The sequence below is a fragment of the Astatotilapia calliptera genome, chromosome 20, assembly GCF_964374335.1.
Source record: "Astatotilapia calliptera chromosome 20, fAstCal68.1, whole genome shotgun sequence".
Taxonomy (NCBI): Eukaryota; Metazoa; Chordata; class Actinopteri; order Cichliformes; family Cichlidae; genus Astatotilapia; species Astatotilapia calliptera.
The window spans coordinates 29,381,244-29,649,351 of NC_137441.1; the positions used below are offsets into that span (position 1 = coordinate 29,381,244).

The window sequence follows — 268,108 nt, forward strand, 5'->3', positions numbered from 1 at the left end:
ACACAGATTAACTCCAGCTTTGTGTCTTTTTGCTTCTTTTTTTTTTTAATTTTTGCTGAAGTTCGGGACAATTCGCGTTTCTTTACACCTAAATACGGAACTTTAAAGTTCGACCTCATCAGCTGTAATTGGTCCTGCCCAGAGTCGATCATGACCAATTGGCCAATCCACCACCTTTCATTGTTTATACCGTTACAAAAAAACGTCGCCCCATAAAAACGAAAAATCACCATTGGCCCACCGCCGATGGCCAGTCCAGCTATGTTCCCAGTGTACGGTAATTAAATGAAGGATTAAAAATGTTCTTTAATTTGTCTTAACTGATTTCAGATCCTTTAGAAAGCAAACCATTTATTAATTTCGTAGATGCGAGCAGCTATTTTTTTTCCTGGTGTTTCCTTTAAGAAAACACTGAAAGCATTCACGGCACAGAGAACATTAAAAACCATCTCTGATGTGTTTGTGGCATCTGTGGCCTACTTTAGGGAATAGTACCAAGCTGCACAAAGATGGCTGAAGTGACTGGAGTTATTTTTAATACAGTATGGTGCATCTCATCCAGCCAGGAAATAAAGGCCTTTTTGTTTTTAGATGAAGAGTCTTGGGAGTTCATTTCTCCACACAGTAAAAACCTCAAAACAGAAATTTGCAGTGTAAATCTAGGCTATCACCTCACCTACTCCCAAGATTTGTCCTCAAGCAAGGTACTTAAATTCAGATTGGTTTATGTTCCAAAAATGTGTCTGTCTAACATTGTGATGAGCTTAAAGCTAGACATAAAAATGCAAACTGTCAAAATAATTGTCACAGGACAAATTATTTGAGATTAGAAGTCTCAGGAATCTCCTCTGAGACCTGACTAATCTGCAGCAGAGGCTCCCACTTTGTCACGCAGCAACCACGAGGGTTTAAAAAAGTAATTGTAGTTTGAGTCAGTTCATAGTGTCAGTATGCTGTGTGTTATTGGCTGAAAGCGAGGATTTATATAACCACTCCTGCCTATACTGTGTATATTTGCGTATTTGTTTATAAAATGCAAATGTAGTGCTTTGAGATGAGATGCTTAAGTGGCACGTTGATATGCGACTGTGTGTGTGTGTGTGTGTGTGTGTGTGTGTGTGTGTGTGTGTGAGTGTCCCTGGCATGCAAATGTAGCTGTGGAAGATGCCAAAGAGAATATTCACCTCAGGCATGTTAAATGTCAAAAAGTACAAAAGAGTGTGTGCTCAATGTGTGTTGATTCACTGTCACCTGCTTGGAATTTAACTACGAACACAGATGAAGTGCCCACCTGCACTCTGTGTGTGTGTGTGTTTGCTTGTATTCCTCATGTTGTGGGGACATTATAAAGTCAGTCACATGTGGGGACAGGGGGAGGGTGAAAAACAAGTCCTCTGAATATTAGTATTAGATTACTACATTTAAAGGTGAATTCCTGGTTTATTATTAGACTTCCAATAAATTATGGCAAGTCCATGTAATGTCCTCAGAAGTAATGGAAATAGGACTCTGTGATGATTACTGGTTACTTGACACATGGTCTAAATGCTGGGATTACTGACATTAGCTAAATTAGATTCCAGTGTGTGCACATATCTGGATGTGTACGCACTTGGACGGCTGTGTGCAGGTTGGGGCACATGGAGGGGCCGACTGCAGGTGTCCATGAATATTTTAATATTTCAGTCTTGTCTCATATTGCTTTCTGCTGACCTCCCATCTCACTGCCTGCCACTCACAATGAAAGAAGAAGGAAGAGAGAGGAAGGAGGAAACGGTGAGTAAAAGAGAGGGAGGGTGTTGAAGAAGAGGGACCTGAAAGAACGGGGAAGACAGCTTCTTGCACCATTTCCCATAGCTCTCTTTGTGACCACAACTGTCAGTTAGGAAGGAAGAAAAGATGAGGGGCTAGGGTGAGTGAGCGCATGAGTGCTTGCATGGTGAAGGTGGTGGGGGGCTTCTTGCTGCTGGTTTTTGTTGTTTGAGGAGCGAGAGAGGCAGGATTGTAGGATAATACAGGGGTAAAAAAAAAAACCAACTATTAAACTTTTAAGAAATTTTACACTTTATGAAAACCTTTTTGTTTGTCTAGAATTTCGCCTGTGGTTTTCAAGCAGGAGAGTGGAAATAATTGATAAAAATCCAGTTTCAGAGATCTTCACAGACTGGTGTGGGGAAGTGTGAGCTGGGAAATTGCCCCTGAGTCTTCTGACCCACTGACCCTGTGTCAGCATCTGCAGAAGGAGGAGCATTTTACATCTATCAGAGAGGTACACTCTCTCTCTCTCCTGGCTTTTCATCACTGTTTCTGATGTTGATCCATTACTTATTGTTGTTTGTATTGTTGTGATGTTTTGTTTGTTTATTTGTTTTCCCTTTTTGTTCCTCAACTTTAATGGGTAATACTCAAATATTATCTATAAACATTATAGTGTACAGTACCACGCAAAAGTAATGATTACTTTATATTTTTTCCTTCCAAGCCAGCCAACCCATTCTTGTAAATTTGTCCTGTCTTTAGGCACTTTGTTACTAGCAGCCTGTGACAGAAGCACATCATTTTTCACATTTCTTTAGTCAAAGATAACACGTTTGTGTGTGTGTGTGTGTGTGTGTGTGTGTGTGTGTGTGTGTGTGTGTGTGTGTGTGTGTGTGTGTGTGTGTGTGTGTGTGTGTGTGTGTGTTGGATATAAATTAAACTGTCTGCCTTAATCTTAAACCAGACACTACAGCTTATATACAGCTCACCTGCCCTAACTATAAGCTAAAAAAGAGCTTATAGTTAGGGCAGGTGACCCTGAACCACTCCTGAATTATGATCCTATAGGCTCAGATTGCTACAGGACTTGCACAGCACTTCATGTGATGCACTGACCATTTCTTCTTTTCTCACTTCTCTTTATTTCCCACCTATTTATATATCACTGCAAGATGTCGTTAAACTTTGCCTGTTTTTCCTTCTCACAGTTACAAAGTGCTTGCTTTTAGGGAGTCATTTGATTCTTGGGCTTTTCTCTCAAATACTCTGGGCTCTTTAAGCATCTTGAGGAAAACTGTTTTTGTGATCCGGTGGGGGGGGGGGGGGGGGGGCTTCAACAGAAAAACAGTATGCCCTTCAGTTGATCCACTGTTCACTGAAGGGCCAGTGCAGGGTCTCAGTGAAGGGTGGCTGTCAAGAAGCCATTCATAAGAAGGGAAACAGGGAGAAAAGGCTGATATATGTCAAATTACACAAGAATTGGACTTAAAATCAGTCACAACAGGCCTTAGGAATGAATCTCAATTTTAAAGTTTTGGTTCAAATCATCTTTAACATGAACAACAGTGAGTCTCTACAGCCATCTGTAAAACCTGGTAGAGCTTCCATCATGTTAGACTTCAACATTACTGAAGCAGTGTGGGATCATCTTGACAGAGAACGGAACAAAAAGCAGCCAACGTCCAAAGAAGAGCTTTGAATGTCCTTCAAAAAAGCCTGGCCACGTGTACCTGGAGACTGCTTAAATAAATTAGAATAAAGCCTAAGAGTGACTGTACTGAAGAATAAAGGTGGTCTTACAAAATATTGACTTTCATCCTTATTCGAATTGTACAAACTGTTTTTGCCTTGTAGTGTGTATTTACATTTATGTTTGCACATTTCAGCAAATCACTGCAAATCCTTCTTAATTCACTTACAAATATAAAGAAATGAGGGCTGGGAGGAGAGCTTTGCTTTGGTGTCAACATGTCTATTAGTCTTAACAATGTTTATCTTTTGTCTTAACCCAAATCCAAAAGTATGGTATGAAGGGAATTCCATCCAGCAACTGTTTCTTTCTCTAAAAGTGGACTGCCTTTCAGATAGACTTAGTGTGATCGCTACAGCTACAAAGATTAAAGAAAATGTATATTTGCTCTCAGGCTCCTGGACTGGTAATGTTACCTGACCGCCTGCCTTTCATTGGTTCATCTGGGACTAAATCCACAGGTAATCAATGAGATTCAAGGACTATATTACTGAAGAGTTAGATAAAGTGATCTAACTCACAGCTATTATAATTAATGAGTGTTTTATTTTGTGCAATGTGGTTATTTCTGTGGCAGAGTTGCCCTTTTGACAGTGCAAGGTCTCCACAAACAAAATGATACAAGTTATGAAATCATACAAGCAGAAGTTTTCATGTAGCATAAATCCAACTCAAATTGTGTCACCTCTTTATAGACATGTCTTTATCTCACCACATGACAATATTCTGACACTGGTCAACAAATGCACTTTGTTGAACACTGTCCTTTTCAATGTGCTATAGAAAAAGAGATTGATTGATAGAATGAGGATTTTGCTACTGGGACTCTTTAACCTGCACTGTGAAAATGTTCACTTGCTCACCTTTTTTAGTTAGCACTTTCCATTTTTATGTCATGATGCTCACAGTATTGGACAATGAGGATTTCAGCATTTAAGAAATACGTTTTCAAGATTAGACTTTCCATACTTTTTTCCAACAAATCAAGGCGACGTCAGCGATAAACATGGGGATAGACTTCATCAAAAAATGAAAGTTATGGAAAAATTATATTAGGGAAATCAAATCAGTTCTTGTTAGTGCATCAGTTCCAATTACAGTTTATTGACAAAGCAAAAGTTTCTCTTACCATCTCCACTGCTTTTGTTTACAGCCAAGCCAACCCCCTCCTCTCCAGGTCTCTGGCACCCCCACCAGTCCAGTCGCAGAAAGCGTAACAGACAGCAGAAGACTTCTTTCTCCTCTGACACTCACCCTCATCCAGGACCCTCCTCCATCCTCCTCTCAGACGCCACCATGACTCCTTGGGGAAGGCTGGCTCTATCTGAGTCCTGCTTTGACTCAATTCCCAAAATACTTACTCCACGACCCTCTCCACCTCCACCCCAAGCCTCTCCTGTTCCCGAGCAAATACCGTCAGCTACCCCATATCATGGCAGGAGACAAGAAGAAGACAAAGACAGTTCAGGCTCAAGTTTTAACTCTCAAATTCCATCTCCACCTGTGGCAGTCACGCAAAACAGCGCAGGTATGACTACAAAAAGGGACAGCCATTACCAAACAAAACCAGATGACAATATTACTTAAAGTCTAATGAGTCCAGCTACACACATAACGTCCCTGTAGGAACACTTGGTAGTGATTGATACCTAATAGCTGATAGTTAATTTAACGGAGCCTGTAAAATTTAAAAAGAATTCAAATAAGATCACTCACACACTTTAATATACTGTAATTATGCTTTACGATACAAAGAAAAAGTTGGCAGCAGACAGATTATTTTAAAAAATGTTTTTCATGACCCGCCAATTTCCGGGGGCGAGGTCACTGAGGCAGTTAAACAACTCCTTGGTGGCAGAGCCCCTGGTGTTGATGAGGTCCGCCCCGAGTTCCTGAAGGCTCTGGACGTCGTAGGGCTGTCCTGGTTGACACGCCTCTGCAATGTTGCGTGGAGATCAGGGGCAGTACCTGTGGACTGGCAGACCGGGGTGGTGGTCCCCATCTTTAAGAAAGGGGACCGGAGGGTGTGTTCCAACTACAGGGGGATCACACTCCTCAGCCTCCCTGGGAAAGTCTATGCCAGGGTGCTGGAAAGGAGAGTTCGTCCGTTAGTTGAACCTCGGATACAGGAGGAACAATGCGGTTTCCGTCCTGGTCGCGGAACACTGGACCAGCTCTTTATCCTCTCCAGGATACTTGAGGGTGCATGGGAATTTGCCCAACCAGTCTACATGTGTTTTGTGGACTTGGAGAAGGCATTCGACCGTGTCCCTCGGGGTGTCCTGTGGGAGGTGTTGCGGGAATATGGGGTGTCTGGCCCATTGCTACGGGCCATTCGATCCCTATACAACCATTGCAAGAGCTTGGTTCGCATTGCCGGCAATAAGTCGGACTCGTTCCCGGTGGGTGATGGGCTCCGCCAGGGCTGCCCTTTGTCACCGGTTCTGTTCATAATTTTTATGGACAGGATTTCTAGGCGCAGCCAAGTGGCGGAGGGCTTTCGCTTTGGTGGCCTCAGAATCTCATCTCTGATTTTTGCAGATGATGTGGTTCTGTTGGCTTCATCGGGTGAGGGCCTCCAGCTCGCACTGGAACGGTTCGCAGCCGAGTGTGAAGCAGCGGGAATGAGGATCAGCACCTCCAAATCTGAGGCCATGGTTCTCAGCCGGAAAAGGGTGGAGTGCCCACTCCGGGTCCGGGATGAGTTCCTGCCCCAAGTGGAGGAGTTCAAGTATCTCGGGGTCTTGTTCGCGAGTGATGGGAGAAGGGAGCCGGAGATCGACAGACGGATTGGGGCTGCAGCTGCAGTAATGCGGACGCTGCACCGGTCCGTCGTGGTGAAGAGGGAGCTGAGTGTAAAAGCGAAGCTCTCAATTTACCGGTCGGTCTACGTCCCTACCCTCACCTATGGCCACGAGCTGTGGGTAGTGACCGAAAGAACGAGATCGCGGATACAAGCGGCAGAAATGAGCTTCCTCCGAAGGGTGGCTGGCCTCTCCCTTAGAGATAGGGTGAGAAGTTCGGCCATCCGGGAGGGGCTCAGAGTAGAGCAGCTGCTGCTCCACATCGAAAGGAGCCAGCTGAGGTGGTTCGGGCATCTGACAAGGATGCCCCCTGGGCGCCTCCTGGGTGAGGTGTTCCAGGCATGTCCCACCGGGAGGAGGCCCCGGGGCAGACCCAGGACACGCTGGAGAGATTATATCTCTCGGCTGGCCTAGGAACGCCTTGGTATTCCCCCGGATAAGCTGGAGGAGGTGGCTGGGGAGAGGGAGGTCTGGGCCTCTTTGCTTAGGCTGCTGCCCCCGCGACCCGGCCCCGGACAAAGCGGATGAGGATGGATGGATGTTTTTCATGATTAATTATTAATGCTAAATGGAACACACCCAGTGTTATCACATGTAACCCATTAATTATTATTAAGTATTATGTTTCCTTGTTATTAACTATGATAACTTTAGTGCTACATTGTGTGTCTTATAAAAATACTTTGTCATGTTACATTATACAAAGCACATAAATAGAGTGAATGCAGCTAAAAATCATGTTAGCCTAGCTTTGAGTTACATTGTAAGAAGAGGAACAGAGGCATCAGTTATCAGTTAATCTGACTCATTTAACATGTATCTCCTGTTGATATTATTGTGATATAAAATATGTAATATTCTATATTTAATATTGTCCTTTAACTGTCTGTGTTTTAATACTGTCCCTGCCCTAACCAGAACATCTTTTTGCACAGGTGGAGCAGCTAAAGATTTGCAGCTGAGGCGGAGGGTGTTGCCTCAGTGTCGGCTTCCTCGTGCCCCCCGTCTCCCACCGCTTCACCCCGTCACTGACCTCAGTTTCTCTCGGAGCTTCACTTTCTCCTTCTTCGAGCTGCCGCTGCACCAGTCTCCTCGCTGGCGTGCCGAGCGTGTCAAAAACCTCTTATTGCTTTTGAAACAGATACACTACTGAAGACGCAGAGCTGCGTGTTCCTACTGATAGTTCAAATCTGCCTTTCTTGAGTATATTATTGTATTAGTAAAATGTGATATTTTATTTTCAAAGTAAGAGTGATGGGTGAGGGATTTTTTTTTTTTTTGGCACAATAGGATAAGACAATAAGACTGCATGTTATTCTATTCATTCTGTGTTCATTGCTTTTCGAGAGCTGGATTTTATTTGTTTGATGTTTTGAAATTTATTTAAAAAATAGTTTCTAAGGGTGTGAGTTCATTCCTCTGGTTTTCAGCTCCACAGCAATTTACTTACGTTCCTGTTGTGTGTATTGTGTTATGCGTTATGTGTGTGTATATTTATGAAATAAAAACAACTTTACTATCATTCTAGTTGCTCTGTTTTATCAGCTTTCTCTGTTTTAATGGCTTCTGTTTCATACAGATAGACCTCCTGTAGATTCTCATTTACTCTATAACCTTATCCCTGCCTACCTTTCTCACCCTGTTCTCTCTCTCTCTCTCCCTCTCTCTCTCTCTCACACACACACAAACACACACACACACACACGTGAGTCTGTGGAAGCTGAGCTGGAATAATAGAGGCATTCAGAGGTACTGAATGAGCTGGTGAATGGGAGGAGAAAGGGGCTGTAAACTAACTGTAATGTCCAGAGTTCAAGGCTCTTTTCCACTTTCCGTGACTCACGTGTAAAAGCGTGTGAAAGTGTGTGAAAGCTTGTGTGTGTGTGCGTTACCCTAATACATGCACTCTCACTGTCACCCAAGTGATCTCTTTGTAATAATGCGGCTTCTTGCTGATCGAGATTAAGTAAGTCTTTTTTCATTCACTGCTTTAATTTGTTTAAGTTTTCCTGAAGAAGCACTTCTTTTCGCTTTTGTCATGTGACTTTATTCACAGATTTAGCACACATGAAAACAGGTCAGCGAGGCACATTAAACAAACACACAGTGTTCAAACGCAGGCAGAATGAAACTTCACTGTGCTCTCAGTAATCTTCCACAGTTATTTCAGATGGACAGCGTTGAGCAAAATGACCGGCCACGCTCCAGGCAGCTTGTTCTCGCACACGCCCTGGACGAAGCACAGCTGGATCTCCTCGGGCAGAGGCTAGAAAAGAAGTGTCTGTCACTTTCGGAGAGGGTAAAGTCACAATGTCGGTGAGTCAAAGGATAACATTTTTTGGCCTTACTGCGTTTGACCCAGCTGTGTTTATCTGAGGCTCTATAGCTGATAGCTTGTGCGTGTTTTCCTCCAGGTGTTCTGGTTCCAGGATAAAAAGCTTCGTGCTGGAGGTTATTCCCGTCCTGTCATGGCTCCCTCATTACTCCGTTAGACACAACGCCGTCGGAGATCTGGTGTCTGGCATCAGCGTTGGGATCATGCATCTACCCCAGGGTTAGGCTACAGCAACAGATAAGAGTATCATAAAAGTCACAAAAGAGTCTGAACTACAGTCTGCCACAATACCTTCACTCACAAATCTATAAAGGCTTCATTCCCCTCCCTTATCGCATTAAGATTTACAATATGACTTTGATTGATAAAGACTAAAGAACTATAATAATCTTTAACCAACAATAAATTATTAAATCCATCAAACTTTCACGTAGATCTTTGTGGCAACTTTGTGGCCCTAACCTTAATTTAAGCACTTAAGTGAGCTGTTTCTTTCTTGTGCATTTTAATATGCTGAATCCAAATATAACATCTAAAATAACTAATTCACAATCATATTTAAGTTTCTGCATTTTACAGCCTGTAAGGTTAAGGTGTAGTGTGTAGGTGGGAGGTTGTGATGCAGAGAAACATTGCTTTCATTGGATAAATATGTAAGCCTGGCCACACGTTTTAATTATTTCAAAATGGAAACTGCAACTGCCAATTCTAGAGGTCACAGCACATTGTGAAAGGAAATAATTTAAAAACATATAACTTTGCTTTGCAGCATTACAGACAAAGTGTCAAATTGAGCTAAGATTTATAATTTCAAGTTCATATCAGACTTCATATGAACCCAGTTTCATTCAAATTTGCTGAAGGGTTTAGAATGAGTGTAAATGTGAAAATTGGCACCTATATTATCCACAGATTTATTCAACTCTGATTTGCACAGCCGCCTCCTTTATTCTTTTCCAGGTATGGCCAATGCCATGTTGGCAGGAATTCCTCCAGCATTTGGTCTGTACGCTTCTCTTTATCCTCTGATCGTCTACTTCATCTTTGGCACTTCCAGACACCTCTCCATCGGTGATTCTTACATTTGACGCTTTTCTGGATTTTCCTACAGTCATTCCATACAGTGACGTTTCCATGAGCACCTCTGAAAATCTATTAGGAATTTTTTCTGTTGCAAAAAAAAAAATTTAATCGTTTAAAAAGTATTTTTCTTATTCAATCATTTTACTAAATAAAGCCTAATTCAGTAACTAAAGATACTTCAGGAAAGAGTAAACTAGTTCTGCTGCTCTGTGTGTGTGTGTGTGTGTGTGTGTGTGTGTGTGTGTGTGTGTGTGTGTGTGTGTGTGTGTGTGTGTGTGGGTGTGACAGGTACCTTTGCTGTCCTGTCCATCATGATTGGGACTGTGACAGCTAATGTGGAGTTGCTTAGCGACGGTGATGAAGCAGCTGTTGAAGCAGCCAAAGTAAACGTAACGGTGCAAGTCACCTTCCTTTGTGGCCTAATACAAGTACGCGCACACACACACACACACACACACACACACACACACACACACACACACACACACACACACACACACACACACACATCCAGAATTGTGATTCTGATATTTTGTAAACTACCATTCATTTATTTTTAATTAATTAAGACTAGAGTGGCACTCAGTCAAAATGGAAATACTAAACCTTCTTGTGTCTGCGTTTGTGTGTCTTTAGCTCCTTTTGTACCTGCTGCGGGGAGGTGTTGTGTGCCGCTGGCTGTCGGATCCTGTAATCAGAGCCTACACCACAGCAGCCGCCCTGCACATGATCATCGTACAGCTGCCGCTAATGACAGGAGCACCAGTACAGAAACATACTGGACTGCTGGCTTCACCTAGGGTCAGTTGAAACAGCTGCACTATCATGCACACATTCAGGCACGCCACCTTTGAGCTGAAATAAGTAAGTCCAGAAACAAGAAACAAAGGAGAGCATCATCCTTTTTTCTAGACTTCATGTAAAAAAACCTCTCTGTGAACTTTTTTTTTTATCAGGAATAAAGAAATAATCTAATGATACCTCCTAACTGCATGGGCCGTGGCTGTAAATTACTTTCTTTTTCTTTGGCACTACGTGGTGCAAATTAAACTCCTTCAAAGACACATCGTGTCACCTCTACACTGACAGTATTGCACTTCTTAAGTGTCAGGGTGTTTTATCAGCACTTTGCAGGTGGTTGATTTCCTCCAGAGCCACTGAACTGTAAGGTTTGATGTGCACTAGAGCACATGAATCTGAAAATGTGAAAACCATTTAGTTGGGCATTTGGACATGTGAGTATATTCTTCTGGAGCTACCTCAGGTGGCCGTAAGAGCAAATGCAGTTTCCTGCTGCGTTATTAAAGCAGGTCCTATAATTTGAAAGTGCAGCTGGAAGTTTTGTGTGTGTGTCTTGCAGACTTTCATAGATGTTCTGTATGGAGTGACCAATGCTGTAACAGGAACTCTGTTAGTCTCTTTGGTTTCTTTGCTGATGCTCATCGGAGGCAAACTGCTGAATGAGCGGTTTAAGAACAAACTGCCTGTCGCCATACCATGGGAGCTTATACTGGTGAAACACACACAGACACACACGCACACACACGCACACACACAAACACATAAACAGTAGACTCATGTCCATAAGATGCACCCAGATGGACAGATGCCACGGTGATGAACTGATGAATGACTCATAATTATATAATAATCTGTTTTTAATCTCCAAAGCCACGATTCTCCACATACAGCAAATATGTGCACCTGGACACTGGTTAATCATCATTCTCTTGTCTGATGTGTTGATAAGAATTGAATTTGTTTGTTTGTACTGCTTCTCAGTTCTTCAAGTAATTTAAAGATTTCAATTAAGGATTACTGTAACATTTTTTAATGTAGTTACAGCTATGTAATTACACAGCTATTTAATTTTATAACAAAAAAAGAGAGCGAGAGAGGTAAAAAACGTACTGCGTGCAAAAGAACTCCCGACGTTTTTTTTTGCTTCATGTTTTCAGTTATATACAATTGTAGGTTTTGTAGTATATCATGGGGGAAAAAGCTTTAAGACAAAGGCTAGTTTTATCAGTTATCTGTTTATGTCAGTGTGTACTTGAACTGGCCGATTTATGTGATATTAGGATGCAGATTACTTTATATTCTTCTTTTCCAAAGTGAACATTCAGTGCAGAAAATGTCACTTCCACTGCTTTTCTCTCATAGATTGTTCTCAGCACCCTCCTGTCAGTACAGATGGATCTGGCTGGACAGCACAGAGTCCAGGTGGTGGGACACATACCCAGTGGGTCAGTAGAACTGGGTTATTGTTTGTTTGCTTTAGTCATTTAGATTTGCTTTTTCTTTTTTCTTCTTTTCTTCTTCTTTAAAAAAAAAAAAAATCAAATAGTCACGATTGTCAATGATTGTCAAGCTGGAAATGCTAACTTCTAACTGTCAAATGTAATATTCCCTCCAACACAAAAGCAACAAAAAGACTCTGAAAAATCCTTTTAGAAAAATGGTCTGAAATGAATCAGTTTAATGTGACTCCAGAAAAATGTAATTCTCTCTAACTCAAAGTGAGTCAAGTAGATTTATGGCAGAAAAAGACATTATGCTGCTTTTATTTACCTATTAGCTTTAAAGTGTTAATATCATGCAAAGAAAATGACACTAACATCTAAACTGTAGCTCACAAATATTTCTATGAGAAGAAAAGTATCAGTTCTTCATGCTTTTGTTGTCATGTTGCAAATGTGCTGCTAGCTTTGTCACACCTGATAGCTTTAAGAAAATGCTGTGTTATGATGAATAATTCACAAGGTAGTCATAATTCTTTATAATACTGAATATTATAATTTCTTTCCTTTTAATAATATCTTAGTCACTGAGTCAAAGAACCTCTCCTCCTCCTCCTGCTCCTCTCCAGCCTGTCTCCCCCAGCTCTTCCCTCCTTGTCTCAGTCCAGAGAGCTTTTCATTCCAGCTCTGTCCTTGGCTTTGATTGGCTTCAGTTTCCTCTCAGCCATGGGCTCAATGTTTGCCAACAAACATGGCTACTGTGTGGACCCGAGTCAGGTACATTCACCCCAATAACAGTTTAACTCAGATCAGAAAATACATACTCTGTTATTTGTTTCAATATCGTGCAGAGAAACTGAGAGAAGTAAAGTTAATTAAAGGTGTTTTAATGAAACTGCACTTCCAGTGCCTTCTGGAAATTAAAGTGGTGTCCCCAGATTTCTGCAAATGTAGGCACACTTGCTGAACCTCAGCTTTGATTCCCTTCAAACTCTTTTTTTGAAGTTTGTCTGACTTTCCTGGATGAATCTTCTTTGAACAATTCACTGCAACTACTTCCTTTTTTAGCCTCATTGTTAAATCTGCTGTAGAGACGACTGAGAGTAAGTCAGAGTTTTCTGGCCGTGCAACCCAGGGCAGGGCAAAAATGAAGAGTAGGGTGATGTACTGTAGATACAGAACATGTAGAAATCAAATATAAGTGATAAATGTGATGTAGCTAGTCATTTAGCCATTTAAAGATGTGGACTCAGCTGTATGTCCCTGCCTCAGGACCTGCTGGCGCTGGGTCTGTGTAACACCATTGGAGCGATGTTTCAGTGCTTTGCTGTCAGCTGCTCCTTTTCTCGCAGCATGGCCCAGGAAAGCATCGGTGTCAAAACACAGGTCAATTATCTTTTTCAGAAGTCCAGCTCCCTTCAGCTAAACACATTTTTAATCAGGCTAAAATAGCACCTACTAAAACGTTATGAGTCTCATAATGTGCTGTAAGTCATTTTCTTCTTTGCTTGCGGTGTTCTTTTTGTTCATATTTTTAGATGGCTGGTCTGGTGTCAGCTCTGTTGATTCTGACAGTCTTGTTGGAGATTGGTTATCTCTTTGAGCAGCTGCCAAAGGTAAAGCGAATCTAACATAACAGGTATTATTAATGTTTATTATACAAGCTCTTACAGCTAGAGTTCAAATCACCAGACTCTCACCCATGGCAGTCACGTTTTCCAGACAGCAACAGAGAAATGGAATATTTAAAGTTTTTAGTATTATTTTGATGATAAGTAAGAACTTCTTTCTGGCAAGTTTACACGTGATTACAGGACATGAAATGAGGTGAGTCAATGTCTCGTAGCGCTAAGAGAATGAGACAACAAAGCAATCCACTGTTGTTGTAATGGAAACAAATGCTGCAGACGTTTGTGTTTGCAGTTCTGCAGACACCTTTACTTTCCCTAAAGCATGGAAACGATCGCCAGGGTGATTCACGTGTCTGAGCCAATGTTGGGTAATGGTTTGCTGTGTGTACCAGGCAGTGCTGGCAGTGATTATCGTGGTGAACCTTCAGGGCATACTGGCTCAGTTCAGAGATGTGCGTCTGCTCTGGAAATCTGACAGATTAGACCTGGTGGGCTTGGCGCACACACATCATTAATCATAGCACAGAAACAGCTACAAACACCATTCCGGGACTGATCCAGGAATTTTCCCTCTCTTCTCCCTGCGTTCCTTTAGCTCGTGTGGATAGTGTCACTGACTTCCACCTTCATTTTTAACCTGGATCTGGGTCTGGCTGTGGCTGTCGTCTTCTCTCTGGTCACACTCCTTTACAGGACACAACAGTCAGTGAATGTGATTTTACAAACCTTACATGGAGCATTTTGGACCAAAAGAAAAAAAAGATCACTGTATTTATTTTGGAGTGAAAATCCAAAAGTCCCTGCCAACATTTATTATGTTTTCACAAAGTCATTGCTTCACATACTTTTATATGGTTTAAATGGTTCCACTGTCTGTTTCTCTCCCCCCTCAGGACTCAGGACGACTTGTGCACTCATCAGTATTCCCCTCTGTCTCTCTCACACTTTTCATCTTGTCCTCATCTTCCAGCTCCACCACCGTTGTTTTGGGTCACATTCCTGGTACAGACTGTTACAGAGATGTGGAGCTCTACCTTGAGGTAAACTTCAGAAAAATATAAATCCATCTCACAACATCAAAGAAAAGAAATAATCAGAAAATCATTAAAACACAACCCCAGTGCAGTCCCTGTTCTGTTTTGTTACAGTTTTAACTTTGAAATCTTTTCCAAGCGACTATAAACGTTGAGAACATGACGGTCGTTGATCTAAAGAAGAGATTCTTTGAAATTCTTATAAGGTCAGAGTATAAATGAGGTTTCACTACACAGCTGCAGAACTGACTGAATTTAAACTCTCTTCAGACTTCTTGTTACACTTTTATTTGGGGTTTCTCCTCCTTCAGCATCTCTCTGTGATTTAAGCTTCTTTCTGATCAGCTTCAGTTTTACACACCCTTTATATTTGCTCCTTAAGGCGAAGTATTCCTTGTGTCCAGATGTGTAATATATGTCTGTAGGACGAGGGTTAATAATCCAGTCGTTCGTAATTGGGTCATGGGCTATTAAAATGTGAAGAGCTACAACGATTTATTGATTGGCAGAGATGAATCACGCTGACATTACATGACTCCCGATGATCCTGGCTGGCTGCAGTCTGTGAGCTAGCGTATGTAAAGTGGTATCAGTATGAAAGCCAGTCAATTATGAATTCTCCACAGCTTGTTTTGTATCTGCACATCAATCTTTCAGACAGAGGCTGGTGTGCAAATTAGCATAAACACATCAACATCAGCGTGAAAGACTTTTTGTAGATTTTTTTGACATAATGGAAAAGCCTTTGGGAAATACGTAGATATATTTAAGCTGGAATATTTCAGTAGCTGTGTATGCATGCATCACAGCTATTAAATCCCTTTGCCCTCATCAAAACGAATCTCCATTGTTTATGTTGATGATATAAAGTACTAAACCCCCCACCGAGAGAAAAAGCATACATGACACCCAATAACAAACCATGTTTTCTTCCTCAGGTCAGGTTTTATTAAGTGAAACTGTCACAGAGCCAAAACCTACTAAAAATACACCCCAGGCTGAAACCGACCATCTGTCACACATCAAAATACCAAACTGCAACCCAAGGCAATCTGTCTGGGCACAGAGCATCAGTGACTTCCTCTTAACTTCTCACTCTCTGTTCCCTCCACTCGATTCTCTCCTCAGTCTGTTACTCTGGTGGCTGCTGCACATCTGCCCTCTGTGTATGTTCTTCATCTTACATCATAGATGTTGTGGTACTGTATACAGTGGAATTCCCTGGAGAAGACCCTACATGAATCACAGATTACCCAACAAAAGATCCAGATTAGCTGAGAAAAAAAGAACCCATGTCTCTAAAGTCTAAATACAAACAGCCATTTTCTTACTCTTTAACTTAGCGGTTAGCAGTTAAGTCTCAGGGTCATGTTTTATTTGAGCAATAAGAAACAGCCTTTTTTTTCTATAGCTATATAGACTTAAACTGTTTGACCTTAAAATGAAGAATTTAAGTCTTTATGTGTATAGATATTTAATGGTAACAATAATGAATATTAAGTCTGTCCATACATCTGCTGAAAATATAACAGCAAAATAGAGAACATATACAAATACCTTCATCAATATCTAGTAGCATCTTTTTTTAATGAACAAAGGAGATGGCACAGGTGTTACCCTACTGTACTGCACACATCTGTTTTTCTAATGTCCCTTAAAGTGAGTGCACCAGAATTTTGCTGCAAGTACTGCCCGTGTGTCACTACAGTAACCTGTTACACCTGTCCACTGTTAAATGCATGTCTGTTTTTCTTAACAGGCGAAGCAAATTCCAGGCGTGACGATACTCACATGTTCAAGTCCACTTTACTTTGCCAACTCTGAACTGGTGTTCACAAAGATAAGACAGGTGCCAATACACACACACACACACACACACACACACACATGCACGCACACACACACATACATATGCACACACACATTGATCTCCTAGAGCTCTGTCCTGATATGTAACTATTAATCTTGAATCTTCAACCTAATGATTACCAAACATTAAGTCTTTTAGACATAAAACTCTAATCAGCCAATCACATAGCAGTAGCTCAGAGACAGGTGATTTAGGTGACTTTGAACGTAGGATGAGAAAAGACGGGCTGGACTGAGTATTTCACAAACTGCTGATCTACTGCAATTTTCCCACATGACCATCTCTACAGTTTGCAAAGAATGGGATGAAAGAGAGAAAATATCCCGTGAGCAGCAGTTCTAAAGGAAAAATGCCCTTTTCATGTCAGAGGTCAAAGGAAAAGGACTCGACATGGTAGACATGGTAACAGAAAAGTGACAGTAAATCAAATAATCACAGATTACAACCATGAAGAGCATCTCTGAACACAAATGTCGAAGCAAACGAACTGCACCACCACAGGACCACACTGAGTACCACTCCTGTCAGCTAAAGACAAAAAACTGAAGCTGCAATTTGGCAAAACTGGACAGTAGAAAATTGGAAAAATGTACCCTCATCTGATGAGTTTTGATTTCTGCTGCAACGTTCAGATGGGAGGGTCAGGATTTGGTGTAAATAACATGAAAACTTGGCTCCATCCTACCTCGTATCAACAGTTCACTGTATTCAGATGATATCCATGGTCACCAGATCCCATAGCGCACCGTTTGGATGTGGTGGAATTTGAGATTCACATGAAGGATGTGCAGCCGACAAATATGCAGCAACTGTGTGATGCTGGCACATCAGCGTGAGACCAAAATCGCTGAGGAATGTTTCCAGAAACTGAATCGGTGAAAATGTCCAGTGAGTGTAACTCTGAGTTTCATCGCCAGCCCCATGCTTTATGCAATGTGCTTGTGTGTGTATTTGTGCACCTCTAGTTGAAATAGAAAAATCTCAAAAGCATGTTTGAAGCACTGAAATGTAAAATTTTCACTTGTAACTTTTCCTCTTCACTTCTTTCCTCTTGCAACTTGGAGACGGTGAATCATGGTCAGAAGGAAAACTCAGCTGGAGTTCACATCGCTGCTTCTTCGGTTTCTTCCCCCCCAGCGCAGACACACATGCACACCTACTGCTTGGTTCTGGATCTCAGCTCTGTTACCTTCATGGACTCTGTGGCCATGACGGCACTTTGCAAGGTGAGGAGAGAAGTGCAGGATGAATGCAGCCAATGTATTTCTATGAAGAAATAATTTATTTGTTTGATATATTTATATTTACTCTAAACAGTCTAAAGGGAACTTATTCTCTGAGGCACTGTCATAGTGGGCAGTATTGTAGGTTTTTTATTTGTTCTCTGAAAACTTCTCTTTCCACTATCACCCAGAAAAAAAAATTTACTGAATAAAATCTATAGAAGCCAGTAACATGCTACGAATAATGCTAATGCTAATGTAAATGGGTAAGATGCTAAATAATGACAAGATAATTAAAATCTACAAGACTCCAGGTCAAACAGAGTCCAGATATATTTTTCTGAGACAATAGTTCTAAATTCCTAAAATTTATCTTCATGTTTGAAAGTAAAGTGAAACGTATTTTGCAGGTTTTTTTGTGTGTGTGTTGGAACAGATCAGTGTTGTGTCAGCAGCAAATGTGGAGATTATGAAGGAAACTACAACAGACTGAAGCTGAATGAACAAAATAATGACATTTTCTTTCTCACTAAGCTAAAGCTTTTCTTTACCTACAACTTTTTGTCACAGATAAGACAGAAAATATAGTTTAGAGAAATATTCAGTCAGTTGTTTTACGTCAATATCACTAAAAATAAATTCAGCTTTAGAAATTGGATCACCAAACAGATGTATTCACTAATTCTCAAGGCCTCGGGAGGGAAAAAGTGCTGTCAGCCTGATATCTTTTTGCTGATTAAAGATATTAGCAAGAAATGGTTATGTAAGAAAAGACCAGCGTACTGGTCACGTGTGAGATAAAAACAAACCACGCGATTAACAACGTCACACGTGTGCATGTTGACGCAGAGCTTTTGCATAATTCTTATCTAATGGATAAGAAGAATTGAAACGTATTCGTCCCACTATGTATACATGTGCTTTTATATGATATTGGTAATGTTTATATGGTCACAAGATCCCTATGTTTGTGTGTGTTTTCACCAGGTTGTAGAAGTCTTGGACATCCAGGGTGTCGGTGTTTTTCTGGCAGCTTGCCCAGGTCAGCCTCATGTTTCATGCGCTCTTACTGTATCTCCCACAGAGTGACTTATCTTCTATTTCTCTCTCACACACTCATTCACGCACACACCCACACACACACACCCTCCGTTTCTCTTGGGTTTGGCTGTTACTGTTTCCACAGGTCAGGTTCTCACAACCCCTCCTAACTGGAGCTTTGCTTCAAGCTTCTTTTTCTTTCATTTTGAACTTCATGTAGCTGTCGCATTTTTTTTTCTTTAGGAGCTTTTTTTTGTATGCCAGTGCACACACGGCAGGTTGTGTCTTTCTAATGAGACATGGGAGTGTAAAAGCATTTTCCATGTGATTAACATCAGTAAATATTTCAAATTACGCTGTAAATTCTGTGATTTCTAATTCTCTCTGCATGTTTACAGAGAAAGTTTTATCCCAGCTCCAGACTCAGGGTTGTATACCAGACAGCCTGCCCCGCTCCTGTCTCTTTCCATCAGTCCATCATGCCGTCCAGCACTGCCTCACCATCCTACCCAGGTCCCTGGAGGTACGCACCATATATATATATATATATATATATATATATATATGTAGATAGATAGATAGACAATTCTTTTATTCTGCCTATTGCAACTGCTCAACTCCACTTTCACGGGGAAGCAGAGCTCATACACTCCTAAAATCATCTCATATTTTTAAATATGTGTTTTGTTGAGCAGCAGGTTTTCTGCTGTGTTTGTGTAGCCACATCGAACATGTAACTGTTTACAGCTCCTCTGTACTGTACTACTGCATCTGTGAAACTGACTCACTCACTTGTGTAGTCAGTACAGGCTGAAAAATACTAAGTGTGAAAATGCAAATTGAGAAAAGAAAAGACAAGAAAGAAGGGTAGGGGTGTAGTTAGTTAGAGGTGAATTTAGCAGACTGTAGGCTGGTACACTGTCTCTGATTGAGGCGGGAGGATTGAAGCTGTGTTAGCTGGATTTGCATGTGAGTCTTTTCAGTTGCATTTTTAGATCATGTATGAAGGTGATTGGATCTGGCTGACCAGAGGAGACAGTGTGGATCACAAAATATTATTTCTGTGTCCGAAAACTCTCTTTGCTCATTCAATCATTTCTCCCAATATAAAATTAAAATGCTTAGTCATAGTTACCAGTAAACTGAGATTTTGGACACTTATTGTCACAGGTGCAGTCACAGCTCTTGGGAGAATTGTATGCGTGTTGTGAACACTATGTTTGTTTTGTTCTGTTGGGGGGATTTTTACACTCTATCTATTGAACTGTAAATCTGGTGAACTGATATTTTGCTGCACTGGTTTTCTTTCCTTTAAATTGCTCATTTAAACTGTAATCTGCTATTGTGTGCTTTTGTGTCGCATTTCAACATATTTAAAGATTTTCTTTGTTTATTCTTTGCTTCTAATCAGGAAATCAACTCGGACACAAGCATTTGTTAAAACAACAAAGGGACAATAATTCTGCATAAAGCAGACCCCAAACACAACCCTGGGGTGGACGGCGTCCATTTATTTTTGACAGAAATGCTCTTTTGCATTTGCATGTTGCACATTTCCCAGGTTGGCTTTTCTCAGTCTTTGCTTTTTTGTATTTCCACAAATAAATGTAACAACAAATGTATTCTCCATTTCATGCTGTTATTAAACATTCTGAAATTTTGCTGATTTTCAATGCAGAGTGAAAAGTTTGAATCTCCTGGTTTTGAGCCTAGTACACCTGCTGCTCCGCAGCACTATCTGTCACACCAGAAAGGACTCAAACCCAAACATCGTAGCTTTGAAGAGAAGCGCCTTATCCATTAAGCTGTTGAGACTTGAGAATACCTGATGACAATGCAGACACAGAGCACTGATGGGCTTATTCATTAACCGAGGCAACAGTGTTCTTACAGTTTTTCTCCGTCGCTTTGGTGCTTTTCTCACATCACTATTAACATTAAAATGCTCACTTTTTGTACAGCCATTTACAGTAAAATCTACAGTAAAGTTAAACATTCCTGTAGTTAGGGAAGTAAGTGAGTACAAGACACTGAATACGTATGTTTCCCATTTTTACTGTGTAGGCTGTTTGTAATTCTACAACATTGTGCAAAAGAAAAATACTCTACAGTCACTTATTTAGAATAAACATAAGAAACACCCTTTTGGAAGAGCTGTGCACAAATGTGAACAATATAACAGTACATATTGTAGCTGAACATATGTAAATCATTCTGGCACATCCAGACGTTCCCGTCTGTCTGGCTACATATTTTCATCTACATCACAATGGATACCATTCCTTGCAATGCAGCGAGGAAAATATCACCTGTAGTGGCGAATCCACCCTCTGCATGACTCAGCTGTGATGTCATCCCATGCTGCATCCATGGCTGCTAGCAGGGCCATTTGCGCATGTGAATGCCAGTCATAAACCTTCCACCTCCAGGCAGAGAAAAACTCCTCTTATCGGATTAAGGAATGGGGAGTAGGGAGGGAGAAATTCAACCAGCATTATGTCATGTGCTGCAAACCACTGTCTGACCAGATATGAGTGGTGAAAACGGATATTATCCCACACAACGACATACTTGTTAAGTTGGCCTCAACCCCTCTCATTCTCAGGGACTATGTCCCTGTAAAGAGTGTCTAAAAAAGTCAGGAAATGTTGTGTATTTTATGGACCAAGAAGGAGAATGTGGGTGAGGATGCCATTGTCTGAGATGGCTGCACACATTGTAACATTCTCTCCACACCGGCCTGGGACATCGGTGGTTGCTCCCTGTCCAATGTGATTTCTTCCACGCCTTCTGCCTTTGGCCAGATTGAAACCCGCCTCATCAACGTATATGAACGTGTGCAGTGGTTCCTCTCCCTTTAGAGAGAGAGAGAAAATGGAACATCTTTTCCTGTGTAACATAATGCATTTTGTATGTTCTGTGAGTATATATACAAAATTGCTAGACTACTGCATAAAACTACACAAAGTAAAACAGTTTACAGTGCTGAAGGTTAGAGTATACATAGAAGACATGTTTTACCTGTACATACTAGTGACGGATCTCCTTCACTCTTTCACTGTTCTGTTCAAATGGCACTTTGTACAATTCTTTCATGCCCATTTCTTTTCTCTTGAGCACTCTGTCAGTTGTTGCAATTGACACAGATCCAATATTGCCAAATACACCGTTATCCTCTATGACAGCGCTTTGGGTTTCTTTCAACTTTATTGCATTGTTTGCAATCACCATTGCACAAATGGCTTCCTCTTGCTGCGGGGTAAAAAGGGGCCCTCTTCCACCTCCGCGAGGTTGTCTTTCAATCCTTTGTGGTGCAGATTACAGTAAAATTACAGTAATCTACACTCAACATGAGATATTATGAGATGTTGGATTACTTTTCAATACTATACATATCTGTTCTCCCTATGAAATGTTTGAATGATTGAACTCCCAGTGGTTCTTTCAACATTTGGTTGCACCCTCCCTCATCCATTGTGAGGCCATGATTGACAACATGGTCAACAAGTGTTGCCCTAATTTCATTAGGAATCGGCCCATGTATTTTGGCGTCTTCTCCCTCTTCCCCTGTTTTGTCCCCCCCACATCCTCACGCCTCTTCCACGATGCTGACCTTCCTGTCCTGCTCAGTTCATATAGGCTTCCCAATTGAGGGTTCATGGGATTGATCCATGAGTGATTGTGAACAAGCGGCTTGGCATTGGTTACAACTAATACTTCACACACCTCCTTGTCAGTGAAAGCTGAAGTTCACCTGAGAGAAATTGTTCAATTTCCGGGACATTTCCAGGAAAAAATAATAATTAAAAAAAGTATAACATTTGCTTGACAGCATTTGAAAACTATACTTGTATATAATGACTCAAGCAATGAAATGAAGACAATTAGTTTTATTGGGAACGACTATTCAGCATCCAAAAGTATAGTTCATTTTGACTGACATGACATAAGCAAATGATAATGTTGTCGACGGCAGAGAATTGTATGAAAGCAACTGATACATGTCCAAGAGCACTTACAATTTGTTCAGAGGAAGGAGAAATTGCTACTATGATGTGCACAAATGACTAAATGTTGTTGAGGTTGCACTAATGGCTTTGAGAATTTTCATTCTGACCTGAGAAAAGCACCAAAGCGACTGAGAAAAACTGTAAATAACCTATCCAATATAGAGTAATCCATAAAGATATATGAGCTTTGAATGTGATGCACACGCTTCAGAATGTGGTAACAGCATGCCTATTGTCATGGTCCGGAGTCTGTTACTCCGTGTTTTAGTTTATTATTATTCTGTGGTTTTGTTTATTCTGGGTTTTTGTACTCTGCTTTTTCACGTTTCATGTTCCTATGTTCTGTGTCCCCCAGTCTGTGTCAAGTTTGTGTGTGAGTTGTGTCATTACGTGTATGTGTTTCCTGTTTTACTTTGAAGGTCTCTGTCTGATGTCAGTGCGTTCTCTTTACGTTTCCCCTGCCTTGTCAGCTGTGATGTCTCCCAGGTGTGTTTCCCTCCTGTTTCCCATCCCCTGATTGCTGGTCTGTGTATTTATAGTGTGTGTTCCCTCGTCCTCGTTGCATTATTCCCCTCCATCATTCTGTGTAATTCCCTGTGTATCCCTACATCGCCATTTCTGGTTAGTCTCTGTTAGTTTTTCCCTGTTTAGGTCGTACTTCTTCAGGCTTCTTGAAGGGCATTCAAAGCTCTTCTTCAGATGAAAGACATGTGGATGAGAAAGAACCAGTACTTTCTGATCAATGTCATTGCTGGATTTATTAAAGAGGAAAAAGACATACATGTTTTAGCCATGAGCCATCATTAGCATAACGTAAAACAAAAAGCAGTGACAATATATGCCTATTGTCACTGGTCCAAACGCCTATTCGAGTCCTCTCATCAAACACTGAATAATCATATATCTTTGTGAGAATAATTTGAGCACACTCCCAATGTCAGTATCACTTAAAGACAATCTTATTAGAAACATAATAAAATTGTGCATTACAAAGTTTTCATTGATTTTAAAAGAATGTATGTAACAATCTCTATGTGAGTTTTCAAGGTTGCTGACGTGACATTGCAAATGCGTGTGTGGTGTGTCGAACCATGTTGGAAAAAGGTCAGGATGAAGTCTATGAACCTTCACTATCATTAACTTTGACAGGATTACCCCGTTGACTCACTCAATCCCTGACACTGGCTCAAGAAGTAATGAACAGCCTAGCTAGTGTACTATTTCCTGTAGCTTCACATTATCACGTCGCTGTGGCGACTAAACAACAAGACTTGGAACCATGTGATAAAAATCCAGGTTGGTCAGGTTTGTAACACATGCACCAAAGCCATACTGCCATGAACTATGTGACTGGATTGTGACACCCTGTTTTTGTTTTCATGCATTTTTAAAGTTATACAATGATTTAATGCACACAATAATGCAGGTGTTACGACCCGGCTCAAAAGCCGCAACATAAAAAAAGGAGATGAATAACAGAGTGTGGGTGAGAAGAGGTTTCATCCTAAAATGGAAAACCAGGTTGGCTAAAATGGCTGGTGCCACCAAGGCAAAGACTAGTGCACTGCCGGGAAGCTTGCCTCAGGTATGCTTTTATCCACACCTGACTAGGTGTGGCCAATTAGCACCAGCTGAAAACACTGAGACGATTAGAAGCTGCACAGGGACGTAACACCTCCTCCCTTAAAAGGGTTCCTCTAGGACCCCTAAACAAATTAAAAGTCCCTCTGAAGCCTTGATCCCTCAAAAGTAAGTTGGCATCTTTAAGCATGGATGCCCCTACATGAGGATCTGAAGTTGCCACACTGAACACACAAAAAGTAACATGTGACCAACACAAAGGAGCACAACAGTCAAACCCAAAATGATTACCCGACCTGCTACAACACAAAACCAAAAGTAGCAACAAATAATCACAAGTGATCTGTTGTCTCCACCACACAGTCACATACAAGTGGCCCTATACCACAACAAGTTACTTTAATCTAAAAAGTTCAGTAAATCAAGCACACTAGTGACCAACCACAAAATAGAGAGCTATGGCCACACAATGATCACATCAAGGGTGGCTCAGCACCCCACAGTGTTATTGCCATCACCTGGCCAACAACACTCACAAGTGATCCAACAAAATAGCCATATTCCAAAATAGCCCCCACTTATGTTACGACCCGGCTCAAAAGCCGCAACATAAAAAAAGGAGATGAATAACAGAGTGTGGGTGAGAAGAGGTTTCATCCTAAAATGGAAATCCAGGTTGGCTAAAATGGCTGGTGCCACCAAGGCAAAGACTAGTGCACTGCTGGGAAGCTTGCCTCAGGTATGCTTTTATCCACACCTGACTAGGTGTGGCCAATTAGCACCAGCTGAAAACACTGAGACGATTAGAAGTTGCACAGGGACGTAACACAGGTTAACAATACAGCTTGTATTTAATGACCGGCTCAGTCGTCTCCGTCTCCGTCGCCGCCGCCGCTGCCTTCCGCTGCCTTCCGCTGCCTTCCGCTGCCTTCCGCTGCCTTCCGCTGTCTTCCGCGCGGCCGGCCTCCGGACCGACTCAGTCGTCTCCTTCGCCGATGACGGCGAAGGACCAGTCACTGGGTAAAACTATGCAAAACTGAACAAAAATAAATTCTCTCTCTTTTTTTTTTTTTTTTAGAAAATGTTTGATGAATTGTAAATGTGTTCAAATGTGTTTACACATCATGATGTGCAACTGTAATTAATGATTCACCATTTCAAACATAATATCCAAGATGATTAAACTGATATTATAGTCATAACAGATCCCCTCCCTTTACTGTTCTCTTAAATATCAACTTGATTTCGGGTAGCAGTCATGTGTCTTTCCAAGAAAATGTTCTCGAGTTCAAAGTTTTTCATGTAGATCCTTCTCATTAAAATATGCTGATAAAAGTTGTACAAAAGGTTAGACCCTTCTCAGTCTTATCAATAGACAAAGGGGCCGCATTATAAGACCTGTTAATATTCTTTCCTGAGGAAGAAACCTCACCAGATATGTCTACTGTGCCTTTTGCAAAACACTGAAGACAAGAGTCAATCTCATTTGTGAGTAGGAATGAGAATTGATAAGAATTACATCCAATTCCATTATCGACATTACTTATCGATTTGATTCCTTATTAATTCTCGATTCTAGATTGGGTTCTCACTAGCTCTGCATTTAGAGTTACCACCATCACTAAGCAGCATATCAAAGACATTACATTTGTGCAAATTAATTGCATGTTGTCTGGTCAAATGTTCGCGTACGCTGGAGGTATTTCATCTCTTTGTTAAGATTAGTGTCAGGTCAATACTCAAAAAAGTAACACTTTTATTAAAGGTAATGCAGTACATTACTTAATTACTTCAAGAAGAAAATAATTCATTATACTCCTCATTACATTACTTTCATCTTACTCTGTAAAATGATCTGAAGTACACTGTCTTATAATAACCATTTCACAATATAAACTTGAGGCTACAGCCCCACACACCAACACAAATCCCTATCCTGATGAGGACACATATATGAAGAGAAAGCCAACAGAACAAATGAAAGAGGAAGCATATGTTTCTTCTACTGTAGAAACATGCACTGATAGAAATGGAGGCTGCAGCCTGACTGCTCATCCGTTTGTTACCTGATGAAGTTCAGCATCAGCTTCACCGCAGCTCACAAATGATGGCTCACTTGAGCCGTCCTGGGCTGAGGTCGGCATTCCATCAGCTTTAGCATCACTCTGGGTTCTAGGCTAGATTAGCATTAGCATGCTGTCTGTGCAGGTGTTTGCAAAGAGCCAAAGTTGTGGTGGTAGCATAATGCAGCTGTTTCTGTCCTGGATGCAGTTTGCACTTTACCATTATGCCCTTGTCCTTTAGAGCAATAAAAATAGAAGTAAGGTCCATACCCATGATGCAAACCATCCTGCTATTTTCCTCAGCTGACAACTGAAATTAGCTGAATGTAGTGCAAGTGCAAGAATCGATGAGTCCAAGAGATTTGACTACTAGGAACTGGTTCTTGAAGAGAACTGGTTCTCGATTCCCATCCCTTTTCATGTAACATCATCCTCTGGGGTCTTGGTCATTGTTTTCAGTCTTATCACATATTAGCGCTCAGTTACACAGGCCTAAGGACGGATCAGGGTTCCCATGGCAACCTCCAGATAGTAGAACAAAATATGTATTCCCCAGCTGGTTTGCGAGTACTTGCTGGGTGAAATCGGCCACAATGTGGGTGCTGTATCTCTTTGTGGCCTTCCAGTTGCTTTGGCTGCTAACAGATTGCCACAGTAGTTTGCATGGAAAATGGCAACTTGTCTGCAAACACTTGCAACATGTTTGGCAATGAACAGCGAAACTGCAGAATGTCTAAAGCCAACCACAATCTTTTCTCTGTCAGAGTAAAAGTTGTCCCTTATGTGCAACCAACACAGTTCAAAAGGCACAACTTTTACTTTGAAAGTGAAAAGTCTCTGTTTGTGGTTGGATTTGCTCTTTTTCAGGTTTCACTACAGCTCAGGCAGCAAATGGTAAATGATTGCAAACGAGTCTGGGTTTTCCATGCAAACTATTGGCGACTGTCACCAATACTTATGGTATACTTATACTTGTGTTTATAAGTATTTTGACAGTGCTAGATTTTAACCAAAGCACTTTTATCTAATGTTCACACACACGCTTACACTCCAATGGGGCAACTCTGGCTTTACTATCTTGCCCAAGGATACTTCGACATGCAGACTGGAGGAGCCTGAGATTAAACCATCAACTTCAAATTTGCAGACAACTGTGTCTCTCTGTGTGTGCCGGTACTCTGAAGTACTTCATTCCAGATGTATGTTCACTTTGAAATAACTATATGCATGCTGTATTAAAATGCCAAGCTTTGGCTTTTCTTTGAGAGTAACTTCCTATATATAGATTGTGTACATAATGTCGAGATCAAAAAGTAATTGGACACGAAGTCAGAAAAAGTTATTATATTTAATATTGTGTGGAAAATGCTTTTACTTTTTGACCCACAGACATCAGCAGATGGTTTGCCTCTTCCCCGGTGAAGCTCTCCCTGTCATTCACAGCAGTCACTGTCAGCTTTTGGTTGTTTGGGGACTCAATCAATCAAAAATATGCAACCTCTTCACCATGTGTTCACATTGGCAGTATGAATGATGAAATGTCATCTCATGAGTTTTGATGAATTTGGCTGAATCTGAGCACTCATTTTGCTTGTGTATATCTTGGCATTCACCCCATTGCTTCTGCCAGCAGTAAATTCTCAATAAATGTCATGTTGCCAGTGTCTTTGGCAGCTAGACATGCCCAAGTAACTTTGATGTCTCTCTAACAGATTAATGCTTTGATTGAATCACATTATTTATATTATTTACTTGTATAGTCAATTTTTTAAATTGACAGGTAATTCCATCTCAGCGTAACAAGTGACTATCAACTCTGAATGAGTTTTTTCCTTCGTGAACTTACGCTGAAATAAATCACAGCTGCCCACAATATGTTATATTGCAGATGAAATACTATTCATTAACTGCACAAATATTGTGTTCTGCATGCTAGTACTACAACTAGCATGCAGAATGTAATACTAATACTGTGCCATACTAGTACTATTGTTGCAGTACTGGTATACTGCAATAAACATAGTGGAACATACATTACAAACAGTGCATAGTGGAATCTAAATGGATCTGAATGGTGTCTAAATACACTTCAGAGCTTCATTACAGAAGAAAAGCACACACGTTTGTAAAAATCTTTGTGTGTGTGTTGATTTTTTTGTGTGAAATCGCTTCCCATTGTAGTTACTATTAACATGACAGCGATGAGGAAAGCTAAAATTAAAATGCATATAACTGCTATCACAGTTGGTTAACAGTTATCTGGATGAAGTTTGTGACGTGGGTTTCCAAATACAGATCATTAACTTTGACTAAATTATCTTTTTCAGAGAGACTGCAAATCTAAGTCACTGGGTCAGGAAGCAATGAATAGCCTTGCTTCACGCCGTTGCATTACTGTTGCAAACTAATCAGTAAGACCCAGTTAAATATCAACCAGGTTTCTGGTACTGGCTGTGCGTGTTTTTCTAAGAAAATGTCCATGGTGGAAAGATTAAAACTGAGCAAAGTTCACTGTGATGTTAAAAATTCTTCTAGATAAAATAGATAAAGCCTTATTTTTTTATCAGTGAACAAAGAGGCTACTTTCAGAAGTTGACATTCTTTCCTAAGGACAAAATCTCACCAGATGTGTCTGCTGTGCCTTTTGTGACATGAAGTAAGAAGCACTGAAAACGAGAAACTAATTTGTAAGTTCTTAACCTTCTGGGCTCTTGGCCATTACTGCTCTGTACAGATGTGTCTGATGTTTCATGTTACTGTGTAAAAATGGATAAATTCAAATGATTTTAACAAAAACGTAATCATTTTCTTTTTAACATGAGTTCCTTTGCAATGCTAACACAAAACCTTCTTTAGTTTCTTTAAATGGTGCATTATGTTTAAAGCAGTTCTATATCAGCCTGTCAAAAAATCAATACAGTAAAAAGTGTTGTTGCTGTTGTTTAAACTGTGTTGAATTTCAGTCTTTTTGAAATGCTATATGCTCCGTTTACTATTAACATGACAATGATGAGTAAAATAAATGTATATACAATACAAAGTAAAGGTCTGGAGTCATCTTTCATTTTATTACATTTTATTTAAAAAAAGGCAAATATGTGCAGTGATTTATTGAAAGATGTGTATAGATACATAGAAATACAGTATATATAACACAATCAGAGCTTGTACAAGTCTAATAATCATCGATATTTGGTATAATTACCTTTATTCTTCAACACAGTCTGAAGTCTCTTAGCCAGCTTTCTTATACTTTCTTTAAGTAATACTTCTCTAGGCTTCTTGAAGAGCATTCAAAGCTCTTCTTCAGATGAAAGACATGTGGATGAGAAAGAACCAGTACTTTCTGATCAATGTCATTGCTGGATTTATTAAAGAGGAAAAAGACATACATGTTTTAGCCATGAGCCATCATTAGCATAACGTAAAACAAAAAGCAGTGACAATATATGCCTATTGTCACTGGTCCAAACGCCTATTCGAGTCCTCTCATCAAACACTGAATAATCATATATCTTTGTGAGAATAATTTGAGCACACTCCCAATGTCAGTATCACTTAAAGACAATCTTATTAGAAACATAATAAAATTGTGCATTACAAAGTTTTCATTGATTTTAAAAGAATGTATGTAACAATCTCTATGTGAGTTTTCAAGGTTGCTGACGTGACATTGCAAATGCGTGTGTGGTGTGTCGAACCATGTTGGAAAAAGGTCAGGATGAAGTCTATGAACCTTCACTATCATTAACTTTGACAGGATTACCCCGTTGACTCACTCAATCCCTGACACTGGCTCAAGAAGTAATGAACAGCCTAGCTAGTGTACTATTTCCTGTAGCTTCACATTATCACGTCGCTGTGGCGACTAAACAACAAGACTTGGAACCATGTGATAAAAATCCAGGTTGGTCAGGTTTGTAACACATGCACCAAAGCCATACTGCCATGAACTATGTGACTGGATTGTACAATGATTTAATGCACACAATAATGTAGGTTAACAATACAGCTTGTATTTAATGACAGGGATGTGTGGATATCCCCAAATAATATTAAATTTAGCTATAGAATCTATATGGTTACAGATTATATGTGAAGCTAGTGTGTAAGAGGGGCGATAAGGATGTGTGTATTTGAGGGTTTTTTTTATGTATATGAGTATTTATTTCATATATTTATAAATCTCTAAGATTTAGTGTGTAATGTGAGGAAGGACAAATATGAATAAGCAACGACAGGATCATAAATCAAATCAAATCAAAATCAAATCACTTTTATTGTCACATCACATGTGCAGGTACATTGGTACAGCACATGTGAGTGAAATTCTTGTGTGCGAGCTTCACAAGCAACAGAGTTGTGCAAAATACAATAATGTAAACAAGAAAAATACAAGAATGGCTACATCTGAAACTAATAAATATATGTACAATATATAATAGTATATGCATTTCTGGATGTGTATACTAAATATTTTTCTACGTGTGTGTGTGTGTGTGTGTGTGTGTGTGTGTGTGTGTGTACACACACACACATAAAGTCCAAAAATAAAACCGACTATATTTCTGGTTGGCTATCAGTTTATCCAGTGATCTGTGATTATCCTTCAGTGTGACCACAAATAAATCAAATAAATCTGACTCTGCTGAAAGGACCAATATCTTTAATCATGCACAGATAAAACATAGAACACAGATAAGGTGCAATAAAGGAAACTAATGCGCAGCAATTCAGTCTGTAGTTATCTCATAGGTTAACCTGTGTGTGTCTGCTGTCTATACCACAAAGTCTTTTATGGTAGTACCATAACATGCCAGAGTACAAATTCATTCTGAGACAAACCATGATTAACAATAAATAAATAAATAATTTTAAGTACAACATGAGCGACGGAAATCCCTCATTAAATCATAAAACAAAAATGTTCTGAACATTTTTCTACCATGTCTGTTTTCACTTGTACAGCACGTACAAGGAACTTTGTCCTCTTCCTCGACTGACATGTGCTGTGTCAAATCTAGAGTTGTCTTCAAGGTCTCAAAGCAATCAGATCACAAGACAGACAGCAACTATCCTCAGGCAAGTTGGGGAGAGAGGAGCTCAGGAGCTCTCTTGGCTTTCAGAATAAAACTTTGCCTTTATCTCTTTGCTACAAAAAAAAAAGAATATAGGAATACTTAGAAATACCGTCACTACTTGCAGCCACTTGGATCTGATGCAGAAGATTTCATTTGATGCCTGTGCACCATTGTCCACAAGAAGGATTTATTTATCCCAATAGGTATGTACAACTTTATTACTAGCTTTTGATACAGCTGCAGACATAACAAGGTAGTTACTGACAAATGTTTAAAGATTTTCAAAAACACATTATTTTTCCCCCACAATAATTATATTTTATCATGATAATTTTTCAACAATGTCTAAAGTACTGGCAAAGATAAGAAGCATTTTTGTACTTCAGCCATGGCAGAGAGAAGGCGAATGAGTTACAGCGTCCACAGGGAGGTCCTGGATGAAGAAGCAATGGATGAGATGGGACAAAAGTCTGTATCAAAAACATCTCTGCGTGAGAAGGTCAAAAAGTCAGTAAGGTAAAGCACTTTACAGTATATTTAATCAACTGTATATCTCATCCCATTCACAAATGACATTAACCTCCTAGGACCTGGTGTCCACATATGTGGACATCACATTTTGGGTTATTTTGACTAAAATACTCAATTTTGGTCTACATGGGCCTGATATCCACTTACGAGGACATTATACTGCGTCTGTTCTATCAAACTTTTAAACAAATATCCTCATACGTGGCTCTTATTTTTCTTAAAAACAAAAACAAGGTTTAAAAAAATCTGGTAATTCTTTGTTTTTTCATTCATCGGGCCCCAATCAGCCCAAATATCAAAGAGAAATTAAAAATGCATGTCGTGAAAGAGTTCAGGTCTCAGGAGGTTAATACTATAAACAATAAGCGTTCTACTGATGAATGATATCAGCAGACATACTCCAGTTTTACAGTTGATCATAGAAACGATGAGATCAATGAACTGAACAAAAAAAAAGTATATAGACGAGTAACATCAGCATCACCACAGGTATTATGCCAAAAAAATTTATTTCTAAAGACCACAAGCTGGCTGTACACATGCATATATCTGCTGTAAAGTCTTTAACTTCATGTGGCTGTCAGACTGTGTAGAAAGGGCGATGGCTCACTTTTGGGACCAGCCTCAAGTGGCTATCCTAGGAACTGCAATTATAGATTGAATTCATAGCTCTTGATCACATAAACCAAATCAAACTCAAAGAAAAGTGTTAAGTCTTGCTCTATCTAATTATTGCATGCAAAAGCCATATTGAGGTATGAGTCTCACTTCACACTTTTGTTAAAGCGTCTGCACTGGTCTACACTTAGGTTAAGATATTTTAAAGTTTTAAAAAAAAGTTTAAAAAAAGTTAAAAATCTTGATTCTTATGGCCTTAAGAGTTAAAGCTCCCCCACATCAGTCTATTCCACTCCTATTCTCCAAACCGGATCCTTAGGTCAGCAGATAGAGGTCTTCTGGTGATTCGACGTACCCGTCTGAAAACTAAGGGGGATTGCAAACCTTTGCGACAAAATTGTGGAACAGCTTATATCGCTCTATTCTCACCCTTGACTCTGTGGCATACAACATCTGAAAACACATCTTTTCAGACAGGCACTTGGGTAATGTCTCTGTGTTTTGTGTGGTTTTACTTGATTTAGGTGTGCTCATTTTGAATGCCTCTGTAAAGCACGTAGTGGCTGGTTTTCGTCTTACTTATTAACTTTTTCAGTAGTTCAGTAAAAAAGCTGGAGACATCAGAAGTGGTTTGGCATCAACTTCATGATTAATAAAAAAGCTTATCCCTGAAGTATTTTCTTTTAAATATCACTTTCTGCATCTATTTTTACCCTCTGCTGACACAAAACACATCAGGTGTTCTGGCCACCAGATGAAGAGCTGCCTGCTGGGTACTGTTCCTATTTTGTCATGGCTTCCCCGTTACCCCATCAGAGAAAATGCCTTGGGTGACCTGATTTCTGGGATAAGTGTGGGCATCATGCAGCTGCCACAGGGTGAGATGAAAGTTCAAGAGATAGTAGGAGAGCTAGATATAGATATAATGTTCTAATTTGTTTATCATAAACTGCGGTCAAAAATGTTTCTTCTCCATTGTTGAAATAATGAAATGTTTCTTTATTTATTATAAAAAGTGTAGAAAATCCTCTGTTCCTATCACTGCAGGTATGGCCTATGCCTTGCTGGCATCTGTTCCTCCAGTATTTGGCTTGTACTCATCCTTCTACCCAGTCCTTATCTACTTCATCTTTGGCACATCCAAACACATCTCAGTGGGTATGTAATAGTTTATGGTTGCGTGTTCTATTACAGCTTGGTATTAAACTAGTAATAATGTGGCAACAGATAGTTACTACTATTAATTACAAATTAACATACAAGTAAATATCTTGCCTCAATAGTGGTTATATATGATTAATATTACCTTGAAATGTGTGTATCACAACAGAAAGTGATGGCAATAATACTTATTCATACTTATACAAACGTATGTCTATGAGAGAAAAAGATGAAGAGTAATAGTACTTTGGTATATTAATAATTAAAATATTAATGATGACCTGATATCAATAAAATGGTAACCTTTACACCTTTGAATTTTCATATGCTGACATTAGTAGCAAAGTTGACGAGATGGTGACCCCAAATTAAAAAGGTGATATTAGGTGATTTCTTTTATATTTAACAAATAAAAAGGTGAAATTAATTCCATCGTAAATCCCCAGCATTCTTTAGTGTTTAAAGGTTTAACACTACTCAGCATTATTTTTAATGTTGTGTGATAATTACCTGGAAACGTGTGACAACTACGTTCAACAACCACTATGAAGAGTGCCGTAGTTTTACAAGTTTATTATGTCGGCCAGCTTTAAGGCCAGAAAATGTCTGATTTATATATTTTAAAGTCTAAAGGTTTGCTTACATGCGCATTTGTAGACATATTAGAAAATATTCAGTAAGACGTTCTTGTAGAGACACATCAACACTTGTCTAAAATAAAAGTTTTTGTAATTATATAATATTTGTATATAATATTTATTTCCTAAATCACTAGATGACATTAAAAGATACTTGGAAAAGTTGCCTTTTAAACTGGCTAATCAAAAAGGAAACAACTTGGAAGCGAAGTAACATTAATCAGAACGAATGGAGACTTTATACCCTAGTGATATGATTCCCTCAGAGCAAAGTCCAAATGACTTCATGTTTGTGAAGGACCCATCAGTTTCCAGGCTGAAATAAATCAGTAAAATAAAAAAAAAATCTGTAATAATAAAATTATTAATCAGTGGAATAACATGTTGCTCCACTATGTTTTCATAACGCCGCCTAATAGAAATCATTTTCTATCTCTGTTTTTTAGGAACATATGCAGTGATGAGCGTGATGATAGGAGGAGTGACTGAGCGACTGGCCCCAGACTCAAAGTTTATGACATGGGACAATGTGACCAACACCAGTATAATTGACACAGTTGCCCGTGATGACGAAAGGGTCCGAGTGGCTGCAGCTGTCACATTTGTATCTGGGTTATTTCAAGTAAATATTTGAAATCACTCAAAATTTCCACCCTGCATTCGTAAATTTTGGAGCCATAAATGGGCACTTGTCTCACTGAGTTTGGACGTTTCTTTTGAACAAATGGAAATATCTTGTCACCATCAACAGGCAGCTGCTGCTCAAACATTAGTGAATAAAGTAAAATGCTGTGCAAATGCTAATAAGCTTACATAGCTCTTTGAGGCCCATCTGCCTGACAGCAAATGCTTTTAGACTTCAGTTTCAATACGTTATTGATTACTTCAAAAGAATGAAAAGAAGCTTCTCGCTGCATGAGCCTGCAGGGACTCTGGGAACTTCAGCCTGGAAACTGATGATGTTTTTGAGTCCAACGGCTAAAAGGGTCAATTTAATCTATTTCATTAATTTTAAACACTATCTTTTTGCATTTCTAATAATTTGCACAGCTCCTGTGTCGTGAATGTGAAATGCAAATGAGTGATCTGAGCATTCACTTTTGCAGCTACTGCATGTTAATCTCTGCTGATTCATGTGATGTGTGTGTAGATTCTACTCGGTCTGGTCCAGTTTGGTTTTGTGGTAACCTACTTGTCTGAGCCACTGGTCCGAGGTTATACCACAGGAGCTGCTATCCATGTCATCGTGTCTCAGCTCAAATACACCTTTGGCGTTAACCCTGTGAGACATAATGGACCTTTATCCCTGATATATGTAAGAATTACATTAACTTAACCATTTAGTGCTCTTGCTGGCAATTTTATGTACGTTTTTTTTGAATGTTTTGTATTTTAGATCTATTCAATTATTCACCTATTTTAGCAGTCATTTTCTTGCTCCTGTCTTCCTAGACTGTATTGGAGATATGCTATCTCCTCCCGCAGTCAAACATCGGCACTCTTGTGACCAGTGTTATTACCATACTCGGCCTTATCGCTGCTAAGGAGCTCAATGCATTTTTGGGCAAGAAAATACCCGTTCCTATACCCGTGGAGCTGATTGCTGTAAGTATGCAAGAATACAAACAGTACTGTGCAAAAGTCTTGAGTCACACTTTATATCTTTCTATATTACTTCCAATGAGCCAAACATGTCTTCAACAATAGTTCTCTAGTCTTTCTCAAGGTCAAGGTTTTTTGTTAGTTTTTTTTAAACACTGGCTGTTTTTTCTCTCATTTTCAATCTGGTCTTTGTACCCGACCATTTCACAGAATTGTGTTTTGTTTGTTAACCCATTTAACACCAACCTATGAATCATTGGCCAGTGGTGCACCTATTTGGTACCCTGAGGTACCCCTAAGCAAGGTACCTTCCCTGCCCACTGCTTCACTGAGTGAATGGGTTAAATGCAGAGAGGAATTTCCCCATGGGGATCAATAAAGTATATATGTTATTTATATGGTTGGCTCAACAACAACAAAAATGCATTTTCAATATGTGTCACATACACAAATGTCAGCAAAGAGCTGACAGATGCATCTGACCTCTACTGCTCACTGAAGCCTCATCATTAACAGTCTCAGTGGAAGAGTGGCTGTCAAGAAGCCGATTTATACAAGAACTGGACTAAAAGTCAGCAACTGCAGGTCTTATGAATTAGTAATCCAAATTTGAAAATTCTGTTGTCAAGATGACAACAGCGTCTACAGTCCAGCTGTAAAACACGGGGTGGCTCTCTCATGGTTTGGGGCAGCATTTCAGCCAGTGGTGTTGGTGGTCATAAATAAATTTATGACCACAGAAAAGTACCATCAGAGTTTGATGCACCATGCAATACCACCTGGAAAGCATCTGATTGACAACAACTTCATTTTTCAGCATGGCAATGATTGCAAACACACTCCCAATGTGGGAAAAGCATACATACAAGAGAACAATATCCCAGACCTCGATATTATTGAAGCAGTGTAGCATCATTTTGACTCGAAAGGAATAAAAGGCAGAAACATCCAAAGAAGCCTGGAGAACTATTCCTCAAAACTACTTGAAAATTTCAAAAAAATGAAAATGAATATTAAAATAGCGACCCTCAAGTTTGTAAGAATTGTACTGATTAGATTTTTGTTTGCACCTTACAATAAATCGCTACACTTAATTCTTATTTTCCAAGTAAAATATACAGAAACTGAGTATTGTTCAAGACTTTGTACTGCACCATACAGAATGTGTACCCTGAAAATCACTATTATTTTATTTCCAGATCGTTATAGCTACAGTTATCTCATGGCAATTTTACCTGCAGCAGGAATATGGAGTGGATGTAGTGGGAGTTATTCCCTCAGGGTGAGAAACAAACACACACACACACACACACACACACACACACACACACACACACACACACACACACACACACACACACCTGTCACTTGAAAAGTGACAGTCACTATGAAAAGTAAAGCTTTTCTTCACTCTTGTCTCTTCCTGTATATCAGTCTCCAGCCACCTGTTTTCCCAGACACCTCTGTCTTTGGTCAAGTGATCGGTGATGGCTTTGCTCTGTCTGTGGTTGGCTACGGCATTGCCATCTCTCTGGGACGAATCTTTGCCCTAAAATATGGATACAAGGTTGACAGCAACCAGGTAGGATGATTATAGGTGGACACAAACATGAAGCGATACTTTAGTACACCGACTGTAAATAAAAAGTGTGTTTCATGTTTTAGGAACTAGTTGCTCTGGGTCTGAGTAACTCCATTGGAGGAATTTTTCAGTGTTTTACTGTCAGCTGCTCCATGTCTCGCACTATGGTTCAGGAAAGTGCAGGGGGCAAAACTCAGGTCAGTAGAGACTTCAAAAAACTTTCTCTTGTTTTCTCACCTATCATTCCTAGTATCCATGTTAAAGAATACACCCTAACCAGCAAGCACCAAAAGAGGTTTAAAGCTGGGATATGGAACCTGTTTTTGGTGTGTTTGAAATTAAAAAACAACCCCAGGATAATTATCCAGCATCTTGCAACTCAATTGATCTAAAAAAAACACTCTTGCACCTCCTTTTGGTTCAATGTTCACCTTTTAGAAAATCTAGGCCATGACAGGAGTCTTGTTTACAAACCAAATCAATGAGCAGTATAAAACAGTATGAAAAATGTATAACAGGGAAAAATGTTGTTGTAGATGACTCTCATCTGAAGAAGCCAATATTAGGAGCTCAAATCCCATGTGACGTCAGATGCACTGACTTACTTTTGGTGGATTCTACATGTAGCTCTAAGTGAGAAAAAACAATTTGAAATGATCTTTTAGACAGTTTAATATCTTTTCTAGAGATCAAAATCTCTTACTTGGGAGACCTTTGCCCCACATAAATCAACCCAGAACCAACTATTTTAGCTCCACACATTATACCACAAACTCTGTAATGTATGAATCTGATATTTTGCCCTAAACAAACCACAAAATATCATGAAACTCTGTTCCCTTGCCATAGCCTTCAACTGATTTAGTAAATCCAATAAAGATAGAACGGTTTTCTTTATTTGTCTTCTGTAACATTTCCCATCTTTGTTCTGCTATCTTTGATATTTGAACGCTAATGACGTTTAATGCTTTGCCATATTTAAGCTCTAAAGGGATGCTTCATGAGATCATTGAAAGCATAAACATTCTCATCCCTGCACTTCACTCTGCCTCTAGCGAAAAACAAAGATCACAAAGGTTAAATGCAATGAACCACACATCATAATTAACGTTACTCTGATACAGTGCATGATTAAAAAACACTTAGGGAATTGATTTTTTTTCACATCATCAAACTCCACCTACACAAGTACAAATTTACTGAAAGGCTAAACTGATTTAGTCTGACAACACCATTAATCAGCCATGGGCTATCGAGGAGAGGAGAGGGTTCAATCGATGTGAGTTCGCTTTATAATCATATTCAAACTAATGATCCTGACATCAAGCAACTGTTTCGCCGATCTCACTGCCATTCACTGTGTGCATATTTCCCTGCCTCTTCGCTCCAGGTTGCTGGAGCTCTGTCAGCAGTAGTGATCCTTTTTATCACATTGTGGATTGGATCACTCTTTGAAGATCTGCCCAAGGTAGATGTGTGTGCGTGTGTGTGTGTGTTCCTGTCTAACTATCCTTGTGAGGACCGAAATCTGCATTCTACTATACTTGTGAGAACCAACAGTCACTTGTAAGGACACACTCACCGGTCCTCACAAGTTTGAAGGCCTTTTTGAGGCTCAAAATGTGGTTTTAGTGTCAGGGTTATAATTAGGTTATGGTTAGGTTTAGGGTAAGGGTTAGGCATTCATTTTTAATGGTTAGGGTAAGGGGCTAGGGAAACCATTATGTCAATGAAGGTCCTCACTAAGATAGCTGAACGGGGTTTTGTGTGTGTGTGTGTGTGTGTGTGTGTGTGTGTGTGTGTGTGTGTGTGTGTGTGTGTGTGTGTGTGTGTGTGCGCGCGCGCAATCATAAGCATACGCAATCTCTTAGCCTTAGGTAAAAAACAACAGCTGAGGTTATGTTGTCAAAATGCACAAACAGGTATTTCTTCTGCCTCAGGCTAAAGTTATCAGCTACTTTTAGAAAATAGTTTTTTTAAGCCCAAACATGGACTGAGCATGATGTAATAACTGCTATTAAACAGTACTTCAGTGAGAGGCTAATGAAACTCGTTTCGACTGTTTCGAGAAACGTTTCCACTTAAACCGTTTCCCTGATTTTGCAGGCGGTCTTGGCTGCCATCATCCATGTCAACCTCCATAGCATGATGAAGCAGTTCTTGGACATCCCTGCTTTGTGGAAAACCAACAGAGTGGATATGGTGAGTGCACTAAAAAGGCCACAAGGAAGTGGTTAATGCAGCAAAGGTATTTTACTGTGTTAACATAGCATATCTTGTACTGCATATACTGCATATCTTCCTTACCTGCTGACTTTTAGATTAAGTACTATCCTGCTTCACAGTGCCATTTTATAGAAATGATTTGGAATACAAACTACCTGGATGAGCAACTCCATATAAGAAATAATCCTGGCTTCATATGTTTCAACTAATTTCCTTGGAATTAGCTAAAACAAAAAAAAAAACAAAAAAAAGTGTTAAGCAAATAATGCCCATAAAATTAATGACAGTTTTCTGCCAACATGTGTACATGTACAACATGTGACCTGCTAATAACAATCATATGTTTGCTTCCTCACAATAGTCCCCCATTCGCTGTGGAACGTTTATGTACAGTGGGGCAAAAAAGTATTTAGTCAGCCACCGATTGTGCAAGTTCCCCCACTTAAAATGATGACAGAGGTCAGTAATTTGCACCAGAGGTACAATTCAACTGTGAGAGACAGAATGTGAAAAAAAAATCCATGAATTCACATGGTAGGATTTGTAAAGAATTTATTCGTAAATCAGGGTGGAAAATAAGTATTTGGTCACCTCAAACAAGGAAAATCTCTGGCTCTCACAGACCTGTAACGTCTTCTGCAAGAAGCTTTTCTGTTCCCCCACTCGTTACCTGTATGAATGGCACCTGTTTGAACTCATCATCTGTATAAAAGACACCTGTCCACAGCCTCAAACAGTCAGACTCCAAACTCCGCCATAGCCAAGACCAAAGAGCTTTCGAAGGACACCAGGAAAAGTATTGTAGACCTGCACCAGACTGGGAAGAGTGAATCTACAATAGGCAAGCAGCTTGGTGTGAAAAAATCAACTGTGGGAGCAATCATCAGAAAATGGAAGACATACAAGACCACTGATAATCTCCCTCGATCTGGGGCTCCACGCAAGATCTCATCCCGTGGGGTCAAAATGATCATGAGAACGGTGAGCAAAGATCCCAGAACCACACGGGGGGGACCTGGTGAATGACCTGCAGAGAGCTGGGACCAAAGTAACAAAGGTCACCATCAGTAACACACTACAACGGCAGGGAATCAAATCCCGCAGTGCCAGACGTGTTCCGCTGCTGAAGCCAGTGCATGTCCAGGCCCATCTGAAGTTTGCCAGAGAGCACATGGATGATACAGCAGAGGATTGGGAGAATGTCATGTGGTCAGATGAAACCAAAGTAGAACTTTTTGGTATAAACTCAACTCGTCGTGTTTGGAGGAAGAAGAATACTGAGTTGCATCCCAAGAACACCATACCTACTGTGAAGCATGGGGGTGGAAACATCATGCTATGGGGCTGTTTTTCTGCCAAGGGGACAGGACGACTGATCCATGTTAAGGACAGAATGAATGGGGCCATGTATTGTGAGATTTTGAGCCAAAACCTCCTTCCATCAGTGAGAACTTTGAAGATGAAACGAGGCTGGGTCTTCCAACATGACAATGATCCAAAACACACCGCCCGGGCAACAAAGGAGTGGCTCCGTAAGAAGCATTTGAAAGTCCTGGAGTGGCCTAGCCAGTCTCCAGACCTCAACCCCATAGAAAATCTGTGGCGGGAGTTGAAAGTCCGTGTTGCTCGGCGACAGCCCCAAAACATCACTGCTCTCGAGAAGATCTGCATGGAGGAATGGGCCAAAATACCAGCTACTGTGTGTGCAAACCTGGTAAAGACCTATAGTAGACGTTTGACCTCTGTTATTGACAACAAAGGTTATGTTACAAAGTATTGAGTTGTATTTTTGTTATTGACCAAATACTTATTTTCCACCCTGATTTACGAATAAATTCTTTACAAATCCTACCATGTGGATTCATGGATTTTTTTTTCCACATTCTGTCTCTCACAGTTGAAGTGTACCTCTGGTGCAAATTACTGACCTCTGTCATCATTTTAGGTGGGGGAACTTGCACAATCGGTGGCTGACTAAATACTTTTTTGCCCCACTGTAGGTCTTTGCAAGTATGCAGGCAGACAGGCTTGTGTGAAATAAAAACCAACAGCGCAGAGCCCAGTGGCATTGACACAGGTAGAATGGCCAATGATAGAAAAGTGGACTTGAACAAGAAAGATAGCGACATTTCACCACAGGGAGGAAAATGCAGAAAAAACTTCAATGACTTTTTATTTCAAATTACAATGTAATTATATTTACAAATACTGTATATTGTATGTATGTGTTATGCAATACTATATAAGTATAATCTACTAATACTTAAAGGTAGGCACGCTAGAATGAGATGGTACCAAGTCAGGTTATTACAGGATATAGAAAAATAATTATACTATAAGTAAATTAAAGTACAGTGTAAGTAATTTTTAAAATTGTGCAATTTCATTGTAAATTTGCAGAAATACTAATTATATTTCCCCATCTCACATCCAACCAATGCTGTGATGGTGATGTGTGTGATAGAGTTTCTTTTATTCCACTGGCCCTTTACTTTACCAATATAAATGTCACAGTGACTGTTCTCCCTTACCAATTTACTAGAAAAAATAATAACTGTCAAAATTTTCAGACCTATGTCACCTCATAATGATAGAGACAAGTCTTAATTTTTTTCCTACAATCCCTGTTCAAACATAACTTTTAAAAGGACTGTAAAGGAAAGAAGTGTCTCCTTTACTGTGAAATACTCAAGATTTAGAGGTTTAGCCTCTTCATAATATGATCCGGGTCCTCCAAAGTAATGTGCACGTACAGTGTAAAATGGGGAAGTATTGTTGTTTTTCAGTAAAATTATCAAGAAATTAAACAGTACCTAAAATTAATTATGCAGTACCATGATTAATTGTAGTATAAATAATTTCAAATACTTATACAAAGTACTAGAAGTAATCATTTTTATTTATTTAATTACATTTATTATTTAAATATAATTTTAAAAAATACAATAAATATAATTTTTTAATAATCGGTCATTTAATTTCAAATAAAATTGAAACATTGAAATTTCATTTAACTTTAAGCGAATGACGTCTTTGGTCTGGGGCCATATTATAAAGTGTTTCTGGCAATGTTGCCCTCTTTTTTTCATGCTATCAAATCTATTCTGGGCTTCACAGGTAGGGGGCGTTAAAGAGACCGAGACTAACGTCTTTCAAATATAATAGAGGCAGGGAAACAATGTACAGTATGCGACAAATGAGGCCCTTTTTTTTTTATTACAGCAGAACACAGGCGTAAGCTATTCCTTATGCTCTTTGTTTCTCTTTGCAGCTGGTCTGGGTGGCCACCTTCATCCTCACCTTGCTGTTAAACCCTGACATAGGACTGGCTGCATCCATTGGTTTCTCCTTGCTTACTGTCATCTTCAGGACACAGCTGTAGGCACACTTTGCGTTGGGTTATATATATATTCACAATTAATTATGTTTTTTCACAACCATGTGGTCTGTCCTGACCCATGTGTTCATGTCAGCATGTCAGCACAACTTCACTACAAGTACGCAAACAAGACATGTGCACCAAAAGAAAACAATAGCTGCTTTTTTTGTTACTGGTTTGGTCCTCCGCTTGCCAAACAGCCATACACAGCACTATCTTATACACTTCCCTCTGTAAACATGGCCTGCATGTATATATATATATATATAGGGAAGTGTCCAGTTGAACATTGAAACTCACTACAATTCAAACTGATTAATGGCCTATTAATGGATTAAAGCATTAGAAATGATTAATTAAGGTTTTCTGTGTGTGACTATTTCAGACCTAAATATTCCATACTAGGGCAGGTCCCTGAAACTGACATTTACAAGCCACTGGACGAATACCATCAGGTACAGAACTGCTTTTTTTTTTTTTTGCTTTTTAAATCAACTGAAAATGGAATGGAAAATGAGCACTGGTACAGAAATGAACAGCATGTTTTTAGTGTAGTTACTCTTATATCATACTGATACTATATAAAATGTCTTCTTTTATTATTATTTCAAAATTTCAGTTTAGCAAGTCCCAGCAGTCGGCCATGAAATACGTTTTCTAATCACATTACATCTCTGTACTTTAAATAGTGTTGTATTATCAAGTTTTAAATATAATTTTTCAAAAGTGAATTACTTAATAAGTGTTGTTTTTATTCTGTCAGAATTTTACTTGGTTTGGTCATTGATGAGGAAAGCATGGATATGTAACAGATGAAATAATGATGAAACAATGAACTTTTTTCTCACAACATTTTAGTTTTTGTAGTTCCACAAAGACAGTTTAACAAAAACTACAAATTCCTCATTGGCTGGGATGTAAATTTAAGATGCTTCCTGTTTTTTAGTTAATTAATTACCATTACCATTGGTAGCTTATGCCCAGTGGATGGTGATCAGGGGTGGAGGCCCAGTTTACAATGAGGTATGCTGCAGTTATAGGGGCATCACAAACAGCCTTCCTAGGAAGCTCTACGCCGGGGTACTGGAGACAAGATTTCATCCATTAGTCGAACCTTGGATGCAGGACATTTGGTACTCATACAATAATAGTGAAAGGTTGGCCTGAATTACCACGAACAAATCAGACCATTTCCTGGTGGAGCTGGACTCCATTCACGATAGAGGGTAGAACATCCAACGGTGTTGGATGCTGTACCAGTCTGTTTTGGTTAAGCGGACTATTTAAAACAAGCTACATTCACACCTTCACCTATGGCGACAACCTCTGGGTAGTGACCAAAAGAATGAGATCACTGATCCAAGCCATGGAAATTAGCTTTCTTAGACATGGAAATGAGGTTTTGCGACATTTAGGGGAATTTCTTAACTAAAATGAGCCAGTTGAGATGGTTTAGGCATCTGACCAGGATGCCTTCAGGACATATGGTAAAGTGAGGTGTTTTAGGCAAGCTTCAGGACCCAGAACACACTGGAGAGAATTCACTGGCATGGATGGATGGATGGATGGATAGATTGATATTAGATAAATTGCTATGAAATTATGAACAAAAATCCATATATCTGATTGGTCAGGTGTAACTTTTACTTCATACTAAAGCCATAATGGAATGTTTTGATTGATTAGCCTGTTTAATCCATTCGATTTTAGGTGAGGCAAGTGCCAGGGATTTTGATCTTCCGTTCCTCTGCCACCCTCTACTTTGCCAATGCTGAGATGTACCAGGAAACCTTGAACTCAAAGGTGAGAACACAGATATCCTAAATCAAAGCTTCAAACCAAATCTTAATGCTAAAAAAAGATTTTTTTACAAAGTGACAAAAAAATGTCTTTTAAAAACATCATCACTCTTAAATTCTCACAAAGTGCACAAATTAACTTATGTGGGTGCATTCACCCCCACCAAGACCATAAAGCCAAAAACAAAACACAGTATCAGTTTACAAAGCACAGCATGACATACTAAAAGCTCAGATTTACATGAATACACAGAAACAGCACACCACAGCTACACACACACGGAGAAAAAGAAGCAGCCAAACACATCATGTCGCCGTTTCCGTGCAATTAACTCCTCTTTTAAAAACATGATTTCTGACACACTAATAGCCAACCAGACTTGTCACCAATTCACACATCACAACTGTGACAGACATTGTTCGCAATGTCATTCTCTTCTCTCATTTTTTTCCCCGCTCAGCTTTTGTTTAAAACACCCCATCCCACTCGCTCCTACGCTTTCTTCCTGCCCCTCCTCTTCTGTCACGCCGCTTTGGGGTCAGTGGGAAGACAGACAGAGGGAAGTTGGAAATAGGATGACAAAAGATGCGGAGAGGGAAGGCACAGACACTGAATAAGAGAAGGAGATAATGGAAATGTTTCATTCATTAAAATGTCAGCATGTCAAAGTCAAAGGGTTGCTTTCATGCACAAATAAGCTCTTGCTGAGCAGTCTGGCAGAGGCTGCAGGTTTGTTTGCAAGGTGAGACAGACTCAGGTGCTTTTGTGACACCAGTTCTGACGCGTTCTCGAGAAATGTACGATTACTCCCTGCGTGTCCTCACCGGCACTAACGAAGCTCATGAGCCATGCTGTTACAGGATTGTTACTGCTCCAACTAGTGATGTCATTCAGCACAAAGTTCCACACAGAAAAGCCCCAGCAATCAAGCCCAGGACCTTGTTGCTGTAGGCTAACAGTCCTAACCACTGGACACTACACTGCCAACAACGGGAAAGAAATAGCCAAAGTATGTCCTTATATACTTTTTACTCACTTTTACTCTTGATGTTAGAACTATAATTAGGGCCAGGCTTGTAACATGAATGTTACAATTGACTGTAAAAATAAGTCATATATAGCAAATACCAAGCCTCATAAAAATGCAGTGCATGACACTAAGGTACACACTAAGTTACATTCTTTGCCATGCATTCGAATTACAATTTGCTAGAAATATAAAGGATCATAATTTAAATGAAAAATAAAGTTGGATCAGGCATGCCCAATTTTGTCTTTTTCTCCACAACAAGTTCTTTTTTTTTTTTTTTGCCTGTCCCGTTTGGCTCCTCAGGCGTCAGAATTGTTGTCTGAAGGCCAACAAAGATACCCAACAGATTTACTTTATTAGGTGGATCATCACGGCCTTGCCATATTGGTCCATTTGATCGACCTTTGTTGTTGTTATTTATTTTGTTTTATTTTATTTTCAGTTGTTACATATGGGACAGACATGGCTGGGGGATAGAAAAGGGAGAAAGAAAGATGAAGGAAAAGAAAAACAGAGGGGAAGAGGGACACTGAGAAAGGGCACTCAAAAAGAAAAAAAAACCTCCCAGACCACCTGTTGAGAGAAAAACAGACAAAACAAGCAAAAATAAAGAGAGCAACATAATAAACACAACACCATCGCATTAATCTAGCTAAGTGTAAATAACAGTAAATACTAAATATTGAAAGTAGTTGTGCAGCACGCAGGACCGACGGCGCACCATGTGCTTTGTGGTAGCAGCCAAGAAAGGTGTTGTTTGTGTGTGTGAACAGTGAACACCTGTGTGCACACTTGTGTGGATGAGCGCGCTTCTTTTAGTCAAAGAACTTGACTTACAACAAGTAAGTCAAGTAAAAGAAAGAAATCCATTACCATTCCTAATAATCAGTCATTGTATTGTAACAGTGATTCCTTTCATTCAAGCTGCTGTCCACCACACCTTGCTTGGTTGTTTGTTGTGGTTAGATTATGTTGGTGCTAAACAGAAACTGGACTGACTGAACTGGCCAAACTGGCTGAGAATCCCTGCACAAAAGTTTAAGCACCCAACATAATGCATCACCTAAAGGTGAATGGTAATTTGTCTCTTCTTGTGTTAGCCCTGTGACACGCTGACTCACTTTCTAGGGTGTACCCCGTCTCTGATAACTGGAGACAAATGACTGGATGATTCCAAAGTCATATGAAGTAAAAGATTTTTGTGTAGCATGTTCTCCTAGTCCTGTCTTTTCTGGGAAATGTTAGTTTCCCATTATTAAAACACCAACCAAACACTTTAAGTTTACAGCTTAACAAAAGGTTTTAGTTTTTTTTTTATCAGACAGGGTAACTAGCAGTGGTATTAAGTAACTGATCTGACTGTTCTTTGTTTTGTTTTGTAGTCTGGCTTTGACATTACAAAGCTCCTGTCAGCAAAGAAAAAACTGGAAGCCAAAAAGCAGAGACACGAGAAAAAAGAAGCCAAGAGAGTCAAAAAAGAGCTCAAGAAGAATGGGGTGGACGTGGTAAGGACAAACTAAGAGATGACAGATTTAGAGGACTTTATTTCACATTCGAATGCAAGAGCTTTCTTCCACAAATACCTGTTTCAGCATTCCAGACCCTATAGCTTCGATTGTGGTCGTCTTAAATGTCACTGATTAATATCTACCCAGAACAGGGAGCTAAACATGGAGGAGCAGAACCATGTGTCTGTCATTGAAGTAGATGCTGAGCGGGACCCCTCACTCCCAAGAGCCATTGTTCTCGACCTTGGCCCTGTCAACTTCCTGGACACCGTGGGGGTCAAGACACTACGAAGTGTAAGGACAGATCAGTCACATTTACATGCATATATACAAAAAGAGCAAAATGTAACATCTTTTTCAAATGCTTAAAAAAACTGAAGACAACTGCAAACTGCAAAAATCAATCCCTCTGTCCCTTTTGTTATAATTTAGCTCTCAGGTGGTAAATTTCTATGAATCGAATCATGAGAATAATGAGATCATTCGCAGTTTGTCCCTCACTCTGTGCTTTTTTGTGTGTTTCAGATTCGGAGAGACTACGGAGAAATTGGAGTGGAGGTGTTTCTTGCTGGTTGCCAAAGTAAGTCCAGTTACTTTCAACACTCTCACTGGAAATAAATGCAATACACTTTATTATGACTTTATAAGGATTTGGTAGATATAATTTTCTTTGTGCAGTTTTCTAAGAACCCATTTGTCTTTTTGCCTTGTAGTGATCTAAAAACACCTTCTGAAAACCATTAAGGTGGAACAGAAATACTCCCAAATAATATTACTTTTTACTCTTACTCTTCTTATGTCTTTTTACTTTTACACATGCAGTCCTGATCTACTCGGCCACATGCAATCTGAAGCGTTCAATGACAGTAGATGTATGTAATTAGCCCTATTCATGGCAAGCTAACACATATTTTTAAAATGACATCTGGTCTAACTAATGTGTTTTAAAGCCTTTACTCTCAGCTTTTATTTTTTGACATAATAGCCTCCTAATTTAGGCCTTACTTGAAGTATGTGGACAAAACACATTTCTCTGGAACCCGGCTGTGTGGAGGTGGGGGATCTTATTTCACAGGATCAGCGCCTGCACTTAGTACAGGCTCGGGACTTAGCAGTTAGACAAAACCAAAAAGGACACAAGACAAAAACAGAAAGTGTTAAAGTGAACTTTGAACTTTAGAAAACAACTAAGGAAAAGCAAGGAAAAGAATTACACAGGACAGGAAGCAAAGGGCAAATGGCTGGATGGCTCTAAGGACCAAAACAAATTCTGTTTTTCCTCGCTTTTTCTAGAACGTTTCAGTTTAACTGAGAAAGAAATGACATGGAAGTGTTTGTATGACAGCCTTAATAAGAGCTGTTTGAGTTCTTGGAAATACCAAGGAAAGGCGCTTCGTTTATTACTTCCTCTAGCAGATGACACATTGCTCCATCCTCTATGAAAGGGAAGAAATGATTTCATTTCATAATTCACAGCAATAACAATCCAGCCATTCATAAAAACAATTAACTAACCTGATTAAGTGGCATAGATCATGTAAATGTAGGTTTACCACCCAATGGTGAATTTATATAAACTCTCCAAATTAAGATAATGGGCTATATTACCTGATAAAATTACATTTAAAATGTATTTAAAAGCTTGCATTTGTAATGTCCATTTCTGTATTTCCAGAATTTGGGATGATCATGAACATAATGAGAAATAGGGTGGCTGTAATTTATTAAGCAGAGCGTTGGTGATTCAATCCCTGGCTGCTCCACTCTTCATCCCAAATATCCTCGGGCAAGATAATCCCAAGTTGCTCTTCAATGCATCTATTGGAGTATGAATGTGTGTGAAAGTTAGATGGAAAACACTTAAGCATAAAAAAAACCCTAGTGTAACTGGGTGAATGAGTATAAAGTGCTTTGAGCGCTAAAGTTCTGCAGAATGACGCTGTATAAGAACCAGTCCATATATGTCTGAGCCTTTGTGATAAAAGGTGAACACAGAGAATTTTACTTCAGATATAGAAATCCTAGACAAAGAGGATAATAGATCACATCTAGCAGAACTAAAAAAGAAAAGAAAAAAGAAGAAGATTTATTTCATTTTGTGGGGTATATTTTCCTGTTTCTTTCAAATTAAAGGCCTCATAATTGCAAAATTACTGATGTGATGAGGAAAGACAAGTCTGACTGTGAAACTGCATGCTTATTGACTAATGACTCCTGACTGACAGGTCGTAAGCCCATGAGGTTTCTTACCACAGACATTCGTCTGTCCTGAAACATGCTAGCCTATGACCAAGATTTAATGTAACCACGATTTTATTTTTGATTCGCTGTGATCCAAAAAGTGCGACTAAGCCCACAAACTCGACAGGAAATTGTTCCCAAAGGTTCCATCAGAAAGCCATTTTTCCATTGACCTCTATACGACCAGTCTTTTTACGACAACAGCTATCGCCATCTGGTGGGCTTCAGACAGAATGCAGCTTTTAGGCGCTTCCACAGTGACTTCGTTTTTCTGACCTGGAAGCTACCACCATGTTTGATCCTGTCTATGATTCGAATGTTTCCTATGAAAACAATGAACAAATGCAAGAATTAAAAATAGTAGAGTATATTACATTTTAAATACAGCAAGTCCCATGAGGAATACAGTCTCAGTCACTGAAAGACGGACAAAGTATACATGAACACGCATAAATAAAGAAAGGAAGACACAAGCAGGAAGGCGCGGAAGGAGGGGGGTAGTGAACTCTAGGAAAGAGCACAATGAAAGCCAAAGAAAATTGTGGAGCTCATAACAAGTTTATTGTTAGTTAATATTTACACAGGTAGGAATTTTATACAAGAGCAGCCCTTCCTGTTTCTCTGTTCTCTCCTTTTCACATTTAAGACCTTGTTTCTTTTTCTGCTCTCCATGCTCCACTCTGTGCCTCCATCTCTTGTTTCTATTCTATTGCTTTTCTTCCTACACCGACATGCTCAATTACCCATTTCATCTTCCTCCAGCTTTCTTCGCACGTCTCTTTTTGTGTCTTCATCTCTGCCTCTCTCTGTGTCTGTCTAGGCGGTGTGGTGGATAACCTGCAGACCGCAGGTTTCTTTAATGACAAAGTAACAAAGTCTTGTCTCTTCACCACCGTCCACGACGCCGTTCTGTACTGTCAGTCTGCCATAGCACAGAGCCAAAGCATGGAATATAAGGTATGAGCACTCAAGCATGCACATCATGGCACATGATGGAGGATGTCAAAATGCACTTTGATGTTATATAAAGTGATGAAGAATGCAAAGAATCAATCCTTTGCACTTAAACCTCCAAAGCAGGAAACTTTCTTTGATATTTATTTGTTGCAAGTCATTAAGCTGCACAGCATTGTTGCTTTCTCAAACACCCAACCTCTAATTTGATGTTTGTGGGTGGCTAAATTTGCAGGAAGCTGGTGTTACTATGTTTCTTCCTATGAGTTATATGGGCATACTCTCAAATCTGTCCATTAAATAAGAAGTTGAAGGAGCCGGAAGGTGCTTATTATAGCGTGCTTTGAACAGTGGGAGCGGTTATATCTATGTTTGCATGCTTTGTTTTCTTGTAATGTTTAACTTTAAAGACTTTGTTTCCATCTTGCTGTAATCACCATGTGGAAAATGTGAAGCCACATTCCTGATTACCTTACTTCATTGCTAATTATATTAGGGGAGTGATTGAGTTCACTTGCAGTCAGTGGTGTGGAAATTATTCATTAAGCTAATCTTTATAGACAATAATTAAAATGTTTTTTCGGGATTGGTTCATTGATCCTTAATATGTCCAAGTAGTGTGACCTGCACCTCAAATTGACTGCACAACCTGAGGCAGATGGGTGTTGGAAAAACAAGGCAAACATTTTCTTTATTTTGAAATTTTTTGAGTATCTACATGTATTTTTATGTGGTTTAACTCAAAGTTCAATTTAAAACACCAGAATTTTTCACCTCATGTATACATTTAAGTATCAGAAATGCTTCACACACCCACCACACACCATCAGTCTCTGTCTGAAGGCAAATTATATTCTGCCTACACTAGGCCAGTGTGTGTGCACGCACGCGTGTGCATACGTGTGTGTACGTCTGTGAGCTAATCTCATTTATTCACCTGTGCTTCCATGCATGTCCGCAAATTGTTCGGCGTGTATGCTTTTGTTTCTGCCTGGTCTGCCTCGGTATTTAATTGTTTACGTGTCTTAATGTTTCTGTTCCTGTAGAAAGACAAAGGAACAAAGACTATTCAGGGTGTAAAATACAATTAACAGAAGCAAAGCCCTTTCACAGAAGAAGTGGGAAGCTCACACAAAAACGCTCACATATAGCTGTCTAATTTTCCACTGCTATTAGCTTAACCTAGCATTGTGAATTATATTGATGGGCTGATGAATGCTAACATCAGCAGCTTTCCCTAATGTTGTTCCTTATTGTGATCCTAACTGGGATAGCTGATCAAGTACACACAAACATGCTGTTTTGTGTTTGCTTTTTGTGATGTAAAAGTCGACCGTTGGTCTCACACACACAAAAAGCAAACACAAAACAAAATCACACATAGTCATGTGCATGCAGAATTCCCTTTGAATCCACATAAACAGCCTATACTATATACTGATACCAGTATGGATCCATACTGTGGGTTTACGTGCAGATGAGAGGTTTTTGGAAGGTGATAATATAGGAAGCATCTCCCACACTACATGGACAAATGCACATAACAAACTGCTTTGCCATGAAAACCTGTGTAAAGAGGCTCCCTGTGCACGACTTGGTGCTGGTGTTAATGCCAGAGGAGGCTTCGAGATCTGCAGTTATTGAGTCAGAAGAGTGTTGGAGACTTTTACTCACTATGTGATTCAGCACTCTGTATTTAGTATTTAGTATTTAGTATTTATTTATTTATTGTCATTGTCAAGAACAATGAAATTGCGTTTGGGGCTTCCATACAACCCAAAAAAAAAGAAGAAAATAATAAATACCCCTTAAAACCCAAGTGTACATATTTAACCCAGTGTGACTCCAATGCAATAAGACAATCCTTAGCAATAATGTTCGTAGAAATTCAGACAAAGACCTGAGAAACATGACAAAATACAACAATGCAACCCATTCAATATTATTGTACTGTGAGATATGATATCAGATATGATAGTTATCTATTTAAGAAAGAGGGGGGGGGGGGGGGGGGGGGGGGGGAAGAGAATAAAGATATGATGCACCAATACAGACCAGTTCATTGCTATTAAGAAGTTGGATATGGTTATTGTCCGTGAGAGGGGGGCAGAGAGTTCAGGAGCCTCACAGCCTGTGGATACAGGCTGTTGGCCAGTCTGGATGTTCTGGCCTGTATAGACCTGTACCTTCTCCCTGAGGGCAGCAGATGGAAAAGGTGGCGCGCAGGGTGATGTTGGTCCCGCAGGATACTGTGCACCCTCCTCAGACAGCGAGTGGGGAAGATATTACTGATCTCTGGCAGACTTGTTCCAATAATTCTGCCAGCTTCTTTCACCACCCGCTGGAGTGCTTGCTGATCGGCCTTGGTGCAGCTGGGGAACCACACTAGAAATCCATACGTCAGAACGCTGCTGATGGCACAGTTGTAGAAGTTCAACATCAGAGATCTGGGAATGTGTGCGCTCCGCAGTCTCCTCAGGTAGTAGAGGCGCTGTTGGGCCTTCCGTACAACTGAGGTGATATGGTTGCCCCAGGACAGGTCCTCGGTCACAGTTACCCCCAAGAATTTAAAACTGCTCACCCTCTCCACCGCCTCACTGCCAATGAAGAGAGGCAGATGGTTGTTATGACCCCTCTTCCGGAAATCTACAATCTCTGCTACCCTGTCGTATAAGTTTACATTGTCTGCCACTTTGTGGCTGGGTTGTTGTGACAGCTAAATGCTTCCCCTTTTCGACAACAACACCACTTACAGCCGGTCATTGAATATCTAGACCCATGTCTTGCAACAGTGGCAAACTGTTACAGCACTATGTGCAATTTCAGTAGGAGCTTTAGGAGAACCCAGTCTTTCACAAATGTTTGTGACAGACTGCATGGCTAGGGTTTGGCAATGGGACTAAAAACACCTGAATTCAAAAAGGGATAACATGGTGAATCTCCAGTTCACTTAATTTGAAATCTATCATGTTACTCTCTCTAAGGTAAACTTTAACTGAAAAAATTAATATAACAATATTGTGGAGCTTCTTCTATATTTGATCACTCCTGTTTTATTTCACAGGAGACTGCTGCAACACATTTTTGAGTCCACGGAGGAAACAATATGATATTATAAAGAAGTGACAGACACTCTGTCTGTTGGAGGAGTTATCCATGGAGCTTCAGAACTGAATCTACCTTCTGTCTCAAACACAGACATTTACACACAGTACAACAAACACAGTACACATCATGTGTATGCATATGCACAGCTATCTGTTATATGTGTACGATTATATGGCTATAAGAGTTTGTATGTAATAGAAGTCACTGTAATAAGCTTCACTTTTCTGATCAATATTATATGCAATTTTTTTAAACCTTTAAGTGCATTAGATTAATTTAATTTCACATTATCTGTAAAAGTATACTATCCTTCCAGTATGTGTGCATCCATATAGGTAATGGTCTGCATATTATATGGTGCTCTGTGTATAGACGTATAGACTCTAATCAATCAATCAGTCAATCAAATAATATGTATAGATTGTTTTTCTCCAGTGTAATTTTTAGACGAACCTTGCGTGTGTTTTTTAGTTTTGTTTGTGTTGTGTTAGTGTTTTGTTTAGTTTTTTACTGTTAATCATTACATAAATGCTTGCCATGATAGATTATTTATGAAGGCAGTGTTCTTGCTCTTACATGGAAAAATAAATATTATTTTAAGATACTTTTTGTCTGTCGCTTTTGTTTGTTTCCCTTCTGAACAGAGGCAGTATTAATTACATTTTTTTTCTCCAAGGAAGACGTTTCATTCTGTGTCACAACAACAGGAAATCTCTCGACGCTTTTGAAACAGTCTGGGCAGATGACGCAGTTGTGGATGTAGGATATTCTGTTCTCTCTGAACTGGGACTGGCTGCCTGATGGCTGCTTAAATATAAACAGACACCATTCATCATATTTTGACTCTTTAACGTTAGGCATGGTCAAAAGAAAGGCATGTGACTGAATAGATTCCAGCTGTCTTCACTCTTAGATCTGCCTATGTCTGCTGTTGGTCACGGGTGTGCATACATGTCTGCACGAAGTGAGTGAAGAATAAAAACATTTATATCCAGTGTTTCACCCAAAAAAGATGTGCCTCTGCTGTTAAGCAAAACCGGGTATAATGAGTCATTGTTTATTGCAATAGGAAAACAGTGAATCATATTTAGCTGTAACAAAACAGTCCATTTTCCCATAAAGGTTTCCATTAAAATGCCCTTTTTGTTCTTTGGCATAAAAACAAACCTCCTATTTTCTGTGTGTTTACTTTCAGAGTTCAAAAAACATACAGCCTGTACATATTAAATAAGTAACAGCATGGTTCTGCTCTAACACTTAGAGCATGTTTTGGTTAGCAGCCATGTAAAAAACAGCAATGATTTGAAGTCCTCTCGGGTTAAAGATTTGCACCATGACATTTCTACATAACTGTAACAAGGTAAGAAGTTAAACCACTAGAAGTCAGGTTTGATATCGTCAGATGTATATATGCTGGGTGAGGATGAATCTTGGCCTAAACCAACTACTATTACCATGTGGGTGGTGATAAGTTCTGAAACCAGGATCTTTTTCCAACATTAAATCTGCACTAATCCGTATTTTAAATAAATAAGAGCTGCCATGATTGTGTGCAGTGTTACAGTGGTCACTATAAATGTCAGCCCCACAGAGAGGTGGTTAGAAACACAAGTGATTGTTAATATTACTCTTTGTCAACAGAATATGCAAACACCTACTTAAAGTGTCCAAGCAGAACTTTCTGGTAATATTCTGTTTTGTTTCTTTCATATTCTTCCTTACCTTTAATGAGTAAAAGGAATTTGTGACACATTCACTACTGCAAATTAAAAGGGTAGCCCAAATATAAACTCAGGGGACATTTCATTAGGTGATGTGATCAGTGTGGATAAAATCTTTTAGCGACATTTCCAGTAACTTGCTGAATATTTGCCATGAAGAATTATGGCATACCTAAATAAAGTTGCCCTTAAGCATGTGCTTCATTAATGGAATGCCAGTGTTTATCCTAAAGAGAGACTGGACCGAGATTATTTTTTTTAATCTTTGCCCATCTACTTCAGCTTATGTATATTTTTTTTTATATATATATGTGTGTGTATTTAAGATTGTGTACATTGTTCACATCACCTCCACAAAAATGTAAACTGTAGAGCGTGTGGTTGGAAGAACTGTATTGTTTGTAATTCAGGTCTTAATGTGAAATATATGAAAATTTTGCATGAAACATATGAAACAGGGCTGTATATATGACATAGTGATTGTAGTACTATTATAGTACTAGCCAGTACAGTTGACTATACTAAAGAATCGGGTATGTGACAGAAATCGTGCAGTTGTTATTTTTCCACCATTGCAGGTCTGTGAGTTACCCATGGCTAGTACTGTCATTTTCAGATGTAAGCACAATATGTCTTCTTCCTGTATTGTATGATTTTCATCATTTTCTGTACGTATCTGTACTTTTCTCAAGCAAGGTAGGCGGAAGCAAGTATACTCTGCTTCTCGTAAAAGCACGGCCTTGCAATGGCTTTGTTTGAGAACATGTTCATCTACATTCTACAAATTTATTTTAGCTCACAAAGTAATGCAGAGACTATATATACCATGCCAAGAAGAAACATTCCATACCGAGAAGTATTTTAACCTAACCCTAGAGCTGTAACATGGGGCTGTTTTGGAGGACAAGCACAACCAACTTGTTTTGTGGTGTCAAATGGAGCAGGCGCTCCATTGCAAAGAATGCATGGGGGATGCCCATGGTACTATTAATAAGTAAATATTAATGGGTCTGGTATGTTCCAATGTGAGCCATGTGGGCTGAGTTGTTTTTTTTAAGTGTGTGCTAAATGAGGCTAAATAGAAAGGGCGCATCCCCGCGTCTGGGGAAAAAGTGTGTGTGAGTATCGGCTCTCTGTGCGTATGTATGAGAGAGAGAGAGGGCGTGTGTGAATACTTTAGGTTCTCCCTCAAACGCCGCCGATTGCATTCTTCTCTTGACGGGCGGCGAGAGGAGAACGTCGAAGCGAGAGGCAAGGAGAGCAAGAGAGAGATTAAGGCTGAAACTTCTCTGCAGACGCTCCTGAACAGGTCAGCTCCTGAACGCTGAACACTGAACGCTTCATATTCTTAGAATATTCTTTTAATACTTCTGCATATGGGGAATTACAGTGCGGGGCAATACGGGACCCTTCTACTGTTTTTCTCCAGCATCGACACAATATTATTGCTTTAACCAGTGAAACTTGTTTTGTGGTGGGTTCATGCGCATCCAATAACATTTCAGGCTTTCATTCATCATTTCATCATAAATGTGAGTGGTACTGTTGCAGCGCACAGATCCACTGCCGGGCACTGGTATCGATACGCTGCGCATAGCAGAGGAATCGATGAATTAAAAGCTAGTAGGTATCAGAGATGCGTGCAGGAACCAATCATTTGCTCTCCTTACTGGTGGCACGCAATTGATGTCCCGTCGTCGCGCATCTCAGTTATTTTACGTATTTATTGGCGCACGGAGACGGGAATGTTTGATTGCAGCACAAAATGAAAAAAAAAGAAGGGGGGGGGGGGGGGGGTTGTACACACATGTCGCCAATGTGTTCCAGTAATGATAAGTCCGCACGAACGGAAGCTTATTTCCGCCTGTGTGCGACACATGAATACTGTTACTCACTGACTTATTTGCCCTCTTATGATCCTGTCAAAAGAGGGCACGAGCCACGTTTCCCCGCATAGAAACGGGTACGAAAACAGACACGGAGCGCATTGCTGAGGGAAAACTATCAATCACAATCCATTCTCTTACACCCGAATATGGATGTCCGGACATCACTGGCTACTGGTATTGAACCTAAATTAACAATGGAAATGTTGAGCGGAAGTAGATATAGAGTTTACTCACATTGTAGCTAAGTATTTCTTTCATTTAATTAAATCTATAAATAAATAAAAGGTTGGGTTACAGTTTACCAAAACTGAAAGGGACGACGCGATATCTCAGAAAACTGCTTCACACCAGAGCTATTTTTATATCAGGTGATTTGCCAAGTGTTACACACGCCGCCCTCTTCGTTGTAAACCACCAATACTATGCAGACTGACACAGTGTATTCAGATAGACCTAGAAAAAAAAGCCTCAATGATGCAAGACATGAAGGAAAAGAGAGAAGGAGGAAGGGGTGTTGTGTAGAAGAAAGAAGTAGGATACAATAAGATTTGTAGAGCAGTAGAAAAGGTAGAATAACTGGAAAGGCATATCCCTCTTTTTTGAATTTTTTTTTTTCCTGCGGCATTTACAGCATAACTAATCCAGTTTATACAGTTTAGAACTACGGAAAATCTTCTTCTTCCGGCTGCTCCCTTTAGGGGTCGCCACAGCGAATCACCTGCCTGTATCTCATCCCATCACCAGCATCCTCCTCTGTCACACTAACCCTCTCCCTCCTTCACTACATCCACCAGTCTCCTCGGTGGTCTTCCTCTCTTCTTCTTCCTTACATGGCACCTCCATCTTCGACACTTGTTGTCCAGCATATCCACCATCCCTCCTCCGGACGTGCCAAAACCACCCCAGCCTTGCCTCTCCAACTTTGCCTGATAATTTATAGCCTGTGGAAACTAAACAAGTAAACATTCATTTATATTTCATCAGAGCTTTCCCGCGCTTTTTGTCATCTCGTTTTCGTGCACGACAGTGTAGTAACGCAGTTCGGTGACATCGCAGGCGCAGTGTAGGTGTCTAAACTCAATTAGAGAGAGAAGGGTTAAAGAAAGAGAGAGCACGTGGAGAGGGAGAGCGAGAGAGAGCCCATATGGTCTCGTGACGTAACGCCGGACGCTCGAGCCTCTGCTTGTGTGTGTTTATGTGTGTGCGTGTGTGCGCGCGCTCTGCTTAGAATCCAGAACGGCACCCTAATAATACAACAACAACAAAAACAACAATGAACGCCGTGACCGCCGCGTCCTGCCTGCTCGTCGCCGGCTTCAGCTGCTACCTCTACGGCAGCGACGTGTTGTCATCGCTGCTCCGTGTCTCTGTTACAGACTCCTCCATGCCCGAGCCGGGAGCTGCTCCGCGGCGAAGTCCGCAGGGAGTCCCCTACTCTGACCTGCCGCACATCGTCAACGCAGACGGATTGCACCTGTTCTGCCGCTACTGGGAACCCACCGGTCAGCCAAGGTCAGTGAAACGGCAACTAAATGTGTGGCTGCGTTCCCTCTCTGTGTGTCCCTTTGTTAGCCCATAATCTGTTGGTCTGCAGAGGAGTGTGCGGCTGTCATTTAAAATGAAAATAAAAATATCTAAAACGTGCAGTAATTGTGTTCACATGATTGCTCTCCTGTGAGTCACATGATGACTTTTTGACGCTTAATTTTCAGACATGCGCGCAGTCCACTATTCAGCTACAGTTACAGAGTTTGTTCCGTTCAGTGTAAAACCGGCACCAGTGCAAACAGTTTGAGTTCATTTACTTGTATAAATGAGAAGTTCACTCAAGTTTCACTTTCAAACCGCCTCCCAGAAGGAACTCTGCGACTGGTTAAACAAGTTCAAGAGCTCTCCAATCACAACTCGCCATCTTCTACGCTAGTACAAGAAACCAGAATATGTACTTGCAGATGTGATATGAGGCCTAACATCGTCTGAAAAGCACCCAAGATTAAAAACAGGCTGTGTGCAGTATTGTCTGACCCATGCTCAGAGACATTTTAATTGTGTTAATCTCCTCATAAAGGGGTGACCAGATGCACCAGTGACAAACACTGGGCCATGGTGACCTTCATTAACACACACAAAAAAGCAGATCCAAGATCAGTTGATTTGAATTTATATATAAGCCTGCAAAGCTGATCTTTTTTAAACAAAGCTAAAATATCACACGGTTATCTCTCCTCATAGAAGCTTCATTTGACAACATCAAAAGTGTTTTTGTAAGAAGAAGCCCTTGACACAAATGTAAAACCATACAGAGACTGCATACATCATCTCTGTTTAAGAAACCTCATATGGAGCCAAGCATGTCTTCCATCTGAGCTGCAGCTGCTCGTAGAGACACATGAGAGAACCGATGAATGAGCTGAGAGTGTCGCTCCAGACAGCTCCTTTTCAAAACCTGTCCCAGCAGGAGGAATTACTGGTTTTACAGCATCGGCATTTGTCCACCCCGTAATCGCAGACGTTTGAGTTTTTAAGGTTGTTTCCTTTCGCCTTCCCAGCAACAGTGAACGGCATCATAGTTCATGTGCGAAAGGCCTCAAATCCTGACTCATCCGGCATTCTGGTGTGTGAAAGAGTGTAAATGGCACTCCTGCCTCTTAGCCAAAGAGACATCAGACAACAGAGCTGGTTGATTAATGGGTCGAGTTTGTTAAAAAAACACACTGACTGGTTCGATAGTGAAACTTTCCGCAGTCTGCTGTTGCAGGCCCTTTCGCTATCACTCACACACTTCGAACATTTTGAAGTCTGCAGCCTCTGCACATGTGGCTGTGGCATGAAACAGAACGCAGAGGTCACATTCGTTTACAAATCACACTGTCACATGCTGGACGAGAGCACAAAAAGACAGATGTGGAAGTACCACCAAACATCTGGAATCAAGTTATTACTGCTCACCCACACGTCTCAGGGGAGCAACGACTCATTAACTCATACTGTGTCTACACCCTTGCTGTAAAATTGTGTATTTGCTCCATAATCTTCGTCTTATAGTTTACCACAGCATGTGTGAATGTATGCATGTTTACTCTGCACGCATACATATTTTGTGTGTTTATAGCTGTGTATGTGAGTAGCAAAGCCTAGATAGCTCTATATCCTAGCTTTTACTAAAACATAAATGTGCAAGTGGGACAAAAATTACTGCTTGTACGGCTAAAGCTAAAGCCTCACTGTAGTCACATGAAAACACCAAAATCACCCAACAATATTGTAAGGCTTGTAAATGTGGTATCTGGTCTTGGCTCATACTGCTGCACATGCTAGGTGAGTTTATTTGAGTTTAGTGTCTCGCAAGATCACATTTAACAAGTAGAGCTATAAAACAGCCAACTCTCTGACTGGTGGACAAGCCACCAGAGCCACCTTGTCAATAGAGCTTTTGGAAATACGCAGTATGATTGTTGTTTGTGGTCCCCAATGTCCCCAGTGTCAAAAATACATAAATAACAAAATTAATTCCAGTGGTTCATCATCTCAGCTGATGATTTCTCCTCCTAATCATATGTAAGAGAAGTTAAAAGCTGAATCATTGCAGAATTAAAATAGCTGCAGAGTCCTCTGTGTTGTAACACTTTTAGAGCAGAGCTTTGCCTGGCTTATATAAGAGCTTTCTCACTGGAGGGCCAGCCAATGAGCACGCTAAAACTGCATGCAGGGATGGTAACAGGGAGACATGCAAGAGTCAGTTTAATGATGTAATGTGTATTGCCCAACTCTTACTTAAAGACTGATACAATAATGCGTAGTTATATAGCTGAATTCAGTTATTTTTCTTGGTGTTTTGTGGGCAACGTTTTACAGCCTCCTAATCAGCAGTTTATTAGCAATGTAAAGTGAATAAAACCCCAGAAGCTGCATTAAAATGTTTACAGGATGCTTAAACTCTTCAGTGAAACCCAGACTTATAAAATTCTTTATTTGAGACAGCAGCTCCCGTACGTTAGACGAGGTAGGTTTATTAGTTTTAAATGATCACAGGTGGTCGTCTAACTGTTCTCTGTATTACTTTAGGGTCTTTACCTTGAAACTATAAAGCAGCTTGCAGGGATTATTTTTGTGATTTGGTGAACTGAATAGACCACCAAGATATCCATATGTTCTTCAGGATATCCAAACGTTATCCCTGTTAGTTCAGAGTTAAAAGCAGCGTCTCCCAAAACTTAGTGTGATCTAAATCTCACGTTGTAAAATCAAAGTTGGACAGTGAAGGTACAACTGCCGAGGACAAAGCGGCACTCAGTCTTTTGTCTGTCGTACGGCCTACGCTTAAGAAATTCTCTCCTGTTTTTACATGTTTCACAATGACTTTTCTGTAGTCTGGATGATGGATCCACAGGCTCACAGCTACCCACTCACTGCAGTAATCAGATTAGTAATTTAACACAAAGTGACACAGTGTGTCCAATTTGTGAAGTCTAAGTCTTTGTAAGTGCAGCTTAGCCAGAAACTTTTTAACAATATTATGTGTTCATGTGTTATTAGAAAGGGCTTACAGTTGTAATCTAAGTAGAACTATATCTGAACTGGTATATACAGTACCTAGGGGAAGCTGAATATGTTATAGGTTAATAGATTGTTCCTGAAAGCAGCAGCAGGAGTATTTATCTTTTTCACTTTTGTGATAAGAATAGTTTCACGTCGGCCTCAGTAGCACCTCGTGTAGAGATAAACTCTGAGGATCAAAGGAATCTCCAGACAGGGTGTTTTCCTTTTGACAGTTTATTAAAAACAGCGAAGGGTTTGTGTGGTTATGAATAGAGTGTAGCAATGATAATGACATTATGTGATCATCTAGGACTACAGCTTATTATTTTATTTATCATTGTTTTTGCCAGTGAATCAGACAATGATAAAAATGAGAATTTCATGAAGGCAAAGTGACCTCACAGCTACTTTCACCACGGCTGTTAACATCACCAAAGTTATGAAGAGAGGTGTTGTAACCATGGTGGCAGGCCAGCAATTAATGACTCATATCTGTGTGGGCCATGTAGTTTATTGCATGTCATGTTTGATTAGTGACAAAGCAGAAACTGAGCACACGGTTGGAAAGCAAATGTATGCACTGGAAACTTCAGCTCCTCAAAGCATGTCCATGCAGGTGTTTACCAGGCAGCCAGCACCACGCACCTTTGTAGAGCTTGTACAGAATCAAGCTTCCACAAATCATTGATTATTGCTGTTTAATTAACAAGATAATCCTGCTTGGAGCAATAGCCACACGCTCTGACTGATGGACATATACGAAATTTAGGTAACTTCTAGGGTGGCTTTGCTGTTGTTCAACATTTTCCAGAGTGAAACTAGTTTCATAAACACTAACACTGACTACTGTTATAAACCATATCAGTGCTCCTCTGTTTTTATATCTTATTTCACGTTTAACTTGTACTAAATAAGACATTTTCATTCTTAAGTTAAATAAGGCTCTGTTGTTGCCATTTCATTTAATGATGCATGAAGAATGCAGATGTACAGAATAGATTTTTATGTTCACAAGCTGTTAACTGGCTTTATCTTTTATTATACAACGTAAAGCCATATTATATAGTTCTTTATTTTTTTCAGTATTTGTTATTTGCATTAGGATTAGAGGAAAGGCCAAAGGTCAAAGGCTTCTGAAAGTTCTTTCCCTAGAAGCAGGAAGTAGGTGAAAAGTCGACGGGTGGACTACTTGGATATAAACAATGATTGACAGATCTTCCACTACTCGGATGGACACTAGTATACCACACACACATACATTGTACACCTGTATTTTTACAGAATACAGCACACGTACACCAATCAGGCATCACATTATGACCTTTCTATCAGAACCAGCAATTTGAGCTACAGTTTTTCTGTCACGGTCTGGCTGGCAGACTGTGGGGATATGGGGGAATGAGGACCCAAAACGCATGGTTCTGCGATGCAAACAGTGCACTTTATTTACAGTGAAGGCTGTAAACACAATAACTCCCCGTTGCTCCCTTGAATCCCGTGTGTGTGCGCTCGTGCTCCCCGCTGTTGTGTTCTCGCACACCCTGTGCATGCTGCTGTTCTGGTCCACTCTTCCACCTGGGGGGGAAACCACTGAAACAGCCATCAACACCAACCCTGGCGGGAGCTCCAACACTCTCCTAAGTAGCTCCCCCGACGAGCCCTGATCACCAACAGGTGTGTGGCAGGAACTTCAGGTGTGGCCAGTCCTCCTGCAGGGCCACACCCGTCAGGCCTGCATGTGGCTGTTCTCCATCCTCCAGCCACACATGTACACACCCACACCCTGCCTATACATATAATGAGTGGAACACAGACTAACACAGCATTGTGCAGAAAGACACACACATCACCAAATAATAACGATAATAATAATCATCATAATAATAATAACAACAACAATAACAACAACAACAACAGTCAAAACTGCTCACGGACCCCCAGTCCTCCAGAGCCGGGTCTGTGAAATTTTCAGTAATTTGAGCTACAGTGGCTCGTGCTTTGGATCGGTCCACATGGGCTAGCCTTTGCTCCCCACATGCATCAGTCAGCCTTGGCTGCCTATCACCCTGTTGATGGTTCACCACTGTTCCTTCCTTGGACCACTTTTGATAGATACTGACCACTGCAGACTGACACTGACACCCCACAAGAGCTGTAGTTGTGGAGATGCTCTGACCCGGTCGTCTAGCCATCACAGTTTGTCTCTTGCCAAACTCTCTTAAATCCTTACTCTCGCCCATTTTTTGTTTATAACACATCGACTTTGAGGACAAAATGTTCACCTGTCCCCTAATATAGCCCATGCGCTAACAGGTGCCATGATAAAAAGATAGTAAGGACTATTCACTTCACCTGTCAGTGGTTATAATGTTATACCTGATCGGTGTATGCACAGGTTGTGTAAACAGGCCATGGTCTTATCAGCCTTTTTTGCTGATAAACTCTAAACAAGCTTCTTTGTGTGTTCATGTTTCTGGGGTCAGCCTCTTTAATTTCCTCGCTGCTCATTTCCACTGTATCCATGATACAGTATGAAGACAAAAGATGCACTGCATCGTATTTCTTTTCGTGTTGGAGCTTGGAGGGAAATTAGGCTGAGTAATTGAGTATAAAATATGAGCACCATGTGAAATTTCCCAAATGGGTGATTCCAGGTGCCAGCTGGGATAATTTACTGTAAATTAATATAGAAAAGAGAGAAAAAAAGAACTGACTCCAAGTGATCTACTAAACAGTAAGTAATCATTTTTGCATAATTATCACCTCCAGCAGCCTTTACATTAAAATGAGTTGAGCCATGGATTTTCCAATTGAAAGCATAAATAGCCACTTCAGGTGGTTATGGTAGGTAATTTGGTAACACTTATGATAACAGTGATGCATTGTAACAGCAAGTAGTGATAAAAAACATATTAAAATGCAGTAAGATAGTAAATGAAGTGCTATAGCATTACATCACCATTGGTTTAAATTATAAACAAGAACAAATATGCAACAGGTGTAAGTGCATACCTGTGCAATATGACTGAAATGTCAAATTATTCAAAATCGTAATAGCTTCATATTTCAGACATATGCATTAGTTCCAATGATTTCCAGTGTTCTTGGTCTATCTGCATGTCTGTATTTGGGCTCCTTGGGGAAAATAATTTCTACTAAATAAAAAATATGAACAAGACACTTCAAAAAAATGGAGAAGGATACAGACAGAACAGTGACAAAATAAGAATGAATCACAATCGAGCTGCCGCAGTAATCAGGAGGTACAAAATGAGTACAGTGCAGTTTATCACAGTAGCTGTGTGGCTCTGCTTTTAAAACGATGTCAGAGATGGTGCACCTCATGAGCAGTCAAGCCCCATAAAACTCTGGGGAAGTGCTTCAGTCTTGGCACAAGAGAATTTTGTGACAGCTCAAAGTATGCGTGTAAATGTGAAGATGTAAAAGTCTTAATATCGGAAGTACAGTTTTTTGGTCAATTCAGATTCAGTACATTTCTTCAGCTCAGACGGTGTCCAGCATGTTTGGTGTGAAGCTCCAGTAAATGCTTAAGAGGTGGGAGTGTGATAATGTAATGGCTATTTACATTTATAGGCAGCACCACAGGAGCCTGTGGGTATACCAAAATAGGGACTGACTGACTCTCTCAGTCTCCAGAAACCTGACAGGAGAGGAATATTCCAGCTTGTTAACAATTCAAAGCATGTGGCTAAAATCAAATTATGGCTGGGCCACAACCATTTGGGGTTATTTTAAAGAGAAAAGTTGTGCAATAGGAAAAAACGCTTTTGTGTGCGTTACTCGTGTCCTCCATGCTGAGGGGGATTGAATCCATCATTAACACTCTCTGTGCCAATGACAAAATATTACAGCAATCAGTGTTTTTACATTGTGGATTAGTGTTAAAAGTTGAACTTTCTGCTTTTTATTTTGATATAGAGTGCTTATCAAATTTATTAGACCACCAAAGTTTATGCTACAGCTGTCCTGAATTAGTATTGGTGATTACCAAAATAATTTCTTTATGTTTCAGTAATGGTTAATCCACCTGTATGCACAGGCTCTAAACTGTAACCCTGCTCACTCAGTTTAAAAGTAACATGATTAGTGGAAGGTGAAACAATTGTGGTTCATTTATTCCTGTTTACTGTATGAAACAGAGGAACAGGTTAACATGTTAATGTGAAGCCATTATTACACACGCTGCCCATAACTCATGTATGGTAACGTCGTTCCTCTCAGGATGTTTTTGCACTGGACGCTGACTGTGCAGACCAGTTCACTTCATTTATCTTTTGATATGAAGCCCTGCTTTACATGTGCATCTCATGCCTGAGCTGATGTCCTTCTGCTTGAAAGTAGACAGCTGGCAAATGTACTGTGACATTTCATTTTTAAACCTTTCACAAACAACGGGCTGTTTGACATTAAATGAATACCATTTGTTGGAATTTCAACAGCATGTGCGCTCTTTAGTTGAACTGATCGTTTTTTTATTTGAAATGTTTCACGGTGCAGAAGAGTATTATTTATCTAAAGACCGTAAATATTTAGCTGTTTTTTCTGGTTTGAGTTTTCATTTCACTGGTGTAAACTTTCCCGGTAAACATCTTGACATTAAATAACTGTCGGCTGACCGTCTCTCCTCAATATTTAATCTTGGTGGAAAAACGGCAGCGTTGGCCTCTGAGATATAAGTCTGCCTTCAACATCGTCTGGAGTAAGAGAGTCAGAAAGAATCCACAGAAACATAAAGATCAGTGGAAGAAAGCCAAATTAAAAATATTTGAGCCCATGAGCATGACAGGGGCCCAGTCCTTAGTACGTGCACTTTGCAGTGTTTTGCCATCATACTGCCACCAGTTTTTACCCTCAAGATAACATTGCTGTCTCAACCATGTTTACTGGGTTTCTGATGAGACTGCCTGCAGTCTGTCTGCCTCCATTTCTTTCCATCACACAGCAGTCGCTCTCTTGTCTGTTTGCGTGTGTGTTTTTTACTGTCAAGCACACCCTTGCACACCTTCTATAATAACACCACCATTTCTAGCGTAGCTTTCCATAGCAGTTTGTCACAGTTTCTCTCTCTCCAAACCTCCTTGTCATTTTCCGCCTGTCACATCGTTCTTCTCTGTCATATCCACTTTGTTTTGCTGGGATTGCATCAAATCTTCCTGTCACCTTGGAAGTTACTGACTCATACGAAAGTCTGAAGGTCTGAAATGTTTTGAATCGAGCAGACTTGCTACAATGCAGTCTTTGTGTGTCTTCTACCACTGCATTTCATGTTGCAGAGTTAAAGAACTTGTATAGCAGTGCAAGGTGCTTTGGTTCCTAGATTTCTTCCAGTCACCTGTTGCATTAAAAATAATCTCATGCTGTGCAAAAGGCATGCTCTCTATAAAGACCACTGTTAAAAACAAAAATGTAGAACTTGACAGGACACCAACTGCAAACCCCATATAGTACTTGTATTGTGCATTATTTTTAATCCAATGACATTTCATCGCTGTGAGGCTTTCTCAGATTAAGCTCTGTGACATGCTTAAATGCCTAGAGCCAGACAGCATAAATAATCCTGTGGCAAGAGTTCCTGTGGAAAAATGTACAAGGACTTATTTGTGTCCTCTGTTTTACTGTTTGCGAGCATCAAAATGCCAGAAATTATTTAACTTTGCATTTGAACTGGAGAATTTGAGCTCTGCTGGTAGGTTCTATAATCTTGCTTGTAGTCCATCAGCATTGTGTTAAGGGGATTAGCTCCTTGGTTTTGTTTAGGCCTGTGGTTGTTTAGAGTAGCTCTGAGTAGAGCCAGTGGGAGGCATGAGTGTTTTAATAAGGCTGGTTATAAGCCATGCTGTTCCAGCAGCTAAAACTGTGTGAGAGACAAGTGGGTCTCTGGTTCCCATGAGAGAAAAGACAGAATAAAAAGAAATAATGAGAAGGGGTGAGAAAAGTCTCCTTTTTTTTGTATGATTTAAGTATTTCAGCTTCATGTATGAAATAATGTGAGCTCTAATTCATTATGCAAAAGATTCATCATGCAAGTGTAATGAGCCACACCAGGATACAGCTTAGAGTTCATTTGCAGCTGCTCCAGCTTTCAAGACATCAAGAGAAAAACTTCCAATTCTAAACATCATTAATTCAACATACAGATTCAACATACAGAACTGCAACAGACTTCTTTCCTGTGGACAGACGAGACCAAAGTAGAGATGTTTAGCCATAGTGCACAGCACCATTTTTGGCAAAAAATTAAACATAGCATTTGTGTGCAAAAAACTCATGGTGGTGGAGGGTGGATGATTTGGACCTGTTGTGCAGCTACAGCATGTGGGCACCTTGCAGTCACTGAATTGACTATGAGCTCCTCCCTACCAACGTATTCTAGAGTTAATGTGAGCCGATCTGTCCGAAAGCTAAAGCTCGACCCAATCTGGGCCGTACAACAGGACTGCACAGAGTCCTGTGAAAACTCCAATTCAAAGTTGTATATCGCATGTGTGTCTTCTCAGACATACAATATGCACCTATGGCTTGAATGGTTTGTGTAGTTGTATGAGTGTAAAGTGTAAATTCCAGATATCGTCTAATCCAGTTATCCAAAAGTGCACGTGACTAACATTTGATATTTTGAAACTCCTATTGTTCTTCTTCTGTAGCGAGAACTCGTCCACTCAGTTAAAGGTAAAGTTTGTATTTCACAAAGAGTCAAATGTCAAAATACCACAGTCTTCTGAACTATTTGCAAGTAATTGATTCAAGCGAACTCATCCTGCCTCTTCCTAGGAGACATTTAGCAAAGTGAAATTGCTTGCTTTGCAAGGCTGACCCAACACATCACTGCGGCCTGAATATTTCTGAAAATGATTCTTCTGGAGATTCCTGCTGTTGAATGAATAGAAACATATGTTAAGATTCAGTTAAATCCTTACATCTCTTACTGTTAGCTGCCATCAGACAGTAGCTACACAGATGAAGCGCCATTAAGCTACAGTAAAACCTACTGAAGGATGAGAAAGACGGAGGACACTGGAAGAAAGAGGAAGAAAATGATAAGATCCCACAGACATAGGAGGCATTTGAAAAGCAAAGACAGCAAATTAGCAAAGAGGGCGTGTATCCTATTGTTCACCATGCAGTTGTCTTTACGGTTAGCTTAGACTAACCCCAATAATCCCCTGCTGCCCCTTGGCATGTGTGTTACACAATATTATTCTCATACAAAGATGGTCATTCACACACATGCTTTTTTTTGCGAGCCGAGGAACATGTAGCCCGAAGCGACGGCTCTCTCCCCAAAAAAAAAACAAGGAAAAGAGCTGTTAGTGAAATTTGCTAATGAAGCCTGATGAACATCTTCTATTATACTCCTCTGCATCCACCCCTCAGCTTGCCTCAAACTTTCAGTTCCTTTCCTCCTGTTTCACTTGGTTCCTTTTTTCCCTCCCTCTGAATACATTTGGGCTAATTGTCTGCTGCTGATTGAAGCTTTCACAGCCTTCTCAGTGCTGCTGCTGCTGCTGCTTAGAGTGGAAAAAAACGCTTGAGCATTTCGGTGCCGCTCCGCTGCTTAATATGCACCGATAGCAGAGGCAAAACCTTTTAAAAGAAACTTGTCTGACAGGAGAAGACTAGACTGTTAATTAGCAAAAGATATCCCTTTCTGAGTACACAGGAACTAATAGCCTCATGTCACAAAATACCTTTAATGTTTGAAATATAAAATTGTCTATTTGGGTGTAGAAGAAGAAATGATGCTTTGTTATATTTAGGGAGGCGTTAAGCAAGTCTCTACATGCTTGAAGAACAGTATGTTGGTGTAAGATTCTGAAAATGTGTTACACATCACTGACAGTGTGCAGGGATGCAGTAGAAATACTTGTCAACTGTGTAACTTCTAGAGCTAATGAATCTTTTGTCTCTATGCTATCCTTGTGATGGACATGTGCAGTGTGTACCTTATCTCTTGCTCATTGTCAGTTAGAACAGGCTCCAACTTGTGTCCTGCTCCAAACGGATAAGCAGCAAGAAAAGAAACAGATGAAAATGGATGAGCAGTGATGGTTCACTCTTTGTTTTACTGGACTCCTCTGATTCTGTTTTGAGTTGAAGAGGAAGGGATTGGTTGAGGCAGGCATGCAGGCAGATGGACGATAGCTGTTATCTCTGAAAACACAGCCTGCCCATTCTTTATCTGCCATTTTTTCCCAATGTCTGGCTTCACAATCCCCCCTTGACACACGTACGCAAATACATTGATGCACATCCAGTCAAGTAAGTGGTGGGCAGATGCGTGAATTAAATCCTACTGTTAATAGGTTTCTTTTAGATTACATTTAGATGATGCTTTTCCATCCACGAACAATTCTACTTTAACCCCATTTTAAGTGGTCAGTGTAGGAGTTTATCAGGAAATCTAGGAAGTACGGTTCTGCACAAAAAACGGGATAAAGGTCTGTGTTTGTGAAGAGCTAAACTATTTTTTTGTGTGTTTTTTCCTCTCAGGGCTCTGGTATTTATTGCCCATGGAGCTGGGGAACATTGTGGCCCATATGATGAGATGGCACAGAGACTGAAAGAACTCTCCTTGCTGGTATTTGCACACGACCACGGTGAGTGACAAACACGTAAATCACAGTGCTGTTTTGCATCCATGCATTTACACATATGGCTGCCTTCATTTTTTATCGGTAGTTTGCACGCAAAGCAACTGGCACAGAAAATCCATCACTAAGGAGAACTAAGGCTATCAGGGAGAATTAATTAGTTTTCATTTTCCCCTGTTGTTCCACGGCACTGCCTCTCTGCTTTGTTGTTTTAATGCCATGTCGAGGAAAACTTCACATTCAAGGCTGGCTGTAATAATGAAACTTGTGACTTGTGGTTTAGAAACATCCAACTGACCTCTTGGCAAAAGAAAAGAGCCCACACAAGAATCAGACAAGACACAGCATGCTTTAGGCTTTGGGTTTCGGTTTAATGAAACAACATCTCTGTTAAAGATCACCCTTAATAGCACTCTCGAAATCTTTTCATTAAGGAAACTATGAAACTCTTGCGATAGATAGAACTGCACAGGCTTCAAATTCCCATGTTGACATCCACAGAAGGGCCGCTGTTAATGGAGTGAAAAGATGTATTTGGTACTTTAACGCATTCTATTCAATCAAAAATCATGAAGACTTTCCATAATTGTTCATCAGCTGAAAAGGCTGATTGAGTGGATTCATCAAAGTTTAAAAACTGGCTCATCATGGTACTAAACTGTGAACTTTTTGAGTAATATGTGGACTGTGAAATGACACACAGAAACTGGCTATGGTGGTGTTTTAAATTAACCACCAATATTTTGAAATTTACCTGTTAAACATTATGCGCCTAAATGTTGTGCCTTTGAGAAAGACGCCTGTAATTGTGTAGATACACTGTGGGTTTGGGTTTACTGAGGTCAGTAAATCTTTGCTATAGACTGAGACATCGCCACATATACTTAGGAGCAGAAGTCATAAAAAGAACTTCAGGAATCACTCACGTAGTGACTTGGTCGGGGGAAGTGAAAGCTTTTGGGATTTCCCTGATCAACACCTTTGAACATTTACGGCACATTTCCACCCTTGTTTGAAACGATCAGTTGACAGACTACAGTGACCACCTTGGTTGTCCATCCATCCATTCGCTTCCGCTTATCCTTTTCAGGGTCGCGGGGGGCGCTGGAGCCTATCCCAGCTGTCATAGGGCGAGAGGCGGGGTACACCCTGGACAGGTCGCCAGTCTGTCGCAGGGCCAACACACAGGGACAGACAACCATTCGCACTCACATTCACTTGCACATTCACACCTAGTGGCAATTTGGATTAATCAATTAACCTATCCCCACAAGCTGCATGTCTTTGGACGGTGGGAGGAAGCCAGAGTACCCGGAGGGAACCCACGCAAACACGGGGAGAACATGCAAACTCCACACAGAAAGACCCCAGCCTGGTGTTGGAATTGAACTCAGGACCTTCTTGCTGTGCGGCAACAGTGCTAACCACCGTGCCACCGTGCTGCCCCACCTTGGTTGTATTTCCTCAAAAACAAAAGAAAAAAAAAAGGAATGAACCCAGGTACACTTTGGGCTCCCAGTGTAGATACTTATATTTGAAGTCATAGTTGCAGAGGTGGAAAGAGTACTAAAATATTTTACTCAAGTAAAAGTACTATTACTTTGCTGAAATTTTTCTCAAATACAAGTAAAATTACCTGTCTAAAAATTTACTCAAGTAAAAGTAAAAAGTAGCTCATTTAAAATGTACTCAGAGTAAAAGTTACATAGTTACTTTTTTGTCAGCAGGAGGACAGGCTCTTCTGAGTAGTGCAAAAAAGACAATGGGATAAATCTCAAAGTAGTTGTTATTTAATTAAAAGAAAATCTTTACAAATTAAAGTGCAGTGGCAGTTAAACTGCAAGTCTATACATCAAAATGGATAATGGTCACCAAACCAACCAACTGTCAAAACCATATAATTCTTTTACATGAGAATGTGTTCTAAACTGTCAAATAAGAGAACAAGTACTGAATTGAGCTGTATGGCAGCTGCTATAAAAATGTGTTTTAATTTTTTAAACTTGGCCTTGCTCTGTTCATTTTGAGGAGCAATTCAGTTCAATTCAATTCAATAAAACTTTATTGATCCTGAAGGTTGACCCCGAAGGAAATTGGATTAAGGCTGCCGACCTTTGCCAGCACCATCTTACCCTTCTGACCATACGTACATTACACAAACATCACATGGGGAAGGCAGGTCAGAGAGGTATAACAATGGAAAATGCACAACATGAGGAAAGAGAAGGAGAAAAAAATAACCCAATAACAGCTTATGTCTTAACTTAATGTGATTAACTTGAGCACAGCCTTTTTGCTAAAATAAATGTAGTTTAATTTAACTTACCTCTACATGCTTGTGCAGGTTTGATGTGGAATTTTTAAAAGCTGCTAACTCGGTCTCTCTGGGCAAACACAGCGTACACTGCATAATATTTGTTTGTATATGTGTCTTTCTGGCTGCTGTTACAACCAAATTTCCCCTTGTGGGACAATTAAAGGATTATTCTATTCTATTCTATAATAAAGCTGTTGCCTTTCTTGCACTTGAAGCCGAAATGGTCCCTCACATCGGTTTCTTCGAGTTCAGGGTCAGCAGAATTCGACGGGGTTTCTTTTTTTGCTGGATCCGTACCACCGATGTCAGACTCCATCTTTATCGTGACCCAACGCCAATTTGTTCTACTACCCATCATTCCCTGCAGTATTTCCGAAGCGCAATGTTGGGGGGGGGGGGGGTTTGTTTGTTCTTTTAATTTACTCAGTAATGGGTGTGATTGAAAATGTAGCGAAGTACAATACTTTTTAAAAAATATACTTAAGTAAAAGTAAAATTACCGACTTGAAAAATGACTTTAAAAAGTACAAATAAACAAAAAAAAAACTACTCAATTACAGTAACGCATGTAAATGTAATTCGTTACTTTCCACCTTTGCAAAGTTGTTTTATGCAAAGCCATCAGAAATCCATGCCAGCAACCAATAACCAAGCTCAGAGGAATGCAATTCAGATGGATTTGACAATCTGGGAGCAGTTCTCAAATGGAACTGACTTCACCTTAAAAGCACTTGATATAGTTTATAAAGCATAATCTAGTCACTACATGTTCAATGTGTTCACTTAAAAAAGAAAATGTAAAATTCTTTCAAATGAAAGCTTTGGGTAGAAAGAGAAGGACACAGAGTGTTAGCTTTTTAGTCGATAGTAATTAGGTAATGGCTTGTTAGTCAGTAGTAATTAGATAAAGGGAAATGTCTGTCCCGATGCCTCCATCAACAAGGAACGATGTGCTCGTGGGCTAAATACAGCAGGGACGTTTAAATCCATGTGACTGTGCAGCAGTTGCCGTTGAACATCAGTCTGTGCACTCAATAAAACTCCATAATAACAAAAAGAGTGAGAATGAGATGACAAAAAAGTCTCAGTGGCAGAAATGTGAAAATATTTACAGAGGTGAAGATCCTAATAAAGAGCTGACAGATAATAAACTGCAGTGAATGATAAGGACGGCTGAGGCTGCTCGCAGAGGAGCAGTTTGTTCAATGCCTTGCAGTAAAATGTCACACTGTTAAATGGAAAATACTGAACTGGAACAAGTCCCTGTAGACTCCAGTTTTTCATCTATTTCTTCCACATTTACACACACACACAGCGCCTTGGGCAGCTCTTGATAGAGTTCGCAGATGAGATGTTTCACTCTTTCTCCTTTTTTCTGTCTCTTGTGTTTTCTTTCTAATTGTGGGCCGGTAAGGTTTTCATTCATTCACACCCTGCATTGACTGGTGTGTTTTTTTCTTTTTTCTATCTAGAACAGGCTGCATCTATTTTTTTTTACCAGTTAACAATATTCACAGATCAAGCTGCAGATGGCTGTTGTTTCTTTGAAAGTTACTGATTTACAGAATGCAAAAGCAAAATGCAAACTTCAAAAACCAGCTAGCTAGCAAATATTAATAATAACCTTTGTAGTTCTTATTATCTTTATATGCTTTATTACTAGTGAGTGTCGATTTTAACCACCTTCCTGATCTGGATCTTAGATCTCTGAGAGCGTGAGATCTGTTGATCTGCCATGCTCTGGGGGCTGTAACGCTTACTGGAAATCGTTTATGTAAGGGGTATCTCTGAAGAAATGCTCTTCACGGCTTTTTGACTTTGCATCTCATAATGCAAATGCAGATACTATGATGGGCTAATAAAAAGGACCTCTCTCTCTCTCCTACATGAAAAGCTCAGTCGTAACCTGACTCATTCACTGCAAGTATCACAGGTTAGAACTTAAAGTCCACGATGCTGTAAACCATATTACTGAGGCAACAAGGCATTTTCAGATACTTATTGACTGGTTATGGCCACAGAGAGTCCAAAAGCCTGCTGTGTTTCTCAGTAAATGTGTGAGGGTTTGTCTCCTTCCCTGTCTGGAAATTTGCAGAGATGTGGGTAAAAAGAGCAGTGACACACCAGAGGTGGATCCCTCCACAGGAAAACAAAAAGTCATTGAAGCAAAGCAGTTTTCCATTTGTCTATACTTTGGTAAACAAGGGAAAGAAATTCCCAGATTCCCTGAGCTCGACAAAGGTTCTGAAGTTCTGAATCTATTTAGGTACCGTTCATAATTATTCTGTAAATGCCGTGCTGACATTCATTATTTTCACTCTCCTCTGATTCATAACTGTTTCTAAAATCTTTGTATGTAACATGCACATTTGTTCAAAGCAAAAAGGATGAGGAAATAGGACTTTTTTGGTGGTGGGGGTTGGTTGTTTTCTTTTTACCTGTTGCAGCTTTTGTAATGAAACGGTTTGTTGGATCTGAGTCCTGGAATGTTCTCATGGCCTTATCATAACCATCAGTTGTCTAAAAGGTTAGGTGTGTGCGGGGATATGTGTGTTTTCCAGGAATACCTGTTATTACCTGTACTAACAGAAGATATGGATTTAATGGGGTGAGAAGCCATTGAAAGAATAGAGCGGTGGTGGTTTACTGTGCATTGATCTCAAGTTTGCACCACTCCATCACTGAAGCTGTGATTGGACATTGATTTGCACACAGTGATGATTGCTTTTGATGCTATTGATGGACAGGAAAGCACTGAGGGTGAAGACGTGCTCTTGTACAACCCCTTTTCCAAAGAAGCTGGAATGATGAAAAACAAAAGGACAAAAAGACAAACTATCAGATGTTTAAAAAAAAGGAAATATTATTCTTTTTAGAAAAATTGGGTGACATGTTTGGACTTCTTGCAGGCCACTTTAGCACCTAGATTTTTCTTTTTTTTTTTACTATGAACCCATGCTGTGGTGATGTGGTTTGGCATTGTCTTACTAAATAAATAAACAAACCCTTTCCTGGAAAAGATGTTTTCTGTATTTCAGAGCTTGGATATATTGTATGTGTTTTGACATTCATGATAAGAGAGCAGCTGAGCTGTCAGGTGACCACCACCTGGTGGTGAGTTGGATCTTGTGGTGCAGAAGGATGCTGGGTAAGCCTGGCGTGCCAAAACGTTTAGTTTGAGGATGTGCTGCGAGCACATAGCAGAGGCCCCTACCCCAGAGATCTTCAACTCCCACCATCAGCAGAGATTCAACAGCATCCTGAGGGAGACTGTGGACATTGAGCCTGAATAGATCCACACCTCAGATGAGCTACAGCTGTGAGGGGGCATGTGCCTGCAGTGGTGGCCATTTCCGAATGAGATGCTGGACCCCAGCCATCAAGCTGAAAGAAAGAGTCCTGTCGACCTTGGTTGGTTGGAATTCGTAGAAGGTTGGAAGGTACCTGCAACTCAAGCCATGCGTGGCTTGTGCTAAGGAGGAGATTGAATATGATTTTCAGTCAGCCAAAGCGGAATCTGGTAAACTGTCCAACTACTCAGTAGGGTGGAGCTGCTGACCTGAAATGAAGACATTGTCGGGCAGTGGCGCTCTAGAATCCAACTTATATGCCTTTCGTACTGTCACGGTCCGCTATGACAGACCGTGCGGTGGTGTGTATGGTGGACCCAGGTGCGAACACAGGTGAGCAGACGGGAGTGAACTTTAAACAAAAGCGAGCCTTTTATTGTGGCTGATGACAAGGTATACAAATACAGCAGGGATAGCGTGGCTAAACAGAAACCTAAACTGGGAATAACTAAGGTAAAGCTATGACTAAGAATGCAATAGACCGGGCATGGAAACATAGAGGGTGGAAACACAGACGACGCGACACAGACTACATGAAACACAGAGACTAAATACACAAGAGGGATGATCAGGGGAAGTGGCCACACATGGGAACACAGCTGACACAGATAAACATAACAAGACATGGCAGGAGTAAACAACACTGACGGGAGACTGTCAAAGTAAAACAGGAAGTACACAGAGGTGCAAACAGGAGGAGAGAGAGAGCACGGGCATAGTGGGCTGGGGAAACATGGAAATGAAACACGAGGGGAGATGAGGGCTCACAGATACATAGAGGGGCACACAGGGGATAAGAGTCACAAGGGGAAGTCAAATAAGGAACAACATAACAGGACAACTCAGGAAACATGACCTAAATAAGGAACGAAATACAAAAATACAAGGAACTGAGAATACTGGGCCCACATGGCCCAGGACCATGACACGTAGAGGATCAGGGACTGGAGTAGATGAGAAGCTCTTGATGCTGTGGGACTGTCTTAGATGACACACCTCTGAAATAGGACATGGAAGTTTGGGACAGTGCCTGTAGACACTTGTGTTCCAACTTGCTGGGGATTGCCCTGCCTACCTGGGATGGTCGCATGGGCCCTAGAGAGGAATGATGGCAGAATGTTCACATACTGTTCAGCATTTATGGTTAGCCAGGCCATGTAAAAAAAACTACTCTTCTCATACCATAATGGATGCTTATATGTAGCCACTGAGTTCTAGTTTCATAGCCCTTTTCTTGCTTAGAGACTTCTCTGAATTCTTCTAATCCCATGTCATGTAGTGGTTATGTAGATAATGAAACCATTATCTACATAACCATCCACCAATGCTCTGCAATTTTACAACAACAAAAAAGAAAGAAAAAAAGAAAAAAAAGAAACATCACAAACTTCTTAAAAGTGGTAAACCCTTCCACATGTTTACTTGAAAACATCTTGAAATTCAAAATAAGCATACATTTTTTGAATGCGTCCCATCTTTTTTGGAGTGTTTTATAGGAAGCATGCATTTCTAAACACTGACACACTTTCAACATTACAGAGCCAACAAGAGAAGGTGTGAGATGCACATGTGAATGTTTATTAGCTAGTGTTATTGGGTTGGTGGTTACCATGGCAGCCAGCCTCACCTCTCAGTTATTGGTGCAGAAAGCCTGAGGACAGCACATATATATAATATATGGATGTGCACATACATATTCAGATATTTTCCCTCCTCTCCATCTGTCAAGCTCGCTTCTATCATCTCTGTTTTCGTCTTTTCTTGCTTTCATCTTCTTGTTTGCCCCCTTTTCCCTCCTCTTTTGTCTTAAACCATCATTTTTTTCACTTCAACTCTTCCCCCATACTTTTCCTCTACTAGTCCATTTTATTCTTACTCTCCCTGTTTTTTCTGTTTCCCTTTCCATCATTTCCTTTATTTTTCTTTACGTCTCTCATCACCAAAGCAGAAGGCTTCCCCTTGAGTTGAATTGTATGTGGATGCAGTCAGTCCTTAAAAAGTTTAAGGAATAAATGTAAAACATATTTTTATAGTATGCCTGTGATTTGCCTTTTATTCTCATGCAGTTACCCTTTCAACAGTTTTGTGTTTAATTCAACTTGTTGAACTGCTATAAGCTATAACTCTAGGCTTATAATTACCCTTGTATCATGCTACTTTGCCCTCTTTTCATAAAAAAATTTGAAGTTTTCTTGTTTTTGAAGGTCTTAAATAATGTGTTAAACTTTCCTGATTCTTTCTTCCACAGTTGGCCATGGCCAGAGCGAAGGTGACAGGATGAACATTAAGGACTTTCAGATTTATATCAGAGACTCCCTTCAGCACATTGACCTGATGAAGTCTCGCCACCCTGACCTACCTGTATTTATTGTAGGCCACTCCATGGTAAGACACTTTCCATGAATGTGTGTCAGTTCCTGGAATAAACCATGCATGTCTTTGGAATTGTTTGCACAATGATGTCCTTGGCTTTTGTCTTGTTCTGTGTCCTGGGAGCAGTGTTGTCTTTTGATCAGGTTGGTTTTCCTGTTTTGTTTGGTGTTAAATTGCATAATGTGCCTGAGATCCTCATACAGTATGCTTGACACAAATAGAGCGAGAGAGCTGGCGAAAACCAATGTACAAGTCCCGCTCAAGCACATATTTGATGAGGCTTCCTGTGACATTTTGACACGTAAATGGGGAAAGTGTTACTCGTCTAGTTGCATGGTTTACTGCTGCTCTGGACATGCAAGTCTAGATAAACTGGTTGTTGAATATCAGCAGAATCAGGCATTTTTTAAGTAGCAGTGATTAAGTAATATACTAAGTAAAATACTTAGTAACTTGCTACCTTTAATTATTAATTGACTTGCTAAGAGAACCGCTTACAGTTTTTCTGTTTAATGGTCAAACTTTACCTATCATCTAAAGTATAACAGACCAACAGTTCAGGGAAGGCTTGCGAAGTTCGCTGTTCTTGGTAAACCCCAGTTTACCTTTCACCTTTCACACAGTGCCACAGATTCCCGAGAGTCTGCAGCTGCTACGGAAAACCTCCAACAGGGCAGTCGCAGGTTCAGTGACCTGCTCAAGGGCAAATGTGGCTGCATGACAGACACAGACAGAGAGTGTTCACTTTCGTCAGTTTGCGTAGAAATCTTCTATTGACCTGCCTCATCATTGACTAGCTTATTTGTTATTATCCACTAATGAAACAGATTTACCTAGCAAAATGAAAGCATTACGGATTCCAGTATCATCTACATTACATCTCAATAGAAGCTAAAGCTAGCTGCTGTACAAGCAAGGAGCTGGTGCTAAGTAATGAGCTACTGGCTGCTGTATTTTACTTGCAGTCCTTCAGAATTATTCGTTTTGGGTTTTTTTTCCCATTTTAAATACAGCCAACTAACTTTCAAAACCCTATCTTAAACTTAACAGACCGTTATGCTAGCTGCTTGTCATTCTCGAAGCTAAACATATTACTCCTTGACTTGTTCTTATATTGTACTTTTCTACTCTGAGTGGTCAAAAGACTCTTTGCTACAAGAAAATTCAGTGAAATGCAGTATTAGTTGTTCATTTAACTGAACCAATTAAGCGTAGACCACTTGTTTTCCTCAAAGCTTATCCAGCTAGGCTTGAATATCCGGGCTAGTGCTAATTGAAATGGCAGTTCATTACATAGCTCACTCAGAGAAGCATAAAATCTTTAATTCTCACATAAACAGCTATGGCCAGTTAAGAATCGTTAATTGACTTCACAGTGGACTGTGGAGGGAGAGCTACAGGGTGTGAACTCCACACAGAAAGGCCAAACCAGGAGGTTCACTGGGCAGTGCACCACAAAGTTGCTCTACTTTCTTAAACAACGCTGACACATGCAAAGAAAAATTCCTAAACTAAGAATTAAAGCTTCGCTTTAATCCCTTGTTAACCGTAACAGTTAAGTTCAGCAGAAAAAGTTATGCTGGGTCTTCAGCTGGTTTAAACTTCAGTGCAGCGAACATGAAAAGAAAATTCAAATAGCCTTTACTGTGGCTCTGTGAATTCGGCAGACACAAAACTGAACCAGAATTCTCATTAAAAATAATTAGACAACGCCTGGAAAGCTTCAAGGCCAGCTTTGGAGCTATTTTTAACTGATTGGTTTATTCTGTTTTCACAGCCTCTCGTTGTTGTGCTCTGCGACCCAACTCTCAGCACAGCTAACAGATCACAAATGGTAGTGATGAGTTATATAATAAATGATTACTGTCAGTGTTTCTAGGTCGAGTCACTTTGTACTCCCGTGAACTTGTTTCGGTTAGATGAGCAAGTCGCTCCGATTCTGCATGCCAACATTTTTTATGCTTTCATATGTGAGGCTTTATGTTTCATAAGGAAACTGACATCACTCACTGAAGTCAAAATCTAAAACAATAAGTCCTTTGAGCATTGCGCTGTGCAAGTCAGAACGCTTCGAAACGAACCCAAGTATGCTTTCAAACATTTTTAGTGCACAGCTGCAGGTATCAAGCAGAGAATTGTGAGTTCATTGCAGAACTGTTTCGCCATGCCTTCCAGCAAAGCTCTACATGCTGGTGTATAAATACTGGCTCATGAAGCCTGTTTTTGTGATTAGGCCCTTTAGTTCATTCAGACAATCACTAGCTAAGTTCAGGATATACTTTTTTGTATTATTTTCTGCTATAAAGATTTTAATTGCTATGTTTTGCATCTAACTGTCCTCTATTAGAGATAACAGCTCCTCCTTCTTTGATGTCTTTCTTTTAAATAGGTCATATTTACTGTCGTCACTTGGGCCTTTAGTTGCTTCAAACAACATGCTGTTTAATTAATGGGTCCGCCTTGGCGAGCCATTTATGGCTCATGCGCTTCAGTGCAGTAGGACTGTATACAGACTGAGGCTGTGATGAAGGGATCTTAGAAGCACAGAAGTACATACTTTGTGTAAACTCCACTGTGGGATCCCAGGCTGAGGCAGAGTGCTTGTTTAGACAGCAGATTCTGTAAATATTAAGAGACAGCTGAGCAAAGTCACAGCAAAATCTCTTTCTTTTCCAACTTCTTTCTCTATTTTTCATCATCCCTCACTTTCCTGCTTCTTTTGGACTTCTAATAAATCCATTCAGTGTGTCTCCTTTGGCCTTTTCTGTTGCTGGCTAAGGATTATGCTTGTGTGTGTACACATGGACAGTTGTGGACACCCTAGATATTCTTCAAATCTGCCTGAGGGAAGCGTGTAAGTCTGTGCAGCAGGGAGCTTCTTGTTCCCCTTCTGGTGATGAAAATTAAATCACTCAGACTGAAGCAGACCCTACTTACTCATGGACATTGAAAATCATAAGACTCTTAAGTTATTGGTTAGACTCAGGTCCTTCTTTTTTTTTTCTTTTTTTTTGGTACCACCTGTGATAGCAATGGAAATGAAATCGACTGGGATTTATGTAGCTTTTTCTCATCTGACTGACTACTCGAAGCACAGAGAGGCCCCAGCTGGAGATAAACCTGTTTTAACTTTCTCAAAGGCAGTTTTGAGTACCTGGGCTTGTGTCTGTCTATCTGCATTGATGTCTATTGACAGCAACAATGCAAGAAACTAAACAGCAGGGGTGTCAAATATAAAGCCCAGGGGCTAGAATTGGTCTGACAAAGACTCCAGTCCAGCTCACTGGACTATGACCTCAATTATGGCCAAACTACAGTTACTACTACAAATAATTATTATGTGGAAAACAATTAAATGACTGAAAAGTTCCTATTTTTTCACATTTTTTTTTACAATGGGTCCACAGTAACAAAAAAATATCTGAATATTTTCTGTTAATTGACAAAAACTTTCAGTTTTCTAATTACAGGGCAGTCTGGGCAATTAGCTTTTTCTCAATCTTTACACTTTTATGTCTTACAATTTAAGCCCAAAGAGTGATGCTGACAAAATAATTTCATTTACAACAACAGCATTTCAATGTTGTGTAGAAAAATGACATACTGTTATAATTGCTCTTCTTTTTCTTATATTAAGAAATCACCAGGATTAAAAATGCAGGTAAACTTCTGCACAGTGAAAGACAGAAAGGGTCCGGCCCGCTTAAGATTAAAGTGAGCTGTATGTGGCGCACGATGTAAAATGAGTTAGACATCCCTGTCGAACAGTCATGAAACTTCACAAGCGTAACTGAGACTTAACTAAAGCAAAGTTTGGAAATGACTCATTTGTGTTTTAGACCCATAAATACAAGTATACATGTAAAAATGAAGTAGTCACTGCTCTATGGTCTATGGGGGTGGCTGTGTTTTTGTGTAAAGACCACAAACATCGTCCATTTCAGTGACTCAGATCAGCTGACATCGCAGGCTGGAAGCAGCCACACCCATAATGATGCACAACTTTTAGCTTGTGCTAAAATTTAATTAAATCAACTTAATGGTGTGAGTTATAAAAGTCAGCTTTATTTTTTACCCCGTTGCTTGTTGCTAGACAACATCAGAGGAGTTTGTAAGTTTTTTTTAGGTTACAGCTAGAACCAGAGGAAAATCCTAAAAAACACCCTGAAGATGAAGTCAGTTGTGTAGTTGACTGTGTAGTGTAGAAATGGGTGTGTCTGAGGTTTCACTGGTGTCACTAATGTCAGTTGGTCACTAGTTTCCCTTTCCATTTAGTTTCATATCCTTCTCCCTAGATATAACTTTTTTTTTTCATTTTCATCTCTCTTCATTTCATCCTCTGCTACATTCTTGTTTCCTTTGAAACAAATAAAAACCCAAACTCAGTTTTCAGGAAACCTGCCGCGGGTCAAGTGATGTGCAACTGTGTTTTTACAGGCCTCATTTCCCAGTTTCCCGGTGTTTTCACTTTGCATCCTGTTTCTATTAGTCTGTTCCTCTGCTTCTTCAGTTTTATAAATCTCTCAGGCCACGATGACGCAAAAACTCCAAACGACAACACAATAGAGACCACCTGGGTATTCTGCTGTGTGTGTTGAGAGGCTGCTCGAGTGATAACATCCTGTAATGTAGTCGGCAGAGTCAAGCTGCAGTGACGCTGTAAAGAAAGTCACAGTTCTAACTGATCAAAATGTTAATTTAATTTATAGTTATTCACAATTGAACCATGTTTTTCATAATATTTTATATTTTATTATATTTATTAAGACCTGTGAAACAGGAAAAAGTCTGTTAAATTTCAGATTCTTTGATCTTATAGTGTCATTTATGTCACAGTAGTCTGAAAGTGATTTGCGACCTACTGATGATCATATAAACCTCAGAACATGGGCATTTTTGTAGCGTGGGTTTAAGTTTTTAGTTCAAGCTATTTACAGCTTGATGAAAAAACTACCACAATTCATTTTCACAGTTTCCAGAACACATAAACATGTGTGAGAACTTTTAAACGTGCGACAGCAAGAACTAAAAAACACATTACGGTTGCAAATTTACACAAAACCAAACACTCGACTTTTTTCAGGGGCTCCGCTGTATCTCTTTTGGTTGAGCAGTGACACAGAAGTTTTTAGCAGTTTGTCCACGTTGTATCTGCTCGTGGGATGCTGTAAAATCCCTTCAGCTTTGGCGTCTTCCCACTCGTACTCATTTATTTCTTTCTCCATCAGTATTTCTGGCCGAGGCTTACTTGTCCTTCCTCTGTGACAGCCTTTTATGTAACGGTTCAGCAGTGCTTAGGAACTATTTGTTCAGCTTCTAAGCCCTCTGTCTCATCTCCCCTCAGTATCCATTACTCACAGTAAACAAAAATTCCCTTTGTGATGCACCGTGGCTTCAATAAAAACGCTTCTTCATTTCTAATCGGCTTGGAAAACTTACATATAATGGGTGACATTTTTTTAATGTGAGACATTAGTTCAAGTTAAACATCTCTTGGTGCACTCCCTAATTTGTCCTCTTGGCACCATTGAACAACACCATTGCATTAAGGGAATGTCTTCAGTTGTTTTTGTTGTTTTTTTTGTTTTTTTTTAGTGGTGAGTTCATACTGAATGCAACAGGTGTTCACTTATTGGCCATATAATGTTTATTAAGCCTACATCATATAATGCCGCTATTTTAGCCTTCTACTCCATAAAATGTCAGTGGTGTACTCTCTGTGTACACCATGCAGTGTTAGTGGGGCAGCTGTACAGTCCATATAATATCAGAGTGTTAGCTCCTTGGGCTATTTTTTGACAGTTCGAGTCCACCCACTGACAGTGTGTAGCACTGTGTACAATACCAGCATTCATTTTGTCAACTCTAGTTCAGAGGTAGAAGAGTGTATAGGGCCTCTTATCAGCTTCTGAAAGAGCCTCTCTGTCCCAGTCATCCATCTGTCACTCTGTCTCCCTCTCTTCCCTTCCCTATTCACACTTATCTCACTCTATCAGTGCAGACCCTTTGACACAACTGCATTCATTGGCATTTTTTGGTGATATTTAACAGGCACTAAATATGCTGAACCAATCAGCCAATTTGCAGCTTTTAGCAGCCCCACCACTACCCACCACCACCAAAAAAAATGCAACTTGAAGTTGAGCATTACTTCTGTTTTTGCAGCAGTGCGTCCTGGTGTTCACATGTAGATGTTTTAGCGAAAGACAAAAATAAGAAGAAAGGGGAGATTCAGGCAGCTGCCCTCTTTTTTTCATACTCCCTGTGTGTTTGCATGCAGGCGGCGATGCGCGAGCGTGCACTTGTGTCTTTACAGAGTGAAGTTTTCTGGTGGGAACGGTTTTGTCTTCCTTTCGGTACCCTTTTTTCAACAAAGCGAGGCTGTGATTGGCCCCCGGGCTGATGAATATTCACGTAGGTGACAAAGAAAGCTCCCCACATAAACAAAGTTGAAGCCAATTAGTCTCCCACACAGAATCACTGTGCTCCCGTGCGTGTGTGTGTCATGCACTTGTTGCATACGAGAGGAGAAACCGTGCCAGAGTCGACCCTGACGAATCGATTTAGGTTTTGGCTGCCATGGAGCTGCTAATTGTCGTGGCCCTACGTTACAGAATTGAAATCACAATATGAAAAAATGTCAGCGTGGGTGCTATAGTGTGGCCCTGGTGCGGATGTTCTGTGGAGCTCAGCAGTGTTGTGCCCCCGGGGCCCATGGTCCCACACTGACATTTCTCTGTGTGGAACAATAGTAAGAAAAAATAGGGTTGGAGATCTACACAAAAGATGGCTTGTTTCATGTTAGCTGTGACCTCTGAATAGTTTTCCTACTGCTCCTTGCATCAAGACCTTTCACCTACTTTAGGACCTTTCCACTTTGATCACATTAGAAAAGACACTCCTTTTCCTCTATTGGAGTCTAAAGAAGTAAGACGTGCCGAGTCTGTCTCCTTACTGAAACCCTGTCTTTATAACTAATGCTGTTATCTGTGGTTTTCTCTGTTTTGTTAATTTTTTTCTCATTTTTTCAATTTATTTTGGGTCCCTTGAGAACAATATGCTTTATTTTTAAATAAGAAGATATCATACATCGTACATGATGAGGTTACTACTGCACTGATCAGTACACAGCGACCAGTGACAACATCCACTTTGGTGAAATCTCCACGACTGCCATTTTCTTTTTTATTTTAGATATATGTGCTTCTTTTTCTTTGGCCTAGTGAGTGCTCTCACCTTTATTTTGGTGTGTTATATAGTTTTTTTTATCAAACAACAGCTGTCGACCGTAGCACCGCAGAATCTTTCATCTACTCATGACTGGAGGCTCATGCTCGTGACAGCATGACAGGATATAAAGATTACAGCATCCTCCCTCTGCTCAGCTGTGTTGTTAGCTAGCTGCTTCTTTTGATAGGCGGATGAAGACAGAAGTACAAAGAAAAATTAGTTCTTACATAAAGAAAGCTGTGCACAACAAGTAGGCTATGATTTCTGGAAATTTACATGAATGTTGGCGTTATTAAATGTGTTTTTTGTACACCACCAGGCAGCTGCCATTCAGTCTCATAATTTTAAGAAAAGAAAGTCGATTTCTCCCAAACCAGGATTTTCACACGTTAAAAAAAATGTTGTACATGCCCAAAGTAAAATATTTTAAGTTTTACTTTTCTAGATAATTTTAAATAATGTAAGCAAGTTTGGTAACCGCAAGAATCTTCATATCATATTTTACATACGACATCTTTAAGCAGCATATAAAATTAAAGAGGAAAATTCAAAATTAAGTGACAGAAGCATGACATGCGGGCAATAGATTTAAAGAAATAGCTTGACAAATATTATTTGTATTACAGTTTCATTAAGCTAATATGTTCTGCATTTCTTTTATAGGGTGGTGCTATCTCAATCCTGACAGCCTGTGAAAGACCTGGTGATTTTGTTGGAGTGGTTCTGATAGCTCCCCTGGTCCAGATGAACCCGGAGTCAGCCACACCATTCAAGGTACCACATACCAATCACCGACCCTTTAAACCACTATTCTCTTCTTTCTGTTCTTTTTCTCTCCTCTCCCAACCCAAGAGGCAGTTATCTTACTTTACTCAGGTTTGCTGTGGATGGTGTCTATAATACTTATAATACTGGCACCTTTTATTTTGTGTGTTTCAAAGGCAACAATCAGTTCAGGTATCACTAGAGCTGCATAAATGGCCTCTCACTGAGTCTTTGATACAAGTATGTCCCAAGTGTGGCCAATCTCTGACAAATCTCACAGAGGAGGCTGTTTTAACAGAAATAAATGACTTTTTTATTCCTTATTTTATGAATTAAAAGTCTAACACTAATACATAATAGTGCAATATTTAAAACCAAAATAGGAGAAGGAAACAGTCTTCATGAATGATGTCACATGAAAATAAGCTATGCTCTTCTCTGTTTGTAGGTTTTCATGGCAAAACTGCTGAACCACATGCTGCCCAGCCTCACTATGGGCTCCATCGAGTCCAAATGGCTCTCACGGGACAAGAGGCAGGTGAGAGACTGATGCTGGCAATGTGTGTTTTGGGTGGCTGAGCACTCTTGTTGTTTGAAATTGAAATATCACTCACTGAGACTGTGGGAAATAGAATTTTCAAGGTGTAAATTTGTCCGCGGTTGATTGTCTACGCTAATGTCAAGTCACACTATGTTTATTGTCCAATCCCATGCCAAAACACCACATCTTTGTAGACACTGTACGCCTTTTCCAAACAGCAGGACAGGTTTGCGTGCGTTTGTTGGTTGTGTTATTTTGTAAACACAGTACATGCTACACACCCATACTTTGTAGTGCCCCTAGAGACATCCCTGGAGAAACAGAAACAAATTCTCATGGCATGTCACCACGCCTAAATTTTGCACGAATTTGAGTCTGCGTGTGTGTGTGTGTGTGTGTGTGTGTATGCCTAGTTTACATCAACATTCCTACATCCTGCTGCTTCTGCTTCCTACAGTCAGTCAGAGGAAGTTGTGTTCTTCCAGATACAAGAATAAACAATAGCAGATAAATACTGAATCAAAGGATGTAATCATGTAACAGGTAATCTAGGCACACAGGTATCCAACTGCATAATGAGACTATGTGATACGATATTGTTACTAGAAGGAAAGTTGCAGGGGTGGATCATACTTTGCTCTGATTTCTCACTGTAACCTTTTCTTCATGTGTTTTCAGTAAAGTAGAAAGCTCAATTTCACAACTGAATATGAAACCGTTCGGTAGCCTTATGTTGTTTTATTCATTGTGAGCGGGGATCAGTGGGAATGAACGTCTCAGTCAAGTTCGGTACATAAATGTTCATGGCCTCAAGATGTTCTTTCACCAAAAGACAGGAGAAAAGTAAAAAAACTAAATGAAATTTGCTGTTGCAGGATTTATATTTCTTTTTTCATCATCTACCACCAATCAGCTCACAAACGATCTTATGATGAGCTTAATGAATACTTTTTTGTATTGGTCCTTTTTGCTCCTGTAACTGCAAGTCATTGTTATTTAGTGAACATGCAGTGACACTACTTGTGTCACTAGTTGTGTAATATTCAAGATGCACACAACAGTGTCCACTGATCAGTTTGCTGATTGTCGCATAACAAACAAATGCAAAATGTTACTAATTTTAAAATGAGGGATGATAAAGCATGATGCAGAACCATAAACGAAGCATTGATGCACATACATAAAGATACAAAGTCCACCATGCTACAAGACCCTGCAGCAGTTACATTCTTGCACGTTATCTTTAAAACGTGAAATACAATCTTTAACATTTAATACAAAAAACAGTGAAAAAAATAGGTTGAAAAGAAATAATAAACTATTACTCTCATCAAAACATTTTGAAGTTAATTTATTTCATTTTGTAGCCCAAAGTTTTCGATGATAGATTAGATGGAAGGATGTCGTCTACAGCACGAGGTTTCACAGTCTCCTGGGCTGATGTGGTGTCATTAGTCAAGCCACCTGTGACAATAGAGGAATGCTCTTTCTGTCAAAGTCAGCCACAGCTGTGCTTACATAGATGCTGAATAGACATGAGTAACTGTATGACTTATGTGACAGCTACTTGTAACTACATGTTTAATGTCAGAGAAACAGGGAATTCCCTCTCCGATTTACCTCCTTAGCTTCCTTTTTCCTCCTTTTTCCTTTCTGCTTCCTTTTAACATAACTCCACTTTTTCATCCTGCTTCGCTCACATTTTTATTTCTAAATAAAACTCACTGTCCATTTATTAGCGACCATTTGTTCCCGCTTCCCCTCCAACTGCCACAGATTTCCCAGGAGTCTTTTCATTTTCATGCCCATATTTTCTCCCTGAGAACAACTTTTCTCCCTTCAGCGTTATGCCATATTTGGAGAAAACTACAGTATGTATTTGCTTGTTCATTCTAGGCTGTGCACACCCTTTCTAAATGTGTAACACATATCTTCTCATAGTTGTATATTGCGAGAAATTAGAAAATGATTAGGCTTGCAAGATCTTGCATTTATTACAAGTTGTATTAACATTTAAGTGGGGTTTTTATTGAGCATTCTAACAAATTAAAATTAAAAAAATTAAATATTAATTTACTTGTATGAGTTTTAACAACTTGAACACATAAAATGTATTTCTCCAGCATATACTGTAATCTATAATGCAGTTCAAACGTGTTGTAGCTTCCAGCTAATTTTAAATCAAAACACTGACCACAACCTGGCCAGATGTATTTGGCATCTGTTACCATGGTGATTTAAGCCAGGTAAAGGAGAGGAGTAAGAAAATGGCCAGTTTAACTCGCTTTATCTATCAGTGGTTTTAACTTTTAGGGTGATTGGGTGATGGCAAAATGAAATCCGCCATATATTATGTTAATTTTTGAATGAAAACAACTGAATCCTCATTTAGTCTGTTGTCATCACATCCTTTAGTGTGTACAGAATGTTGTGGTAGCAACCGGGAGAATTGTTTTTGTTCAGTCAGTTGCGTGCTGAAGAAAGAGAGGGAAAAGAAGCAGACAGTTGTCAAACCAAAGATAAGTGATATGCAGCGTCGTGAGAATCCAGCAATGACCGGCAGACCAAGGCCAAACAACATGCAACCTGCAGGGACTTCGTATCATCATGGCAGGCCCAGTTTTCCACCAAGAGTAAGGCACAATCTGAAGCAGGATAATGCTGGACTCAGAGCCCAACTGGAAGAGACTCAGTGTCAGCTACACATGTGTAAATCCAGTCTTAGAGAAGCAAACACGAAGGCCTTGTATTTTGAGAGTCAGGTGGATGAGTATCGCAGAAAGTTCTACTATTTGGATATAGAAACTGAGAAGACAATCAACGATCTGAAAAAGCAGCTGGACGCAGCGCTCAGTAATGAAACCAAGTCTTACCTGCAGGACATTCACACGCTCAAATTTGAGCTTCGTGAAGCTAAAATTGAACGAATCAACAATGCAAACAGGTTGATTCTAGCAGATAAGATCATGCATAAGCTTACTTCTAACCTGGGCGATGCCAACAAGAAGCTGCAGCAGCCGAACAGAAACTCTATAGACACCCAAACGATGATCAGTGACGCTCCTTCAAAGAACCAGTGCTGTGAGATGCAACAGATGTGCATTGACCAACTCCAGCAGCAGCTTCAAAACGCTAAGGAAGAACTGAAGAAGCAAGCTGAGGAACACGAGGATGAGAAAGAGGCTTTACGCTCTGAAATTAAGCAACTTAAAGGCCTCAAAGAACAAAATGAGGAGAAGCTGATGAGTTTAGAGAAAGAGCTAAACGACACGAAAGCTTCCTACATCGCACTCCTGGAGGAGCAAAAGAAGGAGAATGCTAACTTCACACAGGCACTGCAAAAAGAAGAGGAGGAGAAGGCCTCACTTCTAAAGACTCTGAAGGAGCAAGAGGACATGGAGAAGAGATTGGAGGAACTCACGTCTATAATCAATGAGTTAGAACAAGAGTCGGAAGAGAGGAAGAGGAGTTGCTGGCCTTTTAGGTTCTTTTCTTAACTGGCATCTGTCAGTCTGTATTTAAAAATGAATAAATAAATGTGTTTTATGAAATAGCCTTTCAGTCTTGTGCTTTTGTTTAGGTGACAACATGAGTGCACAGTTTTGGGGCAACATTTTGAATACGTTAGGGCAATAAAATGACTGGGTAACACCTTAAAATAAAAAAATTCAAATGAAACTTTACACAACTTAAAATTCACAACCATTACTTGAATTTACTTACAGTACAATAAAAAAAAAGAAAAACCTGACTTTTCCCCTCATTCTTATGTTCTTAGGTATTTGTAGGTAAATATAATTACATTTAAATTCAAATAAGATACACTGAAATTACATTTAATTACAAGGGAATTACATCCATAGATGTGGGCTGTATTATAAAGTGTTACCAAGGACTTTAGTTAAGGTTAGCAGAAGATCACATTTTCCCTGATACATTTGAAGTTTGCATGAAATACTTCACATTATAAGTATAATTTTTTTCAAAGAAACAATGGAAATGACTGAAAAGCTGTCAGAGCTGTTGCATTTAAATGTAGCCAATAGGGACAAAATATTGTTTATATATTAATATTGTTTCTTGCAGATACAGTATCAGGTAAAATATTTTATACATGTACATATATATATATATATATATATATATATATATATATATATATATATATATATATATATATATGTATATATATATATGTGCGACTAAGGGCATAATTAAAGAGAATGTAAGTGTATTTTATTTAAAAGTAAATTGTTAAGTAAATTGTAAAGTAAAAGTAAATTAACAATCTAAAAGTAAATTGTTATTATACTTAGCTACAAATATTGGGTTAACAACTCAGGCTTTTAAGGGAAATAGTAGTAGTAGTAGTAATTTTGCAGGAAAACAAAAAAATGTGTGGGTTGAGTGGGTGTTCTCCGGATACTCCGGCTTCCTCCCACATTCAAAATATGTGCAGTTAGTGAGGATAGGTTAATTGGAAATTTCCCATAGGTGTGAATGCAGGAGTGAATGGTTGTCTGTGTCTATGTGTTAGCCCTGCGACAGACTGGCGACCTGTCCAGGTTGAACCCTGCCTCCCGCCCTAAGGCAGCTGGGATAGGCTCCAGCCCCCTCCCATGACCCTGAAAAAGGAGAAGTGGAAATGAATGGATGGATGGATGGAACAAAAAATAGATAGATGCATAGGAATAAGGGGGTAACAAGTGAAGTGGAGTGGCTTAACCTTGCCTAACTTCTAGGTCTTTTATGTTTTAAGTGAAAGAAATTAAATTAGACGTGGCTCCATCAGTTTAAGGTCACATAGGCCTGCACATTTATTTTATTCTGATAAGTTGGCAAGGGAATTTTAATGTTGATAAATAATAGAATATCCATCATAGAGATATATAGGGACATATAATGAACATTAAATAAACCTGTAAAAAACAGACGTAAAAAGGCAAGGCAGTTAATATGAATGTCAGTGAATGTGACATCTGTTATAGAGCGCTTTGAGTACTCTGAGAGAGTAGAAAAGCGCTATATAAGAATCAGTCCATTTACCATTTATATATTAATATTGTTTCTTGCAGATACTGTAAAATACAATTTTCCACATTTCACACTGTGTACTTTTGAAAAGTTTTTCTCACAGTTTTCTGTTATAAGTTTGGTTTGAGAAACAAAGTGAATATTTGATCACTGTACTAGCTGTTAGATTCAACATTTAAAATGCAGAAAGGACTCTTTATTGTTCATCTGCTCTTAGGAGACTCCAGGCCATCTGTGCATGAGCGACCGTTTTCCCTTTTAATTTGTACCATTTTTCTTCTGGCTGACACGTTTGTGCAATTTATTGCCCACAGTAGCGCTGCATGCATCTAATTGTACACAGACTCTCACTGATGATGTAGAGGTGTCAAAAACTTGGCATTACAGGGTTGAAGGAGCATTTGTGCTCTATGAAAGGATTGCTGAGTTGAGTTAAGCCTGACCAAAATTATTTCTCTGAGCTTAATTAGAAAGAGGAACAGCAGGAATGAACTTACATTGATATCAGTCCAACATCCGGTGGAGAGAGATGATAAACCAAAGCATCTCCACCCTGGCCTCTTTTGTTTCTCTCCTGTCAGGTGGAGGCATATGACGCTGATGAGCTAAACTATCACGGCGGGATGCGAGTATCATTCGGCATGCAGCTGATGGCGGCAGTGGAGCGTATGCAGAGGGAGATCCCGTCCATCAGCTGGCCCTTCCTGCTCCTTCACGGTGACGCCGACAAACTCTGTGACATCAGAGGCTCCAGGATGATGTATGACAATTCACCGAGTACAGACAAGAAAATCAAGGTGTGTATGGTTAATTTACAGAAAACTGTATCTGTAGAACTGCCTTAGGTTCAACAAGGTGTTGGAAACATTCCTCTAAGATTTAGATTCATATTGATAGATTAGCATCACATAGTTGGTGAAGATTTGTTGACTCATTGTCATGTTCAATACACCAGTTTGACATGATATGAATAAAACATGCCATGCTGGAAGCAGCCATCAGAAGATGGATGGTTGGATGGTGGTGGTCAGCAACAGTACACGCTGGGTACAATGCTCAGTTGGCACTAAGGAGCCCAATTACACCACCAGCAACACACTAAACTATTAGCACGAAGCAGGACTGCTTCATGCTTTAATGGTGCTGTAGAAATAAAATAAAATTGAATTGAGTTGAGTTGAACTGAATGTTGTTTATGCCAAATTCTCTCCCTACTATCTCAACGTTGAAGCTGAAATCGAGAGTCATCAGACCAAACAACACAATTTCTGGTCTTTTGATATCCAATTTTGGTGAGCAGGTGTGAAACACAGACTCAGTTTTCTGTTCTTAGCTGAGAGGACTGGGGTGGTCTTCTGCTGCTTGAAGGTTCAATCTATTGTGCACTGAGAGAAATTGTTATGCATATCTTGGTTAGTTGGTTATTTGACTTATTGTTGCCTTCTTGTCAGTTCAAAGCAGTGTGACCATTACCGTGACATCTGACAGTGTCCAGGAAAATCCCAGTAGATTAGCAGTTTCTGAAATACTCCAAATACACCAAACGCCATGCCACGTTCAAAGTCATTTAAATTATGTTTCTTCCCCATTTTGATGGTTGGCCTGAATTTCAGCAGGTCTATATGTCTAAATACACTGATATGTTTAAATATTTGCGTTAATAAAGTTTCAGATGAGCGTTTATAAAGTGCAACAACTGAACGTGACACAGTGCATAAATATGGTGAATAACGTTGCCTCCAGCATTAAAGGTGTCTTCTGACACTTTAAAAATGATGATTCGAGATTACAAAGCTGAGGTCTTTGTGTTTGATTAATACAGAGACTGTCCGTCATTAAAACTCGTTGTTATTAAAATATAACATAGAGATGGGTGGCAAACTAAAGGAAAAATATACAAAGCCTTGACTTTACAGTCAGGGATTTTACACAATGCTGTGAAGCATTTTACAGTGATGTGATGCAACACATGCCTATACCTGTATTACATTATGAAATGCAGCTTAAACCTCTTAAATCCCAAGAGCTTCAACACTGGTATTTGTAAAGAGGGAAGTTTCACACACTATGTTGTCACATGGTTCATCACATGGAGGTTAAAAAGAGGATGAACAAGAGACATGAGAATGAGACACATGAGAAGTGAAATCAGATATAACGAATGTTCTGTTTTCGTGCAGCACAGTGAGACAGATAGTGCAGGGAGCAGAAAATCAAGTGGTGCTTGTGAGGCTCAGATGCTTCTTTATCACATGTTTTATCAAAGTAATAATTGGACCAAATGCAGGGGCTTTCCACGTTAGTTCAAGCTGTAAACGGAAGTCATTTGATCCCAGCAAAATGTTTGGTGTGATCAAATGACTTTTGTATTAAATCCCTGTAGGTTTGGCAAAGCAGGAAGAACCCGTTGCAACTTTGAACACACTGCAAGTTGTTAAAAAGCATTGTAGAACAAAAATGAAATGGTTTTACATACATCCCTCTGATCGTTTCTTATCATTTCTAAATGTTATCCCAGATCTACGAAGGAGGCTACCACGCTCTTCACCATGACCTTCCTGAGGTGGCTGAGTCCGTGCTAAAGGAGCTGACCACCTGGATCACAGAGCACATCCCAGCTGCAACATCGCAGGAAGCGCAAGGCTCCTAAATGTATGGCCTGCACACCTCTGTTGAAGCTCTGAGGAAACTGCCAATCTCGTCATAAAACGCCTGCTCACGTTCCTGTAGTGCGTCAGGCGTAATAATACTACTGCACTTTCCTGTCTGGGAGTTATTTGGGCATACTGATGGACATTATAGTCTCTGTATAACAGGTTTATTAGCAAATCCTCTGGGCTACTGTAAAAAAAAAAACACACACTCTTCCTCCTATCTGTACATCAGGCCACTGATATAAATTGGGCAATAGGGTCAGTTCTTATTGTAAATACTCTGTAGCAATGGTCAGCATCATGGCAAAATTTCTGATCAGGGATGTGCCTCATGTGTTTATATGCTTCACATCATCTCCACTGAACTGCTCGTGTGCAGCTTTCAGAGAGTAAAGACTGTCACAAACTTTACTCCCTAAAAGCAAGGGTTCGAAGTGCAATAATGGGTATGGCCTTTCATTTTCTCATTTTATAAACAGGCCAGATCTTTTAAATATTAATAACAGAGGCAGCAGAATACAGAAGCATTTCTTTCTGCCTCAACTACCATTAACAGACTGGGTTAGAGGTCAGGAACAGAAGGAGGTTGGCACCTTTGGAGCTGTTGTCGGTTCAGGGATGCATGAATACTTAATAGATAACATATCATTTAGCGACACTGAATAGCCATCTTAAAGTCTCCTTAGTTTACTCCACCATACTCTCTGACCTTATCCCATCTCCTCTTCCTCTCCTGCCTCCTCACTGACTGCGCTGTTTTGTAATATCACATTTCTGATAAAGGCAGCTTTTATAGAGCTGATCAGAAGCATATACTGAAAGCACTCTATATGTAATAGTCTTCTCCTGACTTCCTCTTTGCTTGATCTGAGGACAGATGGTTAGCCTAAAGACAGATGGTTGACAGTGATACATCATATGAGGATAAGGTACTGTAGTCAGTCTAAATCCAGATGATGATCTAGCTTCATAAATTTTGTCCTAATGACGATATAAGTACTTCTTATCTGCCTAACTGAGTGACCGATTATTAAAATAGTTTTCCATATAGGTGCTATGTATGCGATCCTAGTCAAGAGTGTAAGATGGGGCTAAATTATTCAGATGAAACTGCTTTGAATCGCTCTGCAGGTGGGAGGTCAAAGGTGAAGTGTTCTCTGACCTTTATGGCCGTAGTCGAGCTCACTGTCAGTTGTTCACTGAGGCCAAGCCTTGATTGATTAAGTTCAGGCTGCAAACTTAGGGGGCCAGCTATAAAGTGAAAGGGGAACATGACATGACTTTATTCCAGGAAGCAGCCAGTCTGGCTTCGTTTTTTTTTAATCTTGTTCTGTAAAACTAACCTTTGATGTTCTTAAAGTATAGGGACATCAAAGGTGAGGACAAGGGGCCGTTCAAAGGGTTAGCATTTAAAATCAGCTCTTGCTCGATGTGGGTTTTCAGCTGAACCACAGCAATAATGTCAAAGCAGCCTACATTTGTGGTTTGTCAGTAATTATAAACTAGACAGACACGCTCTGAACTACCTATTTGATAGTGTCGTGTAGACTGTAATTACTGGTCACATACACTTAGCTTTTACCTGTTCGTCAAGCACAATGAGGTTTCAGATTATTAAACGTGCACCGCTCACAACTTGGAAAGCAATTAGGGTCTTTTGTGGTGCTTAATTTTTGACACCAGACATCCGTGATACCGCTTTTAGTGACTCGTTCTGTGGTGAACACATCCAGTAAGCAGTTCTTTGATAGAGATTCAACTGGCCAGCCTGTTTTCTTTTTTTTTCTTTTTTCGGTATTACCCGGAGTTCAAAGAGACTCATGCACATAGTGAAGGGGGAAGCTTGCTGCTGTAACCACGGTTACTCTTGTTTAGTCATAGCAGCAGCAGTGTGGCAGAAGAGTCCTTTTTTTCTTTTTGACATGTGTTGTCACCACGGTGACCACGAAAAGACTGACAGAATGAGAGCAATTTCTGGCCTCTCTGTCTTTATGTCTCTTCCCTTCACCCCGCCTTGTCTCACCCATACTATTTTTTCTTTGTTTGTTTGTTTGTTTATTTTTTAGCCACAGTAACCGGTGCTCTTTGTTCCATCCATCATGCAAGCCTTTGTTCTACTACATACTCAAACATTGTGTACCCTCAGCCACCCACACTGTCCCTAGTGGCCAATTATCAGAGCTGCAACAGGTTATATTGTAAAGTGTTCAGATACAATTTTTATTCTTTTTTTCTGATTCTTGGACCATATGGCTGAGACCAAGGGTGCTAGATGTAGGTGGGAGGAAGGGGCCATTAAATCTTTTTTCTTTCTTCAGCTTCTTCTTTAGGTGAGCTGGTGTGCTTTAAATCAGAAAATGGGTTTCTGCAACATTAACCAACAAGAAAGACTTTTACATCGCAGCAAAACAATCAGAAGGAGCAATTTAAAATGTCATATTAAAGACATTTTAATCTGACGTTGTTTTGCTCCCAGTATGAAAAGATTACATAAAATGACTGATGATGAGGGAAAAGGCTCTATTATCAGGACTGGCTTAGGCAGTAGACCATGTGTTTTTTTTGGGAGGGGGTTGTGGGAAGGAGAGGTTATCATAAGGTCAGTAGTTTGACTTCCAGGTCTGATATCTTTAAGAGCTTTTTGCCCACCTGCTTTGAAATAAGTCAAGCGTGACACATACTTTAACTTTAAATGTGACCTGAAGTCGCTTACTTACAAACGTTGATGTGGCTTCTTCTTCTATTAACATCTTTCCTGGTGTTTTCAGACTGAACTGCGTCAGCTGTATTATCGAGTTGCATTAGAAAATAAAATAATTAATCGTTATCGGCAGAGTGCTTTCCATAATGTGAAAAAAATAGCATTGAATACAAAATACAACATGAGACATGAAAGCAAACAAATCAGTGTAGAAGAGGGAATAAATAGAAGGAACTTCAGGATGTAAGTGCATCCTCTTCTCTATTTTTACAGACGTCAAAAAATACTTTGCCAGAACAAATATTGGATTACTTTGCAGCGGGTGCAGACATAGATGGAGATGTAAATGTATTCATCAGTCCCGATGGGAGTCAGACCCTTAACCTCAACTGAACTGCAGGGGTTTTTATCACCAGCCCTTCAAACACAATCTGCTCCTGATTAGGCTGCAGCAGGAACAGCGCACACAAGTGTCGCGCGGTCCCAGTTTTATTCAAACTCATAATAGCACCCCTGCTGCAACGCATCAGCGCGATTGTTTCAGCCTCGCAGGATCCTGCGTAATTTCAAAAAGCTGTACCTGTCAGACTACATGAGTGCATAATACTGCTGTCGCTGGCTACGGGGGTGGAGAGAGATGGAGATATGGTGAGAGGGGAAGAGAAAGAAAAAGGAGAGGAGAGAAGCTGTCAGTAACCATGGCAGCACTGTTTTTTTGTTTTTTTTTTCAGAGTAAAAATGTGGATTCATTAATGCTACAGGAAGTGTGCCAGACGTTTGTGTGCTTTCAGGGCCGGTTGTCCATTTGCTGCTCTGAGGATTCCCTTTTGTGTGAGCACTGAGATAAGAGAGCAAATAATTAGCATCATCAGCTCACAGTGAATAATAAGAGCTGCGCACACTCAGTGAATTTGGAAAAAAAAAAAAAGACTGTCTAGTCTGCTGTTTGGTCCAAAAACATACTATTCCCATTGAATGATTTCGAAGACATAACAAGGCCTTTTATCACATAGGTTTGTGCATTTTCCCTATGGAAGCAAAACCTTTTCACTGGATTTTAGTCCTTTCTTAATAAAGTGTAGTCCCCTTATATTGTCTTTACATCTTGTGAAGGCTTGTAAGCCATCACATGCTCCCTTTTCCCTGATATGTATCCTTACAAGCATGGAGTGAGAGAAGGAATGCCATAAATGTGCACATATATTACTCTATTAATAAATGATAATCCACTTGACTGTTAAGGTCCTTCAGTTTTTAGGCTTAGGAAGTTGAAATTAAAGTAGAGAAAAGAATGAGGGCAGGAAACCACTCAATCTAATTTGGCTGCAGCTTTCATAAAGAAATGTGTCACAGCTGGCCTACAGGGTGATGTAATTAGGCCACTTCAGTTTAATGTTTGTCATTTTTTTATTTCGACTGTATGACTGTTTCTAAGAGAAGAGCTGTTTTATGCTAATAAGCCTGAGGTGCAAAGGCCAGTCTTTATGTAGTTTTATAAGATTAAAGTGCACTTGAAAGATTCAGTTCGCATGAATGGGGCTCTGGAGTGAATGCTGAAGAAAGCAGCAAGAATTGAAGGGGTCGTCTTCCAAAGTGAATGTAAATCCAGGAAAACGGTTTTATCTTATTGTCGTAATCATGTGTGTAGAAACAAAAACAGATGCTCCAGGTTGTTAACACGTAAACCTTTAAATGTTTGAATCGTCATAACTGTGTTTTGGAGCAACGCCCCAGCTCAAATCTTGCTGTTCTAACCGACAGTTTTGACAAACTTGATTTGTTTCCAGCCGTCACGCTGCTTGGTTGCTGAACACAATTGTAATACTCTGTACATAGAAATGCTAATGAAGAAATGAAGACTACATTGTATTTTACATATCTTTTATTTATCTTGTATTTATAGAAATTCATTTAATGTATAGGCATCAAAGTACTGATAACACATCACGACAAGGCACTTTTTTTATAACACAATCCAATCGCTCATTGAGTTTCCCATCTATTCAAGACTTCATAACACTTTTGTTGTTATGGAAACTGGTTGACGGTTGTATGTTTGTACAGTTAAGCAACCCAGAAAATATATGGCAGTGTTTCTGAAAAGACTCTGTCTACTGAAGTTCATGTCTTGAAAAACGTCACACACTGTCTTTGTCAAAGATTTTTGTTTAAACTTCCAGATTTTAATTTGACTTTTTTTTTTGTTCTTTTTAAAATATATATATATATTTTTTAAAAAAATGATTAACAACCAAAGGGTGTTACTGCTAAAGGTTTGTTGCCTTGTACTTCTTTATCAAATTAGATTTTCAGGAAGTTGTTTTCTCATTTTGATCTTTATCTAAGGTGAAATAAACATGAGTGCAAAACATTTACGTAACACCTGCAATTTATACACCACGCAAACTACTGAAAGAAAAAAAAACAGTTATCAGGTTTTCAAGCAGATAAAAAAGCAACTCTAATCAATTTGGGGAAATTTTTAATTTCATATAATTGAAGAGATTTTTGTGACAATAACTTTTGTACATTTATTTTTGAATTGTATTCTGGTTGTTGTCTGTGCCTTATTATGCTAATGAATGTGGTTTTATGCTCACTTGTGAGTCTGTGAGTGTTTTCTGCACTTGAAGCATCTGTTTCTCTGTTTACTCTTTTCTGAGTGCGTGTGTGTGAGTGTGTGTGGTCACGTCTGTTTCCGTTCCTGGTGGAGTAATTGTGTCTTTCTGCTTATCGTCTTCCTGTCTGTCTGTTTTCACTGATGTCTGTCTAAATTTCTGTCTTTATCGTAGGTCTAAGCAGGTTGGGGTTGAAAACTGTTTCCGAGTCTTTCAGTACAGGCTCAGCTACAGCACATAAATACCTCCCAGATTCTTTAAAGACCTGTTTTGTCTAAGCCATTTAGAGAAATGCAATATTTAACACAAAAATTGATGCATTTGGCTTGCTAATATGGCAACAGTGTTGCTGGGTTGTCTTAAAGTTATTTCTTTTGCTCCCAGTGGGACTCAACAGAAAAAACAGGAAGTTCAATCAATCACATAATAATAATAACAATAATAATGATACGAGGGTTTGTAAAACAACAGAAATAACATGCAGATTTTTCCATTCTGACCGCTGTGTATTGAACGCCTACATTATTTAAGTGCTGTGAGGTTAAAATTATAACTCTAGAAAGTCTCACAGTTATGTCGTCTGTCTTAGAGAGTCCAACATTTACTTTAATCTGTGTTTGTGTCAGTATTTCATTTTGATTTTTAAGGGTGGCACGGTAGCCTTCTTGGTAGGAAAAGCTCGACATCTTGATAAGCTGAGGAATTTTGGCACTGCGGACAAAATTGTAAACACAAACCCTAACGTCATCTTCGTAATCGTGCATTTGCAATGTCAAATCAATCAAATGGTTAGTGTTTAGAGACCATACACCACAACCTACAAAAAAAAGGATTTGTTTTGTTTTTTTATGACAAAACTTTATTGAGTCTTCCTTATTAAATTTTTTTTCTCAGTTTATGTAGTACTGGATGTACTTTATGTTAACAGTGTTGATGTGAAAAATATGCCAGTTTTTAAACATTTTCTACACCTCTAAAGACCGTAGTGCACACTTTCATTTAACATCGTCCTATACTTCTCATACTTCGCACTGATGCATTATAGTCACATCATAGGTTGAGTGTCAGCATTTGACATTTTACTTCAAATCTGGCACAAAATTGTATATAATATGTAATAATGGAAATACTTCTGAATGGCTGAATGGCAACTTATTTGTTACTAGACTGTTGATAATGTCCATACTCTCTTACAGAATAAATGACTGTTTAACTGAACAGGCTGGCTGGCTGGACTTACTGCTGTCTCAATTCTGTTATGTGGCTGGGTATGCGTAAAGAGGGGAGGTTATCAGTCATCTTCATTGTTATTATTTTATTTTGAAATCACATGTAGCTCATGACCTTAACATTTAAGGTCACGATTAAGGTCATAAAAAGAACAGAGTATCACATGTGAGAATTTTTCAAATTTCTCAAAGAGTGTAAACAAAGAAAAAACATTTGGATTCAGCTCCTACTTCAGGTGAAATGAAGCTTGGAAAGTAGATTTTTTACACAGTAATACATATTGCAGGGTTAAGTGAGGTGTGACACAGGTCAGTAGGCTTGGTCGACCTGATTTTAGTAGTGTTTCATGAGCAAAACTAAAGACTTACCTTGGGAGAAAAAAAATCAGCATTTGTTTGCCAGGCTGAAAAGTACGCATCAGGCAGTAGGTGGCAGTACTGGCTCATACAATTCACTGAAGACAGGCTTGGTTATATGAATGTGGTACTGGAACTGGTACACACACATGCAAAGCATGAATGAACCGAGGACTGGTGTGAGATTTCTAGGGTTTTTTTCAGTCTTGGAGCATGAATGTACTCTGACATCTTTTCCACAAGCTAAGGTCCTTGTGTTAAGTGCTGTCTTGTCTTCCAAGTGCTGACCAACCTTTCTCTCTGTCTCTCTGCTACTGCTCTGTCTACCTCTCCCTAGCCTCAGCGTGTGCGTGTGTGTATGTGCATAATAACTCTTCTTACTTCCTCTCAGGAGTAGGCATGGCCACCTAAACTCTAATGATACACCTGTCACTCGTTACCTTCATCACCCTCATCTACAGTACTTAAAACCAGCTCTGCTTATCATTCACTGCCAGACTGTTGCACTACACTGCTGCTAGCATTTAAAATTCCAGTCCTATTTAGCTTTGCCTGTACCTCACTGCCTTAGATTCATTCCTGAAGAGTCAGCTGATTGTTTTGGGAGGAAGCCAGCCCTGAGCCCATCTCCAAGGACTACCAGCAGGTGGAGTGAACATTTGGAGAGCAGAGTCTGGGGAGTGTTTCAGCATCAACCCTGGGAGTCAAGTTTTTTAGACATCTGGACATGGATTTTGTTTGGAGCTTCAGATTAATCAGTCTGGGGGAGGTTTGATTTGTTAGTCTGTCTTAACTACTTTAGAAATCTCCTTTCTGATCTGGTTTGATACTCAGACTTGTGAATGAACAATCTGCAGGCAGATCATTGCAGATTTATCCAATGGAAGAGACTAAACTTGATAGAAATATTTTTGAATTTCATTCTGCATCATTCTGAGTTTTTCTGCTGGCAATGTTCACATTAAAATCTTTGAGCCCTTTCTTGAGTGTCCTTTTGGTAACAAAACACAACACCTTGTTTAATAAATTTAACTGTATTCTTAGAGTGGCAACATGAAAACATCACTTATGTATAATTGTTTTGGCTTTCCTCCTTTACCATTTTTTTTCTGCTCAAAGATTTTTGCCATGTAAAGTACAGCCGTAGAGTCATTTAACATTCTTCGAGTTTATTTGTCTTAATGCACAGGTGACACAAAGTTTGCTAGAAGCATAATAAGCCACGCAAAGCACATCAATGGAAGCAAATCAGATGGGACCTATCATCACTCTTCTCTCCTCCTCATCCATCAAAGTTGCTGTATGTCTGAAGTCCAAGACTCAAGTGTTTGGAAAGGAAAAATACAAAAGCTGTCCAATTTTCTTCTGGTTCCCTGTTTTCTCTGCTTTTCCTCCTCCTCTTTACCCAGTAAATAGGTTAGTAGCTCTCCTTGAGACATTTTTAGAGTTTGTCAGGACCACATTAGCAGTAACTCTCAAAGGATGATACTTCCAGGAAAACCATGGCCAGAATCCACACTCTAAATCTGTATATTATACCACCATGATAAGATATAGATAGATAGATAGATAGATAGATGAAACTTTATTAATCCCTCGGGTAGGTTCCTCCGGGAAATTCAGTTGCATATTACAGATACAATAAGGGGAATGAGAGTAAGGAAATACACAATCTAACCCTGGGCCATTTTATATATGCAAATTATACATAGGTGAGTTCTCAGGATAAGGGATAGGGAAGTTGGGTTAACAATAACTAATTTCCACAGTGTATCGTTTTCCACAATCTAACCTGTTCAATGACAATGTGGAGGTATATTTTTTTATATATAAACGTTTTACTTGTTTTATGGAGTTCATTCTTCCAGCAGGGGGAGCCTGGAGGTAGACTTTCCCGTTTGTTGGAAACAAAGACCTGAGCCAATCAGAAATCGGTTCAAGGAATTAAATCCGGGCTCATTGTGGCCATGGCAACGGATTTACCTTGGTGACAGCTGAGAAATAGAAATGGAAGAAGAGATGCGACATGGGCTGTAATGGTCCTGAGCAATACTCTCAGAATACTTCAGATCCACCCTCAGTGACCCCACTGCACCATGACAGGTTAATTTCTGCAGGGGGTGGACTCCCGAAGATCTGCAGTAAAACAAAGTAAACAAAGGCAGGAATATGAAAAGGGAAACAGCAACCTTCAGTAGTACCCTAATTCAGTAGAGCTCTGTGTATGAAAATAGAAGTAAATATAGACTGGTGCATTTAAGGAGATGATATTCAGAAGGTTACATGAAGATTTGATGTATTGGCTCAGAGGGTGATAGCAGAGACTGTTGCCTAATCTGAACATATCTATGAAAGCCCAGAGAGTCTGGAAAGAAGGAAAGGATAAAAGATACCAGGTTAAGGACGAAAATTAGAAAGTGATGAGAGCATGTGAACACCAACGAGGTTAAGGCCGTTCAAGAAAGGTTTTTTGTTGCAGCTTTTTATACAGTTTACTATTTGATATCATCCCATTTCAGCAATTAATTTGTCAGGAAAATGTGTGTTACTTGGGTTACAGTGAAACAAAATTGACCATTGTCCTCATAACTATAATGATAATTCTCAGAGACACCTCATTGGCAGCTGGACAAAGGCAGATATTCACATTCAGCAGCGTCTACATATATAAAGAATGTTTAAATTATTACACACACACACATCTTTACCAAATTGTCAAGGCCACTTCTGTAGGTGTGGTCCTCTTGTGACAGTACAAATATGGTTCTGCCTTCTCTACCGCGTCTAATCCAAGAGCTGTATGTAATTGGCTGTTGTATTGGAATTTTTTATTTTAATTGGCCCTGTTTTCTGTCACTCTACGTCAAACGCTCTCTGCTCACTGTGTAACCACGCCTCCTCATGCTTTCCGGAGCCAGTGGTTCATTCGTGCGTGTAGAGCCGTGGATTGCCTCGCCGGGAGGGAGGAAACGTGTTTCGTTTAATTTTGCTGGGTTCTCGTGCTGTCATTAGCAGTGCTGCTACTACAGTAACGTTTTAAACAGTATTTTCGCGGGTACTTTGCGTTGTAATTAACGGCGGCGTGGCATAACGTTGCGAACAACTAGGTTAGGCTCTGTCACCTGGCTGCAGCAGCTGACTTGGTGTCTTGCGGAGAGTGGCGACAGTTCCCAAAAGAAAACAAGCAATTGCTAGTTAGCAATTCAGCCAGTTAGCCTGCTAGCTAGCTAGCTCTTGCCTTATTGCCACAGCAAGTCCCTCCCTCACAAAGTGCGTGGACGCTGTTGGCTGCGACGGTGAAGTCGAGTGTTTTTTTTTCTTTCTTTCTTTTCCTTTTTTTTAAAACTCCCCTCCTATCAACTTAATAGCCAGCATCCCTATACAGTTGGTTTGCACGGGAAATACCCCCCCACAAAGGTTAGATAGGTTAGGAGACGGTAACGTAAAATTGCTGGCTTTACGTTCGACAAGTGTGTTCTGTGGAGGGATACGGATCATACACTGGCAGAGAGACTGGCTAAAAGAAGACGCGAAATAAGAGCGAACAAGGAAGACACCAGGAAGGAGGGGACTGGCTAGTTTAGCCGGTGAGACTGAATCGCACGTAAGTGACTCATACTTCGCAGCAGTAAGTTAGCTTGACAAATGGCTTAACCTGTACAACTTGCACTGCTTGCGGCTATCAAGTCTTCTACTCTTCTGCGGCTTAGCACCTACAACCAGTACGCCATACTACAAATGTTAGCTAGCTGCACAGGCTTCCTTGAAGGTGGCTTAGTAGCTAGCACGACAGCTAATTGAATGGTTCGAAAGTGAAAATGTGCTTGAAACACATCTCGACTACGCTTTCTTCACTCGTTCCGTCTTAACTAAGGCTCAGTTAAATAGAGGAGTTTAGACAAGTTGGATGTGTGGCTTGAACAGCACCGTGTACCAGCTAGTTGTCATGAGTGGGAGCTTTTTAGCCGCTTTGCTAGCTAATTCCTGCCGGCTACCCACTCAGATTGACAGCTCAGCTTCTGACGACACGAAACCTGAATAGTAGTGAAACCCAGCTTTTATCGCCCCTTTACAAAACACAAGGCTCATATCTATTACGTGCAGCTGTGGGAACTGTGTGTTCCTGAGCTGAACCAAAGATAAACTTGTCAATGTCATGCAGAGTTCACATGACATTACACTATCTTGGTTATAAATGACTGTAGCTGTCAAACTACTCAGTTAATCAGTTTTCTCATTTGTATAGGTTTCATCAGTCACTTAGCATTCACAAGTCATGCACACGTTTATAGTAGTCTATAGTAAGCCACAGCTGTGTAAATCAGCAAATAGGCAACAGCACAGCCCTGCACTTAAACACAATTATGATTCTGTACCAAGATCAGTTGTGACAAATATTCTCTTCTCTTTTAGATAGTACATCAAGCCACACACAGCCATGAGTATTGAGATACCGGTTGGGTTGACAGAACTGCTGCAGGGCTACACTGTGGAGGTGCTCCGACAAAGGCCGTCAGACCTGGTGGATTTTGCCGTACAATACTTTACCCGTTTGCGGGACACCAGAAGTCAGGATGGGGCCAGCACAGGCGGCAAGACGGGAAAAGGAGTGATGTTTGACGGGGAGCCGATGCAAACAGAGTCCAATGGAGAGGATGATGAAGATGATGACTCCGACTTTGAACGTAGGTTGATCTTTTTGTTGTTGAGATTGTCAGCTGTTGTGGTGCAGGTGCTTGTGTGAGTGAAATGGGACACAATGAGTGATTGTTTGATTTTGTTAGGGAAAGAGCAAGTGAAGGTGAGGCCCAAAGACTTGTCACTGATATGGTCAGAATTTATCCGTCTTCTTGGGAGATTCTTTAGCGTGTTACGTCTGCCATATTTTCATACATGCACTTGCTCTCAGAAAATCCCACTGAGCAGACAGCTTGGCAAAGCAGACATGATCTAATCTGGGTCTACTACATTCTCATCATCTGACTTTCAGGATCAGAAATAATTTATTATTTACATGTCTAAGGATCTGAAAGAGCCGTCTTTGTTAAATGTAGATTCAATGTGCTCTTTAACATATTCTTAAATTAAATTTATACTTCCAGAAAACTGAAGTAGCCCAAGATGCGAAAGGTAACAAGGTAAAGCTGTCCTGTAACGACATATAATGTTGTAATAACAAAATCGGCATGATGTTTTCCCAGAGCAGTGAATGTGTGTGTATATATAACTCTAAATTGTACCTCAATAGTGATACTGGGCCTCTTTTGCATCAATCCCTTGTGTTTGGCACACTGGCATAAGATATAAGCTGCTCCCAAACTCAGCTGTCCTCTGTGCTCCTGAGAGCAATGTGACCTAGATCACACCAGTATGTTCACTGGCATCATCTGTAAACTATCATGTATATATGTGAAACTATGTGGAGATAAAAACTGAAGCCCCTTTTTTGTTTGTAAATAGTAATTGGAACCCAAATGCTGCAACCTAGCTGGCTGCACAGCTTTTGTCAAATCACCAGCAGGTACCGGAGCACTAAAGTGAATTTTGGGCTTCATGAGATCTATTCTTTTTGGGCCTGTTGTTAGTATTCCTTTTTTTTTTAGCTTCTATTCTAGTTTTGTGGTTTAACAATTATGCCAAATATACAGTTTTAAATATACAGTTTTAATCTCTCCTGAAAGCAATGTTGGCCAGCCTTGTAGATTGGTACAAGCTGGCTCATGGTGAACAGGGATTATGTTTTCTTTTTCTGCTAATACAAAATGGGTTCTGCCCGCTGTAAAACAGCTGTGACTTCAGCTGAGAGAGTTGTGTGTGTGTGTGTGCGTGCGTACGCTTTGGTGTACACGCGCCAGATGTATTTGAGTTTCAGTGAGTCCTTTTGCATACTTGTGAAAGTAAGCAGTTGTGTTATGGCATTCTTTCACAACCGTTCAAATTCCAGCCTGGTGACGACATAAAAAAATGTGTCCAAGTACACTGTGATTAGCAATCACACCTCATTCTAGGGGATAATAAAGGAAAGGAAGCTGCAACAGTTGTGCTCCAGGGAGAAATCTGGATTCTGGAGTTCACACACATGACTTCCATGACATTAGATTATCCAGTAGGCTTGTGTATACTTCCCCCAGGGAACATTATTTCTCATGGTAATAACACAGGCCTGCATAATGAAAGGTATCATGTGCTCTTGCCTGACCACTGCTGCAGCCTATAGGTATAAAGAGTGATCTAATTCAGTTAGTTCACTAGCACGTGCTCTAAGACAGTTGCTTGAGTACTGAAGACACCAAATTAGCATTTTTAATCCACAAACCAAGAACGTCATTACTTATTTTTTTAGGTGAGAAATACAAACCTGGTTCTGTTAGCTATAAATGGGACATTCTGCATAACTATCAGCACAGTCTGCAAACTATGCTGGTAAAATACAAATGTCATACTTCTACTTACTTGAATTATGATTGGTTATTTGGGGCATTTTATTGAATTTGGTACTTGCTGCATGTCCTCTCTTGCATGCCTTCTGCTCAAGACTAGGAGTAATTTTTCTCACATTTAGAGCACAAGTGATTAAACTGTATTACTGCTGAGTTGGCAGGTAAGGTATTTTGAGTTGCTATCCTCTTTATAAAGTATGGCTGTTGTGAAATTAGTATTGAGCTGAAATAGTATTGAGCTGTGCAGTCTAATATAAATATTGTTTAGCTGGCCCTGAATTCAAGAAAAAATTGAAAGAAGTTCAAGGTGCTTTTCCAGTTGTGTTGTTTTGGTTGATTTTTTTTTCATGAATCTGTGGTATCTGGATATTCTTTAGACGTTAATTCTATTGTTTTAATAGGCTACTTAATTTACGATGACTCACCAGTGTGCTCTTAACCTTTCTTTTGCTCTGAAGGAAATCATTGTGTGTTGGCTAAAGGCCTAACATGTAAATGAACTAGATAGCTGCTTGTGTATTTCCATGGATGGTACACCGTATCCCTAAAAACAGGACGTCTTGTGGTAATTTACTTGTCTTGTTTCTGTAACTCCTGCTGCCTGAATCCACTTAGGGCTCACCACACAGGTCTAAGCTGGTTAACAATAGAGGATTTAGTTATACATCCATCATATTTTGGTGATATTCAGGTTTTTAAGTAACCCTTTTTATATTGAGGCTGAGCTTTTAAGAAGTCATTTATTGACAATTTTATAATCTTCTTTCTTTTTGCTGAATGGGTGACATGGATACCAAACTGGGTTTCTGGTAGTGAATTTAAGATTTGTATTTGGCAGGAGTAAAATTCACTTCTGTGAATATTAGGATTGCATCATACTTACCTTTAATGGTTAGTAGCTGAATCCAGAACAAATGCGTCCATTTTACTCAATTTTCAGAAATACAGTGATAATGAGAAAAAGGGTGCAACACAAGGGCATCTTTCTAATTTGTATATGTGGTTTTCCTCTCCTTGCCTCCTCTACTGTCAGTTTAGCAGTGCTTGTTCACTAAGAGAAACAGGAGGGGATGAATGGATGCCTCTGACTGAAACGAGCAGGGCTTTTTAGTCAAAGATGGATGGAGGGACAGATGACTCCTAGAGATGATAATAGAAACTAATTAAAAGTGTTTTTATAAGAAAGACAGCAGGGATAAAGCAGAGGCTGTATTAAAAAAATAATTGAGGGAGGAGAAGAGAATGGGTTTATGTAATTATTCTAAGCTGCACAAAACTTTGTAGAAATGCTTTGTAGCTAGATGGTTGTGCTGCATGGATTCATAACAGAATGCTAGCTTAGATTTTTCTCTTCAGAGTGCAGATTTTCCATAGATTAATAGGTCTTAGCCAGTTTGTCTAGTAATGATTTAACTGTAACACTTTAAAGTTTTTTTTCCTTCCTTAAAAGCATCGGTCCATATTTTCAAAATTCTACCTCCGTGTGTTGTTTTGATTATTTATAAGCACTGGTATTTTGAAAACAGATATCTTGAGAGGAGTCATAACGTCATCAGTGTTTCCTTTTCATCGCACCAGCTCTCTTGCAACAGTAAGTGCAAATTTTCCCAGATGGTTGGTATCCATTTCGGACTGCAAATCTTCTGTTGCTGTTAAACACACCATTAGATTAAGAGATAAGGTCTGTTAGATTTTTTTTTTAATGATACATAGACATCTTTCTAAGAAGGGTGTCCACCAGCCTTTAAATGTCATCAAAATGAAACGCATTAAATAACAGGATTGAGGGCCTTACAACAATTTAATAAAGTGCAATAAAAGGTTTCCAGATCTCAAACTCATTTGCTGTTTTACTTAGGTGCAAATTAAACGTGACAGTGTGTCATCAGGTTTGTTTTGATGTGATTAAACCTAGAGTAAATGTTTTGAGTTAGTGTGTTTGCCCTGTTAAGAGTAAATACTGTTAGAAATTTATGTATTTAAGTTCTTCTACCAAAGAAAATGTACAGGAAACATTAAAGCTCTATGGTTGAAACACCAGTAATTGAAAAAAAAAATATTTTTGAGTTTGTGTTGCAAGTGTCAAGTGTTTTAGTTTCTGTCATATCTGTCCAACATGATAGAAAAACACTGTCATGCACTTGTAGATTTGCATTGAAGATGTGGTTGTGTTCTAGTTTTGCATGGCCACAAGAGTCCCCCAGTCCCAGAATTCATCATCTGGCCAAATCCGAAAGCTTCATCAGAGCTCAAAATTTATCAGTCCAAGTTTGGCATATGAGCTGACAAATGTGTGGATGTGTTTGTCAATGCAGACCACAGTTTGTTTCTGTGTGGAATAGATAAAATGTGTTTCTTGCATGTTTGGTTTGTGTCAAAGGCTCTGCGTAATTTAGCTCGGAGTATGGCCGCACACAATGTGATGAAATTCTGCCTGTGACCTCTTTCTGTCTCCACCCTTGCTCTGTCACCACCACCTCAGTGTTGTTTACACCCTGCTCCCCCCAGTCTCTTCCTTTGCTCCCTTTCTCCCTCTATGGCCCTCTTTTTTTTCCCTCCATATTTTTCCTATGTCTCTTAAGCAGTTTGATTTGGCTTTTTTTTTTTTAGTAGATAAAATTAACTCATAACATGATTGTCAGAACAAACTGCTTCTAAAAGAGAAAACAGAGAGACTCCTATAGTTTTCTTTGATGTAAATTGTGATCCTGCTACTGTTTTCATTTTTTTCTATCCCTCTCTAATTCATACATTTGCTACTGGACCATTTTCCCCCCTTAATATTGCTTTGTGCTTTAGTTTCACTTATTTGGGATGAAAGTACAGACTGCTTTGTCTCTAAAGACACTAATAATTGGTTCAGTAAGACGAGCTGAGATGTCAGTTTTCATTTTCGTCTAGGAGCTTTGTGTCTGTGCACAGTGGTAACAGTGATTAGTGGAAGAGGGAGTACATGTACACTCAAATGACTTTTGTCACTGTAAGTGTGCACAATTTTATATTTGTAGGTTTGCGTGCTTGTGACTAGTCTCAGTTTAGTGTTGTGCAACAGGTGACCTGATTAGTAGACAGCAGTGTATGTCCAGGGTGCTTTTAGCCTGCAGGCAAATCTCATCCAGCCTACTATGGAGACCAGTTGGACTGGCAGTCTGATGGTGTTAAGTAGAAAAGCCCCCAGACGGCTCATACTACTCTGCCTGGCTGATAGTTCACTAATGCAGTTGCTGTCTTTACTCTTGTCTTATTTTTATCATATGCAAAAAAGACAAGTTTTGAAAATGCCTTTTTTTTAGCCTTCTGTCCAGATGAAAACAGGGTTTTTGTTCATGTTCAGGGCGAGTAATTATCAAATTACCAGCATGGTGTTTGTGTGACCCTCGTAGGATTGGCTACCTCCATAGACTGAACCTGACTGAATCTAAACTCGGTAGCCCAAACACATAAACTGAACCAGCTGTAAGATAATGGAGTGCTGGTAATAGGATATTCAGAGGGGAGTAATACCACACTTATGGCATTAAGAAGGAGTAGGCTGTACTAGCTGAAAAGTCTTCAGATACAACTATGAAAAATTTTGCCTATCCCAGTTGGTGACAATACGTGATATTACCAATTATTAAGTCATAAAATCTGTCTGGGTCTGTCTCACCTTTGCTCTTCTCCATGCCCTTCCTACACACAGCAGTTTCAGTGTGACAGTGACACCACTTTAATCAAGAAATTGAGGAGTAGTGGCAAAGTTGTGCGTCAGCAGACACAATTACAATACATGCCTACTGGTGGTGGTCAGAGGGCCCGGTGGCGCCAGTGTCCGGCAGCCTCGCCTCTGTCAGTGCACCCCAGGGTGGCTGTGGCTACAATGTAGCTTGCCATCACCAGTGTGTGAATGTGTGTGTGAATGGGTGGATGACTGGATATGTAAAGCGCTTTGGGGTCCTTAGGGACTAGTAAGGCGCTATATAAATACAGGCCATTTACCATTTACCATTTAATAATGATATTCATTTTCTGCATTAATTGGAAAATAAGCTAAAAATTGCCTGGATTGACTAATCATTAATACCAGAGATCATTATCCATCTATTTTAAATACCGTGTAGAGTACATAACAGAAGATGTGATGTTCCAAATTCACGATACTGGAATTTGAACCACGTTTATGGTCAAATACGTCTTTAAGCACCTAATTTTTAAGCCCACTTTTTGTGCTGATGTCAATAACAAGTTTATGTATGTAAAGCTGAGAAAAAGCATTTAAGAAATTTTTTTTCAGTATTGTATCATATATTATAAATTAACTAGTAATGTAACTGTTTTGCTTATGCTAAATAACTTTGTACTGCTGCTAAATGATTCGTGGTTAAAGCATGCCAGTCTAATGGGGGGTGGAGTCTTTAAACATGGCTAAGGTCATAATCTCTTTCGTGCACTCTGCGTTTTCTTTTCCTTTTTAGCACCAGGGGAGTAGTATGCATGTATGTATGTATGTAATTTTTGTCTGCCTGTTGATCAGACTGTAGAACTCTAAATTTGTCTCTTTGTTGTGTTATTCCTTTGATTTCTTCAGATTGTGTGTGTGTGGTGTTTTGTTTTTGTTTTTTTGTTTTTTTTAAATCTGCTTAAACTTCGTTATCAGCTTTTTAAATTTTTTTTTTTATCTTGGTGTCTCTTTGTTTGAATGTCTTTGTAGCCTTATCTCTCTACCTTTCTTCACCCTGTTTCTTCACATCTCTTTGAATTAAAAAAAATGTATATGGAAACCAACAAATTTTCTTAATTCTATTGTCCTGTTTGTATATTTCTGTATATTTCTGACTTTTTGAAGTATTTGTCTTTACATCATTTTCTGGATCTATATCTTTTTAAAATAACAATACACTAAAATAGTTTGAGATGGCTATAGTGTCAGTTCTTTAGTCACTCTTCAAGTCTCAAACACTTTATGTGGAAATGAGATTTCAGGAGACATTTATGTAGCTGTCCTAATCTCCGTTGTCCATTTAAGGGATTGTCATCGGTTATTGGTACAGCAGGCTATGAGACAACTTGGCTTGCATGTATTTGCTAGTAGACATCATTTGAACCTTTGTACTTCCTTGTTCTCTATCCTCTAGCCATCTTAGTCCCTGCAACAAAATAAGGAAGTGGTGAGGGATGACTGGCTTAAAGAGAGAGATTGCATTTTATCTTCTGCTGCTCCTGTTTGAAGTTAATATGCATCCCGTGTTTCTAGCACACTATTCTTGTGAATCATAATGCTGTCTGAACCCTGCCTCGCCAGTCCAGTTAAAGCCTTCAGTGACACATATATGTAGATTTATTACCGCCATCAGAGGCATCTAGATTACATATTTCTGGACAACAGATCTGAGTATGATGCCAGCCTTCTTGGTGTACATTAAATCCAGGCTGGAACCCTCTCAGGAGACTGTCTCTGTCCCAGTCGTGCAAAAGGGTCAGGTTGACCAGTGCAGACTACTGTCATGTCATCATGTTGATCTCTTTGGTGCATTAGAAGAAGTTGTGATGTTTTGTGAATTCAGTTCATTATGTGTTATGTCTCACCTTTGATTGTCATATGCAATAGATAATGTGGTATAAGCCAGACTTCCCATCAGTGGAAATGATCAGGTCTGTACTTTAGTTTGATTTGGTTTCACTCTTTCTTGAAAAATAAAACTATAGTCTTTTTTTTGAAAAAGTTAAAGGCTCAAAGTTATTTAGCTTACCCCAGTGTTCTAACAAAACATGCTGTATTTATCCTACTATACGCACTGTATATGAAGATGTGCAAATTAAAGTAAGAAGAAAGAGAGCAGGAAGTAAAAGAGCTGAGAAGCATCAATGTTTTTTGTAGAAAATGTTTTAACCAGTTGTTTTTCCCCCAATTTGGACAATCCACAAAGCAAGAGTTTTAGTTTCAATTCACTGGCCAAATAAAGGCAATAAAACTAACACTAAACCAATATTCTAGGTATCAGAAACATGCTCATTTATTGATGTTTCTCCTGGGAGAAAAGCGGGGGAACTACAGAGGGGAGTGAACAGATGAGGGCATGGGATAGCAACAAAGTTAAGGAGGATGACAAAGACCTGAATTGAAATTATAAAAAGAAACAAATACAACTAAAGGATGTGGGACTCATTCCTCCAGCGTTTAGGGTTGTTACTGGCGCCACATTTGTCTCAGAGGGCCATAGCTCCAGGCTGGAATTTGGGAATCCCGGTCCTTACTAAGAAGTAAACCAATGCTTTTTTTTTTTTTGCTTTTTTCCACACATTTTCATGGCACTCTGATTCCTGATTTATACCAAAGATGTATCGTCACAGAAATGTATCAGATCCATATGTCTTATATTGTTTTGTCATTTTTGAGCACTCTTAGCCACTATTGAATTGTCTGCAAACATGCTTCCTGTGTGAACAAGTGCTTTTCCTTTTCATGGAGCAGCCATTGTTGATTATTCTCTCTTAGCTCATGCTGCTCTCATATATTCATATAGAAAACATCTATAAATGGAAATTATAGCGCATATAGTACAGAGCAGGATTGTCAAACTCATTTTACATCACTTCAGTTTTAAGTGGGCTGCATCAGTGCAAGTCCCCCTTCCTGACAATGGATGGAAGTTTAACTACATATTTAATCCTTGAGATATCTTAAGATCAGAAAAAAGTGCAAAAGTACATCTCAGATTTTCTACATGATAAAGAAATGCTGATGCAGCAAATGGAAGAAAGCTGTCAGCACAAATTAAATATGTACAATTACAGAAAGAAAATCCTGGTAGCCCAGACTCCTGTAATTACAAAATTGAAAAGTTTTGAACAGAAATTCCTATAGTGGATGGTGATAAAAAAGGAATTTTTCCGTCATTTAATTCTTTATCTCTTACAAAATTACTTTTGAAGTATGAATAGCCATTTCCCTAAGCTTTCCAGTGGGCCGGATTAGAGTTTTTACCAGGCTGATTCTGGCCACTGGGCCTTATGATTGACACCCCTGGTGTAGAGGAAAAATTGTGTTCACATAAGGTTCAAAGGTGAATGCTGAAGGGAAACTTGGTTGTCTGAGTATGTATATACACATTTTGAATAATTCATTTAGTATGAAGTCAGCTGCCTGTTCAATGCAGTAAACTCAGATAAGCCTGTGACCAACAGTTGTTGTTTTAGTTCTGTTTCACAACCTAGCGATGTGAGATAAGAATGAACTGACGAACCTGAAACCTGGTCGGTTATCAGTTTATTTTTTTTAATTTCTACCAAAAATACGTGCATTTATTAAAAAAAATAAAAGATATCATAGTAACTTAGTATTTAATGTCCGCCATTGGCAGGTTGTTTACCTATGTGTTAGCCATGACAGAACACATCATTTTAACCTTGGTTCTTAAATAAGTAGGACATTGTGTAAAAGGAAATTTATGATTCATATTTTGCAAATCATGTAAATCCTATATTTTAATTAAAAATAGGACAAAGATGACATCATCATGTTGAAATTGATATATACACTCTTTAAACATTTGAATTTGGATTTTATGTCAACAGTCATGTGCTCCCTTTGTTCTCTCAATCGGTCTGTCAGCTTGCCGTTCTGTTTCCACTGGAACCTACTGTGTCATTCTCACGATCCCCTGTCTCCCTTGGCCTGCGTGTGTTTGTCTTGATGTACTTGCCCAATCTCATTAGGTGACATGGCTTAGAGAGAGAGGTTATTAGGGCGGTTTAGCAGAACCATCTTTGGCACAGTAAGAAAGAGAATTAACAAGGGTTCGAGGTATTGAGAAAGAAGGAAAGCATGAATGAGAAGAGGAGACTGAATGAGCGAGAAAGCTGTGGTTAATATCAGCCAAATATCTTTAAAGTTTTACTTTATCTGCTCTTTCAGCCTCTTTAGCTGACAGGATGTAAATACTGTTCAGAAGTATTCTATAATACAATATTTTGTTGCATAACTGCTTAAAGGAGATTTGTTATAATCAACCTAAATAATCAGTGGCACAGTGGCCTCCATCAAGTGTTGCTGAGGAGGTAAAAATTAACCTTGCAGGGTTTTTGTTTTCTTTAACTCATCAAATAACATTTTAATATTGGAGCCACTAGGCAGCAGGTATTTGTATAAATTTGTTGTTCAAATAAAAACAATCACAACAAAATTCAGACTGGGCATCCTGGAACTTTATATTTCATGGGATTTTATTGAATGCACAAGGAGAAAGCTTTATGTAGACAAGCACTAATGCTTGTTTGTGTAATTTGTTACATATGAAACTAGCCATTTTTTTATTTTTTTATTTTTTTTTTGTGTTAGGCAAAAGTCATTGGGGATTTTTTTTTTTTTAAATTTCTAAACTCCTTTGATTTGTAAAAGGAGAGATGAACCTGAAGTATATAGGTTATAGCAAATTGGAGTCCTTCATGTTCCTCAAACCTCGGCCTTCCAAAAATCCTTCCTTCCATACCAACCAACACTATAGGTTAGTGTGGAGGGAAGGGTTGTAGGGAATGGTGGTAGTTTACATCAATACTAGAGCTATTCCTTCTGGACTTCCAGTGTTCATTTTAAAACAAGATGTAAGCCTGTTATAGATCATTTATGAATGCAACATCTGGAATTAAAATACTTACTAGCACAGTAATAAAAGAAATAAAATGGTCTTCAGGGTTGGACAAGTTGCTCCATAGTCTATCGACTATTTGGCGTCACTGCTAGGCAGCAGAACAGGCCTCCTGATCCACCTTCCATATTGCATAATGTGTGGCCCTGTTGAGAGAGAAACACGCAGACTGGAGTTTCTCACTTGCTGCATAAAGAAAAGTTTAAACATTAACATATGATGCTCATTGATTTAGACTACCATAATTAGTTAATGTAAGTGGATAGATAAACAGCTATGCTGAGCAGCTATAACAGTAGCAACTTGTAACACTCGCTGGTTCTTTACTCATTTACCTTGGACCTACAGATCAACTGTCTGTATTTCTACCGAAATGTACAAATGTACTCTGTTCTCTAGCTTAAAAAAATTCTATTAAGGAAAAAATCCAGCAGTTTGCCTTGTTTCTCATTTGATGATGATGGATCAGTGTCGCCACTTTAAAGGTAAGCATTAATTTCAAAGCCAGTTTTGTTTTTTGTTGTTTTTTTTCCCCCCCGCACCTAGAATTTTGGGATGTTTTTAGTTTACAGACAAACATGATTGAAAACACAACCACCTTGTAGGAGGAAATGGCAGGTTGCTTTTAACAAAACCATGTGAATGGACTATACTTGGTGAAAGAAATTTGTTTTATTTGCTAACAGTTGATAATGATAAATGGTGAATCCCAAAACCCACCAGTAGTTTTCACCACTTACCTGACAATAGGGGGTCTAAATAACTACCTTTAAAATAAAAATGAAATGGTTCGCTTCAAGACATGTAGATTGCCTTTAACATGGCGCTCTAAACTGTTGCAGCTATTGTTACCATAGAAACCACTGTCCTTGAAAATACTCTCAGCCAATTGCTGCTGGACATGACACTGAAAGGGAGCGGTCTCACATAATTGTGAATCAGATAAAGAAAGTTGGGAGGTCACAGGTAGTTCACAGCCCTCACTTCCATAACAAGTATCTGTAGCAATATATTTGCATATCCTTGATATGACTGACTTTCATATCCCTGTCCTTGCGTTGCACTTCTGATAATGTGGGTTTGTATAACCCTATTACTGTTTTTCTTCTTAAAAGAGTAGCTGCTCTGTTCTTTGGCAGTCAGTAAGAATTGAAGCTGCAAGTGAGAATCAAAGAAAATAAGAGTGATTAATTAAAAACAAAAGGAGGATGAGTGCAACCTGTCACTTGTTTGCTTTTGCTGTTTGTTGTAAATTTATCTTTCTAAATCTTATAGACTTCCTTCATTTCCATAGTAACACAAACTAATTATGTGTACTGGGTTGGATTTGTTGACTTGACTGAAGGACCAGGTTAAACACGCTTGGCTGTTTCAGTGGCATAACAAGTGGTACCCATGAGTTAGGTAATTAAATTCACTACCATTTGACATTTAACTGTAAACATAAGCTTGAGAATTTGGAATTTTGACCCACTTTTGTGACTGTAAATGGTCATGTAATGGGAAACCACATTGGCTTTGTTTATGTTATACTTCAGTGCTTTGATCAGAATGTGTTACGCTCTAGGCTGTGCAGGCTGACCGTTCTGCAGTTCATAGTTGTACCACCACACAGTACTGTTGAAGGTCATATATTTTTATTTTTTTTTTAACTTGGGCGTTAATGACATTCTTTGTCATCCTGCAGATTAAAATAAATGCATGCAGCATTATCATGGGTACAAGTAATCTTACATCAGTTAGCCACAGTAACAACACCAACTCCCTAATATTATATAGATCTGCTTTGTACCCCCAAAGTAGCCTTTACCATTCAATGTATGAACATTGGTGCACTGGGAATGCACGTTTTCACATTTGCAAATGTGCAAGATCCTTCGGGTCCTGAGAGTACATAAATAAGAGTACAAAATACCATCCTGAGCAGTAACCAGTCATTGGCTGTAATACCACTGTCTGGTGTGAGGAGTAATATTGGTACTAATATTGATATTGGCCAGATGGCACATGATTCATTATAGCTATTCATGTTTTTTGCTTTGGTTGCCTTTGTCATATGAAGGATGTGTCATCCCTTGAGCCCTTTTCTGACATGGGATACATAAATCTTTATCAAAGTAACAGTATTCATAATGGCAAGGTATGTTGCTGTGCTAAATTGTGTGTGTTATTTACTTTTAAATCGGATGCTTTGTAATGCGCTTGTGTAGCACCTGTACACTTCACATGATGACATAATTAAAGATGCTTCGCCCTACATGCGGTTACGAAAACGCGTCTATATACACTTTACTAAAATTAACTAAGCAACAACAACAAAAAAAATATAAATTGTGTCTCTATGTTGGGGATATTATTTATGGCACCCTGTACATAAATTCACACTACATTCTCACTTTGTAGAAGGTTATGATGCCTGTAGTCTGCAAACTAACCTTAGTTCCTGTTAATGTACTTGCCAAAGCTCAGATTATTTTCATTACTGGTGAATCTCTAGTCTGACACGTCACAGTTTTCATTCAGACTGTTAAGTTTTATTCCATAAACATTTCAGTCTTTAATACAGCAACTTGAGTGAAGAAAAACTCAATGTAGGAGAGGTCTGTGTGCATCTCTTTCAACTAAAGTCTTGCTCACAAAAAATGGAAAAGCAGAAGCACAGAAAACTGCAGGACCATAATCTGGGAGTTCTCTGCACGACATCAGAGTCACCAAAAAGGGAATCGAGGTTGGTCATGACACAGGCGCCTGAGGCTAAGGACTATAAATTATTTCCTGCTATTTACAGATGATAAATGTTGCAGAAAAACTACACCAGCTAGGTTCATAAATTTAGTACCAGATAAAGTCAGAAGGGGGATTGCTGTCATATACGTTCTGCAGCGTCAGTTTTCACCGGTGACTGATAATAATGCCCAACTTGTGCAGATTTATAATCCAGCAAACTGTCAGTTATATCGCAGATTCTGCTAACATTAACGTACTAAACACTACTTACAAACCAAACCTTTTTTGGTCTTTAAACGTTTTTTTTAATGGAAATTTAATTGTTGCAATTATACTCGTGTTCATATCTTGGCTGTTACTTGTCTCTGACAAGCTGGCAGTTTGTTTTGGGCTGCTATCACTGCCAATACTCAGCCACACTCGGCTGAATTGTGTTAGAAGCATCGTGTTAACCTCATAATCCCGTAGTCCTAATTCCTCCAAAACACAGGTGAATCCTTCAGCGCCATTTCTGCAGGAATTTAAACTGTTCCTGTGGTCTTCCCCTGTTTTTTGTAATATTAACCATCTTTTATCATCCTTTTTCTTGTGCAAGATTACACAAATTCCTTGATACTGGCACAAGTACTGTGCATCAGCTTTGACATCAGCATAAAGCTGTCATCAGTGGTCACCAGTAACTATTAGCTGTCTTCATGAATGTGGTGTTTCTAAGAATTTCTTTTTGGGAGTAGGCAGCATATTGGTCATTAGAGAGAGTGTATTGCCCCCCTGAGAGAAGAAGTCTGGGAAAACAAACTACAGTGTAGTCATTTAGCTTGGTCACTCCCATAATCAAGTCATAACTACTAGGTTATGAGTCAGTAATATGTATTTTATTGAGTAGACAATCATCAGTGAACTGTAACCTCTCTTAGTTTACTCAGAATGGTCAGGATTGCATCAAGTAGCTCCTGCTGGATTAAAGTGACACTTGACGCTGATTAGTCTTGGTGTCATGTGGCATAGTTTGTCTGTGCCTGTTTGTTTGTTTGTTTGTTTGTTTTTTGTTTTCATTGATGCTATGTGATGTCCAATAATTGAAAAAGATAGCACACTCATGATGTTTGTAAAAGAGTGGTGCTTCTTTTGCTGCACTAACTGCTACCCTGTGTAAATACTTGGGAATTGCATAGTATTAACACTACCAGGGGCATGGGGGATTTCCAAAGACCTTAAATAAGCACTTTCTTGTGGTGCTTGAATATCATTTGCAAAAGCCTTCGTACGCCTGTGTCTGTGCTGCCATTGCTGCTGCTTACAAACTTTGAAATTTTAGTGAGACTTTTGTGATAACTTGGAGTATATACTTAAGTCAGACTTCAGATAACTGAGTAATCAAAATAAACATTACATTTTTAGCTGTGTTGTCGATCTTTTCAGCCACCTCACATGTAAGCTGTGCGGCCAATTTATTTTTTTTCTCTGTGTGAATTGTGTGCTTTTTGGGTTACACAGTAAACCATCTCCTAAGGGATGTGTTTAGCTTTCCACTCCATAGATGACTCTTTGAGTTATCTTTCTCACCAAAAACAAAGGATGACAGGTTTGTTATATTACAGCCAGCTACAAGTTGACTTTGGAAAGTAGCACATTTTAAAAAGCCAGAATGTACCTTCTACTTGACACAAAGAAAACATTTTGCTCCCTGTGTGAGTCTAACTAGGAAGTGGCAGGGCACATTTTTTTGGTTTTCTGGTTATTTGCTACAAGTTCACTTTGGAGTGCATTTGATTTTTAGTGGTCAAAAACTATCCAGAAGTTCCCACAAACATGGGTAATACAGGAAATTGTATTAGTGAGAATGTTTTGACAATATTACTTTAATATCACATTTTGTGACAGATTGAAGTAATAAACACAAGAAAAATAGTCAATTTGAGCTTAAAGACGTTAGAGGCATTGGAAAACCTGATGGCTGTGGTGATGGGAAAGGGTTAACACCAATGCAGCTATAAGCAGTACAGGGTTACTTCCTTTTAAGGACCTAAGTCTTAGGGAGCGTGTGATAGAGGGAGTTAGATACTGGGAAAATGAGTGAGTCACATATGGGGCAAGGGGAAAGAGGGAGAGGACGAGACTTTTTTTTGTGTTGAGAGATGGTAAGAGTTAAATCATAGGCAGGATGTGGAGTGAGCAGAAAGTCGTATGGTGTGAAACACAGACTGAAACAGTAACTAAACTAAGTGTAATAGCAAAAAGAGGAAGCATTATGACAAAAAAGATGAAGGTATAGGCTTTGAGAACTGCTGAGACGTTTGTTTTGGCAAGGACGAATCGAAATAGTCTGAATCGGTGAACAGTAGGATGCAACATTTACAACAAATGTCACTGCAGGCACAGTACTGTAGACAAGGAAGGAAAGGGCAGTGTAAAGATACAAGCAAGGTAGATCCTCCAAGACCAACATAAACTGAAGGGGAAAAAAGTAGTATGTACATATCAAAAGTATAGGAAAAGACAATGTGGAGGATAAGATGAATAAAACAAAAATAAATTATTACATAGTCATAAATTCCAGAACACATGGTAAATTACAGCTAACTATAGGCTGTGCCAGTTTAATTTCTTTGTCCCTTTATATCCATACTTTCTATATTACATGTCATCAACCATTAGTTTTTGCATCAGCATGTCACAGTGACTGTACTTTCTATATTACATGTCATCAACCATTAGTTTTTGCATCAGCATGTCACAGTGACTGTACAAGCTATTGTTTTATGCCGAATTGCCTAAGATGGGGTATAAGATATAGCCCAGTTACTGAGTAAAATTGCTCTTGCACCATTCAGTGTAGCGCTGGTAGATTTACTGCTCTTTATAGAGATATAAAAGCTATTTTTCCTCCTTAAAAATCTATATCAGCACTTGCCAAAATCCTGCTTGGCTCATTGCAGTAGCACCTCATATCTCGCCACTCAATTGTCTTTTTACTCCCGTGAACTCCTGAAGAATTGCTGCTTAAAATCTCCTAAATTTCTATGCTGTCCTGATTAACAGGTTATGTTATTAGTCTGCATCCATAAAGAACTATTTCTTGCACAGTCTTCCAACTGTTAAAAAGAGTTATATTGAAAAGTTGTTTTTGGTTATTTGGGCTGAGGCTTAACAGGTGAGATTGATGTCATGTATTTTTCAACAGTACCACCATAGTTTTTGCTGCTGTGACTTATCTTGCTTATTTTAGGTGTTGAACTTTAAAAAAAGAGCCCAAAGTTCACAAGCTTGATCCTTGTAGTCTCCATCCTACTGCTGGTGGTATGAACGTGCAGTTATGAACTGGTGTTAACTATAATTTTGTTGAAATATTAAGCATTTTCAGAGTGTGCTCTGTCTATTTGGTAAGGTCCCAATTTGCTAGATGCAGTAATTGGCAGGTTGCTTGACACTCATAATTTGACTCTGGTATGACGCACTGCAACCAGCAGGCATGATATGTCAGCGTTCTTGATACCTGCATTGCACTACACATTTTAACCCAGTATGACACAAAAAGATGCCACAAGGTTTGTTATCGATCTGCTTCCTCTCTGTAAAGCAACCACATGTGTTGGCACATTCAGAAACCACACACTGAACTGATTTATCAGAAAACAGTGAGAATACTGTTCTTGATAAGACAATTGAGATCAAATTATTTAATTTTTACTGCAAAGCTATTTTGTCACCACTTTTTTTTTTCTTCAGTTTTTTACACTTGCTGCTTAGTTCACCTAGAGTTATGGAAAAAAAAAAACATTTGGTCAACAAGACCAGTCTAAAAGGAATAAGTTGTTGTAGCTCTCTTGTTGCCGAAAAAAAGACAAACATTCACTACTCTGGGACTAAGACTCTGAGACGACCCAGTCGCCCACCATGTCCACCTATTGTATCCCTACTAGAGCTGTGCCGTGTCATATTGCCCAATAATACAAGTATAAATGTTTACATGATATTAAAATGTCATATCATGATATCATTGCTATAGCAACATTATGCATTTACCTTAGTAGTTGTGTGCACTAAGGAGACGAGACTAGGTATGTCTGTGAGCAAAGCTGCCTGTAAGGCCTCCCATGAAGATTTAGTACCTAAAAAGAGAACTAGCTTAACAGCCTATAACAAAGCGTAGTACTTTGGGAAATCTGCAAGAAGATTGTTCCTGCTAGGGAACAAGATGGAAACGGCAAACTTGGTTCACCACTTCAAAAACATACCAGTGAGTACAAGGATACAAAGGAGGAGATGCTAGAAGCTGGTGATATGCGACCCAAAAGTAAACAAACGACTCACTTGCTAGCTGCACACCATATGACAGGAAGAGCAAACAGTGGATGGTCACATGGTAAAAAGGCAGGGTTTTAAAGCAAGTGGTTAAAAATCTTGGCCCAAGATATACAACATACCAGCTAGAAAATGTTTTTCAGTTTTATTTTACAGGATTAACTCTTACTTCTGTTGCTGTTAAACTAAAGTGTTAAACAACTATATTATAGTTTTACTTAAAATTTCCAGAGAAAATACTACCTAGGCTACTTTAGTGCTTACATCTTTATGCTTGATATATTGCTGTGTCACTACTGTTGCACTGTAATGCTCCTGGTGCTGGCACCTTGCTTCAATAGCTTCACACTTCAAATTATGTAATGGGTCATTTGTGACAGTTGCTCATTAGAAAAGGATATTATAAATAATGCTGCCTGCAAGCTGCAAGCTTTGATGAAATGTTGTTCTGTATTTTTTCTGTAGATTCAGAAATCTTCTTGAAATATTGTGATATAATTTTGAGGGTATATTGCCCCTATTCCCTACTATGCATTTAGTTAAATTTAATAAAACTGTATTCATTAAAAATCGCTGTTAAAAATTGTATTAAAAAATGTATTGTTGCCGACTGGTGATATATAGGGGTACATGTGTAAATGTTATCTGTGGAGGAGGACATGCAGGGTAATGGCAGAGAATTTTTTTTCCCCCACTTCAGACCAGTCTGCCAATCCTCTGTACTTTTCCCTCCAGTGAGTGGATTTGTATTCAGTGTACAAGGGAGTGTGCAGTACTTCTCGAGCTGATGATGTGCTTTATTGAGTCTGCTTTTGAGCTTGCCAGTTATGTGTCTACATCTCCTGTTTGTGTGCCTATATGAACACCTTTCTTATGCTTTATGTATCTGTGTGGATTGCTCTTTCTGTCTTGCTGTGGGTCCAAATGCCTGTTTAAGCTACTGTTTGTAAATGCATGCGAGTGTGTTTATGTGAGATCGTGCCAGTAGAGTCTTGCTGAAGTCCTTGGTGGCTAGCTCTGGAGGAGAGGTAACACGTGAGGGGAAGCTCCACATCTGACCCTGACCCTTGACGCTCTTATCAATCAGGCCTTGAGAGGCGGAGAAAGTAAGAGGAACAGGCATAAGCATAGAGGCTGAGAGGACTGGATGAAAAAAGATGGAGAGAGGAGGAACAGATGGCAGGAATTGTTGCTGAGCAGGGAATATGCTTTAGGTGAGGGGGGAGAGAGGAATAGATAGAATACTCCAAATCACAAATGTCTGTAAAGTCGTAGTTTATTCTCAGGGCTAGTACCAACTAAGTTATTATATTTGTTTTTTTGCATTTATTGAAAGATTATTGAATGTGTGTTTTTATATTTTGGATGTATTCATAGATCAGCTGTGAACATTTTAGATGCAGTTGTTTTTTTCTATGAGACATAAAGCCACAATATCAAAACAATAATACTAACATTTCATTTTTGCAGGTTGAGCCAAGTTGTAGGGATGAAACTATACAAATTTCTCAGTAATTGGGAGTTGCTACTGTGGAATTAGAGATGAAAAAGCAATCAATCATTACACTTCTTCAGCTATGTTTGATATGCTGGCAAAATAATGGTCTTCCCCCTCCTGTAATAGGACCTGTGCATGTGTATCATTTTTTAAACTTGAGTTAGGGTTAGACTTTAAGGTAAATTTTCTTAATTTAATAGAGGGTGTCAAATAGTCACACATAGTCTATTTTCAGTGTTGTTCTGAAAAATTGCCAGCAGCACATACATGCCAAGCACGATCAAGTCCCCGTAGGGCTGTGCGATATGTCCAAAATCTCATATCCCGATATTAAGACATCTATCGTCCGATAACGGTATAAATCACAAAAATGTAACATTTTCTGTAAATTCTGTGAATCTCGGGCAGCTCGACTTGCGTGAAGTGTTTCCAGCTGGGTGTCACAAACCTGAAGTCGAGTGTTTTAACTGATGCATGAAACTATACATTTTTAGACATAGGTTGTAACGGCCGCCGTTTTCTTTGAGTATTTATTACACAGCGTGCTGCGGGGAAAAGCCTGTTCTAACATTTGAGTCCAAGGTTTATTTTTTAGCACCTGATGGCTCATTTTGCTTCTCATCCGTAAACACTCTGCATCTTTCACGTGAATCAGTTTATTTTGAAAAGTCTCAACAAGATTTTGAGCTTTATTGTGAAAGGTTTACGTGGAACAAGTGAACACGCGGTGGTTTTACCGTTGTTGTTGCTAATGACAACGCATAAAAACCAACACTTGTCTGTCTGTAGTGTGGTTATATTCAGTGTTGGGACTAACTCGTTATTAAGTAACGCGTTACAGTAACTACGTTATTATTGTGGTAACGAACACGGTAACTAGTTATTATGCCAAAACCAGGAACGCGTTACTCGTTACTGGGATTTAGATAGGCTCGTTATTCGTTACTTCGTGTGGTGGCTATTGCGGAGCTTCCACAGATTCAATAACATTAGCAAGTGGTGGAGGCCAGCAGGTGGATGAAGGAAAAGGGAGGCAAGAGGAGAGACCTGAAGCGGCCGCTGGTCCGAGAGTGTCAGGTGAACTGAACTTCAGGTAAGAAGTTATAATCTGCAGTCCATCTGGGTCAGATATGAACCAAGTTTAGGTGGAGTTTATTTTCGTTATGCTGACTTTTTCGTACTGCGTGCTAGCTAGCATGACGGAGTTTCTATACAGCTGGGTGGGTGCTATGTTACTGATGTTGAACTTTATTTTGTTCATAAGGTTAATTAGTAGAGTTGCCAACTGTCCCGTAAAAAACGGAATCATCTCATTCAGAGAAAATATTATGCGTTTCGTGTTGAGCTGAGAAGGAACGCAGTTTGTCCCAGACTTCAGCTACAATGAAAAAGACACAAAGCTGGAGTTATTCTATGTCTTTGCTGCACAGCTGCCTCTTCTCCTCTCATTCTCTCCCCCTCCCTCTGCTGTTTCTACTTCAATCATGAAACTGATCAATGATCAGCTGATCGGCTTTTCTCTCTTGTTTATTTATCGCCCACTTTGCGCCAGAAAGAGGAAACCAGCGGATGTCGTGGTAAACAACAGCAGCACTTTTAAGCTTGATCAGCTGTTGTTAGAATTTATTTAATATTAATTTCTAGTATCAGCTGATGTTTGCTGGAGCCACAGCTGTAAAAGCTGCTGGTCATTATGTCGGTTTGGATATGTGGTGAGAGGGAAACATGAAGATGAAACCAGGAGATGTCCTTACTGAATCATCAGAGCTGTGATGGAGAAACAGGTTTACCTTTTAGGTGACATGAATGAGTTGAAGAGAAGTTATGAACTGTTTCTGAGAGACAAATAACACCAGGATCCTTTTCTAAGTAGCTGACAGCTGGTAACTGTGCAGGGGCGGGTCTAGCAAAGTGCTGCCAGAGGTCCATGTAGGGAATTAAAAGGGAAAGGGGGGCACAAGGAAATACTTTCTTATTCTCATTTAAAATCCATCCATCCATCCATCTTCATCCGCTTATCCGAGGTCGGGTCGCGGGGGTAGCAGCCTAAGCAAAGAGGTCCAGACCTCCCTCTCCCCAGCCACCTCCTCCAGCTTGTCCGGGGGAATACCAAGGCGTTCCCAGGCCAGCCGAGAGATATAATCTCTCCAGCGTGTCCTGGGTCTGCCCCGGGGCCTCCTCCCGGTGGGACATGCCTGGAACACCTCGCCCAGGAGGCGCCCAGGGGGCATCCTTACCAGATGCCCGAACCACCTCAGCTGGCTCCTTTCGATGTGGAGCAGCAGCTGCTCTACTCTAAGCCCCTCCCGGATGGCCGAACTTCTCACCCTATCTCTAAGGGAGAGGCCAGCCACCCTTCGGAGGAAGCTCATTTCCGCCGCTTGTATCCGCGATCTCGTTCTTTCGGTCACTACCCACAGCTCGTGGCCATAGGTGAGGGTAGGGACGTAGATCGACCGGTAAATTGAGAGCTTCGCTTTTACACTCAGCTCCCTCTTCACCACGACCGACCGGTGCAGCGTCCGCATTACTGCAGCCGCAGCCCCAATCCGTCTGTCGATCTCCAGCTCCCTTCTCCCATCACTCGCGAACAAGACCCCGAGATACTTGAACTCCTCCACTTGGGGCAGGAACTCATCCCCGACCCGGAGTGGGCACTCCACCCTTTCATTTAAAATGTCATTTTAAAAATATAATTATCTGAGTCTTACAACAAACAATTGATTGATACATATATACCATCAGAACAGTGTACATCACTGTCACAACAGTGTTTATTTTCATTCAAAGGCTTTATGATTTTTCCTATAATGGTGGGCTGGTCTCTAGTCAAAATGCCCGGGACAATTATTTTTTTTGTCCCAGTCCAGCTCTGTATGCAGCTCATATGCAGTCTGGTGTTACCTACATCTTCCTATTCAGAAGGCAGAATTTCCGAGTTCTGAGTACAATCGAAAGCACCACGACTGCAGTCTTTGTGTTGGATGTAAAAAGCAGGCTAGGATGGAATCAGGTGTGGGATTTCTCTCGTGGAAATGTGCACATAATTTTTTCCTTTCTATTGGTAGGTGGCACAGTGCACTTGTGGCAAGTAAGCAAGCTAGAAGACTGGCAATCTTGCTGGGTATCCAGTTACGGAAGCAACACATTAACAAGAGAATTCTGAGTAAAACCAAAGTTACTTTCCCTAGTAACTAGTTACTCTGAAAGTAACGAGTAACTTGAAGTAACTGAGTTACTTTTGATAGAAGTAACTAGTAATGTAACTAAGTTACTAATTTAAAGCAACTTACCCAACACTGGTTACATTAAATAGAAGAGAAAGAGAGAACTTGAAGAAATTAATATAGCCACTACAGTGACCATCAAAATAATGAAAAAATATTGCTGTAAACAGTTTATTTTGCGACACCACGAAACAAACAATAGCGTAAAATGAAACGATAGACGTTTTTACATCGTCATCTGATATATATCGTTATATCGAACAGCCCTAAGTCCCCGTCACTATTTTATTCTGCCAGACTCATTCTGTTTAATAGATTGAAGACTCTAAATGGTGTTTGACTCTCTGCCAGGATGGCTAATGTAATGGACTGACCCGGTCTTTTAAAAGCCAAAAATTTCCTCCATTTCAGTGTTACTATTCCAGGAAGAGTGGTTAAACGGAAACTAGGAGGTGTGAGCAGCTATTACCAGACAAATCCAAACTTTTCACTTTTTTTCTTGTAGCACTACGCTTTGAAAGCCAGCGCTGCTTCCTTAGTTTAAGTTGGGGCTCATTTATTCCTTGTTAACTGTAGCAGATCTGTCTTTTGTGTTTTCTTCAACTGTACCTCTCAAACTTGTCAGTCTTATTAGCGTCATCACCTAGTAGGCCTGTTGTTGAAGCAAACATTGCAGAATTGGAATTTGAAGCATCTTGTGGCTAAATACCTCATTTGGTCTCCTCCAGCTAACTGAATGATGTATTGATGGGCTGAGCAGACAGTTACACACTGAGAAAGGTTGCAAGGGAAATCGATAGAAAACACCAAGCAGGGAATCTCTCTCTCTCCCTCCCCCTGTCATATCAGTTTGCCCACTTCCTGTATTTATGCACAGTCTCAAGTCAGGGTGCTCTCTTTTTTTCCTTCCTTTTTTCCTTTTCTGTATTGATAGTCATACAAGGTAGCTCAATAGTCATCACTCATCAAATGCTATCAAGGCATTTTATAGTCTTTTTTTCTTTTTTTTCCTTCACTTTGTTTCCCCCTCCACAGTCAGAATCACTCTATCACCCCTTCTGGTGTTTTTGTTTCTTCCTCTGTGGTCCCCTCTCTATTTTACTCTTCCCTCCATCTGTTAATGCTGTTATAGCTGTGCGTGGGAGTATAGGGAGGGATGGAGAGAAATGGAAAAAACATGAGGAGGGGGGTGCTCTTCTACTTGTTACGAGCTGGATTGTTTGGGGTGGGGTGGGGTGGGTGTGTGGGTGTGTTTGGGGGGGGGAGATTGTGAAGGGGGTTGTGTTGTTATGGCAATGAGATCTTCTTTGTGTTAGGTTGCCAAGGCAACTTCAGGCGTACACTTGGTACCGCCACCACCACCACCCTACCCCGCCCCCAACCCCCTCAGCCACATGACTGCAGGGAGAGCACTTCACGCTTTGCATGCGCAGCCTTATGCACCCACACACTGGAAATGCATAAAAGCATGTGCACACACAATTTTATTATATCTACATCCTTTTAACAGAGGACTCTGCAGAGTGACAGTACCCAAATCACTTTTAAACTGACTATTGTAAACAAACTATTTTACAGTTAAGGTTTAGATATACTTTTTTTTTTTTTAGCCATTAGCATGGACATTTGAAAATTATCCAAACATCTACTGGCTACACTGGAACACTTGATCAGCAAAGTCATCAGACCAGAGTCAATGGGTTTTTAGAGTAGATTTATTTTTAAATATTAGAGATCTACTTTTCAGATTTTTTGGGGGTGGGGCTGAAAAGATTTCTGCAGCACAATTGTTTCTCACCTCAACACTGCACCTAAATCACCCTGAAAGATCCACGTCTACTTGCTGTTTCGTTTGTTGACTTTGGTTGCAGTTTGACACACATGGTGGTGAAGTGCATAGCTCTAAAAAACCACAGGACCAGAGAAAAGTCATCTCACTGTTCACGTCACTGCCCAGACTTTATATCGCATTAAAATGGTCTGTTCTGAAGTAAACACAGTGCAGCAGCAGATCGCCAGTGCAGTGATCATCACTTATGTGAACTGCTGCAGATCAGCAGTTTGTGATAAGATCCTGCGGGTGTAGCTCCTCATACCACTGTCATTTCAGTGCAACCTTCATGGCAGCACTGAAATATGGTTGCAGTATCACAGCAGCAGTAATCCCAGGGCAGTGCTAAATATATCAGAGCCCTCAGTGTTATATGGAATCAAGCAGTATGCTGCCTACAATCAGGGGACACAGACAACCAACGGGAACTTAACCTCCTAGGACCTGGTGTCCACATATGTGGACATCACATTTTGGGTTATTTAGACCAAAATACTAAATTTAGCTCTACAAGGGCCTGATATCCACTTACGAGGACATTATACTGCCACTGTTCTATCGAAATTTTAAACGAATGTCCTCATATGGCGCTCTTTTTTTTTTTTTATTTATTTATTTATTTATTTATTTATTTTTAGAAACAAAAATCTGGTTTAAAAAAAAATCTGGTAATTCTTTGTTTTTATATTCATCGGGTCCCAATATGCCCAAATATCAAAGAGAAATTAAAAATGCATGCCATGGAAGAGTTCGAGTCTTAGGAGGTTAAAAGCAATTCTTATGGACTTGTCTCTGCCCAAAAGAAACTAGATGAGCCTTTGAAAACTTCTGGACTCTAAGAAGAGGGAATCAATCTTTTGCATTCAAATAAAAAAACACCAAAAAACCCAAAAGAATTTAGGCACCATTTGAGGATACAGTAAAATCACGGAGGAGGACAGTATTAACTTGTAAAATATGTGATTAGTTAGTCTTTTAGATAGACCATATAAAGGAACGTGAAACCTAAGCAACAGTGGTCCGGAAATCAGTGTGTGCTTTAAATGTAAAGGGCAAAAGTACAGACAACAGCCGTAAAACAAAGTATTGTCTGCATATATTCAGTCAAAGAGCAGTGAGGTGGGCATTATTGCAGCTTTTTGCTGAACAAAGTACATCAGTGTTTCCAAGCATGGCCTTTTGTGGTCTATGTGTGGATCTTAAATTCTGTGTGAGAATATATATATATTTTTTCCTCTCTCGTCTTTGTGCCTCTTGCCTGCGGTACCTGCAGCGATCTGACCTGTTCGTGAGTTTGAGTCGGATCAAAACAAATCATTTTAAGCAGTTTGGAATGCGTCCTCCCTGTTGGTGGGTGAATGGTAGCGCTTAAGGGAAATGGGGATTGTGTTGAAGGGAGAGAAAAGTGTGTTTGGGAAAGGGTAAAAATTAGGTTAAGCTGAAGTTAAATCTTCCCAGGTGGTGTCGGGATTTTTCTCAATGCACCTCTTTTAAGAAACCAGTTTATGTTATGTTTTTCGTTCAGTGTATCACAAATTGTATATCTTCAGACCTACCAAGCTCTTATGGAAGGGCTGATAGATGAATGAGCAGGTGAACCTGAGGTCACTGATGGAAGAATGTTAGTGCTATGTGCATGTGTGTTAAAGGCATAGTACATTGTTATGTATTTTAGCATTGATGTCCAAGTTAACTACAGCACATATTCATCTTGTTAGTTATAGAAAACAGTATTCTAGTTTATTCAAGAACACTTACAGTCAGTGATAGACCATTTAATTTTAACCCTGAACTAATGGGTGGGTTGTTTTCCAGCCTTGCTTTTCTGCAGGCTTCACCTCGAGTGATGTGTGCTGACCACATTTCTTATGGACATGATTTCCAGTGAAAGAGGTGGAGGAACAACTAAACATGTGAAAAAAGGGCAAAAGTATACTACTGCTCTCTGTGAAGCTAAGACTTGTTGACTTTGGTTGCATGACGACGCATCTGAAGTCAGAGTGTTGTTAGACTTTCCCATTGTAGCTTGTAAAAATCAATAAGAAGATGTTTTTAAAGCTCATCACAGTAATTACCAATACAGAAAACAGTGTGCATTTATGAAGCCATATTGACATCACTACTGTAAGACATAAGTTAGGTGCCCGGACTGAGATTTTTTTCTAATTTCACATGAAATATATTAGGCTCCCTGTTAAATAAGTGAAATAGGATATCAGTGTAATTGTGTGTCACCACTGACTGCTCATGTGATAAACAAAACAGTGACCCTTTTGTAGATAAAAAAGACTACTTTTGGATGTTTTTTTTTAAATCTGTATTTATGAGCCATTTGTGGGGTGTTTTTGTTTTGTTTCTTAGACAAACATTGGTTTGTCAAAGTGCTATTTTACAACCCCCCCCCCCACTTCATGTATTAGTGTTGGCAAAATGAAAATTAATCTACTTCCTGTTTTGGCTAATGTTCATTAACATTACCCACCCAGTTTTATGAGAAAACACAAGATTATCTGCCTCTACTTTGTGTAGAGCCTCTTCAAGAGCTAGGTTTTTGCTTTTATTTGAATGGTTAAATCACAATCTGCCAAGGACTGCTTCTGTTGGGCTTGTAACTTTTATGGGAGGCTCCGACACTGTTTTACTCATGCATGGCATTAAAACTGAACATGCAAGCAGGCAGATCCAGATTTCAAGTAAAGGAGATCACAAGAACCTGACTATCTGGTATATATGTGAGAGCTAACACACACACACACACGCACACTTGTGTATCATTTACTCTTGGATGTGACACAGATGTCAGTGTACTATTAACTAGGACCCCTCTATGGCTTTATCTGTTGAGCCAAAGTAAGCCTGATCTCCAGAGAGAGCAGGCATTGTTAAACCCTCTCCATATCCCCAGATGACTGCAGTAAAGTGGTGTGTGTATGTGAGTTTTCCCCAAGCTCCTGTCTTCACAGTCCAGATCTAATTTGCTCTGACAGGATGGTAATAAGGTAGCAATAGACACATGCTGTGTGTGTGTGTATCTGTATTTCAGCCGTGAACCATACCCACGCTGGCTTGTAACAGCCCACTGCTAGAAAGCAGGTGTTTAGAACCTCAAACTTACCCTCTGCGTGCGTAAATGAAGGCCATGTTGCACACAGACTTAAATACTCACAATCACATACAAACTCGAGGGCACAGCTGTTGCACTGGCTTTACCGAAGAAACACATTATGTAACCAACTTTAGTTTGTCCAGGTAGAAGTGATATTGTCTCATTTTGTATCTCATTTGAAAACCTATCAATGCACTAAAGTAGATATACTTCCCAGCCATAACACACACACACACACACACACACACACACACACACACACACTGCTGAGACATTGTTTCACTGTACATATGCTCTCATCTACACTGCTATCTATTTATACCCAGCTGTGTTCTTCCGGGCTGCCATAGCTCTGAAAATTTTCTTTTGTCAAGTGCGCAGGACTTGAAATCATGACCACATATTAAACTTGATTATAGTTGTTGTTGAAACATTTCCAGGAAACATTCCCTGATTTAGGTAGGATGTTTTTCCTGTGTTTGGGTTTAATGTTGTTACTAACATTGGCTAAAGCCAGCTCCTGTATAATCAACTATCAAAGTAACACAGGAAATTAATGTGTTATTGTCCAAACTCTGAATAATAACGGCTAGAAATGTTAAAGCTGTTTTATTTCCTTTGAAGAGCTCATTGACCTGTTAATAATTTCTTTGCCACAGGGCCTCACCGGTCCTTGATCTTGAGAGGCCATAAAGCCAGGAGAAAAGATTGTGAGCAAAAGGATGGCTTCCTGGCAAGTATTCCTGTGGCTCAGCTGGGAAAAGTCTGGGGGAAAAAACCCCCCAAAACAACAAAAAGGGGCAGCACCAGCAGTGAGTGTAGCTGCTCCATGCCCAAATGGTCAGCTTACACTCGCAGAACTAGACCAGTTTCAGGCTGTAGTCTCACCCAGTTAACTCTAAGACTACAGCCCTACTTTTCATGTCTGGTATGCACTGTGGATAGCTCGTTTGTAGCATGATAAAAAGTTCAGTATTAATACATGCAAGTTTATTGGTGTCCCTAAGGAGAAAGGCCTTTACTAGGTGTTTTAATCAAGACTGAAGGCAAAGTCCATTTCTTGTTTTATTGCTCCTTGTATCATGATTGACACCATAAGGGGACTTTTTCATGATTGCTCTTATTTATAAATTATAGGGCAGTGTAATAAAAGAAGGGTTGTTCCACTTTATTTTACACATGTCACCACATCTGAAACTGTATTGTAATCTGAGTTCATAGTGCACTCCATCCACTTGTATGAACATGACGCAAGTTGATAAACATCTCTGTGAATATGCAGTTATTAATGTAAATACATTGACCAACATTTGGCTCAGTGTTTGTTTAGTTTGTACAGAGTACAATGTGTTAGCTTGGGTTTCAGGAATACATTGATTTTTTTTTATTGCCGAATCTAGGATGAGCAGAACTCAGAAAAACACAACATGCCGCCTCATATTTTGTTTTTTCTTCATCACATTGCATTGATCTGCAGCGATTACCGTTACATACTGGTAGTGGAGGTGCATGCTGTTTTGAGTCCTTGAAAGCTGAATTTGAAAGCAGAGACATGTGCTACCCTGGCGGCTCAAAAAATGTCAACAGCGCCCCAGCAGCATCTGTGCATCCAAACAGTGCTATGCAGCAGCTTGAAGCTGGCTACACTGGCGTGCATACAAGTCGTCTTGTTGAAACAAAATATAAACAAACCGCAAACCTCTGAACGCAGAAACCTGTCAACACTTGGGGGGGGGGGGGGGGGGAATTGTGTTGCTTATTTAGGCAACCAAATGATTATTACATGTAATGTGATCTGTCAGCTAGATTTTATTCCAGCATAACCTTCATTAGACGTACGAATAGTTGGATATGCTTTACTTGTAAACATGCATCTGAGACTTCCTTATTAAGTTATTTGTTGCATATTCATATCTCTATTTTGTTTTTGTTTTTTGTGATCAACTTTTGTTTTATTTTTCCACTTTGTAGTCATGAAAAAATGCATCTCTTCAGCTCAGGGAATGTGTGTGTGTGTGTGTGTGTGTGTGTGTCTTTAGTCACTGCTCATTAATGTGTATAAAGAGACTGATAACTGTGCTAATCTGAAAATGCTCTTTGTGGTGTTCTCTTATCTCTAAATCTCTCCTGGTTGGACTTGGTTTCTCTCTAAATCTTCTTGCCCACCTGCATCTCTGAATGTGTCCCACTTTTAGTCTCATTATTTCTGTCTGTCTACCTTTTGTCCAATCTCCTTCAATTATGAACACCGTCTATTCAGAGCACACAATAGTTATATGGATTTTTTTCTTCTTCCATATAATCATGAAATTGTATTAAATGTCACCACATTAAAACAGAATTCTTTCTTTCTGTCTGTTCACAGCTCCACCACCAAGCAGATTCAACAGGAGAGTGTCGGGTAAGTTCACCGGCGTGTGTTTGTGTGTGTTTGACGTCATGTCCCCCAAGTGTAAACCACACCATTGGCGACATTACATACATCACTGCCAAAACAGCTTACCAACAGTTTATTTGTGTGTGTGCGTGCCTGTGGGGCTGATTAGTATCTGCTTTTGCAGTAGAACTGTGTTTAGGCATTTTTTGGGGGGGGTAATCACTGTATTTGTGCACGTCACAAATGTACAACAGTGTTAAGAAGCTTCACTGTGGTGTGTTTTGGGTCTTGTGTGTCTGCCTCGTCTCTGTTTCTGTGCTTTAGCGTCTGTGGTTTGGTGTGCGCTGTGCTCTTGTTTTCTCACGCTCCGTCATACTTCTGTAGTGTTTACACGAGTGGCTGAATGTCGTCAGCCGTCACAGAGCGCTGCACTTTGATTAGGCTCTGGGTGTGTCCCCTGATGTTTATCTGCACTGCCTTTTTATCATTACTGACCTCCTGTCTTTACCCCAGTCTTATGGTTTCCTTGGAGAAATTGCACATTTTAACAGAAAGTGCACATTTTAGCAACTTTATTTTCTTTGTTTTTTCTTTTCTTTTTTTAAAAGCTAATTTAGAACAATGACATTTTGCTGCCCAGAGGTCCTTGTTGCTATGATTTGGTAAACAAAACTGTTCAAATATTCTTTGTTGACAAAGATACTGTGTGGTGCCACAACCTTTGTTGTGGTAATGTTGTAAGACACGATGATCCCTTCTGATCCATGAGGAAGAATTGCTTTAATATAACAACAAAGATGGAGCGTCACTGTGCTGCTTGTCATGTTTCCCAGAGATGTCACTGCAAAGATTCTTCAGAAACGAAGGCCCATGTTTGTAGTTTTCTTTTTCAGGCATTTGTATGTATATTCAATGATGGCTTCATTTTTTATTTTTTTGGCATTTTGGTTGTGATATACAGTCCTTTGCAAAAGTCTTGAGCTCCCCTTGTTTCTTTATATTTTACGAGGAGCCACACTTTTTTATTTTTAAAGTAGTCTTGAGCAGTAGTTCTCTTTCTAAAGGTCTTTCAAAGGTTTTCTTTGGATTTTGGCTGCTTTTTCACGCATTTTTAGTCCAACGTATGTACCTGGCCTTTTACACAGGATGCTTTTCTTTTTTTCTCTCTCTCTCTTTTCCTGCCTAGAAATCCCTCAGGAATTAATCAGTTCTGTATCTGCTAGGGGTGCAACGATACACAAAATTCACGGTTCGGTTCGGTTCGATACTTTGGTGTCACGGTTCGATATTTTTTCGATACAAAATAAAATGTTCATGCCTTTCTAATTTGTCATTTATTAAAATTATAAATATATATTTTAACTCAAAAGTACAGTTTTTAAATTTAACCCTAACCCTTGTGCGTGTTTTTTATTTTGACAGCGAATGCGCACCTGCGGACCACTTATGTGCAGCCCTGGTTATTTAGCTCATCATATCGCAGCCACAGAAATTCTTTTGTCCATGAAACCATAAAGCTGCACTTTCTTTTTGCCTTATAGTCTGATTTGTCATAACTTCTCCGTTTTGCGGTAAGCTTTTCTTTGGCTGTCACTTCTTCACCCTGACCTGTCTTATTTGGCTCAGCAGAACTAAAATATATATCCTGCTGCTTTTACACACGACTCACATAAGCTCAGCGATTCTCTGCGCGATCAACCTCTCACATGTTTAAGCTGCGGGAGATTTCACTTGTCATGTTTGCATAGTAAGCTAACGATTAATAAGACGATGTCAGAGGAATTGGTGCACAAATTATCATCACTCACAGATCAGTGCTGTCGCTCTCTATACACAGTTCGCACGATTGCAAAGTGAAAGCAAAAAAACAAGCGCAAATTCAAACGCGATTTCAATATGTCACATATTGACAGTGGCTCACCGATGCCAATGACATAATTACCCAGCTACATTTCTGAAAGAATGCAAAAGCATTGACATATATTTTTCCTTCCTACAATAGCCCGACGGGCAGGGCAGAGATAGATTTTGGTAGCCCGACTGAAAAAATCGCTAGCTCCGGGACGTCGGGCTAGCGATATTGCAAGCCCTGTATCTGATTGAGGAATCATGCATCTTTGGAAAAGAGAGTTTATTACAGAGAAATGTCTCTTTCCAAAATAAAAGCTATACTATCCGCTTCTTCTGGGCTATATTCTCAGCAGCATATTAAACAGCTGTCTAAATGACTCGGCTAAAGTTAGTAGCATGCTTGCTTGTTTTTGTCTGCTTCCACTTGTCTTTGCACTAGGATGATGTCGGCGTAAATGTGCAGTCATATTCGTTGTGTTCCCACTAGTGCTTTCAGGTTAATCTCGTTGAAATGACCTTAACGCCACAACACGGCAAATCTCGTTAACGAGCTACCGCCGATCGCCCCGTGCATGGGGCTAGACGGCCAACACGTTAACGAGCTAACTGCGCTAACACACTAGTTCCCACCCATGTAATTGAGCATTGCATGGCACATCCAACATACTGTTTTACTTTAGTCCATGACTCGCCTACCTTCAGGGTCATACGTCACATGAAAACCAAAATAATCCCAAACGCCAGATCTGAATGAGGGTGGGGGAGGTCCATGTTGCAAGGAGAGCTTAACTTCTGTCTTGCTAGCTTGCCCTGCTCTCTTCCTTCTGACGATGCTGTCTGTGTTGAGCGCTCAGTGGATCTGTGCTCGACAGTGCAGCCTAGGCGGAGTAGTCGAACGCAGATTCACTGAGCGCTCAACACAGACAGCATCGTCAGAAGGAAAGTTGATAAAATAAATTACAAATGTTGTATTGTTCGATACATATGCGTACCGAACCGAAAGCACTGTATCGAACGGTTCAATATCGATACGAATATCGTTGCACCCCTAGTATCTACACATAGCAGACAATCATTTTTCAATTGTATCCTGAGGCAATTTGTTACTAACAGCCTGTTGCAAAAACAAATTTGCTCCAGTTAAAAAGTTTAATCTTTTAAAAAATCCCAAAGAAGAGCTATTTGGAAAACTGTAGAAGTGGAGGATAAAGGAAGAGGTTATAGGCCTTAAAAAACACACACACAAACAAACAACAACTTACACCAGATGAACAAATATCCCACGAATCCCCAAATTTCACAAGAACTGGATTGAAAGTCAGTGGGGACAGGTCTTATGGCGTAATGAATCCAAATTTGAAATTTTTGTTTAAAATTTCTGTTGGTATTGATGGAGAAGGAAAAAGAGGTTCAACAATGTCTACAGCCATCTGTAAAACATGGTGGAGGCCCTGTCATGCTTTTCAAGCTGCACGTCAGTCAGTGGTGTTGAGGATCTTGTCAAAATTGATGAAATTATGAACCCAGAAAACTACGATCAGATTTTGCAATATATCTAAAAGGCAGCCAAAATCCAAAGAAATGAGTTATCTGTGTGTTTCATTAAAAATAAAGGGGTGGTCTGCCTTTAAATGAATAAGAGAAGAAAAGGGAGTAGAATACTGTCCAGAAAAGGTGTAATGATGTCATCCAACAGTTACACAAAAGCATTTACTCTTTGCTTTTCTAAATGGTGAGGTAGGTGTAGCATCCAAAACTTAATATGTGACTAATTTCACAAGGAGATTGTTATTTAGATACAAAGATGTTTGCCTAAAACCTTCTTGGCATTGTCTTGTAATTAGGATTCCTTAATAATTAGATTATTTTGTGATATTAAACCACTGGTCTGTGGTTCATTTAGTAACAGGCGTGATTTCACTTTCAGACCGTCTAGTGCAGTGTTCGACAACACTTCCAAATAAGTTAATTAAACAAAGATGGGGCATCGTTTGTTGTGGCTTGGCACTATAAATCAAAATATCCTCTCTGTACAGTGATATTATGAGAGTCCTGTTTTGTATTGTAGCAGTTAATATGAGGATCTGCTCAGAGTTTCTGTCCGCTCTAATGCAAGAACAAATAGTTGGGGGGGAGAGGGCCGCTTTCCAAGGACGTGCTAAGTAAAGGAATTTCTGATGACGTAGTTTAAATTGTTAAACAAAAAATTCAGCCTTGGAGCTTTTAAACTGTGCTTTAAATCAAAAAATGCACTTATCATCATTATTTTCTTTTAATACAGCGTTTGGTCCAAACACTTGTATTTTGGGGCAGAAAAAGTAAGGAATAACCTATTTGGATGATCAATATGTCCATTACCTTTGTGGGTCTTGGGTGTGATGCCTCATTGTTTAAGATTGTGTTCTCACTCCTAATTAACTACCATATTCTGAATTAAAGAGCACTGAAACTCACACTTTTGCATTTTTATTTCTTCAAACTGAAACAAATGAGTTAGCACATTGACTCTCTAGAGATCACACTGCTTCAAACATCATTGTTATGACTGCTGGAAGAGAAGACTCTACTCTTGCGCGCACACACGCACACACACACACACACACACACACACACACACACACACGGAGGCATCAATGTGTTTTGTGAGAAGTGGTGTCTCTCTCTACAGAGAGGGAGGAAACAGATAAATAGTGACCATCTAAAATTACCTTGTCAGTGTTTGTCATGCACTGTGGCAAAACATGTCGCTGCACATGTGTCATTTCCTCAATCCAGTGTCCTGCGGTCCTCTCTTTCCCTACGCTTGTGTGTAGAAACATTTGTTTGTTTTTCCTTGTCCAGAAGAATGTGATAAAATTGAATTATCTTACAAACATAATTATCTTACATACACACTTTTTGTTGAGTGGACTCTGGGCTGTTAAGAGTGGTTCATTTTGAAGTTAATTTAGTAAATTAGCTTACCGGTACCAGTTTACAATGTAAGGGACAGAGTAGTGTATTTTTGACAAGGTTTGTCATTTTTAAGGCAAGTTTTTGGTATGTTTATAACTTGAGGTTACTCTATTCCGTAACCCCTGTTCTCTGATAACATGAGTGAGGTGTCTCACTATGGCTGAGAGAGCATTCCCCATACAGGTAAAAGGTGCAGCAGTGAGAGTTTGCAGCCATCTTTAAACCACGGTGAAGGCTTAATAGTGGTTTTGGGCTGCATTTCAGCCAGAGGTGTTGGGTCTTGTCAAAATGGACAAGAAGTTATGAAGAGTCACGAAAAATGCCATCAGATTTTGATGCAGCATACAATACTATTTGGAAAGTGTCTAGTAACAGATTAATCTTTCAGCATGACAATGATCCCAAACAGACTTCCAAGGGAATAAAAGCATCCCTGGATACAAAATCCCATAGTGCAATGCCATCAGTCACAGTGGCTTTGGGACCTGAACATTATTGAAGCAGTGTCGGATTATCTTGACAGAAAACAGAACAAAAGTTAGCCAACATCTAAAGAAGAGCTTTGAATGTCCTTCAAGAAGCCTGGAGAACTATCCTTGAAGACTACTTAAAAAAAAAAAAAAAATACAAGAAAGATTGCATAAGAGAGTTCAGGCTGTATTGAAGAATATTTCCATGTATGTTTGCTTGTTTCAGTAAATCACTGCATGTATTTCCCATTTTCCTAACAAAATATAAATGAATGGGGATGGGGTCCAAACTTTTGCACCATACTGTAATTAATTTTTTAGTTGAAGTGGCTTAATGCTTACTCAGAAAGAGTAGTAGAAAACTGTATTTTTTACCTGGATTTCTTTGTCTGTAGTGTGTGCGGAACCATTAAACCCAGACGAGGATGACGAGGACACTGAACCCAGAGTGGTTCACCCAAAAACAGACGAACAGCGCTGCAGACTGCAAGAGGCCTGCCGAGACATCCTACTCTTCAAAACACTAGATCAAGTAAATCAGTCACACAAACAAACAAAACAAAACAGGAAGAGATGTGTACACAGATGGTTAGCAATGGATAAAACTATTAAAAAAAAAAAAAAGGGGGGGGGGGGGGAAGAAAGGTTGAACAAAGAATGATTCCTGAAGGGATGCCTTCCTCATTAAACCTGTCAGTGAGGCCATGAAACAATATTTATTATTAACTTGGGTACAGTGCAGTAGAGTTACATGCAAATAATGCTATATTACTACTTGTGGTGTTTGTGTGTGCAATGAATTACTGACTCGTTTGGGTCACATAAACAGCACAGGTAAATTATGTTTCTTAAAGTCAATTGCTGTTGGGGTAAATCTGACATTGTGAAAAAAAATATTGTATTGTGGACTCGAAAATGGTCCTCTTCCTTTCCCTTGTGTATTTTCTAATACCATTTCCCTGATGGGATAATTAAATTTCTTCTTGTCTCCCTTCAGGAGCAACACACACACAGAAGCTAACTGAAATTATTGATGCACGAGCGCATGCGCACACAAAATATATTTTCCCTGTTACTCATCTTCCTCATTTGTGGCTGACATCCTTTTTCTGTTCCCGTATGAAGGAGCAGTTCTCACAGGTGCTGGACGCTATGTTTGAGTCGATTGTTAAGCCTCAGGAGCACGTCATAGACCAGGGACATGATGGAGACAACTTCTATGTCATAGAGAGGTAAGAAGCAGATGCCCGTGTCAGATCATTAAAACTGGGACTGTTTGTTTATTCAAATACAGCCTGTTTATTTAGGCTAGGCTGGATGGCAAAAAGGCCAGTGATGGTGTTTTACAGCATAACTGTTGCAAAAGACGGTGATGACCAGAGTTCCTGTTTTGTATATTTGAGTTATTATATTATACTGAAAGACCAGACAATATACATTTGTATTATTTAAACCAATGCAGTGCCATATTCCTGCATCATAATGTAGCATCAGTCTGTATGGAAAAGAGTCAGACAATTATGAGCCTCATAAAGTATAAAACAATAAATCCTTCCATTACATCCTAAACAACTGCAAACTAGATCTGACATAGTGATATCACTTAGAAAGTATATCATGGTAATTAAGAAATGAGTAGAAGGTAGTTTAAAAAAGCACGGCTGTTCTTTTAGAAATCAGTAAATAAGTTGTGACTGCTGGTCATAACAGTTGGGCTTGGGTTTGTGCATTGTTCAGGTTTGACAGGCGTGTGTATCTGTGTTTATGGTATTAGTGGAGCTGTGTATTTCACCTGCTGTATTGTTAATGTAAACACATGGTGCGTTCACAGGTCTTTACATGCCAGGTTAAAGTTGACTTGCATTAAATATACCCTCTGCGTTATATGTAATATGGAAAAATGAACACATTGTGATTTGGAAAATTATAATTACTCATTCGTCTGCAGGAAGTTGTGCTGATTGCTGCATTAACTTTCTCAGGCCTTGGTGAAATACAAACATTTTAAGTTCATTTCAAGAGTTTTGTACTTTAAAATATGTTAGATGCAACTTGAAAGGTTTCCATGGTGATCTCGAAGAGTACAGTGCTCTTGTAGGATATAGCATCTTTGTCGCTTACATTACTCTAACCAAAGTGATTACTTAAGAATGACTTAGGGATTACTTGCACTGAAAAAAGCCTGACCTCAAGATGTCAGTTTTTAACCTCTACCACTGAAGAGAGAACAGACTTCCCACTGTGTTTCTGGTGGCCTGCCAACGTTTGTCCCACCCTGGCCTCAGTTCATTCTTGGCATGGCTCATATCAGTGCAGTACAGCAGTGTAGTTCCACTCGTGTGCTATCGTTTCATCTGCACACACACTTTTAAACACAGCGTGCTCCCTGTACATGAGACATGCAGTGACCTTTATGAGCAGCATGCCTGCCTGATCATATACTATCCTGTGGTTTTTTTCCTAGCCTGTGCAAAGTGTAGGTGGCAGCTAATGTCACGAGCAGGGTGGGGTGTGAACATGGACACACAGAGAGACGAAGGGATAAACAGAAAAGAAAAGCAGTGAGGATAATAGGATAAAGCAACATTGCTTGTTTCCCATTTAATCTTTTTCGTATGTCACTGAGGCATATTTGTATTATAGACATCTCCTGCTTTCCTTATGGTGTCATATTATTAATCAGCTTAAACAGATTGGTCTGTTTCTGCTGTCAGCTGATTCTGAATGGCATAACTAAATGGGTTTGTGTAGCTGACGTGTGTGCCACTATATGGTAAATGTCCACTTAACAAAATCATAGACAGTCAGTTCTAAAGCCTCTAAGACAGGAAGTGGCTAGAAATCCTTCAGAGCTCCTCAAGGATGAGGAGTAAATATATAATGGGAGGAGTGACGTGAAAGATGTGAAAAAGGATCATTGTTGCTTTCAGCTGTGATTACTTAAAGTGTTATTACTGTAATCATTAAATTAAAAGTTTCAGTTTTGAAATCATTAAGTTGCGTAATCTTTCTCTCCTGCCTGGGTTTTTCTCATGAAAGCTGTAATGTCTTATATATTTTCAAATCACTGTGAAGCTCAGTGCCCAAAATAATTTTTTAATTCTGTTTACTGATATTGAGCATTTGCACCGTGTATCTAGTTTAAACATCACTGAAGGCTGTGCCCAAGGGTGGGCTTAGAAAAATTATGTACACATCCCCTAAGTGCAGGAAGAAACATCCGTTTGTCCTTGAGCAGCAGTTCCACAAATATACTCGTCGTTTTCTCATTTGCTGCAGTTTATCAAGAAAGTACATTTAACACTAGAAACACTTTGAGTTCAAAAGCACTGAACTACGCTAGTGTGATGTTATTCCTAGTGGTTGAATGAAGAAACAGAGGTGGTGAAAGAATCATGGCTCTTTGTTTATATTGACCCAGACATATTTATCCAAGCATGAAATTTATCAGTGGCCACCAGGTTTCACACCTGTTTGGTTGTTGAATAATGTGTGAACAACACATACAGATGGGTCTAGAGGGGGGAAGAAAAGAGAGGCTATAAAACTGTCGAAGTAACTTGCAACAGCTTTAATCCGCTTTGACATGGATTCTACAAATCTATGAAACTCTACCAGAAGGATTTAACACATGTAATGCAAATACAGCTTTCGGATCTCATATCATATCTACTATCATTTAAATTTAATTCATTTTAAATTTTAATTTATCAATGGATTTGAATCACATCATAAAGCCATTCATTAACTTCTCTTGCCCTATGAATGGCAGAATGGTCTCACCATAGGATGAAGGTGACCACATCGAACAAGTTTGCATTGATTTGCAATGAACAGATCCACCAGATCCTTCACTGCTTAACTTTCTCACTCATCTGTAGCTACATCTTAACTTCAGGCAGCTGGCGAAACAGGTTATCATTGTTCCCTCTGTCATGATAATCCAGTCGACGTAAGCTAATACTCAGTCGCCACCGATAGGGTTTTATCCCTTCTACGCAGCCAATGGGAAGACTGGCTAGCCTACAAAATTAGGGGTTAATCCTGCCAAGCAACAACGCTGCAAATTACCTACTCCAGGTTTAATCCTCGTGCAGACAGAGAGGGAGAGTGGGCTTCTCAACTGAAGCATTAGTCTCAATGAGTCAAGTAGGCACTATAACCTTTTTTTATTAGACAGTGGGATAATATAACAAATCCAACTGTTTTCCTGTCATGTTTTCCTGCTATTAAATCTTTTACATAGTGGATTGCAAAACAGGATGCTTTGTAAAATGAAAGAATTTGACTGGAATGATTTGCAAAACATTTGAAGTACATTTAATTGGTAGAAGAACAACGACAAAACAGAAAATGGTAAAAGTGAGGAATTTTCTTGAGTTTGAAAAATATATGATCATTTTAAATTTGATGCCAGTACCACATTTTAGAAAAGTTAAGACTTTTGTTAATCACATTTTCTTTCAAACATGGTTAATGGTACTGTTGGAGTTATAATAGTGAAATGTGTTGTCATTCTCACTAAATATTTTTGAGCGGTTCGGCAATCCTCCGTGGTATTTTGCATTTCATATTGTACCAGATGCTTTTAATAAGCGACAGCTCTGGACTGCAGTCAGATCAGTTTATCACCCCAACACTCTTACTGTGGAGCTATAATGTTGTAAGAAAGTAGTTTGCTATAGTCAGGCTGATATAGATACAGCAGCATGTACTACTTCAAAATTTGCATTGCTTGTTCAGAGTCGGTGGTCCACAAACATATGTGAGCTAATGCCTAAAGCCCATAGAAATTGCCTATGCTTATTTTGAATGGTGCAGTCCTGATGGCACCTCTGTACCTAAATGAGCTTGTGCCCAGAGGATGTGTCAATTACACTTTTATTCATTGCTGACAGTGTTTTTCACACGTGTTCCTGAGCTTGTATGAACCCACTGATTTTTCCATTATAAAATCTTTTATGTTTTAAATGTAGTGCCTCCTCAGGGCCTTATGATTCTGCCTGTTCCCTATTAGTTTTCAGCCTTGTCCCTTGGAAACAAAGATTTTCCTTGTTATATTACACTGAGAGATGTATTACAAATTATTGAGCTTCTTCTTACACAGTATTTCTCAGGGAAATAGACACTTCTCCATCTTTACTTCCTCTCTGAGATGCTCTTCAAATTAAGTGAGTTCAGGTATTTTTTGCAGTGATACGTTTTCCCTGGTTATACCTGTGCGCGCCCATCAATCCATTTTAGATAGCTTCACAGAACATTGCAGCATCTTTATGTGCTTACATTACTGAAATATAGCATTGAAATGATTTGCAAATCAATGCATTCTGTTGTTTTGTTTTTCTTTTTAAGAATAAACACAAGTCACCAAGTGTACCACACTATCACGGTCCTATCCACAGGATAGAGATGCTCTGTAAATAGATAACCATGTACACCATTTTGTAGTTAATAAACATTACTCATTTTGGGTGATCAGTGATGACTGTCATCAAAAAACCTCTTATAGCAACTAAAATGGTACATTTTTTCAAAGCTTGTGGAGAGGTTGAACACAGTCAGAGGAAGAAGCCATAAAATGTTTATGCAGATCTTGAATCACTTTCTTTGAAACTGCAGCTCTGTCCAAGTGCCCCACTTTTCTCACTTTGAGACTCTGCTGCTGACTTCTTGTTATTTCTAACCTTCTGTCAATCGCTCTCTCGCCTTCTCTCCAGGGGTGTGTATGACATAGTGGTTTCAGGAAAATGCGTGGGTCAGTATAACAATAAGGGCAGCTTTGGAGAGCTGGCACTCATGTACAACACGCCACGTGCCGCCACCATTGTAGCCACCCAGGACGGAGCGCTATGGGGACTGGTAAGAACTTATAATCCACTTTAAATCCTTTTCTAAAGCCACCACCTACATGAAACTCTATTATTAAGCATTTTCTAACTCCATTTTGTTCTTTGTTTTTCAGTAACATTTCAGTTATGACCTCTTTGAACTTACACCAACTGTTGTACATCTGTTGTAATAGTATAGCAGCCTGTACGGGTCTGTAAAGCTCAGGTTTAAACTGTTTTCATTGAAAATTGTCTCAAGAGTATTGCACTGTGAAGGCTGGGAGCTGTTTCTGTGACTGAACACAGTTTAATAGGCTGTGATGCTGAAGCATGTTAAGAATGGACTCCTGTAATCTATGAATGGAGCCAGTGGCTTTGTAATGTCTTTTGCCGCTGCAGCTCCACCTGCTGGCCAAGCAGAGGAAGAACAATGTGACTTTTTCTCTATATGAGGTATTTGTTTATTAGAGACATTTTTCCTCTCCTAGGACCGTGCTACATTTCGTAGACTCATTGTAAAGAACAATGCCAAGAAGAGGAGGATGTACGAGTGTTTCATTGAGTCAGTGCCCCTACTCAAATCACTGGAGGTGAGTTATACTTGGATTGGTTTGAAATAAGCCTCATCTTACTCAGTTTAGGCCCCCCCACCCCCACGCCCTCATATTAAAGAGTCTAAAGTTCAGCAGAAAGTATAAGAATGTGATTGATGAATCTGAGATGAGCTGGATTGACTTTGGGGGTATTTGCAACATTTTTGACGCATTTCTTCTACAATATTGCCATTTTCCCTTAAATGTTTGTCTTCTCTCTTTCCAGGCAACAGAGAGGATGAAGCTAGTTGATGTATTAGGAGCAAAGCAGTTCACAGATGCCGAACGTATCATCACACAGGTGAGAGATGCATTTATCAGATGTAGTTTCACACTGCAGCGTTGAAGGTCTTTACATTCATATAGAGCATATATATATATATATATAAGTGTCTTTTCTTTCTCCTCAGGGAGACAAAGCTGATTGTTTCTACATTGTAGAGTCTGGGGAGGTCAAGATCATGATGAAGAGTAAAGTAAGAAGCTCAACTTCTTTGAATGAATGTATTTTCAATGTGCATTTCTATAAGCAGAAAACTTAGGATCATACTTACTGGTTTAACAGTATGCAGTTAGACAAAAGCCTGATTATATTCTTTCACCAGGTAATTTCTGTACAGCACAATAGCAACCCACACTCTCCATTGAAATCCATCACAACACAAAAGCGTGTCCTCTATTTGCCTAGCAACTATGGGATTCATGATTGTCTGCTCAGTCTGCTGAGTGCCTCTTGCTTCGGGGTTGAGGCTCCTAACCTTTAATCCTGTTCCCTTTTCTCCTCCCCCCTCTCCTGCAGACGAAGGCAGACCACGCAGACAATGCGGAGGTGGAGATAACACGCTGTACCAGGGGTCAGTACTTCGGGGAGCTGGCCTTGGTCACTAACAAGCCCCGGGCCGCCTCAGCCTACGCAGTGGGAGATGTCAAGTGTTTGGGTAAGACAAAATATACTTGGACATCAATGCCAATCCTGCTATCTCAAGGATAGTGATAAGGAACTTAGATGTGTGTAACCCTTGTATATAGTTGGGCATCATATAAAATCTGTGAATGAGTAGTATTTAAACCACTCAAACTTTCAACAGGTCTGTGGTATTCATTTTCTACTAATTGAACTGTTACAAGCATTTTGGCCTGAGATATCAAGTGGCATTTGAATTTTGATTAATTCACGGCCGGCTGTTCATCGCCTTTTTTTTTTTTTTTTCTCTCTTTGATTGAAGGTCATTGTGTCATTATTTTGCTTTTAAAGTGGGTACACTAACTCAGGCTCTTCAGAGTGTGTATGAGCAGCTCTTCAGTTTTGAAAATGAACAGGATTATTATTATTTTTATTTTTTTTAATAACTGGTTGTGTTTTTGTAGCATCCCTGTGGTTTTTATTTAGTTTTCCAGTCATCTCTGTTATTTGTTTTAATGGTGTATTAGCTCCACTCTGTATTCCCCTGTTTACTCCTCTTTAGTGTTAACCATAAATACACTGTTAGTATACACTCTTATCCATCTTGTATTTCAGTGTATTTTCTGTTCCCTGACGGTACCCCAGCTTGTCTTGAACAAATGCTTGATCTTTTAAGAAGAGGAAGTGTCATTAATCTGTACTGCAGCGGCATATTCTGTCTGCTGTACTCCTGTCACTCTCCCACCGTTGTTAAAGATGAGCAGGACTTCAAAGGCCCCCTGGTGCCTGTAGTGCTGTTATGAACATGTATATCTGTCACAGTGCATCTGTGACAGATAAGATAAGCAGTCTGCTAAATGTATTAATGATGCATCAGAAACATTTCACTGATGACTGAAGTTGTTGTTTCATTCGGGATGAATGCTTATGCTCGCATTTGTCCTGATGGAGGTGAATTTGTCTGGTACTTTGGAGACCTCGGGGTTCAAGTGGGGTTCTTGTGAGATGTGTTTCCAGCTTGGCAGCTTCAGATGATTCTAATCGCAACTCTACTCATTGCACTTGCGCCTCAGAAATATGTCTACCCTGATATTCTAATGTAGATGTTTGGGAAAGCCAATCCTTTATTTATTCTTTTCAGGAAATTTACATCACAAAGGCAGACAGCTTCAGCACAGACATAATGCCTCACATCCCAAACAGAAAAACTTTATCTATTCCTCATGGCTCCAACTTCCTGTTGAGCTGCACACCAAAGTATCTGTGGTTAAAGACTACTTCTGCTTCTGGGTGGTTATCGGTATTGGTTATGTCCTCCTCCTACCTCTCTTAAAGTCCACAACCATCCCCTTGTATTTGCGATGTTAAGATGGAGATGATTACATTCCCTCCAATCTACAAAGTCCTGTGTTTACATATATATGTAACTTTATGTGGGGAAACATTTCAACAGTACCCCTTGTAGACTGTTTAAATGTGTTGTGACAACTGAATTTAATCCTCAGATGTGTTTCACATCCATCTCTGTTTCTCTGTTTAGTAATAGACATCCAGGCATTTGAGCGCCTCCTGGGCTCCTGTAAGGAGATCATGAAGAGGAACATCGCCCACTATGAGGAGCAGCTGGTGGCTCTGTTTGGCTCCAGCATGGACCTGAGAGACTGAGCCTCCCATACCACCCTCCGTGCCTTCTACTACAAACACACATACAGACACAGACACACAGACATATGTCCTTTCCCACATCATGCAGTGGCTATAGAGACTCATAAGCTTTACACAGATGGTGCAAATGCATGAAAGTGTACTTGGCTCACCTCCAGGTATATAAATCAGAGTATGAACACACACTCCATCACACACACACATTCACTGATCTCTGTAGGCACTGAGAGACGCTCACTTAAGTCTGCTCACCCTCGTGCACAACCAGCTCAACAGACCCCTTGTTAAGCTGACTTTGGTTAGATATACACATACAGAGCTAGCTGAAGGCCACATACCTTGTTACTTGAGCCAGCTTCAACCTCTCAGTATGAATGCCTTTGCTGCAGTGACCTAAAACAGGTAAAAGCAGTGTAAGGACGTATAGTACACAAGCACTCCATACACACGTCCAAAAAGACACAGAGCTTCACATGTGCAGGCTTTGCATTCACGTGAGCACTTAAACAACTCCAAGTTGTTCCAAGCCTCAGCCAAGGACACATCAACCCATGGAGACACACACACACACACACACACACACACACACACACACACACACACACGGGTACAACATATAGGCAACCACAGTTGCAAAAACGGATACACTGTGGTAAAATGGAGATGAAAAACTTCCCTGAAAAGGAAAACTTCAAATTCAAAAAGGCAAAAAAAAAAAGAGAGTTTAAAAAAAGATACATTTTAGAAACATTTTATGAAGATTCAAAACAGAAGCTTTGATAAAATATTTAAATTAACAAAAAAAGAGTGTTTCCTCTTTGGGGGGGCTGGGGTGCAGAACTTTGTGAGCGCGCTCCGTTTCTTCCTCTACTGTTGTTGATCGAGTTGAGTTAGTGCTGGTGATTATTGCAGTACCACAGAAGAAGCAGTGAAAACAACCCTATGTTTTCTGGGCCATTGTTATTCGTCATTGACTCCACACATCATTGTATTGAATTAATTAATAATGTATTGTTATATTCTTTTTTTGCTTTTTGTTTTGTTTTACTTTGACCAGTTCTGATAAAATTCACCATCATCTCTGACACAATGTAAAGAGAAAAAAAAGGAAGAAAAAAAAAATCTAATATAACATTAGTGCTTATTTCGCCTTGATTATCCTTGAATAAGTTGTCCTGGATTTAAAAATGGAAAAAAAATAAATAAAAAATTTTGTTAAAAAATCTTGCCTCTGTTAAATTTCTAATGCAACTTGATATTTTTTTCAGTGCCATATTAATAACATGTAAATGAAAGTATTTGGGTGATTCAAATGCAGTGCATGTAACACTGAGCTTTGGTTGATTCTCACAGGCAGTTTGTGGTCCTTCATTATGTTCTAGCCTTCAGCTTATGTAGTAAGAGACTACTCATCACTACTGCACTGCTTTGTTAACGTCATTTCCCTTTGTTTCCATGTGTCAATTTTCATCTTTCCTAAAGGTGCTTGTACATGATTCAGCTGTGACTCAACTTTAGACAATACTTACTGCAGATCACTGTTTTTAATTAATTTTTTAAAGTTACAATAATAGTCATACATTATGCATTATTTAAATAATAGCCAAAATATTCCACCTACTATATAACACAAAGAAGCCACTCATGACCTCACTGAAAAGGTCAACGGAACAGATTTTCCTTTATTTTGTCACTTTTTGTGTATATGTAATACAACTCCCATTCGCTGGGGGCAGACGTGACAGCACGCACTCTTGACGTGAGCAGCAGCATTTCCTCCCGTTATGGACGTACCGGTTTGATGGTAGGGGAAACTGATACAGGAGCGGACGCTATGAACGGCCATAAGCTTATACAGTCGTGAAGCCAGATTTAGAGCTTACCGCAGATCAGCTGTGAAACAAACTCCTGTGAGAGGACGACCAGAAACGGCAACCAACCACGAGACTTAAAAAAATGTAGGTAACTTTGTGGTGGTAGGAAGCGACCGAAAAGGTGAACTTGTTGCTTTAGAATAAACTTAAAATGAGTTTCTTACTAATATTTAACTAGCGTCACTACGCACCCACGGGGTACTGCTTATTGACGCCTAAAGCTGTAAATAAGCACATGGGCATGCTAGCATGTCGCTGTGAATGAGAGTTCATTTAACTTGCATAGAAGTGGACGCCAATAAGGGAGGAGTAGATGACAAATATATATATATATTTTAAAAAATACCCAGCTTATTTTTATATCAATATTTTATCTCAAATGTGCTTAATTATTTTACGATCAGGGGAGTTGTGGGCAGTGAAACATCGAATAACTACAACTCCCACAAAGCATACATTTCTGCTCTTGCTACTACCTGGGGGGAAAAAAACTTTTTGTCTGTAATAAATCTGTTTTCTGATTAACGAGAGCATTAAAACGGTATTACCACGTTTAGTTTAGCGTCTTACTTTCTTCCCTCTTTAAGGTACCCGATATTTATCTTGTTGCCCTCCCACCCCGTGTTATTTCTCACTATAAAGGTTTTTGGGCTATCTGGCCAAGGAAAAACATAAAAAGAAGCATCTTATAAGTGAGAGAGGTTAGAAAAAGGGAGTAATCCCTTATTTTTAAATCATACATGAGTAATAATATTAACGATATATTTTAGTATTCTATTGTTGTATTTAATGAATGTACACTGCTGTACGCAGACATGAAACGCGGTTATACTACGCATGTGCAGAGGGCGACAACATTGAGTGTCTATTACGCATGCGCGAAACCTCTGAGCACGGAAAGTAACGTTTTTAGTAATTACTGTTCTTGTTGGAAAATCTGACATCCTCGCTTCATTCAGACGTCACATAATCACATCAGTGTTTTATGAAGAAGCGGGAGCTTTAGTGAAAAATAACGTAGGAAACACACAACTAAAGTTAGAGGCGTGGCTGTGATCGCAGTGTTCCCATAATGCATTGCGCGTGTGTAAACGTTTATAGTATATTTAATAATTTACCATGTAGCGTTTGTGTTTTCCTAAAAGGTAGCGTGAAATTTCCGAACAGTATTAGTTTGTGTCTGTTTAGTTGTGGCATTATTAAACGTTAAATCGCGAACCGTAATAGAGACTGCTATGTCGGAGAATGGGGTCGGCCTGCCGCTCGTCTAGTCTCCAGTACACTCTTGTTTCTCTTCAGATCGTATAAATCTTTCGCCTTTTACTAAAGATTTCCGTGGAGTGGAACAATAAGAGTTTAATCTAATTTTTTGATGCCCTGCGTTAGTGGGGCTTGTTTCACTGTGAAAAATTAATGTTTGTTTCTAAATGCTGGTCTATAAGTTCTGTTGGAAGTATCTCAGTGTGGTTTAGTGGTCTGTAAAACTGCTGTTTTTGGTATCAATCTGACACCAAGTAAATATAGGACCAGTACTGCCAATACTGACACTTTGCAACCCATAAAGGCAGTTTATGCACAAGATTGCAGTGTATGGCATGAATCATCATAGGTTTGCCATTTCTGAACATATTTAATAACCACTAAATCACTGTGATTCTTCAATAATGAGTTAACACAATAAAAAAAACACCTTTCAGATTTTCCTGCATTTTGATACTAGGTCTTTTGGAGACAAGAAATATGCATGTGCCTGTCTCTAAACCAAAGCACATGTTGTTTAACTGTGCTATAGGCTAGAGCCTATTGCACTAGTATCACCCAATACCAGGGGGGGTTTGCAATACTATTGACAGTTGAATCGAACTGCCAACCTCTAGTGTGGTTCTTGGTAATAGATAAAAGTGTTACTTTCAAAACGTCACTTTTCCATGTCCACCCCCTTCACAATAAAAGCCCAGATTTTGGCTGTCTTTTTGTACTAGTTTTACTAAATAAAGTAGTTTTGGTTCATTTGTTTTGTATTTTAAAATTAACTAATAAATGTTAGTTTTTTTGTTGTCATTTTCCTTATCAAATAACAGACCTATTCCTGTTTTGGTAGGGAATGTCTGCAAAGCATATATTGTGAAAGTTTATAAGACGATTGCATTAGTCTCTAAACATACGTTCCAAAAACAGCATAAGCTGTGACTTCAGTTGAATTTGAATTTCGCAAACACACACACACACAGTCAGATAAAAGTGGACCTCTTTACAGAAACAACAAAACATACATAGAGCACACAAAACACTGCTGTTGATTTAAACATAATATGGAAATGTCAGTCATTTTAATGCAAAATCCGAAAAAGAATAAGGTTTCTTTTACTCTCGAGCAGTGACAGGAAGTTTCCAACCTCTGTTTTTCATCATACCCGATGTAAGTGTTGTGGCTTCAATACTGAATATAATTAAAGTTTAAAAGGCAGAGTCAGACATCAAAAAGAAGGTAGTCAGTGCCTTATTCAGTAAACTCCCATTTCCTGTTGAAGGAGAGTATGTGAAGTAGCATTGCATAGCCAGTAACACATTCAAATCAGTTTGACAGTCAGCTGTTTCGTTTCAGCATTTCTCTCTTGGTGAGTTATTTATTTATTTATTTAGTCCAAGAAAAACTTAAATTAAAAACGACTGCAATGTTTTTCTCACTGTCAGTCATTTTTCACATTTTGCATGCACGACTTGGGGTGAACCCAGTTTTGCTTCTTCTTTAAGACCACTTTAATTACTGGTTTGTGACTCTAATGTGGACGACTTGACTATAATTTAAAATAACATATATAGAGAGATATACTGCAGTGTGAATGCATTTGGGTTTTTTACATAAGAAGCAAGTACAGCTTGGCTTTGAGTTGAATTAGCTGGATTAGTTCGTTTCAGCGTCAGTTTGTGCTGACTAAACTGCACTTCAGCCTTTCTGAAGAAGCACTGTGGTGAAACTGTGACAGATAACTACTGCTTCCCCATTTAGAATGATAACAGCTATTAAACATCAGGACCTCAGCGTACATGAACAGAATCTATTCATCAGTTAAACGCTCTCACATCTCAAGCGCACATAAAAATGCATGAGCGCGGCTATGATTGCACTTTGATGTGTATTTGAGAATTGCGATATTAATTGTGAGGCAGTTTAAATCCACAGTGTGGATTTGAACCAAATGGACTTCACACGTAGGCTTACACTTACACTCCAGATCAGAAGTTTGAGCTCTTTGTAGTATTTAAAGGAGAGTGAGACAAGATCTCAGCATATGATACTCCAGCATGTCGTAGATAAAATGGAACTTAAAAGTCGGTTCAGTCACACCCCCACATCACATCTCTCACATCATACTTGGTAAGTGATGCGAGAGATGTATTTTGGCAGTTTCTTTAGGCTTCTCGAGTTCCCGTTTCTGCGTTCAACACGTAAAAGCTGCTGCTGCCCTGCCTGCTGTTTCAGCAGCTCTCACATCCACCTGTAGGATCCACCGTTATATTATGCGCCCCCCTTCCGGCTCTCCTCCCTGCTTTCTCCTATCTTGTCACTTTTGTCTTACTTCTCTCTATCACCTTTTCTGTCCCTTTGAAGAAGTGCGGCTCCATAAATATTAAAGAGGTAAGTATTACTTCTCAGTTGCAGTGAATTTATAGAAGAAAATAAACTGTAGAAAAACAAACAGAAGAAAGTAGAAGAGAAATAATAATTGAACATAAACCACTGACGCACTCCGGGGCCTGATTAACCCTGGCAGGGCCTCCTTGGATGAGGGTGTCTAGTGAATTATATTACTATATATACATTTGCTGTTTCTGGTGTGGTTTTGAAAGCAAATGAATGCCTTCATCTCTAATCCTTGCTCGCACTGCCTGTTGGGTAACAGACACAGTGTTTTAACCACTCAGCTAAGGAGGAACTGCATGCTTGAGACACTTCCTGATATTTTCACACTTAACCATAGAAGGTAAATGGAGACTGACTTGAAACCCTGATCGTCGCAGGTCTGAACCCGTAACGTCAACGTCCGACGATCCGAGGCGACAAAACTTCTACGAGGTCTCAACACTGGATGGAGACGTTAAAGAGAAGCTACACGTAGTCTCCGAGCAGCCAGAGAAGGTCCACGCCGTTCCCATCCACCAGCGTCCCGACCTGCTCGTTCCCTGCGCAGACCTCGTCAACTGCGAGTGGCAGAGGAGCCAGGCCGCCCGGGTTCACTCTCTCCAAAAATCCTGCTCAGAGTTTCCTGTCAACCTGGTCCTCCTGCAGGGCCGCGGGGAGACTGAGAGGCTACTCGGCCACGCCAGGCTGTCTCGGGTCGTGGGTCACAGCGGCAGCCTTTTTGTCGAGTCAGTAGTTGTGTCCGAGGCGGAGCGAGGCAAGGGCTATGGCCGCACTCTGATGGAGAAGACCGAACGTTACGCCAGAAGTCGAGGGTTCAAGCGTCTCTGTCTGACCACCCACGATAAGCAGCACTTCTACGCCCACCTTGGCTATGTGCTGTCGACACCAGTGCAGAACGCGGGGGCCATGACGGCATTCATTCCCATGGAGACGCTTCTGAGGTTCTCCCGAATGCCGAGTGAGGAAACGAGCGTGCAGACGCAAACAAAGATGCACGCTCAAGGGGACAGAGACTCAGGAGGTGGTTGTGCTGTACGGTCGCCTCCATCCTTTAGTTTACCTCCTCCTCCACCACCTCCTCCTCCTCCCACTATCCCTCGTCCTCCCCCTCCTCCTCAGTGTGCAGGGCAGTGTGTAGTTCAGACTCTGACTGAAACTCCGTACAGAGATGCCAAAGGACTTCCCATCTACTGGATGCACAAGGACATTTGATGATCGCTGTCAGATACACACCAAAAGACAGAAATAAGCACAAACTCACAAAACACACACATATTGGAAGAAGAAGTGTGACATAGAAAGAACTGTGCTAGCAAACCAAAGAAGTAAACACTCGCACTCAACACTTTTACTTTTTCCACGTCACAGTTTGCAGAAGTATTTCCCAACACCTGTGAACAGATGCTGCGTGTGAACCCAGCTGCATGTGTACCTGTACGTCTGCATCGCTGCACTGAGTAAAAGAGAAATGATGGTGAACATAAGGACCCAGCAAGAAACTGGGGATAAACTTTAATGCTTCAGTTTCACTCAAGAATGTACTTTTTTTTATTGTAGTGACTGATGTTTGAGCCTAACTCTGTATAGTGTAGCCTGTGTGATACACAGACGGGATCTGCAGCAGCAGAATTAAACTCATCGGTTCAGTTTGCTGTGTTTACTTGAAAAGAGCTTAAATAATTGTAATTATTACAACCAGTACAGCTGAGCAAAGCATAAACGTGACTCCCCTGCTCCCAGCTTCCAATGCGGGACCTTGGCACAGCAGAATTTACAGCCCAGAGTGTGTTATGTGTTTTTTTTCTGGCAGTTAAGCGAATTAACTGCAAGCAGGAGCGCACACTCGCTGCAGACTATGGTTATATGTAATAAATATTACATATTTTCCTTGTTGTTGTTTTTTTTTTATGTGTTTTGTAATCCGGGTTTTGAGGTTTGATTGAAACAAGAATAAATTAAAGATCATGACTATTTCCTATTGCTGTGAGACTGCTTGACTTCCATAAAAATGTGTTTTGGTCCCCAAATGTCGAGAAAAGGTGGCGCTGTCGCCGCTTCATGCGCAAAAGCGCAGCGCGGTGGTCATGTTAAAGGCGCTTTTAGTGCTCCGTTGAGTAGAAAAGCGCAATATAAGAATCAGTCCAATTACCGTTTAGCCTTACACATCAGTGGGGCCACACAGCTACAGCGATGGGGCACGCCTATCACTGTTCGGCACCGAGTGCGCGCGGAGAATCCAGGTTAGCGCTGGGGAGAGGGAAAAAAAATCCCTCAAGCAGAATCTAATCTGAGCTCTAATCGGATGAGAGGGTGACTCACATCTCTCACCTCAGTGAAATATCAGTCTATCCCGGACTGTCTGAATGGCGGCATCAGTGTAACGTTTAAGGAAAGGGGGCGGAGCTCGATGCGCAACAGGTGCGAGGCTGCAGTTTCATCTTTGCAGCTCTTAGCCCAAAGATGCACACCGTCTACCTCCACCTGTCCATGTCTCAACTCCAATCGCTTCATCTGGAGTTCTTCGGCCGTAAGCTGGCTGTGCATTCAGCAGGAACTAGAAGCTCCACGTCGGCTTTGACTGCTTCCCCTGCAGCGGATACACCAGCAGCGCCAGCTCCCCTCCTGTTTCCTCACATTGAGAAAGGTTTGAAGTGAGAAAAACTAAAAAATAAGCTTTTCTGCGTTTGTTGAGCTGCTTAGATGTAGAATTTTTCGCAGAATAATGCGAATCACAGTCATTGTTGCACTCAGTGATAAATACTTCATATCTGCAGTGACAGCTTGTGCAGATATAACCAATCTCAACCACTTAAGTAACTTGTTGCCCATCAGTCTTCCAAAAATCTGTCTGCTGCTGTTATTTTCTCATGTTGTTTTTATTTGGTTCATTGAAATGTTAAAGATTTCTTACAGTGGGTGAAAAATGATTGGAATAAAGAGACTTTCTTATCATTATAGCTTTGACTGGTCTTTATTTTTGCATTTCTTATCATGTTTTTCTGTCAGATAAAAGCCCGTACTTGTATATACAAAGTTAACCATTTAAATGCAGAAAAGTTCATCAGGACGATTTCTTTCTCCTGCCAGGAAGGACACATCTGTGGGTGAGCAGCCATGGAGCTGTCTCTCCTCCTCCTCCCCGTCTTCTTCATCTCTTCCCTCCGTTGCAACTCGCTGCCACAGAATTCCCCCCAGGCGGATGCCTTCATCGGCACCTCGCTGCAAGCTGTGGCTGCAGCTCATCCCATCCTGCAGAACCAGCCTTTCATCCTGGTGTGGAACATGCCCACGGCAAACTGTCCACAGCGATACAACATCCACCTGGACCTGGGAGACTTTCATATTGTGGAGAACAAGAAGGAGCGCTTCCAGGGACAGGTGATCGTCCCTCATCCATTTATTTTACTGATATTCTACTTTAAAACCATAGAAAGAGGGCTGGTGAGGGCACTGTAACAGTAACAAGGATTAAATGTGCAATAAATCCAAAACAAGTGAAAAAGGGAAAATGTTTGATTTTCCAGAAAATGACCATCTTCTACCGCGACCACTTGGGAAAATATCCATACCTCTCCCGAAATGGCAAGAAAGTGAATGGAGGACTCCCTCAGCTCAGCGACCTGGCCTCTCACCTCTCCCTCACGGTGACGCAGCTGTCCGACCTCCTGCTACCAGATTTTAGCGGCCTAGCTGTCATCGACTGGGAGGAATGGAGACCGTTGTGGGAGACGAACTTTGGATCTAAGCTGGAGTACCGGAGGTTGTCCAAACTGCTGGTGAAACAGGAGCAACCAGATCTTTCAGAGCGGGCAGTGACATCGCTGGCGAGGCAGATGTTTGAGGAGAGCGCTCGGAAGTTCATGGAAGAGACACTCCAGTCTGCGGTCGGAGAACGCCCCAAAGGCTTCTGGGGGTTTTATGGTTTTCCCGCCTGCTTTAACAAGAACAAGAGAAAGACAGGTTGGTCTAACACTAACGTTGAACACGTTGGTTTTCTAGCAATCTGAACAATAATGACAACTCCTTTTGTACCGATGATACAGGCTGATCTCTGTCTTTTATTTGTATTTCTGTGTGATCAGATAAAACTTACACAGGACGCTGCCTCAGGGGGACCAGGCAGCAGAATGATGAGCTGTCCTGGCTTTGGACTAAGTCCTCCGCTCTCTACCCCAGCATCTACCTGCCACAGAAACTGGCAGGGTCTGCAGATGCAGCTCTAATGGTCAGGTACAAGAAAATCAGCAAGAAATGCATTCACTTACACTCTGCTGCCTCAGGCACTCACATATCCAATCATGACAAGGGTATGAGCAGTCCTGTCATTTAGCTTTTGTTAGCCATGATGGCCAGACAGGTGGTTTCGCTTACTCACGGGTTGCTCTGTCTTCTTTAACCAGACACAGACTGCTGGAGGCTTTGAGGGTGGCGTCAGGTTGGCCATATCACAACAACACCGACCACGCCACACCCGTCCTCCCCTACGCCAGGCTAGCATTCACACACTCACTCAAGTTTCTCAGTAAGGTAGGACTTTTTTAGCATACATCACATAATATTAAGATTTTAAATATGTGGCATGACAAACTGTGCGTGCGTGCGTGCGTGCGTGCGTGCGTGTGTGTGTGTGTGTGTGTGTGTGTGTGCGTGTGTGTGCAGATGGACCTGGAGCACACACTTGGAGAGAGTGCATCACTGGGGGCAGCTGGAGTTGTGCTGTGGGGAGAACTGAAATTCGCCAAAAACAAGGTGTGCATGTGAGAAAACATTATCAGTGTGTGTGTGCGCCTATGTGTAACCATATTGATCTTCCCAAACCATCCAGAAACAGTGCGTTCTCCTCAGAGACTACGTCCACAATGTCTTGGGTCCCTTCGTTCGATCTCTGAGGTCTGACGCAGAGCGCTGCAGCCTCCAGGTTTGCCACGGCAATGGACGCTGCACCAGGAGACACCTGGGCTCTGGCCACCGGCTCAGTGACTCTTCCAAACATTTCCAGAAACACTTCATGTGTCATTGCTACCAAGGCTGGACAGGGCAGGGGTGCCAAGACAAGAAGAGCGAGAGCAGAGAGGAGGAAGATTGACCTGAGCTTTTTTGTTACGGTGCTGTCCATTTATGAGTTCATGGGGATAATAATACTACTAATGGAAGTTACAGTTTTGAGCAATGTAGTCCAAGTTCATTTTAATTTCATTAGTCCAAAGTTGTTGTTTTTTTTTTAAATCTTCTCTGCCCTTTCTGTTTTCCAGTGCAACCAGTTGTTAACACCTTGCTGTAAATCCTTTGCATTCCTATTTATGGAGTCATCTCTTGATTGTAAACTTTAACAATGACACACCTACCTCCGCAGAGGTTGTGAAGTTGGTACCCATGGAGATAATTCTGCCATCATGCACTTTAATAGTCTCCTGTGGTCTTTCAGTTGTTTAGACTTTTTGGCTGTTTCTGTGGTCGTGTGTCATAAATGAAAGGAAGAAAAGAAACTGTGTTTGGCTACATTAAAGGGACCTGTACTTAAATTTGACTCTAATGGACTTTGCATAGGAAGACTAAAGTGTAATGTTTTACTGTTGCAAGATTTTTTTTTTCTCAACCAATAGTAAAATAGTGTCTTGTTACCATGGAAGAAAAGACACATTTTAAACTTGACATGTGTACATAAAATCTGACTGAAAAATCCAATCAAACATCACCATGAACGACAGAACACTGTAAATAAACGACTTGGTGAAAACACGTAACTATACATTTACCCAGTCATACAATACATACTTGACAAAGTTGATGAAATCAGAAGTCCGTTTAATTTTCTGGCCGTCCACAGCGTTTGTACTTTGTGTTTCCTGTGATGCCCACAGTGAGTCACCCAAAACGACTGACAGCACAGTATAAAAACAGCTTGTACGTTTTTAGACACAGTGGCAATGACATAATGGTCTCACACAGGCACGTGCAGAGGGGGGGCTAGAGGGGCTTGAGGATTCTGGATCAGCACCATGATGCCCATAGTATATACAGTATTCTGAACAAGGTCTAAAATGTCACTGTGTGTGCGTGCATGTGTGTGTTTTATGTATATGGATTATTTTAAATTATTACTCATGATATAACATTGTCCAGACATGCCTGGTAAGGACATGAGGAGGAAACAGAGCTGTGTGAGGCTACTAAAGGCAGTGCTATAACATTTTTCTGTCATCATTTTATTATAGATTAAGTGCTGGAGTTGTTAGGTGTGGATAATTAAATTATAGTTTATTGCAATAGGAAGTTGTGCCTTGTTCTCAGAAAGACAGCAAGTGGAGAGTGATATATGAGAAGATGGGATGGAAGGAAGAAGAGAAGCAAAGAGTGATTCACAGGCAGAGCCTAAGTGCTGTCACCAATCTTTGCATTTTGTTATTATCTCATGACACTTGTTTAATCAGCTACCATCTCGCCTATGGACTTTTTAATGTCTACAGTCTCAGATCAACACAGCCCTGCCCTCCAGCACTATCCACAGCAACCCCTCAACAGCAACATTGTACCCATCAGGTAAAACATCGGCTACGTTTGCTTTGCCTTGTTGCCCATATTAGATTCTTGATTAATGTGTGTTGTTGTTATTCAGCCTGGCTCAATGTGCCCCTTTTTAGCTTTAAGCATCCGCCCCTTTAAACCTCTCTGCACGGCCCTGGTCTGACATTATTTCAAGCAATGTGAGATCAACCACTTCCCTTCTGGCACACTGCCACCATTAAACAAAAGCTTTATTTAAAAGTCCTTCTCAAATAATCCTAGTAAGCCTAGAAGTTGTTTTTCAGAAAACTCCAATCTCATATTTCTACGGTAATAATCTGAAAACGCTGTCGGTGTTTTGTTTTCTGTGCATATCTTCCTCACGTCCCTCCTGTCGCTCTCTTGGCTGTCAGGTTGTGCCTGAGTGCGTGCAGCTCTTGGATCAGCAGTGACAGCTCTGTGGCTGCAGCCTCTTTTTCTCTCACCGCCTCCGTCAGCATCCGTATTGCGCCGCCCTGCTGGACTGGAAGAGGAGCAGCCAACAATAAATGTTTGCTTTTGTTTGCACATTTCTTTTATTTTTTTTCTATTTATTTTTTATCTCACCTAAGAAGTAAAAAATGAGTAACACTGTGAGCAGAAGCAAAGTGATGATAGCGCAGCCCATGGCATAGGCCCGGGATGAACTTGGCGTCAGCATGTCCTGCAGTCGGCTCTGCCAGGATTTGCTGCCTGGGTGGCCTCTTTGATTGGCAGCTGTCGTGTCGCAGGTGTAAATGTTCCCATTTGGCGAAGGTGTGTACACCGGACGAGGAGCCCTCATTCCTGAAATCGCATTTTGTCAGAGTCAGTGTTTTAATGCGTCATCGCACTGTGGATGGTGTGTTTGGGGTGATTTTACCTTTGTGGCTGTGCTCGGGGTGTGTTCGGTGGAGGTCGTTGATGGAATCGACAGAATGCAGCTCGATCTCGGTGAGATCTCTGTCGCTGACTCTGTAGAACTGAGGAGTGGTCTGGGTGGAAGAGGGCCTCGACATGTCTCCTTGTCTTGAGAGAAAAATCAGGAGGAAAATATGCTCACTGTTTGCTCCAAAAGGCTCAACTAATGAGCAATTCCTTTGTTGATCATTTAAATGAGAGGTGCTGCAATCTTGGAATAGTTCTGAAATGCAAAGAGAGGCTGTGCAATTTTAAAGTTCCATAATAATAATACATTTGAAGCTTGGGTCTGTAAAGATTATGTTTCTCTACCAGAGCTCTGTTCCTATGGAACAAGCTCAGACCTTAACTCAGTCATCAACCTTCATCTGTTCTCTCCCATAGTTTGTGTTTGGTTCTCATCTCTCTGTGCTCTCCATAAGGTGGCTTTACCGAAATCTCTTCCTGTTAAAACACAGATCTTCCTTCCTACTGTCACCTGCATGCTCACAGGGGATTATCTGATGTTTCCTTTCTAATATTGCTTTCCTTCTTGAAGTGAATGCTGCTGCGCGTTGGTGGTATGTAGGTAAATTTTAACTAAACTGATCTCAGTCACTGCCTTTGGAAAGTGGACCACAGCTGCATGAAAAAAGATTTTCATAAAATATGACCAAAAACATTGTACGATTTTTCAAGTCCTTAAAGTAGTAAAATAGGCCCAGATTAAGTAAGTGAAGCATTAGATTCAGACTGGGTTATTTATCAGTGAAAATGTGCCAGTATTACACAACTTTCAGTGAAGATTTTTAAGCCCTTGCTTTCAGTATCTGTAGATTGCTTTAATCCTACACACCATCTTGGAGGAATTTTATCCCATACAGAAAAGCTTTAGGATGTTGGTGGGATTCCTCGGATGCTCAATTCAGGAACATTTCTACTGGGTTAAGGTCAGGTCAGGACTTTGACTGCTCAAACCCCCAAAATTCATAACCCAGAGTTAGTTAAACTCCAGGGATATCACTCTGTCCAGTTAGGAAGCTTCAACCACGTCTGACAGTTTGCTCAGAAACATGTACATGAGTAACCCAATCAATGATATTGTGTGCTTCTCCTGTTCCTCCTGCTGGGTTGAAGCGCTTCTACAGCCATTTCCAGCTCTTCTTAAGTAACTGCATGTTACCTGGCATCTCCTCCACACTCTGGAGACTGTGCTGACCTGCAAACCTTTTTGTGATGGCATTTATGAAGGTGCCATCCCGGAGGAGCTAGATTACACATGTAGTCACAAGAACACTAGGAAAAAAAGCAAAACTAAAAAAAAAGGGATAAGGACAGAGAAAGAGTCTATAACATCTGCAAAACAATTCCTTTCTGGGGGTTGTCTTGTTTTTGCTTCTCTGGTGAATCTGTTGTCACTTTCAGTGAAAGGATTTGAAATGGATTCATAATGGTTTATACCTACTAAATGAACACACTGACATCCCTGAGGTTAAACAACACCACCCTCTTTCATGCTGTAGATAGGAGAATAATGTGTCAACCTTTACTCAAACACAACATTTGCTCCACAGAGGTTGTTAGAGAAGCCTTCAGTGGCTTAGATGCTATATCCTACATTGCTTTGTGACTTCCTGGACTATCACATGACTGGTTCTCCTGGTTTCTCTCATGCCACTGAAATTCCCAGTCTTTTTGGAGCCTGGTTAAATGAAATGAGGACACAGATACTAAATAAGTAAACACAGATTAGGTCTTTTTTGGAGGGAAGAAGTTTGTGATATATTCTGCTGGTGGAATAAAGCAGCAGGTGATGGCTCGGGGTATGAGGGTTGCCTATTTGAAGAGAAAACACACAGGTCAAATGGGCAGCTGATTAATCAGAGCTATTATTAAAGCTGGCTGCCTAACCGATAAAGGCACAGTGCTGCTTGAATTTCAGACAAGGGCCAAAGGATGTTTCTATCTAGAGACTAACATAATTCTAAGTGGGATACAGGATTTTATGAACCCACCTAAATAATGTAAACTCATGGACCTGAGCAGATTTCTTTTACTTTTTAAGTACAAAAAAGTAACATTTTCTTCTCACCTACCTTGTGTCACCATAAACAAATGCTGTGTTAGATTTTGTCTCTTCTCGTCAGTCACTCTTCTTGCTCCCCCAGTTCTCACACATCCAGACACTCGATGGCCAAAACATATGGCTGCACCCAGTGGCGCAGCAGTTAAATCAATTCAATCTCCCGATGGGTCTTTCAGGGGCCACACTGTGACAAAATAAATCCAAATAAACTCCCGTTCAATCCCAGCAGTAAAATCTTAATATTTTAAAGCCAAAGGGAAAGCGTAGATTTTTCCCAAGGGTCCTTCTGCTCCTGAGTGTCACTGAGCAACTGCAGGATGCCCCAGAGCCACCCCTCCTACTACTAACTATGTTTGTGTGTCTGATTTAGCCCACCCTAGTTTTTTTCACCCCTGCTCCAAGCATGCTTGTGCACACGCCCCAGCTTTCCAGGCCTTAAAGGCCTAAAATAGCAGAAGGAACACGGGGTTATTATTAGCTGCTCAGCCAAAAGGATGACTCAAAGATCTGGGTGGAGGGCATGATGGGGGTACAGAGGGATAAACACACTCATAAATACTCACAAGGACAAATATCACAGTCTGGCAGCTTCACCTGGCCAAAATATCCTCTCAAGTGTGAGAATCAAGAATGGATGCTGTAGTGTGTACGTAGAGGGTGGAGTAACTGTGTGTCATGCTAAACTGAATGCTGATAAAGGATGTTAGGCTCATTATGAAAAATCATCAAAATGTGCTTTGAAAACAATGAAAGCAATGGCTCAATGGGGCCCATTTAATATCCTCTCTGTTTCTTTCATTCTTGATCATTGAACAAGAGCAAAAAATCTGCATAGTCTTCAGATTCAATGCTTTTTTTTTTCAGGCTTTTCTTCGCTAGTTATGCTAAAAGATTTTTGGTATTGAATAAAAATATTGACACTGCACGAGGCTCTGAAAATCAGGTTTTACTTTATGTGAGAGCAGAAACACTCCAGAGCTAAACATTTCCACATTTATTAAACTGAGCTGATATACATATAATAATTTTTATTTTGAATTTAGTCTCCCAAAGAAAGAGAACTTTAAGGATTTGTTGTTTATGTGTAAAACAACAGAATTTCATGAAGCTGATGTAAACAAATGTTTTTTTAAATTATTTTATTTTATTTTATGAATGAAGTGGGAAGCCAGTAATATCTCAGGTAACACCCACATTGTGTTTTCTTTTATAAGATTGAGCGTGATTCGCTGAACCAACCAGCAAACGTCTGCGCGCCAGCGGTCCAATAACTACATAACCCACAAGTCCTTGCAGCTAATCGTTGCGCTTCATGTGGTTTTGCTAGGTGAGCGCACGCACACTGCACTGAAGAGTTTAGAAGCACAGCGGAACTTTTGTCTCACTGTCCTTGTCACTCTTTCTGTTCCTCATTGTACTACCACAATGTTATCTTTTATGTGATCCCTGTTTTACTTGACTGTATGTCTATAATGTGATAAATAAAGTTTAAAAAAAAAAAAAAAAAAAAAAGCACAGCGGAAGTGTTACCCCGTCAGGAGCAGCGAGAGTGAGTGCTGAATTTAGCGGGGACTCAGGTGTCATGATGTGGGCTCGGTTGACGGTTGGAGCCGGGGCTTCGGGGCTCGGGTTGCGGGCTGCAGGGGACGGTTTGCTGCGGTTCGTTGGAGCTGGATGTGCGGGGAGGAGGCAGCAACAGAGCCGGGCTGCCAGCACAGAGGTAAGCAGAGCCGTGAACTTCAGTCCTTGCAAGTGTGCCAAAGGCTTTTGGCATCAGACTTCACACGCACCTTTTGTTGTTATGAGTTATTTATCTATTTGCTGAATTTTCACTCATTTCATTTGTCACGTGTTCAATATTACTTATTAATTTTTTTTTAAACTCTAACTTTGGTCCTGTGGTATTTTAATCCTACTTTATAAGACTTTAAAGGACAATTTCAGGCCTGTAACTCACGTACTTTAATGAGATTTAAATGATATTTTTGATTGACTCGCTGAAGAAATCTTGCTCTATTATTGTTACTGCCTACTGTGTGTGTCTTTAGTCCTGTCTACCTCCCCTCACCCCCAACAGGTCACCTCAGAGGCCTGCCTGGTTCTTCCTGTTAAAAAGGACTTTTAACTTTCCACTGCCGCCAAGTGCTTGCTCATTGGGGGGTTGGTATGATTGTCTGATTGTTGAGGTTTCTCTTTATTGCTGTAGGGGTTCACCTTACAATATAAAGCTCCTTGAGGTGACTGTTGTGATAAGGGTTAAGGCGCTGTATTAATAAAACTGAGTTGAATTAATACAGTATTAACATGTGAGTTTGTGACAGCAATGGCTCGCCCATGCACACATAATGTATATCTGTCCCTGCAGAGTGGCCCTCCCCCCCTGCCTGCTTCACTTCACTGAGCTGCACAAAATGGCTTTATTAAAACCACGAGGGACTGACTCTGCAGTACTGTCAGCAAGGTTTAACGCAGGGCCAACTTACCCTTTCATCCATCTTTTTACTCCTTCATGACATCCCTATGCTTTTGTAGGTTTGTATGCAAAGAGGGTTTGGGTCAAAACAGTTGATCAATATAGGATCAGTCTTGTTCTTTCACTTTCAAGTACAAAGCAGTATAAATCCACAACGACTTAGGAGTATATGGGTCTGCAACCAGAGCAGCCACATGCCTTCGGTTTGTTTGCAGTAACGGCTGACTGTGGACAGTTTGGAAAGGTGCAGACACACTCTGTCCCACAATGCGTTGCTGTGGCTGATAAGCCCACCTTCAGCTGGTTCAAAGGTCAGACTGAAGAGAGCACGAGAGAGAGGCCTATCAGCTGAGCTGTCTATTAATCAAAGATGTGTTGTTATTATGTTCCTGCTCACTGTGTTATTTGCAGAACATGCTAAACTACTAAACCTTTTAGAAACACTTTAATAGATTTAATAGCATGCAAGAACTCAGCAGTCACAGTATTTCATCTGTGGACTTTCACTACAAGCCTGATGTTTTCTTTTCCCCAGACTGCCTTGAAGAAGACTCCACTATTTGACTTCCACAGGGGGCAGGGGGGAAAGATGGTGGAGTTTGCAGGCTGGAGTATGCCCGTTCAGTATAAAGACAGTCACATTGCCTCTCACATGCACACCAGAGAGCACTGCTCCATCTTTGATGTCAGTCACATGTTGCAGGTGAGGCATGCGCTCTTAAACATGGGTGCAGATTTCAAGTAGAGCATCGCAACTTGGATTTGAGACTTTCTGAGATATTCTGCTGTAAATATTGGGAGCAGAGTGTGACCCCTGTGTCAAGCAATGTGTGTGTCAAGTGAAGAAATGTATGTGTTAGTCACATCATGGCAGAGTAAAAATGTCTAGTGTCTGGCTGTTGTTTTTATCCACCACCCAACTCTCCAGGAAACTGCTGCTGTTAAAGATTTAATTACAGACTTTTTGTTTTTCTCTGTCAGACCAACATCCACGGCAAAGACGGGGTGAAGTTTATGGAGTCACTGGTGGTGGCAGACATCGCAGAACTCAAGGACAACCAGGTAACGATTTAACGTTAACCAGGCCCGGCCCTAACCAATCTGGCGCCCTAGGCAAGATTTTAGGTGGTGCCCCCCTACATCGGCAGTGTAGTGTATGTACTCACAAGAAACCGAATAGCTTTGTCTTTGACCTTTTTTTTTTTTTTTTTTACTTAAAGAAAGCAAATTCACAATCAGAATAATTAACAAGATAAAAAAAATATATGAATAAATAAATGAATACAAAAAATAAAAAATGAATATATGAAATACAATAAATTTCATTTATTTATTTATTTTTTTCACACTTGGTACAACAGATCAAACAAACCAACCACACTTTCTATCAATAAAGCACTACAACCATGTGTGAAAAGGAGCAGGAAGAAGAAAATATTCTTATTAAACCCCGCCCCCTATCTACATTCCAACTTATATTACAAGTGGGCACCAAAAATCAGGGAACAAACTAATATTAACATTTCTCTCCGGTCCTAACCCAAACCAAACAACAAATATACCACTCCACATAGTAACAAGGAGAAAAATAAAATTAAATAAATAAAACAAAAAATTATAATGGATCCATTTTCAATGAACTCCAATTTCATTCGCATTCTTCATATTGAGTTATCGTTTTAAGCATGTAACACTTTTTAAAACAATGTAAACTTATACAATTCTTTAAATTATAATGAAGAGAGTTCCACAGTCGTATACCCCTAACGGTTGGACTCCTTAATCTTTGTGTAGTCCTAGCTAACTGATGCTTAAAATAAAATTTCCTTCTGCTATCTTCTCCCCCTGAACACATTAAAAATACTCTTTGTAACTTAAAGGGCAAAATATTATTTTTAGCCTTAAACATAATTAATAGTGTCCGTAATTTCACTAAATCTCCTAATTTTAATCATTTTGATTTTATAAATAATTTATTTGTATGTTCTCTATATTTAACGTTATGGATCATTCGTATCACTTTCTTCTGTAATAAGTTTAGAGGTTTTATAGTATTCTCATATGTATTCCCCCAAACTTCAACACAGTAACTAAAATATGAGAAAAACAATGAAAAATATAAAATGCGCATTGTTTTATGATCTAATAAATCTCTTAAATTTCCCAAAATATAAATGCTTTTGACCATCTTCTTTCTAATATACTCAATATGAGATTTCCACGTCAAATTTTCATCTACTATTACACCCAAAAAACGAAATTTCTCCTCCTCTTCTTTTCTCTTTTTTCTTCCATGGGCACCTGACAGTTTTGGCCGTTTTGACATCTTGTGTTGATTTTTTTGATGTGGTGACGTCCAAAAGGAACCATAATACGGGAAGGGAGGGGGCGCACCGTGCGGGGAGGGGGGGGCGTAATGTTGTAACAAATAATATTTCTATTAAATAAGCTTTACTTTGCATTTTAATTAACGTGGGATTATTTTTTGTATTTAGAAATAATAGTACCAACTTTTTTTTTTCTTCAACATTTGTGGCACTGGCGTGGCGCCCCCTGATGGACGGCGCCCTTAGCATTTGCCTATACGGCCTATGCCACGGGCCGGCCCTGACGTTAACCATTGTTTCGTTTTAAAACTGCTTTTACTGACTTTTTGTTCACTTTGAGGCAAGTGAGGGGAAGCTGTGAACACAAAACTAGCAGATCAGACATGTTGACTTTAATCAATTTTTTTTTCCTTCCAAAAATATAATCGTCTGGTGCTGAGCAGGCAGTGTACACAGTTTATACTGAGAGGGTTTCCTCTAAATCACCTGCCGGTTGTATTTAGAGACAAACAATGAGACTGTATCCACTGCAGCATGAGGGCATCAGTTCACTCTTGTTGTGTGAATGATTATAAAGGATATATCTTTAATCAACTTAAAAAACATATTCAAACATGTACATACATGTACATACATGTATGTATACACACAGGGCTGCACATAAGTGGTCCGCAGGTGCGCATGCGCTTTCAAAATAAAAGACGCGCACCAGATAAGAAGTTGCAACGCGCGTTTGCGTACATAAGATTTTTTGGAGGAGGACAGACATTTGTTTAGCACTCTTAAAGATGTCGAAGAAGCAAGCTCCTTTTAATCAATTACTTTGGTGTTCCTCCACCTCCAAAGAAATGTCAGCAGGAGTCCGAACCGCAAAAGAAGCACGTATTCTCGGAAAAGTGGTTGCAGGAGGTGAGCTGGCTTCAAACAAATGATGAACGCACTGAGATGCGGTGCAGAATATGCCGTGTAAGTCTCACTCTAGTGGACAAAAACAGTGCCTTTTATATAATATAAAAGGCACCACTTTTCCGAGAATACGCGCTTATTTTGCGATAAGTCAGAGAGAATTCATGACGATGTTTATGTGAAGCGTAGTTTGGATCTTCTTTTGCTGCTGGTTCAGTCAATATTGTTTGGAGAAAGAGATAAAAACCTGCAGCTTCAGAATGTAGCGCAAACGCAAAGCGCGGACCCGCTGACACATCACTGACACTTTCAGCCCCGGCCGTGCCCGTGCCGTCGGGTGAGAAAGGCGACATCTCACTGATTCTGATGTTTCGGTGGCTGCCTGCTTTTTGTTCAGAGTCTGTGTACCTGCTCTCATTTACTGTTTAAGCTGTTTGGTGGTTGTTGAAAATTTTGTGAGGTTTAACCTGAGATTTTGGCGTTTCTGGCAAAATACATTTATATTTAAAAATCGATTCAGATTTTAATGAATCGATATCACGTTATCCAAGCTAGAATCTATTTTAATCGATAAATTGGTAATTAAAACCCACCCCTAGTTCCAAGATCTGCGTGAGCACCCAACTGCGTCCAAGTTTCAACCATCTAACTCAGGGGTGGGCAATTCCAGGCCCTGAGGGCCGGTGTCCTGCAGGTTTTAGATCTCGCCTTGGGTCAGCACACCTGAATCACGTGATTAGTTCGTTACCAGGCCTCTGGAGAACTTCAGGACATATTGAGGAGCTAATTTAGCCATTTAAATCAGCTGTGTTGGTTCAAGGACACATCTAAAATGTGCAGGGACACCGGCCCTCGAGGCCTGGAGTTGCCCACCCCTGATCTAGCTGTTGACTTGAGGTGAAGTTGAAGAATTTGCACATAGTCCTCATTCTTCATTATTCAAACTATTTTGTGTAATGTACTAGTGTCACTGCTAGTAAAGCCTCACCTTTACTCCTCCAAACGTACCTCCTGTCATTGTGGCCAAAAAAGCTTTTCTTGTCTGACCATAAAACTTTTTCTTGTCCATGTGAACAGCTGCAAATTCCATTCAAGCTTGAAGATGCTGATTTTGGAGTGTGTGCTTCTTTCTTAATTGGTACCCTTTTAGTTCACAGCGACGTAAAACCTCACTGTGGACAGTGATGATGGCGTTCCAGCAGTATACAGTTATACAGGCTTGAGTCCTTGTGGTTCCTGGATTGTTTGTCTTTCCTTCAGTTGTTTGAACTGATGATCTTGGAATCTGCAGTTGTTTAGAAATGGCCCCAAGAGACCTTCCCAGCTTGTCTAAATCTGAAGTTTCTCTTAAGGCATCTTCACTGAGTTGGGTTTTCAGTTATTCTGAGTATTGGCTAATCCAGTGAGTGCAAGAGAGACTTAAAGATGAGAAACTTAACATAAACACGATGTCCACAGTGTCCTTTTTTCTGTTTCCTTCATTTCCTTTCTTGCCTCACCTCCAAGGGCACGTTGACCCTCTTCACTAATGAGAAAGGTGGGATTATTGATGACCTCATTGTGACAAAGACGGACCAGGGCTACCTCTACGTTGTCTCCAATGCCGGCTGTGCTGACAAGGACTCTGTTCATATGAAGGTGAATTCAAGAAAAGTATGTAGCAAAGAGACCGAGATTTAAAAAGCATCTGATGTGTGTGGGTGTGTTTTGTTTTCAGGCCAGACTGGCAGAGTTCAAATATGCAGGTTCTGATGTGGATCTGGAGTTTCTTGATTGCGCACTGATTGCTGTGCAAGGTAGAATATTTGTGTGACAGTCCGCCTTCTTTTTCTTTTCATCGGTGCTCTTACTATAGTCTTCATCACTTCCTTTCCTTTATACTTCTCTTCCTGCTTCCTTTTCATCTTAATTTACTTTCCTCTGGTTTTGCTTTCCCTCATTTGCTCTTTCTCTGTCCATCTATGAATTTTGGCTATTGCTTCTGATTTTTTTTTATTTTTTTATTTTTTTTTTCCTTTTCTTTTTGAACTCCTGCAGTTTAGGTGTTTCAGATCTTGCAGATAAGAATTTATTTGCATGTCTCCAGGTCCCACTATGTCTCAGGTGCTCCAGGCGGGATTGAAGGAGGACCTCAGTAAGCTAACTTTCATGACCTCTGCCCTGGCCACAGTGTTCGGTGTCCCTGACTGCAGACTAACTCGATGTGGATACACTGGAGAGGACGGGGTGGAGGTGAGCACATATGTGTGTGCTTGCAGGTTCTTTCATGCTTCGGGACAACTAGTTTTGTATTATAACTTGTGTTTAATGGACAGTGTTTTTATTTAAAAAAAAAAAAAAAAAAAGCTATACTGGCAAGCAGTTCTGTGGGGTCCCACGCCTCTCTGCTGGCCCTGTCCCCCATCACTCCCTCTGACAACCAAAAGCCCATGCAAGTCCTCGAATGTCCGTTATTGCCTGGACAGTGTGTTATTTCTTTCTAACCTCGGTGTGTAACTCTTATTAGGCCTGGTCTTTAGTGAGCTAACCACTGGGACTTGTGCAAAAGCCCACACTCTCAGATACAGTGCCATTTATGGAAAAGAGTGCAGCTCTAAAAGAGGCATATGTGACCTATCGAAACCACAAATGCAAAACCAAATGTTAGGCCAAAGTCAAAAGGCTGTGGACTAACTACTCTGTATCCTGCCATTGTTGATTCACAAGTTGTCTTTTTAAAAAAAAAAAAAAAAAAAAAAGATTAGTTACTTGCTGATATGCACCCGCTCAAAAAGGAAGAACCTGTTTCATATGAATGATCTACTAAAAGAAGTGAATTTTTTTTTTTTTTTTTTTTTTTTTTTTTTTTTTTTTAAGGGAACTGCAGGTCCTTGAAGGGTAATACAGTTTGAAGCTGGAGGATCTCTATATAAATATCCGCGATAAGCTAGGTTCCCTAACTTTCAGTAGCTGTTGAAAGGATAAAGTTGTGGTATATCAGTGGTTAGAAATACCATTATTACTTTAGGATTAGTTTAACACAAAGTTAGTGCTGATCCGGGACCATTGCTGGAGTCACAGTGCGCAGCATCAAGGTCCTTTCATATTGGCGGCAGCATGTGCTGCTAATGCTAGCTAAAAGGCAAGGATCCGGAATTTGTTGCGCTGGCTGCTGAGCTCTGTGGGTTTTTGCAGCAGCTCTACTTGTACTAGATGCACCTGCTCCTTGTCGTTTCTATCTCTGACACACAAATCTTTTTACACATACAAATCCTGATTTACAAGTAAAAAATATTTATGACCACAATTTGAGCCCATAGAGGCGGCTTAAACATTTGACGAACAAGTTAAAGTTTGCTGGTTTTTGTGTCCAGGAGGAGACACAAATCTCTTTGAGTTTGTGTCAGGAAGCTGATTCTGCTGTTTGAAAAAATAAATAAAAAATCTGACAAATAAAACAGAGAGGTACCTGCTGTGGTGACCCCCTTGTGAATAAGGGAGCAGCTGACAACAGCTTCTTAATATGTAATCAACATCCTGAAGTAGGCTTAATACACTTGCACTTATTCGGGCATTCATTTGATGCAAATCATGTTTGAGGAAACGTCGTCTCTGCAAACTGCTGCTTTGATTGTTAACAACAAGATTCAGTTTAATTTTTGGTGCCATCAGCTGTAGATCTGCCTGGTTTCTTGTAGCTAGAGCGCCATCTAGTTCTGCTATATCGTTTTCCAAGACAAAAAGACTCCTCAATGTCTTGTTCCAGAAATTCTTACTCAAAACATCCAGAAACCTTATTGTGAGCACTTAATCTAGAAAATGTTTTCTGTTGGCTGAATTACAGCAGCCAGCTGTATCACTCAATACAATAAAGAGATTGTGTAATTGAAGGTTTGCATCCTGTGAAGCTTTCATTACACAAGCTAGCTGCACGTCTTTTGATTGGCACATATAAAATAGTTCCTACATTGACTGACACACACACCTGTGTGGCTGACAGATCTGTAATAAACTTCTCCAAAACTGGTATAAATTGCACTATGTATCATGACATGCGTAGATGTAATCTTGAGGTGAAATTTGTAATTCTCTGAACTTTATTGACATTAAAGGTACTTGGATAAAGACGTGGCTCTACAGTTTGCCTGTGTCTCTGTGTGTCAGATCTCCGTCCCTGCGTCCAGAGTGGTGGAGCTGACGGAGAAGCTACTGACCAACAGTGAGGTGAAGCTGGCCGGGCTGGGAGCTAGGGACAGCCTACGACTGGAGGCGGGGCTTTGTCTTTATGGCAATGACATCGATGAGACCACTACACCTGTGGAGGCCACGCTTGTCTGGACCATAGGTTGGGGTTTAATTTTTTTGGTCGTTTATTCTTTTTTTCTAACGGCTGCTTTTGTGTGAGGCTGTCATGAAACTTGTGATTTAAAAACATTTAAATTATTTTGTTTTTATTTGCCACTTAATAAGCAGCTGTCGACTAAGGCGTCACTCAAAGGTAAACGTTCTTCTGATTGGTCTCCGAAGGCGAGAAGCAGCACATGTGTTAGGATCTTTTCCTAATAGTGTCACAATTGCATACCAATTAGATACCACCATCTGATAATTTGGAATTGCACATAAGATTTTTATTTCCTTTTTTAAATTTTTATTAGAGGATCCCAGATGTTGTTGTGCACGCCTGCCTTTTCATTCAGTCTGTCAACGAACTCTGCTGGTGTCTCACACACAGGAAAGCGCAGACGCCAGGCCAAAGATTTTCCCGGTGCTGACATCATCATACCTCAGATCAAAGCCAAGACAGCCAGGAAGAGAGTGGGTCTGGTGTCCACCGGCCCCCCAGTCCGGCAGCACACCCCTATTCTCAGCCCTGATGGAAAGGTCATAGGTCAGAATGTGCCAAAGTGCAAACAGACATAAAAACATACCCCCCCCCCCAAACAATTATGAGAGTATTGTTGTTTGCCACGGTATCTGTTATGATGTTGCCAATTGGGGTCTCCAGACTCAGACATTTTCAAATCTTACATGTTAGGGCTTTAAAATAGATACGATCGCAATGTTTGTATTTCTGTGGTATCATATCAAATGTCAGTGAGATGATTGTTAAGTGTTTCTTCACACGCTGCATGATTGCAGACATGACAGTGCCTGTCATATAGAAATAAATGACTGAAAAAAAACTGTACAACAGGATTTCCTTGGAAAGACAAATTCCTTTGTGTTTTGTACAGGTGAGGTGACCAGCGGCTGCCCCTCTCCTTGCCTGAAAAAGAACATTGCCATGGGTTACGTGGATGCGGCATTCGCCAAAAATGGAACAGCCATCCAGGTCGAGGTCAGGAAAAAGGCAGTGCCGGCCACCGTCAGCAAGATGCCCTTTGTGCCCACCAAGTACTATACTGGTTAGGAGAGACACTTTTATAGCGAGTATAGGTGCTGCTGAGCGTTCCTTCAAACGATCCCGTATTTGCCAGCACTGCCCCTTCATTCTTAGCTCACTATTTAAAATGTACAAACCTTCACTGGTGAGTCCAACAGAGGAAAAATTAGTCCAAAAATTACTACTGACTATTGATCGGTCACAAATATATTAAGTTTAAAGTACTCAGTGTTCATATTCAGTCACCAGGGCTGCTGCTTTGAGAATGGACATTATAGGAGCTCATGTAGAAAACAGGGTGTCCAGATGACCCTCTTCATAATGTATTGCAAAGCATTTTTATCCCTTGTCCCCCCCGTCCCACGTATTAAGAGTGTGTCCCACATTTTGATTGGCTCTGCAGGATGTGCATGTCTATAAAGTCTGGCTTGTAATCAAACTGTCTGAAGACAGCAGGGAAGGCCTTATATTCAAGTGGAAGTTAGTCCCACTTAGAGTCATGTAGCTCTGCCCATCAGGGAAAGATGATTTTTCGGAAATGTGATGGAAACTGCCACAAAGAAAATTATTATGTTAAACTGGGAAATTCAATTTGTCCAGCTAAAAAGTTCCACATCGTCTCGTTTTTTTTTTTTTTTTTTTGGGATCGGGTCACCCTACATAGAAAGACTTTGCACAGACTGCCAGTCCTTATTTAATAATTCAGTATTATGCATGCATCAGGTTAAGAAATTCATGGTGCACTAACATGGGTTCCCCTGCGGATGATGGGGCTGAGACATTGTTCACGTTGTTCTGAGACCAAGTTATTTTGGATTTTTTTTTGTTTGTTTAATGAAATACTTTGTCGCACTTTAATTTTTCCAGTGGGAGTAACAAAGATGTAAACACTAGCATTTCACTTTTTATTGCTAACAAAACATGAAATCATTTCAGTTTGTCACTGTTGGACCAAAACAGAAACTGCACACTTGTGAATGTTATAAACCAAATTTCCAGTGACCATGGTTTTATAAAATGCCTGATTTGTAAACAGTGGCGACTTGTTGTCCTTCAATGCAAAATGTCTCTGTCTGAAGTGTTGTAGTTTTTACTTTGCTTTTTTACTCTTGGTTTGGTGATTCATAAAGAAATCTTAAGATAAAAACACTTTGCACCTGGGCAACATGTGGTACAAGACTAACTTGAAAAGATGTTAATTGTAATTGTTTTCTGTCTGCTTCTAATGAAATTTTAATTATCAAATGGGACACTGTCTTATGACTTATGTATGTCTGCAAAACTACTGACTCTTAGGTTCTCTTGAGTATTTGCTGTGAGTTTGTACTAATACTTGGACTAATTATGGAGTTTTTGTAAACATTTTCTATTGATATGAGGTCTCTTCTTTAATAAAGGTGATTTTTGTTCAGTCCTCTTCTGTCAACTTCAACACCCTTTGTCCAGAATATCCATTAATCCATTAGTTCATAACATATTCCCCCAGTACAACTAGTAGAAAATACTAGTTGGTCCCTATAAATATAGCTCGGCATTTAAGTCCGGCCTAGGCAACCGGGGTGCAACGTAGAAAAACAAAGATAAGGAAAATAAAAATAAGGAAAATAAAAATAAGGTAAAAAAAACACACGAGAAAAAACTAATACGGGTTTCCACAAAAATCATCCCAAAACGACCACTATTTTCTTTAAAGCAAAATGATATTTATTTACAACGCAAGGCGCCAAACTATTTACAACGGGGGGGGAAAAAGATCGCGACCATGACATACAGAAACACAGGGCTTAAATACATAGAAGGAGCAATCAGGGAATGGACCACAGGAGGGAAACACAGCCGGGGCAAATTAGAACTAACGAGACAAGGAAACGTAAACTGAACACACTAAGATGACACAGACTTTCAAAGTAAAGTAGGAAACACATAACAGTCACGCAAAAACAACACATTACCAACGCCAAATCGTCAATCCCGGAGGAGCACCTAGACACTCACATCCACACACAATTACGGTCACAGCCGTAACACCCCCTTACCCAAGAATTAACATTAACCCCAAAATGTTTAATTCAAGGAAACACCCAAAAAAACAAACATTTAAAACATACAACCCCAACGAAAAATGTTTGTTCCATGTCCAGCCCATACGGCACCGGCCACCGTCCCGCAGGCGACGCTGATGACTGGACGGGTCCTCCAGTGGAAACGGAAAACCGGAGCGGGCCCTCGGATCCTCCAGCGAAGACAAACGAAGCCGATGAAGGCTGGAGCGGTCCCTCGGACACTCCAGCGAAGGCGGATGAAGGCTGGAGCGGTCCCACGGACCCTCCAGCAGACGACGAAGGCTGGGGCGGTCCCTCGGATCCTCCAGCGACGGTGGATGAAGGCTGGAGCGGTCCCACGGACCCTCCAGCAGACGACGAAGGCTGGGGCGGTCCCTCGGATCCTCCAGCGACGGTGGATGAAGGCTGGAGCGGTCCCACGGACCCTCCAGCAGACGACGAAGGCTGAGGCGGTCCCTCGGACCCCCCAGCGAAGGCAAATGAAGACCGAAGCGGTCCCTCGGACCCCCCAGCGAAGGCAAATGAAGACTGAAGCGGTCCCACGGACCCTCCAGCGGAGGCAGATGAAACCGATGGAGGCTGGAGCGGTCCCCCTGACCCTCCAGCAGACGACGAAGGCTGAGGCGGTCCCTCGGACCCCCCAGCGAAGGCAAATGAAGACCGAAGCGGTCCCACGGACCCTCCAGCGGAGGCAGATGAAACTGATGGAGGCCGGAGCGGTCCCCCTGACCCTCCAGCAGACGACGAAGGCTGAGGCGGTCCCTCGGACCCCCCAGCGAAGGCGGATGAAGGCTGGAGCGGTCCCACGGACCCTCCAGCGACGGCGGACGGCTGAAGCGGTCCTCGGACCCCACAGTGATTGGACGAGCCCCCATATGTTACACCCCGGCCTAGGCAACCGGGGTGCAACGTAGAAAAACAAAGATAAGGAAAATAAAAATAAGGAAAATAAAAATAAGGTAAAAAAAACACACGAGAAAAAACTAATACGGGTTTCCACAAAAATCATCCCAAAACGACCACTATTTTCTTTAAAGCAAAATGATATTTATTTACAACGCAAGGCGCCAAACTATTTACAACGGGGGGGGAAAAAGATCGCGACCATGACATACAGAAACACAGGGCTTAAATACATAGAAGGAGCAATCAGGGAATGGACCACAGGAGGGAAACACAGCCGGGGCAAATTAGAACTAACGAGACAAGGAAACGTAAACTGAACACACTAAGATGACACAGACTTTCAAAGTAAAGTAGGAAACACATAACAGTCACGCAAAAACAACACATTACCAACGCCAAATCGTCAATCCCGGAGGAGCACCTAGACACTCACATCCACACACAATTACGGTCACAGCCGTAACACCTGTTATGCACAGGTCCATCTAAGCCTTGCCTCTCTTTGTTTTTAAACCATGGTTTAAAGACAAAGTTAGCGGTTCCCCCCCCTCAAGCTCTGTATCCTGTATTTATTGTTAGTGCCACCATCTCCAAATGTCAGGTCTCGATACTGTGTTGTGAATAATACCCAAATCAGATACAGTAAAAGATTTAAATTCAAGATTACATTGGTAAAATGTTCATCTCCAAGCATGAGTCTGGAGGGATGTAAATGTGTTTTCCCCAAATTCGACTCATGGCTCACACCTTTGAATCAATAAAACACGATTAAAGGCGAGCCGTTTGGTATGAAAACCCCAGAAATTCCAACTTCAGTTCAAAACAAATGCATGACTCAATTTATTTAATCATATCAAGTCCACAAAGGAACTTCATTTACGACGTGTGACGTTGGCTTTACACGTAACCGGAAAGGAGGGACTTTAACTGAACAAACCTGGCAACCCCGGCTGCCGGTTTTATCAGTAGCTACTGAGGGGAAGATGGTGGACTTGGCGACTACAGCGTGCTCAAAACTCCGTCCCAAACGCTTTGAAAAATACTTACCATCTCACCCTAATATTAGATATAGATTACCCGGGGAAAATCATAGATAATACACCGGGGCAGCTGCTAAAGACAGCCACTTTTCCGCCAACAGACAACTCTTTATTCATAGACTGAAGAAAGCGAAAAGTTACGGAACGTGGTGTTGGTTGGTGATCGTAACGGAGGCTAGCCAGCGATAACACGAAAGCAAGTGGCTTAAAAACCATCAACAACCCCCCTAACCCTTGTAAATACGAACAGGCTGCAGTTCCTGCTGTTTTCACGCCCGTCGTTCAAATCCTTGAGCTAGCTAACCTCAGCTAGCTTTGTTGTGAAACGGAGGATCAAAGCTGCTCGAAATGCCGCGGAATAAGACGGGGAAACGTGGCTCCGGTAAGCCGGGTAAGTAGCAATAGCAGCCATGCTAACTCGAGCTCAAGCAGGAATATAAGGGAATAGAAGTCTGAATACGGTTTGAACAGATCTAGCAGTACACTTGGAAGAAAGACTAGCAGTTTGAAGCAGGGGTATTTTTGCCATATGGAATAGACGCTAACAGACGGGCAGCCTGTTGCTTCCTAACTTTAGCATGCGAGTTGTTTTGGACCCTGTCGTGCACATCCATGTGGGTATAATCAGTGCTACAGCTTAGCAGTGCAGTCTGCATTTTCTTGGCGTTAATGCTAAAGTCAGTTTGACACTCTAATAAGCGCGAGGAGCGGTCCAGGAAAGCTTGATGCATTTTTAATAGCTGCAGACTTCTGCATTGAGAATTATTATTTAAGCTCATTTACATATGAATGCATCAATAAATGCAAAAAGAGGTTGCAATACAGAAGTGAATGCCCGTTTTTCATGTTTTCTTCTCCATCATGGCCATTCTTGCATTACATTCACCTTCCCCTCCGTTCATGAACCTGTCCACTGCTCTTGCTCCAAATATACAATCTATTTCAACCATCCGTTCATTCCATCATGTCCAGGCTCTCTCCGTCAGGAGGTTCTTCAGCTGCAGCTGTCGACAAAGGCGTCACTCAAAGGTAACTCCTCTGATTCTTGACTCCCGACCCCAGCTTCTACATCTGGTTCTAACCTTGTCCAGAAGCTCTTGAACCTCATGATAGTGCATGCAGCAAATCAAACGACCATGTCGTTGTCGTCTATTCCAGCTGCACTCTTCCTTCTGCGTGCCTTGGCTGTTCACTTTAATAAGATGTAGCAGTTATATCTGAATGTTCTCATTCTTTGTGTGCACGTCTCACGTGAACACCATGCACTTGTCCTGGCTTTAAGGCAAGATTAAAAGATAGACATTACAGAAGTATGAATGTCATCTAATGACTTTGGACCTTTTCATCCACCCGTCCTGCTGCACTTACAGGTGTTTGGTTTATTTATTTTAAAAAAACTTTTCTTGTTTTATCACCATCTACTCTGATCTTGAACTGGAATTTTTCCTCTTCTTACCTGCACTAATACCATAAACAATTATTTGTTGCTTCCTGTGCGACTATGTCATGTGTAAGCAATGTCAGGTCAGCGTGACATTCTGGACGCTGAGTTAAAGTCACTGGTGACACATTGCTCTATGTGGCAATCCCTAACTTACTGTCACATGTTCCTTATTAACACATAATATAATCATGTTAATGTTTGAGCTTCCTTTGAAACCCAAAGCTTTCTGCAAACTTTAATGTACGGGATGGATGGACGGGGAGAATTTCAGTGTAAATTTTTGAAGTTGTTTAATTTATGCAGGATAACAGGATTTAAAGTTATGAGCCACAGTTCAGCAATAATCCCCAGCTGGTAGAAACATGGGGAAACCAAGTATTTTACATGCTGGTCCAAAGTGTAAGTGTGGCTAAAGGAAGAATCCCAGATTACAGAGGATAGGCTTAAGAAAAGAAGAAGGAGAACCAAAGCATTTCATTATCTTTGGGAAGAGGCCAACAGGGGCAGAAACAAGAATCACGTGTATTGTCAGTATTTAGCTTTATTCAGATAATTCAGTAGTACAGCGTTTTAAATAATCGACTTAAAAATAGTGCGAAGCTGACAATATGTAGATATAAATATCATTAAAATGACTTATTTGCCAGGGAAAAGGCAAGTACAGTGCTAACAGGATGGGGCCCAGGATACAACCTTGTGGAACACCTCATATTATTCAGTTGATGATGGATAATTGTGAGAAATGACTGACAAAGTCCTATGTGAGAGAGATACAAAGACAACCTTTTAAAGCAATCTTTAACCTCTCAAGCAATAAATGATTGTGAATGGAGACAGCACTGACAACCAGCAGTACCAGTAGAGAATACTTCTACATATTCCAGTAGAAACAGACTATTTAAACTCTAAAAACAGTAGTTTTTGTTATCGATGCAGATTTATGCATCGGTTTCCTGCAACACTCCGCGTGGTGTGGTATTTTAAGTTGAAGAATTTAGTTTTCCTTCAGGGTCTGTTTCTGGATGACTTCAAATAGGCCTTGCAGTTTTAGAACAAGCGCTGACGGTGAGAAAAATAGATGTCTGAATATTAGCTGTGCTGCTTGACTTCTCCAACTGTAGGGGTAGTGATCCATTCAGATGTTTAGCAAAGTGCCTGCAAGGAGAATGCAGGTTAATTTAGCCGTTGGAGTCCTATGTCCTCCATCTATAGCATGTGGGCTTTTTAAAAAGCTCCCACCTCCTCGGCTCGAATCTGTCAGCAGAGCCTTATTTCCAAGTGGCCGACCAACTGCTGGAGCCGTGTGAGTGACTGCTACATAAGCATAAAGTGGCAATGTGGAGAGGACACGTGAGTCCTGGCGGGGAGCTCACACTTCACTAACTGAGCTGTGTGTGGGCAGGCCTGCGTAGGAAGGTGTGGAGCTCTGTGTAACCAGTGAAGTGACCAGCAGTTCAAGGATGGTGACTGGGAAACTGCCGACTGATATTGGCCCACAGAGTGTGTTATCTCAGCTACCAACAGTATGTTTGCCTCGGGCCATTCTGTCAGAGTAATCAGAACATCACATAAGGAAAGCGCACTTCAAGGAACGCTGTTTCGATCATCGTCTTTTTTTCTGAATTTACATTTTTTCCTGTATTTCCTCATGTGTTGTTTCACAATTATTTAAAAGAAAAGAGTTATATGATTATTAACTATTAAGTAGAGAGCAGTTGTTGCTAGGAATCATGAACCGATTCTTGGTAGAGACATTTGGTGTAGTGGCAATAATACCTGCTACGCTCAAATATTGTTGCTCGTACTGTTTCCAGAGCCTTTAAATGATGGATAGGAATTAATCAGCAATGATGACAAAGGAATTAAGCAGTGCTTGGCTTGTGAATACAGGTAAGAAACTCTGTAAAGGAAAGGTAAAACTTAAGATCTGACAACAGTGGCTCAACAACTGAGTCCACTCCAGTCAAATGGCTGAACTTTAGCCTAGTTTACACTCTTTACTCTGAGGTCAAACATGGTCCTAGTTTCTTTTCATTTCTTTTTATCTGGGAAAACAGGTGGAAATAACTACAAGATATTGCAAAATGTGTCAACAAAGTTTGTGTATTTGCTGTGCTTTTGTGTTTGGTATTGAACAGAATGGAGTGATTTTCCTATTTCGAATTGCTCCAACACCGGTGACCTTTGGGCTACCCCAGCTGTCCTGTTTGACCTCGACACGAACACCTAAACACACGCATACTCGCGCACACACAGTCTGACCGTTCTGGATCCCACACACTGAATGAACGAATAAATGAAAACCACACTGGTCTTCAGTAATCCCAACAACAGTAGAAAGTCCTGAGCCAGCAGGAGTGTTAGCTTAGCTCGGCATGCCTCACTCTTAGCCCTTCTCATACACACACGGCAGAGCTGTGTGGAAACAGAACATCTGGCGCTAATAAACAAATAAAAGATGACGGAGCATTACCTAACGGAAAATCCTTGAGTTATCTGGTGTTTGCTGTGGTTAGAGACTTCATAGTATCATGTTATCCTAATGGAGCACTTTTCTGTGGAACATTCGGCTTACTTGTCATTTAGTAGAATAGGAGGCTGCTTGGTGTGATGCACTTTTTCACTTTCCTTGTGTTTTGTTTATTTATTTTTTTATATTCCACTGCAGCATGTCATTACATTTTTGGCTCCTTTCTCTTGGTTTGTGTGTTGTTGTTATTTATTTGTTTTTAATTTAAAAAAAAAAAAAAGATTCCTAATATGCAGCAGATGTAAGGTGGTCTTAAAAAACCGAGCATAAAAGAAAAATGCTTGAAAACATTTTTTTCTTTGCTATACCATGTGCATACAAATGAAGAGATTCTGACCACTAAAGTCAGACTGAAATATTTAGCATTGAATTTTTTTGTTCCACTGAATCTAACACCGTTCTGGTGTTTGTGCGAGTTTGGCTGCTTTCTGGTGTTTATGGAAAAGTCGAAGAATTACGCAGCTTTTTTCAACTATCACAGATGTGTTTGGGTTTGTTTTTTTCCTGTTAGTTTGGTAAGCTTCACACTAAGAGGAAGTTGTGCTAACAGGTAATATAAGTGATGTGTTACTCAACACGTCCTGCTGCCTTGGTAAATGGCAGAACAGGTTTCAGTTTTACTGTAATGTTTTTTTTGCATATGATTGGAAGTGAGCTGCTTATAGTGACATAAGAGGGCCTCAGTGTCATCCAGATCTTCTTTAATCATATAATAATTGGGAGCGCTAATCAAAAGGTTTGGGCTAACTTCTGTTGTGTTTTATAACAAAAAGAAAAAAGGAGTTATGTTAGACATTAAAGCATCAGTGTATACAGTTTCCATCCATCTTCTTCCAAATATAAATCCTTTTGCTCTGCTGTTTTTTCTTATTTTATCTTTTCCGTCTCCAGGTGCTAAAAATGGAGTAAAGGGAGAGGCGGCAGCCAGCGATGATGAGCTGACGTCGGACGTTCTCAGCCACTACAGCAGTGCCAGCGAGAGCACCTCGGTGGTGGAAGAGGGCACGGGTAAATACACTACACAATTCATTCCCTCTGCATGTGCATTCAGTCTGGGTTAGGACCATTATTTCCTAATTGATTTGCCACTAAACGATCTGTGTATCTGTGGCCGGAGTCTCCAGTCAAAACTTCAAACAGTTGCCTTTTAATGCAGTCGTATCAGTTTTCTGTGTTGTTTGATCTGACACAGGAAGTGAGCAGGTGGATGAGCAAACTGCCCAGGAAGAAACGGAAGACAAACTCAAACTGTGTATAGACAACCTGACTGATAAGAGGTGAGAAACATTTTTTTTATTTTTTAAATCAATCAAGAAGTGTGAAGAAAGCAAAATGAGCATGCAATGGCATTATTAACTGCAAAAAAAATGGCTTCAACACCTTTTGTTGTTGTTTTCTTCCTCATGTCTTAGTGCAAAGACTCGTCTAGCTGCTCTTGAGTCGTTGCGACAGGCCTTCTCCTCCAGAGTGCTGTACGACTTCCTGACAGAGAGGCGCCTCACCATCAGTGACTGCCTGGAAAGGAGCCTCAGAAAAGGTAATGCAAAACAACACGAATGGGTCTGGATTGTTTCAGTTAATCTTGCTTTCTGTTAACCTGTTGATGCCACTTTGTAGAAATTCAAAAGATTTATGAAAACTGTGTTTGTTTGTTTGTTTTTTTTAAATGGAACGAAAGCGTGAGAATGATTTAAAAACTGCAGGTACTGATGAAACTTTTTCTCCTCGTGTGTCCAGGCAGCGGGGAGGAGAAGGCGGCGTCGGCCACGGTTTTTGCTCTGCTCTGCATTCAGCTGGGGGGCGGAGACGAGGCGGAGGAGGGCTTCAAAATGCTTCGCCCGCCTCTCACGGCCACCTTGAGTGACAGCAGTGCCAGCATAGCAGCTCGCCAGAGTGTGAGTAATCACATGAAATTTGTGAACGTTAATGCAGATCTGGATTTAGGATGGCCTATTCGGAGGGGGGAGGGGTGTTTTTTATTTTCTGCTTAAATGTTATCTGCATGATTTAGATTCTAACCAAGCCCAGATTGTGTTAGGATCACACATGAAGTGTCGCTGTCTGTCCTCAGATGCTTGTGTGTTAGTTTGACCGTTGTTACATCTGTGTCCCCGTTAGTGTGCCAGGACTCTGGGGATGTGCTGCTATGTCTCATCTGCTGAAGATGGAGAGGTGAGAACACTTTGTAGCTTATCAGTTTAATTCTAAGAAGCATAAGCTGGACGTTTTCAGAGTAAAAGAAAAAGACTTAAATAACTTATGCTGTTATGCATTGATGTTACCTCCTCACAGGACTTAATCAAGTCATTGGCTCTTCTGGAGAGTGTGTTCATGTCTTCGTACCCTAATGGAGAGGGAGTTCTGCCCACACCAAAACCTGGAAGTGCAGGTCTGCACACTGCTGCCCTGCAGGCCTGGTCACTGCTGGTCACCATCTGTCCCACTTCTAGACTGACTGTGCTGCTCAGCCAGTGAGTAAAACAACCTTCTTATGGCATCTTCTGTTATGACTGGCAACTGACTTTAGTTTTAAACTGAGAGGCGACAGCAGTAGTATCTAGCAGTGTAGCTAATTGGTAATCGTATGCCTCTTTCTTGCTGTAGTCACCTCCCTAAACTACAGGCGTGTCTTCAGAGCAGCGATGTGAACTACAGAATCGCAGTAGGAGAGACCATCGCCCTGCTGGTGGAGCTGGGGCGAGAGATAGACGAGGTACACACCTGAACAATAAGAACAGACAAGTACACTCACTTACAGGCGTATAGGTTTAAACGTCTCCTGTGTTAGTGCACTACATATTTGCGTGTGAATGTCTGCAGGAGTTTGAGGTGGAGGACGGTGAAAGTCTGTGTGAATGCCTGAAGAGTTTGGCCACAGACGGCAACAAGCACAGAGCCAAGAACGACAGAAGGAAACAACGCTCCATCTTCAGAGAGGTGCTGCATTACATAGAGGTATGTTATCTCATGTTGAAGCCGTGTAAAGACTGACAAATGTTTTTAGGTGCCCGATGTTCTGTTTTAAGTTGCTGAGTAGCTTTCTTCAACATCGCTTTACCCACATCTGAGCTTCTCACTTCTCATTTCTTTCTCCAGAACGAGGACTTCACAGAAGAGAAAATCAGGTTTGGAGTGGAGAACGTTTACATTGACAGCTGGGTGAGGAGAAGGATCTACGACGCCTTCAAAGAGATCCTCGAGTCTGGAGTCAGAGACCATCTGCAGGTGAGGAAACGGAACAAAATGCCTTCGTCTTTATCATTGATCACCAGAGTGGGCTTGTTTCCATACAGCCTCATTTACTGCCGCTGCTCGGTGCTTTCTGTCTCTTCAGTCTTGTCTTCTGTCATATCTTGCACCGACTGCAGAAAACAAAAACCTGAAGTTGAGTGGGAAGACTGGTACTGGCTGCTCAGCCAGCAGGCTGCGAGGATACCAAATGTAATTTTGTGTGGAGGATATGCCAGTCGGCACACAATGAGCACACCTACACACGAGCCGCTTGTGTGGGCAAATCCCACTGCCTCTGTTAGGTTTATTTAGGGCAAATAAGCTATGAAATGATGCACAAACACTCTGAACTAAATGATCCAATGTTTAAAGTGACGCCTCTACTGAAAAAATCCACTAGAATGAGATACTATACCTTTAAGAAGGCATGACGTGGTACTTAATTTAGTAAGTTTAATGTTTTGTTGTTTTGTTTTTTTTAACTGGATTTTTTAAGATGCCTTTTGTATGTACCCTCCACTTGTGGTACAGGTGAGAGTTGCATATAAGTGGGACTTGTCAAGTGAAAGGTTGCTGGTTTGATTCCAGCTAGAGATACAAATCCCAGGAAGGGCATCCGGCATAAAACTGCCAAATCAAACAGGCGGAGCTCCCCGCTCTCACGACTCCTTGTAGCAAGGGAGCTGCCAAAAATAGCTTTGTTTATGGAATAAAACATACATTTATTGCCCATCCTCCTGCATTGCAGTCTGCATAGCATAAATGCAACAAAGGAAAATCGGTTTTATCGTCTAATTTTTGTTTTGGTGCAGTTCAACCAACTACTGAGAGACATCTTTGGCCTTGGCCCACCACTCATCCTGGACGCTGCGGTCAAAGGCAACAAGATCTCACGGTTTGAGAAGGTAACAGCAGCTTCTGCTGAAACAATCTGACCTCTGCCTTTGAGTATTTTCTTTAAAAATGTAGCGTTTGAAATGACCGGTGTGTGATTACGACCTTGCTTTTATTTTTTGGCTTAAACAGCATCTTTTCAACTCGGCTGCCTTCAAAGCCAGAACTAAACAGAGGAACAAGGTCCGGGACAAACGTGCCGATGTCATGTAAGAGCACGGCCACAATGAAGAAACCGAGGAACTCCTTTCATGGATACAACGTGATGCCTTCAGCTCTTCGCAAGCATACACTCAGCAAACAGGGTTATTTTTGTTTGTTTGTTCGTTTTTTTGCCACTTGTGCTCTTCACATGCAGTGTCATTCTCCAAATTTAAGGCGGCCAGCGTTTATTCTCAGTTTGCGGAGGACAGGTCCCGATGTTCTTTCAAATCAGGCGCCGGCTTTGCTGCCATAGCGTTTCTGATTCTCCACAGTGAACATGAGCTGTGAAACAAAGCAGAACTTCCTTTCAGTGGGATTATAATGACTCAATTCAGTGCAAATACAGAGGAAAAGGTAAAATCTCACTTACAGAGTCACACTCAGTTCAATCTGTTTTCCTGTCATCTGACCGGTGAGGCAGGTATTTTACATTTTGATACCTATGGTCCCATTTAATATCTTAACCTATCCAATAATGAACTGATGTTAAAAGAGCCAAGGACGTATTCTGGAAAAACACTGCCTCGCTACATTTCAGCTGCCAAACCAGAAACTAACTTTACAAACAATGCAACCTAAAGGAAAATGTGTGTGGTGTTTTGTGGGGGGGTGTGTTTTATTGGAAATTCATTCAATCATGACAATTGAAAATTAAAAAGGGAAAAAAAGGGGGGGGGGGAAAAATCAAATAAGAGGTAATATTGTCATGTTTGTATTCATATTTTTTTTGGAGTTGTATTTCATTTTAACCATTTATAGTGAAGAATTGTATTTTAATAATAATTTATTAAAGGGGACATAATGTGTGTGGTTTTTTAAGACTTAAAAAAAATACTACAACTTGTTTACAGACAGAATTATTGGATAAAGATGGTAAAATGAATCTGCTGCCTCTTTTTTTTTTTTTTTTTTTCCCTTGTATTTTTGTTGCAGGTTGGTGACTCATACCATCTATCCATGTGTATGTACTGTAGATAAAGTGAAGATTGGGGTTTATGGAGATATGTGTTTATAAAATGTTGGCTGATAACATACACACCACTAATCAAAGCTGCTGATGAGTGAGCAGTTTGGGTTTCTAAAGGGTCAAAGCCAACAGGTTTGACCCCTCACCCTGGATAAAAGTTATGATCTCACCAAACTCTTATCGGTGCTTCTTGACAAAAGTTTGAATAAAGAGAATTTAAGCACTCTGTTTTCTCCTAAGTTCATAAAGTTACATCAGAAAGGAGGTCTAGTTTCTGCCCGGAAACATGATATTTAGCGGATTTAAGTGTTAGTGTGAGCACAGGTGCTTTACATGAAAATCCTAAAATATGTGAAATTATTGTAATTTAAGCTCTAATTACCTTTAAGAATAATTTTCCAAGCATAGTAATTGTACAGTGTAGTTTGGCCAAGTTTAGTCTGTGTTTTCAGAAAGAAAACACCTCATTAATCATGAGACAGATTTCACGCTGCCAAAATCCCTATTTATATATCACCGTGGACAGCGAGTAACCACTAAAAAAATGTTTTTAAAAAGTATGTCCTGGTCACTTTAGTTTTAAAAAATTCTTCGCACTTTCATTCAGACTGTAAATGTTTCAACGGATCTCTGCTGCCTCTCTGTGGTCATTTCCCTCAACTACACCCCCCCCCCCCCCCCCCAACCTGAGCCAAGTGGTATCGCCCATTCATGAATTCAACATGGAGTCGCTGGTGCAGCGAAAATCATTCTTCTGACATGTTGAGCTGCAGCCAAAGAAGCGATATACAAACGCTAACAGAGCTGTGTGGAGGTATTCGTGAGTCGAGCTGCAGTGAGCCTCAGACTTCATATAGTTTTAACATTTAATGCACGATGTATGACCGTGCAGCGGACTGCAGCGACTGTTGAAGTTTCGGGGTTTAAGGCTTGACAGGAACTACGAGTGAACCACGACAGGCTCTGATGGAGCCCAGACAAATCACCGGGGTGTACGGAGAGGTGAGCGGCCTGCCTGCGCCTGTTTCAGCCCATGTGAGAGAAGAGCAGCTCCAGGAGCCCCGGATATACACGGTGACAGCAGGTGAGCGCTCCCCCTCCCTCCCCATGTGTGCACAGATGATGATGATGGTCATTATTTATTTATTACCACCCGGCTTCCCACTGTCAGCTAATTTATGTTCACTGCATGGATAGTTCATGAAAAAACAAACTGAAAACTCCGAACCTGCTCAGTACTGACCGCAAAATGTAGAGGAGTGGGAGAAAGGGGGAATAAAATGCACCCAGCTGAAACTTCTTTAAGTAAAATACACGATTTAGTACATATGCTTCATAGTAGGAAGTGCTTTCCATTTAGGGTCCTTTTAAATTTAGTGTGCACTTGAAGTTGATCCTAGCCATCTACATTCAAGAATACTTCCTTTTCAGCAGCAGTTGTTCATAAGTAAGTACATAAGTGAGTGACTATGAGGTGATTAATACCGGCGTGATCGCTTGGTCAGTAGGTCTTGGATATGACCTGATATCTTAGTCTGATGATCTAGTGGAGTAACTACTGGGACGTCGTGCCATGGTTGTATGAAGCTGTTAATTTGCACCTTAATGTGACAGTTTATGGAGTTGTTTTGGGGGTTGGGGGGGGGGGTTATTTTTTTAAACACTCAGTCCAGTAGTTGTCCAATCCAGCTCACACTCTCCTCATGTTAACTGGAATCAACAAGCAAGATTAAAAGAGCTCCTCACTACTTGCTTTCATTTCAGCATAAGCAATCAGAAGATGTTTCCATGTGGAGGGCCGTTTTTGTTTGCTTTTTTGTGAGAGCCTGCCGTTTGAGTACAAGAGCAGTGACCTTGTCTTAAGGGTTTAAAAGGCTTTGCAGCGTAAACCCGTCTGTGTCGGGGGAATTCCATTCAGCCTCTACGTTACTGGTTCATTTTAAACGGGATTGTGAAGCTGAGGGATCGACGCTCGAGTCAGCTTTAACTCTGCAAGGAGAGCCAGCAACCCCCACCGTCCATCTCACAGGGGAGAAAAGCTATCGGAGAAAATAGTGCAACCATGAATAATAATTTAACTGGATCATTAAAATAACAAGTGAAGAAAATGAGCAGATATTTTGGTTTAATCTGACGGGGGAACACTATCTTTTATTATATTAACATTTTCTTGCCAGGATGTCATGCAGACACATATGGCTTTTTCTCTGTTCTGTGACAAGTAATAAACTTTTCTATGTTCACTGTGTCCATGTGCAGAGTGGAGTCAGAGCGAACTGGTCCGATGCTCCAGACTCCGATACTTGCAGGAGTTCACGCTGATCTCGGAGAGCAACACTCACAAGAGCATCAGGACTGTTCTTCCACCAGGACCGTGTGTGTCTGTGTCCGGAGAGTGAGTTGGGCCATAATTTAATAGTAATAATAATGGCACATTTTCTAATGTAAAATCTTAATTGGTTGGCAAAAAACAGTGCCTGAAAATTTCTACTGACTTGATCTCAGGTGGTTTTACTTGTCCGCCTGCTGCTGTGATGTACGAGTGCACCACAGGGTGTCTCAGAAAGCTGGAAATCCACTGAGTGTGGTTGAGGTGCAGTAGAGAAGCAGTGGGATCCCTCTGTCTGCATCAAATTTTGGAGTCAGTTTTTCTTTGTCTTTTATTTTTTTTAGGTTGTTGAGTGGATTCTCTCCCATTCGAGGCCTGAGAGCTGTTATCAGAGAGACGAGCGGTCACCAGCTCCTCGAGGTAAGAAAAACGGGACGCTTCATTTTGTAATGTCTGCGTTCGCGCATCTTAACAGGCTGCTGTTTACGGTCGTGTCTGTTTAGATATGGAACTGCCACGGCCTCAGAAAATGCCTCAACCTGACTGCTCTTAACAAACATGGCCGAGTGTATGATGACGGTGAGATGAAATCCTGACGTATCGCCACCAGAAACCGATAAGAATCAAGGACACGGTCTCATCACCGTGCTGCCATATTGTTCTGCATCCATTTACGTCTGTATTTTTAAAACAAACAAACACTTATTCTCACATGTGTTTATTTTCAGCCCAGTTTGGCTGCCTGTCGTGGTCAGCGTGTGAGAACAAACTGCTGTACGTAGCGGAGAGAAGCAAGAACGCATCAGCCGAAACGCAAGATGGGGGACACGCGTGGAGAAAGGTATGATGCAAACATATGTTCGTGCTGTTTTGCTAACCTTACAGCAGAGTGTTTGAGTGCCGGACTCTTGTTCTGTTTTTTTGGGGGGACGTGGGTTCCGATGCCCAATCAGGACAGGAGTTTGTACTGTGAAGATTGGGGGGAGGCCCTGACCAATAGGAGCGAGCCGGCAATTTGTGTGGTGGATTTGGAGATCGGCACGGCCAGCGTGTTGGAGGGCGTTCCGCCTGATGTTTCACCTGGACAGGTGAGGATGCAGAAGTTTACGGCACTGAACCTTAAATGTTCAAACACCTTATTCTGTAAGTAACTTTCATACAAACTAACAGGAGGATGTTTTTTTCTCTCTCTGTACATTTGTGTGTTTTTATCTCCAGGCTCTGTGGGCTCCCGGCAGTCAGGCAGTGTTTTTCATTGGCTGGTACCACGAACCCTTCAGACTCGGACTGAAGTTCTGCTCCAACCGCAGGTTAGAGAGCTGCTTTAAATGCGCTTACAGAAACAGCAAAATGACACTGAAACTTGTGAATGTTTTCAGACACTATGAAAAGAAAATGTAGCTAGTTTGACTGAAGCAAATACACGATTTCTGTATACATATACATTTAAAATGTACTTCTTCACTTTATGTCTCTGATGGTCTAAACTCTTTCAGGTCAGCCTTGTTCAAGATTGATCTGTGTGGACATTGTGGTGAGAGCATTCTCTTTGTCTGTTTGTTAATATATTAAAGTTGTGCCCCCACTTTGCTCAGCTAGCCCCTCTCGTCTTCCAAACCAGAACGTCTGTCGGGGGAAAACCTTTCAGTGTCTAATCCCAGGCTAAGTCCTGATGGGTCCACGCTGATCTACCTGCAGGGTGCAGTGTTTGGTCCTCACAACCAGTGCCTCAGTCTGCAGCAGGTGCTGTATGTGTGCTCATGTATGTGGTGTTTTTGTGCATGTCTGTGTGTTCTTTCTCTTAATGGCTGACTGCGGACTGACTCATGGATCATCCTCCACAGCTGGATCTGGAAAGCGGGGAGACATCTACGCTGCTGGATGTTGTCAGCAGGCCACAGGCTGGTACGTTACAGTTCCTGAAGGTGCCAAAAGAGAGGCTCGTGTCAGTTTCAATTAGAATTTTGTAACTATGATGGATGAGTTTTTCAAAATTCAGATTTGAAGAACTGTAAATTCTCACAGTAAGAGATTAATGCATCAAGAGAACTTAAGTGTTACTTGTGATTGCTCGTAAAGATTGAGGAGCTCGGTGGAGAGTTGAACTCCTCTGCACGTCTTTCTGTTCCAGGTGAGTTTGCAGGCATGTATGAAGCGCTGCCGTCCTGCTGCTGGTCTGCAGACAGCCAGAGAGTAATGTTCAGCAGCGCCTGCAGGAACTGGAAGGTAACAAACACATTTCTCTGGCACAACCTGGTATAACTGAAACAACTCCTATTTTTTTGTCTATAACATGTTGTGTTCGTGACACACACACACACACACACACACACACACACTTCTCCATGGCTCATTTTGCGTTTCTCTCTTTCAGGGTCTCTTCCTAGTTGACAGAAGATCAAAGATAGTCACCTCCCTCTCTGATAGTAAGAGTCCGTCCTCTCCTCCACCTCTATCACCACCACCACCACCTCCTCCTCCTCTTTCCCTCCTGTCCTCATCTCCATCACTTCTTTTCCCTCCTCCTCCTTCTCCCCTCTCTCCTCTGCTCCCCCCTTCCCCTTTCCCATGTTGGGCTTCCTGTCCTCTCCCATCTCCTCTTTTCCCTCCTCCAGACGATTCCCCCTCTGTTTCTCATTCATCATCTCCTGTTTCTCCGACTCCTCCTTCCCCTTTTCTTCCACCTCCGCCTTCTCCTTTTCTTCCGGTTCCAGTTCCTCCTCTGCCTCATGAATCTCCCCTTCCTCCTCCACTTCCTTCTGATTCTCTTTCTGAACCTCCCCCTCCTCCTCCTCCACTGTTTAATCTTCACCAGGACGACAAGGGAGAACAGAAAGGTATGACAAGACCAAAAAAAAGAACAGCACATCTTACCTCTCTAAGGGTTGACCTTTCTCTCTGTTTGTTTCACCCCTGTCAAGAGCCTGTGTGTTTATTCTTCATCTCTTCTTTCACCCTCTTCACCTCCGTCTTTGTTTCCTCCTCTTCAGACCTCTCGGATTCTTCTTCCCAACTTTATGGCAGCTGGAAACTGCTGACAGTCCAGAGAGACCTGATGGTGGTCTGCTGCTCCAGCCCGAACACCCCTCCCACTCTGGTCGGACAAACCACAACGCCACATGTGAACACAAACATGCAATTCATGTGTGAATGTTTTCAGTTATTTAAAATGATTTAATATGTTTCTGTTTGTCTGCCTCTTGTTTCCACGGGGATGGACGTGCATGCAGAGGGTGGGGTTTGTCCCGCGTGCAGGTGAGGCCGTGTCCTGGCAAACTCTGCAGGAGCCCCTCATGACCTTTGACTTCAACTGGAAAGTTCTAGATGTGACTCTTCCATCGGACGAGGAGAACGCAAACTACCGTGAGCTTTCAGTTTCTCCTTCAGTAGACGTGTTTTGAGTTTCAGCTCCATTGTCCTCTTACTTCCTCTCTGTCTTATACAGCTGGCTTAGACTTTGGTGCAGTCTTGGTTAAACCATCTCGTCCCCTTGGTGAAACCAGGACACCTCTTGTGGTCTTCATCCATGGTCTGTATTCATGTCCCTACTTGTTATGCCGTGTTATTGCCTTTTTTCTGTCTACTGTGTGAGTGATTTATTAAATCGTTTTCCTGTTATTGCTGTTTGCACCACTAGGGGGCCCTCACTCTCAGTTCCCTGCAGAGTGGAACAGCACCACAGCTGGGCTGGCTAAACTCGGCTTTGCTGTGCTCATGGGTGAGATACATGTGCTGCGTAGATTTTGTCAGGCTCTCATGCCGTGCACACAAGTTTAACATTTTGGAAAATGAGGTGGATTTAATTTAATTTAAGGTAAAGATTCAAAACTGGATTAGCTTGTTGTCTTCAGAGAGTTATAAATACAGCAAACGGTATATTTGTTTCTTTTTTGGTTTATTCAGTTAATAGTAATAATTAAACAGACCATAAAAAGTACACATGTGAAACAATGGAGTAAAGGCGCTGATTCGCTACCCATTTTCTGCTGCTTATCTGAGTCCAGCTCTCAGGGGTAATAGTCTAATCATAGAACCCCAGACCTCCCTCTCCCCAGCCACCTCCTTCAGGGACATTGAGATGTTTGAAAGCCAGCCAAGAGATAATCTTTCCAGTGTGTCCTGGGTCTTTCCCAGAGCTGCCTTCTTGTAGGACATGCCTGAAATACCACTCTTATGCAAGGGCCAGGAGCCCTCCTAATCAGTTGCCTGAACTACCACAGCTTTCCCTTTCAATGTGGAGGAGCAGCAACTTTACTCTGAGTCCCTCTTCAGTGACTCCTCACCCTGTCTCGTGAGAGCCCAGCAACCCTTTGAAGGAAGTTAATTTTTGCAGCTTGTATCTGTGATCTCATTATTTCAGTCACTACCCAGAGGCTCGTGACCATAGGCGAAGTCAAAGCTTTGTCTTCACACCAGTCAGTCGGTCGGTGTCCTGCTCCACTCTATCATCACTCATAAACAGGACCCTGACATACTTAAACTCCTCCACTTGGGTCAGTACCCTGTCCCTGACCCGGAGTCGACACACCTTTTTTTTGTCAGCTGAGAACCGCGGCCCAAGTGTGTCTCTGATTCTTTTTATTCTAAATATGAACCTTTTAAAAAAAAAAATACATATATATACATAAATACACGATCATCCCACCATTACCAGATACATTATGTCATCTTGGTTTTTTTTTAATAAAAGAAAGAAAATACAGAAACTTAATATCTTCTGGTGAACAAGCAAATCAGTCGCCATCTACAACAACTACAAGCCTTTCAGGGTTAATATTATTAATATTGATATTGTTAGTATTTCTTTAACATTTCAGTTTTGATTTTGCGGTTTTTCCCTCTCTAATTTTGTGTCTCTACCCAGTGAACTACAGGGGATCCACGGGGTTCGGCCAGCACAGCATTTTGTCACTGATCGGTCAGATTGGGAGCCAGGATGTAAAAGATGTGCAGGTATGTCCTTTTTGTTTTTTCTGCTCCCAAATCCAGGAAAGAGTGTCAGCAACAAATCCTGCCAGTGACGCAGTTTGTCAGAATTACAAAAACATAATTATTTTTCCCATATTTGACCATATCTGCACATGTAGCTCTATCACTTACACAGTCACCCCTGCAGATGTAAGGAAATGATCTGTCCTGGCTTCCTTGTCTTTCACCCAGAGGGCTGTGCTTACTGCGCTGGAGCGTGACCCGAACCTCGACCCCGATCGCTTGGCTGCAATAGGTGGTTCTCACGGCGGTTTCCTGGCCTGTCACCTGCTCGGTCAGTATCCTGAGTCCTACAGAGTGTGCGCAGCCAGGAACCCTGTCATTAATGCTGCTACTCTATTGGGAACCAGTGATATAGTGGACTGGTGAGGCAGATATGCATCGACAGATCAGAGCTTTTGTTCTGCTGAATCAGATCAAATCCACTTCATACGTGAATGCTTTCTGTCACCCCATCTCCAGGCGTTACACCAGTGCTGGGTTTCACTACTCGTACGACCAGATACCCACTGCTGAGGCCCTGGCTGCTATGTTACAGAAGTCACCCATCGCACATGCCGCCAAGGTCAAACACAAACACAAAAATCCCATGTGATAACCTTAATGAAACGACCAGAAGCGATAGCTACAAAGCTGCTTTAATAAGGAAATCTTCTTTAGACCCCTCTAGAGCTCACAATGCTGATTAAATCCCAGACTCTACAATGACGAGACAAAGGTGCCTCAGAGATGATGTTACCGCTCTTATACTCTCAGTTGTGTCTCTAAAAACTAAGCCCGCCCTGTGAAAGTTCAGTCGTTGCAATTGTAAACACAGGACTTTTTTATAGTGATGTTTTTTGAGTCAAAAATGTGGGTAAAGAAATGTGCTGTGTGACAATGTGCAGATCAAGGCTCCGGTGCTGCTGATGCTGGGAGGCAGAGACAGGAGGGTGTCTCCACACCAGGGGATGGAGCTTTATAAAGCACTGAAGAGCCGAGGTTCACCTGTCAGGTACGACGGGGCACAACAAACTACATAAAGACAATCTGACAGTGTGAGCCCTGCCACACTGGTTTTACTCATATTCAACTCAGTCATTCCTGTCATTTATTTCTTTAAAATCAGGTTGCTGTGGTTTCCTGAAGATGGACATTCTCTGTCCAGAGTGGACACACAGGTTGACTGCTTCCTCAACACAGCGCTGTGGCTGCACCAGCATCTCTGACCACGCACACACACACGTACGCACGCACAGCCACGAGGCCGTTTTTGTTGGTTTTTTTTTTGCTTCAGCTCGACGCTCTGAGAAAAGTGGTAGAAATCTGGTTTTTGATCAAAGCTGAGAATCTTAAACATCGCAGACTTTTTAATAACTAAACAACGCTTTTTTAGGTAAAGTAAAAAAAAAAATAAAAGCATGAAATAAAGAACATTTTTACAATGCAGCAATCATGTGTGCATGTCTTGTTTGTTTTATCATACATCACTTTATCTAAGCCAGGGGTGTCAAACATAAGGCCCAGAGGCCAGAATGGGCCCGGTAAAGAGTTCAATACGGCCCACTGGCGAGTGTATAGATTGTGACGTTTTAAACTGTATTTTCATATTTTTTACAACTTTTTCTATTGAAAGAAATGTCTGTTTCTACACTAGATAGAAAAAATGTATATTTTTTTATTGGAAAACTTTTTCTGTAATTTTATGCACTGGTCCGGCCCACCTCAGGACCAGTGACTCTATGTGGTCACTTCCCAGTCCAGGCGGGCAAAGATCTACCAGCACACATGGGGCATGTAATTTAAGGAACTATCCAGCAGATGGCGGTCTCTTCATATTGTAGCCATAGACATCAGCTGGCTATGCATGTGTCGGTTCAGATGCATGAGATTAGCCAACTTAAATGAGTAGCCATCAAACAGGTGGTTGTAATCACATCTGCTGCGTTCAAGTTAACACAGAAATAAATGAAAAGTGGAAAAACTGAAAAATCAAAGCAAACCAGGACTCCAAGTGTCATTTGAGTCTTCGTAAGCACACAGACCCGCTGCAGAGCTGCAAACCACCTGAAACTTAAGCTGGAGCCTTTAAATGAGACTCTCAAGCAGCTTCCTCATGTGGCTGCCTGAACAAATAGTCTACTGTAATGCTGACCTTTAAGCACAGGCAAAGAGATAAAGCAACTCCGGGAAAGAAACGTGTTTAGATTTAATGGTGATGAACTCTGCAGGAAAGAAATCCTAGATATCTGGTAAAAAAGATGGTTGTTTAACTTGTCTTTAATCCATTTTGCACTAGGCTGGAATTTCCCTTATTTCTGGGGTGCTTCAATCATGACTTCCCCACAAACACCGGAGTGTTTAATATAAAGCTGTAATTTTCCACTCGCAAACCTTGCACTTGGCTAAGAGGTGTGCTGAAACAGTGGCTGAGGAAAGCAGAGCCAGTTTGTCAGTACTTTGGTGGCCTTGTCGATAGCGGCCTTGAACAGTACCACCGCTTCATTTCCCAGACAACACAAGTGGACATTCCTACAGCTGATAGTACTGACAAATGAAATTCACAGATGCACATTTGGAAAGATTAAGTGGTGAGATGAGACGCCGAGGTGGGCGATGTCTTCCAGAGGTCTCACGCTGGTGTCCCAGACACGGTGGCGGAGATAATTGGCCTCCCCACCAACACTTTGCTCCTGTGGCCTTGACTGCAGCAGCTGCCGCCTGATGAAGTCACTGCCACGTGGGTGTTGGGTGGGGTCACCAATTCTGAGTGAAAGACGGAGGTTGCGTTGATGAGGAAGTGACAAATGAAGACGAGGAGTGAGACAGAAGCGAGCCGGTGTTCGAGACAATGAATGAGCCAGATAGAAGGGAGAAGTTCCTCTCAGCGGTATTTGCTGTGTGGGCTGGGGCTCAGAGGTGAAGCATTGTTGAAAGCTGGAGACAGGGAAAAGACTCATGCTCATGCTGGGTGAATGTAGGAGGTAGACAGACAAAGAGAGGGAAGAGTGAAAGTGTGTTGTCCGACACTGGTGGACAAAGAGCCTTTGGTGTTTGGTTCATTCTGGTGCTTCCCCGCTGCAGCTGGCTGCAGGACAAGTAAAGTAAAAGAGAACAGCAGAGGACGATGGAAACGAGCAAGGGAATCAATCTGGCAGTGTTGCAAGTGCATCCTCTGGAGAGCATGAGCAACAAATGTAGTGTGTCCTTAAAATCTGAGTGAGCTGAAGGAGTAGAAGACAAAAGAAAAAGATAGATGTCCTAAATCACTATCTTTAGCTGATGAACAGTATCTGAAAGACATGTCCTTAAGAAATAGAAGAAAATCAAGTAAAGATCCGACACAGGACCTGAGAGATACACTTGGCCTTTCACTTGATCAGTTTGAAGCCTCATTAGAAATTGCCTCAGTGGAACGTGGCTCCCAGTCAGCCATTCTTAGAAATCAACAAGCCTGGAGAACTATTCCTGAACAGTAGAAATTACAAGGAAGAAAGGACAAGAAAGCTCAGCTAAGAGAGATCAGGCTGTGTGAAGAATAAAGGTGGTCATATCAAGCGCTCATTTTTAAGCTCATTTTTGCAGAATATGCTTTTTATGTGTTTGAATGTTTCAACAATATTTATTTAAATTTTCCAAACAAAAAGTAAAGAAGTGAGGACGGGATCAATACTTTTGCACAGCACTGTACACATACTTACATACACATGCCAGAGGAAACAGGCCTAAAGAACTCTTTCACTGCTGCGGTTTAGAAGCCCCGTATATTTTCAAATCCACATAATAAAACAAAAACTGCAAACTGTGTTAAAGGTGAATGAGATGGCATTTGATGTCGACGGGCTTTGAATTTGTCTCACTTTTCTTCTGGCTGCAAAAGTTTGTTCCAACATTCATTTCCTAGTCATCAAATGTAAAACAATGGATTCACAAGGTGAGTAAGTTTAATTCTCAGCCGCAACCTTTCAACATCTGTTGCTCTTCCACTTTAGAGTGGGAATTTCCCATCTCCTCACCCACACCCTTCAGCCATGGCCTTCACCTGTGGACACTGGTTGTGTGCCAGGGTGTTACGTGTGCATTGCTGAAAAGAGCCAGTACAAAAAAATTGGTCCTTTTACTGTCTAACTTTAAACAAATTAATAAAATGCATCCCAGGCCTTTTATTCCTTAGCATACTTACAGTACGTCCCTCAGCATAGTCCTTAGTCCCTGTTATTTCCTTTGTCTTGTTGTTTTTTAGCATGAAAGAGCGATTGTGTGCACACACAGTGTTCATTCAGGAGCCTATTAAAACGGGCCTTAAAGAGGGGAAGCAGCATTTTACCATCTCCCTTTTGATTCACCCTTTGACTGTAAAAGGCTGTTTGAACAGGAAGAGCCCCAGTCACTAAAGGAGAGACCTTCCATTGTGTTAGCGCTACGTGGATTGCAACCTTTCACTTTTATTTTTTTGGTGTCATTCCTTTTCTGTCATGTGAGCTTTGTTTAGAGCTGTTGAGTCACAACAGAGCCGTTTTGTTTCTGGGATTCATGAAGGGATAGCTTTGGGTTTGTCATCGATACAAAACAAGCTGTGCCATTGTCTGTAGAGTCTGGGAGGTAAGGTGTGTTGGCGGTTATGTGGGCACAGTAAGTACTTTTGGGGTCTGCTTCTTGTTTGCTTTCGGATCAGTGTGTTTATGCGAGCTGACAAAGTGTTTCTGTTTGTCTAAAAAGGGATCTTTTGGATCATTTTTCCATATATGTGCCAGTGCATTAAAGACCCAAGTATAATTATACCTGTTTCCAAAGCAAATCAGTTGTTTTTTCTTGATTCCAGGATGATGATCTGTCTTGGTCTAAGAAATTTCCCCAAATTGAATTAACAGCAACATGAGGAAATCATTTGGTGTGTTGTAAGAAAATAAGGTTTTTAGAATTTAATGATGGGCAATAAAACCTGAGATAAAGAGCTTCTAAGTGTTGAGCCATTCTGAACAGCTAATACATTTCTCCCCACTCTGAGTGAGCAGTAAATCTACATCTACTGTATTATCAAAGTCTCCAGCAGATCATGGGAATATTCCCCCTTTAGCTGTGGGAGCTGTCTGGACTCCATCATACACAAACCTCTTTTCATCTCTCCTCCTCCAACCATTTGGCTCGGCTCCATCTTTCTTTTGTCACATTTATCTTTCTTCTTATTCCCATGCTGCATCCTAAGCCACTTTTGTACCAGTGCCATGCAGGATAATAGCAAGGGTGGGTAGGTGGGAGGGGGCTCGCTGTTATCCTGAGAACAACTTACACCAAAGGATGACAGGACAGCTGCAAACCCCTCGTGGTGCTGATATATTGATATCTCTTATTGTTGTTGTGGCTTGTTGTCGTAGTTACCGTGAGCATGAACGACCTGTTGGTTAGAGAATCTGCTTGAACTGAAGGTAGGAACATGTTTGTAGATGCAGCATTCCTTCACCTGAATTTGATTATACAGGCCGGGGCAGTGCATAATGGTCTTTATCTGGCAAAGAAGAAGGGAAAAACAGTGAAAGTTGATATTTATGTAATTGAAAAGACATTTTACTGATTTTTTTTCACTTAAGGAAGAGTTTACTTGCTTGTTTTGTAGGTCCTCTAGAAATACTTGACTGTAGCATTTGGAAATCTGACCACATTTTTAGGGGAAAGGGGTTTGGCAGATGATGTTGTTTACTAGGCAGAGCAGACATTAAGACACTAGTGCTTTAATAGTATGTAAAGGATTCATTGTTGTCGGGATGAGACATCTTGGTCTGGCTGGAATGCCTAAACACTTTGATTTTTAGCCTCTGAGGAAGGAATACAATGTTTTCAAGGCTCGGTTAGAGTGTTGTTGCCTAAACACTCTCAAATAATTTGCCAAACTATACTACATTGCCAGAATTATTCACACACCCATCGAAATCGTTGAATTCAAAAGTTCCAATCTCTTGCATTGTTGCAAGTGTTTAAATGAAACACCTAAGCATGCAGACTCCTAGAAATATGTGTGAAAGAGTCTCTCAGGAGCTCAGTGAGTTTCAGCGTGGTACTATGATAGGATGATACCTTTACAACGAGTAAAAAGGTATCATCAAGTTCAGTCTTGAAATTTCCTCACTACTTAATATTCCGCAGTCAACTTTTAGTGGTATTATAACAAACTGGAGGCAACTGGGAACCACACCAACTAAGCAATGAAATGGTCGGCCATGTAAATTTACAGAGCAGGGTCAGTGGATGCTGAGGCGCAGCGGTCGCCAACTTTCTGGAGAGTCAAATTCTACAGACCTCCAACTTTCATGTAGCCTTCAGATTAACTCAAGAAAAGTGTGTAGAGAGCTTCATGGTTATCCATGGATGAGCAGCTGCATCCAGGCCGTGCATCACCAAGACGAAGCAAAGTGTCGGATGCGGTGGTGTAAGGCATGCTGCCACTGGACTCTAAAGCAGTGGAGACGTGTTTTTTGGAGTGATGAATCACACCTCTCCATCTGGCAGTCTGATAGAGTCTTGGTTTGGCATTTGCCAGGAGAACGCTACTTGTCTGACTGCACTGTGCCAAGTGCAAAGTTCGGGGGATTGTGGTGTGGGGTTGTTTTTCAGGAGTTGGGCTCGTCTGCTTAGTTCCAGTGAAACAAACTCTTACTGCTTCAGCACACCAAGATATTTTGGACAATGTCATGATCCCAACTTTGTGGGAACAGTTCGGGGATGCCCCCTTGCTGTTACAGCATGACTATGCACCAGTGCACAAAGCAAGGTCAGTAAAGACATGGTGAGCGAGTTTGGTATGGGAGAATTTGACTGGCCTGCACAGAGTCCTGACCTCAACCTGACAGAAAACCTTTGAGATGAATTAGAGCGGAGACTGTAAGCCAGGCCTTCTCATCCAACATCACATATCTGACCTGGAAGAATAGTCAAAAATTCCCATAAACACTCGTAAACCTTGTGGGAAGCCTTCCCAGAAGAGTTGAAGCTGTTATTCCTGCAAAGGGTGAACCAACACTATATTAAATCCAATAGATTAAGAAAGGAATATTAAGTGTGAATGCAGATGAATGGACACATTTGGTAATATAATTCAATTCATTTCAGTATTATTTATATAGCGCCAAATTACAACAGTTGCCTCGAGGTAAAAAACCCCAACAGGCAGATGACCACTTCTGAGACAGCACTTTGGTGACAGTGGGAAGGAAAAACTCCTTTTTAACAGGAAGAAATCTCCAGGAGAACCAGGCTCAGGGAAGGATGGCCATCTGCAATAACGGGTTGGGTATGAGGGGAGGAAGACAAGACAGTGACACATTATGGAGTTTAGCTATGATGCAGGTAGCAGGAACTCCTGCAGTGAAGTTATACTTTCTTTATTTTTTTCTCAAATAGTCTGAACCTAAACTTGTGCTAGAGTCACACTGGAAAAAACAGTGGTTTGGGCCCATGGCATGACCAAAATTCCAGAAATAAAGTTAATTATAATATATTATTATCATTATTATTAACCTTATTATATACGTTTTTTGTTTAATAGCATCAAAATGGTGGTTATACATAATCTGTTGGTGATAACACAAAGTGACTGTGATAAATTGGTAAAAATTACAAATCTGTTGCCATCTACATACACAGAAATTCATATTAACTACTTACATTGAGAAGCCAGCCTAAATTTGATAACGAATAACAGGAAGGATGAATGGACTTTATTTTATTCATTTTTTATGTCCTCCCAATAAATGTTCTGAGAAACTTTTGCATTACACAAGCTCCTCACTTTACTGTTGCCTAAGAATAAAAAAAAATGAATTATGCAATAACTTGTTTGTTTTCTGACAAGTTTTTGTTGCTTGTAACTTTTTACATTTTTTTCTTTTTAGCCTATCCTCATTATTCAAGTGTTCATTTACTCTTAAACTCACACCAGACTCATCTGTGGCAAAGCTAGCATGACCCTGGCAGATTACTATAACCATTTTAACTGCAGAAGAACATGTTTCCACCCTTTAAGCTCTCCTGACCATCTAACTCTCTGAACTCAGAGCTGATTCAAACCACCTGATTTTGCTGTCAGATGTTCTGCCAGTGCGCAGGAAACTTTCACTTTGTCTAAACACTAAAAACATATATAAATATTTTGGGTCTGGCCTTGTGGTGTTCATAACATTTCCCGGCATTAATACCTTTTTTTGACTCTTCACTAATAAAAAACATTTACTTTATGTTCATAACTTATAAATCTTAATATTTTCTCTGCTAGCAGAACTGCACTTCTCACTAAAAAAGCACCTTTCCCAAACTCAACTCCCTTTTGGGCAACTGCTAAAGCCACCGAAAACTAATAAACCTTTTTCCAAGCACCATTTAAAATCCATTAATGCACATGTGCAGATGAAGCCACACACTATCCTAGAGACATATCTGTTTCTCTTTTATAGGTGACAGATTGCAGAATTATCTAAAAACATCACATTAAACGAAACAGAGTAAAAGCCCGTAGTAAGGATCACCTCATAAAAAGCTTCTTTTATCAAAGCAGGTTTTAAATGGAGATTTAAATACAGACACACATGCTTCTATAGATAACTCCCCAGGCAGGCCTCTTGCCCCATCACAAAGTCTGATGGGTTTTTGATCCCCACCATCAAGTCTGCATTAATTCCTACCAAGGGCACATAAGCTAAACATGAATTACTAAAACCTGGGTCTGACAATATTTTGATTTTCTTCTTTGTCAGATCAGAGAGTTGATAGTGTATTCTGCATTCAAAGATAGGATTCTCCAAGCTAAGAAACACAGGCATTTTATATAAACAGAAACTAGGAAAGGAGGCCTCAGCTCTTTATGTTTTTTTTGAAGAGAGCTACTGAAACCATATTCTGGATCAATAGTTTTTGCTGCTTATTACCTTGTAAGTACCAGGCTAGATTTTTCTCAGTAAACCCTGCTGCCTTTGACTTATGTGACTGACTTGGTTGCATAAACTATTCAGTACAGGACAAACTGTTCACTGTACAATTTGTGCAGAAGTTTTATTAAAGTCTTAAAAGAGTCAATTACACCCCAGAGCATCACTTATACTAATCTAAGCTCATCCATGCCAGATCTACCAGGCCCCAAAACTGCAACATTAACAACGAAGATCTGAATGTAGTGTATATTAAACCCCCCATTCAGAACTGTTTTTGAGCACTTTGTTGCTTGTGCAGTTTTTATTCAAAAAACTGTTTTGCTCACGTCAGCAGCTTTCTTTCTTTCCTGCGTTTGTCTCAGCATGTGTGCGTGTTTGCCTGCATGTATGCGCAGTGTGTGTTTGTATTAATGATCTATGCAGTGAAGCGTTTTGTATCACGTGTAATGCATAATTCATTGACAAGTGATGGGGTGTTCTTTCATTAGTCAAATGGGATGCGGCTACCACCTGTCATTACACTGCTCACTGATTCATATTCTGTGTGTTTGTGGGCGTGTGTATGTATATATGTGTGTACTTGATTTATATAATTTTAGTATTTGCTGTTTAAAATTGTAGTGTAGCTATTTTTTTTAAATCTACAATTACTGTATAGTGATGCCACTATAGTTTTTTATTAGATTTATGTCGGAGAGTATTTGTAAACAAAGGAGTTCCAGGCTTATGTTTTATCTAAAATGATAATGTAAACAGAACTGCCTTTTGATGTAATAAATGTACAATATTTTTTAATGAATTTGAAAACATTTTTGTGCATTCTGTTAAATTTTTTATGCATTTTTATTTTAAATGTTACATCTAATCTGAATATGTGATTCTAAATGTTATGTCCCATCACTTGTTATGTGTTTTGGAGTATGATAGACCATCGGTGATTCATCAATGGTGATCTCAGAGTCTTTCAGAGTCTCAGAGAAATTTTCATTATATTTCCTAGGACACATGACCCAAATGACTGAATTGGATAGGTGTAAAAAAAGAAAAGAAAAAGAATGCATATATTTCCTGGGATGTAGCGATGCTAGTTAGGTAGCTGTCCGATAGCTGCAGACAAACATTTTACTTTTATACTTCCTGAGTCAGGGGTGTTGGTTAGAAGTCTCTGCTCCTTATGAGGTGCAGATGGAGAAGCCGAGAAATGAGGCAAGACTGTTTGGATTTGTGTTTGCTCAGTTGTGTACATTCACATGCACATTAAGTTAGGGTGCGAGTGTGGGGGTGTTTTAATTTTGGCTGGAGCCTTTTGGTTTATCCAGTAGGGATTTCAGACAGCGAGGGTGTGTGTGTGTTTGTGTTTCATAAATGCTGGATTACCTCTCCTCCATCTCCTCCCCACCTTTACACATGAAGAAGCCAAGTCCCACTTTCTGAAACACACAAACAGCCACACACAGATAGCCACGGTGGGTAAACTACACACGTTTTTGGCTTTGTTTGACCTTTCATTTATTTATTTTTTAAAGTGCAGTGACTCCGAATGTGGTCTAAATGTCAACCTTGCTCAGTACCCAGTGTGTGTGTGTGTGTGTGTGTGTGTGTGTGTGTGTCTAATCGTCCCTCTGTATTTATATTAAGATGCAGTAGGCGGCGTGTGTGCAGCAGCATTGCTTTCTTTTTAAGACTTACTGCTGTACTTGAAGGGATGCGCGCATGTGCATGTTGCATAAATGTCCCACCTCATGTTTATTCATCAACTCCTCAAACTTCTTTGCAGCGTTCGACAAACTCTGCACACTTTGATCTCCGGATCACTCAGATAGCTGAGTCAACAAAAAAAAGCAAGAAAAAAAAGAAGAAGCTAAAAGCTAAAGACACACACAAACATTCTGCTGAACACAGACACTGAACGTGGACACACCAGAACAGCACAAATAAACTTGTTGTAGACACACACACACACACACACACACACACACACACACACACACACACACACACACACACACACACACAACCAAGCCATATGCATAAATATCGATCTCCAATCAAACAGCTTCATGATGCATCTAGAACTGCTGAGTTTCTTTTAAATATGGATAAGTCCAAATTCTATATTTAATCAGTGCTGAACTGGACTTAGAAATTAGAAACAGAGACAACATTTATTCTTTATTTTTAAAGGACCTGTTTCCAAGCTACTATAGTGTGACTACTAAGTTAATAACTTTCTACAGTACATCTTTTGTAACAATTGTTGGACGCTAGCTTTCCCTTAAGGAGCATAATATATTACTGTCATTTGTATTAGTGCAGAAAGAGTTGAAAATAAAAATATTAAGAAGTTTATCCAGTTTTGTTCAGTGTGTATTTGGGGGCCGTGCTATACCATCATTTTCCCAGGTATCTAGTGTGTCAGTTAGAAGTTAGTTATCTAAATGCATTGCTTGTATATATTCTCAGTATATATACTGCTTCTATGTACACTCACTGGCCACTTTAACAGATACACTTTGTCAGAGGTTGGGCCTTTTGCCTTTAAAGCTGCCTTAATTCTTCATAGCACAGATTCAACCAGATGCTGGAAACATTCCTGAGATTTTGGTCCATATTGAAATGATAGCATCGCACAGCTGCTGCAGATTCATCGGCTGCACATCCATGATGTGTGTTTTCCATTCCACACAATATTAGACGTCTACTGACGTCCTGTCAGTGCGCCCCAGGGCATGTAGCTTGCCATTGCCAGTGTGTGAATGTGTGTGTGAATGGGTGAATGACTGAATGTAGTGTAAAGCGCTTTGGGGTCCTTAGTGACTGAGTAAAGCGCTATACAAATGCAGGCCATTTTACCATTTTACTGGACTGAGATCTGATGACTGTGGAAAACCAGTTTACGATTATTTGGGCTTTGTGACATGGTGTGTTATTCTGCTGAGGGCAGCCATCAAAAGATTTTAAGCACTGAATTGTGGCCTTGTGATAGGCTGATTAGATATTTGTGTTAATGTGCAGTACCTAACAAAGTGGCCGGTGAGTGTGTAGTGCTGAGGTTGACTTTTCCTTACTTGGACCTTTCCACTTGTAGGGCCTGTTTCACTGATGGCCTTGTGTCTGTTGAGAGTCTATTTTTATCCTACATGCCTGCTAGACCTCTGAGTAACCAAAGTGGTATTATAACTGATTTCTCCTTGCCAAACACCCGAGGGTGTGTTCACCACAGCGCACGCTAAAATTTAATCTTATGTGGTATCTCATGTCTTTACATGCATTTTTATCAGTGTGGGTTTTGATCTTTCATGTTTGCACAGGATTTTATTTGCATGGGCTAACTGTTTGTGCATGTGTTAGCTGAAGCAGGCAACGGGTTTGTGATAGCTTGTGTTCAGGGCGCGGTGGGCCCCTGCCAGCTGGCACGGGAGACCCTGTGCCATCAGAATATTGGTGTGAGTTTCATCTGTCTGGGCATTCAGTAAAGGTGCCTGTCATGCTTGGCAAACACAACGCTCAGCACCAAAACATTCCCTCTTTCCTTTTCCACAGGCACACACAAACACATGCACACTTGATACGTTGCAGTACTTGTATGCTGATACTAATATTTGTGAAGGGTGCTCCAACTTTCCTCACAAAGTAATCAATCAACCGGGCTAAACACCAACCTGCTCCAGCAGAAAACAGCAGCTGTGGCATGTGAATATGAATTGCCAGTGAACGCGATGCATGGTAAGAGTGCCAAACGGTTAATAAATAATCCTTCCTGAGAACATATGGTTCGGGTTTGAGCCTCATTTGTGACACAGATGTCTCATTTCTCCGGCAAGATGCTTCCCTGTTTCGCCTGGTCACGCTGCTCATGGTGTCCAGCTGTAATGAGAAATAAATATTGATAGAGGATGGATTAATGCGGTATTGTGTTGTTAGAGAGTTTAATGTGGGAATTGTCAATCTGCTCAAGTTTATTGTCCTTTTCGGTGTCCTGTTTGCCCCATTTAAACTGTTATATCGGCTGGTCTAATAGTTTACACTTGTGATTTCAACAGATATATTTTTTGTGTGTTTGTTTCCTCAAAAGCAAATAGATTAAGCTGATATCATGTAAAAAGATGGAAATCTCTATGTATTGCAGGGCAAAAACCATATGTGGAGTAGACGCATAACAGAAACAAACACATCAAGGAATATTTTTGTCCTGAAACAGTCCTGAGTCATAAAGTTGAACAAACATGTCTCCTGTACTTCAGGGCAGTTGGGGATGATGGTATTGCTGGCACATTCTTCTGGAGCACTGGCCCATGTTTCTCAGCCATCATCAGGCCCAGAGCGAAATCTGTCCCCTGCTGCAGCACAGACTCTGTCCTGCAAGCCTTCTGTTTTCTGTTGATGAACGCGTCCCTCTCTGTGTTTGTGCTTCAAAAAAGAAAAAAGAGAGAACGCGAGATAAACAAGTCCACGTAATAAGAGATAATAGCGCCTGAAGCGTCCTCTTCTGCAGCTTGTTTAAAATAATTCCAGCAGACTGATGCATGTTTCAGAGGAAAAAACAGATGTTGTGTTTCTGTCACATGCTTCGGCCTTACAAATCTTTGTGTCACTTTCATTGTCGTGGTGTGCTTTTCATCTGCTTTGAAAGGTTGAATCTGCACATTATTACGGATACAATTAAGGTTTGTGAAGCCTTATTTAAGCTTGATTTATAATTCTCCTCCACCGAAGGCTTGAGAGCCGGTTATTGCAAACATGTTTTTTTTCCCACAGAAAACACCACCGCAATTGTTCTCAGCAAGTGTCCAAAATCAGCTTTACATTCAATTAACAAAGCCTTCTCTTGGCTGTAGATTGTATTACGAGGGGAGCAGGGGAAGAAGTGAGATGTTGTTATTCGAGCGTGACAAAATTTTTACTGCAGTGTGACCCGATCATCTGTGAACCTTAAATAAGTAAACCTGAAACATAATCATTGCCCAAACCAAATGAGTTGCCCATTTGCTTAAATCTAATCAAATCATAATGTAGACACATATACTGGCCATTTTATTAGATACACCTTGCTAGTACTGGGTTGGATCCCTTGTTGCCTTCAGAACTGCCTTAATTCTTCATGGCTCAGATTCAACAAGATGCTGGAAATATTCATTCTGGGATGAATGCTTTGCACAACTGTGTTGCAGCAAGAAGTTATTTACAGTCTTACTTGGCGACGAAGAAAACAAAGAAAACAAAAAATAATGGACCGCCTCGGCCACGACACTCGTCCTGAAACCAACAACGGTGCCATGCTCGAAATTACAAAATCATCTTTCTTTCACATTCTGGCACTCATGTTGGAACTTCAACAGGTCATCTGAGTTCCTGCCATGTGATTGGCTGATTAGACATTTGTTGGATTATTATTTGATTATTTAGGTGTTATGTTAGAGGCCACAAGCAAACAATGGTTTACTTTGAGGGTAAATTATGAATTTCAATCATCACGTCTACCTTCATATTTTTATATTTTTGTACAACCCCCCCCAAAAATGATATATAAAATAAAATATGATAATAATACCTTTTTATTTTGAGTGTGGTGCAGGTCTTACATTTGTCCTGCGTGAGACGGTGAAACGTTCTTTGAAAACAACACTTAAATTTTCCCCTATTCCAGCAAAATTTCAGGGAACCTTTTAGGATCTAGCTAGTACGTTTTCTGTACAGCCAACGTTTTAGTATTTCACAATCAAAAACAGGCTGATTGCTGAAATCTGCATTTTTTTCTTGCTTTGAGTCCACTGTTCACTGTATGCAGATGTTTTTTATGTAAATATTTTGAATAAGAGTTTTCTCTAAAGTGATTTTGGAAAGCAACAACAGACTCCAAACACGCCAAACCAGTAACTATTCCAGGCTGCCACGTGTCACTTAATGTGACCTACATTTTTCCACTGCTAATTTTTATTACTATATTTTTTCTATGAGGTCTTTGGATATTTACAAGTTGCATATCCAACTTTTACATATTCACCACAAATAAAGTATCCTGCTTCTACCTTTTGCCCCCGGGTCAGCTGTTTCTTTTCAGAGGTGGGGTGACCTTCTCCTCCACGCTCATATCCTTCCATCTTTTCCTCCATTATTGGCTCCATCCATCATGTCTCCTTCCTCTGTCAGGTTAGCAAGCAGTGAAAGGACTTACTACCTACAAGCACGAACAAGGTTCACAGCACAACCATGCCCATCCACATGACTACCTGCCAGATACCTTTCAGTTGGGATTTTAAGAACAATTAAGAGTTATAAACAGCATTAAAAATGTGATATGCCTTGAAAGGAAACTTTATGGCGCTGCTAATGTTTTCTTTAATGGTGCCTACAACTGGAAACCTCTCACATTTCTAACAAATAAACTGAAATGTAAGTGGCACAGTTTGGCCACAGAAGAAGTTGTTCATGAGTAGTCAGCATGGGTTCAATAAATATGTCTTAATAGTGCAGTAAGCAATAAAGAGGACAGTCTCCTGAGCATTCTGTTTGTCATTACAATAGTTCACTTTTTTTATTGCAGAAGAAAGGTCTGTTACACATTACTAATGTGAAAGTGTGTCTGGAACAAATGCTGTGCAGATTTTATCGACAGCATGACAGGACAAAATATTAGAATAAGTAAACAGATGCAGTTTTTCTGTATGGCAGTGCAAACTGTGGCAGAGATGTTTTTGTTTAAAGTTTAAATTGTTTCAGCTTCTTATGACTCCACTTCTTAAGTATACTGGGGTACAAGAAAAAGAGAAAAGAGAAAGAAACGAAATTCTTAGTGCTTCAGCCGGATACGAAGCGGTCACACAAACACACTTATAGCCGAATTTGTACTGTTTTTTTTTCTTTTTTGCTACTTTCTCTACCACTACTCTGCTCTTTCTCCTGTACAACCAACAGGACCACACAAAGTCAGTCTGTGACCTGCTGACCTCTTTAAACCTGGATGATATGATCCCACCTCACCTGTTCCAACCTTCCATGGCCCCTATGAACAAAAGTATTTTTAAGTTTTTATACTGATCATTTTTAGAAACTTGCTGGTATGTAGGCTAGTGTTAACTCCTCAGGCGTGTTTTTCACCTGTCAGCTAGAAATGGAAGGGCAGAGTTTTCTTGTAGTTTTTGGCCCAGAGGCTTTGGAACAACCTGCCCCAGCAGAGCAGGATTAACAGATTCATCTTTTAAATCTCTTCTAATAAGCAGACATCTATCCTGGAGCACAATCTAGATTGAAATACATTTATTTTATTTCAAATTGTAATGTTTAATTCCGTTTTTCTTCCTCTTTTTTAATGATTTTAGAATTTGCTCATTTTCACTTGCAGCCTTCTATGGAAAAACTTGGCAGCTTGAAAAATAAATATGAAAATATTCTTTATGACATTTTGATTTTATGACCTTATGGGCCCAATTCATTAACATGTACCACCAGCACAAACTGGATTTTGGTGTAAAAAATGACTCTTAGCAGTTGCAAAGAGAGTGCAGTGATAAAACTGCAATGATTTTTTACCATTTCTACGACTGATCGTGTTATATATGAATTTCTGGGAGTTTCTCTTTCAAGGTACAACATAAAGAGAGGACAATATTTGAATCGAGTGCACAAACTGATTTACTAATGTTTGTGGCATGCAATTTACTGCAAATTGCACAAATATTTAACACAGGAAAACAAAAAGCATGTTTTATTTGTTGGACATAATATTGAAATGACTGCACCTGTGTTCAGAAAACAACACCTTTAAAACCAAGTGCACCTATATTATTAGTAAATCTGGCCCTGTGACTTATGACACCAGGTGTGTGGAAACAGGACTGGTGTGTAACTGCAAAATTCACTGATGAGAAGACAAATTATACTTCAGCTGACAATAAATAGAATTGATCTCCTCTGCAGTGAAACCCTAAAGGAATGACGTGCACATGGGTGTTTATCCACTCAGAGCTGCAAGAGAATTGACAGATATTACTCAGAAGTGTTTCACACAGGGTAACACAAAACATTTTCTAAATACTTGTTTTTCATGACAGAAGAAGAAGAACAGCTGTGTGAGTGTTTCCTATATTTTTTGTGTTTTCTGATGAGTTACATGATCTACTGCATGTTCCTTTATGTTTGGATTTTTCTTTTGATAAATACTATAAACACACATTTCATAATGCTTAGCTAATACTTACCCGAAACAAGGGGCTATTAGATTTATTTTCTTTCCAAAGTATTTCTTTTGAGAAATTACAGCACATGTGTCAAAGTCAAGGCCCGCGGGCCACATCCGGCCGGGCGTACATTTATGTGGGAGATCATTTTATATAGATGTATTATTATTGTTATGCATGGCCCGGCGTTCTGAGAAACCATCCTACTCTGACAAATCGTCCTACCTGTATTATAATTTTACGGTGACTTGTGACTAAACCTAACCCTAACCCTACCCCTAACCATAACCCTAACCATAACCATAACCTTAAGAATTATTCCGGATGGGTGAGAGAAAAAGAAGTTAATTCGGCTTTGGTGTTGTGCACATGCGCTGCGTCTGCGCAGAAACATTGGGTAGGATGTTTTTTGAGGTAGGATGGATTCCCAGAACAACCTGCCTCACTTTCCCTGTTGCCAAGTAATGCTGAACCAAGTCAGCGGACTTTGCTGAACTGCACCCGTGCAGATAAAGATGGAGCTGCAGTGTAATGATACACTCAAGGGAAAGTACGACACTGAATGGCCTGCACAGTTTATTAGTTCCATTCCTGAAGCAATGCTGCAGCGGCTCGAACCTTGTATATGCTTTCATTTATTTTTTCTGGGGTTTTTGGCAGCATGTTCATATTTCTAACTTGCTTAATTTTGACTGGATATAGTTTTATGAAGAGCAAAATATTTAAAGTTAAAGTTTTTTTTTAAAATTTATTTAATCTGGAATAAAATTCCTGTCTGTTTTTATTCATATTTATGTTTAAAAAACATGGTTTTAGTGTGTTCAATAAATGTTTATCTTGTTTGGCCGGTGACCTAAAATGTGCCTTGAGTTTTGGCTCCCTGTGCGATTGAGTTTGACACCCATGAATTACAGGATGCCAAGAAACAAGAGAGAGCGAGACAAGACAACAAGCCCCTGGCAAGACTCATGGTTTTCTTCATAACCCTTAGATTACAGGGGTACCCTGTTTTGTAGGCTTAGTGCACTGCAAAAACCCCAACAATCAGACATTGTCCTGTGAACAGTGGGAAGGAAAAACTCCTTTTAAAAAGATGAAACAACCAGGCTCAGAGACGGGCAGCTATCTATGAGGACCGGTTGGGGGTGAAAAGAAGTAGAAAGTAATTCTGTCCTGGATTTACCTGGGAGCCAATGAAAACAAGCGGGGAAAAGAGTTATCTCTCTTTTTAGTCCCTGTCAGTACGCTTGCTGCAGCAGTTTTTCAACTGAAGGGTATTCAGGGAGTTTTTAGGGCAGCCTGATAATAATGAATTACAGCAGACCAGCCCAAATATGCAGAATGCATAACAAAGTTATCCAGCTTCACTCTGAGAGGATTAATTTTTAATTTTGCGCAAATGCACTCACACCTGCAAGCAGTCCTACATATTTGTTTAATGTGCACATCAAGGACATATCCTGGTCAAAAATGATTCCACGATTCCTGACGGCGTTACTTGAAGCCAGAGTACTGCCATCTATTTCTAGGCTAGACTACGGTTAAACACCATGTTTCTAAGATTTTTAAGGTAAACTACAATAACCTCAGTTTTATCTCAATTTAGAACCAGCAAATTAGAGGTAATTCAGGTGTTTATGTCTTAAAGACATTTTTGTAGTTTAACTAATTGTGTGTTGTCTGGCTTCATGAATAGATAAAACTGGGTGTCATCTGCATAGGAATGAAAATGTATGCTAAGCCTTTTAATGATACTGCCTAAAGCAGGGGTGTCCAACTCCAGGCTTCAAGGGCCAGTGTCCTGCAGGTTTTAGATCTCACCCTGGGTCAACACACCCAAATCAAATGATTAGTTCATTACCAGGCCTCTGGAGAACTTCAAGACATGTCGAGGAGGTAATTTAGCTATTTAAATGTTAGATGTGTCCTGTGTTGGATCAAGGACACATCTAAAACCTGCAGGACACCCCTGGCTAAAGGGAAGCATGTATAATGTAAATAATTTGGTCCTAGCATGGAAACCTAAATTAACCTTAGTGTGTGAAGAAAAATTTGGAAAGAAAATAAATGAACAAGGAGTCTGTTAGATAGATATAAACTTATACACAACTGTATCACATATGAACTGATGTGATATCTGGAAATATTGTTTATTGTGATGATCGTGATCATACTGGTCATGATCATGTGGGCAGTGGTCCTGAAGGCATGGTTGGGGCCTTCCTTTCACCGCTATAATAAGACCAAATGGGAGCCTTGACTTATCAGTGGATTTTTAATTCTCATTAGATGATAAGAAAGCATACCACTTTCTTTCAGTGCTCCACACAATACTTTAACTTGTGAACTGTGATTGTGACGTTCTGGTTACTGAGAGCAGTTTAACGCTCAATCCTGTATGTTAATGAGTTTATGCTGATCAAAAAGGATGATTGTATGTTAACTAGCCCAGATTTACTAACTTTCAAGTTGACAGTGATATTGCATTTTCTGTTTATAGTTGAAGTTACAAAATACTTTAGTTGCTCAGAATTGAACTTGGTAAATTCTATTTTTCATGAATGTTGCATCCATGGATGTTTTTATGGATGCACTTGTTTTTAACACCTGAGAGAACAGACACAGAGATCAGTTTATCAGAGTGACAGATGAATTAATGAATTAAACCACTACCCAGTGGATGGCTGACAGAGGTGGAGGTAAGAAGTTGTCTTAGATGAATGGATATATTAAGAGACAAGTCCCACCACCCCTGCCTTCTTCGGGTCCTGGGTGTTGGGGCTGTGGCACCTACTATTAGACACTTACATGGTGTCTAATTGTGAACACAAGCACGCTTATGCACACAGGTGTGCACACAAGTACTCACAGACACACACTATCTTGGGCTGCTACTGCCTCTAAAAAAAAGTCTTGTATTATTAGTACTGTGTGCTGTTCAGTAACATTGTCATTGTTATATGTTGCATATGTTGGTTGTTGCTGTGGTCGCTCTTCTGTTTTGTTTTCTCAACAGGTGTTGAGATGTTCAGATTCTTTCCTCTTTTTCTGGTAACTTTCTCTCCAATTTCACTTTCTTTCAATTTTTTCTATTTCATCCCACAGTCTTGTCCAATATGGTTGTAATAATCCAAAATAAGAGATGAGACTGAATGATGGAAGGGCAGCCATCCTGTATGAGGACAGATTAACTGTGAGGTTAAGTAAAAACTCAACACGCTTCTTCTTTTTTTTTTGACTCAGCTTATTATCTAAAAGGCTTTAGATTTATGAGAGAACCCAACCTGCTTGTCGCTTGCTTTCATGATGCCCTTTCTTTCTTAGTTTAATTCAGCTGATGCTACTGCTCCTTTGCACGCTGTCCCTTCAGTGAACTCCTGCTTACTCCCAATGATCTTTCCCAGAAGATAAGCTTAAGGCTGGGAGTCCAAAACCCTGCCAGGGGCAGTTTAATTGTAAAGTCATCACATCCAGTAAATTAAAGACTTTATAAATATGTGATTTAAAAGTCAGAAAGCAACCTGAGTCAGTAGACTCTCGTGATTAATTTCCAAATGATGTGATACATTTTTTTTAGACCGGTCATATTTACGATGCCCATCTTTTAAATTTATGGGCTTCAGACCCCCCCCCCCCCTTTTTTTTTTTCTAACAGTGCCTTTAGGTGGCCCTGTGGTATGCAGATAATTTGCTAAAGTGCACCAGATGTAGTATCTTTCATCTTGCCAGTGATACAGATTACGTAGAGTGTCTGAGAATTGGTGCAGGTGATAGGAATCAGGTCAGGGCCATACAGGTAATCCTCAGATGCACAGAACACAAAGCTTTACCTTAACTGAAGCTGATTGTCATACACAACAGATCTTCTAGAGACATTGAACTGATGCTTCAGACACTGTTTGCCATAATTCTTGCAGTTGTTGTCACACTTTTCTTGGCCAGAACAACTCTTTCTAACAGGGTAGGGGAAAAAGACTGATACAAAATAGTATCACAACATGTTGTGTGTCAATATTGTATTGATGCAGGGATACCAAATATCCATATTTTATTAAATAAATTTAAATATGCTGGGAATACTACAAGAGAGCCCATCTCATGCACCACCATCCAGAGATAGTGACTCACATTAGACACAGTTAGCTTGACAAAACTACCTCCTAATTTCTGTCTATGTAGACAACAACAAACATGATTTTTAACAATTTATCACTGGTAATTGCTTTTTTTAGCAGAAACATATTGCATGTAACTGCTAGGTTGTTCCCATAAGACAGAATCACTCTATAATGCTATCAGTCTGCAGTTGAATTTTAGGAATGAGGTCTACTTCATCTTATTGGAAAAAACAGATGACAAAGTTGAACTTTGTGGATGTAGTTTGCGATTGAAAAAAGGCAATAAATTGCAACATATGTTTGTGCAGTACTCAGTGTATCACAAAAAGCAGGTCTGGTGATTCCCACCTGTAGTTTCTAACCAAGGTGCTTTCTTCAAAGCTACTTAAACCTTGTATAAAAGAGCCTGAGTGGACCTTTCCAGTGCATTTCCATCCTTAGATATATTAACAATGAGATATACTTTTTAGAAGCTGCCAATCAACATGTCAAAAAAAAGTTCTAATAAGTGTAATAGTTATTGAACAGCAAAGTCCTGCTGCTAGCTTTGATGTGGATATTTGGACCCTCAAACAGATATGGATGGGTTTTAGAGACTGCCATTTCCTATCAAGTAGAAATTGTATTTTTAATAGTTTTCCTATGCATCAAATGAATATCACATACATCAGTTACAGTAAATAATCAATTTAAAAGAGCTAAAAACAGACAAGGAAGTTCCTTTTTCTATCACATTCTCCATACATGGCAATTAGTTTCAAGCCCAGATGGTCCTTGGGGGCTTGTCCTCTTCTTGACTCGTCTTCTGTCATCTGTTACTAAGCAAACTCAAATGCAGTTAGAAGCGAAAGAAATTTCAGGCCTTCGGCCTGGCCTATGTTTAAACCATATATGTCTGTAAGCGTGAATGCTGCTTAACCTTCTATTGCTCCAAGTCACCTACAATAGTTTGTGAAAACATCGCGCTCCACAAAGCTTGAGACCTTTTATTGACTGAGCAGAATACACTTCTTAATAAGCCCAAATGCAATGTGTGTATACAATGATTATAGTTGTACCTGTAAGAGAAAGGTTAATCTGAGGCCAGCAACTTTAATAAACATCTTAATGCAATATCAATGCTGTGGGCTATATTATTAATGCAAGGTTAATGATGAAAGTTATATTGTAGCTGTAAAGTAATTTCTGTATTCCCACACTGTAAATGCCAGAGACCAAGAGCAGCCAAAGGTTTTGTGTATTACATTTCATTTTTGTTTCATCTGCAACTTTTGCTTCCAGTACAGTTTAGTCATTTATTTTATAGAGTTGATTTTTTTTTGTTTAAAATTTCGTCAGTTCATTTTTATTTGTTACAGAAGTTTATTTGTTCAAATATGGGAAGTATATTGTTAATCGAATTCCAGTCTTGATCGTGATTTTGACTTACCACAATTAAATGAGCATGACTGGGTGGCATTTAAATTGCACAGATGCTCCTTGTACTGCAGAGAAGCTTGAAATTTGCTGGACTTGTCCAGATGAGTAAAACTATGTTAAAAGACAGATGTGCAACAAAACTTAAATATCTGGCACAGCAGGAAGTGAAGAGCATCCATCAAAACCATCGAAACAGATCATCAGCTCTTTTTTGGAAATACTTTGCTTCATCCATCCTCTTCCACTTATGCTTGTCAGGGTCTGGAGCCCATCCCAGCTATCACAGGCCGAGAGATAGGATACACCCTAGACAGGTCGCCAGTCTGTTGCAGGGCTAACACAGAGAGACAGAAAACTATTCACACTCACACCTATGGGAAATTTTAGAATGACCAGTTAACCTAACCCCACTAACTCCATGTCTTTGAACTATGGGAGGAAACTGGAGTACCTCCCACGTAGACATGGTGAGAACATGCAAACTTCACACAGAAAGACCAAAACCTAGGACCTTCTTGCTGTGAGGCAGCCATGCTAACCACTGCACCACTGTGCTGCATACTTTGCCATTGATGTTAATAAAAAGAATAAAAATCACACACAGGGCAAGGCCGCACAACTGACTTATTTAACCACCTGAAAGACACAAACACCGCAAAGTGCAGCATAATTGAATAACATCAAGGCCAAGAAAAGTGGTTGTAACGGGAATAAAACCCAACACCAGTTCGTCCATAAAAGCGCAGCTGTACAGTGTTCACTGAAATCACCAAACAATCGCTAAAGATATGTATTCAATAAAATGCAGCGAATGATAAGGGCCTCAGCAAAACGATCAACATACGTTGTCACTATCATATAGAAATGAAAGGTTAGTATAGTGTATACAGTGAGGCTTACAGGCAGGTGCATGCATACAAACTCACGCACACAACCACACCCTGCAGGCTCACCCTCATGCTAATCACAGATGCCTGTAGCAGAAGTGGAATGCAGCACTTTGGCTGTAAACAGGATGCTGACCCACATAGTGCTGATTACAACACTGTTCGTGCAACCACTGCACAACCTGTCCACTTGTGCACAACTACCTGCTCTTTTTTTCATACACTATTTCGCTTTGCAGGCTCCACGCGTGAAAATGTATCGACTTTTGAATATTTGCTTTGATCTGCTGATTTTGCTCATTACATTCATTATTTGATGAAATTCCTCGACAGCCTACTGAAATTCAAAGCATGCCCACTTAACCTTGATCCTCAGGTACACATCTGAGCTTGACTGATGCCTGATCAATTAGCCATTCATTTTTTATTTACACTTATACTTTGACAGATTCAACTTTAAATATACACTACCATGACAGCTTAATGTATTTTCTCTGTTTGTAGCTTCTCACCACTGCTTTCATTTCCACATCAAAGCCTGTCTGCACCATCTCCGCCTGCATCTGACGTCATGCCAACAGACACATTGTGCTCGTTTCCTCCATTCATCTATGTGCTCATGTGGTTAAGGACGAGCAGTGCTTTCCTGACTGGATCTAAAGTATGTTTTTGGTATTTTTTAGGAGAAATTGGAAATAACTTGCTGCCATCTGTGCACACATGACTCATAATAGACTTCCAAAGTACACGTTCCCTTTATTTAAAATACAATTCCACTTCTTTTGTGCACTAGATGTGATGGATGAAGGGGTGTGTTTGGTCTTGTTTGCTGTCACACACACATATACAGACACACACATAGGGCCCCACTCTTCTGTGCTCACATCATTGATGCACAAGGCTTGATTAAAGATGTGTGCGTTCATTTCTATTTATGACCACGTGAAATCTGTATCGCCAAATGCGCGTTTCTGTGTAATTTTATGTCTGCCGACTTCGATCTCCGTGTTTTCCAGGTTCTGATACCCACCTGCGTGTGAGCACTGTAACTTGACTCCATACAGTAATTTTGTATAGAGTTTCCCCAGTTATTTTCTACGTTACTGACAGATGCTCTTTGTGCTGAGACGGAACACCTGCCAAGTCAGGAAAGGAGCTTTTCTACCGTCACTCAGCTCCACTTTATCTTCTCCATTTGTAGCATATCACACACCTTGTTTGTGTTGCGGCTGACTTCATGTGTGGGCACTTAGACGTACCATGTGCGCATTTGGTGGGTGGGAAGTGTGTAGCAGAATTATGTTATCAGGTTTCATGTTTTTCATTAAACTTTACATGAACCTTACACAAACAACAAAAAAAAGACTAAAGCGATCGTGTTTACAAGAAGCAGTTGTGTCACTGCTCTCGTGAAGGCACTTAGCCACACTGACTGTGGAAACTCTAAAAGAAGCACATAAACATAATGATCCACGTTAGCTTCCCTGTGCATTATATATGAAAATTCCCTGTTTAAATCTTGTTAAAGTTCTTGATTAAACACTAAAAAAAAATTCCCTTTGGTGACTTTAAAAGTGCAAATTAAGACAATCTATTGAAGCTTACAGTGTATCATCATCATCAGTACTGCAGTCTTATTAGAGACTGTCATGGTGACCTGGGAGATTTGGAAACAGTGCTCTCCATCCCTCCTGATCCTTGGCTCTTCGTAGCATCTTGCTTAGTTTGATTCCAGTCCACCGAGTGATAACGTCCACCCACCTCTTCTTTTGTCTCCAGATACAGAGCCTAACAAGATGGCCATGTCAAGCTTTAATGGGCAGGTGGCATGGCTTCAGTTCCCATTTTAATGTTTGTCTGATTTTCAGCACTCACTCAATGCATTTCCTGGATCTGTGGCGAGATTGTCTCTCTTTTGGCTCCCTTTTTTAGTTTCTTCATCAGATGACTAAAATTGGATGAAGAAACCTTTTTTTAAAAGCTTGGATCCTTTATTCCATTTCAGCAGTTAATGCCCAGCTTTCTGAAGGCATAAAGCAGAGTGGAGATTACAAGCGACAGCATTAGTCTGATCTCAATTTTGAGAGTCATCTTCTTATCAGTCTGGATGGGTTTCAGTCTGTCCGTAGCTGATGTTGCTTTTGCTATATGTGCCAGAACTTCATGTTTAGAGCCTTTGTCTAACATTTTTGCTCACACGTACTTAAAAAATGTGGCAAATTCTAGTTGTTGGTCATTGATCTTCATGCAGCGCAGTCTAATATCTAAATCATCAGCCAATCAGCCAATCATCTGTCATTTTTTCATCATTTTAAAAATAAAAACACTCAAGATCAGAGAGTAGAATTATTTAGTTTCAGGAATACAAGCATGCACATGATGAACTTTCAGCAGTGAAACCAGATCTACCACAACTTCTCTCTCTGGGAACAGCACTGCTTCAGTAAATTTGGTTTCATTTACTTTGCCTTGGCTACAAAATAATAGGCTGTCTGTGTTGATCTTGCTATGCATCCCACAGTGCTTCACAAAAGGTTATAGCACACAAAGATAATAAGATGTTAACATTTACTGAATATCCTATTATTACATGACAATGGGCATCCTCCAACAATAACAACCTCAAATGTGGGGTGACCGCGGTATTATCAAGGAAAGTTTATTCAACTTTGAAACATGTTACTCTAACCCACCATCACTGGGATCCTTGAAGCACCACAGCGAGTGTGGCAAAGAATTGGATAGGTTAGCAGTCAGTGAAGGAAATCAGTAGAAGGTCAAACACAAGAAGGATGTAAAAAAATGTAGAGATACATCTAAAAGAGGACTAAAAATGAGAAAGATGTTTAAAAATAATGAATTTAAACCTAAAATTAATTTCATGAACAACATGCAGTCACTGACAACAAAGGTTTAGAATCTTGCAATGTTGCTTTCCAGCTTAAAAATCTGCTGTGGCAATCAAACTGATGACTTTTCAGTTAAGCAGATGAATTGAGATTGTTGAAAGAGGCAGTGGGATAATGAAAGGAGGAAGGAGGAAAAGTGTTGGGAGAAAGAGGAATGCGACAGAAACAGAAAACAGTTGTTGCTGCATCTTTGTGTCGGAGCTGGTGGAGCACAAGGACAGGTAGACAGAAAAACACCTGGAGACTGATGGTCATATTTAGTCAGGCGAAAGGTGTCATCACGTGTTTGCGTGCACACAAGCATTCATACGCTTGCTGTTACAGATGGGAAGGCAGGGAGTTGTGTTTGTGTGTTCCTGTTGGTGTGTTTAGAGATGGATGTCAAACCTAAAGACATTAGTGGAGGAACAAGGCTTTAGTTAACAGACTGTGACCAGCCTGCCACAGTTTGTCCTTGGGATTCAGAGACAATGAGAAATGAGATGAAACGTTTGATGGCTGGTATTATCGCAGGAAAACCAGTTTCTTTCCATTTTTCTCTCTCCTGCTTTCTTGCTACATTAATTTTACACTCAGGAAAACATCTTAAAGCCATACTACACTGTTGCACACATTTCAACTCTATATTGACATAAATTTATACATAATTAATTAAATAAATTTGTGTTGTAATAAGTTATATGGATAGATAGATATATTATAAAAGCATATTCTTTCAGTTTCATAAATCTTTGAAACCTTTACTGTAATTTCACTTCCTTTTCCCAGATCAAGCATCAGTCTTTGCAAGGAAGCTGCATGTAATGTGAAACAATACACAAACTCGCACAATTACTGTTGCATAACCGTTGTCTAATTCAATTTGAAAAGTATTGGAATATATCGATTTCCAGTATTCAATATACTAATTGAGCCTAACTGTTGAAGTTCAGTTTGACTGAATAAAATCAACATCTTTTTTTGGGCTTATGCAGAGGCTTTGACAGAATTCTCTTTACCAGCGTGCAGCTCAACCTTAACCAGCACCGGCTGCTGGTCAGTCTATCTACCCAGTGCAGAAAATGAGGATTTAGGAACTTGTCTACTCAGACTAACGTGATGCTGTCCTGGTGGAGAGAGAAAGCAGCCTTGTTCAACAACTGTGTCAGAACCATGATGTTAAAGCTGAGGATAAGTATAAGAGTAAAGCATGAAAGGTAGACCATGGGGTCATGCACGTACTATTCAGGAGCCTTAACTAGGCATCAGATTTACAGCAGTTGAATATAAAAATGAATGATGTATGGTGAATTAATGTTTTAATTAAAACTAGTACATGCTAATGCTACACAGTTATTTGTTCTGTTCATGCTGCTGACTGAAATAAAAATAATAGTACAATCAGCAAAAATAGATAATTGTAGCTGATTGCTAGGTGGTTGCTAGGCAATATGACAACAATTGTGTATTCAGCTTTTGTGACTATAAATTTGATTTTATTTCCTTGATATTAAAAAGATAGGATGATTGCACAACATGTTAAATGTGCATAACACTAAAAAGAGGGAATTTTAACCCATTGATAGGTAGTTGTTGGGCAACCTGATAACATCATTTTATTTTACATAGATAAGAACCTTCAAGGGCCTAAGATATACTGTGTGCCAAGTTTGGCGGCTTAATTCTTGACCATATAGGACGAGTTGGCGGCCAAACAAACAAACAGACAGGCAGACAGGCAGAGATTTTGTGTATTACATTAAAATAATTATTACAAGGCCAATTATGAAATATTTTGATATTGTCTGTACAATGCAAAAAGAATGACCTGTTGTTTTTTAGATTTTTTACTGATAAATGAAAACAGCAGTCAAACAGATGGGATGATAAGTGCACCTGCACTGTATAAAAAACATAAAAACAGAGGCGGTGTTGGCATCAAATATGAATTACATGAACAAACATGCACTTTGAAGAGATTTAGTACTTGATGCTTGTGTTCAAACTCGTGAATAAATCTGCTGAACTCCACTTATTCCAGCGTATAGCCATAGGCTACATAAGATTTTTTTGAACTTTTGAAGGGATTACAAACTTAAAAAGAAATTTTTATGCTTTTTTTTTAAACTTTTGACTTTATGTTTGTGCTTGAAAGTAATTTGTGTGTTTTATGAATGAATGCTGTCCGTTAGGGAAACAGTGAAGAGACTTTTCCCACAGTACAAAACCTTCCTACTATAAAAGAATTCAAAATGTTTCAAGTGTCTTCTTTCTTCAGCTCCCAAAATGTGGTAACCCATCGATAGGTACATTACAGTGCTGTGGTGGTAATAGTAATGTAGTAATGTAGCAAACTAGTCAAGCGCTCTTAATAACCTAATTACCAAGAAAGTGCTTTCCCAGTATTACTGGATGGAAGCTGGAATAAAGGAATTATCTGTCTAATTCAGCATGGAGATAAGGGCACCCGTTAAACAAAGAAGTCATAATAACATAAAGACAGTTTCTTTGGGCAAATTCTCACTAAGCTTCTCAGAATCCGATTATGCTCCATCGTAAGAGTTTGTGGAGGTTTTCTGGGAGCAATTTCACCTCCTCCTCCTCCTCGTTCTCCTCGTGTCCTCTGGCCACCACATAGCTCCCATACTGTACTTTCCTCTGATTGGATCAGCCCACCGTCTGGCTGGACGGTGACCTTGTGTGCTATTGGTCAGTTATGGGACGCAAGGTATGAAACCACCAGCTGAGCTTCATTAGGACTCGGATCAAAGTAACAAGTATTTCACTCTCTCTCTCTCTCTCTCTCTCTCTCTCTCTCTCTCTCTCTCTCTCACACACACACACACACACACACACACACACACTAACTCACTCTTGTCATTCCTCCGTTTTTCATAGAGCTTAGTAGAATTTAAACACTTGGGATTAGTTGAGACATGAAGGATTTTTAACCAGCCAATAATCCTTTTCTGTGTGGCATGATCCTTTTCCCTTTTGACAGGAAGGAAGGAAAGAAAAAAGAGGCTGGACAGAGAATGAAGGACAGTGGAGGATAGGGAGGGGAGGAGAGAAGTAAATAAAACAGAGGCATTTCATTTAAAATTTGAACCTCAGAGCACAGTGAAATGTAGGGTACACAGGCTAGATAAAATATGTGCAGTATACTAAAAAAACAAACAAACAAAAAACGTGTTTCTAAACAAAGCATCAGAAATGCCTCAATTCTTTATGGCATACATTCAACACGGTGCTAGTAGCATCACACTGCAGATTTGTTGGCTGGTCATCCATGATGTGGTTTTTCCCATTGTACCACATTCCAAAGGTGCTCTACTGGACTGAAATATGGTGAACACTGACATGTTCAAAAAAACAGTTTGAGATGATTTGAGTTTTGTGACATGGTGCTGGAAGGAGCCATCAGAAGATGGGTACACTGTGGTCCCAAAGGGAGGGACATGATTAGCTGCAATACTCAGGAAGGCTCTGGTGTTTAAGCAATGCTCAGTCAGGTGCCCAAAGTGTCCCAAGAAAATATTCCCTACAACATTACACCAATACTATCAGCCTGAACCACTGATACATGACATGATGGGTCCATGCTTCCATGTTTGAATTCTTACCATCTCCAGCAGAAATTCAGACTCATCTTCTGTTGTCTGATGTTGGTGATCTCATGTGAAATGTAGACTCAGTGTGGTTCATGTCTAAACACTGGTGTTGTCTGCTGATATAGTCCATGTGCTTCAGGGTTCAATCTGCTGTGCATTCAGAGATTTTCTTCATATACTTTGGTTGTAAGGAGTGGTTTTTTCAGTTACTGTTGCCTTCCTATCAACTTGAAGCAATCTGGCCATTTTTCTCTGACCCCTGGCATCAACAAGGCATTTTTGCCCACTGTCACTCACTGGTTATTTTTTCTTTTACAGACCAGTGTCTGTAAACCATAGAGACGGCTGTGTGGGAAAATTCCAGTAGATCCACAGTTTCAAAGGCTCAGCTGATCTGGCACCAACAAACCCGTGCCACTCGACATCACTGCATTTTGTAAAGTCACTTTTCTTCCCCATTCTCATGCTTGGTTTGAACTTCAGCAGTGAACAAACGGTGCTTTACTGCTTTTATCTGCCTGTTTAGGATTATATTGGTATACAGTCTTTCAAGTACAAGGTTTGAAGATATGGCATGGATACATGGTCAGGGTAAACCAGGGCTTTGCTGGTGAACACTACAATCTCCCCATTGAGCTCTATGGGCTCGTGTTTTGTTGATCCTTTATCTCAGACATCACCTTTTCTTTAGTAGTTCAGGTATGCTGCAAGAACAACAGGCCCATTAACAATTGACCTTACAAACATTAAAACCCTGTGTTAAACCTGACGTTACCTTCTCGCTTCAGTCAGCCAACATGTTTGCAGTGTGTGCGTGTCAGATTTTAGTTTACTTGGCCTGTATCATCACTCTCAGGTGTGTCTGTTCTGCTAGGTTACTTGGCCTTTGTGTGTGTTTTTGCGGGTTGACAGCTGTGTTTGCGCGGAAGCACTGGCAGAGATTGCTACATGTGGAGATGAGCCAGCTTGTGGTCTGTGTGCTCTAAGGGCGAAGCCTCATGCAGCTCGCTGCGCCTTATGATAAATACTGCACTCACTCTTCCTCACCAACACACAAACACACACAGTGACTAATGTTTGTATATTCGAACCGAAACTATAAGTCCTAACCAGTACGTGCCTTAACCCATCACTCGCCTCACACTTAATCTTAATTCTATGTTGGGCGGTTCAAACACTTTGGCTTCCACCCTGTATCTCTCTAAATTAGCACAGTTAGCACATTTAGGAGCTCCTAAATCATGTGTTATTGTAGCTCTTAGTTCACAACATTACATGCTTTTCTAACAAGTGGTAATTGGGTAGTATTTAGCAAATATCACCATAACAGCCAATAAAATTAAAAGTACAGTGTGTAGGAGGTTATTACATTTTAAAAAGTGGATCTGAGCCAAATGTTGTTCTTAGAGATATTTTATTCCTGTCATTGTTTAAGTATAGAGAAAAAGGACATGGATGCAGATGCTATAGTTAATAATTCAGCCATTGTTGAGACAAAACGGAGGTGATGGTAAAATGTGATTGGCAGCTTATAAACTGACTTTTGAAAAGCTTTTTATAATCCCCACCATCTTCCTCTCTTCTTGTCTGAAGCCACATTAGTCATCAACCTGAGCGATGTATAAACACACTGAACAACTCAGAGTATACACTGAAGCGAAGCACTGCATAATCACACATCAAGCAGGAGGGATATCGTGGATTGATTACTAATCCTAGCCTCATTGTGCGCTTAATCCCTCTCTGGATCTCAGCATGGAGCGGCTCACTCACTCACATTTCCTTATAGCCTGTCTATCACCATGTGGCAGTTACTGTGGTGATGGTGTCTACGCCTGTCAGTTGACTCAGTTAGGGTGCTGCTGTCCCGTCAGTCACTGCTGTTTTCTCAGTCATGGGGATCAGACTAAGTGTTTACAGCCCCCTTATGGTCTCCTAGAGACGGTGACCTTTGACATTTTGCATCCTAGATGTTTTAAAGCAAAACAAATGAAGTTTTTACATGTTTCTGGTATCTATTTGTTGTGTCTTTGGGCAGATTAGTAACTTTTTTATGTTTATGTAGAACTTTATTTATGTAATCATTAAAAAAAAAAGAAAACTTGTAAAGTCTGCCTCGGTTAACTATAAGAATACTTTTAAACATCTGTTTTGAGTGGTGTGTCTTGTACATCTATGTCAAATGAAATGTGTAAGGTTTTTCTTGGCACTCTTGGCTTGTTCTCACATTTGTAGCTACAAGACCTTCTTGCGGTTAATGCTACACGTGTCAACTTGTCAGTTTTATGAGCGAGATTGTTGATACTGTGTGGGTTTTTATAATGTATGGGTGGATGTCTGTGCATATACAGTATGGGTATGTCTGTTCCATGTATAGAAGGTCTGTTCTGACTGCTGATTTACTGACAGGCTCCAACAACAACACTCACTCTGCAAGGGCGGAGACACTGTGGAGGTTTCTCTTCGTCTTTATTTATAATTTATATAGATAATTTATATACATTTATATATTATTATGAAGCTTGTGGCTCATTCACACTAGATGCAATTGGGAAAACCGGTTATCAGATTGCAAGTAGCCGTGTGCAACATCATCAAGCTCTGGGCAGCCACCTGTCTACACACAGTTGAGATCTGTCTGGAATTGACTAAACTGGGTGCCAACTGGTTGTATCTTGGTTATATTCCTATTTAAAAGTAAAGTTGCTCAGCACATATGTCATTCTGCAGTTAAATTGCCACCCTACCGCAATTACGTCACTATTTGTGGATCAATGTCTGAATTTCTGTTTCAAATTTGTGCCTGTAATCTGGACGTAATCAGATGATGTGAAATTAAATTGATAAAAACACATTGCATGCAACTGCCAACTTGACCCCATTCAGTCACAGACCAACAACAGTGTTATGGTTATAAAGTGTTACCGTAGTTGATATCGCTTTCTTGATGCACCAAAGTTGCTTTTAAAGAAGCAAAAAATTTCACTGAGACCCAGACACAAGTTTACTGCACACAATCGTAATAGCTTTGGTCATGCTGTTGTTTCCAACCACTAGCAATACACAAAATAAAAGAATAGAAAGACAATATTCAGTAGAATATTAATGAGAATCCTATGCTTCCCATTCACTGAATGCAAGAAAGCTGTTCCATGGAAAAATTATTTTAAAAAGTCTATTTTTGTTTTTGCTATTTCCTATTATGACCTTACCTACTGGAGATCGGAAGCCTTTCTGGATCAGGAAAAAGACACTGTGGAGGTTTCTCTTCGTCTTTATTTATAATTTATATAGATAATTTATATACATTTATAAAATGTCCCACCATGTGGGACATAAAATGAACCAGCATTTTGGTTGTGCGCAAAGCGCCACGTGTAGAGTGAGTAAAGTTGAAATGAGAAGTAGAGACTAAAGAAAACAGAGCCACAGGTGTTTCGGATTCTTAGACAAGGGCTGAATTCCTCCAAGTAACACTATAGCAAGTGTGATGTAGGTCATGGAGTTGTGTTAGAGGTCATGTGGCTGTATGAATATGAGGCTTATGTGTTTGCACTTTCCCTTTTTTGTTTATACCCATTTGTATTGTGTGCGTCTGGGCACTGGGTCGTGCAGTGTGTACTCTGTCTGTGCTCCACATGCTGTGTTTTAAGGATAAACATGATATCATGCCCTTGGGGTGTAGCGACAGGCTTGGGCACATCTCTCTTTACAGCACTGCTCATCCCTCTGGCCCCTGACCTTCAACCTTTGACCTTTTATCCCCTCACAATATATGCGCTGACAGCCACACAGTGGGTTAACCTCAGGGACTACAGAGTGAATGCCAAGACAGAATATTTTAAGCATCTTGGCAAACATGAGAAAGAAATTTGTTCCCATTTCGGGACATTCTGTGCTTTAGATGAATTATGATCACACGTTCAAACAAAACCACTGATCTCAATTTATTTTTTCACATCACAAAATCTGGATAGCGTTCAGCCCGCATTTGAGCAACATGAGCATCGACTGCAATGTTGACACAACATGGATCAAATGTCGAGTGCGACCTGAAACTTCTTTTTCTTCCCAGTTCTTCTACACTGTCCCTCATCCCATCATCTTTTCTACACAGCCCCTGGTTCATGTGAAATGAGTTGTGACCACGTTGCCTAAGGCAAGATGAGGTCATGGGTTACCTAAGACCCCTTCCTTTCTTTCTCCTTCTTTCCTTCCTGTTAGTAAAACAGGTTTCTACCTGTCCAGGTGAGCCAAGAGCCCCATCATTTCTGCACCTACACAATACTTTTAAATCCTCGTAGAGCTTCGTGCATATGGTCTTGGCTTGAAGTATTTCATCTGTATACTTAGTAATGTAATGTTTCACGTGGGTGATCTTTAAGATCGTTAATTTCCCTTGCTGGTAATGTCAGAAAATAGAGGCAAGAAGAACCCTTTAAAGCCTGAATCCTGAAATAAGAAAATTACATTTGTTTGAAAATGGAGTGTTCGTTGAACCTTCTGATAATAATTAAAAATAAGAATATTCATTTGCACTTGAGTTTTGATTTGTTTCGTTTTCGTAAAGGTGAGCATTCAGTGTAATTACCGTTTTATCCTTGGTTATGCTGCTTTTAGACTGTAGTCAGCAACTGTTCACATAAAGTTACTGCAATTCAAGAACAGTGGCCAATTTCCTCCGATCTGCTTTTGAGTCTGAGGAGCAATTTGTATAACCTCCTATTAAAGTTTTCCAAGATTATAACCTGATATTTTCCCTATTTAATTATTTGTTAAAAAAGCCTGGGGTTATGTTTCCAAATCTATTTTCTAGCTGTGCTCAAGATCTTGTTACTAGATCTTTTGCTTCACAATGGCTGTAACGGTGCAATTAGATATATGTTTGCCAACTGATGTGTAACGTAAATTATGTGTAAATGTATCCCCACTCTACCTTAATAACCCATGTCTGCAACTAAAAAGTGTTATAAATCTTTTTTGTTGCTTTCACTGGTTCCACTCTTGGTTGCTGTTTCACATGAGCTCAAACTTCATTCAGAGGAGTATCAGTAACATCTTTGAGTGATTGAGGTAATAAAAAAAATGTATTTCCTGTGTTCCGGTTGTGCGCTTTGTTTTAATGGCAGTGTTAAGAAAATAAGTTAAGAAATAAAGCAAAAAAACCCAAAGCCTGGGAGGAAAATCATGCACACAATAATGCTGTTTATGAAATAAGTATGCTAATATTCTAACAACCATCTTTCTAGATGATTGCACCGGGAATGAATAGTTCCAAGATTTGTCTCAACAGTTGACCATCTACAAGTTCCTCTAGATGTTTACTGACTAATTAGTACAGTGAGCTATTATTTATCCAAAGAGGGACAATATTTCAATGCACATGTGTGTCTGCTGAAAGGCTGAACCTTATCAGTAAACATCTGCGTACCCAAAATTCTGCCCTTGTGTCAAATATGCTAGTGCTTCCACATTGGACTCAATACGTCCTTTTACGCAAATCTCTGATGTCCTGGACTTTTGTCCAACTCACACAAGAATAAAAACAGGATGCTATGACAATGACAAACTAGTTTTTGTGCAGTAATGACATTGAAAGTTTTTTCTGTTGGAGACTAATAGCAAATACTTACAGTGACCAGCTGTTCACACCCTCAACCTCTGGGCGACCACTTTTGATTTTAAGTTGATATAGCAGGTTGACTTGTGGGAGGCGACCTGTATACAAAAAGTCACTGTCAGACAGATTGGTGATGGTTTGCAAATTATTGCCATCAGTCAGTCTGAGTCACTCTTGCACACTTTTGCAATAGGGCATTCGAATGAACAAGTGTCTTTGCCATTTTCCAGAAAAGTCCCTGGGTTGCATTTTCAGTTTCTCTTTTAAATCTACGAGGTTCTGTCTGGATTCTCATTGGATTTGCTTTACCACTGAGCAAAGCTGAACATTCAGGACACAAAGTTCCCAAACAGGTGAGGAGCTGCACTCTGTTTGGCAACAGATTCTGAAAAAATCACCGACACCCCCGGAGGCTGTTCAGTCAGACTTTGGTGCTTTTTAAAAGAGGATCATTAACCTGCAGCCTACAACATTGTCATGGCTCGTGATTCAAGACATGGATGCCAAAAGACGCCTTGTACATAACTTGGAAATTATAGCCAGCAGCATCTGAAAACATGAAAACAGGGGCCTGTTCTTCGTACCTCGCTAAGTAAGTTAGCTGGATTTGATTGTTGACGATTTCGCCTGATCTTGGATCGTTCGGTTCCCCGAAGCTCATCCGGGACTTGCTGTCATAGCAACAGAGCCGTAAGCGTAAACCTGCTCGGGAGCAGGTTTACTTTATGTAAACAGGATTAGATCGCGGCCACGCAGGTATGTCCGCTTCATTTATACGAAAGCAACAGCGATATTCCACCACTGTTTCACCATAAATAAATAACATCAATGTAACTAAAGACAATGCAGCACTTGATCCATTTATTGATTTCACACAGATACATACAGGTCATTTCCTAAAAAAGGGAAATGTACTATTAACATTCTATCACATGTATGTGATTATTACAGATGTAATTCATATTTCAGAGTAGCAATTGCAAATTACTTTGTGTAATCAAGATGAGAGACCACGGCTATAAAAGCAAAGGTGGATTTGGGAAGCCTGTCGCAGCCATGTCCTGTCCGTTTACGCGACCAACCCATTGCGGAAGGTGCAAGATTGATAAGGAGAGTCCTCAGAATTCAGCGTATATTGCGGGACAGACAGGATCCTTTAGCTCAGCGCGACAGTGTGCTCATAGAGAGATATCGATTTTCCCGTGAGGATACTATTTACTTAACCAACTTGTTGACGAGGGGGTGCAGGACCACCACCTGTCTTTTTTTTTTGCTCTGCCCTTTTCTTGGTTGCTGTTATGAACAAACAGATTATTTCAGGGTCTCTTTCCAAGAGACGAAAAGCAATATAAGTGATAAATATTACCATTCTGTAGAATATTCTTATATTTCACTTTTACCTGTTCCCATGTTCTAGTGGGTCCTGTTGTGGCTCTAATGTGAAAGGGGATATAATATAACATATTATAATATAATATAATGTAATATAATATTGGGTAATATAGTGTGATATGATAAATCTACCCTACCGCCTACTGGTGTTAGCCAGAGGGGCCGATGGCGCGATATGGCAGCCTGGCTTCTGTCAGTCTGCCCCAGGGCAGCTGTGGCTACAACCGTAGCTGCCTCCACCAGTGTGTGAATGTGAGTGACTGAATAGTGGCATTGTAAAGCGCTTTGGGTGCCTTGAAAAGTGCTATATAAATCCACTCCATTATTATTGTTATTATTAAATTACTTACGAGTTTAATTTGTCAGCAACTTTCTGCCAGCCCTCTCTCCTTGCTTTTGCAGCCTTTGCAGTGTTCCCTTGCATTCTGATTTAACTCTGAAACTCCTGAAATCCCTCACTCAAGAGTTCTTGCTCTGCTGCCGAAAAATACCGAGCCGAGCGCGCTCCGTCGACATTTTCGCCGACCAATCAGAGGGTTGCCGATCAATGTTTCCACTATCGATGCGTAGCCCCTTTTACGACACCCAGTGATGTCACATTACTGCGTCCAGCTGTACTAATCGTCAACAGCAGGTGTGTTCGGGGAACCGGATTAGCGAGCTCACGGTTAGCGCGATGGTTTGGTCTTGGATGTGTCATTTGATCTTGGATGTAGTGAGCGACGTACGAAGAACGGGCCCCAGGAGTCTGACATCACATGTTTACTATTTTAATGTGTTTTGCACCCAGTCAAGCGTTTTTTTTTTAAAGTCCATCATAGCCTGAGAGATTTCTAGAAATAGAAATCAATTATTTAATTATGTGTGTCTGTTAGTTTCTTACAGAATTATAGGCAGAAAAAAAACTAAATAGCTGTGTTAACTCAGTGTATCTAAGAGGTGACTTTTGTGTCTTTTCTTTAGAAACAACTCTAAACCAGTAGTCATATCTGCTTGTGCCTTACAAAAGCATCAGGATGAACTCTTAACGTACTTCCAATTCATTTTTTAAACTAAAAGTAAAACCACAATCTGAAAGTAACAGAGGTGATTTACTTCATCTCAAAACGTGATATGCTTCTCTCTGTCTTACTACAGTTTCTGCTACATCTTTTATTTCCAAAACAATCTGCTCATTGGTTTGTTGCCTGACACATCTTGGCTGTGATTACACATGCAGATTTTAAGTTAATGTACTTGAGCAAGAACTACATCACTGCTATCAATTATTTTCAACCCTCCCCCCCCCCCCCCCCCCCCCCCCCCAATACTGCAGTGGGATTTATAGTACTGTCAGTGATGACAGGTTTATGGAGCCTCATGACTCTGCCCGGTTCATTCCACAGCAAAAGAAGTTGGATGAGTAAGAGGGTGTATCTGAACAGGGTCATCGAAAAATAGGAGGGGCCCTGTCTTATGCAGGTATACACAGGCAAAGATATGCTCATTCTCATAAACACAAAGGTGCCTAAACACATGCTCACATACTGTACAAATGCTAAAACGTATAGCCATTGCACACACACACACACACACACACACACACACACACACACACACACACACACACGCACATACATGTTGCAGCATGTTTGGTTACACATGTAGAAGTCTTTCTGTACAGAACTGGTATGAATGATATGATAACTGAAATGACATATTGCTTAATTACTTCAAATATTTTATTGAAATATATTTGTATATATATATAAGGCAGCACGGTGGCACGGTGGTTAGCACTGTTGCCGCACAGCAAGAAGGTCCTGAGTTCAATTCCACCATCAGGCCGGGGTCTTTCTGTGTGGAGTTTGCATGTTCTCCCCGTGTTTGCGTGGGTTCCCTCCGGGTACTCCGGCTTCCTCCCACCGTCCAAAGATGTGGGGATAGGTTAATTGGATAATCCAAATTGCCACTAGGTGTGAATGTGCGAGTGAACGTGAGTGCGAATGGTTGTCTGTCCCTGTGTGTTAGCCCTGCGACAGACTGGCGACCTGTCCAGGGTGTACCCCGCCTCTCGCCCTATGACAGCTGGGATAGGCTCCAGCGCCCCCCGCGACCCTGAAAAGGATAAGCGGAAGCGAATGGATGGATATATTTGTATATATCATCTGTCCACCGTGTACCTGTGTGTCGCCCTAAGGTAACTAGGATAGGGGTTAGGGCTTAACGCCCCCATGATCCTGATAAGAATAAGTGGAAGTGTATGGATGGATGGATGGATGGATATGTACATATTTGCTTTCCTTAGAGTGAGTGTATGTGTCTCCCTATTAATTCTATATTGATTCTTATTCTTTAAACCAGGCTATACCCCAAAATGCTCCTGTATTCATCTGATGTTCTGTGCCTCCTTCTTTTTCATTTTTTTCCCTTACTCCATTTTGTTTCCGTCTGTCATTTTTGAAAGGCTGGGCCGACTGACCTTGGGGTTTATAGTAAGGGAAAAGAAAGAAAATAAAGGAAAGCGGTGGAAGCAGAGGGAGAGGAAATGAGAGCAGGAAAAGTAAAACTATAGTTTTAGTTTCAAAGTTCAGACAGGGGACTCTTGATGGTTGAGGAAAGTTGAACTGTGACACTTTTAGAATTAAAAATCATTTGTTGCTGCACACAGACAGCTGAAGGTGTGTGTAAACATGCTAATATTGTTATAAAATGATAACAAATGATAACATTAAACTGAAATTCAGCCAGAACCAGATTTGAGACAGCAATTGTTAAATTCCTCCACAAAGAGTAATGTTGTTGCTGCAAAATGACAAAGGCACTTGGTAACCTTGCTTTTATATAGGAGTATAACCTGAATACAACCAGCTGAGTAAAGTCCACTGTTGCAAAGAGACACATCACAGGTGCATCAGTGCAGCCCGGGGCAGTTTACTGACATGTGCAACCACCCATTTTTCCTAGTTCCTATTTTTACTACAGTATGACGGAGCCATAATATGTGAGAGAAAAGGATTGGGTTAATTATGAGTTGCAATAAAAAAGTGAAAACAACAACCAGCAACTTCCTAGTCAAAGTAGACAGTTCAGAATAGTCAGTGTTAATCAGAGCCGAGCCTACAGAAGAGTCTGCATTAGAGGTCATAGCCAGCTTGGATGAATGCTCACACAAGAGAAACACACCCATGTTGGAGAGAGTGACATTTTGATTCATAGACTGTTGCCAGAACCGTCACATGCACACCTGGAAAATGACATTTTGGCTGTTTTTGTTTGGCCTAAAAAGTAGTTTCCAATCAGGTAATCACACAACTTTTCTGGAGTTCTTATAGAAATAACTAAGCTTACTCAAATCCCTCGGTGCTTAATCCTGCCAGGCCAGCAGGACTCTTTGTGTACAGCGAGCTGTCGCAGTGGGAGAAAAGTATAGGAGGAAAAATAACCTGACATGAATCTTGATGTAAAGTGCTTCGTGACACATGTTTACACAGGAGGGCCTGTCCACTCCATCGCCATTAGGTCCAGAAATCTGTGTGCGTTTGTGTGTGTGTGTGTGTGTGTGTGTGGGATAGAGCGAACTCAGTGCTGACTCTGCTAGAAGTGCCTGACCTATATTTAAAGTCATAAGGAGTGATGCCAAACCAAACCAGACTTACCAGTGAGTGTGTGGTTTCTTGCTTAGGAAATCAGGATATCATTTAAATGTATAACATTCAGATTGTCAGATTCTTTCCAACTCTTTCCTCTTTGCTCTTACATACTTATTGTCCTTGAAATTTTAGACCACTGCAATGCAAATGCAAGGGAGGCTGTATTTTTTGATGTGGTACTAATGATAGCGTTCAGCAATCTCCCATCTTCACAAATATTGACCTTAAACATCAAAGGAGACAGAGTACAACGCTTCATTGGGAACTGGTACTCATACAGATTTTGTGAGAAGAAAATGCTCTGAGAAAAAGGTTCTGTGACAGAAAGAGTGGGCTTCTGGGCTTTTCTGAGCTTTACAATTTGCGTCCAGTGCATACTCCTCAGTAATAAACCTCAGTACCCCATGTTAAAGGATGTATCAGTTCCTAAACATATATCTGGGGGTCAGCGGAGAGAGAAGGCTGACTAGAGGAGCTGTAATTAAAGATGCACAGGTGAATCCTTTGGGTGTGTTTCTTTCCCTGACAACAAAAGATGTGTGGCACACAGCTGGAATGTGGAGGGAAGATAAGCATTTCTTTGTATTCAGAAGATGTTTTCTAGCTTGATACAGTTTTCCATTTATGTGTAAGATCAATAAAGAAGATCTGTAATGACTCATCCGCCTGCTTTCCTGGGCGTTAGGCTGCTTTTCTGTTCTCTACATCCCTACCTCTTTCCCACGCTGTCAATCTCAATACTGTCATCATTACTCTTGTCCAATCATCTTGCTGTTCGCCTTCTTTGGGCCAATCAGCCTCCACTTTCCATGGTTTAAATCTGTGCTCTCTGTCATTCTCCCTTTCAGACTCTTGTTTGTGCAACGCACCTCCTACCCATCTCCACCTCCACCTCACCTCCTCAGTCTTCATCTTCACCACCAACAACATTTAGACTCCAGGGGATTCTGTCCTAAATCCTATCACCGCTGGGATCCTGTTCTGCCATCATGGGTCATACATTAATTTCTTTATCTCAGTAAATCAGCTTCAAATTCTTCCAAGTGATCTCTCCTTAGTGAACTTAGATCAGTTTAAAATGATGGTTCAGAACATAATCATCACAAAAAGATAGCCCCCAAGAACCTGAAGAGGGAGCCTATTGAGGATCCTTTAATCAGATCTGATCCTAATTAACATTATTAGTGAGATTTAAGGAGGCACCTTTATTCTAATGGCATGTTCATGTTTAAGCTAAAAACCTTCAGAGTGTTTTGTTGTGCAAGCTTTCATCATGAAACAATGGTTCTTTTCCAGTGATGTTCCACCAGTTGAAATAGACACTACCTAGCTTTTGGAATTGACCAGAGGCCTCTTTCCATATGGTTTTGAAGATTCTTACTGGGGAGCATCACTGGTGGAATATTCCACTTTAACTCTAGGTGGTATTAATAGAACGCCACTAGAAGGTTTCCAGTGCTTTAATGAAATCTGTTTAACTCCCTGATGGAAGCTTGTACATCAAAATGTGTTGGACTTCTTCCAGGTGACTGTGCCGTGAGAACAAACGCATTTTAAATGTTATTAAAAAAAGAAAAAGAAAAGAGTGCTCTGGAATTTCTTGTGATGTTGTAGCCAATACAGCAGGTATTAGGAGGGTGGCAGTCTGCTCTATTTTCTTTTGTTTTTTTACCATCTCTTTCTTTTTGCTGCTTGGTAAGCCTTTGATACTTAAATACAGTTGGTTAAATTTATTGCAGGTCAAACCTGCAGAGCCATACTTTGCATGTTGAAAGAAAAATGATGTTTAAGCAATGTGTTGAGGACATAGGGTCCTTCAGTGTCCATATGGCAGTGGTTTAGCTCACCAGTGCGCCGTGACTTTCCCTTAAAAAGCATCATAGTAGCTGTATCATGTCGTCTGTGATAATACTACGGTATGTTCTATCGGTGGTTCAGTATTTATTAATTTTTTTGGTGTAGTATTGCTACTATATTGCCCACCAATAGATGTTTTTTAAATGAGAACGGGCCGCTTCTTCTCACTGGACCTCACTGAAGGCTCGGTCAGAACTTCACAAGAGTTTAGCTCAACTTCAGGTTTGAGCTTCTCCATCTGTTACCCAGGAATTCAGTGTGTGGTGTAATGCAATCACTTCCAGTGAATCTGAGTTCTGAATCTTCACCTGCTCCTTTAAAGCATCTGTGTTTAAGACTTCAGTCTATAAACAGTAGGGGTTGGCATCCTAAAAGGATCAGAAATGCTGTTTTGCTGTAAAATAATCACAAAAACAGTAACAATAAAAGCATGAATGCACGCAGGTGTAGCTTTTACTAATTGGACATATTGTGAGCCATTTGTGGTTCACTGCTCTCTTCCTCTCTCAGACATACACACAGCAGGGTGCACACACACCTTGAATAGGCGAAGGTTCTTTGCAGAAATGAACGCTGTTTGTTTGGAAAGGAAACTTAGCCGAGCAGAACTGCAGACTGAATAGCAAAACAGAAAAGAGAGAGTGGAGAGGCGAAAGCGATGACAGGAGAGGAAAACAGCGTGTGATAAAGGAGAATCAGAGATGTGTGTTTAAAGGGTGAGAGCAGGAGCTCAGGGTCAGACCTCCCCTGAATGCTACACAACAGGAGCACAGGGCAAGCAGATGGTTATCGACCACACGTAGATCCTGACAAATCGCATCCTTGAAATTGCTTCCAGTTTCAAAAATGGATGAGCTGGTTGGCTATTTAGCGCTCCTGGTATGCGGTATTTTTACTTCTGAGGCTGCCTGAGTAGGAGAATAATTCAAAGACTCCTTCAGTACCATTTAGCCTACAGTGGAGGGCACATTAGGTCACAAGTGCCTGCTTGGCTTCACTCTAAATAAAAACCTTCATTGACTTCTTTCTTTCTTCTCTAACAAAGAAACTGCTGAAACAAATACAGTGCAGCTTGTCTGGATGAAGGAGATTTAACAATACAGCCTTGAATAGAAAATTACTTAGAGTATTTTCTCTTTTGTCTGATTTCCCTACAGCAGTTAATACTCACCGTTTTTAACCGGTCAGTCTCAACCGGAGCGTCATACTGAATACAAGGGAAAATTTAAAAACAAATAAATAAATTCAAATAAAACAAACACAGCATTTTTGTATATTTTGATACACAATGGCTAATTGTATTGACACCAGTTGCTAGATTACTATATTAAAACATTACACATTAATGTAATTGATTAATCTGTATTACTATAGATATGATTACTGCTGCTGCCATTGGTGCTTGAGCTTGTACTAGACAGGTTCAGGGAGATTTTGGTGGACCTCCTCCTCCTGTATGAGCATTATGCACATGTGATGGGATTGGTCTTTTTTTCTGGCTTGCTGTTTGTCTTTATTCTAATATTTATAGTTCACACTCTTATGGGGTTTGAGGGTTTGATTCTTTTGTTGGTTTTATTTTGGTTCTGGTAATACTTCACAGTTTTTTTCCTTTATTTAATTATGTTTTCTGCCTCCCACATATTCCTCGGTATTATGTTTTACTGTGAGTTCCTTGTCTCTGTGTTTACAGGTTATCTTCTGGGTTATTTAAGGTTTAACTTTGATAGTTCGACACAAGAGTGTCTTGTTCTGAGTTGTACTTCCTCCCCTGTGATTGTCTTGATTCAGTTTAGCTGTGTCATTTCCCTTCTGTTCCCAATTCCCGATTACTTGTGTGCGTAGATGGTGCTGTCCTTCCCCTTAGTCTCGTTCTTCCCAAATACATCGTGTGTGGTCTGAATATCTACACCTGCACAGGTCATTCATTCTCTTTGCGATGGGCAGTTAACACTGAATGAACATTACTGAGCACGCATGCATTGTGGACACCTGCTTATACATATGTCTGTGTTAGCGCTCTCACTGCAGCAGTGTCTCTATTCAAGGTCAATTATGTGAAACGTTTTGTAGCAACAGAGGCAGACGGAGGTTGTCTCCACTACACCGTTACAAAAAACTTAAAGCAAACCAGCGCCTTCTTTTTGTTTCTGATTTCCAGTCAGAGTTTACTCGAGGTTTCCTCTTCTGCTAGTCATTGCTAATCATGTAGTTGCAAAGTGAGTGGCAGTCCAACTTTAAAGCCTCACGGAAAAGAGAGCCTTAAAAAAGATGAATTTATCAAATGAGACGTGGGCAGTCAAACATGTATCCACCATTCCCGTGTATTAATGTGATTTAATAATTAATTTATGTCTGCTCTACATGCAGCACAAATATAGCCTTGGCCTTGAATGTGGAAGTGGTAGAGATACAGGAGTATACATCATTGAAAGGGTAGCAGGTTACAGGCTGAATGATGGAATGGAAAGTAGAAGTAAAAAGAAGTTTTTCAAACCTGTACAGCTGAAAGAGTCAAATGGGGCTCGTGGAAGTAAGAGTGGGGTTAGAGGTGCAATGAACAAGTGATTTCAGAGCTGAAAACGGGGAAAATGTGAAACTGGGCTGAGGGCAATACAGCAAGGAAGTCACCCTTATCGAAGGGAAAGGAAACAGGATTAAAATTGCTGCAGAGCCAACACACACACACACACACACACACACACACATACACACACACACATGCTCACTCTCTCTGAAGTCGAGATGGAATTATTTATTTGTAAGATTGTTTGTTGAATGTCAGGGGTCGTTGTTCAGTTGTAAATGCACACGTGGATTTTTGCAGGAAAGAATTCTCTCGGCATAAAATATTCAGTTATCACATACATGAGTGTGTCTGCATGTGTGTGCGCACTCAGGCAAGCTTTCAAATCAGGCAGCAAGCATGTGCTTTTTAAAGCCTCATGCTTATTATTACATCCACACTGTAGCACGCTTTTTAACAAGAGGTGTGGTGTTTAGTCAAACCTCTAAGTTTGTTAACCCTGAGGTGAGAAAAACTCTTTATTGGAGAGTTAACTGAAACAGATGTTTTGGTTTAACAAACCCAGAGTTCTGTCTTCCCTCCTTGCTGAGCCTGAAGCAGGTGTTGGGCACTGGCCGTCGTTGTCTTCCTCATTATCTGTTCATTGTTAAAACTGAACACAAATTAATTCAATTCAACCTCTTAAGCCCCAATGCTCACAGATACGGGGGCAAAAGGCAGGAGATCGGTTAGGCGTTGGGGCTTAATAGGCTAACTCGAAGGCATAAAAGTTAACAGGACTTACTGCCCCACCACGCCTCCAAATGCAGACTTTTTCATGCCGTTTGATAAGAACATGTAGGAGCGGCCTGGTGAAAAATTGCATTTGGGAAATTTGAAGAACACAAAAAATCCACGAGAAAATGCTATCAAGTAATGCAAATCAACGGGTCACAAGTGCATCACAAACTGCTGTGATATAGTCAAAACCAAGCGTGTCACAAGTGAATAGCATCTAATATTGGGGTTTTTCATGAGTCTGTTTGTTTTTCCTTTTTAAATCTCATAGTTTCAGTTACATTTTATGTCTTTTAGTCCATTCATCCATCCATCCATCCAAGGGCCTGATTTCAGCACTGAATTTTTCATACTCCAGAGAGCCCCGAAGTTTAAACTGACTATATCCCTGTAACTTTAGGACTCATAATTCACCCATTTAAAAATGAGTTTTTTACTATGGAACCAAATGGACATGACTCACTCCTGTAATAGTCAACACATGGTCACTGGTCAAACTCAAATAGATGTATCTGGGGTGAACAAAGGAAAATATGACAGAAATGGAAGAAAAAGAATTTGGGGAAATTCACAGAAAGGGGAAATATTACCATTGTTGTTAATGGGTGGAACAGGCACGCTTTAGTTATGGGGGGTGGTGGATGTGCTATGCCAGTAAATGCAGGTTTAACAGAGACGTGCTTGAAAATTATAAGGATTTGGAAACAACGTTTATAAGGTGAGAGCAAATTAAAAAAACACCATCAAACAACTGGCAACACTCAAACCGACACCCTGTAAGAACCAAGGATGGCATAGGTGTTAATTTTAAGTGATAGGTTGGGGGAAAAAAGTGTTATCATAAAGTTAAGTCAGATTAATGGGAACCAGGATGTTGGAAAAAGGAACAAACAGAGAAGAGAGAAGAGAAAGAAGACTGAGGTCATGTCTGTATTTGTCTATCGCTGTTTTAACAGGTTAAGAATGATAACAGTGATGCATCGAGTTAAAGCGAGAAAAATAAACAGAAAAACATGAACTCTGGAAGGTTGACCAAAGAAGGAGAGAGCAAAAGAAACCAGACAGATGAAAAAAATAAAGGACAGGAAAGGCTGATTCATACTTCGGGATAAATTGTGAACCCTTCATGGTATTCTCGGGAAATTGTCATTACAGTTTCTTCACCACGGTACTTTGTTCGTGTTATGCTGTGCTACAAAAGAAAAAACAGGATTTGATGGCAGAATCACAGGGTGTCAGACAGAGGCAAAAGCATGTGGCTATTATAAATCACTCACGATCTGTCATGTTTAAAACAACACGAGGACGCAACTTTTAAACCAATCACTTTGATTTGTGAGCCTAAACAGCAGTTTGAGGCCAAGTGTGGCAAGTGGCACCCGAAGCTCTCACTATGTTCAGTGTAGCTTTAGCCTGATGGAAGAAAAGAGGAGAAAGAAATGGAAAAAATGACAGAAGAAAAAAAAAAAAACAAGGAACGAGCTTAACAGGTTGAAAATAAAGATCCAAGAAAAGCATAATGATGGAATACCCGACTTCGGCCAAAACATCTGCAAAGTTAAATATTCAGAACAGAGAGACACTTTGCACAGGAAAGAGTGAGGGGTGGGGGGTGAACTCCCTGGTAGGGCTGGGCTGGGCTCAGCTAACTGGAGAAGAGAATCTGTAAGTGATGGAGGGGACACAGGACACAGACTTTTGTGTATACGTGCACAAATGTACGTATGATTACACACACTTTCAGGAGGAAGTAGGGAAACATTCATATATTCTTTTAAAAAAACAGGTTTTGTTGAAGCTGCTGACTGGACAAGTTCTGGTTCTCCAGTTACTGGAGTGTGAAATACCACTGTACTACAACAGATTAGGGTGAGGGTTAAGGTCATCTTACAATGTCATGTACATTTACTGCGCATTTGTCAGTTGGAGACAGGTAGTTACAGTTGGATGATTTCCTTATAAGTGGAGATTTATAGTATGTTACACCCAGTAATCCATGAATGATTCATCTAAAGTTCCACAAGAGAACTACTTCGTTATAGGCCAGGGGTAGGCAACTCCAGGCCTCGAGTGCTGGTGTCCTGCAGGTTTTAGATCGCACCCTGGGTTAACACACCTGAATCAAATGATTAGTTCATTACCAGGCCTCTGGAGAACTTCAAGAAATGTTGAGGAGTCATTTAGCCCTTTAAATCAGCTGTGATGGATCATGGACACATCTAAAACCTCCAGGACACCGGCTCTCGAGGCCTGGAGTTGCCTACCCCTGTTAGAGGCTTTCACACATTAAACTGTCTCTTGTAATCCTCATTAGCTCTGAGCTGTAACATCCGCAAACTTGTAGTTTATTGTTAAGTCTAATTGTTGAATGTTGTCATTGTGCTTCTTAAATTTGTAACCTCTTAGTTCAATCTATAGGATCAAGACATTCCTTCGTCTCTGACCACCTCTCCAGCCACTCTGTGCTGGGGGAGGATTATTGTAGACACATCCCTTGTGAAGATTCTGTTTGATGTTTGGTAAGCTTCCTGCCCTTTGTATGGCTTCACTGTGTTGTGCAGTTGTACAATTTCTGTATTGGTGAACCAATACAGAAATTGAACCATATATTGGGTGTGGGGGAGATTACCATTCTATGACTAAGGATGTTGTTAGAAACAGTTGGAAGTCACGCACACAGAGAGACACACATTCTCACACACTCACTCAAACACACACACACACACACACACACACACACACACACACACACACACACACACACACACACACACACACACGTTCTTGCACATGCATACAGATGCTTACACATACACACACATAGTGCCTTGTCTTAGAACCATTGGGGGTTTTACGGTGGGAGGTGCTTGTGTTGTATTGTGTATTGTAACAGTTGTCAATAAATAGCTGCCAGCGAGCTGCTCTTTGAAGGACTTTGGGCTGGAAACAGGTTAGGAGCGTGAGCTCCAAGAGCTGGTTCTTGACCAAAGACTTTCCTCGCTAGCGGGTTGAAGATGTTCTGTTATGACTTGTTTTCTTCATGATGAATAAGTCTCTAAACTAGCGGGGCTTGTGGAAACACAGACCCAACATTTATAGTAATTTACACTGTTGTCACGCTAAATTTGAGATATTCCACACGCAGTTAAAATTGACCAAAAAGACCAAAATGCCAAAAATATCCCCAACTACAGTTGCTTTAATTATTTCGTTTCCACCGCTCGGTGAGACGGGGTGAAAGAAGGGTGAGGCAGAGGATGCTGAGTGAGTAGTTTCCAGAGGAGAGCAGCACTGCTCACATCACGGAAAATACTGGCAAAGACAAAGTGGCTTCCCTGATGGGAAGATACCAGGAAAAGAGCCGGTCGGATGAAACAGGGAGGAGAAAGGTTAGTGAAAGGTTGCTGACTGTGAAATTTCTCCAGAACAGGATCAGCTAAACATAGCAGCTAACAGTATGGAACAAGCTGGCAAAGCACGCATAGATGAGGACCTTCAAAGTTAAATTGATATTTATTTTGCTTTGCATTGTAGTACTTTTTAATGTTCGGTTTTTCAGGTAACGCAGTGCAGGTGGCCAAAAGTGCGTGAGGGCTCAGTAAGAATAGAAAGGAGCTCTATAAGAACCAGTCCATTTACCATTTACCAAAAAAGAAGATCCAAATGATTTGTCCTTGGCAAGGAGCTGTAAGCATTTCGTAATTTATAGGCTGTCTATGCTGAGGAAACAATCCAAGATCATAAAGAGCAACCTTTGTTTTACCACAGAATATTTTCAGTAAATAAGACTAACAAAACTGAACAGAATTAAACCAAACACAAGCATCCAAAGAACAGCCCCACTGGGAAAAACCAGACTGTAAAAGAACAGACAAGTTTTGAAGTTAACAGCTGAGATCAAGAAGAACAGGTGGAGCAAAGCAGCAGATCAAATACAGAACCTAAAACACTGGAGGCACAAGCACGCTGCACTGAAGCTATGATCAGGAAAATGTTCAGATGGAGATTTGGCTAAAAACAGATCATTTGACCTCTGACCTTTGCTATTTATATGTTTGAGTTATATAAATGAGGAAAATCATCACTTGTATTGCCTTGATGCTTTAATTATTTGCTTTTATGTGTTAACCTGAAGTACAAAAATAGTAAATTACTTAGCAAGTTATTGTATCTTTCTCTAAGAACTTCACATTACTGCGTGATTTCTCCAGCTGGACTTTAAACCACCACAGGCAATAATTACTCAGACATAACCAATTCCATCTGCTTTTATTACAGCTTTTGGACGAATGCTCAGCCCGTGTTTCAAATTTCAGCCACACGGCATAAAGAGCAGGCGCTGGCCAATGTTGATGCTCTCCCTACCTGCTGAATCACACTAGGCTAGGAGAATTTAATCCAAAATCCAGATCTCAAACTGTGAAAAAACAGCCAGCATATCCCCTCTGGAAGAGATTAGCAGGTAAAGATCAAAGAAAATAAAAGAAGGAAAAAAAAAAAACTTGCCATGCAGGGTAATCAAAGAAAGAATGAAACCAGCAGGGAAGGAAAGGCACGCTTGCACCTTCTTTTTTTTTTAAAGGTGCAAGCGAGAAAGCAAGGTAAAGAGAACAAAAGAAAGTTGCAACAATTTGAAATGACAGGGGGAGATGAGGACAGAGAGGCTATTCTTAGGACACATGGTGGGAGAAGACGGGCTGATAAGAGAAAATGGGAATTAAAAAAAAACTCAGCTTAATTGTAACTCTAGCTAAAATGTTTGATGTGAGAAAACCAACGTGCACGTAAGACACATAACTTGTTATCTCTGTTCTAAACATCCATTCCTTAAACCTACTTAAATGTTACATTTTGATCATCAAGTCTGAAGAAGTGCGATTCAAAAGTTTCACCAATTAAAAAGAAAAACAATCTTTCTGCACCTTTTGACCACTTCAAGGACTGTGGTGCTGTGTTCAGGTCGCTCTGTGGAAGTCCCATTATGACCACGCACTGTTGGTATACTTTTGATATTATGTCACAATATTTCAAGACATTTTGCTGTAATGACAATAACTGCATTTATGAGGGTAAATAAATGAGGTTTTTTTTCATCCTTCTTTACAAAGTGTTAATCTACGGAAACAAGGTGCCAGCAATAGTATTACAGTGCTGTAATTTCCATCCACTGATTGCTCTTTCTGTCTTACGACACATATTGGCAGCTGCTAGCAACTCGTTCTTCGTAGCTTGACTGCACTCATCTATTTTTTGTTTTTTTTTACCCTAAGTGTTGAAATATGCTTGTTTCTGTTTTTAGTGATAACAGCCTTTTTCAGATTTATTTCAGATTTTTCAAAGTACGGTGCTTTATTGCAGGTTGTTTAACTAGCTTACTTTTCACTATAGATGCTAAATCCTCATCGGTGGCTAACATGTTGCTCCTGCTCTCGCATGTGTCTGGGCTTATCTGGTTGTTTAGTGAACTAGGGAATGTAAATGCATGGTGTTTCTATCTGCTTCTTAATTTTGACATCATTAGCCATTTCCGGGTCCAAACGCTCCTTCACTTTCCAAAATCAAACAAACACTGTGGCATCACTGAGAGTCAAAAACGGTCTTTTTAGTCTCCAATTACAGGATCAGTGTGGCTGTGCTCACAGGTGTTTCAATAAAGTTTAACATCCAAGAATCTTTGAAAAACAGGATTTACAAGGTTTAACTGACTTAGAGGTTAGCTCGCTAGTTTCCATCTAAAGATGATGTGCTGTATTCTGACTAAAATATTTCTAAAACGCTAAAATATACAGCTTTGCTATCACGTTCGACATTAATAAGGGTGTAAAACAAACACAAGCAGTATCTGTAGAATTACTGAAGTTGGGCCAGCTGACATATCAAAATTACCTGGTGGCTACCGACTGAGCTATAGCTGTGGTAATATACAGTGAAGCATTAGCACAGTGAAGATGAAGTGTTATTTTTTCCCCTCAATAAAAGTTAATTTGAGGTTCCCCAGTCGGCAGAGAAAATTCAATCATATGGCAGGAAGAGGAAACAGATCAAACTATTCATCATGAGTCTTTAGTATGCTGCTGCGTATGAAAAATCTGTAATCCTGAGCTTCATCTCTCAATTGAAATCCTAGTGAGCCTCAGAGTGATTATTTCCTGCAGTGTTCAGATATTTGATGTTTGCTAAACTATGAACTGATGTGCTGTAGGTACACCTTAAGCTTTTGAAAAATGAGGTTTGCAGTAGTGTTGGATGGGAATAGTGCTAATAAAAAGCCAGAGAGGCAGACAATAACCACTGAGTAATTTTAGAGGCTTGTTTATAATCAATAAAACACAATACAAAGAATTACAACGCATTAAAAAGACAACTGCCTCAATGAACCCAGTAGTACCTTGGACCCAGAAGCAGGGTTGGGATATCATCACTTAACAACCAAAGCAATGAAACTCTGATATGTCTTTTTTATATCACATGAAAATTTATACTGGTATGATAGCAGACAATATAACATGGAGACACAGGGATACACAAGCTGGCCTTGAGTCTGCCCTGGGGCCTCCTACTGGAAGGACATCGTCAAAACACCTCATTTAGGAGGCATCCAGGAACTATCCCGGTCTGATGCCTGCACTGGCTGTTGAACTACGTCAGTAGCCAGTTGAGGTGGTTCAGGCAGCTGACCAGGATGCCTCCTGGCTCCTTTTCATGTAGAGAAGTAGCAGCTCCAGTATCAGTCCCTCCCAAGTGACTGAGCTCTCCACTCTGTTTCTAAGGGAGAATATAAACACCGTTTGGAGGAAGCTCATTTCCACAGCTTTCCAACCTCTGAGAGCTTGTGACCATAGATGAGGGTTGGAGCATAGATCGGCTGGTAAATCAGCAGCTTTGCATCTTTCTCGTATGCCATAACAGATCACTACAGCATGTGCATAGCAGCTAGCAGTGCATCAATCCCTCTGTCAGTCTCCTGTTCCACTCTCTCTTCACTTGGGAACAAGACTCTGACATATTTAAATTCCTCCACTTGGAAGACCAACTCATCATATATCCAAAATGGGACCTCCACCCTTTTCCAGCTGAGAACCGGAATCAGAACTGGAGGTGCTAACTCTCCTTCCTGCCACTTTACATTCAGTTGCGACCTACCTCAGTGCAAGCTGGAGGCCACCACAGCAGAAACCCTCTGCTGCTCGACTGTGTCTGGGACACCCAAGTGTCCCAGAGGTGCTCTAAAAGACAGGATTGAAGAGGAGATCGTCTAAACTTAAATAAGCTGTAGTATTTTTATGACTAGAGTCTCATAAGTTTTAGATCACGCCTTATACAGTGGAGTCCTCACACAATTTTTCGTCAGGGAATAGTTATAATGGCATTTGTGGTTTATTCATGCTTTTTCCTTCTAATTAAGCGGTTTCGATGACATAATTGTTGAAGTTAAGCTTTGAAGGAACTCTCACTTTTTAGGTACCCCCCACTGTTTGTTATCTCTGAGGCTTTGTGTCAGAGTTTAATATCATGCAATGCCAATTAGTGAGAACCCAATTCTTTGTTGCACAAAAGCTGTTTAACTGCTTTATTTCTTACTTTCTTTCTTTCTGCCATTGCTGCTAAAAGACACTGCAGTCAGGCTATCGAACTAACGTGATGATCTTGCCATGCTGAGATAATAAAAAAGTATTATTATGACACTAATTGGAAATTATTCCTTTGGATAGGGCTCATTAAAAGCGGTATGCTGCCACATAGGTTCATACAGGAGGTGTTGGTGTTTGGTTGGGTCTGGATCAAATTTTCTGGACCATCAAACTCCGAAAGGAAATGGCTGTTATGAGGTCTTGTTAAGCTGTTACAAATCTCTCATCTGGAATTCAATTTTAGAATTGAAAGTTGCTTTCACCTTTATGTGGTGAGCGTAATATGACACATATGCACAAGGACGCACACTCTTCTCTCTCCGTGACAGGATGCAACCAGCAAAAGAGCGACTTTGAGAGAATTATAGAAGAAGACAGAAAGACCCTTTGGATGTCTTGAAATGAATCATTCTTTTCTCCATTTGCTGAGGTCATATGGCAGAAATGATGGTCTCATGGGTCACAAATGAAGTGGGCGGCTCTGGTTAATACGCGGCCCAGATTACTCCGAAATGCGGGATAATGTGAGAGATGGGAATTTATATGAGAAATTCGTAGGACCCTTATCTCCGGCTTCCCTCGTAATCAAACTGAAATTGTTTGGTAGCTTTAGTAAGTCATCATGTTTACAAGAGCAAGAGACTGTATTGTCCAAAATTACCAGTTCAGAATAATTACTTCCTTCCTCACAGGCTCACACCTTTAATTCATCTTGGGTGTTACTTTGTCATTCGCCACGAGACGTGGTTATTTTGTCATCAGCTGACAGTTGTGTTTCACCGGTGACTTCACTGTTCACAAAAGTAAATGGGTGAGCTCACTGCTATTCATCACAACAACCTCTTTCTGTTATAATTTCATGCATTTGCTCTTTGCTATCTTTCCATCTACCAGCCTTTGGATAAGATAAATATAGTCTGTGAGTGCGTGACAGAGAAAAAGGATATATATATATATGAAGAAAGTGAGTGAATGGATGTGATGGCCATTTCTGATAATCATCATCTAGCTTCTCATGTTATTCACAGTGCTCCACATGGGCTCAGTAACTAATGAACAGCGTTCCCTGATGTACGAGGAGTGACATCATTCACTCCTGTTGTGGCTAATTTTAGGCTCTGTGAGGGTCTGCTGTTCAGATGGCAGCGTGTTTGTGTTTGAAATTTGATGTTTAAAAGATGTCGGTGTTTGTTTGTCTCTGATGGAAATGTTCTGTTGGAATGTCGCAGTGCTCGCTGGCTTGTATATTTTGTTGTATAGCTGCCTTTTAACTAAATAAACAGTTTCAGTCAAATTCTGTTAAATCAAATATGTGTTCTTTAAAAACTGTCAAACAAAATTTGTGCTTTTGAACCGTCGCCGAAACTTTACGCATGTAGTTAGACTGCAGGCATAATCTATGGCGCAGATGAGGACTGTGCTAGAGATTTAGTTGCTGCAATCTGGTGAATTTTTGTGGGATTTTGCAGGATTCAAAGCCCATCATTAAGACCTGGTCTTAACAGCTACACCCGCATTTTTTTTCTCTTTTTCCCTTTCTCTGGCTCTTTTCTTTCTCTCTCGCTAAGGCTTCTGCAGGTGTGCCAGTTTACGACGGGATTAACGATTTAACAACAGCTCTGTTTCCCCCGTCAAATCGGCTGTGCCTGTGAGGAAATCAGGTAGGACCATTAGTAAGAATTTAAACAAGGAAGCCATTTTTTTTTTTACTTCAAATCCTAGTCAAAAATAAATAACTAGTATATAACTAATACCCAGGGCATATAATACCAATATGCTCTGGTTTTTGGCTGACCACTTTGTGGAGTGATATCAGCGGTGTTGCAGAAATTCTTTAAAAAGACTTTATGTTTCCTCCTAACAACAGTGGTATACCTTCTTCTTCTACACGACCGAGTTGTTAACCTTCACATGTATTATTCAACATTTTCTGGCCTTTGAATATCTTTATCTTCAGCCAGTTATCTGATGGAGCACCAAATTCCTGACCAAAGGCTGCATTTTAATGTTAATCTCCATGGACTTCTTGTTCCCTTGTTATTATCGCATTATCCCTCTTATTATCTTGCTGTGGATTTATATTCTAGTTCTTGTCTGTCTCTCTGTATCAGCATTTCTGTTCACAAAGAGTGCATTCCTCAGACCCTGGCCTTTGTCTGAATGTGTCATTGTGTTCATATACTTAGGGGAAATGTCTGGGACGTTGGCCGGTGTGTCAGTGGGTCTGCATGTGTGTACATGTGCATTTAAACAGAAGTAAATAGTGATGACTCTCGTATGTCTCTCGGCCTTACATAAGCCTATTTTGCCCCCCGAGAGGATTCTCACCTTCTTGCTCGTCTTCTCTCTTTTTACTCTTTATCCTGCTAACCCACCCACTCATCCCTTTAGCGCACAGACTTCAGCAAAGAGTTTTACCCATGCTTAAGGGTTTTTGGCCGAGACTTTAATCATGTCTGGCACAAGTTCACAGTCTTCACCAGTGTCGATACCCATCCCCGGTACCTTTGCATCTATTTGTCTCTCCTCTATCGTCTCCCTGTTCTCTATCGCTTTCTGTCCCAATCGCTCAGCTGATCCATCTGGCATCCATTCTTCCCCTTTGGGTCACTTTCTTATCCCCTTTGCACACATTCATATTCTCCCATCCTCCCTAAAACCCATTCAGCCTACCCTTGCTGCTATCTCCTCACACTCCCACCCAGCATTTACTGTACCTTCTTCCTTTCCCCCCAGCGCTCCCATTCAATCCCTTCATCCAGCTGCCTTTCTGTTGTTGTTTTTAGTTCATTTGTTTTAAGGATTGTGTGAATCCGTGTTTATTCTTTATTTATTTATAGCTTGGCATGTATGTAGCCTTTGTATGTATCCTATTAAAGGATATTCCCTCTATTTTCCATATTTTGTTTTCCTGTCTTTCACTGTCTTCCATATGTCTTCTGTCAAAATTGTTCAACAAATCACTTTAACTTGTCTGTCCTTCAATTTCAAAGCCAAGCATTAAATATTGTTTTCATTACTGATGAAAATGACAAACAAAATATTCAATGAAAGAAACAAAAGGACCAAAAAAAAGTAAAATGTTAGTTTGTTGCTAAAATAAAGAAAAGCAAAAAACCTTCACAGCTGAGAGGGTGGAACTAGGTACTTTTCCATTTTTCCAAAATTGATCTGCTATTTCTGGTGACGTGCTAAATCCAAATGATTGATTTATTTACTTAACATAGTTTAAAAAAAAAACTGTGGTCATGTTCAAAATAAAAAAAAACCTGCCAAGTAAAACATGCCACCTGTGTGGTGAAGTCTGTGAATAAGGGAGAAGCTGAAAAAATGTTACTTTAAAAAACAAAACAAAAAAAACAGTCAGATTAGAAAATTTAGATAGAAGGAAATCCTGCATGTGAAGAATAGACACCTAATGTACATCTACCTGACTGTTCGAGCTTAAACCATTTAATTTAATTCAATTTAAATTAAATTAAATTAAATGTTTTTTGTTATTTTGTGAACAATGTAATTCAGTTTTTAAAGCTTTAAAAGCTTTAACACATATGCAGAACATTTAACAAGTCAAACTTAAGTGAGCCCCAATCTTGTTAATTTAGTTAGGTTTAGTTAAGCTCGTGTAACTGTAAGGATGGGCGTGGCAGTCAGAGAAAATGAAGAGAAAAAATTAAACATCCAGTTGTGAATATTAATACACTGAACATAAAATACAAAAACATTTTAGATTTATGGGGTGTGTACTCAAGATCTTAACCTTCCTGATAACAAAGATTTTTCCTTTAATCTTTTAGTGAAGTCTTTCAGTTTAATGAAACTGTTCTGTCTCATTTCTGCTGTGTGCCTTGTGTTTTCTCCTCCAACACCTATTTCTCGCTATTTATTTATTTTATTAAATGAATGAAACCCAAAGATTTTTCCACAGTCACGCATACATCTACACAAACCTTTGTTCCTGTAATAAATCAGCACACAGTGCGGTGAAGCCTCTTAGAGGATGGCAGTTGTATCTGGAGATAAAGCAGGAAAGGCACACAGATACAAAAAAAGGAAAAAAGCTACGGATGATAATAGGAGCAGACAGAACAGGGATCAAGGGATGAGAGCCAAGGACAGGAGAGTGAGAGAGAAAGTGACGGAGAAAGTGGTATGAGAGAAGACAGAACAGAGGGAAACATAAAAGACAAGGACAGGACAGAGACAGAGAGGAGAGTGAATTAACAGAGAGGGAAGGGAAAAGGAGAATGTCACCTAATGTGTGTGTTTGTGGTGTGTATTCAGACATTAACTGCTTTCTACTGTTTATTGCTGTTGCACCTCATCTTCCACATCATGTTCATTTGTCTTCAGTTTCCAGTAGCGGCCTATTTTATAACAATAATAGGAGTCAGTTTCTGTGTGTGTGCGAGTGTATGTGTATATATAGGTATGTTTATCTGTTAGCGTGTGAGACATCTTGGCTGACTGCTCCCATGGTTCCTACATGTGCGTCTGTTGTGCCATGCAACTTATCAGCATTTAAGCGTCCTTGAGTTAAACTGAAGAACATACACATATTAACACACATCCAGACAATCGCTCTTAAAGAATGTGACACACAAAGAAAGTAGAGATGACAAGTATGTGTGTGAGGACATTCAATGATCAAACCCATAAATACACTTTGTTGAAAAAAACAAAACAACATTGGCATAAAATCAAACACACACACACACACACACACACACACTTGTTTCCCACAGAGTAGACGAGTGTATTTAGTCTGTGAGCGCCAGACTTATCTCTTTGTCCTGTCCTAACAGAGGTATGCTGTGACACTGTGGGTACAGCACACACACGCACGCACGCACGCACGCACGCACGCACGCACGCACGCACGCACACGCACACACACACATAAAGAAAGACTTGGGCACTTGGCCTCTGAAAAGGTCAAAGAGACCTTACACAGGAAGCAGTGATATGGAAACTAATAGCAGCACTCCTCAACAAGAAACGTACACACACATACAGTTTTACTGTTTGTGCATTTCAGAGGTCAAGAAATGTTTTTGTCAGAAGTGATGAAGAATTATAGGTTATAGGTCTTGCACATGTGCTGGTTTACAAGTACTGGCTGCAACTGTGTGATTTCCAAACTTCAGGCTTTCACTTTCACCATCAGTTTTATTGAAATCTGTTGCTGTATAAAAACTGTCTTTTATCATAAAACAGGAAGGTGTTATAACTTAAATGCATAGTGTGATTTCTCATGCATCTGCACATTCACATCATATGATTTACATGGGGTTCACATGGCAACATCACATACTGAGCATTTAACATATTGTAGATGCAAGTAGTGGTATGTAACTCATTAGTCCACCTTCCCATAAGAGTTCAGGTCTTATAATTGCTGCTCCACGGAAGTGTGGTGCGCAGTGGCATGCTCCACCTTACAAAGACCCATTCATCGCCGCTTGCAGCTTTAATGGCGATTGTGACCAATTTTCACAGAAATTTATGTGCAGGGATGAATGAGGTTTTTTTTTTAACCGTTAACCCTCTACACATTTGGAAATTGGTGCCACATGGTATCAATTTTCATTGAAAGAAGTGCTGAAACATTTTTATAGATGCAGATGTGTCTTTGCTTAAATTTGGGACCAATCTGGTGGCCAAGCGACACGCAACCATGGGTTCAGTTTGATAGAAAAGGTATGACTCTTGCATACAAAACAGACTTTTCACACCCAAATAGCTAAATTGTCTTGTTTTATCTTGTTTTTTTAATACATGTAGGTGTAGAAATGTTGTACATGGCTGTGGGATTTGTCATTACAATGAAAGAAGGTTACTTACAGTTTGAATACTGGTAACTGTGTTACTGAAAAGGTCATAGCTGCATAGAGAGCTGTAAACCCCGAGCATCAAAAGAAAGTTTGGATGATATGCTCGTATGCTCTTCCTCCCTCTGACTCTCACTTAATATTGAGTTTCGTTGATTTCTATCTCACTCACGATGTATGAGCAAATCAAAGAGATCAGGAGAGGAAAGCAACTCAAGGCTACAAGAAGAAAGGAAAGAAAAAAGGCCTTAGGAAAGACTGCCTTAGGATCATGTTGCACTGCCAGTAAGGTCAGTGTCCTACTTGGAGGTAGAAGGAAAGAAGGAAGTTAAATGTAAAAAAAACCAGCACAAAATTAAGGTGTGCAAAAGAGGGCTGCAAATACTGCCGTGTAATATTTGTCTCTACAAGACAAGTACAATTATCCATGTGCAAAGTGACAAAATGAAGAGTTTTACTCACAGATGTCTCATTTGATTAAAAAAAAGCGTCAGAGTAGCACAAACCACGTAAATTAAAAAAAAAAGAAAAAGCTCCTTGCTGAGTATGGACATCATGTGTCTGTAAAACACATTCCGCATCTTTTACTTATTTGTAGTTAAAAATAAAAACAGCGTTCAAATGAAAAGAACTTTTCAGCCTGTAAAATACATGTATAATTAATGAAAGACTTAAGACAATGGGTCTGGGAAAACAAAAGTTCAAAAAAGAAATATTTAGAGAAAAATAGAAGCAAATTTTCTTCTGAAATTATTAGAACGTTATTTGATTTGAAGTCAAAATGCACTAATAAGGACTTTGGAAAACAGATGGTCTAAGGAAGGCAAGTAGTCAGTAGTGGAAGGAAAAAGATGGCGCCAGTGATGGATGGATAGGAGTGGTAGAGATAAAGAGGTGTACCGTGATGGAAAGAGCCAACCAGTTTAACAGAGCTGGAAAAGTCAGATAACCAAAGCAGAACTCGCTAAGAGAGGAGTGATTATATATGTGGGTCAGTTATAGTTGGTACATTTTAAAAAAAACAAAACAGTACATATAGTGTTACAATTGGACAATGATTGTGGTAAATGATTCCAGTAAACAGAAAATGAACAGTGATGTCCTGTGTTGGAGTTTATTTTTATGTTCAACCATCCATCAACCGTGACCTCCTCCCTGTGTAATTCTACGTATAATACCATTACCTGTCTTTTTTTCCTTGCCACTGTAATTATTGCATGATTTAAGCTAAACGTAAACTCTGTTGATCCCTGAGAGACTTTCCTGAAGAGGGTAACGTGTAAGAAATGAGGTGTTAGACTACACACTGCACAGAAAACTTGACAGAGTACCAATAAAGAAAAATGAGAAAGCAAGAGGAGAGGAGCTGGTGACTGGGGGGGAGGGTGACGTTTAGATACAGTAGCTACCAATTTCACTGCTTGGACAGGCAGTTTATCTAATTAAAGGGGCCCTGTGCAGTGAACTATGGCGGGAATGAAGAATGATCAGTCAAGTGTGTTTACCTTTGGACAATTCTGAATTCCTGTCATTACTTAAAGGTCTGGACAAAGGCACAATGAGAGGGTTAGAAATAAAATGAGGCTGGCACATTTGATGTGAATCTTTTTTCTGATTTTGTGCAGCAGTAATGCATTCTTCTGAAATTGATGAAGCTCACAAGCATTTGGTTTTTTTTCCCTTCTCCTTTTTCCATATATCTTTCACCTGTCTGCTCCTCCTGTTTATGGGAGCTCCTCCGTTCATGGGACTGTGCCACCGCATTCCAAAGCCATTCACCTCAAAATATTGTCTCAGCTCTGGCGCTTTGGACCTAATGTGCTCTGGCAGTGTGTATTTTCCCCTAAGCTTCATTGTCATTCAGTCCTGTCCTGGCTCTCGGTTCTGGTAACTTGGTTGACCCCCAATCCTGGGAGAATCGCCCAGAACTCTGGAATTCATAAGGGAGCACAGGGAACACTTTGTCCTCTCTTTTTCTTCTTATCATCCTCCCATTTTAATTTTTCCCAGCTTCTTCTTCTGTCTCTTTGTTCTGTACATTTCTCTTTCACGACTCACTCTTTCAGAGCTCAGAGAGAGAGAGAGAGAGAGAGAAATCTGTGGGCTCAAATGTCAAAAAGTCAAGGGTTTCCCAGCCAAGCAATTACACAGACTGCAGGACAACAGTACCACACACGGCAACACACACACATACACGAAGGTTTACATCAACATCATACAAGCATGCAGTCTACCCCCCCCCCCCCCTCGAAAAAAAAATACAATTTCCATATGTCTAACCATGCGCATACTTTCCTGTTGGCCACCTGTCACTCATACGGAGGCCTGCAATACTCACACACACACATGCAGTGCAGCGGTCAGGTGGTTTTCCCATCAAAGCTGCTGTGTGCTCTCCAGAGCAGTAAAATGATTTTTAGGTCCACTGTTAGCAGACTTTGATGGGTCTAACACACCAGTGCGTTCTGGTTCATTCTATCTGCCTACAAAGGCTCTGACAGACGGCTGGTCGACTGTTGTTAAGCACTGCAGATGCACCTGCTTGATATGTGTGAGAACGCACACACAGACACACACACACACTCATCAAGAGCTATTTTATAATGTACACTTACAGATTACAGGAGAATACCTCAGTGTTCTCAGTGTTTTTTCCTCCTTCCTTTAAAAACACCCTGCCTCTTCAGAGAAGACATAAAAAAAGGCCACAAATCCTCTGAAAATAAACGGTTAGAGAGGTTTAAAAGCCACCATATGAAAACAATTGCAGCTGTTGCTGAAATGACTGATTGTTCAAGTCTTCAATGGCAAGAAAACAACTCTTCTGTAAGAAACTGAAGGCCAGTTTACTGTCAGATAAAATTAACATGACACTGCGTCTGAATATTTTCTTTTTACTCTGCTGATATGATCGATTCATACTTCTATATCGCTTGTCATCATCTAGATATGTTACTAACTCTTTAACTGATTGTTACTCATGAACCTGGTGATACTATAATGGTCCATGTAGATCCTCATCAAGTTATGAATTTATTTATTTCAGTTTGTTCAGTGCTTTGCTTCATGAAACATACCAAACATGTGACATCACCCTGGTTATAACCAGTGGTGGACAAGTTACTTTGAAAAAGTAATTAATTATAGTTACTAGTTACTTTTTCAAAGTAACTGAGTTAGTAACTGAGTTACAGTATTCTAAAAGTAATTAATTACTTCAAAAGTAACTATTGCGTTACATTAAAAAAACGTTTAACTCTCTGGGGTCCAGGGTATAATTGGCCATTTTTCACTACTTTTGATTTTCCCTCCACATTTCACCTTTAAAAACTATTTACTTTGCCTTTTTTGGTGTCATTCTTTTCAGCACAACCTCACGTGTCTAAATTTACAGTTATGATTTCATTTTGACATACTGTATTAACACAATTGATCTAAAATCAGACAAAAAACATTGAATCAGAGTAGAAAAAGTTATATGTTTTACTGTAACAACCACAAACACGTTTAATGAATCACATTTCATAACTTTAAATGCAAATATAAATTGTCAATTTTAAAATGCACAAGTTTTGCAAACAACAAAGTTATTTGCATCCATTAACCTTTTACCTTGATTTTTTAAATAACCATTTCAAACTATTTACAGAACAATCAGCTGTTCTGCATTAAATAAGATGCCACACAAATTATTTGTGCCACTCCAAAAAAAGAATTTCTGTCCACGATAAAGGAGAACATCACAGGCTGATACCTGCAGGTCTGACAGCAGCAGGTGTATCACTCCTTTTTCTACCTGGAGACAGCAGTTGCCTCATTGTTCTGACACACAACACAAAACTATCCACAACACTACACACTAACTACACAAGACAACACATTAACTACACACCCCAAACATGCTAAACGTCACAAATCTCTCACATCTCAAAACTCTCTCTCTCCTTTTCTGCTCTCTCTCTCTCTCTCTCTCTCTCTCTCTCTCCGTCACTCCTAAAAAAAGTTATGTTTTAAAACCTAAACCCCGTTATTTTTTGGTTCTTTGCTCATAAGCAGAGAGTGCTTGCTAGCGCTGTCCTTAGACAGTAAACATGACAAAACTATATATTGTTTATCATGACTCTGGTTTTACGTGGCCTATCAACACAATTTAAAAACTGGTATATATCACCTTGTTGCTTTTTCTTTAAGTGGTCATGTGACTGGCTTACCACAACTACTTTATTCTTCCTCAGTCAAACAGCAGCACTCATGCGATTGTTTTGCCCAGGTGTTGTGCTAGAAAGTGATCGTGATTACCGTCCGTGGGAGCGCGTCCAGCTGCTTAAAACTGTAGCGTTCAGATTACTGACAGCTACTTCCGTGCAACTGATATAAGCTGAACACAGCTTCAACCGTCTGTTTGTAGCAAAATAGTAACGGACCGCGTTTTCTTGTTAGTAACTGTAACGGCGTTGTAACGATAGGAATAGTAATTAGTTAGATTACTCGTTACTGAAAAAAGTAACGCCATTAGTAACGCCGTTATTCCCATCACTGGTGCTAACATGCAAACTCAGATGGGGAACAGCAGTAACGTTATGGTATTGATTTTGCATTTTAAGCATGTTAGCGTGCTAATGTTATCATTTAGCTGTTGTTTGGCTCACATTAATAGCTAATTGCGTGTGTGTGTATATATACTAGAGATGGACCGATCCGATATTACGTATCGGTATCGGTCCGATACTGACCTAAATTACTGGATCGGATATCGGAGAAAAATAAAAAATGTAATCCGATCCATTAAATATCACGAAAGCACCTCACAAAACTTGCAACACACCGTAACTCACCTCAGAACGTTAGCACGTCGGAGCAGTATGCATCACGTGATAGAGCGGCTGTGGCATGCGGGACCTGTCGGTGGTCTGGATAGCATTTGGAGCTTCGCTAGCAACCCGGCATTTCATCTCCGACAAAGTTATCCCGAGAGAAGTAAAGCAAGTGTGTAAGTCCATCTCTGAATGTTTGTAAAGCATTCCCACGTTAAGCTTAACAAACGACTGCCTCTCCTGCTGCTACTTCAATCATGAAACTGCTTAACGATCAGCTGATCGGCTTTTCTGTCGCGAGTCCGTGTCTCTAGTTTGCTTTTGGCCCATTTTGCACCAGAAAGAGGAAACCAGCGGCTGAACAACAGCAGCACGTTTAAGCTCGATAAGCTGTTGTTAGAATTTATTTAATATTACTTTCTACTCGAGGATCTTTTTCTACGTAGCTGACAGCTGGTAACTGTGCAGGGGCGGATCTAGCAAAGTTTAGCCAGCGGGGCCGATAGGGCATTAACAGGGAAAAGGGGGCACAAAGACATACTTTTCTTTCTTATTCTCATTTAAAATGTCTAGCTTTTAATAAATAATTATCTGACAGCCAAAGTTTTAATTTGATGCAAAATGAATAGAAGTCCATTACTGTATATAGTAACTATTAAGTCTAATATATATATATATACCCTAGGAAGCTATAGTGCTTTTTCCTTTGGGAAGGTACCATCTGTGCAGTCTGCAATTTTGTTGAAGAAAGATGTTGAATCTATTTAATATTTCTTGAAAAATAATTGATTTCTGTGCATTTTTTTTCACACTGCATCAAATTAAGGTTGATTACGTCGATTAAGCATCATGAGGTGGAGCGTGAGGGGTGGTTCCCTATTTTTTATTTATTTATTTTTGTTGTTGCTGGGAGTTGGAACCCTATTAGTTAGGTTGCTTAATATTTATGCTAAGTACTCTTTAAAATACCAGAATAGGGAGGATGGTGTAGGTTTAAGTTTATTAGATTGATCAGTATTGCTGAACTATGAAATATTTTTTTTTGCATACAGGTATAACAGAATAGCTTTAGTGTAGTTGTTGTTTTAAACTTGAGTATGAACTTATACAAAATGCAGCAAGATATTTAAAAAACAGTTTTGTTGATTAAAAAACACTATATCGGATTCATATCGGTATCGGCAGATATCCAAAGTTATGATATCGGTATCGGTATCGGACATAAAAAAGTGGTATCGTGCCATCTCTAATATATACCACACAACACCTCACCTCACCCTAAGAAAAGAATCACTGAAGTTATAAATATGGTCAATCTTAGTGTCTGCTGGTGTCAAGATGAGTTTTATATAAGTATACCGTGTAAAAAAGAAGTACATCCTGAACTTTTATAATATAACTTCTATTTTCCTCAGTCCTAAATATAGTCAGTTACTTTATTTTTCTTAATAATCTAAAAAATCTATTTCCATTTACACATGTTGATTCAACTACTGTAAAAGCCTTCTATGATCTATTTTTAAATTTGGTTAAAGAAATTAAAATTTTATGCTCCTCGCCTATCAAATGTAATCCAGCCATTAGATGTGATGGTTAATATTTTGATGATGCACGGTCTCATGTTAGATATACATAAATATATATATGAGACCCTCTGAGATATCTTTTGGCTAAGTATGGAGCTACAGGAGTTTTTTGGAGAGCAGAATCTATCAGCTCTTCTCATCCTCGTGACATGAATCATTAATGGGGTGTGTGTATCTGCCTTCACCTCTGCCTGGTCAGTATTTAGTGTGTGTATGTGTGTGTGTGTAGGAGGGATACATACATTGGGGTCTTTGAAGTGTAAAGTAACAGGCCTTTTTAACTTTTGGATGTGAAATATTTATTTGGGCAAGAGTGCTGCTTTGGGAGAACGGGGCAGAAAAAGAAGAGAAAAGAGAGACAAACTTAAACAAAAAAGCAAAGGTCCATTAATGAATTGCATTAAAACAGTTTGTTCATGTTCTGTTACGTATGTGCTATATTCTTTCTCATTGCCAGAATTATTTTAAACATTGTGACAGGTTTTAAGAATTAAAATTACACTGGAATTCACTTATTTGTTAGACCAGCTTTCTGTATTTCCTGTATTTCCCTAAGAATGAATTCTAATTATTCACATTGGAAGAATTTTTTCACTCTTCAGTAGTCTCAGACTTAAACCTTCAACTTTAATTGGTTTTAGGATTAGAATCTATTTCCTTTTTTCAGTCGTTGTCATGAAGTCACTGTATTTGTTTTTTTTTTTATATTCCAGTTTCTTTTAATTTTAATTTGAAGAATTAAAAAGCACTTTTTTTGCTTTTGTCAATTTTATTTTTTATTTGTTTGAATAAAGTGTCACAAAGATGATCGATTCACAATATCATCTATCCATAGATACACGTACAATTCAGGGTCACAGGAGGCTGTGGACTATCTGATCTGTGACTGGGCTAGAAACATGCTACAGCCTGCACAGGCTGACAGTGCATCACACAGGTAATATCAGTACCTTTCAATAAAATCAAATATAAACTTCAGATTCAAGACACGGTTATATGGGCTGGTTTTAATAACAATGAAGAGTATGTATTCATATTGAATTGCAGTTAATCTTGAGATGCTTCTCTAAATGTATATTTCTTTGGTGAATTTCAATTGTCAATGCTGCTCCCCTCCCTCCAGTCTAATTGAAAGCGAGTATTAAAAACTAAACCCAGCGATTAGAGGACATGACAAAAGACACAGGAGGCTGAGACCTTTATAGAGAGCCATGTGTACTTTCCGGCGCATGTTTATAAATGCATGCGTCCATGTGTTTGAGCACACATGAGTCTCAGTGTGCATGTTTGTCTCTGTTCTGCAGGCCAGACGTCAGTATTGACAAAGGGCTGACCTGGGAGGAGACTGACTTCGTTAAAACAGGCCTTGAACAGACAGAGAATAGAGACTGAGGGATAGAGGAAGGGAGGGAGGGAATGGTGCAAGGGCAACCTTTGGTGGGGGGTAAGAGAAAGAGAGGGTAGAAAAGGGAGGGAACGGTGCAAATGAGGGAAACGTAAATTTTCAGCATTTTGGAAAATTCTGTAAAGAGTAAATATTGGCTTGGAGGTGTGTAGCAGTGAAAAATAGGACTGAGGATAGATTGATAGAGGAGTAAATGAACCAAACAAGTGGAGGCAGAGGGGGGGATTAGGGAGGTAGTGGGAAGCAGTGGGAGAAGGGGAGCTAGAGAGGAGGCAGGTGAAGTCAAAATATGAACGTAAATGGTTAAATAAGGAGGAAGAAGGAGGGCAAAAAAGGGTGGGGTGAATGAGAGCCAAAGGTGAGAAGATTGGAATGGAGAAAGCAATTTTAGATAAAGGCAGGAGAAACCTAAAGAAAAACCACAATCTTCTCTGAGTAAACGTTAGCTGTGACCAAGGAAAGGGTCAAGCACGAGTCTGTGTGTGAGTCTGAGAACGAGAGAATGAAAGAGTAAGAGACAGAAACACAAAGACACAGGAGAATTCGCTTTACTTTGCACATCTGTTTCTGTATGAAAGAAAAGGCTTGGCGAGGGAGAAAGGGGCTGAAGCTGATATGTGCGCGAGAGTGGGCTGCTGTAGAAGGAATCAATAACTGATAAATAAATTATAAGCCACAAATTTCAAAAGGCACCGGCAAAAACTAATGATCCAAGCAAACAAATGATTTGAGCTAGAAGAGGGAAAAGATGAGCGGGAGAGCTGATCTTCAGTGTGTGTGTGTCTGTTTGTGTATCTTTTGTTGCAGTGGAAAAAAAATATGGGGGACTCTGTTGTGGTGGTATTGATGATGTCTGACATCCTATATCAATTAATATAGAACTCAAAAACATGCAGCTGCTGGTATGATCAAAAGAAAGGAAAGGAAGCAGGGAATTAAAGAAATCCAAAAAGAGGTTAAAAATGCCAGCAAGAAAAATGCTGCTAATTAATTGTTATTGAAAACAGTAAGTTGCTGTAAAAGCTAATGTCTTTGGTGCAATACTGTATCATTTCTCTGGCAAATGTACATTTTTATGGTTATGTAAATATTAAACTTTTTGATGTGCTTAAACCTTGGTTGTTCTGTCAGTGTGATGTGATTTCCAGTCAGATCCCAAACAGTGCAAAGCTTTAGCTAGGAACAGTCCAACATGACTGACACTCCTGTAGTGATTAGTTAAGTCTGGCTAGTGTTCATCTTCAGGGTCAGACACTGAATTCATGCTCCATAGGTGAGGAGACGCAGATTATTGTAGTAACAATCAAATAACAGCATGACTATAATCCCACTAAACAGCAGACAGCATTATTTTGTACAGCTTTTATTCATAAATGGCACAATATATAGTACTGTGCTGTTTACACATGAAGATAATGCTACTGTAGTTTACAGTAGGCACACTGTAAAATCACAGTAAAACGCTACCAGATCTTTACTGTAACTTAGCAGGGAGAATTGTTACTGTGTATTTGCACTATATTTTCAGTCATCTATCTTATGGGTACATTTATTTGTTAAACACCATTAATTGTGAGATATTTTTTATAGTTTTGATATAGAAAGGAACAATTACCAGGGCAGGTTTCATCCTTTGTTGAGAGTACAGACCATCTGCTGTCTTACCGAATGACATAAACAAGATTATTTTATTGCAGAACCAAGTGGACTCAAACCTCGGGTGTGCATGAGGAGAAACAGTTACAGTTTTGTACATGCTATTAGTTCATTGCACAATAGCAAACATGTTTTGAAATATCTACACAAAATTATAAATGGCACAGTTATAATTGTTCTTTAAATCAAAATTTCACTTGAGTTTTGTATGATCCGTTTTCAAGGGAAACTGCAAACTAACAAGGATGAAAAGACAAGAAACAAACAAACAAACAAAAACTTGAAGTGAAACATGGTTAACAAAAATTCCTGCCCAAATCTTTACATCAATATCTTTCTGGCCTCATAAAGCACATGTTGTAAACATTTTAAAGGAGTTTAATATTGTGTACTTTCAAAGAAATGAGGTCAACATTTGCCCCACAGTGACACTGACCTTCAACCCTCATGAAACCCTCAGCAAAATATCTTCGCTCATCTAAATTTTCTTCATTTGATCTAATTTACTATTTATTTATTTATTTTTGCAAGATTTTGTCATTAGATTATGACTGATTGAATTATGAGGCAACAGTGATCTTTGACTAGCAGGTTTTAACCCTATAATGCCAAATGTATCATATTTGATACAGGAGTTTATGTCAGTTTTTGAGACATCACTGTGATTTGTTTTTCTCTGAAAACCCGAAATAAATTGTGCAATCCATTTCTACGCAATAAACTAAAAAAAAAAAAAAAAAAATACAGAATGTAGCAACGACAAAATTATATGAAACAAATTCAAAATCGTAAATGCAAATTATAAATATACACCAAAAGAATTTCTATAAATTATTTAATGGGTCAGCCTTTACAGGGTTAATTAGTTCATCCTGTAGTCCAAGTAAATGTTTTTATTAAATGTGACGAACTGAATCTGTTAATCAAGCGATGTACTTACCTGAAAACAAACAAGTCTTTGCTAATCCTATAAAGGTAATGATGAAATTCTGGCTGGTGTTTAAGATTTAATGTATAAAATGAACTGTTGTCCAGGCTGCTGGTTTCTGTCTAAAAAGTAGAAACACTTAGTTAAACTCAGCGCAGCTGCATTAAAACTGATTACAGTAGAAAGACAAAATCAGCATCAGCTAATGGGGGCACATCTGTTGATACCACATCATTATAATCTTTAGCATTTGTCAGTTTTCTGTGATTGCATTGCCTCATTATCACATCACACTCGGTTGTGTTTTGTTGTCTAATTTGTTTCGTTTTATTCGACAAACTGATTTGCAGATTTGCATTTGAGTACCCACAAAAACATGTGTATACACACTTGTTCCCCCAGTGTGGACTCTCTAAGGACCTGCCATGTGTGTATTACATGTGTGTGATAATGAAAGCTGCTGACTGGCAGTTGTGATTGGCTATGTAAGCAGCCTCTAGAGATGGCTGTCCGAATGGTGCCAGCTAGACGCCAGACAGACTGCACAGCGTGTTTGTGTGTGTGTTGTGTGAGGTTGTTTGCATGCAGTTGTGCGTAGATGAATGTACCATCAGCAGGTGTTTGTGTGTGTGTGTTAATGAGAGTGTGTATTTGTGTGCATACTTTATGTGTGGGCTTGTGTCTCCAGGTGTAAGTGGGAATGCCCATATTGCCAGTGTCTACATAACTAATACAGACGTACACACACACACACACACACACACACACACACACACACACACACACACACACACACACACACACACACACACACACACACACACACACACACACACACAGATACCATGCTGCATCCAACTGTCTGGAGCCTGATTATAAATACAGTGAATTAGTCCATGTTTTTTTGTCAGTATGTCCCATGAGATGTAGGTTTCCACTCAGGATGTTTTCCCTTTCTCTTTCCTCTCTGGTTTTTACCTTGATATAAATATTAAAACAGGGCTTTAGTGAGGAGTGCGGTTGTTGTATAAGTACATCATTAACTTTAAGTGTAGACTCAATGGTTAACAAAAAAAAGAGTATTACTTAGTTTGTCTTCCTCCTCTATATTTATCATTGTGCCCCTGAGATTCTTTCCACTAACAATTTAGCGATTAGACAACACCGACGTGTGCATCTTCCATAAGTGTTAGACAGCGAGGACTGGAGATAACGAAAAATTCCCAAGGGTTTAAGTGATGGCGGTGGCTGATTTGCACAATCGTGTTGAGATTTAAAATGAGCCTGGGCTCGTTATTACCAGAATTTCACCAAATATTTTTAAAAGCCTTCTGAGAGAGCATATTTGGGTTTATTTTAACTTAATCTCATCATCTGAAATCATGACATGAGCCACAACATAACAAGGATTGAGGATTTGATTATTAAGGTGTCACTGTTGAATTGAAAAGCTTTGACCAAGAGCAACAAATTCGCAAAAGAGCAGTGCACTCATGGGTGAGATGTTTAAGATTGTGTGACCCCCGTGAGGGAACTTCAAACCGAAATG

General features: G+C 40.2%; 11 protein-coding genes, 2 long non-coding RNA genes and 1 other non-coding gene across 29 annotated transcripts; 11 read left to right on the plus strand and 3 right to left on the minus strand.

The window, feature by feature from the left end:
• Positions 1-2,137: 2,137 nt before the first annotated feature.
• LOC113013140 (uncharacterized) lies at positions 2,138-7,834 on the plus strand. The gene is made up of 4 exons (XM_080294893.1): positions 2,138-2,269; positions 3,903-3,969; positions 4,662-5,036; positions 7,248-7,834. The coding sequence occupies exons 2-4, from the start codon at positions 3,918-3,920 to the stop codon at positions 7,463-7,465; spliced, it is 645 nt and encodes a 214-aa protein (XP_080151019.1). The 5' UTR covers positions 2,138-2,269; positions 3,903-3,917; the 3' UTR covers positions 7,466-7,834.
• A 302-nt stretch (positions 7,835-8,136) lies between these two features.
• Positions 8,137-29,463, plus strand: slc26a6.1 (solute carrier family 26 member 6, tandem duplicate 1). 8 transcript variants are annotated; one of them, XM_026153795.2, is made up of 19 exons: positions 8,137-8,278; positions 8,483-8,628; positions 8,727-8,866; positions 9,608-9,718; positions 10,019-10,158; positions 10,367-10,531; positions 11,091-11,243; positions 11,894-11,976; positions 12,600-12,747; positions 13,243-13,356; positions 13,509-13,586; positions 13,994-14,089; positions 14,197-14,303; positions 14,572-14,641; positions 16,395-16,484; positions 17,570-17,731; positions 18,716-18,770; positions 19,168-19,292; positions 20,181-29,463. In XM_026153795.2, the coding sequence occupies exons 2-19, from the start codon at positions 8,483-8,485 to the stop codon at positions 20,208-20,210; spliced, it is 2,013 nt and encodes a 670-aa protein (XP_026009580.2). In that variant the 5' UTR covers positions 8,137-8,278; the 3' UTR covers positions 20,211-29,463. The 8 variants fall into 8 exon arrangements, 6 of the variants coding, with proteins under 6 accessions (XP_026009580.2, XP_026009581.2, XP_026009579.2 ...); XM_026153796.2 differs by having other exon boundaries at positions 8,157-8,278; positions 8,474-8,628; XR_013904085.1 differs by lacking the exon at positions 8,137-8,278 and having other exon boundaries at positions 8,438-8,628; positions 14,495-14,641.
• LOC145422911 (uncharacterized) lies at positions 8,337-9,683 on the minus strand. The gene is made up of 3 exons (XR_013904086.1): positions 9,545-9,683; positions 8,661-8,872; positions 8,337-8,578 (listed from the first exon to the last, which is right to left on the minus strand). It is a non-coding gene; the product is annotated as an uncharacterized LOC145422911 (long non-coding RNA).
• A 2,002-nt stretch (positions 29,464-31,465) lies between the features above and the next one.
• slc26a6.2 (solute carrier family 26 member 6, tandem duplicate 2) lies at positions 31,466-54,486 on the plus strand. The gene is made up of 20 exons (XM_026153793.2): positions 31,466-31,707; positions 31,891-32,020; positions 33,392-33,531; positions 33,701-33,811; positions 34,899-35,074; positions 35,603-35,767; positions 35,905-36,057; positions 37,254-37,336; positions 37,489-37,636; positions 37,720-37,833; positions 39,027-39,104; positions 39,743-39,838; positions 43,134-43,240; positions 43,627-43,696; positions 44,952-45,044; positions 47,454-47,576; positions 47,727-47,873; positions 48,105-48,159; positions 50,641-50,777; positions 53,839-54,486. Exons 2-20 carry the CDS (start codon positions 31,893-31,895, stop codon positions 53,860-53,862), a joined length of 2,148 nt encoding a protein of 715 aa, XP_026009578.1. The 5' UTR covers positions 31,466-31,707; positions 31,891-31,892; the 3' UTR covers positions 53,863-54,486.
• A 2,283-nt stretch (positions 54,487-56,769) lies between these two features.
• On the plus strand, positions 56,770-102,521 carry mgll (monoglyceride lipase). Of its 3 annotated transcripts, none has more exons than XM_026153339.2 (8): positions 56,770-56,912; positions 58,869-59,004; positions 70,543-70,649; positions 78,559-78,695; positions 86,577-86,687; positions 87,127-87,216; positions 92,835-93,050; positions 94,772-95,633. In XM_026153339.2, exons 2-8 carry the CDS (start codon positions 58,877-58,879, stop codon positions 94,901-94,903), a joined length of 921 nt encoding a protein of 306 aa, XP_026009124.1. In that variant the 5' UTR covers positions 56,770-56,912; positions 58,869-58,876; the 3' UTR covers positions 94,904-95,633. The 3 variants fall into 3 exon arrangements, with proteins under 3 accessions (XP_026009124.1, XP_080151023.1, XP_026009123.1); XM_080294897.1 differs by lacking the exon at positions 56,770-56,912 and adding an exon at positions 102,384-102,521 and having other exon boundaries at positions 58,630-59,004; positions 94,772-94,905; XM_026153338.2 differs by lacking the exon at positions 56,770-56,912 and having other exon boundaries at positions 58,630-59,004; positions 94,772-95,120.
• A 443-nt stretch (positions 102,522-102,964) lies between these two features.
• On the minus strand, positions 102,965-104,663 carry LOC145422914 (uncharacterized). Its single transcript, XR_013904087.1, has 2 exons — positions 104,521-104,663; positions 102,965-103,948 (listed from the first exon to the last, which is right to left on the minus strand). It is a non-coding gene; the product is annotated as an uncharacterized LOC145422914 (long non-coding RNA).
• A 120-nt stretch (positions 104,664-104,783) lies between these two features.
• On the plus strand, positions 104,784-151,436 carry prkar2aa (protein kinase, cAMP-dependent, regulatory, type II, alpha A). Of its 2 annotated transcripts, none has more exons than XM_026153127.2 (11): positions 104,784-105,416; positions 106,226-106,497; positions 135,936-135,971; positions 141,619-141,755; positions 142,349-142,455; positions 146,941-147,082; positions 147,540-147,641; positions 147,871-147,945; positions 148,055-148,120; positions 148,444-148,582; positions 150,089-151,436. In XM_026153127.2, the coding sequence occupies exons 2-11, from the start codon at positions 106,251-106,253 to the stop codon at positions 150,211-150,213; spliced, it is 1,176 nt and encodes a 391-aa protein (XP_026008912.1). In that variant the 5' UTR covers positions 104,784-105,416; positions 106,226-106,250; the 3' UTR covers positions 150,214-151,436. The 2 variants fall into 2 exon arrangements, with proteins under 2 accessions (XP_026008912.1, XP_080151022.1); XM_080294896.1 differs by having other exon boundaries at positions 105,047-105,416; positions 106,230-106,497.
• Positions 151,437-151,981: 545 nt separating this feature from the next.
• On the plus strand, positions 151,982-157,704 carry naa80 (N-alpha-acetyltransferase 80, NatH catalytic subunit). Its single transcript, XM_080294898.1, has 2 exons — positions 151,982-152,171; positions 156,111-157,704. Coding segments are annotated over exons 1-2 (837 nt in total). The 5' UTR covers positions 151,982-152,169; the 3' UTR covers positions 156,946-157,704.
• On the plus strand, positions 153,367-153,480 carry LOC113014047 (U5 spliceosomal RNA). The gene has a single exon (XR_003270915.1). It is a non-coding gene; the product is annotated as a U5 spliceosomal RNA (small nuclear RNA).
• Positions 154,658-161,308, plus strand: hyal3 (hyaluronidase 3). Of its 3 annotated transcripts, none has more exons than XM_080294894.1 (7): positions 154,658-154,705; positions 158,821-159,111; positions 159,258-159,693; positions 159,816-159,963; positions 160,134-160,260; positions 160,393-160,482; positions 160,559-161,308. In XM_080294894.1, the coding sequence occupies exons 2-7, from the start codon at positions 158,848-158,850 to the stop codon at positions 160,817-160,819; spliced, it is 1,326 nt and encodes a 441-aa protein (XP_080151020.1). In that variant the 5' UTR covers positions 154,658-154,705; positions 158,821-158,847; the 3' UTR covers positions 160,820-161,308. The 3 variants fall into 3 exon arrangements, with proteins under 3 accessions (XP_080151020.1, XP_026008907.2, XP_026008909.2); XM_026153122.2 differs by lacking the exon at positions 154,658-154,705 and adding an exon at positions 158,237-158,377; XM_026153124.2 differs by lacking the exon at positions 154,658-154,705 and adding an exon at positions 158,245-158,384.
• A 1,148-nt stretch (positions 161,309-162,456) lies between these two features.
• LOC145422913 (uncharacterized) lies at positions 162,457-165,600 on the minus strand. The gene is made up of 4 exons (XM_080294899.1): positions 165,252-165,600; positions 163,139-163,284; positions 162,844-163,062; positions 162,457-162,760 (listed from the first exon to the last, which is right to left on the minus strand). Exons 2-4 carry the CDS (start codon positions 163,272-163,274, stop codon positions 162,618-162,620), a joined length of 498 nt encoding a protein of 165 aa, XP_080151025.1. The 5' UTR covers positions 163,275-163,284; positions 165,252-165,600; the 3' UTR covers positions 162,457-162,617.
• A 1,093-nt stretch (positions 165,601-166,693) lies between these two features.
• On the plus strand, positions 166,694-177,723 carry amt (aminomethyltransferase). Its single transcript, XM_026154593.2, has 9 exons — positions 166,694-166,961; positions 168,250-168,417; positions 168,696-168,776; positions 172,454-172,585; positions 172,665-172,743; positions 173,034-173,179; positions 175,091-175,271; positions 175,659-175,814; positions 176,161-177,723. Exons 1-9 carry the CDS (start codon positions 166,824-166,826, stop codon positions 176,334-176,336), a joined length of 1,257 nt encoding a protein of 418 aa, XP_026010378.2. The 5' UTR covers positions 166,694-166,823; the 3' UTR covers positions 176,337-177,723.
• A 2,507-nt stretch (positions 177,724-180,230) lies between these two features.
• On the plus strand, positions 180,231-189,814 carry ifrd2 (interferon-related developmental regulator 2). Of its 2 annotated transcripts, XM_080294901.1 has the most exons (13): positions 180,231-180,709; positions 181,291-181,347; positions 185,184-185,300; positions 185,485-185,569; positions 185,705-185,829; positions 186,030-186,187; positions 186,411-186,464; positions 186,585-186,763; positions 186,897-187,005; positions 187,113-187,247; positions 187,389-187,517; positions 188,336-188,428; positions 188,550-189,814. In XM_080294901.1, exons 1-13 carry the CDS (start codon positions 180,667-180,669, stop codon positions 188,628-188,630), a joined length of 1,365 nt encoding a protein of 454 aa, XP_080151027.1. In that variant the 5' UTR covers positions 180,231-180,666; the 3' UTR covers positions 188,631-189,814. The 2 variants fall into 2 exon arrangements, with proteins under 2 accessions (XP_080151027.1, XP_026009917.1); XM_026154132.2 differs by lacking the exon at positions 181,291-181,347 and having other exon boundaries at positions 180,243-180,709.
• A 480-nt stretch (positions 189,815-190,294) lies between these two features.
• Positions 190,295-198,334, plus strand: apeh (acylaminoacyl-peptide hydrolase). 3 transcript variants are annotated; one of them, XR_013904088.1, is made up of 21 exons: positions 190,295-190,672; positions 191,848-191,983; positions 192,262-192,337; positions 192,421-192,496; positions 192,646-192,758; positions 192,871-193,005; positions 193,136-193,227; positions 193,414-193,451; positions 193,539-193,660; positions 193,762-193,822; positions 194,049-194,143; positions 194,292-194,343; positions 194,908-195,014; positions 195,148-195,280; positions 195,363-195,446; positions 195,555-195,635; positions 196,782-196,870; positions 197,078-197,180; positions 197,369-197,471; positions 197,794-197,900; positions 198,015-198,334. XR_013904088.1 is itself a non-coding variant. In XM_026154129.2 (21 exons), exons 1-21 carry the CDS (start codon positions 190,555-190,557, stop codon positions 198,112-198,114), a joined length of 2,112 nt encoding a protein of 703 aa, XP_026009914.2. In that variant the 5' UTR covers positions 190,295-190,554; the 3' UTR covers positions 198,115-198,334. The 3 variants fall into 3 exon arrangements, 2 of the variants coding, with proteins under 2 accessions (XP_026009914.2, XP_026009915.2); XM_026154129.2 differs by having other exon boundaries at positions 197,078-197,271; XM_026154130.2 differs by lacking the exons at positions 197,794-197,900; positions 198,015-198,334 and having other exon boundaries at positions 197,369-197,741.
• Positions 198,335-268,108: the final 69,774 nt, after the last annotated feature.

What these genes read in the sequence shown, in the direction of transcription:
- LOC113013140 (XM_080294893.1), top strand. Translation starts at nt 3,918, where the DNA reads ATGTTACCTGACCGCCTGCCTTTCATTGGTTCATCTGGGACTAAATCC. An exon ending in ATCTGGGACTAAATCCACAG is followed by an intron (nt 3,970 to 4,661) that starts GTAATCAATGAG and finishes TTTTGTTTACAG; the next exon opens with CCAAGCCAACCCCCTCCTCT. An exon ending in AGTCACGCAAAACAGCGCAG is followed by an intron (nt 5,037 to 7,247) that starts GTATGACTACAA and finishes CTTTTTGCACAG; the next exon opens with GTGGAGCAGCTAAAGATTTG.
- slc26a6.1 (XM_026153794.2), top strand. Translation starts at nt 8,438, where the DNA reads ATGAAACTTCACTGTGCTCTCAGTAATCTTCCACAGTTATTTCAGATG. An exon ending in TACCATGGGAGCTTATACTG is followed by an intron (nt 11,244 to 11,893) that starts GTGAAACACACA and finishes TTTCTCTCATAG; the next exon opens with ATTGTTCTCAGCACCCTCCT. An exon ending in GCATCGGTGTCAAAACACAG is followed by an intron (nt 13,357 to 13,508) that starts GTCAATTATCTT and finishes TCATATTTTTAG; the next exon opens with ATGGCTGGTCTGGTGTCAGC.
- slc26a6.2 (XM_026153793.2), top strand. Translation starts at nt 31,893, where the DNA reads ATGGCAGAGAGAAGGCGAATGAGTTACAGCGTCCACAGGGAGGTCCTG. An exon ending in ATCCAAACACATCTCAGTGG is followed by an intron (nt 33,812 to 34,898) that starts GTATGTAATAGT and finishes TCTGTTTTTTAG; the next exon opens with GAACATATGCAGTGATGAGC. An exon ending in AGAAGAATGGGGTGGACGTG is followed by an intron (nt 47,577 to 47,726) that starts GTAAGGACAAAC and finishes ATATCTACCCAG; the next exon opens with AACAGGGAGCTAAACATGGA.
- mgll (XM_080294897.1), top strand. Translation starts at nt 58,766, where the DNA reads ATGAACGCCGTGACCGCCGCGTCCTGCCTGCTCGTCGCCGGCTTCAGC. An exon ending in TTATTGTAGGCCACTCCATG is followed by an intron (nt 78,696 to 86,576) that starts GTAAGACACTTT and finishes TTTCTTTTATAG; the next exon opens with GGTGGTGCTATCTCAATCCT. An exon ending in GTACAGACAAGAAAATCAAG is followed by an intron (nt 93,051 to 94,771) that starts GTGTGTATGGTT and finishes ATGTTATCCCAG; the next exon opens with ATCTACGAAGGAGGCTACCA.
- prkar2aa (XM_026153127.2), top strand. Translation starts at nt 106,251, where the DNA reads ATGAGTATTGAGATACCGGTTGGGTTGACAGAACTGCTGCAGGGCTAC. An exon ending in ACGGAGCGCTATGGGGACTG is followed by an intron (nt 147,083 to 147,539) that starts GTAAGAACTTAT and finishes TTCCTCTCCTAG; the next exon opens with GACCGTGCTACATTTCGTAG. An exon ending in GGGAGATGTCAAGTGTTTGG is followed by an intron (nt 148,583 to 150,088) that starts GTAAGACAAAAT and finishes TTCTCTGTTTAG; the next exon opens with TAATAGACATCCAGGCATTT.
- hyal3 (XM_080294894.1), top strand. Translation starts at nt 158,848, where the DNA reads ATGGAGCTGTCTCTCCTCCTCCTCCCCGTCTTCTTCATCTCTTCCCTC. An exon ending in GATGCAGCTCTAATGGTCAG is followed by an intron (nt 159,964 to 160,133) that starts GTACAAGAAAAT and finishes TTCTTTAACCAG; the next exon opens with ACACAGACTGCTGGAGGCTT. An exon ending in CACTCAAGTTTCTCAGTAAG is followed by an intron (nt 160,261 to 160,392) that starts GTAGGACTTTTT and finishes GTGTGTGTGCAG; the next exon opens with ATGGACCTGGAGCACACACT.
- LOC145422913 (XM_080294899.1), bottom strand. Translation starts at nt 163,274, where the DNA reads ATGTCGAGGCCCTCTTCCACCCAGACCACTCCTCAGTTCTACAGAGTC. An exon ending in CCCCGAGCACAGCCACAAAG is followed by an intron (nt 163,063 to 163,138) that starts GTAAAATCACCC and finishes ATGCGATTTCAG; the next exon opens with GAATGAGGGCTCCTCGTCCG. An exon ending in ACTCATTTTTTACTTCTTAG is followed by an intron (nt 162,761 to 162,843) that starts GTGAGATAAAAA and finishes CTCCTCTTCCAG; the next exon opens with TCCAGCAGGGCGGCGCAATA.
- amt (XM_026154593.2), top strand. Translation starts at nt 166,824, where the DNA reads ATGATGTGGGCTCGGTTGACGGTTGGAGCCGGGGCTTCGGGGCTCGGG. An exon ending in CAGAACTCAAGGACAACCAG is followed by an intron (nt 168,777 to 172,453) that starts GTAACGATTTAA and finishes CTCACCTCCAAG; the next exon opens with GGCACGTTGACCCTCTTCAC. An exon ending in CCCTGATGGAAAGGTCATAG is followed by an intron (nt 175,815 to 176,160) that starts GTCAGAATGTGC and finishes TGTTTTGTACAG; the next exon opens with GTGAGGTGACCAGCGGCTGC.
- ifrd2 (XM_080294901.1), top strand. Translation starts at nt 180,667, where the DNA reads ATGCCGCGGAATAAGACGGGGAAACGTGGCTCCGGTAAGCCGG. An exon ending in ACGTGGCTCCGGTAAGCCGG is followed by an intron (nt 180,710 to 181,290) that starts GTAAGTAGCAAT and finishes CATCATGTCCAG; the next exon opens with GCTCTCTCCGTCAGGAGGTT. An exon ending in GACAAAGGCGTCACTCAAAG is followed by an intron (nt 181,348 to 185,183) that starts GTAACTCCTCTG and finishes TTCCGTCTCCAG; the next exon opens with GTGCTAAAAATGGAGTAAAG.
- apeh (XM_026154129.2), top strand. Translation starts at nt 190,555, where the DNA reads ATGGAGCCCAGACAAATCACCGGGGTGTACGGAGAGGTGAGCGGCCTG. An exon ending in TCTTGTGGTCTTCATCCATG is followed by an intron (nt 195,447 to 195,554) that starts GTCTGTATTCAT and finishes TTGCACCACTAG; the next exon opens with GGGGCCCTCACTCTCAGTTC. An exon ending in ACCAGTGATATAGTGGACTG is followed by an intron (nt 197,272 to 197,368) that starts GTGAGGCAGATA and finishes CCCCATCTCCAG; the next exon opens with GCGTTACACCAGTGCTGGGT.